Here is a 240,409-nt window from a genome sequence, read left to right as displayed (position 1 = left end):
CCTGATGAAAAATCCACTAAAAGAGGAAAACTTAACCATCTGGCCCTAAAGCATCAGGCTCATGAGATGCTGTGGCAGTCACACCTGTTCTTTACTTTTCAGTATTTTTTAATTAAAGAAGGTTGTCTTTTCAGCAATCTTAACTTTCCAGAGAAGTCAGCCTGCTGCCAGGTAGAACTTACGCTTTCTGAGATGGTTAGCAGGGTCAGCAAACACCAAACCCAATTCTGACATAGTTTTCAGCCACCCCCCTGGTTGTATCAGCAGGAAGTCCCAGATTAGAAGCTTCTTTTGGAGACCAGCCAAGTCTGGCACTAAATCACTCCAGCCTTACCTAGTGGGTGGGAGATTACAGTTACCCAGGGTTAGTAACAAAGTCCTATCCCTTTGCCGTGGTGACTGTTCCTATAAGCACTGCAGAATCTGGAGTCACTGTAGCTAAAACTCTGCTTTGTCAGCAAAGTCTGTGCAAATTTAAGCCTACGATTCATGAGGAAATCTGCTCAGAAATCTCTGGCTTGCTTTTGAACTATTTTGAGTCTCTGTTTTTGTTGGCTTCATGGTGGAAGAGAATTTTAATAGCTGTCTTTAGAGACCTTTATTTGTTCACTGCATACCAACCAGTCTTTTCATTCACCTGTTCAGTTCTCTCTGGAAAGCTTCTTTCTTGTCAGCTGTGTGTTATTCCAATCTTTGCTATAGGTGAGCCAGTTATGGCCATAGCCATCAAACTTCAATTAGTCAAACAAGCAGGAGATATTCATTTAAGGAGATATTCATACCACCTAAGGTAAAGCATCTCTCTTAGACAGTGCTTCAGCTGTACACTCGGGGGACTACACAGGGAGCCTGGGAGAACTGACTGAAGCACCCTGTTCTGTGTAGTTAGGCGGGTAAAACAGTTTGGTTAATATTCCCCTGAAATGAGCTGTTGGATGAAATTCCCTCATCTGTGCAGCCTCTGCCATCACTGTTTCATAAATTTGGATTCTAGTGTTACTGTATTGGGGTTTTCACTTCCCTCTTTCAGGCAACGATAAAGCCTCAGAGGCACAGCAGCAACCTACATCACCACATTAACTAACTGCATGCTGACATCCATGGCCTGAATGCTGATCAGGACACCTTCTGTCACAGAAGGTGAAGGTTATTGTTAGAAGGTCAATGCAACAAGGCTAATCCTTGCTGTGAGGATTGTCTCATGGAAGAAATGGTCAGTTCAAATATAATTTAAATAAAAAAGGGGATCAAAGGAGTTTATAATTTAATTAATGGCACATATTTCACTGGCAATCAGTGATTTATACAGTAAGGATGAATACTGACGAATCAACAGAGAAGTTGCTAGGTTCTTATGGAATCTCAGTAATTATCTACACACTTCTAAAGATCCTTCTGTCACTCATTTCAAGAAATTCTAATTGCATACATGCACACACACGGTTACAGGGGTATATGCACAAACCTCTCATAGGACAAGCAAGCTCACAGCCCTAGTCTTCTGGAAGTAAGGGTTTGCTGTGTAACAGTCAGACACTTCACTTACAAGAGAGAAGAAACAATATACTTTATTGATATGACAAAATTCAATGGCAAATGTGTCAATGGTTTGGTATGTTTGAGAGGGAAAGTTAACTTGATTATTTACTGCATAGACAACAGGGTCAGATAGAACTGTCAGGGAGAACCTCCCATTGAGTCATGAGGTTCAAAGATAACCCTCTTGCTTTCTAAACTCCTTCTAAAAGAGGTGTTTAGGTGCAGCTGGATCCACTCCTAGTCCCAGACTTGGTCTAAGGTGTAAGTCTAAAGGTTATATCTATATATCTATATGCACAATCAATCCTTTATATCACTTAGTCAAGATTTCAAAGTTTAGCCTGCTGTTAGTCACTGTCGCGGAGGCCCATAAAATTGGTTTAGGTAGTTAACAAGCCCTAACAGAAATTTATTCTAGTAAAAAACAATGTAATACTCCAACATCATTAGTAAATTAAGGTTCTAGATGACAAGTGGAATCAAATACTACATGACTGACTTAAGCCTAAGTTTTAGAGGTAATTAACCCAAAATGTGTTTCAGTCACCAGTCAAGATGAGGTCTCTCAACCTCAAGGAGCTACCTCAAGAAGTGTCCCAGCCTAAGGGGAGAATCCTCAACTGCAGACCCACTGCTCCCAGGCGGAACAACTCAACCCCTGCCTGCTGGTGGGATCCCATTCATACCCTAGTCAAATCTGATCTGTGGTCAAAAATATGGTTTAAGGGTTCTTGGCTTTCGATCAAAGTGTGGGTCTAGCCAGTAGAGACCAAAGTAGCCAGCTGTGCAACCCTGCTGTCATCAAAATCAGCAGACTTTGTGGCTACATGAGCCAGACCAAAGCCAGCAGATATCTGTTAGAACTAGCAGATACATTTTTATATTTCACCAGAGACCAGAGCTAGCAGATATATTTATTAGTAAGTATTAAGGCTCAGTGGTTCTTCCACCAGGGTGGGTGCAGATGTCGAAGGGTTTCCCTGCTTGCATTTATGTTTCTCCAGCCTTATGGGTACCCATGCCACCCTGTACCACCCTCTGGTCCTTACATACACAGTCCCAGGTGCAGGTCCTTACTGGCAGCACTGTGCTGTGACCCTGCTGGCTGGGTGCAGGCTCTTCACAGCATCCAATAGGGAGACTGCTCTGTGTGGGCTAAGCAGGAGTCAGGATGCCAGCAGGGTGACTTCTGGCAGTGCCAGACCAGGTTTCAGCTCCTGCTGTTTCCAGTCTAAGGTCTCTCTCCTCTTATGACAATTCTTCATGCTTCTCTCTGACTTCTTTTCATGCTGCTGCTTTGTTTCAAAAACCTCCTTGAAATTCCCTGATTACTGTTTGACCTGGGTGATGGTCACATTCCCCAATAACATTATCAGTTTTGGGTACCTGCCTTCCAGATAATTTAAATATTCAATCCATAGACTCCCTGTGTGCACTCATATTTTTGTTCTAACAGACGAGTTTCTTCAGGTCATTTGCCAAGGCTGGGACATGAGCACCCAAAAAGGACCTTGGTGTTGTTACAACTGCAAATCCTCTAGGTATGCTTATGTCAGCCAAAGGAGACTTTGTACCAGTAGAGTTAAACCAAAAAGCAATTTTTCCAGTACAAGTGGCATTCTCATGGTTTGTGGCAGTAAGAAAAGAGGGGGAAATTTTCAGCTGTGGATCAAATTTTTCTCAACTCTTCTGAGCAAAGAGGTACTAGGGAAAACTCAGTAATGCAAACCTTTAAATGGAGCAACACTGAAAGACCCTGCATGTGGGAATAACTTCAGTTCTAGTCTCCTAGAAGATCATAGACCAAACCCTCCTGGAAATTCATTTAACATCATGTTTAACATCTTATTATCAACACACTTTATCATGTTCACAGATCATGTGAAACTGGGAGAAGCAGTTGCTACACTGAGAAGTAGGAGTGTCACTCAGAGGGATCTTGACATGCTGGAGAAATGGGCTGACAGGAACCTTGCTAAGTCTGAAAAGAGCAAATGCAAAGTGCTGCACCTGGGAGGGAGTAACCCCATGGAACCATATAGCAACAACACTGGGACTGGTGCCCACAGAGGCTGTCGAATCTGCACCCTTGGAGTTATTCAAAGCTTGGCTAAGCAAGATCCTGAGCACAATCCATCTAACCTTGGAGATGGCTCTACTGTGAACAGGTGGCTGGATGAGCAGACCTCTGGAGGACCCCTCCAATCCAAATTATTCTGTGATTCTATAAGGAAAGGAGGAAGAGTGGTTATTAATGTCCACCCTCTGTTAAAGATTTCAGCTTGAAACCTCAGTCTGCAATGCTGCTGTCATATGAACACAGGTGCATAGAGAACAGGACAGTGCAGAAAGGACATGTTGTTCTTATCAGCCCCATCTGATCTAGCATGTTCTGTGTTTTGTAACAGGGACTAATCCTTCTAGCACTGCCTATTGCCACCTCCAACATCACATCCATGATTGGGCTCTGCCATGCTGTGTTGCCTCAGGCCTCCTTTCAGCTTTTTATACCTGCCTAGTTGCAGATACCCCTTTTTTTGAGCTTTCAGGCTCTCTTGCTTGCTTGAAAAAGGCCCTTTTTCAAGGCCAGCTCGACCTTATCTCCTGCTCTATCTACCTATCATTGAACTTCTGAAGAACATACAGTCCTTTAGTTCTGTGCAGGCCAAAACCTTCCAGCCATCAGCTAAAGGTGCTGTTACAGTGCCCAGCGTGCTCTACTATAGCCATTTTAACCAGTCATCTATTTGCTCTTAGTAGTCTTTACAAGCGTTACCTAATATTTACCAGTTTTTAGCATAAGCCTGAAGTCACAAGAGTTAATATTACAGTGAAGACTACACAGCAAGTCTCTCGAGCACCTCAATTTCTCTTCAGTAATCCCCCCTGCTGTAAGATAGTGGGATGCTGAAAATCGACAGGAGCTGCTTGCAGCTTTTTGGGCTAGATGAAAGATTACTGTGATTTAGAGCCTGTGGAGTAAGCTAATAGTAGAGGAAAATGATAGTTTAAAGAGAAGGGAAAAGGAAACTAATGAAAACGAAGCTAAGCTTCAATCCTAACCAAATGTTTAGATTGCCAAAAAGAAAAAAATCCACAAAATTTCCAGTCATACAGGATAGAACTGAATGAAGAAAAAAGCCATCCCAAACAATAAGGCAATTTACAAGCCAGATTGTTCTCCGCTTAATATCAGACCCAAAAAATCTCATGCTGTCAGTCCAAAGCACAAGAATTTGTCACTTGGGTTTGCCTTATCTCCTTTCCCACCTGCAGGGCCAGCATCTCACACAGCTGTGGTACCAGGATGGAGCTTTCTGCTCCTGTGATGCTTCCTGGTCCAGGAGCTCCCAAAGTAAGAACAAAACTAAAAGAGTAGCTGGTAGACAGAAGACCAGCGGGTGTCAATGACTCAGACAGGTAAAAGACTAGTCGGAAATTAAGTAAAGGACCAACCTGTAGTGATAACATAGTAAAAAATATGTTGTCATGGCTGCCCCCTGCTCCTGGGTCCTGGGAGAGAGGGATAGGATAAAAGTAGCCCATTCGAGAGATAGGGGTGCTGGTGAGTTTGTAACCACTAGATGGAACCCAAACACTTTGCATTAATCCACTCAGCAGCTGTAGGGAGCTAATCCTGATTTTAGGTAAGGCTGTGGCTCTGGTAGCTGAGTGTCAGCACCTGTGCATAGTAGCATAAGGCTTGTATGGAACTACATCAAAAGCTCCCAAAATGTGGGTGAATAATTCATTCACTCTAGTGAGCAGGGACACTGAATATTTTATGTCCAAACCATGGAAATGTTATTGGTTCCTACTGCACAAAAACCTCTGACGACTTGATGAAGACCACCGGGATACATCCCCCATTAGACAGACCACCAGCACATGATTTTGGGTAAGTCATTTAACTCAACTGCTGCTTGGTTCCCCCATCACTAAAGTAGGTTTTGAAACTAGCAGCAAAGTGTGCTGAATGTCCAGTACATTATTTTTGAAATGATTTAATACTCTTAGGTGGGGTACACTGTGCCAGTACACAATGGCAGAAAAAAACCTTGGTCATCTAGAAACTGCTGCTCTACCACAAATCCTGCACTCTGCTGTCCTCCAGGTTTCTAAGTGGCAAGAAGAGACTCCAGACTTGTTTTCTTAGAGTCCACCAGATAAAACAAGCTAAAGGAGAGTTACCACTCATTTCTGAAAAGCTTAGAATGTTAATTATTTTAAAAGAATAACCAGTATTACAAAGCTTAGGGGCCCTGGGCATGTGTTGTACCATGGCTTGTAGAAACAGAGTAAGAGGAATTCCTTCCCTTAAGCAGGTTACAGTTTTCATAGGAAAAAACATACCTGGGGACAAAGAAAGCAAGCAATACCCTAGTAAATGCAAACAAGCCATCACTTTATGTGAGGGAATCCAGAGGGAAAAGAGTAGCTCAGTAGCTTATGTAAAGCTGACATAGCACCAGTGATGCTGTGAGTTTACAGCAATTTATACCAGCTGACGATGTGCCTAAGGTAGGTGAAGCGTCTTTCTTAATGTCATATTCAAAGCCTAGCCTGGAGTTGCATCAGATCTTCAGAATCACAAGGTTTTCCTTTTCATGCACTTGCTTTCCCACCAGTCTGCTCATAGAAGAGCGGTTTGCTTGTCTCAGATTGAACTCCTCAAGGACTCAGCTGAAACATCACGGCACACAACTTGTAGGATCATAGCTGGGATTTTAGATGGGCACACAGTAACATGGAGGAAGACTTCAGATCTGAAAAAGAAGAGTGAAAAATTGGAATTTATGGTTTTAAAAGAGTGTCCAGTGGAAGAAAAATAGAACTCTCACTATAATCAAGCAAATTTTAAAAGTAATTCATATACTAAATGATGCTTGATGATTGAATGTTGTATTTTCTCACTGGACACAGTGTGATATATTGCTGTCTAGCCTTTTATCAGGTAATTGAGTTGTGTATGAATTGAATATTTGCTTCAGATGCATTAGCAGCCTGCAAAAGTCATTAAAGATTATTTTCCCTTACCTGCATTTGATGATATTGTGACTATATTAATAGCAGCCATACTGTACAGAGCAATATGGAGATATTTGATTTATCGAGACATATGGGAAGCAGATGGCTCCAAAATATTGCTCAACAGTTACTTTACTTTTCAAATAAAAAAACAAACACCCCCACCCCCTCAGTAACTATTCTGAGAAATGTTTAGAAGGTATCAAGCTGAAAATAAAAAAAATAAGAACCATTTTAATCAATTTGTATGTATAACTAAAAGGCACACCGAGAAACCAGCAAAAGTCACCAGAATATTGAAAATGGAGTAGGAAAACCTGCTCCGTTAGTAGGAGTGTAATAGTCCTTCTGGTACTGCTTCAGGGAAAGAAAAGCCAGACCTCTTATAAGGACATTTTGCCAACTGCCCAAAAGCATGCAGGGATAGTGGCAGGGATGTGAGTTCCTACTCTAATTTGTCAATTAATTGATAGCTTATATGAAATAAATTAATTGATAGAGGAACAGTCCAAAACTGTAACTTAAAAGTTTGTAGAGTGTTTAAACTTTTTGACTTCCAAATTCAGCTTGTGGGAACAGTTTACAGAACCTAATTCAAAGCCAGTGAAGTTCTGTTCGGAGGGGTCCAACTTGAGAGTAGAACTCCAGAGGAAACATTACCAAACAGAGTTAGTACCAGTCACAAAAAAAAATTTGGGAAAAGAAAGAGGATGCATGTTCTACATGTGGAAGACAGTGCTCCTGTTTCACAGACCAAGCTAAGAACATTGCATTTCCCACTTTTGGCATTTCTTCCATTCTATGCAGTACTATTAAAGCTAGACACAAAACTTGTGCTTTGCAGTGCTAGTGCCTAGAGGAAGATCAGTCAAATGAGGCAGTGGGATTGAAAATTCGTTGAACAAGTTTGAGGCTTTTTACTGAAAGCTTGCTCTGCACATGAATTTCCGAATTTCCTGGCTTTGCTCAGTGCTCTTCTCCTCCTGTTCCACAAACACTAATAACTGAGCAAGTCTATCTTCCAGCTCTTGGAAAAAAGCAGTTTGCCTCAGAGACTTTCTGCAGTAGTCTTGGAAATAAGGACTGAAATTAAACAAAGAAAGCAAACGACTTGCGAAAACCGAGTAGCAGGGTTGTTGTACCAGTTTCAGCATATAAGAGACTGTTCTAATGATAACTTTTATTCATCTGATATAAGGTGGCAAACTTTTAGACAGTAGCTAACATTTTAATGAGTCATTGCTGATCTTCCTAAGAGAGTAAATAATAAATGCCCGTTCAGCTGTTTCTTGACTTTAATAAAATTGTTTTACACTGACCACACGGAAATATCATCTTCCAAATTGAGACTACTGACATGCATTCACAACTTGTGCTTAATTATAAAATCTCTGTGGTCTTGGCTGGAGACAGTTTTCCTAGACTTTGGGCTTGATTATCTTCTGTGATATGCAGGCATCTGTTTATCGGACAGCACAAGTCCATATTAAGAAAGCCTGTTATTGATGTGCAACATTCACAAGTGATTAAAGCTCTACATTTAGTTTAATTCTGTTCCATCTATTCTGGGACAGTTCTGCCTCCAGGAAAGGGCAGCTAACTGATTCTGGTTTTCCAAGTCGTAGTTTAACAAACAACAACAGGTTTAAAAATTAAATATAGGATCATGTGTTTCTCCAAGCAGAGTGTACTCTCATGCTTGAGAAGAAATTGGAAATTGCATAGGGGTTACATACTGCTATACTGTGACCTTACCAGCTCCAGGATGTTTTCAGTTCCAGCTCTGAATGCCTGCAGAGACAAAGGCAAAGATAGTGATTGCTGGGGTCAGAAACAGAAGGGGGAGCGAGATGAGTTAGTTTTGGTGATTCCAACAAGAAATAAATGGTGTGCATTTTATCAAGCTTTGCTCCATTTAACCATCCATTGTGATTGTAAGCCAGAATTCACACCACTAGTTGATGCAGACCTTATACGCATTGTACAGCTCCATGTGACTGGAGTAGAACAGTGACGAGGCTCTGTAGGTGGGACTGAGTTCAAGGAGGTGTGTATGATGCCTGTGCTCCCCTGGTCTCCATAGTCAGTATAGTTCTAGATGATACAACTGAAGGATCCCAGAAGGTGACTGATCTGATTAGCCACGAAGTGACTTCTTTAGGGTAAGAATGAAGTGTTCTTTAGGCTCCCTTGACTGCACTGACTAGGAATGCAATTCAGTTTCTCAATCCCAGGCATCTGGGACCATCTGAGATGTCTTGCCATATCCTCCAGCTTTCCAGCCAATGATACAGAACGTCACTGAGCCTCCCACAGACCTTGTGCCATATCCACCAGTCCCAGGCATATGTCTTCAATACCCTGTTATTTCAGGCTAGGTAAATCACACATACAGACTGACAAGTGGTTAGACATGGTTCTAATTTTCTGAAGGCAAATTTATGCCCACTTTCATATTGATGTTATGAGGCCAACAACATCTTAAAAGTCCAACCTTTGCACGTAGGGCAGTAATGCTTTGAGTCAAAAGTACTGCATGCCTATGCTAGCAATTTAAATGGTGTCAGAGAACATCCCCAGCTATGGGAGCACAGTCACCTGCCCTGTTCAGTCCGTGCACCTGTCCTTGGTGGCACCTTTCGGTTTGTATCAACCAGTGTGCTCGAGAGCAAAGCCTGGGCATGGTTAAGGAGTTGATGTGGGCCAGGGGCCATTCCTCAAAGGAGGTTTGGGCTCAATCAGGCTTATTTGGAGGAGTGGGCTTAACAGCGAGGTTGTTGGCTGTCCCATGCCAGTTGGCAGAATGAAGAAAGAACTGTCTTGGGGACACTGTGTTTACTAGTATACACATTACCTGAGAGTACCAGATATGGTCTGTATGCACTGACTAATTAACCTTGCTGGGAAAAGGAACATATTATCCCAGTTAAATCACTACACTAAAAAGGTTGCAGCACTTCCATCACCTGCAGAGCCCTGGGCACCTCTTGATGTCCCATCATGACAGGCACTGTCCAGACACATTGTTTCTACCTGTCATTGGGCAGAAAAGCTTTGCATCCAGCAGTTTCCCTTATGGCTGGTGCCATGTGCCAAGGTAGCATATTTTTTAGCATCCTATCCATGGAAAAACATAAACTTTTGCAGCACTGAATGTGTATGATATGCTCAACAGGAGCTCTTTTTGAATATTTGCATGAATGAAGGAAACAAACTTTTCTTCTGTCCCATAAGCTATATCACTCTTAAGCTTCTAGTGACACTCACTAGCTTTCTCTGCTCTCAGGCAGAGCGCACCAAGCTTTCTCCAGGGCTCAGACTTTCTCCTGTGCTGTAGACAGGCCAGCAAATTAGCCCCTAGACATCTCTCTTGGCTTGCAGCCCTTTCTAGTTTAGGAGAAACTAACAGATGTGCCCTTTTGCTGTTCTGCTCTGAGCTCATTGTAGGTTTCCAGGCAGGGGAAATTAGCAAAGTCTCCTTAGCATCTGCCTTTTCCAGCAAAGGAGGAGTCACATGCAGTCTCCTCAGCCCTGGCGATCTGATCTTAATTGGGCACGGATCCTTGTAAATTCACTGCCCAAACTGTCCCTCTCCTTTGCTTTGCTACTTGTGCCAGCCCCAGCTGGTCCTCCTGGGTGTGTGTGTACCTATTCTCTCACCTGGGAAATGAACTTGCTGTGCTTCAAGAGGTCAGTAAAGTGCCTTTGTGGCATTGCTCCGGAGAGTTTGCAATTGGTTTAGATGAGGAGTCAGAAAACTGGAAAAAAACCCAAAACAACCCTCTAAGGCTTTAGTTATATTTTTTTTTTATGGTGGTAAAAGAAGCCATGCATCTGTTGTCAATCAGTTGCCATGGTTATTTATTTTTCTTAAAGCCTCAGGTCCTTTAGCCCAGTAATTACCTGATCAACTTGGTTCTTGCTTTAAAAGGAATTATAATAACAGTTGTGGATAAAGGCATGAAAGTCTAACAGGGAAAAGTTTTTTTTAAAACCAAAACCAAACCAACCAAGCAAACAAACCCAGGGGTAGATGCATGGATATGAAGGGGAGGAGGATGATGGCTGACTGGGCTGCATCTTTGGTGGCACGTTCCCATGTCCGATCATTTGATGAGGAGCAACCTCAGTGTTAATGTTTGGGGGGTTGGACTAGACGACCTTTAAAGGTCCCTTCCAACCCAAATTATTCTATGATTCTAATTCATGTGACAAGGGCCCATGCCAGACCCAGTCATAAGATGAGAAGGGAAACCTCATCTCTTCTGCCAGGCTCCATGCCCTATAGCCAGGCCATCAAGTTATGCAAAGAGGAAGGTCTTTCTTGAGCCCCTTTGTGACATGGTTTAGTGGTGGACTTGGCAGTCCTGGGGTAAAGGTTGGATTTGATGATCTTAAAGGTCTTTTCCAACCTAGTTGATTCTATGATTCTCTTTCTCTCCCCTTGCTGTGTTAACTCATCTGGCTCTGGCACAGATAGAGGCAGGCTGTCACACTGGGCTTTGAACTGGAGAGTTATGAGCACTTTAGAGCAGGCAGCAGAAGGCAGGGAAGGGCAGGTTAATCACAGATCCCTCATTTGGCAAAGCAACATCACAAAGCAAATTTTGCTTAGTGATGTTTTAGAGCTTTACGGTTTTAAGTAAGTGTCTACATGGGGAGCAAACCCTTCATTATTGATCAACCATTATCATGACTGATAATCACAGGGACTGTAATGTGAGAAAATGCCTTTGCAGTACTTGTTTCCTTGTCGTAACTTCAATATTAACAATGAAAGCTAGAAAAAACTTTATACTTGTTTCTTTCACCGGCAGATTATTATTGGGAATCCAGATGATCCTGTAATGGTGTCTAATGGTGGGGCATATATATAATATAAGTTATAGGAGACTCTTATGCGGAATATGAATGAGTTAACTAACACTGGGGGGCTTAGAACAAAAAAAGAATATTAATTTTCTGAAGAAGTTGGTCTTATTGAGCCTCAAACTGTTGCGAGCTTGATGCGGGAGTTATGAAGGGGAATCTGTACATCATGTGAAATGCATTGGGGTGGACCAGATAATCACAACAAAGGTAGGGGCTGATGAAGTTGTTGGAGTTTACTGCAGTTTTGTGCTGATATAAATCCTCCAGTGCTAAGCCACTGGCCATGATTGTGTAACTGCACCTCAGAGGGAACCAGACAGCTCCGCTTCCTCTGCTGGATATCTTTTCAGCCTTGGAGCTGTGATGGACCTGCCACAGTAATACGAAGCAAAGGCAAATATATCACAAGCACAAATGGGACAGCCTGGAATATATGTTTATGTGACACTGGCTAATTGCCTAAACTCCTGCTATAGTCAATAGAGACAAAGAGATAATTCACTTATTCCTCTGACCCATTTCAGACACCTGTGGTAGGATGAGATGAACTAAAGTCACTAAAGCAAGATCTTTCCTTCTCAATGCACAAAGTGATAGGGGAACAACTGATTTGGACCCCCAGCTCTATTGATTTCAATGAATGTTTTTTTCTTAGTGTCCACCAGTAAAGGCGACAGCAGAATTAAACCCCATTTGAGGAAGGAAACGGCATCTGAAGTTGGTATGGCTTTTTTCTACTTTGAATACTGCTTGGCCGTATTAAGAACTGACCAGTACTGAATGAGTCAGTAGTTAGGAAACTTGGAAAATATCCAGGTGTCAGAAAAAACAGATAATATTAATATGGAAATTAACCATTCAGATCGTGTGAATGGGAAATCATATAAATTGAAATCTGGAAATACAAGATTAATGAGATAAATCTGACAGTGATCTCTACGCTTGGTCACTGCCTGCTCCGTGCACCGTGTCAATGGCTACTCCATACAGGGTGCTTTTGAAATACTAAATGAAAGACTTTGGTCTTTTTGCAGTAAATAGAAAAAAAAATCCAACAAATTGTAATTAACCAAATTATATGATGGTCAAAACAAAGAAAAGATGAAACTCTCCTATTTAAAATCAAATCAAATGCCTTGTAATATGACACAGATAAATACTTTACAATTATGGGATGCAACATCAGTGCCCGTGGGGAAATACAGAACAATATATTCTAATGCCAGACACTCGAGAGACTATTTATTTAAATTGCATGAAGATTTACACTCCACTAATCTCATTATGAACCATACATAGAAAACATGGGTTGAAGCATGTTATATGATAAAATTGAGCCTTAAAAGATTATACATTCATAAGAATCTCTTCCTAAATAAAGGTAGCAAGGCACTTCATATTTTGTAACACCTAGCTCCAGAAAGTAATGCTGTTAGAAAACATCTATGCTGTTAGACTGGTTTAACGAGCAACTTCTCTTCCAGAATTTCTTTTTCAATTGAAAGTCATCATTAACACCTGTCAGAGTCATATAAACATGTTCACCTTTTAAATCATATGACCTGCTTGTATTGTAGCTTATGTGCATTCTGAATTTGTGTCTCTGAGGGTGGTAAATGAAGTGACAAAATGAACCTTTTCTCCTACGCAATGATAATATCTAGCTCCCGTGCTTTTCCCTCTATATGTGCTCAACTGCTTTACCACTACTCTCATTTGTGTTCTGTGAGAAAGCTGTAACGCAGAGGTGGACTTCCATGTGCAAAGTCCCCCAGCGAGGTATCACGTCCCAAGCTTTTGTGTTCTCTGGGGCCCTGGAGGTAAGGATGGCACTGTAGTACCACACTGCTGATGACACTGTGACAGTTGTATGGGCTCGTACTTTGAGGTGGACCAATGCCTCCAGGCACATTGGACAAATTTATGATCAGCAGTGGGCAAAGTGGCAGTTTTGATTGAAAATCATGTGCCTATTTGAAAAGACCAAGGAGCTGTTCCCATCTTTTTTCATCAGCCGTCCATCACCATTTGGAGGACAATTGCCTGGCTGAGCACTTCACCCACTGTGGCTCATTGCATCCAGGTAATAATGATATTTTTTTCATAGAATTGCCAGGGCTGTGGATATGTCTATCTTCATCTCGCCACATCAGCACACACTCTGCACAGGCATCTCAAACTGCTTCAGCTCCTGGAGCTCAGATCAAAGATTTGTGCTTTCCACAGGGTACAAAGAGGCCAAGGAGGTCCACCCACAAATAGGCATGTTTCAGCATAAACTCTGATGGAACATGAAACATGCACATGCCTGATCTATCTCCTAATTATGTTATCTATAAAATCAGGGTATGCATATATCCATCTTGTTGCAATCCAGTTAGGGCCCTGGCAAATACCAAAGTTGTTGTTGGGAGAACCATAGCAATTAATTCAAGGCTCTGACCTGGTTCAAGGACAGAGACCTACCAAATCTAACCATGTGAGTGTGGAATTCATGCTCCTGTTTTACCAGCCCCTCTTGCATCCACTGCTGCTGCTTCTCCGCTTCTTGCCCAGGAGACACCTCATGGTGTGACCAGAGACCTGCTGACCCACCACATGTGGCCTGTGGGCTCAGAAGCTATGCAGGGCAGTCACAGACCCACATGGGGGACAGGATGATGAGAAACCTCCATCAGATCCAAAGTGACCCACTGTGGAGAGACTCAGTTCCTGTCCTGTCACATGGCTGGGAACATAACCTTGCTGACCGTAGGCTCAAGAGGTCAGTAGATATGGTTACTGAAGAACATCACCTCCAGGGACGTTATGCCTGTGGCTCTTGCCTGCACATTTATTCCCATTTTTCCCCTGTGCGATTGCTCAGGAAAGATAATATCACGTCCATGGAGGAGCAAGGGGAAAGAGTAGACTGTAAACAGGCAAGGAGCATGATTTAAATGACTGAATAACAATATTAAATTTATTAAAGGAGGCCATTGAATTAGACTCACTCATATGCAAAATAGATTAAAATACCGTGACAAGATCATGTTTCAATTTTCTTTCTCCAGAAGATGACTTCAGATTACAGCATTTTCCATCATAAGCTATCTCTAGTTCCCAAAGACAAATCTAACTCCTAATAGTGCACAGAGAAATCACCTCTTGTACACCTTAAGAGTGTCTTCACAGATCCATGTAACTTACTTTTTTACAAACAGCTTGAGGTAACTTCCATTTGCTGTCACTGAACCATCTATAAACTGAGAATTAGTAGACAATCTGTATTTTAAAATGCCATATTATGAGACAAGGTGGTTCTATATTGCCATAGAGATCCATGCATTGCAGCAGCCTGTATGTACAGTTAAATATTATTTCTCCCTGGATGTCCAATAGAACTCTGCTGGTCTTGGTGCCAGCCATTTAGCCTCTGGAAGAAGCTGAAGTATTATTTCATAAAAGAGAAGCTAAATTTTATTCTGATATTTGTACTCTTTTGGAAATACCAGCAAATTTTTCACAACTGATTTAGATCACTTGGTGGTTTTAGTTGAATTAAATCAATAATATTTTTAAGTTTGAGCTTTTCCCTACCCACTTCTCTCATCTTTTTGATTGCTAAAAGAGGTGAAAAATCTTATAAAAGTCAGCTTCTGAGTTTTATTTTCATTTGGAGTGAAACTTTTTTTCTTGCTTGAGCACACACACATATCCATAAAAATAAATTTTCTTAAGCAAACTGCAGAAGGTCTTGTCACTCATCAAGCATTCATGGCACTGACCTCTGGCGTTTTAGATGATTTGAGTTCTGTCTCACACAAACTAGGAAGCAACCTTTCAATCAGCTTCTTTTTTTTTTTTTTTTTGGTATAATAATATGGCACTTGGCATCAAACAAGGCATTTTAAATAGAGCCAGCTGGTGGAAAACGTTTTCAGGGAGGAAGCCCAGACTTGTGATTTTCCTCACTTTCCTCATTACAGATTTGGTATCTTTAAACTGTAACACTGATCCACTTACTGATTTTCTTTATCCTTTCCTCCATGCTGTGTTAGTCAGACTTGCTGGCTGATGGGCAGCTAGAAGGATTTGGGGCTCAATAATCAATATAGGAGCCAGCCTGTTGATTTGGGATCTTTGGAGACAAAGGTATTGCAGAAACTATACAAGCTACTGGGGAAACAAACAAACCACCATGTTATTTCTGTTGCAGAGATATTCTGAAGTTTTCCATCTTGTAAGGAAGTTTGAGAAAGCACTCTCTATGTCTTGGGAGATCCATCTGTGGGAAGGTGTATCAAGGAGGGACATCTACGACATGCCCTTTTCACCTCTGTTGCCTGGGCAGGTTTTGATGGAAGACATACCTACCTGTGAAGCACAGCGATGTGTCATTCAGCCTCATGCAAGTCTTTACCCACTCAGCTAGTGAGATATTTAGAGTCATAGAGCAAGAGAATCCAATCCTTTATCTTGGTTACAAATAGGTGTTGTAACTTCCATCAAATATAATAAATGCATTAGAGCATCTGTCTCCCAAAAGGAACACACATCATCTGAGAAAAGAAGCTGCACCACGGGAATTTTTTTACTGATTAACTTCTTTATTGGATGATTAAGATGTGGATTTCTTTTGTTTTTTATTATTTAAGGCATCATGTCATTAATGTTAGAAAATGGCTTAAGCATCAGTCAAACCATGGCATAGAGAGCCAATAGACTTACTTGCCACAAGTGTCATTACCTGAAGACACACAACGGCTGTTGGTCCCCAGAGAGGAACCAAAGGTAAAGTACAGTCTTTGTGTAAAGTTCCTTCAACTTTGAAATTTGTTCCTTTTCACAGTCTGTGACATGCCAGTGTTAGCCATTGAAAAGAACGATGCAAGATACCTCAGTGTGACATGGCTCCCTCTCCACCTGGGCAGGCAGCCAGGATCTCTCTTGTGGGTGGAGGTGAAAAGGGAAAGGCGAGTTCTGATGTGTCGAGAGCTGCTGCTTTGAAGGTTGTTTGGTTTTAATTTTGTGAAGCACATTTCCATTGCAAAATGGTGGGCACAGAAGATGTGGTTTCTTTTGTTTGTTCTTCTTTAAATAAATGAGCACTTGGGTATGGACAGGAGGGTAGATGAGAGGAAAAGAAGGAGTAGTTTAGCTTTGAGAAGTGTTAGAGATGCTACTGGACTTGTCTCTTCTTTTCAAAGGGGAAAAATTTGTGAGCAACATGTTTAGCACTCAGATACGCATTGAGATTCCTTTATACACGTTTGTGTACAGCAATTTTTAACATCAGCCTAGCATACAAAATTTACACATCTATACAGGGCCCTCCTCTCGAGGAGGAGGAAAGATAAATGGATTTTTAAAGGAATAATTATGTCTATATGCTCCTTGAGGAGTGATCCAAACTTGTAAAAAACAAGCCTGGTGTTGATCTCCAGTATATCCACATCCACCTGTTGGAAATCCACATCCATCTTGAATATATACTGTTATATATGAGATAACATACATATGGTACAGTGGCCTTGGTACAGTGAATAGTAACTGTGCACAAAAGTGTCATTGCATTTGGATATGTTTGTTTCCCACAGTGCAAGCGGCTGCCCAGTGTGGAAGTAACAATATGTGATAAGCTGGTGTTTATGTCTCTTCAGCTCAGCAAGCTTTGGTAATGAGACCTGCTCCTAACAGACTGGGATGCTGAAGTAGCTCTGGTGTCCCTGGAGAGGGCAGGGGGATTTAATGGAGGGGTACACTAACCATGAATGCCATTGACAGAGTGAATAAAACTACTCTTCATTACCTTTACGATTACAACAGCTAGGGGCCATCAGATGATGCTTTTAGGGGCCAGGCTGGGAACAAACAAATGGCGGTCATGCAGGTACACCTGTGGCACTCCTTGCAAAAGCACGTGATGCATGCAAAAGCTTTACAGGAGCTCAAGAAGCAGTTAGCCAGCTACTTCAAAGAATAGTCTTTTGAGGGTTACTGACAAATGACATGAGGTTCAAAGGATTCTCTGAGCTAAAAATAGTGAAAGCCTGGGAAATAATGGGGGAAACATCACATCTGCACCTGTTATTACTTTTCCCTCAATGTCTGCTCATGGACCCTCCTGGAAATAAGATCCTGCACTAGACGGATCCTTGGTCTGACCCAGTACAGTCATTCCTATGTTTTTATATTCCTCCTGAGGAACACTTGGAGTGCCACATCACCTGCAAGTGCAGTGTCTGAATGTGAGCACATGAAAATTGGCTGCTTTTGGAGACTTTCCCAGGCCTAGAAGGGGAATGTAATAGACCAGTCCCCATTTCCATTGCTTTCTTTTGTCAGCTGTTTGGATTAGACCCATTTCACAGAATCATAGACTATGAGGATCATCTAGTCCAACCTTTCTAGGCAAAGCATGACCTATACTAGATGTCCCAGGACCCTGTCCAGCCAAACCTTAAAAGTGTCCAGTGTTGGGGAATCTACCATTTTCCTGGGGAGATTATTCTCATAGAGACTTGTTCTCACTGTGAAAAATTTTCCTCTTGTGTCCAACCAGAATTTCCCCAGGAGTAACTTGTATCCCTTACTCCTCATCTTTTCCATGTGACCCCGTGTAAAAAGAGAGTTCTTTGTAGCCACCCTTTAAAGTGGTGGCTTTAAATTTAAATTCCCCCCATTCCTGGTGTGGAAAACAGAATAGTTCCCTTTCCCAAAGACATCTCAACTGCTACAAAATGAGTAGCTGTTCATTGTTGCAATGAATACTACAATGTTCACAAGATACAGTGGAGCTCTGAACAGTCCTCCCACTTTGAACCTGAGAAATGAAATAGCATTGCTGGCACTTGGGGGTTGCCTACACATGGAAATTGTAGGACTTTAACTACCCCACTGCTGGGGCAGTAGTTTAGCCTTCTAATATTGCAAACACCTGTATAAAAATACTAACGCAAATATAGCTGTTATCAGGCAAAATGTAGACCATAGAGTATTAATATGCTTACATTGGAACATTACTGTCCACACAAAAGGTTGTACCATAATGTGATTGCACCAAGGGGGAAAAAACCCAAAACCCACTTCCAGCATGAATGGCTCTACCAATAGAAAAATCTATACATTATGTACATCTACACAAAATGGCCCAGGAACATCTCATCCCACAAAAGATATGCTGAAAGTAGGAATCAGCAGCCATTCTAATACAGATGGTGCGTCCTTACAAGGAGATGAACTCATCAGTGGAGGACCAACACATTTGGAAGTGACGACCTTTGCATCCTTCACCCAGATGAAGTCTCTTTACAAAAGCAGGAGGCCAAAACAGGTGTTGTGTAGAGCTGCATCAAAAGGTGTAAATCACTGTCTCTCTTTACTGGGTGCACTGAAAGGCAGCATTTGGGGGAGTGGAGCTAGATGATCTTTAAGGCCCCTTCTAACCCCAACCAGTCTATTATTCTATGATTCTATGATTTATCTCACAGAGAAGATGTACGAGGCAGATGACTGGAGTTCTGGGCACTCCTGCCAGTGGAGGACTGTGGTGTTGACGGTGGCCAGAGGGTGGTAGCACTGCACAGCTCAAGTGCCACAGTCTTCCGCACCAGCAGGAGGGAGAGGTGGGGCGAGGGAGCTTCTGATGCTCCCGAGTAGCTGAGGAAGAAGAGATGGTGAAGTTGGAATAAATGGTGGAAACTTTAATACCAAAAGGGTATTACTAAAAATACTCCTTATCTTTTATACTGCTCTTTCCAAATTCCTTCAGCAGATGTGATACACTGGTTTTCTCCTCTCACTTTAAACTGGAGGATACTTCTTTGCCCTCCTCAAACTAAGGTAAAAATAGCTGCAGCTTCCTAATTTCAAAAACCACCTCTCCTCACCTATTCTTCCTCCTTTTCCTCACAAGAAATTAAGAGGAACTTTTACAAAAGCATATCACTTTCTAGGCCCTAAAAACACTGCTACCTCAAACAGTGCAATCCACCAGTAACACTGGTGGTTATTTTCTGGTCTTCTGCTTTTTTAGGTGCTGCTGCTTCTGGTGTGGCAGCCACAGGCTGACAGACATATGGTTTCTGCACTGTGGCACATAATGACTGCAGACAAATAACTCCACCAGGATGGTGGTCATGTGCAGCTTCCAGACAGCTGTAGGTCTCTTCCAACTCAAATATTCTATTCGAGTCTAGTCTAGCCTATATCTCAACCTATCTCAAAACATTTGGGAAACTAAGAATATTTGGCGTTGTGGAAGTCTCCTGGAGCACAGATATGTCTCCATTTGGTAGTTGTAGGTACAAATTTTTACCTTTATTTTGCTGAAAGGAGGGAAACTGAGGAAATAAGGGCACAGACCACACTAATGCTATCATCAGGGCTATTGTGTGCACACATACTTGTGTGCGTGTGCGTACAGTGATGTGTCTGCCTGTTACTATTCCTTAGCTTGTAGTTTAAAGCACAGAGAATCCAAAGCTCAGAGCCTCAACCTGTCATTTTATTTGACGTTATGTTTTCTAGAGCTACAAAAAATAGTTGGACTGCTGACATCAGTCATCTCTTTTTCTCTCCTATGCCACTGACAACTATGTGTCCCTGTATGTCCTACTCCAAGATGCATTTATCATAATAGTTTAAATCAGAAGAATGTGTTGGCCTTGCTGCATTACCGTAGGCAAGTGGGTTTGCTGCTCGGAGCCTCAGTTCTCCTGTAGGTGAAACAAAGATAATGATGCTTACCCCATTCTGCGGAGGGCTCCGAGATCTCCAGCTGCTGCGCAAGAGACAATAGCATGATTATAATTGCCCAGGCACTGTAATACCCCATACTCAGTGGCACTTCTTTGTCTGCCTCCTAACACAACAGCTTTCAAACACCACCACGCACACTCTTGCTGGATTTTTTTCTCCTTCCCCATGCCCTTATCACCACTCTTCCCTTTCTTGCTGCCTCCCCTCCTCTCCCCTAGGCCTCTCTCAAGAAAATCTATCCTTTTTATTGACCCATTTTCCTCCCTTGTCATTGGGTTCTGGTTTGTCAGCTCCCTTCCCTTCGTAGCCGCTCGTATCAACAGTTACTTCACTACCAGCCCCTTTCCCACTCCCCTCCTCTGAAACTCTTCCTCAGCTCTGACACTTTCTTTAGAAACAGCCGCAGGCTATTTCTAACCTTCCTTCTCTCATCAAAGCTCTTGAGACATCAGCTCACTTTCATCTCTCAGCAGGGACGCTGTCATGTCGCTGCCATGGCTGCGGTTTGCGGGCTGGGCTGGGAACCTGAAGCTCCTGGTTGGTGATGGCAACACCACCACTGAGTCACCGCCTTGCCTTCGGCAAGCCTCTCGCCCTCTCTCCTCTCCTGGCTTTAAAATAGGAACCGTAATTGCACACTTACCTCACATGGGTGTTGTAAAAATTTAATTACCACTTGTAAGATGCTATCTAAGAGTGAAATGTGTCTTTATCTCTCACAGTGGTAGCTGTGTCCACTGAAATCTGTGCTTAGTTCAGGCCCTGGCATATAAAACTGTTTTCCCCGGGCAGCCAAAACATTCCCTCCTGCTGGTCACAAGGGCCTCTGTTCCATAGTCCTCTGACACAGTGGAGTCTCCCTGGCTGTGAGTGATTCCCTCTGGATGACAGGCAGCGAGGCTGAATCCCCCTCCAGGCAAGGCCACCTATTCAGCCTCTCCTCAGACCACTCTCTCCTCTCTCTTCCCCTGAAATTGCTGGTGAGCCCTCTCCTGAACCAAAGTCCTGGTCCTCCTCTCCTCTTGACTACCTTTTCCATCATCCTCAGCCATTGCCCCGCTCTTCCCTTTCCCTCTGCTACAGCTGACAGGACTTGTACGCTCTCCCTCCTCCTCCTTCCTGGCTGCTCTCTCAGCCTGTCTCAACTGGTACAACTCAAGACTTGGCCTCTGCTTTCCTCAGGTAGTGGCCACAAAGACAGGTCTGTCTAGTGAGATGCTGTTTGCCCATAAGGATGGGAAGGGGTGGTGGATGAGATGTTGGGTGGGCAGCAGTGGTGATGCTGCCATCCCACCACTGTCCGAGTGATGAATCATAGGTCATGAGGAGAGCAGAAGGCAACGAGCAATGCATCCAGAGCCCAACGCCTCTGTCCTCCCACGCATGCCTATGGGGGCTCCACAGTCTGGTCCTCCAGCACCACCCATACCCATATCCAACTGCCCCTTTATTAAGATACTGCCCCTGCATGCTGCACACAAAAAGGACACAAAACTCACTGGATTGATGTTAGCAAGAGCAGCCCTCAAGCTGAAATCTAGAGTAAGGGGCTGGAAGCCCTCTGTAGCCACCAGAGACTTGTGCAGAGTTGAGCCCAAAAAGGTCAGGCCTTGGCACCCAGGTCCATCCAGCTCTGTGCCTCCTCTCAGTTCATCTCCCAAGCTAATATTGGGGTCAGCTCAAATTTCCAGTCTTAATTACGCCTACACACACCAAAAAAGCTCATCAGTGACTTGGTCTGATTACCACCTCTTTCCTGTGGAGGGTGATCTGTTTGGTCTCATGGAGACTGCAGAACATGCAGTGCCTGAAGAGGCTGCAGTTAACCCTTCTGGGTGCAGACCTGCTTTTGGAAATGGAAGACAACAAAAGAAATAAAGGCCATTTTAGATCAGAGCAATTGGAATGACCTCAACGGGAATAGAAATATTTATTTTTTGTATTCTTGGCCAAAATCTTTGTCTTTGGGGTGTATTTGGCAGTTTCTGAGCTAAAGTTGAAAAAGGGTGTGAGGATGGAGTAAGACCTGCAAGTGGAAACTGCTGCTCAGCCACGAGATGGCTACTTCCTATCCATAATGCATGCAGACTAAACTATATCCATAAACGTCAGGCATGATTTAATAGGCTATAAAATCCTACATCATGATGCCACTGGAACTATTGAAAATAAAAGCAGATAAATCACAATTCTGTACAACTAGCTGTACTCACACTGTTGTTTTATTCCCATTTGCAAGGGTTTCATTCTGCCATTTGCTGAGCACGCATTACTCTCACTCAGTCTTCAGTTGAGTTCCTTTTCCATTTCCAAGCTTGAGCTTCCACATCACCCACTGGCTTGGCAGCTGCATGGTCTTGCTGCTGTAAGCCCTTTCCCCAGAGGGTGCAGAGCTGAGCAGAAAGGTGTTGAGCTTCCACACAGTTGGAGCAGCAGTATCCCATTTTTTTCCCCTAGCAATACCGGGTAATCATTGTAAGCAGATTGACTGCTGTTGCTCATATAACATTATTCCTCACATTAGATGATGAGCATTAAATGTACTAGACAATGTTTATCTGGCAGGAAAACAATTTATGTCACTCTTTTACTGCCAGTAAGATACAGAGTTACAATGACATGGATGAGAGAGTGTGCACCACAGCTCCAAACGGAGCTATAATCCTGTCACCCCGTGGAGAAAATTATGCTGAAAAAGGAGGGAGAAGGTGGGGAGCCTGTGAAAATATTACTAATAGAGAGGACTGGGGGTCGAGAAAAGTTTGGCTCACCTCTGCAGCTGAGGTGAGTAAACTGGAGAAGTAAAACCCAGCCATAGTATGTGCAAAACGTAAATCAATTGGGACTTAACTGACACAGAATCTGAACTCTGTCCCTTCAGCTTCAATTTTTTATTTTATTTAAAATGCTTTTCAGTAACAAAATACAGCTTCATGGTTTTGCTACTTTTACCTTGAGTTTCGTCATATATCTTATTATTCCTTAATTTTCCTGGTCTAAATCATGTAATCACATATGAAATAAGAAGGCAGGCGGGAAGACCAGAAAGGAGGGAAAGAGGTAGGGAGGGAGAAAAACAACAAAGAAAATAAAGAAGGAAAAAGAATAAATACATTTTCTAGCATTCAAAAATTTGGGGGAGAAATTTGAAAACTTCTTTGAAAATATACTTTACAAGACAAAATCCAGAGGCAAGATAAGAAAACGCAGACACATACAATGTAAAGAATTTTCCAAAGTAGCTTTTCCCCCCAAAATATTATTATTTTGACGTGAGGCAACCAATTCATTATTTGGAATTCATGAATTGTCAATATTGACATACACTTCACTGTTCTGGACTATGCAAGAACAAAACATGAAGGTATTGCTTATGTCTGGAATTGGTAGCTGGGGATTTAGTGCTTTGTAGAACTGTCTTCCCAAAATCCTATTTTTGGTAACCTTTTTTCTTTCCTCATTTACTGGTGGTTTTGTGCACCCTGAGGAGCCCTGCCTGCTCAAGAAATAAGCCCACGTCCATGGCAAACCTCTCTGTGGCATCATTGACCTCGGTCCTGGCTCTGGCTGCACACGTGCGTGACCGGCATAGCCCTGCCCCTGTTGCTGCATGTCTTTGGGTGATGCTGGCAAGTTCCTCACATATCTGCAGAGGTTTAAATTCCATTTAAACAACCACTCCTGCTAAAGTAGGTTGAGTGGGGAGGTTTCACCTGGTGCATGCCAGCCTCTTACCCCAGCTCATCTGCAGCTCCCTGCTACTGCTCTTTCCCTGGCAAACTTCCCCCTGTTTCTCTCAGCCCCCCCAGGCTCAGGACATGTTCTCCCTCCTCTGGAGAGCCTCCAATACAGCCTGCCTGGCCTTGTCCATTTCCAGCCAAAAGCAGAGGTCCCCTGCTTTTAGTACTTGGCCTTTGCATGCCTGGCAGCCCTTCCACACATTCTGTTAGGGTGAGACTTTATAGGGTCAGGGCAAGGAGCAGTGCCTGGCCAAGTCTCTCATTGCTTTGGAAGTGAGCAAGAGGGCTACTAGAATGAGTTGACGGGAGAAGGTACATCTGTGGCTTTGAGGGACCAGGAGATTCCAGTTGAAGGTGTCCCTGCCAGTCTCCATCTGTTTGCACCACAGCAAAGGGAACCGAGCTGGCTTTAAACACAGGGATGCACACACAGAGATATTCCTTGTGCCTTTTCACAGTGCTAAAGGCAGCTGCTGGCATGGCCAAAGGAAAGCGTGCTATCACCTGCACAGCATAGCAATGTGGGATGGGGCACTTTTGCAAGGTGCTATCCCTTGAAACTTTGCTTTGTGGCACCATACTGTAACCAGAACACTAGAAGAGGTAGAAAAGGACTTGGCTGTAACAGCCTTGTGGTATGAGTGGGCCCTATGGTCCCACACCATTTAGACCAACCTGATAGTAAGGTTTAGGTATTGCAAGGTTGGTGTCAGTGGAGTTAGCGCTCTCAGGAGCTCTGTCAGGGCCACTCACTGCCTCATTTCCATGTGCTGCAACTTGAAAGTATGTACCAGGAGTAGCACTGCCAACACGTGCCTAAGCAGTGACTTGTGCAATGAGGTCTGCTTTTCAAACGTGACTATAAACTGGTCTCTCAGAAGACACTGCACTGCTTTGAACAATAAACAGGAGTTAAATCAGCACAGTCCTCAGTTCCCTTTCCCCCTAAAACAATAGTCACACTTACAGAGGTAGAAAAATGTTTCTTTTATTTACAGAAGTAATATACTAGATGATTCAAAATAATCCAGTATATGATGATGTGTGAGGATGACATAGCTTAGAGCATCTAGTATGTTCAGAGTCATTTTTTTTTGCATGTATTTGCTACTCGATGAATAGGTGCCATCATACCAGGACTTTTGCATTTCCATTGTGATTATTGTGGGTTTCTGAAATGTAAAAGCTATCTGAGTGCCTATGTAAATTTTATAAGTATCTTTATATCAAATGCCTGCAGCCTTTGGGTATGCACTAATATTGCTATTTTGATTTAAATAAATAACCCCCAATCCAACAAAACCAAACAAACCTTTTACCAAAATTGTTATACTGGTGCAAATCCTATTCCTAGAGCCAACTCTGAGCATTTAAAGGACCACTGAATCTCAAAGATTAGGCTCTTAGGTGAACAAATAAGAATGCAAATAATATGGATATAGCATTTCTCACTCTAACACCTCAGACTGAATTTCATGTCTATTCCTAAAAAGCTAAGGAAATATTACCCTGGCTGAATCTTGGAAAAAGGACTTGCCTAAGAATATGCAGTGAAGGCTAATCTTCCTTCTAATGATAAGAAGCAGCATGACTGGTATACACTAGGGCCATAAAATGCAATTCGGGTTCAGAAACCAATTTGATAAGGGAAAAAGAATCATAGTGCTGAATGCGCAGTGGGAATCATTTCTACTGCACTTCTGTACACCAATGCTCATGGATTTCCTGGTGTGTCCTCAGGACAAAAACTCTGTTGCCTGCTAACATCACTGCACCGTTGCATGTTCTTGGAATTTACTACTGCTTCCTATTGTGTTTTGTTCCTTAAGAGCTTGATCCTGTCCTTCAAGCTGGAAGAGCATCTCTGTTGAGGCTCAGTAATGTCAGCAGACCCATCAAGTCACATCAAGGGACTATATGTATCTGCTCAAAAATTGGAAGACAAAATTAAAATTAGTAATACAAACTAAGCAAAGAATCGAGCACTAAAGAAGTGAGACAAGCTGTGCTGGGGAAAGATAAAGGGAAGGAAAAGATAACAGCAGAGAAACAGAATGAGTTAATGATATCTGGGCACTGGGAACTAATGAGTGCCTTTGCAAATATAAAGAGGAAAGAAAAAACACTACCATGATCAAAGTCTCCTTAATAAAAGCAAGGTGAAGTCAACAATTATTGCAAATGTCTGAGGTACTGCTTGTAGTGCTGAAATTAGAAAACCAGTACACAGAAGAAGAAACTAAAACCTTGGCTTTCAGCTGGATGTAGGTTCCCAAGTGTCTAACTCCTTTGGGAAGAAGGCTCCAACATCCTTTAGGGACGTATGAAAAAAACTATCCTAGCTGTTGAGAAAGTATAGGTAGGAACACATTGGGAGTCTCATGGCTGTAAAAGAGGCCCACATAACAGGGAATCAGTGGAAGGCGGTATGCGGATGCACCACTGTGGACAGAAAATGAAAAAGTCCCAAGGAAAGCTTGGTTTGGTTTGCCTCCTTTTCTTCAGGGCTTGCTTTAGGGACAAACTCTAGAGCAGAAAATACAAGCATCCAAAGCCAGATTTTCCGGCCTCTATGAGGAGGAAGAACATACATCTGTCTATGGTTTTTCTCATCCTGCTGCAGTCCCCAAACATGCCACCCATCTCCTTTTCCTGGGAGAGTCCTAAGCAAGGCAGGGACTTGGCCTCACTTCATGGGCCAGAGTACAGTTACCTTTTGCCTGAATTAGTATTGCTACCATCTATCCGAGCAGAAAGTTAGGGGATTACTGGCTAGACTGTCAATGACAGGTGGCTCTGTGGGATTGTAAATCCTGCTTTTAACTAAAATGTCCTCCCTGGAGATAACCTAAGCAGTAGCCTCTAGGTGAGAGGGAAGGAAGCTAACTGGGAGCCTGTTCAAGGTTTAATACGAGCTAATGGACTTCCTTTCCGCTCTGTGCAATCTCCACGCAGCACGGATTCAAAGGGGAGCTGACAGCTGTTTCTCCTCACATTTCCAGAGCAACTGTCCTGCAGCCACAGACCATCCTGCTCACCAGGAGATTTGGTAGCAGTTTTCTTCTCCTGTAAGGTGCAGCAGCCAGGACCATAACATCTCAAGAGACAGAACTAATGAGAGGAACCATGAGAAACCAGGTCAGAGAAACAAGGGCAGAACCAAGCTAACACATTACAAGGACTATTGTCCTCCTTGTTCAAAGGGTTCAAAGATGTTCTCCAGTCACTGTGGCTAGCATCTGGTTAGCATGGTTGAGGCATATCTGCTTCTGTTGGCAAGGTGGTGTGGTGTGTTTTGTCTAGCCATGTTTTCTTATAGCAGCTTCAATGGGATTGACTTCTGGCTGGAAAGGTACTGCACGCATGCCTGTGGCCTTCCCTACGCCTTCGCCGTTTCTCTCCCTTTTCTAGTTACCATCCATTGCCCTCACATTTAGTGGAGTAGCAGAAAAAAAGAACAGAAGAAGCTGAAAGAGAACAGCTCTAAACCAGGTTGTGAACTTGGACAGGTACTTGCAACCATTCATACTGGTTGAGAGATGAATCAAGGCCTGTATTTGTAAGGGCTGTTAATCAGAGTGGGAGGAACTGCAGCTATCAGTGTCCCCAGAAAGAACAGATGTTGAAACTCCAGGCAGAAAAAGAGATTGTGGTTGCAGTGCAAAAGGGAACACTGAGGAGTAACAGGACCAGCTCTGATTCAGGGCAATGGCACATGACAATTTTTGTATAAGCTTCTGAGGCAGCTCGGACACAAACTAAACTACGATGGGGTTTTGGCTGCATTCACAAAGGATCAGGCAGATACTTGTCCCTAAGTGTGGTCATTCGTGGGGTGAGGAGGTGATGACCAATTGGATAGGAATTAGAGAAGACCAATGACAATAATAAAGTGGCCGCAGGGACTGATTAATGAAAGGAGATAAAAAGAAGGAATGACAACAGCTAGGGAAAGAAGTGATACCTGGGTGCAAGGCACAAAGAGCCAGAGAGAGGAAAAATTGTTTAGGGCAGTACAATACAATACTCATGGTTATAACCAGGAGTAATTGGGTGAAACTGGGCAAATGAAAATATAGGACAAATATCTTCCTGACCATGGGACTTGCTGGAGTGTGAAATAGTCTTGAAAAGAAAGAGTCTTGAAAAGAAATGCTCCATTACCTGAGGCATTTAAAACTAAAGCGGATGGAGCAATCTAGCATGTGCTGCAAATCCTTTACCAGCAGGGGAGCGAAGCAGATGACCTAACAGGTCTTTTCCATCTCTAATTTCTACATTTAATGTAAAGAATCACAAAAGAACCCCAACTTGCCATGAGATACAGAATAATGACTCAGCACTTGGAGAAAGGCAGTGGTAATTGTGCAGATAGAAAGGGAAAATGTCATAGTGATAAAGCAGAGAGAATAATGGGGGAGAGAGCAGCATTGTAAAAGTGATAGAGATGCAACGGCTCTACTCCAGCAGTTCAGCCATGCTGAGGGAAGACAGGTAAATATGAATCCTTTATTATTGCGTTGGCCCTGTATTAAAAAAGGGTCATTGGTTGCTAGGCTGAGAGGGAATAGTACCTTCCCTACATCTTCCTTGTTTAGTTCCAGGGACTGGCCACAATGAAGCTGTAAGAGGCTGTGGGGAGTCAGTCCTGTTTGGAATACGGCCTGCAGTAGCCCACCAAGAGGGGACTACCAGGAGACCTCAGCAGTCTAGCTTTCTGGCCACACAGATGAAGCAGCTCTGCATCTGATGCACACATGCGCTGAGGCTTGCTTGAAAACATCGTGGTAGGATTCCCTCTCGTCTGCTATTTTCAGTAGCACTGAGTCACTGAATAGAAGCCTGTTGTATTCCAAGGCACAGCATCCTTCCAGCACACTCCAGAGGTAGCTCTGCCTTTCAGTGACACGGGTACAAGCAGGGCTGTTGTACTCCCACGCACGTTCCCAACTTGCAATGAAGTGGGTGCATCCAAAAACCAGCCAGGACACCAAAAACTCTCTTTAAAATCACAAAGAGAGATTCAGATTAAGAGATAGCCGAGTTATTTTTTGCCTTTCCCACCACCCCTCTTCCCACCCCCGTCATGAGGGCTCGGCCTGTACCCACTCCTGTGCCTGCAGGACCCAGAGAGTGGAAAACAACAGCGCTGTTCCATTGCAGCTGGAAACAACACACGTTATACCATGTACCCCATGCGTTGCGGGTAACACAACCCCGACCTGAACCTCTGCGCTGGTGCCACCCAGTCAGGGCTCTAAACACGTGGAGAGCCGCGGGGTCCAGGACGTTCCCCCGCGGGTGCGGCCGCATTCCGGCGGGCAGAGGCTCACCGACGGAGAGGAGGGGGGCGGGATCTGTGGGACAGCGGGCCGGGCGTGGGGCTGCGGGACCGCAGGTGACGGCAGTGCTTCCGTCCCGGACTTCCCGTGCCCCGCGGTAACCCGAGCCTCATTTCCTGGTCGGGGCTCTTAAAGGGGCCGCTCCGGCGGTGGAACGAATGGAACAAAGGCCATTGTGCTGCCCGCGGGCCGCCGCTCCGCCCGCTACCATCCCTCCCCGCCCGCTGAACGCGCATCCCGCTGCCCATCCCCGCCGCTGAACGCCGGTACCGGTGCACGGCGTTTAAAGGGCCCGCGGCGTCAAACGACACCGAATTGAGCCGACGCGACGCGGCTGCGCCCTTCCAGCTTCCCCTCCACTTTGCCCGTCCCGCACCGGCACCCCAGGGCGCCTACAGCGCGGGGCAACCGGCACCACCGCCCTCTCCTTCGCCCCTCCCCGCCGCTAGTGGCCGTTCGTGCCGGCGCGGCCCCTTTAAGGGGCGGTGCGGGGTGCCGGGAACCCACGTCAGTTTCGGCCCCGAAACTCCGGATCAATGAGCGGCGGCGGGGCGGGGCGCGGCGCAGCGCCCGGCCCTTCCTCCGCCGCCTTTCGGTTTCTCTCTTCCAGGAAGGAAAACACCGGGCGGGGAGCGGGGCCGCGACGGCCGCGCCGCCCCTTCTTCCCCTTTCCTCCCTTTCCCCCCCCTTTTCCCACTTCCATTTCCCCCCGCGCCGCATGCGGGCAGAGCGCGCGCGGTCACGCACACACACACGCGCACACACGCACAGCCGCGCTCGGCGGGGCGGGAGAGATCGCGCTCCCTCGGAGGAGGTGGCGGCGGCGGCGGCACCGGCACCGCTGAGGAGGGGACCCCGGCGGCGGGGGGGGGACTCCGCCTCTCCCCTGGGCAGCTCCGCGGGCCGCGCCATGGTGGCGGCGGAAACTTCCCCTTGAGGGGACGGGCCGGGAGAGGAGCGGAAAGTGGGGAAAGCCCGAGAACTTCCCGTCCGTCCGTCCGCCCCGCCGGGCTTCGCCGTGTCCCTGCTGAGAGATGTCTGAGGCTCCTGCTCAGTGTTGCATCAAGGTAAAGCTCCATCCCCGTGTATGTCCCCCGTGTCCGTCCGGCCCCTGTCAGCGCGCAGACCCCGGCCGAGGAAGAGCGGAGCTGCTGGTGGAGGCGGGCGGGCAACATACAGGGACGCGGCTCCCGTCGGTTGTCACCGCGGTGCACCCCGCCCTGGGGACACACGCAGGGCAGAGCCGCCGCGGCCGGGATTTCGTGGCGTGGTTCCTCACGACAGGAGCTGGCGGCGGGACGGGAGGTTGAAACGAAGCCGCGGAGCCCAACCCGGCCTCCTCTCCGCTCCCGCGGGGCTGGTGGCCCGACGGCGCCCGACGGCCCCCGACGGCAACTCAACTTTGCAGAAAGTTTCCTGCCGTCGGGGACATGGAGCCACTGCTGCTTCCACCAGCACGGGGGTGTGGGGGTTTCCTTTTATCTCTTTATATATTTAGTAATATCCATATTATTTATTTTTACTCATTGCATTTACTGGCATCGCTTGCCCATCCCCGGTAGGGGAACCGGGGCTGCACAGCCCGGCCCCGCGCTGCCAGGGCCTGGAGGATGCGTTTCTCCGTGGCTTGGCCTGTTGAAGAAGGGGTTGCCCCGTGAAGTTTCTGGTTTTAAGTGGAGGCGGTGTAAAGCTGAGACAATGGAAACAAAATTGAGTTTCCTTTTTTGTCCAGACCCTTCCTATCTATCAGCCGTCTAGAAATAGTGCTTTCCTCTCTCCTTCCCTCACCCTTCGGTCTCGTTCCCGTCGTGTGCTTTCTGCAGGAATGCTTTGCCTTGTTGCCAGCCGGGAATCTCCCTCCTGCTCACGACTAACTCTGCCCGAGTTAAGAGTGCTTTAGCAGTTGTGTCTCCCTGACTGGAAGGAAGAGGTGACTTCCAGGCTCTAAGGGAAAGAGCCTGGAATGAACACATATTTATTTACCATGATGCTTTTTTGTTTGCTTGTCCCATATGTGTACGTTTACGGTGGGAGTCTTATATTCTATATGCTGTGACCTCAATTTGAAAAGTTGTGGGTGTATTTTCTCTTGCTGTATTTTCTCTCGAGTTAAATGTGATCAGACCCGTGTCCCGTGAAGTCTCGTGGCTTAGAGAGTCTAGTTGGACTTCTCATAATGCAGACAGACAAATTGGATAATAGGGTATTGTATGCGCATTGCAGGGTGGCAAAATGCTAGTGCAGGCAAAACATGCACAATTAACTAAACAGATCCCTATATATATGTATATGTATGTAAAATTAAATATAACTGCTGTTTTTATTAGTAAATCCTGTGGAAAGGTAGGATGTGTTCTCTGGACAGAAGAACACAAATGAATGTCATGAAAAAGTAGTGTCATATGAGTTGTGTTTCCTTCTTTTCAATGTGTGTTATTTTGAGAATACGAGGCTTACTTCTGCTCTTATTGAAGTCGGCGATAACACTGCTGTTTATTTTGGGAACAGTAAAGCTGGTCCTTCCCTAACCTCACTAAGGTATGTTACAGAATCATCTGTAAACGATTTGCTACATAGCAGGAGGAGGTACAAGCAAACTTCTGTTTGAGTCTTGAAATGATTAATGCCAAATTTTCGTTATATTTAGGCAGATACTGGGAAACTGATCTTTTTTTGAAGCGACTAATTCTATAGATCATGGTCTGAACTTATTTTCTTTTTCCAGCGTGTAGTTTGTTTACATGCTGACTTGTGCAGTTATCTTTGTCAAAGAATAGAAACTACTCTTGCTACTGGCTTTTCTGGTGATTGTTTTATTAGTTTTAAACATAGAAAGTACATCTTCAGACTGAAGTGTGAATTTCCAATGACAGCATTTCTTCACCAGTCAAACTGTTCAAGGTAACTTTCTCTTTGATTTTTCTAACTACTGTTGTTTTCTGGATATTTGTCTCATCCAGGAGGAGTTAGAGGTGGTTGCAATCAGCAGCTGGATTTAAGAGGTGTTGTGTAAATGGTAGTGTGATTATACAGGTACGAGTGATGATTTCTGTAGCATGCCGGCCTGGCTTGCGGCACAGAGCGTGAGATCAGGGCAGAGGAGCAAGCTCTGCGCTGTACTCAAACTTTGTGGTGTTCTGAAAAGTAGCCAGGTGGTGTGCTGTGAGGGTGCTGCTTAGCTTCATTAGGAGCCTGTGAACTGGAAGCAGTGATGCTAGTGGATGTATTTTGTATATATTTGTTTTTTTCCCTTCCTCCTCCAATACGGCGCAAGGATGCGTGCAGTAAATGCCCCAGCAACTGAGGCAATGAACCGCAGACAGCTTCAGCAGAGGGAGTGAAGGCTACTGCTTTGTTTATGCCCGAGCTGCTCAGTGCACGGTCTCCCCATCTCACCTTACGAGAGAAGTGCTCCAATAAGATTTAGGAAAGCTCAAAGGAGGTGAAGTTTTGGTATATATTTAACTACTGGCAGTCAACATGAACTTGCAGTAATATCTCGGTTTGTGTCAAGTACTTATCAGTATGTATGTGTGGTTGTATATTGATATGTGCTTGCTTTGCGGCAAGTACGTGTGCTTGCTTACATTCTCTGAGAGAGGAGAAATACAATGCTAATATCCTGATCTTGCCAACGCTTGGGTGTGTGCCTTGCCTGACTGATGGCAAGCAGACCCAGTAACTCCAACTGTGCCATTGTGGCAAGGGAGTTAAGTGTCTGCATAGAGTGTAAAGCAGCAGAGAGGAGTCATCGCTGGAGTTTAGAAAAAGATCTTGGGTGTCAGAGGTGAGTGTGAAGGTTGGACCCTCAGTGTTTGCTACAACTTAGGGTATCAGTGTACTCCCTGTGTGAACCGATAGGCGTTGGGTTTGTAGCAGACTCCAGCCTGAAAGGGCCTGAGGGCTTTGACTCCGAGGTGGGTTGGGAAGGGACGTCTAGTGTGGTTGTTGTATTCGGACACCTTTTTCATCCCAGGTGCTGGGATGTCTACGTTGGTAGTAAACCTGTTCCTCTGATCCTAAGCCATAGTAGTTAGCTGATTATGTTATTGTATATACTGGCATGACGTTGGCACTTGTTATGGTATTGGCAAGTGATCCTTACAGCCTCACCTCTTCTCTCCCAGATGGGAGAACTGAGGCACAGGGAGAGTGTAAACATCTCGGCAAAGGCTTACAGGAGAGCAAAAGCTCAAAGGGAGACAGGACTAAAAGTTTAGACAAAGGTGATGATTTTTGTGATTAACTAAGGTCCATGGGGTGATGAGTTCTGTTTAAAACCTCACCTGGAACTTTCTGAGTGTGAGGATCTTCCTATTTTTCCCCTGAAATTCTAGTACCTTGAGAATATCACTGCGGTGTCAACTGGAGGCTCAAAATTCATCAGGCAAATAGAAGGGTACCAAAGGGTGCAGTGTGATTTATTTCCCTTTTTATAAATCTGGCAATTTCAGTTGCTTAGTCCAATTTGCCACGTGACCACACAAACAGTTGTGTTGGCAAAAGTGTGGAGTTGTGGGGAAACCAAAACTGGGAATATGGGGGGGAGGGGATCATCTGCTTCAGATCTCCCAGTCCAGGGCTGCTCCGAGCCTAGACTCCCCTGTGTGTGCCTGGCTGATGCTTGAGCTGGATACTTGCTTTCTGTCAGCAGCACCGAAGGCATGGAGCCTTCCTGTGAATTGGGATTCACAAGTGACTCCAGTGGAGATTTTCTGCAGCTGTACGCTGGTGGATGGGAGAGCTTTCTTTTGCAGTGAGCTCTATGTGGTGGCCCTTGCGATTGCGTGGGCACAGCAGGAGTCAGCACAGAACCCTGTAGCTCGAGGACTGTAGCTCAGCATCTTACTGATGCTTATTTTGGATTTAAGGATGTACTTTGTAATCATTTAGAAAAGGGGGGGGGGGGGGGGAAGAGTGATGGTGTAAGCCAAAGGGCAGAGAATCAGCATAGTGTTTGATCTTTCAATCTTAACTGGCTTCCCCAGATTAAGTTAATTTTTAAGTAGTGCTTTATGTCTCCTAATACTTCATTGATGCTGTCTTTGCAAAGAGCTCTCTCCCGCCAAAGGCTTTCCATGCTGAGGGGCTGTTCAGCACCACATGGTCAGAATCCTGTTACCCTTAACCAAGGCTAGTGCAGAGTTTTCCTTAGTATTTATTAGGGAACTTGTGTACTAGGAGGAGGATCCTTCTTCTATTAGCGTCAATGACAAAATTCTCATTAAGTTCAGTGGGTGTAGGTTTGAATGCGAGAAGTACATACTATTTAACACCTGATTAATCACTTAACTCCTTGGCACCAGCTAAATTGAATCCCTCTGAAGCAAAATTTTACTAACACTGCCCCAATTAAACACTGGTCATTAGCATTCACTGTGTCATTACAGGTGAAGTCAGTTTCCTGGGAGGCAGCCCATTAAAACAGCAGCCCGAATCTGAAATGTCCCAGTGAAACAGAGGATGCTTTAATGATAATTTACATGCATATTGCACCTTGCATCTCAAAGTGCCTTTCAGAGGGAGGTGGCTAAGCAGCTCTCTGCTGATAGAAATGCTGATAACCCGGAGATGAAGTCTTGTACAGTTACACAGAAGTGATGTTCCTGCCTTTTAGAAAAGTTACCTGGCTTCTTGTGTGCTTGCCTTCTGAAGTCTACTGACAAAAGCTTTCCTAATAACCTGCTTACTGTGAGAAAGGAGGGCTGAGGCAACCTGTGTTTTTGGCCAGTAGTGTAGTTCTGACCTACAGTCCAGAAACTGGCTAATTGGAGTTTGGTTTTGTTTTATTTTTTCACTTGTGTGTGTTCTGGAGTATTTGTGGTTCAGTGCCTTCAGCCGGGCATCCGCAGAGTGACAGCAAGTTAAAAGCCAGTGTTTCTGAAAATGTTCTCTTTGGCTTTTGCTTTCCCTATCTGTGAAACAGGCATAAAATAATAATGAATGTACCTCTGTAGTGCGGTAGTGAGAGTTAGCGTTTGTAATGCATCATGGGAACAAGTTGTGTTTGTGATAGAAACCAGTGACAGAGCGATCCGATTTGTTCCTGGCTTTTTAGTTCACAGGGTGCTTGGGGACAGGAGGGTGATTGTCATTTGGCTGTTGGCTTTGTTGTTAGGGGCCAGCTACCTCGGCTGAGCAGTCGGAGAGAGCAAGATGGTATGGTTTCACTGTGTCCCAGTGGCTGGATCAGGCAGGGTGGTGTTCCTGCGCCCGCAGCCCACACTGAATGCGGCTTTGGGAGAGGCAGGCACAAGGTGCAGGTGTAGTTGTTCTGCCACAATCCTGCCTCTGGCCAAGGGCAGGAGCGCTTGGGTGGGAAGGCAGCCAGATGTGGTTGCCAGAGCACTCCCCGCTGTCTTCCCCTGGCCACCACCCTTCCCAGGGCTTCCTGAAGCTGAGTGTAGAGCAGGCTGTGTACTCAGTTGTCCCAGGTGTTTTCTCCTGGGGTAGGAGGACATCCCTCTCTGTCAGGTCAGATACACCTTCATCATCTGACAAAGGAGGACCCACTGGCAGAGGCAGCAGCTGGTGATAAGCTGCTAGCACTGCCACAACAGTTAATGTTTAGGTCGCAATGTGTCCTTGCGCTTCCTGTGGGAAGGAGGCCACTCAGGGCAGCCCATGGGTGGGATCGTGAAGGCAATCGTGAAGAAGCCAAACCGAGCCCAGGTACGTGCTTGAGTTCATCCTGAGCAAAGAGACCACACAGGCCACCAAAGCCTCTGTGCCTTTACCAGCAAAGTTGTGGCAATTGATTCCTGCTATCATGGGTGGTTTTTTTTTTTTTTTTAGGTCTACAACCTAAGCCAAATTTAGACCATATTGGTTCTGGTGTTGCTGAGTTGTCTTCAGGCAGTGTTTTGTTGGAGCACAGAGGACAGCTACTCTATCTATGAAACATATGGAACTCAAGGCTAAATTATACTGATTTACTTCCCCCCCCCCCCCCGCCCCCCCGCTACTTCTGGCAGGAAAATAAATGCAGAAAACTCCAGCTGAAGTTGAACTTGTTTATGGAATGTCTGGAGCAGCGGTAAATAAAGGATTTTGAAAGGAGATAAGCTTTTTGCTGATAGATGGTATTGCTTCTCTTCTGTAATGCTGCTGAGCTCCAAAGCGAACTGGGTATAGCAATTAAGGAAAGCTGTAAATGATTCTTCATCTAAATGATTTTTCTAAAGGTTATTCCTTGTTAAGCCACATGCAGTTTCTTTGCTTCAGTGGTGTTCTTGTACAGTTTGCAAATGCTGTCCTGGTTAAGACAGTCTGGAGGAGAAATGGGCATGAAAGAGCGCGAGCTTCTCCCTGCGGTATTTATATTGGTGTTCTATGGAATGTTTGCACACGGAAACAAATAGCATTGTAAATCATTTTAAAGATGTGTATAATGCCAGGAGTAGCATTGGGTGTGACTGCAAGAGTTAAGTGTTACTACAACTCCACAAAAATACTTTCAATGTGACAACCAGGCTTTACATGGTAAACTATTAACAGCTGCCTGATATTAAATCCAGAGTTTGGATGTTTAATTGCAAAATAAAATGAAATGTGGTTATAAATAGGAACAATGAGTGATTTCTCGGTGGGTTATTGTGTTGGTGGGTTGTTGGTTTGGGGTTTTTTTGTGTGTGTCTGCTTTTGTTTTAGGTTTCTTTGGGTTTTTTCCTAGCTCTCTCAGGTAGTGTATGATCAAGCTTGGAAATTATTTGTTTTGAAAAGTCTTGAGTTTAATCTGGAGGAAACCAACTGGCATCCAGTAAGGAGAATCCTTCAAACTGGTGAAATGCAGTGGAGAGAGATATTCTTTATATAGTTTGAATTTCAACAGAATATGGCTGAAGTGATTTTTCCATTATGTCTTTAGTAGGATCCTCAAAAACATCTATTAACAGAAACTAGGGATGTTTTCTAAATGGAATAGGATTCTGTGGAAATCCAGGAGCTTGGAGTTCTACCAGATAAATGAAATGTTTAGTAAAAGTGCCAGAGATAGTAGTACTAGTATTGAGAGACAGATTTATCCAGTTAGTAGGGCCACAACAAGGCATTCAGTATCTGCAAAACACATTTCTCTGTTCCCTTTCTCTTTTTTCCTAAAAAGGACTTCACATAAAAGTGGTTTCCATCACTGATGGAGCACTGCGAAGCTCTGCTGATGTGCTTTAAGGTCAAAGGGAGCAAACCCAGCATTACAGCAATATTGGGGAGCTCCTTCCTGCTTTCTAGGAGCTCATCTGAGCTCTGAGTTGGGATTCCCCCCGTAGCAGAAATAATCTTTTTCCTTCTGGTGGATTAGGAGTGGTTGTTTCACTGTGTTACCTCTTGAAAGGCGAGTTCTCATCTTCCTACCTGCCCTGTGCTTTAAAACCTGGGCAAAGCCAAGCCTTCTCAGAGCTGTCCAGGACTTGAGGTTAGAGGTGGTAGGTTGTGAGGAACCGCAGGCTCTGGGATGAGGGTGTTGGTCCCAGTTATCACTGGAGGCTACTGGGAAAAACCATTCCGTGGCAGATGGGTCCTCCCTGCCACATCCGTAAGAAGCTGCTTGAGTGTGGGCAACAACTGTGTGAGAATGGCTGCAACTTGAACCCGGCAGAGCAATGGGGGTAGTGCTTATGGGCCATTGTCAGCTGTGCCACTGCCTTTCAACCATGGTGGCTCTGGCCCCGGCAGCCTCACTCCAGAGAACCAGCTCCCTCCAGTTCAGAGCACTGCTGTGCTGAGTCAGGCAGCCTGGTGTAGGTACATGTAGGTGCCAGGTACCAGGCTGGGGCTGCGCTGTGACTGTGGAGTGGTGGACCTGCCATCTCCCTGGGGGTGAGGAAATGAAGGGCTGAACTGTTTTCACAGAGGGATGAGGATGCACTTGTTCCTGCTAAGTCCCAGAGTGCCAGGAAGGGCACCACGTTGCAGGAACAGGAGTGCTGATAGGTATAGAAGATATTTCTCAGTTGGCAGTCAGAGTGGTTGTGTTGCTGTCATATGGTTTGAGCAAATGGGTTCTCTGGAAGAGGACTTGGGGAAGACCATGGGAGCATCTTCCAGGGGAAGAAGGTTATGGGCTGTAAAATATTTCATGGCATGTGGCCTGAGGTATGTATCACACGTTGGACGGTAAACTCTGGGCTCAAACATACTGGAGATAGTGTCTTAGCAAGCTACCTACCTCACACCAGCTGCCATCCGTGACTGACTGTGCGCTGGCTTTATTACCTCCCAACTGGGACAAATTACAACTTCTCTTAAACCTCAAAGTAAGAAGAGAGTGGATTAATAGCGTGTGCACAGCCAATTAGCACAGCCAGCTGAACCACGTTGATGGGCAGTGGCTGAGTTTTGCAGGCTTGGAGAAGTGGACAGAAAGTGCAGTATATGTATATGGGGTTTTTTTCTTCATCTTGATAGTTTTGAGTGAGGCCCTCTGATGGCTCTTCTGCTTAACAGAAACAGTGAGATCTCCTTGAGCTGTTTGGTCCTGTTTGCTGATAGACCTCCCAGAACTGGTCTGGCAACTGAGACTGGATTTTAGGAAATTATTTGGTTGGTGAATAAAAGAGAAAACAGATCTCAGTTTTCAATTTGGGGTCAAATAGGCAAACAAAACTGTAGTGGGAAAGGAGCAGGCAGTAAAATATAAACTATCTGTATATTGTAGTTTGAATCCATGCCTTGTATTCAGATTACAGCATGTTTTCCTGGCTGCTAGGAAGGTTTGTTGAGCACCGAAAAAGAGAGAGAAGTGGTCAGTGAAGTTGCCTTGGGAAACTTCCATAGGAAGAGAAGCTACATTGCCTACAACTCTCCAGCTTGGAGACTGCTGAGAGTACAATAAGAATCACACAGGAGTGTAGTATGGGGAACAATTATTTCTGATAGTACAAAACTAATTACCAGCCAGTGAGGTTAAAACTTCTTCCGTCTGTGTTGAATTATGGAACTCACTGCTGTAGGACGCTGTGGAGGCTAAAAGTACAAATGGATTTTTAAGAGGAATAGAGGGTGAAGGTATTAAGTCTATCAGCCTTTATGAGGGGATGCAACAGGGACGACAACACACGCTATAATTGTACAGGGGAAACATTGCTTTTCCCATCTGTTAAACCTTTCCTGAAACAGAGACTTCCTATCTTCTGGGAACAAGATCCCAGGCAAGACAGACTTGCTCTGGTGATGTGTAGGCATTCAGATGCTTCAATGTAAAATTTTACACCTTGGAAGGCTGGTCTCAAGTGCTTACTAGTCTCCTCTGGATTGTTTCCTAAGTCTTGGTCCCAGCAGTCTTGATTTCAAGAACACTGGTTAATTGTAAGTGGGAAGAGAGCTAAGGAAGAATTTGTGGCTGTGACTCGGAGAGATTTGTAAGTCTGGGTTGCTAGGACTAGCAAGAGGCTGGCTTTGTTGCTTTAATTACTGAGATTCAAATGAAAGAGGGGAAAACCTTCAGGGAATACATGGAAGAGGAATTACAGATCAGCATTTGAAAAAAGGGAAGTTTTCTGGTTATGGGGAAGAGACATTGTTTGCTTCCAGGAGCCAAATGTGAGTTGACCTATGCTTTCCCAAAGGTCTCCCAGTTCCCATTATCACCCATGTGAAATGTGCTTCTGAAACATTAACTCTTTTTCACATATGTGACAAATGGTGTCCCAATCGGAGCTTGCAGCCATGGGCATGAGAGTCGCTGCTTTCATTGCGTGGCCAAATGTTGCAAGCAGTCACTGAGCTGCCTTGCTGGCTAGGGAATGCTGTTGTTTGTACAGACCTTGCATCGTGCTGTGATTGTGGCTTGCCTTTTTTTAATGGCAAACGGGAGAATGGATGTACAAAATCAATTCTTACATTGTTTTGCATGTGTACTTTTTAGTTGTTCCTGAAGAGAGAGTGATTCACGATGTTGGACAGCCATTAAAGCATATCGATGTGCAGCTAAATATGGTCTTCAACCTAAATTTAGTTCTTTCTGCTAATCTATACAATGTCTACAAGCATCTATTTAAGTAATTGGATAGCCTATGCAGATTTAGTTAGGTTTTTATTTTGGAAAATAACAAATTACTTCATTTGCTGGATGATTGATTTTATTTTTGTTTTATTTTACATGCTGTTTATGATAGACTGCACTTGGCTTTACAGCGAAATGTAATTACGAGTGCAGTGTCCCCTGTCAAAACCCTGAGCATAAAGTAGTTCTACAAAAAATAGTAGTTTTGATAATTGTAATGAGAAGGAACATGGTGCATTTTAAGGTGATATTACTTACTAAATGACAAGCATTTTTTATTAAGCAAATGAAATATTTCTTGTTTAGTTGCACTGATTTTTTTCTTGTGGATTAAAATAATTACATAGACTTGAAAAATAGACCTTTTTTTTTTTTTTTGTTGTTGTTCAGAATTTGTCCCTGTGGCTTTCCTGAGAAAAATCTGTATCATAGTCTTGAAACTCCAACAAACTGCAGGTTCTTCTAGACACACAGGTGGCAGGAGTCCAGGTGAGCAGTCCTGCAGCTGAGGGTTGGAGCTTCTGTTCTGGTTTCCACCAGAGCTCCCAGAGAGTGCTGCTCTCAGCCCAGCCACCTTCATAGCCACACACCCCAAAATTTAAAGCTATTCAGCACTGCTGCAAGATGGGAGCTTTGACATGCCGATGTGCATAGGAAGCTGTTTGAACCCAGCAGAGATCTGGTATCGCTACTCTAAGCGATGGGGTTGGAGGTTAGTGGCAGAAGGCAAACAGAAGCCAGGGAAATAGGGTGGTGTTGAGAGTGAAGGAATTAAGATATGAGGGGGAGGAGTTTGCTGTGGCAACAACTGCAACCAGCTGGGCGCATTGAAACTCCTGTGGAAAGGGTAAAAATCTGCTTTAGAAGGTCACGAGAGGCAGAGGCCGGGAGAAGCTGAATAGGGAAGGGTTATTTCTCATCGTATGGGAATGGGGAGGATGAGATGGAAGCATCTGGCAGTTTTAAACAGGGGAAGGTATGTTTTCCCACACGAGGTCACCAAATTTACTGCCAGGACTTGTAATGCCGGGCCAAACAGGCAATTGGTTTTAAAACAGAGTTCATACTAGGTGGATCTATTCAGGACCATTAATTGCAAAGATACAGCTGCAGTCCTTGGCTCAGAAAGCCCCTGACCTGTTGGGTGCTGTGGGGGCTGTGAAAGGGAAAGTTTATTCCTTGTGCTCTTACCCTGAGCATTTCTTGCTGGGTGTTGCTGGAGATGTGGTACTAACTTAGACCTTTGGGCTGACCAGAACTACTGTGTTTTTCCATTTTCATTTAGGACTTTCATACTTTGGTGCTGGATGCTGTACAGATGCCTCTGACAAGTGGAAAAATAACAGTTGAGAAAACCTCTGATGTGAATCAGACGTTCTGCTCTGCTTCTTGATCTTGTTGTGATGTTTCCTCAGTGGAGGTAGCCTGACCATCTGAAATGCATGAGGCCAGTGTTCTTCAGGTTATGAAGGACTTTGTTTGGGAAAATTCCTGGGGATTTTCCTGTCCTTGACTCTCCTCTTGGGCTGTGACGCCAAGAGGATTGGCACAAAGTGCCCTGACCTATTTTATTTCTCTAGGTTTTTCCCAAGATTTGACTGACAGAGGGTGGAAAAAATAATTAGATTCTTGGATAATTCAAGTGCTACGTGCTGTGTCGGCCGCACCTCTTCTGATGGCTGATAAGACACAAGTGAACACAGTTCCTTGCAAGACGAGGATGCGTTTGTTTGGATGGCACAAACACGTAACTGCATGACTGTGTGGCTGATGAACAGGTGTTATACAATACAGGGACAATTCCAGCACTTCCATTAATTTATTCCATCAGCAGGCCTGAAACCTGCTTTGGAGTGACTATCTTGATTTGATAGTTCAATCTCTTTGCCTTTCAGTGCCTGACTCTTCTTTTCAAGTTCCTAATTGCTGAGAAAATTGAGGAGGAAGTGTTGTTTACTGGATGCCTGGACTTCAGTTTTCCACACATAATGATTAAGAACTGAGTAAGCTAGCAGACAGGACCTTCTTGTCAGGACCCTGTCTACACCAAATGCTTTTCTTCAGTACAAGTTGAGCTTGTCCAGGACAAACCATGCTTGTCCTGCACCAATGCAGTTAGTGGGCAGTTAGAACTAGAAAGGTGAGGTGGCTAAAAGGAAGAAAACCAAACCTACAAATGCTTGTGTGTCCTTTACGAAGCCCCACATCTACAATGGTGTCCTACAGCAGGCAGACACCATAGCAACTTGCTTTCTTGTGGTACATACTTGCCTGTTTTAGGCTGAACTTGTGATCTCTGTGGTGCACAACCTCCTCACCTTTAACTGTCTCCTGAGGTCCTGTCCCACTGCACCAGCTTAGATGATCCCTCTGGGAACAGGCTCTTCTTTTGCTCTTCCTGAGTGCTGCCTGAATGTCTGAAGACATAATACCTGCTAACACCACAGTAAAACAGAAGCATGAATTCCCAAAAGATGTGGATAGCTGAAGATACTCTGTTTTCCCAATGCTGAACACAATTTTATCATTCCATACAAAAGTGAATTAAAGTATGTCTCTGTACCACATGCAGAGTCTGGACATGCACTTTTCTAATTCAGTATACAAGCACAGCAGTAACGTGATCCTGTGACCAAGGACTGTATTATTTGCCTGAGTTTTTTAGATCATCTTTAGTTTCTTACTGATATCCTAGCTGTTTGTATTAGGCTGCTTATCTCCTCAGTTTCCTACCCAGGCTTTGAGTATCTGTGTGGTTCATGGTGCTACAGGAGTGGGTGCTGGAATGCCATCTGGACAAATGAACAGTTAACAATGCACTCTTGAATGCAGCCCTCGTTTTAGGCTGGTGAGGCAAGGCTAAATTTTCTCATGCCTGCCTTTTCCAGTGCTCAGCCTGCCCCTTTCTCACATTCCCAAATGGACAGCTGATTTGTTCACGCACAGTCACCATGCTGTGTTTTCCTTCAGGTTTGTACCTCCATTTTTACTTTGCCTTTCATATGTTTGAAGACACAGTCCTTAAAAGTGGTGGTGACAAGGCTACTGGGAAAACACAGCCCTTGGAGATTGCAGAGTCTGTTTGTTCTTCAAGTCACTTGAAATAAGAGCTAAATGATATGCTTAGTTTTAGAAAGCAGCAGTATTCTATCTGATCTTGTCCTTCTAGTGGAGAAAATAGGTGAGGGTTTGATAATCTATATGGCAGTACAGGGATAAACTTAGTGATTTAGACCATTAGTGGAAAGTACTTTAACTTTGATTTCTTAACAGTGTGTCAGATGAAAGAAGAATCTTAGCCTGTCTGATTTCCCATTGCTGCTGGCTTGCACAGCTTCTGCCTAAAATGAAAAGGCAGCGCACAGATCCCGGTGTGCAAAAGTAGCAGGCTGCTTGCGAGGCTGCGTCATTAACTTCCTGCCCTCTTTCTCCATCCTGGGTCTCACTGCTGCCCATTGTTAATTATTCTGGCTGGGGGCTTGCTAAGAAGCCCTGAACAGCAAGTGTTTTTCCAGGCACAAGGAATTTGTGCTGTTTTGTGTTTGTTTTTCCCACGGCTAACTAGTATCTAGCCTCCTGTTTTGCCTTTTACTTGTATGCTCTGTCATTTCCCTTTTCACAGGGTGAGGGTATTCCCCCTCAACACTGCCCTGTATGTTGCTGTAAAGTGCATGTAGGAGGTCCTGGATTGTATTGTCAGGCTATGCTATAACATGTTTTCTTTTAAAATACAGTGGGATTTGGCATCATATGAGGTGAGGATCTTTAAGCATGATACAAAGAAGAGTCCTGCTCAAGATATGGTGAGACAAGTGAAAATTGTGAATTGAGTAGGGGTTTTAGATCTTCATCTTAGGTTGAGCCTGCTAGTTCCTGAATTCTTCTATGGTGTGGCTGTGGAGCCTTCCCTGCCTCCAGCAGCGCCTCTATGAAGGAGTATCTGCCCATGTCAAACTTGGGGCTGACATGAAGCTGCTTTAACCATTCTTTAAAGACACTGCAAGAGTGTGCCATTGTTATTTTGCTGGAGAAGTAGTTTGATGAGACTCTTAATTCAAGACAAGGTGGTAGCACCCTGCAAGATCTTGTCCCTTCCCCTTCCTCCTCCCATGGGCTGGCACAAATGTTTGGGTGGCTGTGTGCTTGACAGGGCAGCAGATCTAGGTGAAAATGGACAGCTTGTGCTAGCGCAGGGCAGAGCATGGTGTGGAGGTGGGAACAGGAGGAGGGCAGGGCACGTTTTTCAGGTGGCGGTGCCAGTTGATCTGGGATTAAAGTGTTGATGAAACTCAGAGTAAAGCTTTGGCCAGATCTGAGTTACCTGACATCAGAACCAAAGCTTTTAAAGATGTGTACCTACTTTCTTTACAAGAACTGTCCCTTTAGGCTAGATAGAGTAGCTACAGGAAAAGCGGTCACTGGGTCAAGAAAACATGGTGGTGGCTGTGCTGAGAAGCGATCTCCTTTTCTTATGCCAGCAGACACCAAGGGTCTGAAGCAGCATGGTTCGCTCTTCTAGTTGTGAAGGTTAGAGCTGTTGCCGGGAGCTCTGAATGAGCCTTCTGGTATTAGCACAAGACCCCGCTGCTGTCATCTGCAGAGGCCCAACCGTGCTATGGCTTGCTTTGCGTTTCTGAACGCACCTTGGCTGTGCTGCTTAGGTTTAATTGTAGGAGAACACTGCTTTAATAAAAGGAGACACTTGCACATTTTGGATCTTTTGAGACAGACTGAGAACACTGAATGCCAAACCCCCTACGTTCATCGCAAATTTATGCTGTTCTGTACCGCTGATGCTGACAGACGCTCTGGACCTGTTTAACCATGCAGCAAAGCGTGAAGCCTCTCTGGGTCGGGGAGGAAGTTTGTCCGACGTGTTTAATCTAGAGGTCATTCCATAGTTTCAATTATCTGTTAAAATTGAGTCCTCCAAACATGCAAACATGGAAATGATAGGTTCAGTCCATAAATGGTAGCTCTTTAGCCATGCTTGCCGCGGTTTTCCTGGGAACTTGGTATATATGCCTTGTATTGGATGTGGGGTGAAAGGTATTTGGGGCAGCCTTTCTGTAGAAAACTAGGCCAGCTCATAGATCTTGTTTTATTTTTCTTATATCTTCCATGCTGGCTTTGCAACATGGTTATAAAAATGTACCAGGCTGGCATATATACTTATTGTCCTGGACAGGGAGGATAGGCTTGGGTTAAAGGTACTGTATGGAGATACAGGAGGTTTTAGTTCAGTCCCTGCTCTGCCACTGCATTCTCTGTGACCTTGAAGTCATTTAATGTGATTGCCCCTCCATAAAGCAATAACACCTAGCAAAATGGAGTCAGATCATGGGTGGAAACTGCTTGTGCCTCTAATACAAATAATTACTGATGATCTTGCCCCAGCTCCTTGCTGGGATGGTGAGTACTGCAGGATTATTGGCAATAGGGCTCAGGGTTTAAAAGTACTGGGGGATGATTTTGGGTAGTTTGGCCTTTTTTTTTCTTTTCTTATTTATTTTTTTTTTTTTTAAACTTCTGTTTCAAACTCTATCTGAATTACTGCTAAAGATTCCACCGTGGTTTGTGATGCATAAAAGGAGGCCTGAACCATGGCCAGGATAATGAACTTAAAATGTAATAAAAATTAGTATTAAAACATGCACAGTGTAGAACTGCTTAGCTATCAGTTTGGTGTTACCCCAACGTTAACAATTGGGGTAGATTCTAGTGAAATGGTTTCTTTTGGCTGATAGCAGCTTAGATCATCATTGTGGTGAAGACTTGAGAAATTCTCCTCCCTCCTCCAAAGTTACTTGAAAACCTAAAGAAACATTTGCAGCTAAAGGAGGAAAGAAGTTGCTCTTCAAGACCCAAGTATTTACTGGAGATGAGACAATCGTGTTTGGTTGGACCTGATGTCTGTACTCCGCTGAGTTCAAGAGGATTTGGCTGAAGTCTATAGTGATAACTAAGCAAGAGATAACCGATAAAGGAAAACTCATTATTAGTCAGTGGCACTGGCCATGATGAAAGCTAGTCAAGAGACAGATTTTGTCACACAGGTAACATCACTACTTTTAATTCATTTTCTGAAGGCTTGAACATGAGGGGAAAAAGTGTATTTGGTTTAAAAGAAATGCAGCAAACTCTTAGAAGTCTGGTCAGATTCCTAGAGATTTTTTAACAGCAAAGTCAGTTTGTCTCTTTTAACTCCTATTATTTTTTATTTTGAGGTATTCTCATGCAAAGCAGAATGATTCAGCATTTCAGAACTCCATTCTTCATTTGGTTTTGCCCTGACTCAGCTTGAGGAAGTTGACTGAAACAGCACCTTCCCCTCAGAATACAGATGTGTTTTCTAATAATGATAACTTCTGATTAGCAGATGATGGCACCAACAGCAACAAAAGTAGGAAATCATGGTACAAAGTAGCACTTGTTTTTCTTCTTGAGTCTGCATGATGTCCCTGTCTGACAGGCAGCCTGGTTGGAGAGGGAGGCGACTCACTGACCATTCTTGCTCCCAAACAGTAGGTAGCACTGACACTCTTGCTTCTCTGCAGCCACAAGAGGTGACTTGCTGTCTGATTACCTGTCTCCTCCCCTGCACCAGCTCAAGACTTTGCAACTTGAGGCTCAATAGGGCTGACCTTGCTGGGATGAGTCACCTGTCTTTGATGTGTGTGCACTACTGATGGGAGAGAAAGGAGGCAGAGATACTTACTGGCTGTGAAACAAATCTGCTTTCCATGGCCCTGTCTCAGTGTATCAGATGGAGGCATCTTTTGCTCCCAAGCCTGCAAGTTGGAAAACTTAACTGGGCTTACATACTGAGGGAGGGTTTGTATTGCCTCCAGCCACTTCAAAATGTAAACCACTCAGAACGTCTCTGAGAAGTATCAAATTGATGCAGGAGCTACTTCAATAGTTTGGTCGACTGCTGTCTTCCATTATTTGGTCCACCTTGTTTGGTCCACCTGTCTTCCATTCACCTGGCTATTATTTTATTATCAGTTCCTTGTGTGTACTGCGATTGGAAGAAATCTCCATTTGTTGTTAAATCCCTTTCAGATTTATTTAAAGTACTTGTCTGTCTTGGTTTTGTCTCTTGTCCTATCTCAGGGATGTGATTTCCTTTCTTCTACTACCCCTAGCTGAGCACTTTGCATCATACACAGGTACCTAGGTGCGAAGGTAGTAGTACTGTAGTACAAACTAGTAGTACTGTAGACTTGTTCAGCATGGACTGAATAGTTATCAGACAATGAAGAGGTTCAATGCTGAATGTTTTTGTTTAGTTAAATTTAAAAAAGGAAAGAAACCTTAGATAGAACGCTTCCCTATGAACGCTTCCCTATGAAATAAGTCCTGCCAGTGCTGCTGCGTCACCAGTGGTGTGGACTCTCAGCTCTATTAAGGGACAGTGGCTCTGACCTGACAGTCGGCTCCCAGGGGTTACTCCCTTCCTTTTCCTTTTCTAGGCTGAAATGGTCAATGTTTGACAGCTTGTTTGGGAGCAGGCACTTTCCAAGCTGCAGCAGCTGCTTGTACAGAATCTACATCCTCTTAAGTTATTTGAGTAGCTGGACAGAGAATTTTGGAGCTGCCCCTGCTGGGCTTACTTCAGTTTCTGAGAGTCATTTTTGTTGGATCCATCCTTGAATTAGCTCAGCTCAAGCAACGTTAATTGTGCAAGTTTTACTTGGGACCAGCACAGCAGACAAGGAAAGGTGTGTGTATGTGTGTGGGAGGATGTTTTCAGCCCTGTAAATAATAATCTCCAACTCTCCGCAGGTCATTTCTTTCTTTCCTCTCCCATTACTGCCAAAGGTTGTTCCTGCATGTTTTACTGGTGAGATAAGGTTTCCTTTGTAAGTTGGGTGTCAATTTGAGCTTCAGTCAGAAGCTTTGCAAAAAGGTGGTTGAAGTGCTGGGGGAGGCAGCTCCCTTTGAGCATCTTCCCTTGCCTGCCGGGTATCCCTGTGAAGAACTGCGGGTTCTTAAATGCCTTGAGAAAGGGCAGGGGGATAGATTCCTGGAAGAGTTTTCTTTCCCTGGGGGAGCCCTGAGGAATTTTGCTTGCACTTGCAGCCACTTTGCGGTGAGTACAAATGCACCTCGCTGTGCGCTTCTTGGAACTGGGGCTCACTCTCCACTTACATCTCAAGTAGCAGTGCTGCATGTGTTTGTGTACCCCTCCTCACTCCCACAGTCCTGAGGTTGTGGTGGATTTTTGGCCACCTGTGGTTGGAAACAGAGCTGCTGAGGACTCTGTGTCTGTGTAGAGGAATAGCAAATTAGAAAATGAGAGGTTGAGAGGCTCAAACAGCTTCCTGGGAGTGTGGGAGTACAGGCCAGAGAAAGGAAGAGAAATCTTTTTGAAGCTATATCAGTGCTTTACACAGACGAGAATAGCAGGCAGTGTACTGACAGAGTGGTCTGAGGATAAATGTGGCTGTGTAGCAAAGCCTTAGTGCTGTAAAAATCCCCACTGTCCACCAGCAAAACAAATTCTTCCAGCACGAGTGCAGTTTCACTGGTATGGTTGGGTCCACAGTACGCACTTCTGTTGGCATAGCTGTGTTAGAGCTGGTGGGCATCAGCTGGTCTGCACATGTCTGTGGTGTATGTGCAGCCCTCCTAAAAATTATGGAGGAGGTGTGAGGAACAACACAGATCACATCTTGTGACATGCACTGCCCCTGGGAGAAGAGATGAGGTAGCCGGGTATTCTCCTGTTGCAGATCTGTAATGTATAATGTTCATGCTAGGTACTCGTCCCTGGGAGATTGGATCCTTCCTCCAGCCTGTGTAAGGTCCATCTTGAGAAGGATTAAACTTCTTGCCTTAAAGCCTGTAGTGGGTGGTAGCCAGGCCTTGGGTCCATGGTGGAGCAAGGCCCAGCTTTTGTTTCATGTTTCGTCCACTGTTTCTGAAGGCTTAATGAAGCAAATCAGTGTAATTTCCTTTGATTTTCTAATGGGTAAACTGAGGTAGAGAGGAGCAGTGGTGAAAAGGGAACAGCTTATTTAGCATTTGCCACCCTAAGATAGGAATAGCAACCTGTTTTGTTCTATCCTGGTGCTTTGAGCACATTTAAGCACATGCTTAATGATAAGCATGGCAATAGCTCCCATGCCATGCCCTCTTTTCAGAGCATCGTGAACAGTATTGCTCACTGAACCCAAACTGCGGCGCCGTCTCCACTTATACCAACCCATTAGCATCACCCAAGCTGACAGCCAGGAGAAAGCTGGTGTAAAGGATGTCAGCATCTGGCCTGTAGAACCTGTCTTATTAAGGATGCAGGAGATGGGGCAAACAGTCATCTTTACAGTGGAGAAGTGTTACAAGTTGGATTGCAGGAGATGGAGACAAACAAAATTGTCCTGACAGTCGGCTCTTGGATGGAGTTGACTTGAAAAGAAACTCTTGGTGGGCTCAGAACAGTCACACAGAGGGAGCACAGGGCCACCAAGTAAACGGTTTCATACAGCAGTGTAACGACCCAATAGTTATCCCTTGAGCATTTGAGCGATATAGTTACTCTGTTTAAAAGAACCAACCACCTAAACAAACAATAAACCCCAGTCCAGACGAGCAATGACTGTTCCGATATATCCGCTTGCCTGTCTTCAGAGAGAGCTTCAGTCTTCGCGATTGGCATAAGGTGTTTCACGATTATGCAAAGAGGCAGACCTAGGTCAGCATTGGAAGCTGCTTTAATGAAGCCCAAGGTTTGACAGGCAACCTAGTTTTTTTAAGAGCAGCAGTTTATTGTTGTCAAGAAAATGAACTTTTCCAGGGTCTCGACTCAGGAGCTGTTTGCAGGGTGGTGGGATTACAGTGCCTAGAAAGAGTGTTACAACTCCATTTGCTTCTTGAGTTCTTCTCATACATCATGTGAGACACCGTTCATTTTTCCTTTCTGTGTAAGCCATCATCAGTTCAGTATATGCCTCAGAGCATTTTGCTCATCTTGCCACTGATTTTGGAAGGATACGATTCAGAACTTTCACCTGGGTTAGATTTTTCTCAATGAGATTGCTTAGGAGAGAAAGAGTTTCAGGATCGTATCTCAGGAATGTAGGTACTTTTGTTTCTTTCTAGCTATATATCCAGGATTTTTGGGAGTGTGACGATCTTAGCATAAAGACTTAATCCATTCTGATTAGAGCCAATGGGAGTTTCCATTACTAATTGCCACTGACATAAATTCCAGCTCATAAATTTGGGATCAAAATATGTTATTGTTATATGCTACATTAAATGCAATGTATATTATATATCATAATGTTATGTGCATTATATGCTGTTGCCTGTTACTTTTATTGTCTAAAATTAGACTACTGTATGCTCTCTAAAAAGTCTGAAGTGGATTTTTTGTCCCCTTTCTTATGGGTGACTCCTTTAGCTCCCTGTGTGCTCCTTTGTCCACTTTCTTATGGGTCACTCCTTAAGCTCCCTGTGTGTTCCTGTGCCTCAGTATTCCCTGCATGTAAAAAACCAAAACACAAGATAAATGCTGCTGTGTTGCCTTATAGTGCTGGAAGGCATTTTAACTGTGCTGCTGCCTGTACAACATGCAGCAATCCTCAAACATCTTGTTCCACAGAATGTAAGCACAAGCTAGTAGCAACGACAGGCTGATGTTTGGGATGTTTGGTACATGTAGATAACTTAGTTTCCACAGAGGAGAAGTAAATTCTGTGAAGTATTGAAGGGGGTGAATAGGTGACTAAAGATGAGTGAAAGGTGCAAGGGAAGACTGATAAATGGAAGGAGGAGAGAACTTGGTTACTGCCATAAGGGTCCTACCAAATTGGGAAGCATTGGGTTAACATCTAATTCCATAGCCAGAAGGGTTAAGAATTATTTAAATCACATCTAAATAGTGATTTAATAAATGGTTAAATGATTTAATAAAAGGTTAAATTAAATTTTTTAAATGGTTAGTAGAAAGCTAGGGCCATAATACAGGGAATATTTTCTCTTTTTTATTTTGGAAGATGCACAGGGCAGACGGAACTGATAGTTCAGAAAGGGATTGCTCATCTCTGCAACATCTCAGAAGGTGAGGATTAGCAACTAATCGAGCCCAGCTGAAGAAAGAGAAAGGAACATACTCCCCCCCTCTTAGAAACTTGCAATTTGTGATGCAGATTGAGAGGAGGCACATATACCAGTTTTGAAACTTGTCCTTAGCTCACCCAGGTAATTGCCATACATGAGATGTGCATCACAAATTTTGCTAAACTTTCATAGCCAAATTAGCAGAATTGTGCAAAACTTGTGTGATCTCAGGTTTGTGATTCAGGCCTGGGGGCTGGAAACAGCAGGGGTTTTCTGGACCTGCACTTGCTTTTGGCCAAATATAGGTTGAGTGTCTCTATGGTTTGAGGGTGAAATAATTGAAAACTTTTATGTTTACAGTGATGATCATGGTTAAAAGACTAAACCAACGGCTCTTGATCTGAACATTCCCAAATTTGGAAGTCTGAAATCCACATCTGGTTAGAATTTTTAGATGGAAAAATTTTATCGTTAAAAAAAAAAATCATTGATGCTTAAACTTAAACAACCACAAAATAAATCCCACAGGAAAGACAGAACTTTTTGTGGAGTGAATTTTTGGGGGAAGGAATTGATTGCAGTGCTTGTCACCTTGATGTCCTTAATTCGCACTACTAATTTAATGTTGCTCAAGTTAAAAGCAAGGATTAAAGCAAGGTGTATATCATGGTTGAACATGCTTTAAGACGTTCTCTTGGACTGCCTCTTGGTGAGAAGGTTAAGGGTTAATAATTTGCTTTGTCTGCTCTTGATGTATAGATGTAGTCTTTGCACACCAAGAACACGCTTCTACAAATGCACATGGGTCCCCCTGGGTTTGGTGGGATTACTCACGTGGCTGAATGCCTGCAGGCTTGCAGCTCAGTTTTATATGATTCTTTTTTGGAATCGTTTTTCAAAATACACAGGAATTAAGCAATTTCCTTTACACAGTGCCTCAGCCAAAGCCCACTGAAGTCATTGGGAAGACTCCCACTGTTTTTTAGCTGGCGTTTGAATCTATCCTGTATTGCTTATGGCCTAGTCTACTGGGGGTGTGTATGGGGGTGTATAACCATCTTAGTTCCTCTAGAATGGCTATCCTGCTGTAATTTAGTTACCATGGAATAGATTGCCCACGTTACTAGCAGCATAATTATTCTGGTACAAAATTACTTTGATTCCAGAATTGTTGCTGCATGGGAAAGCACTCCAGAATAAAAATTGGGCAATGGCTTCATGTGCAATAGCTGTGCTGCTTGGTTGCTTTCTGTAGGCAAGGTGTTTTAAACAGAGATGAAAGGCAGTAATGTCAATCCTGTTTTCCATCAGCACAGCCTCTCTGCTGTGAATTTTTGCTGAGTTATAGTTCTCTTAGGCTATAAAACAAAGCATCCAAACCCCCCAAAACCCAAGGAGAGACAAGCCCTTGCTCTGGACTCCAGCCAAACTCCTGATCCCACTATCAGATCTGCGTAGGTGGACCTCTGTGTCTGTGAGTTCAGTGCGGCTCCGTATGTGCAGATACCCACCTACACAGGTCTGATGGCAGGATTGTGAGCCCACACCAGTAAGAGAACACAAGTGTTGCCCTTTGTTTGGGGATGAGTGTGTAGGGAAGGTGGGGAATGACCCAGGTGTTTCAAAATATTGGAAGTGTACTATCTTTGAGGTCCCTGAGCAAACCTACCCACTCTCACATTTTAATGGGAGCCCTATTTATGGAGATGTTGATAAAGCTTTTCCTCCAGATTGCTTATCTGTCATTGCCTCTTTGCACTAGTACAGATGAACCAAAACAGTAAATTAACTCTTTGCAGTGTGTGTATGGATCCTATGAATGGACTTGGAGCAGACTCCAAGGCAGAGATTTTACAGTTTCCATGTTTGGTTCTGACAAGACTGATAGGGCTAAGCTTTTTAGGCTAATTTTCAAAGCTGCTACACTACTTTTGTCTGTTTAGCTGTTCCTTTAACACCCTGACTCTTCTGTTAACATGAGTGCTGGCTAATACACTGCACATACGCGCATACACAATATTAATTCCAGACATTTCACAAGGCAGTTTTTAGAAATTCAGCCACATGATGATGTGTTAACTTTGAAGTATGCACTTCAGAAATAAAGCAGGAGTTTAAAAAGAAAAAAAAAGGGTTAAAGTGAGACTTACTCCGGCCCCTTCTTTGCAGTACATAAATTCATGCACAAATATGGAATTTGCAGGAGGAGATGAGTTAGTGTTTCTCTGCCTTTTTTTAAATTAACCAAATACATTTGATGTGGTGCGGGTTCTTACATCTGTGTAGCATGTTTATTACATAGAAATAGAACTGGTATAAGTGGCATTTCCCATGAAAAATGTCAAGAAATTATTTTTTAATAGACTTTCCTTTGCAATAAAAAGTGTTTATATCCATTTTCAGAGGAAACACATTTTTCCATAAGTACAAGAACTTATTTTGAAAATCAGAAATTTCTCTGTATGAATTCCCATCTTGAGATCTCTGCTGTAAATATCTGTCCTAAAAACTATTGAGTGTCCTCCGCTCTTGTCAGTTAAAATAGATATGGAAGCTTATCAGCTTTTCACTAGATTGGACTTGGAGAAATCTGGTCAAAGACCTGTTCAGACATGATGTTCTGGCTGCAATTAAATCAGATTGAAGAGGTGCTGCCTCAAGTACTTATCAATGTATTATTTGTCCCTTCCATCTCCACCCCACCTGCCTACAAAAGGCTCTTGCTTGCTCAGCTTTGCCTCCGTAGTTGCTTCCTAATACAATTCTGTCAAAATTACCAGTTTGGTTGTTTTGGTTTGTTTTCTTTAATGTTTCTGGATATCAGGTTTTGTTGGTTTTTTTTTTTTTTTTTTTTTTTTTTTTTTTTTTTTAAATTAAAAAATTGTCATTTTCATTAAATGGTGAAATTGGAAAGTTGGGATACCCGTCTCCGTAGGATTTACCTCCCAGTGTTCCTGGGGTCTGTTGTGGTTTCCTGAGCCAGGTTTTCCTTCTATCTAAAGCCTGTTTTCTTAGTGGCATCTACATATTGAGGTAAAGACGTTTATTAAAAAGCAAAAAAAAATTGTCTGCAAACTAATTCTATTTTAAAAATAGCAGAGAATCTATTTTTCCATTATAGGGAAATATGGAAAGCAGATGGTAGGGATTTTTGGCAGTGGGAGTTACTTTATTTGTTGGTGGAGAAGGCCTTGTCCTAGAGAGGGTGTGTGGTGGGGGACATGACTTGATTTGCATGCTCCAGTGCTGCAGAGCCATCCGGATGTATCTTGACCCACATTGCGGCCAAAGCTCAAGTGGTTCAGAGAGGCTGCTTAGATGAGGTGTGCTGGCAGCACCCTGCCTTCTTGACTCGGGCTTGTCTAAGCAAAAGCCAGACCAGACCTCGCTGTCTGCAGAGCCTCTATCTCTTTGTATTTCCTACAGAAGCCCCTTCACTGTGTGGCTCCTTGGGCACCTTGGAGCAGCAACCACTGTCCCACAGGCTGGGTGTGTACCCCCTCTTCCCAAACGCGCTCGCCATGCTTCGGTGTCCCTGCATGCAGCGAGGGCGTTGGGCTGCTTTCCTTGGCTCTGCCACTGGCTGGAGAGGCAAACTTGGAAACTGGGTGTGAAATATGGGCTTCCTTTGAAAGGTGCTGCATGGAAAAGGAAGGTGGCAGTGGTGCTGACATCATCATTGTGACTGGCTGCATGTCCGCGCCTGAAATCTGCCCAGGACTGACAAAACCCTGTTGTTGTAAAAGGGATGTTTTGCTGGGAACTCCACTTGCTCACAGCTGTAAAGGAAAGGAAAAGCACACAGGCTGAAGCCAGTGTAACAAGCACGGCTGCCGGTTGTCCTCCCATCAGCCGGGCACGTGAGGCAATTCCATGGGCCTGGCCTCATCACACCCCAGGCCTTGCCAGTGCAATCTCAGCATTTCTAATATAGGGTTTGCCTTACAGCAGAGTCCCCTTGTTCTGTGGGTAGGTGAGGATGAAGAAACTCCTCTCCCTCATAGCCTAAACCGTGCTACAAACTGGCACATGGCTTGCTTTAGGAGCTGTACGGCTGGGGTGCCATTCCCGTCTGCTTGTAAGCTGGGTTTTCAGGTTCAGGTAGTTGAAATTATCCCTAGTATCTTTAATCAGCAGGCAGTTTACTACCATAATGTATTTTGTGATCCCAGCATTGCTAGGGCTGACCTGCTGCCACCCATTTGCTGGCTTCATTGGGCAGTTACTGCCCGGGGTCGGGAGGTCTTCCCTTCAGACCCAGGCTCCTCTGCCTCTCCGGCTATTATGCATGTATTCTGTATGTTGATGTTTGTCACCCTCTATCACAAGCCTTGCAACATCTGCTCAGCTCAATTTTCATCCCCCTGCTAGCTAGCGAGGAAGTGACTGTGCTTTCCAAAAGGGCAGGGGAAGGAAGGGAGGAAAAAAGCTAAAGCAAATGGTCCTGCGAGCCTGGTGGTGCAAAGCGTCCCTTCTTTTAGGCCCTCTCTTTTGTACTAAATTTAACTGTTATTGCGAATGAGCAGGCTTGTGCCCAGCAGCAGCAGCATGTAGTCCATAAACCATCTCTGTTTCCTGCTGATTTCATGTTTTGCTAGGAAGGATGCGACGCAGGACTTCAGATAGGATTAAGCAATGAGCATGGGCGTTAGTGGAATGACCGTAGTGAGAGACAGGCTTGTTCTCTCGCTCACTCTGTCCAAAGGGAGGTAGCTGTGACCTGCCATGTAACAACAGGCTTTTCCTTCAGTGCTGGCGCTGTTCTCTTGTGCCACGATGTAGTTGCCTCCCAAAATTGACTGGTGCTGAACATTTATTAAGGGCTCCATGATCAGATGTTTGTGGTTTGACAGAAAGAGCTGACACTGGTTTAAAAGGAAATATGTTGTAATATTTCCTCCGTAGAGCCATTGATGAGAAACTTCAGACAAGAATTTTACTTGACAGAATTCTGCTTTGACGTAGTTGAGTGAGGCAGGAGGTTTCTTCTGTGGCTTTTCATCACAAACATCATCATCATGAGAGCAGCATCTTTTGCATCTGTCTGCCCCTGCTGCCAGTTCCCCACCTGAAATCTTAACTGTGGGTGACATTAGAGACACTTCAGTAAAGGCAGGCTGTGAAGAGGAGTGTGAACAGCCATCCCCATGGTAAGGAAATTAAGAAGAGTCAAAGTTTGTTTAATCTGTGGTTCAAGTATTTTTAAAGGGAAAAAATCATGTCCAAGTTGTCTGGAAGCCTGTTTTCTGTGTGAAACTTGAAGAAAATGAGGGTAAAATTCAGGTAGACTTTAGGGGTTTAAAATGGTGAAGGAGATCTGTTGAATCAGTGTAATTTAACTGAAGAAATAATTTCTGGTTTGGCTTTTTTTTTCCCCCCTGCAAGTTTTCCCCAGTCCCCCCATTGGCTTTAGAGGTCTTTGAAAGAAAATTTTTATGTTTAAATTCTAGCTGAATGACAGCAACAAAGCAATATATGACATCTACTGTTCATACAGTCATCCTTAATGTGCTCGTGTATCACACGGAATAATCAGGTATGGATTTATTTATATAGAACTGAAGTTTTCTGCTGTCTGAGATGGCATTTTGGCCAAAAGCTTGTATAGATGCATCAGAGAATCATAACCTCAAGTGCAGCTTACAAGTAGCTCAAGTGCTACTTACAAGAGCAGAGAGGATCCATGTGGTCTTCCTCCTTCTGCTCTCAAAGCTCAGTTAGGTCCTGCATGGCAAATGATGTCTAGCATAGACAACTACAGCCTTATGTATATGTTTAGGAATTAGGCCTGGTGCTCTGGGTGCTGGTGATTTACCTACTCTTGGCTTAGATCTGATGTTGGTGCGTGCAAGTGAACAAAGCCCTTGTTTTTTCCCCTTGTTGTCTGAAACAAGAGTGTCTGGAATTGATATGAAGAAAAAGATAGGTAGCAAATAGTCATGTGGATGCTAATGTTCTTTAATGATACAAACTGCCTGTGTAAATCTGTGTCAGGGATCAAAGCACTTGCCCCTGGGATTATCCTCATCACTGTACGAGTTGGCAGCCAGTAGTTCAGGAGTAATCTGTGCATATGGGGAAAGGGGAGGTAGATGTTTTAAATGTATAGGTAATATGTGAAAACACAGATTGTATCGCTTGTGCTAGCTTTTTTGGAGTTGGGGAGTGTGGTGTGGGGTTTTTGTTGTTGTTTTTGAATAGTGGTGTAGGTTGCATGCCTTAAATAGCATCCTTTAGTAGGAAAGAGAACATTTTGAGAGATTGGCCACTAAAGACATGTCCTCACTGCTCTGGCAATGTACCTTGTAACTCCAGTTTCCCCACTACTCTCTCCTGTTTATATGCACATCCTTACCTCTGCTGGAGTGTTGCTTTCTCCTTGAGCTTAAGTGGCTGAAACTCCTTGTTGCCAAAGCTCAAGTTACGAAAATGATAGAGAGTGAACTATCCTACTTACATTAACTCTGCAGCTGCTGATGCAGTCACTGTGTGTAGCTAATCAAATGCCTCTGATTAACTTGAGGGTCACTTTTGCTTGGGTTTGAGCCCCCAGTGGCTTCAGGTAAGCCCCTGGACTTTGCTCTGGAGTAGATAAAGAGCACTCATGCACTCCCTTCTGCCTACTCTGCTTTGGGATTGTTACTCCTGGTGGCAGGGTGGTAAGGAACGGCAATTAAATCCCTGCCATTGTTTACTAAACCCTGAGCTTTGACTACACAGGAATTTGTGGTCGGTCCGGTATAAATTGAAATGAAGAGATTACAATTGACTCCCATTAACTAACACAGTTGTAAAATTTACTAGCCAACATTTGCTTCAGGACAAGTGCTTTGGGTGGTTTTCTTAGCCTGATACACCCCTTTTGAGACCGTCAGCATGCTGTATGCTTGGTGCAGGACCTCCTGTGTAGTGTCTATTCTCATGTGTACTGAGGTAAGTTAGTTTGAATTAATACAGGACAAAAAAACCCTCTGAATGACCCCTAGCAGAGCAATGAGTTTTATCACAACATTAGTGTTGAGTTGTGTGTCTTTAAAGAATGGGGATGGCTTTGCCTAAGTAATGTTTCAGATGCAGCTGGTGTCAATGTATCCACACTGACCAACACAAATCTCCCAGTTTTGCTTTAATCAGAAGGACTAATATTGCTGCTAGAGTATGAGAGTGAAATAAAATATTTTTCTTTTAGAAAAAGACTGCTTTCTTCATTGTATTAATAGACACCTATAGGTTTTCTATACAGTGACACATATGCTTTGGTCTCTGTTCTCTAGGGCTTGATGAGGTATTTGGATTTGCAGTTGTTGTGTGAAGTCTGCACATCTAGTGCCCTTAGAACTTCGTGTTTCTAAGGGCGGGAGGAACCGTCACCTTTAATAAGAAATATATTCATGCTTTTTCTGACTTTCACAGCTTTTATAGTTGAACTTTGGTGATAAGGGTCTTTGCTGCTTCTACAGACCAGAGAGGTGGTGGTGTTTCCTTCCACTTGCTCTCATGGGTGCTCCTTTCCTCCTCATCAGTGAGATGTGATTCTTTTCTGTGTTCTCTGCTCTGAGGCTGTCAGTGTTTCCCATTTTTCTTTTCTCCTATGCACTAGAGAATTTGTGCCCCTAAATTTTCACCTGTCTCTTAGTAACAGGCTTCCTCATTCTTTCCCGAAACTAGGAGCTCTCTGTATATCTAATAATAATTCCTGTTGTGCCAAGGGTGCTATATGCATCTCCCAATAGGTTGATGCATTTTTATTTTTCAGCTGTTCTGTAATTACAGGCTTAGCTATGGCAAGGGATATTGTCATGCTACAATGTGTCACGATGTCACCAGCCAGCTATTGCAAGTAATAGGAGCAGGTAGTTCTGCTCACTAATAAAGATACCAGTATCTCCATTTTCTACTTTTGCAATTCCCAGTGTTCAGCAAAACCTGTAGTTCCCTTTGTCAGTAGGATTGTGCATGCTTGCTCACAGTCTTTTTAAGATTAGTTCATGCAACACCAAAGACCAAGATCTTGAATTTGTTTTTACATGCTTGCAGGTTGAGATGAGTTTCAGCACAGGTTCCTGATTAATGTTATGATTATTGACATTAGCCTAAAAGTGGCAATGGCAGTATGTAATAGTATGCATACGTAATGTAAGTGTATGTGCACATATGTGTGCATGTGTTGAAAGATAGCAGAGCTTTGCCTGGAGCTTTCCACTCTTCTACTTACATCAACTAATCCAACAAAAAATCTTAGGTTTCCATACAAACCAGGCTACTCTGCTTTTAAATGTGTTGGTAGCTTTAGCATTTCCCATTTGGGGCCTTGAATCTCTGTATTTTTATTGCTAGGATTCCAGTCCGGATGGGGATAGGAAGAGGAGAAGCTGTTGGTGTAAATAAAGAAATAAATACAGTTTTCTGTGGCAGCATACGAAGTTATATAATTTTAGCACTAGCTTAACAGGCAGGAGGCAAGTGCAGTGGTTGCTGGTTGCATGATGAATGCAGCTTTTTGGGTTGATATCATCCCGTCACGCATTCAGCATGTGCTGTGCTGTCTAATTCAGATTGGATTCTCCTGGTGCAGAGAACTACACTTGCCATCAGTGGGATGCCTCTATGTCTGAGCCTAAAAGCGGCTCAAGGGTGCATGCTGTAGAGGAGGAGTCTGCGTAGGACGGCTGCACCATACCTGTGAAGTCTGATCCACACATGTTATAAGTATCTGGGCTGTTAGGAGGGATCCTTTCTCACATTGCTGTGTGGTTATGTATGTAGATATTACTATTGATCCCCTGCATGGTGGCCATGGAGGGACCTGGACCAGCTCAGAGAGCTTACGACTGTAGGGGATGGTGTTTCTGTAAGGCTTGCAGGGTCAGGAGGAATGGCAGTTCTCATGTAAGGGTCCCACACAGCTGCCTTTATGGCATAACTGGAACCTGGTGAATGATTTTGTTTTTGCTTTCAAATGGGCACCCATTCACTTGTTGTACAGCAAGCTTTTAAATCCTTCCTAAGTCGCTTTGGGCTACTTTTGGCTGACAGGCAGATCCTGTATGAGCACATCACCCAGCCCTGCAAAGCCCAGGCCTTTGGGAGCAAAACCAGTTGCCAAAGAAGCAGGTGTGTCAGCTCAAAGTGGCCCATGAGGAGCAGCTGTGCACTCGAACTTTGCCCACTTATTTGCTCAAGGTTTTATCTCATCCTTTATTATACAGAAAATGAATATTTACCGTGTCAGTTAAAGCAGGGCCATCTGAGTGGTGGGCTCCTTGCGTGCAAGGTGGCCTCATGGGTGAGAGTGTTGGAAGGGAAGGCCATGCTTTCTGTGCCATCGGAAAATATAGGGACACCTGAGTAAACAGTGGGCACTGAGGCTGAGTGGCTAGGGTGACTGGTTTGGTACACTTGATTGATTTCCTTTCCCCCAGCTTTTTTTCTCATGCCCATAGCGTTTTTGTTCTGTGGGCAAATTCTGACACTAGAGCAAGACAAGAGTGCTCTGAATAGAAAGCTAAACTTGCCTGTTATTTTAAATTTTGCTTCAGGAATTTGAATGTGGCTAGCAAATTTAATATTGAAACAGAAATTTCTTCTGAATTGAAGACCAAATGTTCCACTTGGAAAGTATAGCAGCACAGCCTTTGGCTGTGCTTGAGATAAGTTATACTGGAAGAAAAGCAGCCCCAAACCAACAAACCTCAACATTAAAAGAAACCCTCTGTAGTAATTGAAAGGGCTATTTTTGGTGCAATGTTGTGATTTTTAGCAAGATTGCGTGCGTTGAGGGAAATGTTTACTATGAGATTTGTTACCACTTCTGGTCTTTAGATCCTCAGCGGTGGACTTGTAGCCAGGCAGTTGCAATTGATGAATGATTTTATGTCTAGTGCATAGTAGGAAGACAAAGCAGAATAATTTTGTGGGATTAGAAACTGTTTGGTGTTGGAGGTAAGGCATCCATATCCATATACAGTAGCCTGGCCTTGGCTGGGAATTAGGCACATGTTCATAGGGGAAGTGGCATGTCCTAATACGCAGGGAGCCCGGTGGATGCTCGGAGACCTGCTCTCTGTCCCTGGGTCTGCCCACCTTGGGCAGTTCACTTGACTGCTCTGTGCCTCAGTTTCTCATTTTATCTGCCACATAACATCTATTTAGATATTAAACAATTTGAAATGGGACTGCCTCTCGTTATAGAAAACAACTGCTCTATGTCAACACAGTCTTAATATTAAACATAAACAACCATAGTCTTTGGATATTCCAAATAAATTCAGCAAGATTCTGCTTAATTTTTGATTTTTTTCAACTGCATTTGATCTTTGGACCTATATAACCAAACCTTTTCCTTAGTAGCTCTCTGTTATTCTGCCTTTCGAAGGACTTTGTGGAAAAGAAGGTAGCATAAAAATCACACAACCGGTTTGGCAGGTCCTGTATAAACAGGAGAAATGCCAGGAAAAGTCTCATGTCTTTGTTGCCAGCTTTGGGGGGAAAAAAAAAGGGAGGGGGAAAATCTGGTTAATTTTCCTCTGCCGAAAACCTCGTCCTTCACTATGTGTGAGCAGGGCTGTGGGGAAGGGCATATGGTGGAAGGGACTAGGGGATGCTTGGTAGAAGGAACATGTCCTCAAATACTGGGCATGTTCCTATTCTTGGGCAGTTGTCCCAGTCACCTTCTTGGCTGTAGGAACAGAAGTGTTTTGTCATGCTTCTTGTAAGCAGGTTTGGGGTGTTTTTTCCTTCCCCCATCTCCTCTGACAGTCTCACAGCTCAGTGCGAGTGTTAAGCACACCCTGCTTGATTAGATGGAGGTGATTGATGCCCCCCTGTTTTGCTTGCTTTGTGCCAGCAGGAGGATGTGCTGGTTTTTAAGGCCATTTAGTTGTGAGTTGGGTCGGGTAAGGAGACCTGCTTTCCAAGCTGGATCTATGCCGTTGCATAACCGCGGGAAGGGTTGGAGTGCCTCTGTCCTGATTCTTGTGGTAGAGGAGGGATGTGTTTCTGGAACGGGTTCACAGCTCTCTTCGGATGCAGGCCATCTCTGCTACCACTTGTGAGTCGAAAGATTTCAGTCAATGCTTTGACAAGGAGGAGCATTAGAAATCAGAAGTGCTCATGGGGAGGGTGTTTAAAATCAATGCTGAAACGCAAAGTGAAATGTTGCCTTCTCAGAGCTTTTGTGCAATATCCATGTCATTTTACTTCTCTCTTAGAGTGCATCTTTCTGTTTTCAGAGCAGCAGTATAACCTCAGAAACATGGACATGTGGGTCGAGGGTCCAAATGAGATTTAGGCAACTCCCTGCTTCTTCCTACACCTCTCTTCCTAATTGTAAGATAGGATTCAAAACAATCCTTCCTCTGGTGCTTCTCTATCTTGACCATTTCGCCTTTGAGCTTTTCAAGGCTGTCCTAGTGCGGTGATTCTGTGGTGTCTTTGACAACGGCCCCCTGTGGTTCAGATTGCCTCCGAGTGCTATCACTGTATAAATGGCAAGTCCTAACAGTTGGGTTCAGATCCCAGTAGAGCTCTTAGAAGAGGATATTAGTTTCTAAGGTGTTGAAGTAGGTTTTTGCTCAGCCCCTGTGTTCCTGATGGGCTAACCACCTAATCTGCATATGTTTTGGTCTCTCCACATGTAAAGGTGAGTGTAATAATGCTTCTCTTCATTGCAGGAAAGTGGTAAAGGTATTACAGGACATATTTAAATAGTGTAACAATGCGGACTGTGGACAAGCCTTCAGAGTGAGTAAAAATTGGCCCAGGACTAGGACTTTACTCTTTTTCTCAAAGATGTCTGCAATTAACTCCGTTTCAGCTAGCCCAGTTCCCAAGCTTGTCACTTATGTAGTGAGGAAATATTTGCAGCTCATAAGCAGTCTTATGGTAAGGGTGGAGTGGCTCTCACCACAGTGTCCATTCAGTTGTGAACAGCAATGCTTAGCTGTGAAAACAAGCCAAAGATAACCAGAGTGAAACTTCAGCACTTCTTCCAGGAGCAACATCATAACCAATGCTTCGGGATTATGAGCTAAAACAAAATAATAATTTGAGGAAGAACAAAAAGCGATGCAAAGGTTGAAAGGAACAATTAAAACAATTGGGGAACTTAACGAACAGGAAAAGCTGCGACAGGAGGGCAGCTAACATGAGATTTTTATGCTTAGCCATCCCAGGGCTTGACAGACCTGTGAGCTCAGCGTTATCCCACTGCCCTGTTGGCACAACCAAGGCAATGAAGGTTGCAGTAATGCCACAACTTGTTTAGGAGAGTCAGTAGAAGGTCTGGGAACAGGTTCTTGTCCTCACCATTTCTCTTCAAACATCTTCTGTGGAGCTTGTTTTTTTTCCCTGTGCTTTGTTGTGTGGCATCTGCCGCCCAGCCCCGTACAACAGCATTATGCAGGGGGTGATCCACTTCTTGTTCCCATTCTGAGTGCTGGGAGTGCCGCTGGAATTTCCAGAGTGAAGGAATAAGGGCTGTGTGGGATGCACCCTGTCACATGGACAGGTCATACCTGGAAGGCATCTCTTGTTTTCAGAGCAGTTGGGAAAGAATTGCTAATAGCCCTCCTTACGCAACAGAATATTCACCCGCTTAGTTCATTACTTATTAGCTCCAGGCAGGGACATTGCAGATTGGTTAATGGTAATGGCCAAATCATTAGACTGTGCAGCATTAATGGAGGAGAAAGCATTTAATAAAAAGCCATCACTTGACCCTGTCATTGTCCCTGGAATTCAGACCATATTGCCTATGGCAGGGGGTTGGAACTAGGTGATCTTAAGGTCCTTTCCAACCCAAACCATTCTATGACTCTATAATTCTATATTGTCAAATTCAGGCTCTGCTCTCCTTCTGTCACCTACCCCTTCTTAAATGGATGGCTTGCTTGAGAACTTCAGCTTCTTTTCAAACTCATGTGGAAGTTCATCTTTTCTGCCTTTAAATTAGATATGCTCTACCATGACCAGCTGTTTCTGTACAAACATATTCTAAAAAGTCTCCTTAAACTTCTGCCAGTCCCGATGGTTCTGTGCTGGAAGGACCATGGTTTAGAGCAAATGAAAGATTTTTCTTGTGTCTCAAGCTATTCCCCAGGCGGTTTGTTTACTTTTTCCAAGTAATATTTTGTATCTGATGCCTCCATCAGGAAGCAGTTCAGTTTCTGCTTGTTTGCATTCTCAATCCCATAGAGTGCTGACTGGAGAGACCTGCCAAAAGCTGCTAAATAGCTTGTTAAATAAATTGTAAAAGAAATAACCCGATTCTGGTACAGGTTGACCTGCCTGCAGATTTTATGTCTTTTGATGTAACTTGGCTTCCTTCAGTTGTCTCCTATTGCATCTTAATGTTTTAATCACAGCTTGTTATTAGCTCATCCTTCTGCAATATGTCTTCCAGATTATCTTCTCTTTCCTCTGTTTTTATTTCCTTTTGGCTGTTGGGCTGTATCTCCCATATCTCTCTCTGTCTCTGTAGTTCCTTTATTCTTTCCTTATAAGCAAGACCTTCTGACTCTTATAAAAATTGTCTGTCTTGCATATATAGATATGTGTGTGTGTATATGTATGATGCAGAATGAAGAGCCTGCAAATGTGTAGGATGCAATATTCTAAGTGAAATCCTACCAGCTGTTTTTATATACTCTCCTTTGTCAGCTAGAGTTTCCTTTTTAAGTCACACTGACCTCATGTTGTTCATATTGAAGTAAGTGGCTGAAGTAGGTGAAAGATAGTAGAAGATGATCGTAATTTGATGTTTCTCCCATATCCAGTTTCTGTACAGTAGACAAGGTCAGTGCGAGTATGGTTCTTTTTAGGAACTCCCTCTGCATTTAATATGCTGGGAGTCAAATAATCTGAATCCTTCTGATATAGTGGCAAACATCCATTGTTTCTGGACTAGCTTATTAAGACAGTCTTTGAGAATGGGTATTTTATTTGGCTGTCTTTCTCTCTTTGTGGATTCTGCTCAGTTTTCCTGAGCACCCAAATGAATCTGCCCATTTTTTTCACCAACAGGCCTTATTATAGCTGTCTCCTTCCTGGGCTGGCCTAGATTCCCTCTGGAGAGTTGCCTTTACCTACTTTGAAGTGTTGTTGAACAAAGGGATACAGCACACTCCCTGCCATGCTGTATATTGCTGGGTTACTTTTGCACCACTTGAACCTTTAGGAGCAGCAACTGTAAGCTGTAGGGTTAGACTTTGTCATGATACCCCCAGGTTTCTTTGTGTAGTTGGTATGTCCTTTTTCATGGAATGTCTGCCAGAAGTTCAAAATGTGATGAAATGCTATCATGAAGTGCTGTGTATGCCAATAGTGTTTTGTTCTGCTGGTGAGGAAAGCTGTAAAGATGTCAACCTTTCAGGGTTAAACGGTTGTTTATTAGGACAGTAAGTAGGTACACCAGAGCTCTGCTCTGGAATGATCTTCCAGTGCCAGAACCTAAGCCTGTGATCAAGGTTGCCTCCAGCAGCAAATAACTTCTCTTCATAGGGATGTTCTCATGCTTACAAGGGCAGGCACCTATGTGATCATTCATACATAGCTTTTTTCCCAGTTTGTTGCAGTAGATGATTTTTGGGTGTGCCTATGTTTTCATAGGGTAACAGATATAAGGTAATTATGGTGTATCATGCTGCAATTTGTTTCCAAACAGGTATATATACATACTGTTCACCCTCAGGTTCAAACTGATCTCATGTAGATAAGGAGACAGAGTAAACTTAAGTGACTGAACTGGAGAAGATAAAGATTGAGGCCCGTAAGTGGGCTTTACTTCCTCTAATGTAAACTAGGACCAGAGTCATTGTTTTAAAAAAAAATGCTGGAGAATATTGCAGCAATAGTAGTATGTATAGTATATGGTAGTATATTTCCAGGTATGGATGGGAGCAGAGTCCAGCTGTGCTGTAGGACTAAGAAGGGTCATTTCTTGTATTTTTAAATTGTATTTTTAAAATGTGTATTTCAGAGTGTTGTAGCTCCTCAGGAAATTGTTTCTGTCAGTGATGGAGGATAAAAAGAAGCTATCTTTTTAATGATAGCTTCTTATGTGAATACTCTCCCATGATTTTTCCGCTACTTAACTGATGGACATGTAGATAGTCCATGGCAGTGAATGAATTGACCTCATCCATGTAACAGTTTGGACCTATGGTGGTTGTTATGGAAATACTTGATGTCCACCGTTGTGAAGATTCCTGTACGCAGTAAATGTAGCTTCAGTAACAATGTTCAGAAAACACCACTCATCCCCTGTAGAAAGCCCAGAAATGATGGGTGTCCTCAGAAATGGGTTTGAATACATAATAACATTGCAGCCTGCCAATACCTTGACAGTTCCATAATGCAACCAACTAAAAACACTTTGTGCTGGCATGCCAGCCCTAAGATGCTGAAGAGGAGCTCCAGGACTCCCCCTTTCCGTAACAAGTGAGAGGGCAGCTGCCTGTACACCATGTTTTCCCTTAGATGTCCCATCTCAGTTTCATTTCCTCCAGTAATTTTGCACTGAAATGAGCGCATGACTCCAGTAATGGGTGCTCAGGGTGTGAGTTCCCATGCGTACCGGCAGGGTTGTACAACTGCTTTATGCTGCAGATGAGGCTCCCCAACACTCCCTGTTGCAGGAAAGAGGACACAAAAAAGATGCAGTGGAACATCTGACATGTAGCTATCTAAGCCTAGAAAGTCTTTCTCAGTTGCCCTCCCTGCTTCCCTGCTGCTTACTCACGCTACTTGGCCACGCTACTTCAAAGACTCACATGGGTTGTTTTTTTTATCTGTGCAATGAACTCTCCCCCTTGAGCCTTCTGTGGTGCTTTGTGCTAAGCAAGCGCACTAACAAAATCACGATGTAGGCACGAAAGGGGTTGCCCTGTGGATCAGAGCAGTGCTTGAGCAGAGGTCAGTAGCAAGTTCTTTGGAGTGACAACCCCATAGTGCAAATTCTGCAGTCACATGTGGAAAGGAGCTGGGGGAGATAGTTTCTTAACTTCAGGCAGTTGAATCTGTGGTTGGCTTCTTCCTTTAAGTAGTAAGTCAGGTGGGCCAAAGTCCCAGTTTTACTGCCTCCTCTTGGAGCACTGCTGCAGAAGGGTGGGTGGAAGGGTCTCCCACTTCAAGTAGATAAGGCTTTACTCCCATTTTGGATCACAGTGATTTCACTTCCGAAATTTGAACCAGGATTTGCTTCCCAGATATATATTTTGTGCTGCCTAGGTGGGATATCTACGGATAACATTCTTTATTATTTATATAAATGACTAATGCTTTCATAAATCTTATTAAGTTTTTGCCTTAGTATAATCTTCCCAGTGTCTGTTTCTACTCTCTCCTCCCCCATATTAGCAGTGACCTCAGTGAAGAAATGCTTTTTGAGCATGTGGTTCAGCTAGTTTTTTGCTTCATTTATATTTGCTAATTTGAGGTATTTTGCAGTACTTAGACAATAATGCAACCGTCTCATGGCATTTTCAACAACAGCATTGACCTCCGCAGGCTGCCTTTTCACAACACTCAAGTGCATCAATATTGCTGTCTGTACGATTTTAATTTAATTAGAACAGTGGCTGCAAGCATTTGGGGAGAAGCATGAACTTCCCCAGTGTCTCCTGTCCCCTTCCCTTTCGTGATGAATTGTTGCACCTCTGGTTTTTGTTGGCTGGAGTTAAGGATGGAGATGTGAGAGGGTAGCCGTCTCCTGCTCCTGTGCCTGGAGGTTCGTCAGAGGCAGGCTGAGGGGGGGAGACAGGGAGGAACTGAGCTTCACAAAATCACTAAGGTCACCGAGACAATCTCTGCTCTCTGGGTGCAGGAAATGAGATGTTAATCTTTCCCCAGTGCTGCTTTGCATAAGGTCCATTCCAGAGAGCTGTGTTTGTTTTAATTTCTCTAATTACTGATAGTGTGCTGATTATGCTGGTATAGATTTGATGTGAATTGCTATATTAATGGGATTAAAAATGAGGAGAAGTCTGCTATGGAAATTAAGAAGATGACAGCAGCTGGGGGAAGGGAGGGAAGTGGAGAGTTTAATTCATACCCTGGTACTGCAGAGCTCTACTTTGCTTCTTCCTTTGTCCCTGGCAGAAGTTGAAGCATGCATGGTTTATAACACTGACCAAAACCCCAAAATGTTTTAATTTTGTACCAGTGCCATACAGTCTCTTTGGGATCTGATCTCCCACCTTCTCCCTGTGTTAGACCCTGTAACTCATTTCGTAGTGGTCTCTTGGGCTTTCGTTTCTAGCTATAGCATTGCATATAAAACAGTGGTGAACACTGCATATGTCTTCCTTCCTTTTCCTCTTCCTCTCACTTGCTTCCCTAATGATTAACTTACTTGAATCTCCTGCTGTTATCCTCATGCTACGTTGTGGCTGGTTTGCTGCCATTGTCCTACTGAGTGCCTAGATCTGCAGGGCCTTCTGAATCTTTCCTGCAAGCAACTCATTCTCCCCTAACAACCCTTTTCTCTAGGGCCATTTTCTTCCCCTCTACTGTACCCAAGGCACCTACTCCTAGAAGGATCCACAGTAGCAAAACTAGACCCACCTGGGCTCCCCCCAGCTCCTGTTCCTTGGCTTATCTTTCCACTTTCCTTGCCTCCATGTGCTTGCTGAAAGAGATGGCTGCCCTCGGCCCCGTGTCCTTGCAGAGCTGAACATCCTCTGTGATTTGGGGTACACACTGTTCTGTCCAGAATGCCATCTTTCACAGTCCTGAGAGCTAGAACCTTATGTTTCAAACCTGGATTTACACAAGCCAAGGGCATATTACTCAGGGTTTTTTAAGCCTAGAGCTTCTCCAGAAATCTAAGAGGGTACCAGAACATCTGCAAACCTGCTAGTGCTGCCCTCTCTGAGTGTGCATTCCACAGGCAAGGAGTTGGAGCAGGGTGATGACATGATCCCCAGGAGCTGGGAGCTTCCCTTGAAGCAGCGTCCTGCTGCCACTGTCCTCTGAGTAAGCAGGGATGGCCTGTGACAATGTGACAGGTAACTTTCTCCTCTTTCACTTCTAACTGTCGGCTTCCTGAGAGTTACCATAGCGCAACTCACTGTATCTCCACCTCATGGTAATGCCTGCTTCTTTTGGAGCAGGGGGAACCTCGGCTGTTTGGAGAAGCGAAGATGAACAGCAAATGCAACAGGACAGGCATGGAGTGGCACACGTACGCCAGCAGCCTGCGGGGCAAATGTGTGTCAGCTTTCACTCTCAGTTAATTTTGCTCTGTGTAGTATTATTACATGCAGTATAGGAGTAAGTTTTTATGCAGTGGTGAGAGTCAGCTGCCTTTTCTGTCTATTGCGGGGTATTTGCAAACCACATTGGTTGTTTTCGTTTCCTGAAGATTGCTGTACAGGTAAAGCATTTCTTTGCTTTATCAAAGAAAAAAAGTCCTTTTACTATGCCACCTGTCCAACTACTGAAGTAGTTGTGTCACTGGGACAACATGAGGCCTTGCTCAACATGCTTTCTTACCTGTTTTATTTCCAATTCTGCAAAAACATGGATGGCATTTGTGCCTGCCATCTGAGTGAAGTTGGTAAAGGGACAAAAGGACTGCAAGCTGGAGAATGTGCACAATGAAGGCAGCTGCTTTGGAATTTAGAAGGGTGTAATTTTAGTAAAGGCGTGAAGCTGTTTTACTTGCAGCCTCATCTTCAACTGTTAGACTTCCTAAAAAATGTGACTACAAATTTAGTTTGCAATTTTGATTTATTATGATTCTATGATTACTGTTATAGTTGTTATTGCTATTGCTATATGAATTCTTTGTGTTCGTTACAGAATTTTCTAACTGTTCAGGTAGATTTTTGTGTGTAAAGCATCTACCTGGTTCTCCAAACTGAAATCAGGGTTTGATGGCTTTGGGAGTCTAGTCAGCTGTTATGTACACTCCTACTAAATAGCCATGATCAATACAGCTTTTGAGTTACCTTCTTTTTTAGGCAGGATGGCTTGATCTAAGGCTTTCTCAGCACCTGGATGTTAATGTTTTGTACTCTTCTAGTACAAAAAGAACAAAACCATAGCTTGACTTGTTTCTAACCATCTGTTTCTGTCTCTGCTCTGTCTCTGCTAGGTCAGGCAGGTAAAAGCATGCTGCACTCAGCAGACCTGGCAGGTTGTCTGGGTGGCACTGTTGGAGCACTAGCCACCGGACCCCACCCCAAGGAGGGTCTCCATAAAGGCTGACTTAGTGCATGTCTTCAGTAATAGCAGTCAAGGTGAAATTTCATGGTGAAACTTTCCTGACTCACTGTGAGCTGAAGCAGCCTTTCAAAAATGATGACAGCAAGCAATATGTCAACTGTTTTGTCCACCTCATTGTGGCTACTGGCAAAATACTAGGGAGCTGCTATTTTGAAGTTTCTTGTAGATGGCAGTTGTTTGGGGCTGAACATTTGTCACTTGTGGGTTTAAATGTTTATAGAGTCCCCTGGCAAGCGGCAAATTTGGAATGTGGTAATGCCAAGCTCTTTCCTAGCACTCATCAGCAATAAACTCAAAAGACCACACAAAATATGTGTTGGTTTAGTCTCTTAACAGTAGACTAAGCTGCAGCAAGGCTTTTTGTTCAAGTACACACAAGGTTCGTGCTGGTTCTGCTATCAGCACTACCTGCCCTTCCTCCCAAGCCCTTGCTTGAACAACGCTACCATTGAACCATCTATTCTTGGCCATAATGAAAAGGGGAATATTAAACAGATTGGTCAGGGAACTCTTTCAGAAAGATTCATAGCAGTGGAGTATGTGGTTGCATAACCTTAGAAGCATGAGATAACCAGACGTGTTCTTGTTTGATGGACCCCACACAGAGAAGCACTAGGCAGTTCTGGAGTTGTGAAGGTTAAAGCAAATCTCTTCTCAGTGGTGTGAGCACAGTAGGTACCTCCTGGAGGTGTGACTCTAAAAAGCCTCAAAAAGCCTGGAGGAGCAAATGTGACCTTGTGCGTTCACGCGAATGTGTAGGCTGGCAGTTATGTGTGGATGAAGCACAGAGCTGCAATAGGTTGCAGAACTGGACTGATGTTTGCAGTTCTGCTTCCAGCCATGTTACCGACTCATGCTGCAAACAGGGATGAAGCTCATTTTTCCAAAAGCCCAGTGCCTTGACCTCCATGTGCCATTACCATTCCACACCTCTTGGAAATCTGGCTAGGACAGTTACAAGAGCTACTCTTTCAGGATGCACTTGCTGCGTGTATTGCCCTCGAGAGGCACGTTCTGTCCTTTTTTGAGACAGCTTAACTCTGAAGTTACTTAGCTCACTTGAGCTTTGCTCTGTCTGTAACTCAGGTTGTTTGTGTGTCTAATAAAAAGACTTACCTAATGCCTGTAAATTGCTTTGATATTTGGGTTAAAGGTGCTGGAAAAAAAATGCACTATTAGAAAGAGAGGGCATTTCAAAGGCACTAACAGCTAACTCCCCTTTGTGCCTTGTAAAATGTGTTCTGCAAATACTACCAATTCACACATTACTGTGGACATCCAAGGTGTGTGGAAAAACTAACTGCATTTCTACAACTTCTATTTGATTTTTACTGTCCTGTTCTCATGAGTACTAGGAAACAATGACTCTGATGTATATATTTATAACAGTAAAATCTCAATGAATCCATGTGGTATAAATAAGGTTACCATATGGCTTTAGGAAGTGGATCAGTATGGAGAGAAAGGCAGGAGGTACTGGAAGCATAATGTCTTAGTTTGATACAGCACCTCCTGGGTGCTGAGGGAAGTGCACAGGGTTCTGGATTTAATTTCATCTCTTGCTTGCACTTTCCTCCTCCTGTTGGCCAGTGAGAAGGCCCTTTGAAGCCTCTTAGCCCGTGTCTTTGCAGTGGTAAATCAGTATTTCTGTAAGCATGAAACGTGACCTGAAGTTGGACTGTATCCTGCATTCTTCGAGAGGGAGAAAAAGGACTTCATGTCTCCCATCTATCCGCAGTGCCTGTTAGCAGAGGCAGGCATCTGTGTGGCTACATTTCAGAAGTGTTCCTCTTTTTGATAAATATCTCATCCAATACACAAAACAAGCAGCTGCAGTGTGGTTCGATTATCTGAGCTGTGCATTGCAGCAGGAAATGCTAGGAAGTGGCTGGTCTTGTTGGGAATTGCTAGTAGTATGCACTAGGGGTGAGAAGGTGCAAATGGTCAGCAAGACTGCAGAATGGTCATGGAGAGCCACACCTTGTGGGAATGTGAGGCCCAGAGTCAGCCGTTTTGGGTCAGGGAAGGAGTTGCGTAAGTTGAAAGCAGAGTAATGTTTTGTAGCTCCACAGGTACGTCTTTCTCCACATCTCAATGAACATCCCTGTTTGTTAACTAAGCAAAACTAAATTGATAGGAGCTAATGGATTGCTGTTGCCTGGACAATGATGAGTAGAAAGAAACTGAGTGGACACAGTAAGATGCTGAAGGGCTTTGTGGGAGGCTGGAACATAAGATTGAATGATTTCTGGTTAAAATGTACAGAGCTGAAAGCTAGGGAGATTGTACTCGCAGAAATGGCCTAGTGATGAAGTGAACTAGGCCTGTCTTCCCACTCCATCTAAACCCAGTATAGTTAGAATAGTTCATATTCCACCAGCCATCAGGCTTCTCTGCCATGACCGTCAGTCATGGTGGCTATAGTATAGTGGTAGGACTCCAGATGTTGAGACAAAACTTCTGATTCTCCAGGAGCTCCTGAGCAGCAAGCTGATAGCAGCACCTTGCACCAGAATGAACTGGGCTTGCTTTGAAGTGATGGCTGAGAGATGCAGGACGTCCTCAGTATTCCATGCCCCATTTCTTTCTGGGCATGTCACCTAGTTTGCCTGAAGAGTTTTCTGCTTTGGTACATGTAGTTGTTATTTACTGATGGTTGTAAAAACCTCTCCTTCCCTTTGGTGGGGAGGGTGCTAATGTTATGTTCTGCAGGCACCTCAGTCTAGTTCACTGTCACACTGCTGTGATAATGTTGTGGTTCATAATGGAAGTAATTACCTTTTCTTGCTCCAGCACCGAATTTGTCTTTCCATTTGCCAGAGATGGGGTAGGGAGCTGCACATGTACTCTCCTGCAAATGCTCAGAAAGGAAGGTAGCTCCTTCTGCTTGTGTGTGTCCGTGGATGTAAATCCCCACACTTTGCACTGCCATTGTTAAATGTCAGCAGCAGGGTTTTGGGGAATAACATGCGTTACCTTCCAGGAAGCACACGATAATGATTTTTTTTATGCTCCTGTAAAATTGTGGCTATGTTTATTTACAAAGGGTCTAATTTGTCCTGTGATTGGAGTACAGGCTTAGAATATGGAAGAATTTTCCCATCAGATCAGATGAAATTACAGTCTTAAATTTCTTGGCAGGCGTTTTTAGAAATAAAAACCTAACAGTGACTATTATGAAACTAATGTAACATTCACAAATTGCCCTTTAAGTCTGTTTGACTGTCCTTGTGTAGCTGTTTTCTGTGTGCTGGCTGACTTGGTTGGTTGCAAGTTAAACTACTTCAAAGAAAATGCTAGTAGCTACTTTAGGCAAGAAAAAAGAAGTACTACATTAGTCAATGGTAAATAGAGTAGATTTTAGTGATAGAGTGGTTTTCTGCAGCAAAGAGAAAACTAATTGCTTAACGTCTTTAAAATGCTATGAAAGAGTAAAGTGTTAAATACTTAATGTAAGTGCTCAGATCATAACTGACTTGTTAGCATAGGATAAAGTGGTTTTGACACTTTCTGTAACAGTACTCATGCACGTATGGTGGAGTTGCTGTCAGACAAAACCCTCAGAGTCCCCCCCACTTGTGTGTCACTTCCCTTTCCTCCCTCGGCAGATTTCTGAGAAGACCCTTGGAAACTTGGTGGACCTTTTGAAAAGTAGCCCCATCACCCTGAAAGCTGCAGCAGCACATCCCCTGCACAGCACTTGTGTGCTCCCTGGGCAGCCGGCTGCATTGCTGGTGCTGCTTGCCCCCCTCTGTGCGCGCATACTTCCTTCCTTCCACCCACTTCCCCCTCCCCTGCCTTGGTTTCACACCTCTGTTCCAAAGTTCATATTGTCCTCTCTCTTTCTCTCCCCCCTGCCCCGCTTTCTTTTTAACAGCAGGAAAGAATTTCGTACACACCTCCAGTGAGCCCGGTACCAAATTACACTTCCTCGACACCACTACATGTCCCAGTGCCTCGAGCGATCAGGATGGAGGAAGACACTATCAGACTGCCTGCACACCTGCGTGAGTGTCAGCGCGGAGGCTTCTTACCTTCTTGGATTGAGGAGGGTGCGGGGTGGGGTGAGGAGGTGTCTTTATTTTTATGGAAGACAGGGAAGCCCTCTGCTTTAGACTTGTTTTTTTTAAAGCTCTAGCTGGTTTGATTTTTTGAAATATTCTTTTTAACCAAAGGAAATTACTCATAAATACATATTATATTCCCACCTCACCCCCATCCCCTGCACTCCCTGTCAAGCATTTGGCTTATTTCTCATGACAGGCACAAATGTGGAGGTTTTATTTTGACGGGAAGTACTATGTTTCTTTCCACAGTATAGGAATTGCTCAGTGATGTGCTGCGACACAAGGTCAGAGTTTCGTAAACCTGTAGCAAGTGGAGTGCGTTTGTGCTGTGGGTATTTTTCAAGTTGCTATGAGTCTCCATATTAAATACTCATGGTGCCCAGGCTGTTTACTACAGAATGTGTGTGCTGACAGAGGCAGCGGGAAAGGAGGAAGAATGATCTTAGCTGTGCACAAAAGGATGCTGCAAAGGAGGAAGGGCAATATCACTGACATTGGAACAAAAACTGGCGAGAGCCAGGCACTTCCTTGCTGAGATAATTTAATATCTGAGGAATAGGAAACATCAAGGGCTGTTGGCCAGCGAGAGGTGAATTAGTGAAATAGGATGGGGACACAGAAAAGTATAGTTTTCCTTTTTGGAGGGGGAGCAGTTCTGATGTAAATTGAGAGGTTTTAAGCAAACTTTTGTCAGGTATTAACACTCCTGGGGTACTTGAGCGACAATGAGCGACAGGGCCAGGAGCAAGCGTAACTTTGTGTGTTGCCATCTGACAAATAGGTTTGGGATTTCAGGGGGTTAGGAGAAAGTCTGTGTTTATCACAAGACATTCTCATGCCTGTCCTCAGCGGTCTTCCAGGAACACTCCTTTTCTGGATGCAAACTGTGCCCCCAGCACTTCTGTGATCCCATGCTCACTTCCTTGCTGGCCACCGAGTTGGTTGCTCTGCCCCAGGGTTTCTTGTTGCCCATGCTGTATTCTGCACCATCCTGGTTTTGCCTACTGCTGCCTTTTACTCTGCTAAGACTCACACTTCTGTGTGTGCTGCAGCAGAGCCTGGGTTGTGCCTTTTCTGTGCTTTCCAATGGGAATGGAAGCTGGCAGTGCAGCATTTCTGACCGTCTCTGGTCGGAGCATCTGATCAGACTGTGTCTTGCTGTCTGAGCATCCGTGAGCTCCCAGACCCTGTTTGCGTGCGTGGCTGCTGGCCTGTTTCCCCAGCTTGGGGAGGACTTGCTGCCACAGTTAGAGGGCATTTCTATGCTTTGCCCAAAACTTAGGCACAAAAAACCCAGCACAGAAACAGTTCTCTAGCAGTTCTTTTCCCCACTGGTGCTTTTAATCCCCAACATCTCAGGATTTTTTTCTTTTGTTTTCCTCATTGCATTAGTTGGTACTATTTACTTCTGCTGTGGGAGCAACTGTCTGTCCTCTCCACAGCAAGGATCAGGGCTGGCTTTCCAATCACTTCCTGCCTTCCCTGCTGGGTCTGGCAAATGCAGAAGGCAGGAAGGCAGAGAGCCTTGATACTGAAAGGGGTGGGGCATTGTTTTTACTACCTGTTTCCTTCCCATCAGCTACCCAGCTTCCTAGGTACTGTGAAGCTTATAAGACTTCCTCTCACTGAAGACTTTCCGTCCAGTATTTTTAGGTGTGATCCAGCCTTTCACCTTTGTTTTTGTTCTGGTTTTGTTTCTGATTGGCACATTTTTTAACTTGCAAGAAGGCTTCTTTCCCATTAGTATTTTCACAACAGTTTGACTTGTTGTAGTGTACAGATACAGATGATTAATCATTAAATGCCTGTGGATCAGTCTTCCATAAAGTTAATGTCTCAGGTCATAAACAACATGGAGCACATTTACACAGCTTTACTAATTGTAGTTCCTGTCAGCATAGTATAGTGTAGCTCAGTATGCGGTCAGTATTGACCCAAACACTATCACCATCCAATTCACCCAAACACTGTTAGAACCACTGCTTAAAGTATGTATATTCGTAGTTAGACCAGAAGGGACCATTATGAATTCCTGAAACAATCTCTGGTACAACTTGAGTTACAGAACTTCACTCAGTAACTCCTGTGTTTGGGTCCAGTAATTGACCTACAGCATGTTATGCAGAAAGACTTCTGCTCTTCATGTAAAGACTTCAGTGATGGAGAGATATAAGGTCTCTAGATGTTCTTTCAATGCTTAATTATCCTCCTTATTTGCCTTTTTTTTTTTTTTTAAGTGCCCTATTTATAGTTTGAATTAGTCAAGCTTCAGTTTCCAACTATTAGATCTCATTATCTCCTTTCCTGCTAAATATTGTCAAAAGACTACTCCTGATATAGGTGCTTTTAGATAAAGTAACTTCTTAACCTTTTCTTGGCTAAACTGGATAGGAAGGGAGGTTCTTAAGGCTGTCAATCTTCCTGTAAAGCTTCCAGATTTCAAATTCTGTTTTTATCATCTCGGTGAACTGTTTCCCACTTCAGACATCCTTCTTAAGGTGAGGACAACAGAATATCATATTCCAGGATTAGTCTTCCTAATACCAGGTATAGAAATAACTAAGTGCCTTTTGCATCTCAGGTCATGAGGTTTATGAGGTATTAAATGGGATTTTGCAAGTCCTGCATGGACTCCTCTCATTTGATTTGGTAGGTATTTTTTATTTAGAGAAGCGTCTGAGAGATGGCTAAATCCAAACTGCCTCAGAAATGAGGTAAAGTAGCTAATTTTGTGTTCAGGCTTTGGTACTGTGTGTAAAGATTGGGTTTAGGTCTGCAAAGTCTGAGGTTTGTTTTTTTTAGGTCTGAGATTTTGTTTGGTTCCAGACTTATTGCTGGTTTTGTTGATTAGGTGAAGTGTAATAACTTCTTTCAACCCTCACTCATTCCAGTGCAACAGGAAGATAGGGTAAGTTTCTCCAGTCATACACAGAGCTGATAGCTTGTCAGGCCTCCTCCAGTCATTCTCTGTTTCTGTGACATTCTGATGGCATTTACCGAAATAAAGGTTCAGTCCTAACCTGTGCATCTTCATCTCTGTCAGCTTGCCAAGTCCAAGAGCTATGCTACAAGTGCAGCTGAAAACAGCAGTTGGCCCAAGCGAAGGCAGAACTAGAGACAAATATTTCAGAACATGAAGTGCGCTTTGTAAATTCAGATGGTGTTTTATGCTTTCCTATCAGAAATTTCACTGTTCCTAATGTTGAGGAGCACTCCGAAGGCGCTAACAGCCAACAGTATCAGGACAATTAGTAGAACAATTTCCTTTGTTTCAATAAATTATTTCTTGCTGTTTGGTGAGCAGATGGGTCTCAAATGAGCTGATTTGATCCAGAGACTGGAAAATGGAGAAGTGCAAAGTTCAGAAGGGTGGATTGAGATCTTCCTTTGCTACAAGCATGCAGAGGAGGACTCCTCTTTGGTCAGTGCTGCTAGAAATATAGAGAAACCCCTTTTTCTGGAGGTAATGTGAGGGCATTTTCCCCTTCTCACGCAGTCTTTCTTATTTTAATTAGCTGCTTTCTTCCCAGCCTGCCCTATTCCTGTAGTATAGAAGTACAATGTAATCAGCCTTAAGTTTAAAGCTGTGTGACAGTGAGAATAATTTTCTCATAATACAGACCTCTCCCTGATGCTGCACTTCTCTGTAAGGGACTTTTGACCCATGCTTTAATACTTTTAAACATATTTGTTTGCCTGCCATGCACTCCTTACCTAGTAACTGAGTATTGGAAGCATTGTAAACAGTCAGTGGGGAGCTGGAGAATATGCTTTCCTCTATTCTAGATATGTAGTCAGAATCGCTGCAGTGATCTCCAGTTTACTCTTTGTTCCTGGTGAGTATGCTGCGGTAGCTTTGTAGTATATCTGATCTCCACTAGACTGCACTGATGTCAGATAGGAGGAGTGTTTGGAAAATGGAGATGTTTCCTGAGGATTCAGGAGAAGCAAGTTCAGCTCTCACACAAGGCTCTGCCCTTGATGCCTTTTGTGACCTTGGACATCTTGTTTTAGTTTCCCTACTGTAAAATATAAAAACCATGAGTGCAAAGACTCTTTTAAAAGATTTGAAAATTAGTACAATGACTGCAAGGTATTGTGATGATGAAGAATGCTGAGATAGGTGAAAGTCCTCTGAAACTTTTTGCATACCACTTCTCTCTGAGGAAGCTTGCTCCATATTACCATGGAGAGGAAGTTAGTTCTTGTTTTTTTCTTTCTTTCTTTTTTTTTTTTTTAGGTTTATTAAAACTGGTCTTTTTGTCTTGTCTGATACAATGTCATTAGTTACTCATTTTGAGCGATGGCTAATACCTTGTGGTAAAAAGTTCTCGGAAGTGGGCAGAGGATACACCATTTTAGAGATGGGTACAAGAACCCTTCCCCATGTCTATTAGTATGCTCTGAAGCAGAGAGAAAACAGCTTTCTCCTTTTTTGTAATAAGTAAGATGAAAATAAGGTAGTTTGCCTTCTACAACAGGGTTTCATGGTTTTCTTTGTCTCCTTCAACATAAAACGTCTTCAGCAAGAGACATAGAGTTATCAGTGCTGAAAAAGGACTTGCTACATGCTGTAATCCTGTGCAGCAGCATTCCCTCTTGCACATTTCTGTTGATTTGTACAGTCTGATTTTTATCTCTGAAGGGCATCTTCCCTTGGGAACGCCTGTGTGTTTGTTGAGGGAGATAGACCTCAGAGTTTTCTACTGATACAAGCATGAACAAGAGTTCATTTCTTCCTCTGAACGAATTACTCTTTTTTTCTTTAGTGTTGGCATCCTTCACAAGCCTATAGCCCATTGCCATAGCAAGGCACACTGCACGTACTTTTCTGTAGTTTTCTGTACGTATAGAACCATAGAATCACAGACTGGTTTGGGTTGGAAAGCACCTTCAGATCATCTATTTGCAACCCCCCTGCCACGGGCAGGGACGCCTCATACTAGACCATGTTGCCCAAGGCTCTGTCCAACCTGGCCTTGAACACCGCCAGGGATGGAGCATTTATTCTTGGCAGCAACTATTTTTTTTTCCTGCTATTTCTTTTTTCTGAACCCCCAATAGCCTACACTGGTATTCAGAGTAAGATGACACACTCTAGATGTTAGGGTACATGCTTCATCTCGTAGGGAAGAACTTTTACATTGGGACTGCAGTGTTGTTGTTGTCTTGACTGTACTTACTTTTTAGGAGGTTGTGGTGGTGGGGAAAGCTAAAAACCTGTTTGTAAAATTGTTGAGTATTTCTTGTTTCAAATGTAGGCTTGGGTTCTAGTCCTTGGTTTTCCAGTATGTGAGATGTTCCAAGCCACAGCTGATTTTGATGAACTCCAGTGTTCTGACCTGGTCACATACAGCTAGTGAGATGATGTTTTTTATCTCAGTATCTCTGTGTCCCTTGCAATTACTGTCTGTTCTAGTGCCCTCGTTAAGGAGGACAGAAGGGAAATTTGTTTAGTTTTCTGCAAGGATTATATTAAAGGCTTTAAGTTTTTAGTGAACCTGTCACAGGAATCTTTCTGCATGCCTATTTATATTGGTATTTGGTACTCTGATTTCATTGGAGACCAGTCCAGTGGCTCAGTCGATATCTTTGTGACTCTGGCTGTACTACATTGCGCAAAAAAGCCCTCTGTATAACCCCCAAGTGTGGACATGAGTAGTAGAGTAGCCCAGGCAGTTGGGCTCTCAGTTGGGCAGATTCTTTAAACTAAGGCATTTATCAGACCTGAGAGCAGTTTATCATGAGTTTCTTTCTCCTGATCACACATCGTTGCTTATATATGCATAATATGCATAATTTGTGGTTTAAGGGCACCAATTTTCTTTCTCTTTTTTATTTTTTTTCTTCCTAAAGAATGCAGGAAACAATTAAGAGGAGGAGGAGGAAACAACACCACTGTCAGGGTTGCCAAGGATCCATTTTTTCTGCATAGTGTCTATTAATTATGCTGCTCCTTTTATTAATCCTTTGGCACCTGTTAATTATTCTACAATTTTGGCTAGCAGCTGGAAAGCCACTTTGAAGCATTAAGCGTATTGTTATTTAGTTACTAGAATATTCAGTGCATTGAACTGAAAATATGTAGTGAGACGGGAAAAAAGGCCCTTTACCCTAAGCCACATTTAGAGCAACAAGCAATAAAAATATTTGCTTTGGAAAGATCTTTGTGGAACAAAACTGACTGACGCACATACAGGGAAAATAAAATAAAAGCTGCCTAAGACAAAGGCACTGTGAGAGGTGGTCAGAATGTCAAATTAATGACTCTGAAACTAACCCTGGTCCCACTGAAATGAGTGCTTAAATTCCCACTGATTTTAGTGGGATCTGGACTGGCCTTTTTCTCAGATGGTTGCCTTCTTCCAGCCCCCGCTTTGCTCTTCTTTGACATTATGGCCATTTAAGCCTTGTTCCTCCCCCTTACTGTCCTTTATATACTTGCCTTTCCTCCTAATCTGTTTTTTACCTTGTACTTCATTATGTCCCTGGGTAGCTAGTCCTTTCCTAACCAATCCAACCTACTACAACAGCAAAAAATTAAGCTGGGACAGTGGCGCTGCTTGCTACCACCTGACTGTCTGCAGTAGTTAATTTTCTTGATGTTGCATTTTTGTCTTCCACAATAGGCTTTTCTTACACGTTTACATTGTGACCTATGCAAGGCAGGGCCCATCTTCTTCCTCTATTCATCGGTGTCTGCTGGTCATTCAATTCATAACTCATAATAATCTATTGACAGGCTGACTGCACTGTGGAAATCCCAGCCAGCCGTCCTATCAGTGGCACTACTTCGGTCAACCCTAGTGAAGGGACTGGGCCTGGTTCCTTCATGATTGTGAGTTGCATACAGTTGTTAGGTAAACAGGATGAAAATCCTGAGCCAGGGAGACATGGGTTATGCCTGCCTGTCACGTAAGGTGGCCTCTCTCACAGGCAACCTCAGGTGCACATCTGATTTTAACTCACCTACTCCAGCCTGCCTCCTGGGTGTCTCTTAGGGTGAATCTCAGGCCAGCTTCGAAGCCATTGTACAGACAGGCAGTTTGGATGGGCGTCAAGCTCAATCTCAGATTCACTCTTGCACCATTACTGGTCCAGCTGGGAAAGCTGTGGCCTTTCGGTCAGGAAAATCCTGATTTACATTTTTCTGGCATGGTCTTTACCACCTGTGGGAGACTGACCCCCTTGTCACTGGGTTTGCATTGGGGCAACTGGGGGCCACTTCAGTTGTCACCCCTGATGTAAAGAGCTGGTGAGTTGAACCTTAAATCTCTTAGCTCCTTATTGCTGCCTAGTGACTGTGGCAGAGGCATCCACATTAAGTGTGAAAAAACATGTTGTAAAGGGCCAGTGCTGCGAGCTGGTTTCTGCTTCTTGAGAGAGTAATTTATAAGCAAGTACTTCTTTTTTTTTTTTTTTTTTTTTTTTTTTTTTAAATGTACCTGGTTGTTATCCAGACAGAGTTAACACAATGGTTTCCTGCAGCAACAGTCCCCAGTGAAAGTGTATGGAGGGATGAGATCCTGAGATCCTTCCTGCCCTGGTGGGAACTTGCAAAGCAGTCCCGAGGTGGGAAGGTGGGAGACCTTGTGCTTCAGGGTACAGGGAGCTTGCAGTGTGGGAGTCCCGCTGGTGCTAAGCCAGCCTTTTACCCTCCTGGAAAGCTTCACTTCAGGGTTTTAAATCTTTAAAACACAGACTCACCTCTATTCAGAGGGGAAAAGGAGCCATGTCGCTTTAATCTGGGATTCAAGCCGATCCTTTGTGGAATTCCCCTGGAAAGTGTGGGGAGGAATAAGAGGCAAAAGCAGCTGGACATTTATGGTATTGCTGGGTTTGAAGCATTTTTAGCTTTGTCTTAAAGGGACGCTGTCAAAATCAGTGAACCTAAAATTAGTTTGCTTTTCTCGTTCCATCCCAAATGTGTCTTGTTTAATTTTTCATTTGTGTTATATTATAAATGCTTCCATGGTTTTTTTTGTTGGTTTGTTGTTTTGTTTGATTTTTTTGTTAAGAAATAAAATTAATGTAAAGAGCCTGGCATTCATAAATAGCTCTACAATTAAAGAAAACATAGAGGAGAAACTGCGTGTAAGCCGTGACTAACAACTCCACAATAACAAACCGTGGTGTGGTGAGCGCCTCTCAACAAAACACAAGTGTGGTAGAAAACCCTGTGGAAGTAACATAGCATGCATTGCAATGTCCACTCCCCTAATAAAAACCAGAGCTGAGCCTTTGAACATTGGAAGAGAGCAAAACGTTCAACATTGAGAGGGGCACAGGTTGTCTGGGCTGCAACTTCAAGGTACCAGGGATTAATGTAATAGGTCTTTCGTACACAAAGAGAGAAAACAACTATTTGATGCCCTTTATGAGAGGCCGGATTTCCTTCTGCTGTACTTGTACGTCTTCTCTCCTGTGCTGGCGCTCCTTCTGGTGCTAAACAAATGCAGCCTGACAAAATCACAATTAAACAGGATTTTACGCCCATTTTACAACTCCCCTTTTTACTGTCAGAGCTGGATGACTAAATGATTTATAAGTTCACTGAAGAAATTTCTGGTAAAACAATTCCATCCAGATTTGGAGGCCCAGTCCAACACCTCGGCCAAGAGCCTCTTCCCAAGATCATTTCCAAAGATAACTTGGGAGGGGGAAGCATGTGTGCATCAGCCGCTGCTGTGGGTGCTTGTGCACTGCTGTCTTTTAGGAGATGAATATGTTTGAATGTGCTCACTCCTCATGTAAACTGTTTTGTGCAGGACTAGCACGCTGCTGTTAATGTAGCAGTGATCCTTGTTCAGGAAGTTATGAGTTAGTTATATATTAAATAGGCATATATGTCAGTTAAAAAACAGTCACCATTGTTTGGCTTTCTAGAGTCAAAGCATTAGGTTCCTTGCTCAGCTCCAAATCTTATGAGCATATGCATAAAAATCATACCTTAGGAATAGCCCTAAGCACCCTGCTTTATTTACTGCATACACCTGTCTGGTTTTGATCACCGTATGCTTTTGTATCCCACTGAAAAGAAGTGTCTCTTTCTGCACTGGCAGCAGGGTCAAGGAGCTCTATGGCAATTACACAAAGCAGAAAATGAAAATGTTAAATTACGGTGTGACAAGTTAAAACGAAATTAACGTCTCTAATGATTAACCAGTGTCTCCTTCCTGCCTTTAGAGTCCACGGGCATAGTACGGGGTGTTCTGCAATCAATGGAGATGTAGGGTGAGGGACAAAATTCTCAGTTACGGGTATTGATTTGGACACAGTGCAGGTCTTCCTTTTTGAGAGTTTACTGGGTGGATCCTTGTAGCTGGAGATTCACTATCCAAGTCCCAGAGCTGCTTGTAGCATCAGATCCCATGTACCATGAAAAACTGGACCTCTCCTGCACGCAAGCAATATTCTGCCCATGTCCTACATGGCCTTTGCCCTGTCCAGGTGCTGTGACATGCACAAAGGGATGATACTCCAATGCAGGCTTTTGGCATTACATACTCCCTTCTCAAAAAAAGAGTGGTAGTTTCATTGACTTTTGGACTATGCACGTGTCCTGGGGGTGGAGGAGGAAGCAGTGAGTTGGGTGACAGGAGCTCGGTGCGGAGGGTCTGACAACTGTACTGACCACAGTGAAGACGTGGTCTGAACAAACAAGTTGTAGTCAGCACTGTGAGCATCAGCTCTTTGCAAGTAAATTTTGGTAAATGGTGGTAAATTTTGCAAGTGCTTTCTGGTGAGGATAAGCTCTAGGAAGGTGCTTGTTTCAAAGGAAAATACTAAAATGCTGGTAGTGCGATTGCACTATCTCAGCGTCCTGCTAAAAAGGGTTATTTTCTTAAGTTATTAATGTGTTCTCAGCATTCTCCCTCTTTCAGTTCTCCAGAAGCATTTTCTAATGCTTCCCTCAGGTGTCCTAAAGCTGCTTGTTTGCAGAACAAACCTCCCGAAGGGGCTGTGACCTGGTCAGAGCACTGACATTTTATTTTAAGCCCACCAGCAGCAAAAAAACACAGAATATTTTTGAAGGGAAATTTCCTTTTTCGGTTTTTGTATCCCTGAAAGAATTTCCGATGTAGGCAGACAGTAATTCCCAGCTACATACTTCCTGATAAGGAAACAGCTCCAATAAATGCAGCTATAAATAGCTACCTTTTTATTTTTTAAAAATCCAAGGAGATTTGTTTAGGCTTTCTTTCAAACTGTTGAAAGAAAAGGACAGTGTAGGATAAGAGCCTTACGTTTGGCACCCATTGGCTCTCCAGATCAACAAATGAAGATTGTAATCTGCATCTGTACGTTTAATTATGTGAAGTTGGGATGTCTGTTTATTTCTGCTCATCCTTCTCACAACACTGTAAAAGAAAAAAGCCCTTTTTTTATATGGTAAACATAAATTGTGTTTTGCCTTTCTCATGAGGGAAATGTGTTACCTACTTTCAGCAGAAGTCTTATGCTTTTGCTAAGTGCCTATATTTTAGTGCATCTCTAGATAGAATTTGTTAAGGTGCTCTGCTATCTCAGAGTAAGTAGCATGATCTTTGACTGCATTTTTTCACATTTACTGTGGATGTGCTGTGGCAAATTCATAGTTGCACGTAAATTCCCCTTTTTCTAAAAGCAACTTGCTGGGACAGTTTTGTGCAGTTAGTTTATAAACCTTCTGAATTTTCTGTATTATCTCCCTCCTTTTTATGGTTCTCTTTTGTGTATTTTTAATTTTATGCCTTTCGCTTTGGACTCTTGCTGAAATTTTCATAGAATTGTAGAATGCTTTGGGTTGGAAGGGACTTAAAGTTCATCTTGTTACAATCCCCCTGCCATGGTGGGGTTCCTTTGCCATCCTGCTTTTCTTTGTTCTTTTAACTGTGCCAAATGCACAGTACCTTCAGAAAAACCAATCATTGTTTGCCTACACAAAAATATATAGAGATGAATGAATTTGATGCAAGAGTTTGTGTGAAAATGTCTTTGCAGGTTAGATTTCAGGCCAGCTGTACTCCTCATTCAGATTACAATTGACAATATATGTGTCCCCTAGCTTGATTGTTTTATAGAGGATGAGTCTGCTTCATAAATCACCTTGATTAGCACTTAGACCTTAGTTAGACCTTGGTTTCTGTCCCACAGTGGGGAGAGGCCTGCTTGCAGGCTGGCAGGTCCTGAATGGCTGCTGATAGGCAGGTGTCTACAGCCAAATCCCAGCACATGTCTGGGGACAGGCTTCTTCACAGGCCGCGTTAGTGGCTGGGGCATCCTCTTTCCTCACCTGTTCCTGTCCTAGCTGCCTGCCCTTTTTTTGTGCATGTGATGTGCCATTGCACATTGGCACCAGCTGCACCATGGCCAAAGCCCCTGGAATGGTGAGGGTTCCTCAGTGCTGGGAGTCAGCGGAGCATTGATGCCCAGCACAGCAGAGAGGAGGTCTAATAATCTCCCTTTTCCTCCTCCTCCCCCTTTCTCCTTCCAGCAATTTCACGGGATCTTATGACTTATGGCCAAATCCTACCTGCAAGGGCACTCAGCTGCCGTGGCCCCTCCTCTTGGCCCGCTGATTGTGCTCCCGGCTGGACCAGAGCCGAACAGATTGCACAAGGGTGCAGCTGGTGGAATATCCCTCCTTGCCCTTATCATCCGTTGTTCACTGAAGCACCATGGCAGGGCTCAGCGCCCTCCTCTAACTTCAGTTGTGTTGCCCCTAAGCACATCACTTGTACTCAGTTTTCCTTTGTATGTTTCTGAAGGGGTTTTACCTTCTCCCTCCTGTGCTCCTCTCTTGGCTGCACCGGGAAGGTTGATCTGCGTGTGCAGGCCTTGCCACACCTCCTCAACAGGCCTGTGGAACATGCACAATTAATACGGTATTAATTAATTATGAAGAGAAGTCGCTGCTGGCACAAGAACCAAGGCTTGCAGCTTATAAAGTGAATGCTTTGATGCTGAGCTTTAAAGAACGTTTCCATCAACTGAAGCCAGCGGAGAGATTCTGTGATATTTAAACCCTCCCTTCGCACAGACTCGAGAGCTCATGGTTCTGCCACCCTGGGCAGTAGCAACAGAAATAGTGGTGGCAAGGGAGTGTTCAGAAAGCACAACCAGGGATCCACTCTCATGTCATGAGTAAGATCGCACAAGTTCTAGGTGGAAAAGCTGGGGCTGAACCAGAAATGGTTTGTCACGCCAGCTTAATAGATGCTTGCAGTGTTAAAAAGAATGACCTTCTGGACCTGCTGAAATGAATAGGAATTGTCTGACTGACTTCAGCAGCTCTCCTGGTTTTATCCAGAATATGTGTGTGTATGAGTAAATGTGTAGGTTTGTGATGTGCTTCTACTTGTTTGGCCAACGTTTGGGGGAAGAGAGATGAAGGAACAACTGTACCTCTTTGGTTTTATGCAGTACTGAGAATTTCTCCCTTTCTACTTCCTCCTTCTTGGTAGCACAGAAGGAAGTAGCCCTGGTCCCTGCTGGTCCGCAAACTAGTTACTCATTTCAGTTCTGCCACTTGAGTGGGTTGTCGTGTATTTCCTAGTGGGGCAAATGTCCCTTCATGTATTTAAGTTCCTCCTTCCTATTCTCTCTTTTGTTCTGATTTCTTCCAAGCAATCTGTCTCCTTCAATTTTTAACCTCGTTGCTGGCTTTCACTTCCTCTCTGTGCTTCAGTGAAGGCATTTTGTCAGAAAAACCCCTCTGTACACAGATACTTCTTTGTTCCCTTTTTTTTCTTTTCTGTTATGCTTCTTTGTATCTTGCTTCCTTGGAAACTTCCTCAGTAGTCTTACTACCTCTGGGGTTTTAGCTGCATTTCCCTGGGTACTTATTAGTATGTTGCTGGGTGTGTTTTAGGCACCTTGATCTTTTTATTAGAGGTATTTTTCTTTTTCTGCTCTTTAATACTAATGGGCAATGGTGACAAATATTGTTATTAAATTTACGGGGCTTGTTTCATCACTGCTCTACAGCTTGCTTGGTGATTTTCACTTGTTGAAGGCGAGCATGACCAAATCACAGGAGTCATTCTTTACTTCCACTTTGTGTTGTTCTCAGGGTTGCAATGCACAGCGTGGGGTAGCGGTGAAAGGGTCACATGGAGTAGAAGTAGTTCAAAGTTTGATGCAGGATTTGAAGCCTTGGAGCTCAGAAAAATAGGAACAGGGGATAGCACTCAATGTCTGTAAGAGCTGGAAAGTTTACAGACCTCCTGTAATTTTTACACCCTCTCTGTTTTAAAATCATGGAGAACGAAAACCGTGTGGAGAGACTGGGAGTGATAGCAGAGGTAACAGTGACAGTGAGATGAGTCGTGTTTGTGATGGGCAGACCTGAAGCAGCTGGGCTGTTAAAGGAGTCAGTATTTGCTGTTGGCCTCCTGCCACACCATTATCAGTGTATGCAATAACGATGGCTGAATCTCAGAAAGTTTGGCGGCTGATTCAGTTCAACAGAACACCCAGAAATAAATCCAGATGTCTTTCAAATTTGTCAGATATGCAGTGTTGTGGTGAGTTCTCCATAATTATGATTTTCTTGTGAGAGTTCTGGGAGAATCCAGCTAGTCCTTAATAACCCTGATAGCGCAGCTTCTCACTCATGGCCTTTCTGGTGCTCCATCATTTGCAGTGAGAACACGTGTGCACAAAAACCCCCACTTGAACTAAAAAAGAGTTACAATCAAAATTCATTTCAAAGCTGAGATGTTTTGGATTTTTTTTATTTTTAATCTGACACGTCATGTCTCTGTGTACATGCACATATTTAGATTCTGCAGAAAAGAGGCTGCTCAAATACTTGGGTTTTGTGCACAGGGACTGTTACTCTTCCTTTTTCTCCTGAAGCTAATTAACAATTACAACATGTTACAACCATTTATTTTAGGCAAAATTGTAAAATTACTGCCTATAATCAAGAAAAATGGATGCAGAAGATGGGGGAAGGCACCTTTTGTGCCACGTATGCTGCCCATTAGACGTGCAATGCTGTCCTCCACATGTCTCTCTTGTGTCAAACGGGTATCACAGGGTTAGCCTGTGTTTGAGACTAAAGGCCCTGGTTTGAACTGGTCTTTCAATCTGTTTTTACCAGATCTAGTGTAGAGAGTCAGCAGTATGGTGTATCACTTGAAATCTCTAAGCTGGCTTAAAATTGTAGATGGGGCTCAATCAGCTGCATTTAATGCTTTCTTACTGAGTGCACTTCATGGGCCACTTCCTGAAGACTACTAATGTGAAGGTTAATCCACAAGTCTTGGCACCACTTTGGAAACTGAAATGATCAGAGGGGTACAACCTATTGTGCATAAAGGTAGCCCACGCTGATAAATTTATCCTGAAATGACTGGGCCCCCATTCTGAAGCATTTTCACAGTACAATTTTAGAAGTCGATATAACATCAACAATGTAAAGGCTGTAAAAATACAGTTAGTGGTGCAAAACCTGTCTCATAACCAACTCTAAATTACACATATGCTTTGTATAATTTGAGCCTCAGGACAGCCACACTTTAACAGAACCTGACAACTGGAACAGCAGGGACATCCTCTTTCTCTGCATGAATAAAATGCTCAGCATGTCTTTACCACTTGAAGTTATGGTCATCTGCTAAATTAACTGCTCCCAGCATCACTCAGAATTGGGATGAAAGTAAATTATTCTTATTTTCTCGGCTCTTCTTGAGAGACAGCAACTCATTCATATGGGGCCACAGTACAGGGAAATCTCCTCCAGAAGGATGTTGTGGGTTGTTCAGCAGAAAACAATTACTGATGTGAGTAGCTCATGACTTTTTCATGTGGTTTTACAGTAAAACCTGTGAGTGTCCCTTGGCTGTGGAGTTAAGCAAAGATATTTTTAAAAGATCAGTCACCAGTCTCAAATTTGTTTAGCAGCTCTGCACTGATTTCATGATCCTGAACCAAAATTGTTAGAAAATTGAAGTTCTAACACAGTTTTGTTGAAGCTCTTGAACTTGTAGAGAGGGTTCTTAACACCCTGAGTTTGTTCAGACTCAGTCCCATTTGGGGTGTGGTGGTCTCATCCACACAGACATTTTTGAATATGATAGGTGACCTAGCTAGAGCAGACTACTTGCCCAGTTTTCCTATTCCCAGGAGACTCGGAGTGGGATAGCATGCTGCAGTTTGAGGAAAAGATAGTTTTGCAAGTGAATGGGTTGGCAGGGAGAATGTTATCATGTGGCTGTGAAATCATACTTGATATGGAAAAGGTGAACAGGGAATGATTATTCACAGTTCCTCACAAAACAGCAAATCCAGACATCTGAGATAAATCATTGGCCAACATGCCTGAAAGATACAAAATGAGGATTCATCACTACATGAAAGAAATAATTGCAGGAAGATATTTTAAGGGCTGAAAACATAAATAGGTCTCTAAAAGGAACAGATAAACCTGTGGAGAGAGGGCCATTTGGTCAGTATGGAAACAGTGGTCTGGATTCAACTGCGGCTAACAATGTCCTTAAACCACAGATTACCAGAGACTGAGATAAGTAATATATGTATAAGAGATTGCTTAACGTTTCCTTATTCCTTACACTTTCTGCTTATGCAGCCACTACTGAAGACATTTGGCTAGATGGGTCGGTGATCTCTTCTAGTATGGCAGTTTTTCTGTTTTACCCCATCTCATAACCATCTCCAGTGATTTGACAGTAGTGTGGATGCCATCCAAGCAGATAGATATTCAGTATGCATATGCTATGCCAGGGGGCTCTTTTAGGTGATAACTAGCTCATCAGCGAGAGGCCACGGATAAAAGTTAAGTGGGGGGATTTGCCTTTAAGCAATTCTGACAAAAGTCTCTTTACACAACAGCTGACTGAATTGCTGAATGTAATGCCAAGGGCAGCAGCAGAAAAAAACTCATGTAAATTAGCTGGCGAGAGAACAGGGCAAAGCTATCTGGTGAAGGAAGGAATGGGAGAGGAGGGCGGGCAGCCACCTGCTGGAGCTTCAGCTTCAAGGACCAGAGCTCCCCAATCAAGTGTTGGAAAACGGATTTTGAAGTTGGGACTGAGGGAGAAACATGGAGAGTCTCTCTCCCTGGCATACAGGCCTCCAGTGGTTTGTCATCACCCCCATATGTGATTCTGTTAGCCCTCGCATTTGTTTCTCCCACATGACCTCAAAGGGTCACTGTCATTGTCCTGCTGCCATCCAGTCCAAGGTCCAGTTTGGCCTGTGGCCCTTCTATGGCCCTGTCGCATTGATGGAATGTGTAGCATAAATTTCAGTTCTGCTTCCTTTCTTGCCCCAAACAACAGTTCGGGCTTCTGGGTGTAGTAATTTAAAAAAAGTTATTATTCAGTATGACTTGCAATTTGAAATGGTAAATTAAAAACCAACTGGAAGTCTGGCAGTGCTTGTGATCTGTGCCACTTTCCTAAGGTGCTTCATAAAATACCGTATGTTGTTATTCACTCTGGCCTGGATGTTCTTGGCTCTCTCCTACTTAATGATTCACAAGATGTCTGTGAGATTAATTTTTGTAAATGTGGTTCCCCCCCGCTTCCCACTCTATATTCTCCCCTTTCTTCTTTCCTTGTGAGTTTTCGCTGCAAAGGTTCATTAAATAAAACCCACAGTATGTGTAAAGGACAGAGTGCACTCTCAGGCGTGCTAGCGGGAGAGATCTGAGATATGGTGCACGTTTTTCCTCTGATTTCCAAGTAGGGTATTGGAGTAGTTTGGGAAGCTTTTCTACAGCTCCCCCTCCTTTTCCCCTGCTCTTTCTCAGCTCTCTGTGTCCTGTGCCTCTCTCCTGGATAGGTGGAGTTCTTGCGACTGAAAGCTCAGCAGCTCATCTCTTCCGAATGCTCCTCGCTGTCTTTGGGGAGGAGAGAGCAGGAGGAAAGCTGGGTGCGGGGGGTTCTCTGCACGCCTGTGCAAGGGCAGAGCTGCTGACCCCGGCATGCTGGCTGCAGTAAGCAGGCAGGGGTGTTTGTGGGGCTTGCATGCCAGAGTCTCTTCAAACAGCTCTGCTGAAAGGCATGAGCTGGGCTCACTTCTGAGGGAAATTTCCTTTTTGGGGAAGTTGCTGCAAAGGAATTTCCTGTGTGGGCAGACAGAGCTTCCTGACTTGAAGGCTTCTTGGAAGGGAAACCGTTTCATAATGAAATGATAAATTAAAGACATACCAGCCTGATTCGCTTCAAAACAGCTATTGAGAGAGCTCAGGCAGTGCACCATTATACTCCCGCGCAGAATGAAAATAAATTGCATCCTGACAGGATTCTCTGTAGTGGAGCATATCCTTCCCCCCAGCCTTCCTCCCTGTACGTCTCGCTTTCCTACCCTCCCTCCTCCTTTCCCCCTCCTCTGCTATTTGCTGCCCTCTCATCTATCTTTTGCAGCCCCCGCTAACCAACAGGCAAAGGAGCGTGATGTGGAGATCATTTGCTAAATGTGCTCCTTTCCTTATGGAGTCTGTAGCTCTGGTTTAAGCCCTGCTATGCTGACTGGCACAGTGAGGACAGGACGCTCGATGCAAGGCGAAGAAATGGCACGTGGCTGCCATGAGAACTGGGCGCCGTGGCTGCTAACGCGTTTGTGGCAAGGAGAAATTAGGGGTATCCACAGAGTTTAAGCCAGTGCCCATAATAAGGAATGTCTTGGTGTGGTCATGAAAATAGCTGGGAGGAAGGGTTGCAGATATCTATTTCCTGTTAAATAAGAGGAAGAAAGGACCTTTGCTCCATCCCAGCCAAGACACAATGGAGGGAGGGCATCCCCAGAGAGCTCAGGCTGTTACAGCCAAGTTTTGAATAGGCACAAACCAGTGCATGTTATTTCCCTGCTCTATACCATCCCAATCTGTTGAAAAGTGAGGGTGAGTGCTCATGGGTCTGTGTGCCCTAAGGGATTGCCTATAGCTGTGAGCTCAGGTGAACTGGGTGAAGAGTTTGGGTTAGGCTGCTTGGGTTGCTGAACATATGCACACAGATGGAGGATATGGTTTTAGATTGCATGGAGGTAGGGGGAACAAACAAGCAAAAGTTTCACATCAACTTCCTCAGTCTCAACTATATCATCTGTAAACTTGATGGGTGATTCTGCTCAAAATACGTAGTTCCACAAAGTGATCTGATGTGCACTGCTACAAGTGTGGCATCAGCGTTTTCTTTCCTCCCTTGAGAGAAGGTCTTTATTCCCTCCCTCCTATTCAGCTGGCAATTAAAGCTGCTTTTATTCTTTGCAAGAGTCCCCTGGATTGGTCTGCAGTACAGGCCTTGTTCTGCCAAGGAAGCCTTATCCCTCTCCATTGCGTAGGGAGTTTCTTAGAAGTTTTGAATCACTGAAATTGCCAGCAGAACATTGCATGATATTATAGGGAGTGTTGCAGTTTTGGGAGTTTTTCTTAAAAATGCGTCTGCTGAAGCCACATGACAATAAAAGAATTTGAGGTTTTATGTTTTTTTAAAAGCAAGTTTTTGGCCTATATAAAGAAAAGCTAGAAAAGGTGATTCACAAGGCTCAGAAATCAGATACAAAGGACCCCAAAGAAAAGCATGTATTTGTGTGATCATATGTATATATTTTTTATAGCTTTGGTGATTTTTACCTTCTCTTTGTTGCCTCATTTTCAGATTCTTGGAATTAGTAGTCCCAGAGATATTCAAGAAAGAGGATTCCAGTATTAATTTGGAAAGTTATGTCATCAATAACAATGTAATTCCTTATATTGTACAGATGTGCAAAGTCTGAAATGCAGAACTTTGCTTGTTGTGACCGGCATACCACACCATGTCACATGCCCATGATGCATGACAGCACCATGAAGGCAAATCTGGATGTGCTGTGGCCAGGGCTGTCTTACAGCTGTTTGAAGAGATGGTGCTGCTGCTTAAATTAAGGTTAGGAAGGATCTGTCTTGAGAAGCCTGTACTAGGGACATGCCAGCCTTGGAGCTGCAGCATACAGGTCCTCGGAGAAACAGGCTTCTGCTCTTTGGTACCAGACTCTCTTCTTCATTCAGGTGTATCATTGGGACAGACTGGGTTGAAAGCTAAACAGTTCATAGCACAAAGATCCTCACCATGGCTTGCATTTTGAGGTGCTCTCTTTCCTAAACCAATGAAAGTTGTGTAGAAATATTTAAATGGCAACACTCAATATAGATGTAAGTAGTACTGATTTTAAGTAGTACTTTAAAATTTAAGTTTCTGTAGTCAAGGTATAGCTCAGCAGAGAACAGTATGGAAATACCCACTTTGTTTTAAATCTATTTTGTAAGACACCTGGTAATTTTAACTTGCAGTCCTATTGCTTGTACGGATAGAGTTGGAGTTGAGCATGGTCTCTCAGAAACAGTTTCCATGCTAGGTACAATGCCTGTTCAGTGTGAAAGGGCTTAGAGGCCAAATTGGTAGCATTTGCCTAACGTGGATGACATACCTTGGATGAAGCCTTGTGTGGGACATTTGACAGGTTTACCGCTTACCCTGTTCGTTTTTGAGTTGTGGGGCACCCAGAAGTGTAGTAGGCAATCTGACCACAAAGGGTGGATAAACATTGAGCTCAGGACTTTTGTGCTGTCACCACCTTTTGATAGCATGAAATTAATGATTAAAATCAACATACCACGTACTGCTTGCATAAGTTGCTCTCCTTTTTGCCCTTGCTAATGTATTTTTTTCAGCTAACCTCCACCTAAAGGAACACCATTGCATTTTCTTTATTGCCTGCTTCCTTCTTAGGCTAGGGGTGATACGTGCCTCTCTCAGCCTCAACCAGTGCTGGGATCTTTCCCAAGCTGTGAAGTCCCATTATCTCATTTTTCCCCCAAAGGACACAGAACTGATTTCTGTTGCCTTTTTATTTGTTTGTGACTGAAAACTAAACAGAATTACTTCTAATCTCTCAGAACTAAAACCTAGGTAACATCCTGCAATGGCGGCAGCCGTAGCCATGCCAGGAGGAAATCTGAGTGGGAGCACAATCGTTGGGCTGCACGTAGACGGAACAGTTCCACCAATGTTATTTTTGTATAACGGAGGTTTGCAGTGTTAATCAGGTGCCACTCTAAGCTCACTCTTCAGCTTAATGATAGTGAGTTCCAGTAAAATGCGGGTGGGAGGACACTTAATTTGTATTGGTTTTTTATTGCTTTAAACGCACACACCTTTTGTTCTTGGCGTGATATCAAAAGAGTGCTGGAAGGAAATGAGTTAGAAAAAGGACATGAAAGTCACAACCCTATAACTGATCTCTAAGGATATTGTTCCTACTTCCACATGGAAAGCCCAGAGATTCCTAGTAGAAGTTCTTGCTGGGTTGGCAGAAGATGGAAATCTTATATTTCACTTCTGGCAATAGTGGGTCAATAGGGACTTCACTAATCAGCTAAAAACTAGCAGTGATAGAGTTTAAATAAATTGTAGGCAATTATTCCTATCATAGGAATAGCTCCTATAGCGCAAGGTCTTTGAGGACAAAGGAAAGATTGGAGAGGTGAGGTAGAATGCATCTTACTCCCCTTGCTCTTGCAGGTGACATTCTACAGCCTTATCTTGAGCTCTATTCCTCTGTGTAATGTGTGTTTCTGCTTGAAATGAGAAAGCTGGAGATGGTGAGGTGTATAGTACATATCCCCACTCCAGAACAGTTCATTTTGTTACATGCTTGTCTGCTTTGGTGGAATTTCTGTGACCTGTTAGACAATTAAGTCTTGCCCATAGGAGGCTGGCATTCAGCCTCTGTTTTCCTTTGATCAAGCGAAGTTTCTGTCTTCTGAATTACACTGACTTGGACCACTCTAAATCTCTGCTCGTGGGGTGCTTATACCAAATACTTGCAGGCATTTCTCTGGCTACGCTGTGTGCTTCTCCTACGGTGCTGCATGAAACATGCAATGTTTTTGAAAGCTCACCAGATTGGTGTCGGAAAAGTTGAGGAAAGAATATGCGAGCTAGAGATCATTTCAAGGTAGCCATTCTTCGGATTCTTCTAGAACTTTGACTCGCAGGCTGTCGGGAAAGTAACTGGTATTTTATCCAGCTGGATCTCACCCTGATCATTTGAAATGCTTCCTTTTTTCACCTCAGTGTAATTTACAATCACAGATGTATTGCGGCAAGAAATGTTAACAGGAAAGAAATGTAAACACTCGGGCTGTGTTTGACTTCCTCTAAATATCTATATGTTTGTGTTGAGGGAGTTATTCAATTAAGAATTAAATAAAGCTTTCTAGTCAACCCTGGGAGAGCCTGACTCTGAGATAGGTTCATCTCTTGGGGATCCGGAGGGAGGGAGAATTACATGTGCAGCAGTGCTAGTTGGTATGTTGCCCAAGCTGTCACTATGACAGCATTTCAACATGGTATCAGACACAGCTCTGCACCAGCTGCATTTGCTTCCCATGAGAAAGCGGATCGGCATGGAGAATCCTGAGGTTGAAAGTGAAAATTATGGACACGAGTTTCCTCTCTTGCACAATCCCTATTTAGGGGCTTTCAATTCGTGTGCCTGATTGTCTATGAAAATACTTAACTCCTTAACTGCTGAAGGATGCAATGATTTTCTCCAGGAAATCTGTCTCTTGGTATTTGAACAAATGTTACTTGAAGGGAAAGGGTGAAAAAAGGATGCAGCTCCCCATCTTCCTCTCTTTACTAAAGTGTGGATAACAGTGAGTCAGTGGCTACTTTTTTTAGTAGTGAAGACCTGAACTAAAATTCAGCCTAAGATAGATAGGCAAAGTCAGAATCTTCATAGTCTTTAGTAGTTTGTGGGTTTTTTCAATGCTGCTCTTCTAGGTTTTTTTCCAGGGCAGGTGGCAACCAGTGTATAGCTAAGCAAGGCGTATTGTGAGTATGTTTGCTTTTTCAATTATCTTTCAAAGTCTTCTTGGAAATAGTTCAAAAAACTCCCTGAAATCCACAGACTAGAATTTGAATAGGAAATATTTGTCCTTTTCACAGAATGTCTTCTCAGTTCAGCAGCCTTGGGACTGTAGCAGGATGGCAGAAGTTGTGGCAGGCTCACACTGAAGAGTAGTCTCAAAACACTTACAGACTAAGAGCTGGAATACCTGAAACCATAATCACCTGAATTTCCCTTGTCCCTTTACACGTGTCAGAGATTCAACTCTGCCTAGCTAGACTAACGTGACCATAACTGTCTGGTATAAATGTGTTTGGGCATGCACAGTTAGCCTTTCTGAAGCAGGTGAAGAGAGGTGATCTCGCTCTTCACACGGACACTAATTGCTTATACCTGTGAAAAAACTGTGAGAGACTCAAAGTGCTATTTTTCTTAGGGAAATTTCCTTTCTAAGGAAGTTAGTCATATTAAATTATTATTATTATTTTTAAATCCAGTATGAGTCGAGGGAGTGCCCTGATTACACATTTCCTGGAAAAGGCCGTTGGTGACGTACCATTGACTAACGAAAACTCGCCAGTTAGAAGGAGCTCTTTTCTGTTAACTATTTGAAAAGACAAGAGTATTTTAAAAGTAAAGGTCTTCAACACTTCCTTGTTCTTTCTTTCTCAACCCACCATCAGTGGGCCTCTTTACGTCATTAGCAGCTGCAGATTCATGGCTCTGATTGGAAAATACTGGACTATTCTGATATAGCAAAGTAAGTAAAATAAAAGCCTGCGTGCCATCATGTTGCCAGTTATGTGGCTGTGCAGCTTAATGCCACAACCTAAAATGCAGGAAGGAAGACAAACACAAAGGAGGCACAACAAGCATGACAGCAGATCGGTCAAATTTCCCATGAGAATCAAGATGATGCTTTTGCTACTGGTGAGCAACAGCCCTCAAAGAGCTCTCTAGAACCTGTCCAGGGGTTAAGGATGGAGTTTTGTGCCTGTATGAGAAATTCTGGGCAGGAAAGAGAAGAGTGGTGGAACTGAACTTCTTTATTCCATCACTACTAATTCTGTTTTTTCTAGCATGTGTTAAACCAGTGTTCAGGAAATCTGGGAGCAGATGAGCCAGGACTTCTAAATACCATTTTAGCTGTTATGTCTAAGACGCTGGGAATTTTGTTGCTTATGCTCAGAAGAGCATGACTTGTGACTGCAATTTGTTCAACTCAGAATGACCTCCAAGCCTTACTGGAAGTCAACTTAAAAAAAAAAAGTATCTCCCCTCTTCTTTTACCAAAAGAGATTTTTCAGGTTTAAAATGATCATCGTGTAACATTTTGTTTTGAGCTTAACCCCAGTAATATCAACATGATAGAATTATGCAAACAAGGAAATTTCCATGGGCTGAATTGCACAATTTCAAGAAACAATCTGAGTTATTAAATAAACATGAGCACTCATGCCTTAGCATGGAAGGGCTGTGAACTATCTGTAGCTGTTGGAGCAGAGAGAATAAATATACCTTTCTTCTTCCCTGTTCATTGGCTGAACTCACAAGTGGGTATGAACAGTACCCGGCTAAGTGTTTGTGTGCAGTGCCAAACCACAGGGGTTGGTTGGAGGGCTTGTCCATGAGATTTATTGTTCAAAGAAATAGCACAAAGAGGGAAATGCCATCAATGCTGCTATAGGTGTTAAAGCTAAGCAATGAGAGTCTAAAGTGTTTCCAAGTGCATTACAGATTATCCTTTGTACTTCCATAGGATTCTGTATGGTTCGTGATGACAGCAAGCTCTAGGATGTAATAAGAATTTCCGACTCCACCACAAAGATTTCTGTGAAAGATGCAACACAGGCACCAAACCGGCAACGATCTGCATGTCAGCTTTCAGCAACATGCTGGACTTCAACCAAATAACCCTATATGCCCTCCTAGAAACCTTAAGCTTGCCCACCAGGCTATACCCTAGGTATGCTCCCATAAATGAACTATTAGGCTGTATTGTTTCACTGGTGTTTCCACTGTATAAATTCACATCAGGACCTGTCATGCATGTTATGCCTGTAAGGGCAGAATGCCTTTTTCATCTTTCAGTACTACAGCTTTCATTATTACACTGGTGCTTAGCTATGGCAGGGATGAGTCTTACAGAAATTAAGATAATTAAGTGATTAAGGTAAGTAAAAACTCAGTACCAGCCTCTGACTTTGCATGAATGAAAACCAAAACCAGTAACGGCCATGAACAACATGATCTGGGATATGTACGGTGTATAGCTGTAGAAGGAGTGAGATTCTAGAAGAGCCATCCAGCAGGATTAATGGCTCAAGCAGTCTAAGCAGCTAATGGAGCTGGTACTATTTTAAACAGGATTACTGTAGAGAGGATTCAATTTGGGGATACTTTCTGAAGGGTGATCCACTTAGAGGTCCCTTGTGGCTTCAAAGCTCGGTGTGCTGCTCACACAAATCTGGAGTTCTCAGGCAAGTCTTCCAAATCAAGATTTACAGGGGTGCTTGAGATGCATGAAAAACCCAAGATTTATTGGCTTTTCTCTGGTTATCACATGCCTCAAAAACCTTTGTCCCATGCACACTGTAGGTGTGTATAATCATGGAAGGGATTAGAATTGAGACCGAGAAGATGAGAGAGGTGACATGAGCAAAAGGATTACATGTGGAGTTAGGGAGTTATAGAGTAGGTGTTTTCTGTAAAACCAAGAGGGGAGGGTCGGCAAGATGTCACCAGTCTGCTCTGTGAAAAAAGAAAAACAGGGATCCAGGCATAAGCTACCTGCACTGGGACAGAAGAGTGGCATATTTGGCATCACATGACTTGCAAATGTGTGCAAAACACATTATTCCAGCAGAAGAACTTGATTTTCTGAAGGCTTAGTCAATGAATATGAATGAATCAATATACACTTACATTTTATTGGGTGATAATCAAGTGGTGAGACTCATCAGCAGAATGACGGATGTGGTTTCTTTATCTGACTGTCAAACAGAGAGTTTATGTGTCATTCCTCACTTACGTGAGTTTGCCCAAGGCTTGCATTATTCATAAAAGCTGTCCCATTTGCTGTATTTAATGATCTACAGGTTATCAAGCCTTCTGCAATCCTTTACAGGCTGTGATGCTTTATTGCATGATGCTATGTACTTTTCCTACCTAGAAGGAGGTCCTTTACAAGGATAAACACATTAATTCTTAGAAAATATTTTGAAATCTGCTGATGAAAGGTGCTTCTTTCCGCTGTCTCTAGAGTGTGAACAATAATGCTGTCTGAAGAGGATAGAAGAATAGGCAATATGGGTCAAAAGGCATTGACAATTAGAAGTTTATCTAATAGGCCTGCCTTTAGTGTAAAAGAGCTGCCACAGTTTGAGGAGGGCTAACTGAAAACAGGAGCATGCCTTTGTACAGAGCAATACTGAGAAAAGCTGAAGCCCCGTAATACCTTATCTCACCCCATCTGTGTTTCCAAAGTCTGCCCTAGATGGATGGCAAGTCTGTAGCATACAGCAGGAACTCAGGAAAGCACAGAGAGCAGACAAAACATGATCCAGGGAGATCTTTCCTCATTTGTAGTTATGAGGACTTTGAATGGGGCTACGTTGTTGTTGACAGTTTAATTCTGCTCCATGGTCCATCCTCTAAATGGTCATAAGAGTCTGAGTACACTGAGAAAGATGATGGCTGCATTTTGGAAAATGTTCTGGAGCAATTACTGTAAGCAAGACCAGTTGGCTTATTTTTTCAGTTCTGGTGGGAACTTCGGAAAGAGGAGCTCTGACATTGTTTCCTGTGTGGGATTTTGTTGCAAATTTCTCTTCAAGCATGTAAAAACAAGTGCAGATTTTGGATTTTCCGCAGGGTTTCTGTGGTATGAAAGGCAATATAATCTTAGTTCATTTTAAGAGGCACTGATTTGACTGTGTTTGAAAGGTGGTTTCGATCTTACTGATGTCATTTCAGAAAGACAGCAATTGAACAGATCTACAGCAGCGCAGAGCTTGTGTAAAAGGAAAAGGAGAATTAAGCTTGGTTACTTGAGACCAGTACCAATATTTATCTTTTGTTTCAAAGGCCTGGACATGTATTCCATTTAATTACTTTCCCTTTGTTATCTCACATTATTGGTAGTTTACTGACCCGGGTAGTTTCTGTCAAGCATAGTCTTCCAACTGTTTACTTTCCAGGTAAATACAAAGATGACTCCTAAACATAAAAGTATAAAAAGATGGCTATTCGAAGAAAGTATATGTCTTTGGAAAGCCACATTCATTGGGCAGTGCCACAGAAGTGTCTTCAACTTTAAAAGACTGACTGAGTTAGGAAAAACATAAAGGTTTTGCTAGTCGAGGGCTGTCTGATTGTTTTAAGTGAGACTCAACAGAATCAGTGCGGTAATGCACAAAAATTTCCAGCTTAAGTAAGCCATTTTAGGAGGAGGACAGAAGTTTTTCACAGTCCAGGTATCTTCAAGAGCTTTAGAAAACGATGAATCAGTGTTGCCAGTGTTGGTTCAGAACCAATATTTCCAGTCTGCTCTCTGGTGTTCGTAAGGTTACAGGAAATTAGGAAGTTCAGTCTCAGTCTACTACTCCTGTGATCCTGATTGTCCTGGACCAGGTCCTGCTTCATCATATTCTGTGCTTGTTGAGAGAGAAACAAGGTACTGAAACTGGAATCCCCTTTGCAGAGATAAGATGGCAGATGATCTCAGAGGATCTCAAGAAGATCTCAGGCTGCAGTGGAGGAATTGTTCTAGTGGGATGATCCGTGTCCTCTGACTCTAAGCCTCAAATGTGGCCATAGTCAGGGACACTGAGCAATTTCAACTGTATAAACTCTGGTTGCAAAACCTGAAGCTGCTTCTTCAAGAGCTTTTTGTGACTCGCCACTCTCCTCCCTTTCTTCCCATGCCCCAAACCCACTGGAATTCAAATGTGTTTCAAAGATGGGGTTCCTTATGCATTAGTCCTCCTATCTGTTGGGTTTGGTTTGGTTTTTTGAACTGTGGTATTCTGTCCTTCTTATTGGTGTAGGCTTTGTTCGCTGAGCACCATACAAACTCCACTTCTCCAAAACCTACAAGATGGCCTAGCAGATGGGGAATAAAACCCATGTAATGTACATCACAGACCCACCAAACATCGATTTTTATTCCAGTCAGGGATCAGTCTAGGAGGAGAAATAAGAGGGATGGGGCAGTGAGAAGAGAGAACAAGCTGTCTCAGGGGAAGGCTAGTAGATTTGATTTGAGTCCAAATCATGCTAGCAGTGATCGTAAACAAACACTTGGTAGTGATTCAGTGGCTTCTGTTAAATAAATGGATGGTCTCTGTCCTGTCCTCAGTGAAGGACTGTCCATGTGCATCCATCCCACATCATTAAACTTGCTATAGGTATAGCCGTGAGCTCAGGCCTGCCTGGGGGAATTGGAGAGCGAAACAGATTCTCACAGCTCAAGATTGTTTCTCCATGGCAGGGTTAGCCCATGGCTGAGGCAAAGTCATGTAAACTAGCTCTTCTCTAGTCTACATCATAGAGGCCTTGTTGATCATTCCACTCTTTAGAGCTGGTGCTTCAAGCTTTCCCACAGCACTGACTTTACTGAAATGGAAGTCTAATGAAAAGAGATTGAGAAAACTTAGCTGAATGGTGCAGCATCAGGAGGGGGAGGAACGCCAGGAAAAACCCACTTGTCAGCTGAACAAATTAAAAAATTAGAAAAGTCAGCATTTTGTCAGTCACTCCACCCCCTGGCATTTCCTTCACGCTTAGGACTTTAATCATCAGTAAACCAATAACAACAAAACATGCACAAGGAGTCCAACTATCATAATTCTCTTCAACACAGCAAGATGCTCTTCAACAAATAACCATTATGAGATTAAGCCTTTTTTATTAATAAATTGTTTGGTATGCCAAAGGCAATTTGTTTGACATTATTTATGCAGGATTAAGGAATTGAAGACCTTAACAACATGCTAATTGTCTATACCTGGCATAGAGGCAATACTAAAGCCCTGCTAATACTCCATGCCATTGACAAAAGTAACGTTCACATGAGATTGTTTGCTAATGTAGACCTTGGTTTGGCTGCTAATAAAAGCATGGGAGCGTATATTATGATGATGCTTTTCATCCGAAGATCCCCAAATACCATTTTTGATGAGGTTCTTCCGAAACCGGTACAGTCCCCCTGAGGAATGCAGTGTTAGTGTTATTACCGTTGCCCATGTCAGAGAAGAGGAAAATTGAGGCAGCAGTTTCCCCAAATACTGTAAACCTGGGTAATGTAGGGCCACTGCTGAGAAATGCCACTCCTACCCTCCTGTTGCTCTGGCTGTTCTTCCCACCTGCAAGCTGGCCACTGGCAAAATTTCTTTTTACACTGTGCAAATATTCAGACTGAGAAATTCCTCTGGGTTAAAACTAATATTGGGAGAAAATAGATTTTTTTATATTTTATCTTGATCATTTCCTTCATCAAACTGCTTGTACAGCTACTTGGAACACTAGCAAAACTTCAAGAGAGCCATTTGAAAACTGGAACACGAGATGGGCATAGGTAGGACTGATTTATTGTGGCAGTGCCACTTTAAACCAACCTAAAGTGCTCATAAAATTGTGGCCTGTGATACAGTTAACCTGTGTAAGGGCTTGCTCACACCACTCTCTTGGGCTTCCCAAAGTCAGCTTTAGTCTAGTGAGCTGGCATGCACAGGGTCCTGGTCAAACTGAGACTTGCACTGCTGCATCTGAACGGTAGCCAGCCTGGCCAGCCCAACCAGTTGCCGCTAAACAGTGAGTGCAGAGCAAAGGTGTCACCAGTAGTGCAAGATGCAGAATCCAGTAACCCTCATCTGTGTTCTCCAAAACAGTGAAAAACATACTCCCCACAGCCTGGTAATAGCACTTAGTCGGTTATTTTTGTCCCTTCTTTTAAAACAGCTGATTTATAGGCATGAAGCCTCAACTCCTCAAAAGTAAGAGCAGCCAGGGAAAAAAGGGACAAGGAAACAATTCTTCCTGCAGCTTATTTCCTGGCAAGGCATGGGTTTCAGTTTTAGAAGGATGTGTGGGGCAGGGAGAAGTCCTGTAAACAATTTGCCAAAGCTCCTTGAGCTTTTGCTTTAGCCTAAACCTCACAGGACATACTGACTGTGGTTCATTGTCCTCTCAGAGGGACTTAGTATTAAATTGTTAAGTTCCATACACACACAAAGAGGAAAAAGAGAAAAGAAGTGAGGCTGTATCAGATCTTGTAAAAAAAACTCCGAGTCTTCATTATTTCCTCCCCCTGCTTTCTGAAATACTTTTAATCTAAAAATCATGGAAGCTGAGATCATCCCAAGGAAAGTTAGCGTGAACATGAGGGGAGAAAGGCCCCTCAGGAAGACATCTCAATTTCTTTCTGCTGTGTGGCTGTAAAAACCTTCTGCCTTGTCTCCACTGCTGAATTAGGTATCAGTAAAGTACACAGCTCCAAAGAATGAGACAACTTCACTTTCTTAGAAGTGTGATGGGGGATCAAAAGAAGTCAAGTGGCAATAAAATCTGTGTCAGCGATTTGCTTTACTATGCATCTGTCCAGCATCAGCATTTTTTTTTTTTCGTGGTGTACTGCAGGAAAAAACCTGCTACGTGGCTTTTTTCAGGAAAAGTCCTTGTTTCACTGCATTGTAAAAGCATTGGTTAGTGCCTGTAGGAATGGTCTGTGTATGGGTGTGTGCATGGGCTTGTTTAGCATGGAACATTGGGTCTCAATATTCTGACTTTTGCTGATGATACTAAGCGAATAATGTCACATCCCTTTGAGCTGGATGTGGAGGCAGACACCACACACCTAAGCCAGCACAGGAGATGTCATCTGCAGCCAGCTTGTCAAAGGAAGCTCATCCAAAATTCAGGAGTTCATATCCCTGGTGCTGGTCATCACTTTACAGTCAACCTTATTCAAGCTTCTGGCATTTAAATGGACATTATGGTTTTTAACTTCAGACGTGACCCCTGTGCTTTGGATACTGAAGGTTCTGGCTTTTACCTTTATGTGTGCTATGAGGAAGGCTGCACACCTCCTCACTGGAACAGGCTGCCCAAGGAAGTTGTGAATGCTCCATCCATGGCAGCGTTCAATGCCAGGTTGGACACAGGGGCTTGGAGCAACCTGGTCTAGCGTGAGGAGTCCCTGCCCATGGCAGGGGGGTTGGAACTAAATGATCTTAAGGTCCCTTCTAACCCAAACCATTCTGTGATTTTATGATTCTATGATTTACGATGACATTTTGGTTTAGATAAGAGTAGCAGCTTTTAGGAAGCAGAGAATAGATAGCTGAGGTTATGACTTTGAGATTACAGCAAGGGACTTAATTCCAAGTGATGTCCTTCAGTATTACTCATCTTTTAGGAGAGCCAGGCCCAGGAGAGGTTGGAGGATGTGGATATTTCTCCTAAGCCCACGTAGGACAGTGGGCTCAGGCTCAGGACACTAAGCTCAGGTATTGCTGTGGGTGGGAGATGTTAGGGAATAAAAGAGTAGGGCAAGGAGCTCTGGTGGCACCAGGCTTCTGCAGCTGCCTGCTCTCCATCTGGAGTTTATAGCTAGTGAAGGCTCCTGTTTGTCACTGTCTGGAGGACAGGTCAGGAGCTGTCTTGTCTCACCTGCCTGTCCTCTCCCACTCCTTCACTCTAAAACACATACAAGTCCTTAGCAAACTGCTGTTTAGGTGCAGTGAAGAAAAAGCTATTGTATTTTCTTCCTACCAGGCCTGCTTCCTGGTGGTTTTCTTGGGAGGGCACATTTTGGTGGTCACAGGCTGTAATCTACATTACTGTGCCCAGCTTTGAGAGCACTGCTTCCAACACAACCCCTGCTTACAGCTCTAAGCACATTTAGTTATGTCTCAGCTTTTGTTCTGTCTTTCAATTCAAGGGACTGCTCTTAGAAGTGGTTATGATTGTTAATAGTAAGCTTTGACCATTAGAACTTCATTCTAAACACCAGGAGGCTTGTTGTGCTGAAACAAGAATGAGGTGCTGAATGAGGTCAGCCTGCCAATAACTCCTGTCGCTTATTGATTGTCTGTTATGTGCATTTATCAGCAGCTGATAAATAAGCGAGAAGGATTTTGTTGTGATGTAGATCACAGCAGGTCTCAGAGTCAGTCAGCAATTTTTGTCAGTGGGAAGGAGCGAAGGGGTTATCAATGTATGCACCTAATATGTCCATGTTCTCGGTTTATAGCTGGGTGTACTGATTGAGTTCTTTAGGTCATTCAGTGTGTGTGTGTATACATCTGCTTCGTCAACTATTGGTGATTTGCAGAAATGTGTCGCTACCTACTGTGGGTTTTAAAAGCTGGATCTTGATCAAATAGCCCATCATCATCCTGGCTACTTGATGCATTTCATCTGTATTTGTACTATGCCTACTTCAGAAACTGCAGTCATCCGCATGCTACTTTGCACTTTTATTTCTCTTTCTTTCTCTGTATTTACTTGTAGATGGGTGTGTTTAAGTATATATTTAAAATTCAGTGCCTTTATGTCTCACTGTCTGAGAATGGGAGAGGAAGATAGGGAGCTGCCAATAAGGAAATAGTGTCTGAAAGCTAGAAGAATGGAAATAGTGAGAAGCCAGGCTCATTTTTAGAGAGATGTAATGGGGAAAACAAAATCCTATTACAAATCTAAATATCCCTAAGTGTCTTGGAACCCCGAGTGGAAACTAACCCCAGGTACTTTCATGTGTACAAATGATTTGTGTATCAAATTCCAAGTCCTCTACGGATTGTACAATGCCCATGGCAGATTTTTTGAAATGCTAAGGGTAATGACTTTTACTGGATAGGGTGTAACACTGGCACTTTCAACATAACAAATTGTCTGCTCCAGAGAGCAAAATATTCCAGGAAATGGTGCAATTGTATATTCAAAGTATAATAAAGCGATCACTAGAGCTTTCATGGCACTATTAGATGTTCAGGACAATAAGTAAGCACTGAACTCACTGAAATTGTTGTCCAGCTGGCAGTCATAGGTGCCATGAGCTGAATCTATCTTGTAGGACAGTTCTCTTCCTTGGAAGGAAGGACACTGCCTTCCTTGGAAATGGGAAACATCTTTTGTAGTATCTGCTGTTTTAACTGTCTGACACTTCTCTTTACTGCCTTGAATGGCTGAGTATTTGCAGAACTGTCACCCTGATGGGGGAGAGTAGCTGAAGTCTGGGTATTGCACCAATAATTGTGTTGTCCATCAGGCTTGGTGACTCCCTGAAGAGACTTTGTCTTGTAGCAAGGTTAGCTCTAAAGTCTCTTCATTGCTTTGGGGATTTTCTGATTTGTCACTTTTTTTGTTTTTGGTTTTGTTTTGTTTTGTTTTGTTTTTATTTTTTGCAAAGACCTTTTCCAAAGCAAATCGCCTCTAAGAAAAATAAGATTACTTGTTCTTTATTCTTAGTGATCTGTTTTCCTTGGAGACTAAAGAAAAGACTTAGGCTCTGAACCTGCATGTTTGAGCTCTGCTGATCTTGACTGGCCTGATCTAATGTTTGATACTAGGATGTAACATTTCTGTTAGTAGCATAGGAACATATCATTTGTTTGCCTCAGTCTCCAGATATGCCAACAGCATCCTGGACTGCCTTGCCAGCAGGTCAGAGAAGGGGATCCTTCCCCTCTCCTCAGCCCTGGCGAGAACATCTGGAGTGCTGTGTCCAGTCCTGGGCTCCCCATTATGAGAGAGACATGGACATGCCGAACGAAGTCCAGTGAAGTGCAATGAAGTTGATTTAGGGACTGTAGCATCTAATATGTTAAGAAAAGTTGAGAACGCTGCAGCTATTTAGCCTCAAGAAGAGGAGGCTTGGCAGCATCTTGTCAGTGTGTATAAATATTTGATGGAAAAAGAATAAAGAAGACAGAGTCAGACTCTTCTCAGTGGTGAACAGTGGGCGCAAACCAAAATACAAAATATTCCATTTACACATAAGAAAAACTTCTCTACTGGGAAGGATGCTCAAACATTGCAAGGTTACCCAGAAAGATTCTGAAGTTCAAGATGCTCAAAACCCAACTGACTGTGATCCTGAGCAAGCTGCTCTGGCTGACCCTTTTTTGATCAGGGTCTGTACTCAGAGGCGTTCTCTGAAGATGCCTTCAACCTCAACTATTCTGTGGTTCTGTGATACGTGCAGGCTGGTGAACCCTGAGAAAAGCTTATAGTAAGGAATCTCATGCTGCTGTTGATTGTTATCCTTAGTCTGCTGGGAGGTTAAAATATGCCAAGCAAAAGGAGTTGATGAAATAGGGAGAAGAGGACTGAATAGGACTGTAGTTGCTAACCGAGTTCCAGACAGTCTGGAATCACAAGCATTCACTAAATTATTTGAAAACCTAGTTTACAGGGTATAATCTATTCCCTTTATTTTCCTACTTTACTGACATTCATTAAAAAGTTCTCTAACTTTCCTTTTGCCACTTAAGAAAAGTTACAGGCTGAAGTAGTTGTCAAATTAGAACTGTAAAGGACAGTGTGTCACATTTACAGAGATACCACAGAATAATTAAAGTTAAAAAGGACTTCAGCAGGTCTCCTTTCCAACCTTCTGCTAAAAGCAGAGTCAGCTACTGGGCCAGACAAGTTGGGTCTTTTAAACCTCCAAGGAGGGACATTGCACAGTGTCTCTGGGCAACCTGGCCCAGTGCTTGAGTGTTCTCATGGTGAAAAAGATTTTCCAGTCCAAATCTTTTGCTCCTTTTTTTTTTTTTCTTTAGGCAATGAAAGTAACAAATAGGTGCTGTTGGGGTGTTTCAGGAATGCATATACAGTCTAGATCTCTTACTCTCTTGGGCACTTCCAGAAGTTCCCGTGGGTCTTTATTTTGAAGCATGAAAGTGCATCTGGAAATCTTATCCAATGTCTCCTGGGCTTCATAACTTTAAGAATTTGGAAGCGTTAAACTGAAATCTCTTCCCTTTCCAGAATTTTGCTAGCTTTCTTGTGTTTATGAGCAATGATTTAGGATTTGGAGAGGCTTTGTTTACAGGAGGGTGTGTCTCCTGAAATATAACCAGAGCATTTCTTTTTGAGCATTTTCTTCTGTTAACGTTGCTAATGTTAATAATGATGAGGTGAGATCAGAACTAGGGCCATAATTACATGAAATTTGCAAAGAGGGGAAAGATTCAGAATTCTTTTCACACCGCCTAGCACATTTGTAGGAAACTGCATCAGTGAAGTTTTAAAAAGGAAAAGAAAACTTGTGTGTGGAATGTTAAAAACATTGCATCTGTGTGTATCAAACAGGCTTTACTTTTGAGTAGCACTTAAGGTAGAAAACCTCACAAGTCAGCTCCAGTAGCATATATTTTCATGTGTGACAGAGGCTAATTTGGTCATGCTCCTTACCCTAACCATAACTGCCTTTTTTTCTGTGTGTGTGTCAGTGTTTGCTTTTGCTCTGTCCATTTCTTGTTGTTCTTAAGAACAGATATTTGCCAAAGCAAATGTATGTGAGTGATAAAAGCCAAAAGGAATGTCTGTTGGACCACAGGAAATTTCCTGTGCAGGAAGAGATCTTGGGAACTTCCTGTGGAGCAGAGCATTGTGGGTCTGTTGGCAGAAGTCCCTTTACCACAGCTGCAATTAACTAGAAGAGGGTGGAAAATAGTCGGCACTGCCTTTTGCCTTCATATAATTCAAGAGAAGAGCATGAACTAGACACTTAAAACCGCTACTGCTGCATGAGCAGATGTTAAATCAGAGTTGTGGGTTTGCAGATGATTACTCTCATAACCAAAACCCAAGCAAATAAAAGTGCTGCAGAATTACATATCACCTCTGCTCATACTCCCATACTTTGTGTTCATCTTACAGACTAACTTGGTCCACATGGGAGTATCCCAAGGTTTGAGGCTGCCAGAAGGAGACCTTTTCAAGCTTGGTCCTATATGCCTGAGAATGAAATGTGTCCTTAGTCTCTGCATTTTGTACACCACTGTAGCCTGGTACCTTGCAGGATTTATGAGACATTGATAGTCAGCCTGTACTCTCCAGCAGAGTTTTCCCATGTCAGTACTGTCCCTGCACCTTCTGTGAGGCTTCCCAGCAGGTACTGCCCAGACAAGTTCAACTCTTCAAGTAAGCCATATCCCATGTGTTGTATTAAATCTGCCTGATGCCAGAAACTTGTGTTGACTGCCAGATGTTCAGCATGGAAGACCCTTATTTTTGGGTCATCTTTATTTTTGCCTCTAGCAGGCATGCACCTCTTTCCCCACCTCTCTGAGAAGACACTTTCAGAGGGCCGGGGAACTGCTTCTGGAGAGAGGAGTGAAGAGACAAAACTGAGGAGGGGTATGGGATGCTAACGTAAAACACTAGTAACGAGGAGAGAGGTAACTGGATAATCGGAGGAAAGGAGTGTAGTTCAAAGGGCAGAAAGAAGGGCAGAGAAAGAAGTAGACACCAGAAGCACAGATTTTATAAAAAGGGAAACTGGACAGTCTGGAAACAAATGTAATTTTTTCTAACAGTATGTACAGAGTATGAGTAGGTCCTACATGGGGGGGATTTGTGGGACAGGGGGTGTCAAACCCGTTATTAGGTGGTGGAGAAGGGAGCTTTATATGGATGCTTGGCAATACATTCTAGACTAGAGTCCCATTTTCATCTGTGAAGACAGTCATATGCCCTCCATCTGTATCCAGTCCTTGGTCTTGCTGGAGAAGGCGCCATAGAAAAGGCCGCTGAAATGGTGCTTGAGGTTGAGATCTGTGGCCAGCGCCCTTGCCCATGCTGCTTCAGCATTTGGGGTTCTTTTCTTACAGCTATGTGCTTCTGCACTCTTCTTTTGTACCAAGGAACTCTTTCTTTGCTTACTAAGTGCTTCCCCACAGGAAATTTCCTGTGATGGAAAGCTCTGAGGAAGCTTCCTGCCAGCCAAGATGCTGCGGGGGGCAGATAAGGGAGGCGCTGGAGCCACAAACCGCAGCAGCTGAGGAGAGGTTGTCACCCGGCGCTGCCTGCCGGAGGAGGCTGGGTGGCAGGAACAGTCAGATGCTTTCTTCAGTGACCTGGGGTGATAGGACAGGGGAGCTGGTCGCTGGAAAACCCACCACTGCTGTTGGCTGATGAAGCCTTTGCTAAGGCTGGGCACTGCAGTTTGGTGGTGTTGAACCCGTGTCCCAAATAGCTGCGTGGAAGCTATGGATTAATTTTTACCATATCCTCATGAGTCACCAGGGTCAGCATTTCTCAGGCTCTGAAGAAGACCTGTAGTTAAGTGTCCCATTGTGAGCTGGGTACCAAGCGTGGCTCTGAAGCTCATAACCAGTTAAGGAAAAAGCTGTTTCTTCATGGAAGAACCCCACCTTTTGATAATGTTGCCCATCTCCTACTAGTTGCCTTCTTGAAGAGGAGGCTCCTTCAGCAATACCATTTTGAGCCTATGACCGTCCCTGGTAGTCTGTGGAGAACCACTTCATATCAATTACTGGGATTTGCGCTTACATTGGTACAAAAAGAATGGTCTGGCTGTCAAGTGACTGTTACTACGAATGGCAACCCTGGCTCCGGCAGAGACCCCTTGTCATCTTGGCAGGGTTTATGGCTTGGCAAGGCTGGAGCTTGATCACCTCCTAGGAACTGTGGCCTAGGAACTGAACTGAACCAGTGTTGTGACTGCAACAGTGGTTCAGTCAGTCCGAGGCTGACAATACAAAACTTACCTGGGGAAAGCACCATGATGCAAGAGAGAGCTTCAGGCAAAGGCACATGATGTCAATGGTTATCACCTATGCAGTTGGGTGGCAGGACCTTGGGGAGCACTGAGGCAAATAAGGTACCTGAAAATGACCTGCATCCTTCCACAACTCTTGCCATTTAGCCTCACAGTGCCTGTTTTCTCACATCTATGTCATGATGCTAGTGCTTCCTTCTACCCCCATTGACATCTCTGTCAAGATCAGTGGTGACTGCATGAGGAGGTAGGACTTAAGAGTTGTCAGTCTGTCAGCACAGAGGTATGCCTGCCCCATAAACAGTACTTGGAGCTTCCCTCTCACCAAACTACCCTTTGCTCTCCAGAGTGTCCCTTTCAACTCTTCAAAACTCTTCCTCTGCCCCTACAGTACCTCAGCTTTCCATGCTGTCTGATATATTATTTGTACCACCAATGATTTTACAATTCCCCCACAAAGTTACTGGTTCCTGGTAACATTCCTTAAACCTCCTTTTGGGTAGTACTCGTCTCCGTTTGTGATTGGTTGCTTAAATATTGCCTACACAATGGGGTTTGTTGTTTGCGTGTAATTCTTCTGTATGTTTGGTTTATGCCAGGAACCTACGGCACTTTATTAACCAAAAGATGGAAAAGAGAATAATCTTCTGGACATTTTGACCTGAATGTTCCTGGTTTTCTTCAAAGCTCAGACTCTTGAATCTGGTGAAGACACTTCATTAGCTTCATTGCTTTTCTGTTTGTCGTATTTTAGAAATTCAAGCTGAGATCAAATTAAATTGAACAACGAAGTCCTGAACGAACTTCTTTAGGTCCACTCCCTCTATACTAGGAAAGGCAGATGTTTTAAGATTTTAGTTTTCAATATGGCATCATTTCAATACAACCTTTATTCAACCAGCAGTAACTGTTCCAGTTTGATTAATGGACTTGACTCATAAATGTGTGCAGGCTGGCCAGCTGGCCCAGCCAGTCAGTCACTGGGTTGGTGAGATTGGCCAGCTGGCTGTCACTTCTTGGCTACTAGGGGACCCCAAATTGCAAGTGCTGCTTCTGAGCTATGGAGCGAACAGGAATGAGGCACTACCTTTGGTCTCCTGGTAAGGCAAAGAAACAGCTTCAGGGCTATATGTAGCCATCCAGCCCTATCTTGTGTAACCTGCCATGGATCGAAAGCATCTGGCAAAAATGGTCAGCAATTTTTTTGGAACAAGTGGTTGCACCACTTGGTTTTCAGGTTTTCAGACACTTCCCACGATAAGAACTTCGTTCTGATAGTTTTGCAACTCTTCTACTTTTTATCTTCTGCAGCTGATAACTTCTTTTCCAGAACAGAGAACAATATGTTGATGTTGAACTCTCAGAATGTCTAGTGCCCTAAGATGCAGAACAGACTTTGAGGAAAAGAGGTTGTCTCTCCTGTGCTCTCAATACCCCTCTGCCAGGCCATGTGGATGGGAGAGGAGTCAACCTGTTCACAAGCGAAAATGAGAACTCAAACCTGGGGGGCAGGGGAAAGAGCCTGGAGCAAGAAGGTTGGTCAAGGGGACTGGCATTGTCTAGTGGCACAATTAGAAGTGGAGAAGACATGAAGTTGTGGTAGGAGGATGGATTTCTTAATCGTGCCCTTCCTCTGCTGTCACATACATCTGCTGCACAGCTTGCTCGCAAAATCAGTCAGGGTTATGGCAAGGTGTCTCATGCCCTCCTGCCAGTGCTGGTTCCTGTAACAAATGACAGTATGTTGCTGCTGCTATCAGTTGCTCCTTTAGCAAAGAGTGGCAAAGGTCTGTAGGTTTGGATCTAAAAGTGCTGACCCTCCTGCTGACCCATGCAGGTTTCATTATGATGCCAGGGGGGAATTTCTGAGGGGTTTTTTCACCGCTACTGATACTTCAAAAGCAAGGGAAAAAATTACATTTGATATATACATTCTGCCTTACGGCCGCTAAGGCTGTAAAAGTGAGGAAATGTCAGAATTAACGTTGCCTGTGCGTACATTGATCCTTCAGTTACATGAGTTTTGCATATGCATCAACATATGCAGTGTCTAGCGAAGTCCAGGGACTGCATGAATAACTTTAGGAAATACTGATAAAGAGGAAGGGGGCTAAACATTAGTCATTAGAGAGGATAATTGCAGGAGAAAGCTATTAAGTCTGCAGGGACTCTTGGTCTGCTCACTGTTATCTCAGCATGAATGTATTTTTGCAGCTCACAGGTTGTCTGTAACCACGTCAGCTTTGGTAATGACAGCTATGCTGCAATGGTGTCTTGAAGCATGTGAGAGTTTCTTCCTGGCTGCATTCATTATATGTGTGGGTTTGCTAGGTCAGAAGTGGTTTGTACCAAATCACATAGAGGCCTGAGGCTGAACTTGGGTTTTCCTGGTCCCTTGACCAGTGTCTTCCTTGCTACAAGCTTCTTCCTTTTGCAGCAGTACACAAACCTACCTTTCCTTCAATTCACATTCAGCATCCCTGTGGAAATAACTCAGCTGTTTACATGGGATAGTAGGAAAGTATTTATTGTATTTTTAGCAGTCTGTAATGTAATTTAGGTGATGGAAAAAATAAGGAGGAGAGCTAGCTTTCTGCAGACCATCAATATGTGCTCTGCAGGCTTGAGCTGAGGCAGTGCAGAGGTTGCTGAACAGATACATATACTATCAAGCTGGAAATACACTCATGAGAAGACCAGTTAAAGTGACTCAAATCAAGAATAAGCTCTTCCACTGGCTGTAGCAGGCTTTGGGTTAAACCCCACTAGGTCCTAAGTTGTTTGGTTTGGAGATCTGCATAGTGTAGAATGTGTTTGTAAAGTGTCTTTGTCATGCTGGGTTGGTAATACATAAACCTCACCATATACTTGGACAAACTAGGTAAGTGTGCTGCCGAAAGTCCAGGAGAAAGCACTCTTCATTCAAGCAGTGTAATTGGTTTTAATAATTTATAATTCTAATAATACACTAGGAAATCTTCTGTAATATATTGTGTAAACATAAGAAAGTATTGGGAAAATTAGTGTTCACTACAGATTGGCTATTAAATATTTTTAGTGAAGTAAAGTGAAACAGCTCAAGGCTGCAAAAAATGATCCAACTGGCAGATTAGTAAACTGAGAATTCGCACTGTTAATTTGTAAACATAAATAGTGAAGTACAGAAGTGAAGTCATTAATAGACCTTATCAGTCAGTAAACTTTCTTGGCATTCATTTTTAATACTATAAAAAGCAGCTGTCTTTGAAACAAAATTCTTCTTAGAAGGTATCAACACTACGAATTTTTTGCGGTGACTTCAAAATATTCTAAGTTGAAAAAGAAGAGCTTTTAGCGGTGGTCATCAAACCAATTCTTCTAACAGGTATGGAAAATTTGGCTTACCCCAGAACTCAAAGTAGACCTTACAAGAAGTGTTACAAAACCAAAAAGTGGTTGCACCTTAAATGCCGTGGATTAATGCCAACCTTGAAATATTAGACTTTTTTCCCTTTTTATTTTTTCAGTGGTTCTGACTTTGTGTAGTCAAACTAACTTTGTTAAGGAATCACCAGTCTCCTGAGTGCCATGACTATTTTTTTGTTTCCCCCCGTAACTTACCACCTATGGAGACTAAGATGCTGCCTCCTATAGCAAAAACTATGATGTTACCCCGCCATTTCTGTTTCATTTAGCTTTCATGAGCTGGGGATTTGGGAAAATACCAGTAAATTACATCCTTGTAATAGCTCTGCGTAGAGATTACAATCTAAGGAAACACTCTGGACAAAAATACCTCTCCTGTTTGTGTGCATTACCAAACACACTGGGGTCCTGGTTTATGATTGCAACTGAGACACTATAATTATGCAGAATAATAATGCCAGGACTATTGAATTAAATGATGAAGATCATTTGATTTCAATTAGGACAGCACCTCCTGGCCCTTCGCATGGACCAGGGCCTCATTTTGTGAGCTGCTGTAGTTTTGAAATAAACTGTGTTCTGGCTTTCTGTGCAAACAGGGCATCAGGCCCACTGGTTTATAGATACTAGATATTTTTAAGCTGCTATGAAAAACAAGGTGAGGGCTTGTGTGGTTAGTGAGAACTTCAAAATGTGTCAAAAATTTCAGCATTATCCTTTCCAGAAGAAAAAAAATGGGATTAGACACATACCCCACAAGTTAGAAATATTTATTAAAAAAAAAAATCTTAACCAAGAAAGGGACAGATTTTTCAGCCCTTTCTTTTCCTGGATGGCAGTTATCCAAGTGAGAAATCCCACTAAAATCACTGGAACTGCTTGTGTAAGTAAATGCTCACAAGAATATGGGTTAAACCAAGCAACCCTCAGTGTCTTGTTTGTTGCTTCAGTGTCATATTTACTTAAATTGATGCACTTTGGTATTCATCTTCCTTTCCGCTATTTATGAGGGTTGCTTTGCAATTTTACATTTATCTCAATTTTGACACTACGAGTATCACTTATACTTTTGATCAGAATTGCTTTTAGTTTGAAGAAATTTCAGTTGTTTTTTCTAAACAAATATAATTAGGAGGCTTTCGTTTAAAAGCAGAAAGAAAACCCACAGCTATTTTGACTGAATGTAAAAGAAACCTATACAGAGAAAACAGAATCCTTTTTGCACTAACAGCAAAAATTTCTTTATTTAATGTTGTGCAAATAAGAATACTTACCAAAATGTACAGCAGCTCTATACAAGAAATAAAAATAAATCAATAAGTGTATAATAGAATGAATATTGGGATTAACTATAGATAAGGTTTTCCTAAGGCTTCTCTGACACTTGGAGAAATGCCTGAAAACCGGTGAAGTGGGGAGAGAAGGAAAAAGAAGAGAAAAAATATATGCAAAGCCACTTGGGTAGAGTTATGCAAATGACCTTATCAGGGCAAGCAAAAGGCTTCTCCATTGTGCCTGCCAATTAGGAAATAGCAGCTATGGGCATACTCAACTCCCTCTTCCTGAGGAGGTGCAGCTTTAGCCTGTCATGTTGGCAACCACACCGTGACAGGAGATTAAAAAATTGTGTCCTCTTTTATGTCTTTTTAAGAGGTTGGCAGAGATGCCAAATGAATCCTGGACAGGGCAAAAACTTGATGGTATCCCAGTACCATTTTTTCAATTTCTTACGATTCTAGCAAACCAAGAGAGTAACAAAACCACTAGGCTTTGATGGGGTACGGGAATAGTCCCAGATTTCTTTGGGTGTCCCTCCATTCTGAATTCCATTCTGAAGAGAGAAGGGAAGAAGAAACACTTCCTGCTGTTCAGCCCAACTCAGCCTGCCTGGTCCAGGTGTGCTGCTCTCTTTTTCTCTTACCTCTAATGATTAAATCCAATATCACAGTTGGTCAAGCTGAAGGGAAACACAGGAAAGCAGCATCTGATCTTACACAGTGTTTTCCAAACACCAAAGTGTGTCAGGATTTATGAAGTGTTTTGATAATTAACACAAAAGGAAGACATGTTCAAATTGAGTAACACAAACCTGATATTGTGGGAAACTTTTCTCTCCATTTTGGTGCCTTACATACTACTTTTAGCACTGCAACTAAATTGTCAAGATCACCACTGATTTCCACAGGACATGCAGACATACTTTTCAGGATTGAAAGCCAGTGTTTTCAAAACTTTGAGTAGGCATTAACTGGTCACTCCTTGTTTAACATTTACTTTGGTGGAATAATTTCATGTTCAATATAATATGTTCATAATGATTCTTCATAGCTAGGGTTTGAGTGCCTGAATTGTCTGGAGGCAGCCGGAGGGTACGGTAAGGTGAATGGGTCGGCTGAAGTGTTACACTCTGGATTGGGTGCACACCCTGAGGGTGCACCCAGTGTGTTCATGCTGCTTTATTCAAGTCACTGCTTCCCAGGCTTGAAAGATAACCGTGTGAGTAGCATTACTTAAGCAAGAGGGCAAAGACTGAAAAAACAGTGGGATCTTTCTGCATGTTAAAGCAGAGCAGCATGCAAAAATAGGAACCCAAACAATTTGTTTTTCTCTCCTTATCCCCATAGTGAGAGAGAGAACATCCTGAGTGGAAGTACAGGATTTAGTGGAAGCTAATAAGAGTTGGCAGAAATGTGTGCAATGGAAATGCCAGGGTGCAGGACTGTGGGACCAACCAACCCAGCAGGATGCTGCAGATACAGGCGTTCCTAGTACCCAACAAAACCCCTGAGCCTTGGAGGTCTTTCTTCTTGTATGGAGACGCAGGCTGTGCAAGGAAAAAAAAAAAAAAAATCAATTCAGGCCTTCAAAACAGTCAGTGACCTGAACTAGAGAGAGCTAGAAAGTTTGATGCAGAGGAGCGGTGCTTCCTCCGTCCCAATTAGGGTCAGCACTGCATCTGCCTCTGTGAACAGTACAGTCTGGGGGGCTGAGTTAACGTGTGTGTCTTTGGCAAAAACAAAAACAGGAGAAAAGGAACTATGTCTCAAGAAATGCTGATACTTTGTGTGCAGCTTTGAGCTAAGTTCTCTGCCGTGAAAATCCCTTCTCTAAACACAAAACTGAAGAGCCAGTAAGATGCTGAGATACACAGAAAAATCTCAATGGGCATTGTCTTGGACTCTTTGGCTTTACTAATGCATGTCTCAATCCACTCTTCTAGATCCCTTCTTTGTTGTTAGGTTTTCAGAATAATCTTTTCTTCAAAGCTACTTCCTATATGGAGTTTTTAATGCCCCTTACTGAGAACAACATTTTTCCCAGTATCATTTCTCTAGGTGAGCAGTTGTTATAATTGCTGCAAGGATGGCATTTAGCAATGAAGGGGAGGCAGTGAAGCGACACTTGTTCTGCATGCCAGCCCTTCTCTTACACACAGAGACTCACTTACAGTTCTGGGAGAGAAGGGAGAAAACCAGAATAACAGTGCTGTGTTGGGTTTTTGTTCAATGCATGCTGCTCACTCCTTGTTTTCTTTCTGATAACACCAAGGTATTTACGTGCAACCAAAAGACTCCTCTTGCCGAATCAGCCGCCTCCTCCTACCTGATTCCGTCAGCAGAGTTGCAAAAGCATGACTGTGACAGCACTAAATGAATGAGGGTGAGGCTGGGCAGACAAAAGAAATCTCTTCACACAGTGTGCACACCTCGGGTAGTGGGGGAAGTGGAAATCTAGAAAAAATTCAAAGTGAGACATCAGCAAAACATCTTGTTGAAAATTAATCATGGTGGTTTCTTCTGAGAATAAATCTTCAAGTGAAGTAATGTTTCAGGACCTACATTAACAAATTTGATCCAAGCGGGGAAGAGACAATATTGAACACGACCAACCCAACAGTTGCCTATTCCAGCTGCTTCAGAGGACGGTATAAGAAAGAAATGCTACAATTTATTAAAGATTAAACCAGCCCACAAAGAAACCTTTACCTGAATTTCCATTGTTTGCTCATCCAAACACCTGAATAACAAGGATGTAAATCTTTTTTACACGGCATTCATGTCCTCAGAAACTCTGCATGGTGTCAAACTGTGTTTTCATGAACATGCAGTATTTGAGTCCATATGCTCTATGTTTATTATCTGTCAGAGTGGTGTGAGACATCTAGAGTCTGCAGATTTTTTCAGGGCTTCATGGGAAAATTTTTGGCACTTTGCATTCCCTAATGTCATTTTGTGTGAAATTGCTGAAGAAGACTTCTCCCCTCACCCCTCAAATTGACAATGTGCCCATGTCTGCATTTCTGTACCATGCTGTCAGTGCTAAGCCAGTTGACCCCAGTCGTGTGAAAAAATCAAAACCATGTTAATAAGCAAAGCATTTCAGAGAAGTAGTTTTCCACTTGTAGCTTGTTAAGAAGAAAGGAAAAAACCTGGAATGTCAACTTGCTTTGCACTGACAACATGTATCTATTAACTTAGTAATTTCTGTAGTGTAAGAATTAGAAAAACAGGCATGAAGGGAAAAGTTAGAGCAACCTGAAAAATTAGGTTAGAAGGGATCCTTTCTTCAAAACATAGTTCACTGTCCTTCCCTTATGTGCATGTCTGCTTCCTACCTTCCTGCTTCTCAAGTCTGTCTTTCTGCTTGCCTCACTCATACACGTGCACGCTTTGATCCACAGTCTGAGAGGCTTATAATCTGTGCATTCCTCTTGCAATCTGGATTTGACTTGTGTGCTCTAGTTACCAAGAAACTTCCCTTCCTCTAACCTAATACCAAACAGCATTTCCAAAATTTACTATTGCTGGTATGGTTGGCAAAAACAGCTTTCATGGTGACTTAATTTGTGACACAGTTGGCTTAACCAAAGACTATATCCAGGCAAGTAGGACAGAAGATACCACATCAGGGACAGCCAAGTTCAGACAAGTCCAGGCACATGACCAGAGATCCATATTGTGGATTTTTAAAAAGATGTTCCATCTTGTGCAAGTTGGTTGTGAATCAGTCTTCCCAGGAGAGCAGAAACTTGAGATGAATTGGAGGTTATGATACAAAAGAATGAAGCTAAACTGGTTTGGACTTTGTAAACCAAGCAAGTCTTGAAGCATTGGAATAATAGAAGAGGAATTACTACTTTATAGAGACACTTCTGTTGCGTTCCTGACTTCAACGTGATTGTGTGAGATTTTGTGAATAGAAGTGGTATGTGAACAGATAGACCTATAAATCTGTATTTCTGTAACAGATATGTAATTTGACATGTCCTTCACAGAGCTGGTTGAAATTTGCCAAAATATGGGGGATTTTAATTAGACAAGTTGATGAAAACTTATTCCAAATACATTTTCACAATATCCACTTAGTAAAGAGTATATGGGAATTCCAGTAGTCTCAGTTGGTTTCTAGGGAGACCAGCATTGTATGCACACCATCATGTTGTTACCTTTGCTTGTACATTCAATCCCTTCCCTCTCCTGTCTGTTTATATTGCCGTGTCCTCGAGGCAGGAACTCCTCCTTATTCAGTGTTTTATACTACCTGGCACAACTGCCAGCCATGCCCAGAAGCCATGAGATGTTACTAAATATTTCTAACAGGGGATATAATTTGATTCTCTTTCACAATACTTAAAATCAGAAAAATAAGGTTGCTACCCCTCACCCCTTCAAAGGAGGGAGCACTGCTGGTGGGAATGAGAAGGTAACTTTCTCACCCCTTCCCTGCTGTCACAGCTCCACAGCTGATCCCATCTCAGCTCTGGGGCTCCCAGCTGCAGCACACGATGCCCCTCTCAAGAGACAGAAATTCCCTTTCCCTCAGTACATCTGCGGTAGTTTGTTGGTGATAGCAAGCATCGGGATGGCTGTCCTTCCTGTAGGAAAGGAAGGGTGGAAAGAAGGACAGTACAAGATAGCTGCACTGACACTGAGGTTACTAGGTGTCTATACTAGCACAATAGGTTTAGAGGGTATTAAGAATTGTGAATCTGTGATATCAGTTACCCGTTGTTACTAGTTTGCAGTCTTTCTCACAGCACCTTTACCTTTGCAAGAAACCTGTAAAGCAGGATGAGACACATCCTCCTTGTGAATTATCTCATCCATTTTTTTTCTTTTTCATGAAGCCTGATCCTCTACTGGAATTGTGTAGGTAAATTATTTGCCTGTATTGACATTGCAATAATTTTTCCAGCCCTGGAAGCAAGCCTTTCTTGGTGACATCATCAGGAGTAAACTCAAGTAATATAGCAAGCCCATGCATTTTTCAGTGACATGACATGTTCTATAACAATACTAGCTGAAGCATTTCCTCCCTTCTCTGTCACCACATCCAGCTGTTATTCCTTTTGAAATTTGCTACCTCCCTGCCAGTTGTGTTGACCTAACTGTTAGTGCAGTTGTGCTCTTAATGAGCTCACAAAGCTGATCTGGCAGAAACCAATGCGCATATATACTTAAGTACAGATTATCTCTCTCATCAAGATCACATCACAGCTCCTTCACCAGTTGCACTGGCACGTAGAAGTGGTGGGCAGAAAACAATACAAAGTCAGCATTGCCACTGAACACTACATTCTGTCCCAGCTGTGGCCTGAAAGGAGCTGGTTTAAAGGACAGTATAGTGATTGCAGACATGCCAGCACTGAGAAAGAAATCATCATCTTTGTTCTGGCCCCTTCATACCAGGCAGAATATAATAGAAAGGGATTCCAATATACCCAGTTCAGGAGGGGGCATATTTTCCGCAAGCTCAGGACTCCAGCAAGACACTTGTGAAGCTGGAGAAGAGAAACTAAACGTGTATTTCTGAGATCCGAGGCTGTCACAGAGAGGTAGCCATAGCTCTCACGTGTGTATCTGCCCTGCAGTCAGAGGTGAGTCGGTGTCACAGCTGCCCAGGGTTTGCTGAAGCCATAGTACCCAGGATGTCAGCATAAACTAGTCAGCATGGTATCAGGCAGGCTGTGCTGAACATGCAGCGTATGCTCCTTGTTGTCTTTGTTGTGGTTGGCACCTCAGGGAGCTAGTTCAGACAGCACCCCAGGGATGCCTGCAAGTGCTGCAGCCATGCCTCTGGCTGCAGGATGCACATGGCTTTGAGACACAGCACAGCATCCTAGCTCCCATGTGACAAGCTCCCAAACAGGATCTTGCCTGTTGTTCCAATTAATAAACTTGATTTCTGATTCTTTGGGAAATATTTTCATGTGGCCCCAAACAGAAGTAATACCTCAACTTCGTAAGACTTGCACAGAAATAATAAGTGGAAGCCAGCTGGGCTTGGGGGCCTAATATGGGAAGTTAGTGGTTGTGCTGGCTAGCTTCTGAGCAAGCAGGAGTTAAACCCTGGAGAGGAAGCAATTCTCAAGCTGCAGCAAGGATAATCATGATAATTTATCATCTGATAATCAAAGAGCACACACTTAATTTGTTCTCATTATCAATGTATTTCAAGCACAAGTACTTAAGTACAAGAAGCCTTTCTGTGCACAAGTTGCACTGGAAGGGTAGAGATAAAGGTCCCCATGCAAATGCAGTGCAGTTGTACTTCTCCTCAACGGGTAATGTGTTGTGGAGTTTGGAGTCCATCTCAGTGGCCTCCTTGTCCCCCTGGATGTGGAAAAGGACCCCCAGCATCAAGTTGTTGTAAACACTTGACCTTTCTCTAGGACATCAGTGTCTTCTTGGAGAAATGACTGACAGTTTGTAAGAGCTGCAGGGATTTAGTTCATTAAGGAACCATCAAGAAATGAAGCTAAATCAGGAGTTTTTAATCATGTCAGAACTCTGGTTTGCAGCATCTTGGGAGTGGGAAATGTCTGCAGCATGCTAAGAGCAGGCTTTTACCTCCTCTTCTGAAGCCCAAGATGTGGTTCGGAACTGAGTACAGCGTGCAGTCTCCAGAGCTGTGGTTTGCACCATTTCCCCCAGTTATTTAATATTTAATGTCACCTGAAGGCAGGACTTCTCATAAAGCATAGAACTCATATACTGGTGGATTGAAACAGGCTTTTATAGCCCTCCTAGATTAGGAGTCCGAAGGAGAATGCCTGCATAAACAAGAGTCAGAGGTCCAAAAGTGAACTCAGTTACAGTAGATGTATGACATGTTTTTACCACATGCTGGTGGTAAAATTTTCACTACACTGATTTGCTTAATGGTTACAGGCAAAGTAAGCCATGGCTCTGGCTATGCTGCCAAAATCTGCTGCTTTTACAGTAGCAGCACAATTGCAGCTGCAGTGCGCAAGGCTTGAAGCCCCAGTGCAGAGGAAGCCAGCAGATGACATCCTGCTGTCACAGCATAGACCATTCTATAGTGGAGCTGGCCTCATGTTCCCTGGAAACAGCCTGGAAAACATACTCTTTGTGTACATGCTGTCCCCTCCCCAGCTCTCACAATCACAGTTGAGTTAGGAAACAAAGTCCCAGCCAAAATTCCTTAAGGGAAAGGGACCCAACTTCTTCAGGATGTGAGCCTCTGAGAACAAAATCTCCTTGTGAGAAGAAAGCAGCTTCTTAATACAGGAGGATTACAGTGTCTCGTTTTGTTGGTGGTGTTTTGTTGGCATGTGAAATTGAGATTTCAAAACTTTCCACTTGATTCAGCTGTACAAAAAGGACTTACTTAACCTCTCTTGTCCAAAATCACCTCTAACTTTGCAGCCACTGGAAGATTGAGGCAACCTAGCTGGTGACAGGTTACAATAATAAATTGCTGAAAGGAACCATTTGAATTTTTTTAGCAGCTGTGTTCACTGCAGCTAGCAACTGTTTCTTTGGTTTTTCACATCTTTCTGGAGTGTTGGTCAGGCACCTAAAACTGGAGCTTTGAGTTCCATCACCAGCATTACTGCTGCATACTGTAAGCATGGTAATAATCCAGGCACCCGTCTCCACTGTACAGCAATTAGGCAGCAGGCAAGAGACTTAAGTAAAAACATACGTAGGTCAAGACTACCCAAGATCAATTTATTTCTAATTGCTTACAAATCTTCAACACCCCAGACAGGGATCAAGGCTATTTTGTGTTAAAAGAAAGAAACAGCATGTATTGACAGTTCATTCTACTACAGGTTTGTTTTTTTTACCTTAGAATTACTGTTGCCAGGATGCACCAAGTAAGTGGCACAAAAAGCAGGAAGAAAAGTAGGTGTTAAGGATGTAAAGATGCTCTGCATTTGTCCAGTTGTAAAGAGGAGCAGAGTATATAGTTCCTGGATTTGATCCCTCCTATAACAGATTCAGTGTATGGGCAGATGTCCAATGACTTTGTGTCTCACATCTATAAAACAGATATAACAATCTAATCTCTCTGCAGTTGAAAGGCACTGTGTGGTGTAAATGAGTGACTATTACTAATAGTAATATCAGCAGTGGTCGTATCCAATACAGGAAGACTGAAAAGAATGTTTGTTAGACCTGAACTTTGACCTGGATTAAGATAAATTGGATTGAAATGATAAAGAGTTGCTGAGAAGAAAATGAAAGTTTTTATAATCTCCTTGACTTCTACTTGCAAAACTGCTTGCTTCTGGCAGTGTTGTCTTCTGAGCTAGCTAACCCATGCTACTGTCAGCGCACAGCTAGCTTTTGTTTAGAATATAGTTTTTGCACATACAAGGGAAAAAGCAACAGAAGACGTTTCTTTCAGCTCCTTTTGGAAAGGAGCGGTAAGAAAGCAATGTCTGCTCCATGGAAAACGGCCAGAAATTGGTGGAGAAGGAGTCAGGAGTGGATTAAGACTATAACTGGGAGCAGATCCAAACCAACATTTCCCCATTCCCCATCCCCCTGCCAGCTGCTTGTGTTGCACAGGCTGCTCTGGTAGGAATCCTGTGGTCACCTGCCCTCTCTGCCTGTGGGCACACCATGAGCAAACAGAGGGGTCTGGTACCCAAGCAAGTTCTTCCCTGAGTGCGGCAACCGTGGTAGTAGCTGATGGTTGCAGTGAGCTGAACAGCAGCACTGTGCTCTCCATGGCTCACTGACTCACTGTTATGCTCTGGTCTTCTCTGAATGTGGTGCCCAGATGCAAAAACCCAGCCTTCACCCTGCCCTGGACGCAGAGCTCTTGTCAGGCTTCTAGGAAGGTTTTGCAGACAACATGAAAGGAAGCTGGAGCTGTTCTGTGCAGTTCTTGAAAGCTCTTGGACATGGCTCATGGAATGAGTGCCTAGAAAACAGGCTGGTCTTTTCATCACCTCTGCGGTTGCTCACTTGTTTAGCTGGTAGCTTTTCCCTTCCAGAACTTCAATCCCTGGCCACTTCAGCATGCATACCAACACCATTTATGTAGACTGGTTTGCCCCGTTCTGGGTGAATTCTCTTTTCAGGCCTCAAACTGCCTGTCAGCAGCAGGTAGACTGCTCCAGCATTGTAACATTTTCTGTGACTGATCCCAAAAAGGGTCAGCTCACAGGGCTACATCCTAAGGTCCACTTTTTCTGCAAGCTAACTCCAGATGATGCAGGGGGAAACACAGAGGCAGTTGCTATGGGTCAGATACTGATTTCAGTTACAAGAAATGGAGCACAACTGGCCACGTTAAATGACTGGGTTGCTTGAGTTTTTATTCTGACATCAAGTCAGAATACAGTCTCTAAGGACTTCAGGAATTGGTCTGCACTGTTCAGGGACTTTTCTGACTGTTGCTGGGGTGGGGGTCTTAGACGTAGCTGAGTAATTTTTTGTAAGAGAGTTACTTCATTTACTAACCTGTATCTGCAAAGAAAAGGGTTCGGCTATAGAGTGAGAAAGAATATATTCTTCATGCTGAATTCTGTAGAGTGTGGCCTTTCCTCCCTCCTTCACACTTAGACAGTCTTCACATTTTGTGGGGTTTTTGTAGCAGTGACTTCATCTGCCATCATTTATCAGCAAGCTATCTCAGCCCAGCGAGCTAATTTAGAGTCGTGCTTGTGCATTTGGTCAGCAAATGCAAACCATGTGTGATGTCAGCAGGTCAGGGGAGGTGATGGAACATGGGATTTTCACCTCAGTTCCAGAAAGGGCCATAGTTGCTTCCAGGAAGCTGAGCTTGGCACTGGGTGTGGGGAATTGATAAGATTTATTTCCCTGTAGATTTATTTCCCTGTATGAGAGCACAGAGCTTGATCATTCTAATCGAGCATTTTCCAATCAATATGTTTCTTATGGGCTTTCCAAAGGCTGCATTAGAAAAGCAATTTTATTTATTTTATGGCCCTGAAGCCCTAAGGGATTTGGGTGTGTCAACTTTCCATGGTCTCTGTACAAGGGCTGGGTCACAGGACACTGTGCTAGCAAAGTCAGCATAAAACCCAGCCCAGTGCTCCACTAGGTTTGTCTCTGTAGACATCTGCATACACAGAGGCTCCAAAGCCAACACAGTGCATGTAGCATTACCTGCACTTGTTCTGTACCTCTAATACCCTGTTCAACAGGGCAGCGGGAGACGTGAGCCTGTGCCTTTTATTTCAGATTACTACTGAAAAAGCTGTTTCGCTCTCTGTTCCCAGCAGTGTAGGAAGCTTCCCAAAACCTTGTCATTCTGATTACAGGCAGTTTCAGACCTTTTTAAAGGACACGCAAGCCTCAGTGGCATCTCTCTTCCTGCCCATCACATGACTCCTCTGTTCCCTATCCAGTCATTTTTTTCCTTAACAAGACCTGTAAAGGAGCATTTTCATTTGCTGCCATCCATTTCGCTTGTACCGGTTTGTACTCACCTCCCAGATAATTCGCTCTGAGGATTAGCCAGGATTAACCTTTTCCATCTTTTCTACCTTTGCTTATCTCTGGGCCTCAAAATTACAGAGCTAGCTCTCTACTGTAGGATGAGGCAATCCCTGCAGCCCAGCAGCAATGAATGGCCACTGCTTCTCTACTACCTGGGTCAAGTGGCATCCGCTGGAAAGAGCAAGTGGTCAGGAACATCACTGCACACCAGACCTCTGTCCCCTACTCGTAACAGCAAGTGCATGGACCACCAGTGATACAGAGTTTATCCTGTGGAAGGGCTGTATCTTCCACATGTATGCCAACCCAAGAGGTGTCCGAGAAGTTAGTTATTTAAGGCTGTCCATCTGCATAGGGATAGCTAAACACACCACAGCTCTCTGTCACACGTTCCCCTCCTCTGAGGAATTAGAAGGGCATCCTGAGAAAGCAAGGTCCTTAAATTTTCCTCCCTTTACCTTCCATAGCAGAGGTAGTCTTGAGGAGCTGCTGAGCGCCCTGTGAGTGGGAGCCTGCCAGTGCTGGTAGCTATGGGGAAGGCACTTGCAGAAAGAGATCTCTGCAGTAACTCCAGCAGAGGCAGAATAGAATTCCTGCCTCAGGAGGACCTAAGCACTTAGCTTGGGCTTTAGTTTGAACTCCCTTCAGTGTGATGGGCACACTGCTGTTGAGCTCAGCGCAGCCCTTCTCTGGGAGCAGCACATCCTGGTTTGCGCTGTTGGGTTTGAGCGTGGTATCAGAACGGGGCCCTTGGTCTGCAGCAGCAATCAATACCTCTGAACAGGGAACCAGAGAGCAGCAGAGGTGGCACCACAGGAGTATTGAACCATAGTCATTTGAAGAAGCTGTGCTGCATTTTGCACTTTTGAAGCATTACAGTTGTTAACTGGCTAAGCCCCATGACACCTCTTTGCATTTGGGCAGTCTAGCTTTCCAAACGAGGAAGTGAAATGGAAGGAGGAGACTCTTAAAAGTCGCTCTGTCAGAGCCTGGGAGATGGATTTGAATCTAATCCCATTTTTCCTCCAGATCATGTTGCCTTTATACAGAACTGAAGAGAAAAACACAACCTCGTGCCCCTCTCCTGCTAGGCGTTCAGCATTGTGTGCAGAACCACATATTGTGCTTTATGGATAACATGGAATAATTTTCTTAATAACAGAAAAGGGAGCTTCAGTTGCTAGAGCTGGTTGGTAGCAGACATTCTTCTGAACTTCTCCAGCGTCGTTTTCCCTCTAAAGGCTTAAGTACTGTCCTGTAGTCAGCTGGCCTGCCTGATGCTGCCAGTGGTGATGCATCTGTCCCTGGGAGTTTGGAACCAGCTGCTGATTTGCATGTGCTGGCCCCTTTGCTATTTGCCCAACTGTGCTAAGTAGTTTTTGGCGTGGGAATGAGAACAATTCTGTCTGCCCTGCAGAAAGCAGGGATAAATGAGAGGTCTGTCTTTACCCTCTTCTCGCCTCGTCGTCCTGCCTGCCAGGCAGCCAGGTGTAAGCATGGAGTGCCTGGCCAAAGTGGAAGAAAAAGTTAGTCGAAACTTACTGTGAACGCTGTTTCCATCATGCATGCTGTCCTGTGGTTGAGTCCTCATATTGAAACTGAAACAGAACAGCAATTCTCAGTGGGTACTGTACATTTTGCATTGGATTTGTGTCTTCAGATTGTTCCAAAATGAGTCAAGGTGAAAACAGCCTACGGTACATTATACTTCATGTTTTACATGTATCTGTTACATACACTGTACGTAGCAACTTATACTGTAAACCACATATTCTGTCTTCCAAAGCAGCGATGCTAAATATGAGTACTTGGCAAGATTCAAGGTTGGCTACATCTCTTCAAAATCAAGGTTGTAACCCCACCAGAAGTTTGTGGTCAGATGCAAATACCGCTGGCTGTGTAGTTTTACGTGCAGAAGGTTATACTAGGTGAGCAGAGCACTCAGTATTTCCAACCTCAAGTTTCCTGAAGGGTTCACTGTCAAAGTGAACTCTTTAGAGACCATCAGCTTAATCACCTCTTCAACAGACCAATACATTCTACTGCATGCATGTATGCATGTATACCTGTGTAAGTGCTTGAACATACCTAAACAAGTTGACTGGCTACTTCAAGGTGTAAATTATCCCATCAGCCCCTCTTCATTGTCCTTGGTTTTGCTGGGCAAGAATAGAAAGGAACAGAGCGGATTGCTTCTGCAGTACAGATGGTTATCAGCTTGTGTCCTGCAGCATGAGAATTGATAGCTCTCACCATTTACAAGGTAGCTAGCTTAAGAGGTGTTAGAAACACGACTTCAGTGAGGAATAAGCAACAAGAGTAAATAATCTATTAAAGACACTAGTGCACCAGCCTGTGGCATTAGAAAGGTGACCACTAATTTTGCTCCCTGTTTAATGTATATGAAGCTGTCAGATTGTAAACATGTCTGTAAATCATTGTATTTTACTCTGCTGGAGGTGGTGCTTGCAAGCTGACAGAAGATGGACTAGGGAATACGCTGAACCTCTCAGAGACAGATTCTGATGGTTTACATGGCTTTGGCTAACCTGCATTTAGCTGTTGAGTTCTGGAAGTTTTTGCTGTTTATTTTTCACTACACAGATAGGGAGGCCAAGGTTGGGAATGCTTGCCAGACTTCATCCAGCAGAGCAATGGCAGAGTTGGGAGCAGAGCCAGGTCCAACTTGCAGGTCACAATTTACCCCCTGAAGTCTGTGGCGATGCTAGCCACTAAGAGGGCAGATTGGGAGAAAGGCAGCGTCCCCCATGTCTGATCCACACCTACTGAAGGCAGCAAAGCCTTCACACTGATTCCAGCAGTTGCTTCAGCAGGCAAAACTGTGTCCTCATTTTGTAGCACAGCACTCATTTTCCTCACTTTATTCTGCTTGGTAACTATCTTTGTTAGTTGAAGACAATGCTGTTAGCTTTCACAGAGAATAAAACTGGAGAGATAAAAAGAGCCTATTTTCCTCCACTGTCGGCATGACAATAAAAGAGAAGATGGAGTGGGGAAAATAAGAAACAGCATCCAAAAAAGAAAAATGTTATAAGTGGGATTAGTTTCTCTTTCATGGAGAGTACAGGAAAACCTTTTCAGGACCTACTGATAGCTATGAGTGCTGTGCTATAAAATCCCTTCAGCTGCAAAGCCAACCGTCTCATGCCCTTGTTTTCACAAACCCAACTGCTTCTTTTTAAGAAAGGGCAAAGGAGGTGGAATATCAATTTAGTAAATGCTGTACTGCACACGAAAGAATTATTTTTTGAATGGTGTTTTCCAAAGCACTTTCAGCAACACCGGCCTGCACCCCCAGAAGAGCCTCTCCTGCAACTGAACAGGTTCAGCCTCACAAAGCAAGCAAGCATGCAGTGGAGGCAGGCAGCTAAAGAGGGGCTTTGGAAGAAACTTAACTTCACAGGAAAGCAGCAGAGGCGGGAGAGAGGGAGGGAAATGAGAGAAGAGGCGATCTGTCTAGGGGAAAGCAGTGAACTTACTTTATGACACTTTGTGTCTTGCAAACACAATGTAAGTGTTTGTAGGTAACACCCACTCTTGTTAGCAATAGCCAAGCTGAACTAGGCGGCCTGCTTGCTGATCCCCAGTTACTAGAAGGCAAATGGTCCTAGGTCACACTACGTTGGGGCTTTTCTCATGAGCTTCGGAGGTGCTGCTGAAACCCAGCAGAGACCTGATTTGCAGTGTGAACTGTTGAGCCTGTTTCAGAGTTGCCACGTGGTTGTCCCAGTCACTGTAGCTTATTTGGCTGTTCTGGGTCTAGCGGTGATCAATCCAAACCTCTCTTTAGACATGGTATTTTTTGTATTAGTTGAACGGAAGGGAAAAATACACTGTCACCAGCACATGGGAAATGTTGATCCGTGTTTGTACAGGGAGTGATTTATTTATTACGTTGTTATCTCTAAGGGAGCATGCACCTCACATGAAGTTATCATACAGCTCTGCCCATGTTGGCCTGATTTTCCTAATGATGTTTTATTTTGTTCCTCATCTTGTGAAGTACACGTCAGAAGTCCAGTTAGATTTCCATGTGTTAGTTTTAGGCAGTTTGTTACTTGCATGGCATGTCAAGGGGGGAGGCAAAAGGAACCATGCATGAGCGTTTCAAGCACTCCTCAGATGGACTTGTAAAATCTTTCAGGTGTTGTGGTCTGGCTGCATCACATCCAACTTCTTTCGCTTTTAACTGCAGTCGGTATACATGCTGCCCATCAGTGGCATGGGGTCTGGAGTGTGTTTTCTGCAGGAATAGCCCTGTATTCAGCAAAAGATGGACCTCACTCTCACATTTTAGATTATGGTTTCCATGTCTCTGAGCAGGTCTACACCTCACCCCACTCTCTTCAAAAAGAAAGGTCCTGCAGCAAACCCTGACCCCAGTAATCAGACCCTAATTCACTAGTGGGGTGGGGGGAAGAATTCAAGTCCTTCATAAATAAATAAATGCTACTTCTTGTTCCTGTGTGGCACATAATACAGTACTTAAGGGACTGTTGAAAGCCAATGGAAATTCTTGCTGCTGCCATGCAGACGTCCCTTCCTTAGGTCAGCTCTGTCCCTTTCTCAGGCTTGATCTCAATTCCTTTTCCAGCTGAGATTCAGTTCTGTATGCAGCTATGGCTCTGGGACTTTCCAAAGCTGCTGTCTGGGAATCTGGCTTAGCAGCAGAATTCAATTCACTGCATGTGACCTCTTGCTAAAACAGAAAATAGGGTTGCCTATCTGTTAAAGAAGTAAAAACCAAAACAAAACAATGGTACAACTCTCACAGGTTTCTTTTAGTGCTTGGTAGGAGGAGGGTAATCAGATCTCAGAGAATGGTGTGCCAGGAAGGAAATTTCTTCCCATACGCAGCATACAATCAGCCAGGTGCAATGTGAGGAAGGGAGGTTCGTCTTCCTCTGAAGCATAAGGTATTAGCCCCTGCCAGAGGCTGTGTACCAGAGATCTGATCAGATATGGCAATTTTTATGTTCCTATGCACAGTGTGAAGCTTTGTAGCGAGTCAAACAATGAGTCATCTCACGAGGGGGAAAGGAAAAGAAAGCTTTTATCTCCCAGTGGATTGGAGATAATCTCTCTGCCTGGGTATAAACAGCTCTTCACTGCTCTGCCTTGTCTCCCCAGGAAGGAAGCTATTTTAGATTTGTCTATAAAACAGATATTGAATTGTCACACCTTCCAGGCCGCTCTGCCTGGGCCTAGTAAACGTAGCAGGCAAAAGGTGTTTGACTTTCATGGTACCTTGGTTGGGCTCCTGTGAGTAAACACAGTAGTCTAGACTATCTATGCTATAAGTGCTGGCTGGGAGAAAGGAGGTGCCAGATTCTCTTTGGAGCCTTGGAAAATCTGTGCCCAAACCGAACATACCTTCTATTTTACTATAAAATGGCACACCACCCTTCTGTGGACAGAGTTGCATTGGTAATATTTTATATCTATACAGGAAACACAAGCTAAAGCAGTGCTAAAGATGCCACAGCCTCAGCACTTATTTTCCTCTCCAGTGTGGGAATAATATCTGCTAGCATCACAGCATCTGCAGGAGTGGTAGGCCATCCTGAATACACTTTTCTCAACCATACCCATACTGATAACAATTTGCAGACACACTGTTACAGAAGCTGTGTTAAGCAGCCCTTCTTTCCAGACCCCAGCCACCTAGAAGGAAGTACAGCCATAGCTCTCTGGCATCTGCCTACTTTTCATTATTCTCCATTGGTGAGTTTACAAGGGGCATGAGGAGAGAGCACACCTCTGTTCTAGGAAAGGATACACACTGAGGATGGAGGGGGTCAAGGACTTTGCTTCCTGACAGCTCTGCACCTCAGAAGGAACAGTGGGAAGAAAGTCCCATTTCACAGTGGAAACTTGGAATGAAATAATGTCCTAGAAGCTTTTTTCAGGATGCTGAGGCAGTTCTTGTTTCTCAGTATGTCACAGATAAAACAAGATGCCTAAACTAAAGAAGTATTTCACAGTCCAGTGCTTAGAATAATTCTGTGTCAACATGACATTCCTCTCCTATACCTTCCCCTGAGACTTTGCACATTATGGTGTGGGGAGAAAGGGGGATTCACTGATGTTTGTCTATATTCCCATGCCTCGTCTCAATTTGGTAACAAAATTGTGGCCTCTTCCTGCCACAGGTTTGCAGCCCGTTTACTGGAGCAGGGATGATGTGGCACAGTGGCTCAGGTGGGCAGAGAAGGAGTTTTCCTTGAGGCCGATTGAGAGCAGCACTTTTGAGATGAATGGCAAGGCTCTGCTGCTCCTGACCAAAGAGGACTTTCGATACCGGTCTCCTCATTCAGGTAAGGATTATTTACAGAAGCTGTCATTGAAAAGAGGGAGGAAGCTGCAACGAAATCTGGAGAGGATCTGAAGAGGAAATGGTCCCATTTGTTGGTCTGGACTGGGTGAGGGGAGGGAGGACAGAGACACATTGTAGGGGGCAAGGACAGAAAGGACAAGGAGGGAATGAAACCCTGATACACCTGAGTTGTAAGCAAATTTGAATGCAAATTCAAACCCAAACATCCAACCTGTTTCTAGTTAAAAAACCTTGCAGAACTTCCAGAAAGCAACCTTCTCTGACAGCACTTTGTGACGTGCAGCTTTTCCCTGTAAAGACTTATCTTCTCAGAGACCCAACTACAGCAGCAAGTTAACCAAATGTTCCAGCCTCTTTAGGAAGCCCATATTAGCATTTTGCCTCACAGTTGGTTTGGCTGATGTGCTGCTAAAAGTGACTGCAAAACTCCTCCCTGGGGGACCTTTCCTCTATTTCACAGCCCCTGTGGCTTTACTTTACCATATTCTCTCAGGTGCTGGAGTCCAGCCTAAGGCACAGAACAAACAGGTGTGTGAATCAGTTTCTCTATTGCTCAAATTATGTCTTCATTTATTCACAAAGAAGATGTAGAAATGTGTATGTTGCCTGCCTGTATTTATATCCCCTGGGGTCTGTCTGCTCCAGTTTTACAGGCAGAGTAAGCCTCTGCCCTCCTTTGTCAGGGATGTTTAACTGAATGTGATTTGTGAGCTTTTCTTTTGTGACCATACAGGGTACTCCTGTTAAACATAAAGGCTCATAACTCAGTCACCATAGGTGATCAAAGAGTTTGGACCAAGCAGTGACAGAATTGCTGTGAGGAGGCTCACTAGGTGCAGAAGTACAGCTGGTGCTGCTTGGATCTAGCTGATAAACAAGCCATGGCACTAATTCTGCATCAAGCTGCTTGGTGACTCCCTTGAATGCACCCCCCAACCATCCTCCTGCAGAATCTGCCTCACAAACTGTGGCTTATGTTTAGTGTATACAAAGGTTTTTTAAGCATGTGCTTCAAATCTGGGACTAATTTTGTGTGGAAGGAAATGCCAAACATTAATGTTTATTGACAGTGTAATGCAGTAGTGAAAACTGATGCCTAGAAATGTCTTTATTTTTTAATTCTGGTACACCACTTTGGATTGTTTCATTAAAAAATTAGCCCTGCTTAATGCAAAAGGAGTATTGAAAGTGAGGATGTGGACAAGGACTGTAAGGGACACTTCTATGTATCTTGTCTGGAACTCGCCTTATCATCCCAGTTCCTTGCTGCCTGCAAGTTATGCCCCTGCTCTTCCCCTTCTGTGCTGTGAGGCCACTTGAAATGAGTCGGATTAAAATGTTTGTAGGCTGGAAATAGAGCATTCCCAGAGAAGAGCCTTTAGCTTGCAAAGCCTCCCTTTATGCAGAAGGTTAAGCTTTTATTTATCTGCATTTGGAGTGAAATAACCAAACTAAAGGCTTCCTCCTTCGCTTTTTCTCTCCTTCTCTCCAGGTATTCCCTACTGATATTAAACCTTTCAGAGGACATCTGAGTCAGTCTCTAAAAATCTAGATGACTGTAGGTAAAGGGATGTTACCTCAGCATTTCCCAGATATTAACTGTACATGAAATGTAAGAACTATGAAATAATGTTTGCCATACAGGAATTAAGCTTTTCAAGATTGCAGCTACATAAAAGCTGGACCCTTGTTCCTCATGGCTAAACCAGGAGAACCGCATCCGCTCCCTGCAGTGGTCTTAGCAACAAAGTGGGCTCGCAGCCCCACAGCTATTCTCCTATTTTGGGCTGGCCAGGGAAGGGAGGTAGCAGAGGAGGGAGAGTGAGAAATGCTTTTCACCTTCTTAACTAGCATTACTGCATCTGGGTGGTGCAGAAGCATAGCTGTTTTGTTAGGTAAAACAGATAGCCAGGTTTATGGATGTTTTCACTAGTCTGTCAGGCCAAATCCAAAGAGGTACAAATTTTCTACCTTATTGCTTGGAGTATTACAGCACTAGTTATGATTTTATGCCACTGTTGCATTCAAGGATGCAAATTATGTGGTAAAATCACTTTTTAGCCTTTCATGTACTAAACATGGAAAAGGTAACTGGGTTCTTGAGGCTTTGTTTTTAATTAGATTTTCAGGTATTGCAATCACCTTTTAAAAATGCCCTAAAGTCACTGCTGAGACAGTAAAAGCAGCCAAGATGCTAAAAATAAAAGAAGCTGAATCATGGAAAGCAGCATGGCTTTAACTGCTTCATGCTATTCACTAAACTTTCCGACAAATAGAGCACTGGCAGTTCATAAAGACAAAGGGACAAATGGCACACAGCTTACAATTTCATAGGGACAACTACTAGAAAAATAACCCCACACTTGAGAAAACCCTCCCAGAGAATCCAAGGTTTCCTAAGTGAAACTTCACGAAGTTCTTTTTCAGGTAATAATGCTACTGCTGCAACCTATTCCTCTGTAATGTGAGCAGTGACAAACAGAAGAGAGCAAGCAGAATTAAAAGTTGAGACTTCCTAGCCCTGTGTTGTACATTTTCACTTTGAAATGTGCAACCACTTACATCAGACAAAATGTATAAGTACGTATGGGTTTATGTAGATGATGATGTTGCAAGGACATCAGTACAAGATGTAATACATAAAAAGACAGAAAACAAGCAGTTCATCCATTGGTCTCCTAGCTGGTGCGGTGATACGTTCCACTGAAGAAAGATATAACAATTCTGGTGCCAGGGAACTGTGGGGTGAGAAGGGAAGCAAGGAACAGCTTTGCCTGCAGCCCAAAAAGAAACAGCATCTGTATCAATCACACAAGGTGCAGTGCAATTCACTGCAGGCATTTCTGTGGAAGACTGATACAGTAGCAACTCACAGACTATATTCGCCCATGCAGAGCAGCAAGTCCGCTGCATTTTGCTCCTTACTCTGCCTTGTATCCCTAGTCTAATATTGCCTCTTGAAGTGAGCTCCATACAGATTCTAGAAGCTAGAAATAACTACCTTTAGGATTATCTGGGCTTTTCAGAAGTCCAAACCATGACACCAAGAGTGACGTAGAGAAGTTCCTGAGGCAGCTATAGCACTCAAGTATCTCCAGGAGTTGTCCCACAGCAAAGGTGTTCAGGAGAGGTAAACCTCACAATTCTTTTCAAATCTTTGAGTCCATCCCAGAGTATCTTTTCAAAGTGAGAGTTCTTCCTCCTATGGATTTTCTAGAATGGAATATCTTAGTAGCACACTGCCTCTGGCCTTGTGGCGGTGGTGTTGCATGGAGAGGCTTTACAGCATCTTGTGTGTCCTCCCCCCAGAAAGTGTAAATTGTTCAGTAATTAACTAAGAGGACTGTCTTTGCTCCCAGCAACTCGCTGCATAAATCATGGGCTCTGCAGCTAATAATTCTGTGTCCTAAGGTGTCTGTCTAAAAAACAGGCTGTGAGCAGGTAGGACACTGAACTAACTACCGCTTGTAAAGGTTTGGAGCTTTTGAATGGGCAGTCATGTAGCCTGAGAAAGACTCTGTTTTGGGGTAATAAAAGCTGTGTCTTGTCATTCTCCCATTTTTGCCCAGTCACACACAGACACATGATGCGCAGCTTTGCTTTTTCTTCTTTTTTTTCCTTTCAGGGAAGAACCTTGAAAAACAGTGAAATGTAAGACTTTGCTGCAAGCATTTTGGGGTCTGAAAATAGCACCCAGGAGCCATGAATTCATGCATCAGATGGCTAAATGAGTCTTCTCAGCAGTGTGTAGGTTTTCATTTCCTTTTTCCTGCTGTTTATCTTTCAGGTGATGTTTTGTATGAACTCCTGCAGCATATTCTGAAGCAAAGGAAAGCTCGTATGCTCTTCACACCTTTCTTCCACCCTGGGAACTCTATCCATGCTCAGCCAGAGGTCATATTACACCAGAATCATGATGAAGGTAACTCTGTCTCATTCTTATGGGAGCTGCCATTATAGAGGCAAGTAGGGTAAAGCTGTGAAGAAATATGTCATTTTCTTGCTCCAAAGTTACTTAAATAAAGCTACTCTCCTCCCTTTGTCTCCATAGCTTTAGAACAATCAATTGGTCTAGGAAGTCAGCTATCCATTCTCCGTTTATCTTCTATTGTTTTGTCCTGTTTCCTAAGCCTGCTTAAAAGCTATGCCAGACACAGATTAAAAAAATCTGGCATAGAACAGAAAGTTTTATTGACTCCATTGATTCATTTTTCCTCATTCCCAATTAGGTTGACAGAGATGCTTCATGGACTTTTGGTACCCAGGAGATGCAACTAGATGTAACTGTTTGCAGAGCAAGGGAGAAAGAAGGTAGCCTCAGAGAGGAATGTCTAAATCAAAGTCACTTCAACCGGCAATCTGTCATCACATCATGCCAGAGTTCCTAGCACTGAGCCCATCATGTTGCTCAGCTTTTGAGCTGATTGAGCAATTCACGTTTAGAGGTTTTTTCTGTAGTTTTTCTCTCATTTTTACCATCAGAATTACTTGCTTAGGTTATTTGTTAGCCTTCTAGTAGTGTCCACACATACCATGGCTGTCAGAGGTGGTGAAGAAAGAATAGATATATTTGTGGAACTTCAGATTTGGGCTTCCTCTACTCATTATTAGTGCAGATCAAAATGTAAGTCTGCTTCCTTCAATGGAAACATTAAGGTTTTATTTTCTTTTAAAATATACACACTAAAATAATTCTTAGTTTCCTCCAATAACAGAAAAAACAGTAAGCCTAAGCCTTTTGAAAGGTCCTTTGCATGAAAGCATAAGGCAGAATTCACTTTTTCAATTAAAGAAACCAAAACAAACCTCTAGAAAAAAGTAATGTTATTCCTTTTTCAAGTAAACAGGAGAATAGAAGTGAGTTGGGATATTGCCCTAGTCTCTGCTAACTGGAGAAAGATCCACAAATTATTTCAAGATTCAATGTGAGATTGCAGGAAAAGATTGAGAGGTACTGTCAGACCTGGACAAATTGCCTATGGCCAGCCTGACCAAGCCAGAATCAAATGGCACCAGCAAACCTTTGAGACTAAGCCAAGAGCAGAACAGCAGCAGGTGGGATAACGACACTCCAAAGGGTTTCCACACAGCTGTGTAAATATTTCAGATTAGAAGAGGGTGCTACAGGTCAGGATGAAGTTGAATTGGCAGAGTTGTGCAAGAGACAGTTGGCTGGTGTGTTAAGATAGGCACTTCCAGAGACCTTTACTAAAATCTCCATTTTTTCCTGAAGCTTGGCATTCACCCACAAGTGTTCTCTCCCTAAATTTCAAACAGAAGTGCTAGCTGCCCTCTCAGACACCCCTACATTAAAGATACAGAGCAACTTTCACTCTAGAGAGGATTTCACAGGGATGTTGAGTTGGCCTTTTATGTGTGTCACTTAAAACCTAAGTCCTTTGCAGTTTAGTCCAACTTCTGTCGGAGCACAGGATGATTAAGAAACAACTTTGATTTCTCCCTTACAGTACTCTGGCTGCTGCTAGTACCACTGATTTTGCTTAAAGAACTCTGCACTATTACTTAAAACTTTTCTTTATAATGACAAAAATTAGTTCTTGTTTTGCTGTGAGAGGAACTTCAAAACAAGCAGAAGAAACTACAGCTTCAATCAGAAAATATCTATGCCAAAAATTTCTAGGCAGGTGAATTTACTTATTTTTGTATTTTGACACTCCTTCTTCTTGTTTCACAGAGTCATTTGGGAGGAACTAGCACAATTAAGTTTACCATTTTCTGTCAGCAGAACGCAGCTTAGTAAAAAAAAGAGGGCAAATGTGAGAAGCAGCGCTTAACCTGCCAGACTCACAAGCTGTAACACAGGTGTCAATTGGCACAATTTTGGGTGGTTAAATTTCATAGGTGATGGACCTTTTTTAGAATCCCTCCTTACTCCAGTGATCTTTTTCCATTTTCTTATACTGGCTCTTTTGCCCACTTCCTAATAAATTATATACTTATGATCCAACTTCTAAATGCTTTCATTACAAGCTAGATAATCCAGAATCAGATGAGACCAGCATTTGCATCTAGTGGCTTTTTACTAGCTTAATCAAAGTGGGTTTGGCTGTGAAATCAGTTGACAGTGATGCAGGGTACCTCCAAGATGCATTGGCATTGGCTTGGAATTTGCCCTATGGGCATCAGCCTCTGTCCCTGTAAAACAGATGAGCAATCGACAGTGAATTACCTAAATCTCCAGTGGTCCTTCTGACACAGCACTGAGTCATTTGATGGGATGCCATACAGGAAGCTTACACTGTCATTCCCTGCACTTCTTTTGTGGGTAAGCAAAGAGTGCTGATCTTTGGGATTGTCATGCCAGCAACTGCTCACTCTCAGAGTGAGTGCAGCCCCACCCATCCCTGTATGGATCAGATAGATCAGCAATTTTCCTGGGACCTGAATTCCTTTTCTCAGCTTTCTCTTCAAGAAAAGAGTGTTGGTCACTCAGAATGAAGAATCAGACTAATGAGTGAATCTGTTCCTATTGTGCTCAACTTGCAGTCATCAGATGTGCCAAGGAATGAATGTGATGAGGATTTTATTCTGTTCAGGATCATTTGTGGCAGTGGAACTGCTTGGAGCTGGGTTTGAATTGTTTTATGATAAACAGCAGCTTTGGCCATAAGGGGATTCTTTAGTTAAGTATTTAAAGAGAAAGATCTCGGAGGAAAGTGAGCACTGGTGTTATCCATTTGTGGTTCTTCCTCTTGCTGCTTTTTAAAGGGTTCTTGGTCCCTACCTTCTCTCCTGTCCTGAGTCAGAATCACCAAGCAGACAGATAGGTCTGCTTCTGTTTGCAGCTTCTCAGAGCCAACTAATGTTTGCAGATAGCTTGGTGGAAAGCACAGCAAGGCATTCCTTTCTGCTTTCAAGATAGCTGCTCCCCCCAGCCAAGGCACTTTAAATAAGTAGGACAACCAGTACAATATTCTGGTCTATATTTCCAGGCCAAGAACGAGCACTGTGCATTTAAATGTACAGTGATGAGGGTGGATGGTCTGTAGAAGATAGGACACTGAGTAAAACTGGGGGGTTGGTTTTCTTTCTACTGCGGCAAAGAAAGGAGACTTTAAGAAAAGACAGCCACAGAGGTACGTACAGTTGTGAATTAATTCCTCTTTGTAATCATTTGGGCTATCCCACATTAGCTGGCCACATTGTATTTAAAGCTGGTTGGGTTAAAACAAGAATAATATATAACTCTGGAGTCTCATGTCCTCCAGCTGTTTCACTGTGAGTACCTTAAATAGCTGTACAAATGCATTTTTCTTGTCTGGGATGACAAGTGTGTGATATAAGTGTTCTGGAGCCATGTAACTTCTGCCGAAAATCTCAGGGTTTTCTGGACACTTTAGCACACTTGTATAGATGAACAGCCAGTTGAGCAGGCAAAAGGATTGGTGCCATGTCACTGCTTGGCTCTACATTTAATCAGATCTAGAGTTTCTGCTCAGGCCTTTCCCTGGGTAAGTGCTAATCCTTCTGATGCCTACCTGGGTTCTAGGCAGTGGGAGCACCTGAATCTTCATCTCAGCAGGGTCTTCAATGAGTATTGCTGCTTTGACAAGAGAACAAGAGAATCTTTGAAGAGGATCAGAGCAAAAGGAGTGAACAAACAGGCAGCCACAAATAGGCAGCTACTTGTTTGACATGTATGCAGCAGTTTTCTTCTTTTACCATCCAAGGCTTTCAATAAACAGCACTGAAATTTGATCTTTGTTTTTCAGATAAAAGCTTGTTAGTCACTGTGCTCTGGTGGTGTTTTCCTCTTTGTCAGTAATTTTCCTAGTCAAAATTGATGGCCTTAGGTAACTGAAAGTTTGCACTGTTTATATCAAGCATTTCAGTTTGTGAGAGAATTGTTAGTATGTAAAGACACTGGCCTAGAGCCATGACTTATGTCCCCTGTACTGTTAAGGATCACAGCTTGGGAAGTATGCTCATGCAGAAGTGATTCTAGAAGTCCTACTCCTGGGACAACCCATCAGTAGACAGCACATACTAAATACAACAAGGTAAAAATATCTCTATTTGGTGGTACATGCTCTTGAAATCAAGATGGATAAAATTTAGCTAGTGTTTCACAAAGCGCTTCCTATCAGTAGGGGTTTTGTAGATAACCCACTCTGTATTTCAGATTAAGATATTCTCTTCCTTGACCCAAGCCTCTAACATCTCAAACTTACTACCCAGTATTTTCCTGGAGACATTTTCCCTTTTTATCTCTGCCATCTACCTTACAATGCTCATCATGGTACAATAACAGGAACCACATGTAGAGACATGAATGGCAGGAGATAAGTTTCAAAGCGTTTGCACAGAAACACAGTACAGCTGAATCAGATCTTACTTTCTTTATGTGTGCTCCAGTCAGCTTCTCAAAATGGGGTTTCTCTTAACACGTTTCCCCAGGAACTACCTTTATGTGGTGGTGGAAGAAGATTGTTTTCATAGTACCGATCTCATTCTGTGTAGTAATAACTATGTCTGCATTTATGTGGTGTTTTTCTGGGCCTCCGTAGTCACACAAATAAAAACATTTCCAAGCTGACAGCAGTACCCAATAAGTCCAGCTAGTAGTGTGACATTTAGATCCTACACCTTGATCACAATATAGATGATCTGTAATGTTTTTTTCCTCCACAGATAGCTTTGTCCAGAGACCCTCAAGACCATCCACAGAAACAGTCCACCACAACCCCCCAACCATTGAACTGTTGCATCGTTCTAGATCACCCATCACCAACAACCACCGTCCATCACCAGATCCCGATCAGCGGCCACTGAAGTCCCCTATGGACAACACTATCCGTCGCCTTTCCCCAGCTGACAGGGTGCCGGGGACAAGGCATCAGCACGAGAACAACCAGCAGGAGCCCTATCCTCTGTCAGTGTCCCCGATAGAAAACAACCACTGCCCGCCTCATTCCGAGGTGCTCCAGAAGCCCTCCAGCCCTCGCCAGGAGAACACCAGGGTCATCCAGCTGATGCCCAGCCCTATTATGCATCCTTTGATACTGAACCCCAGGCACTCCGATTTCAAACCACCAAGGTTGTCTGAGGATGGGCTGCACAGGGAGGTAAAGCCAATCAACCTGTCCCACCGAGAAGAGTTAGCTTATATGAACCACATCATGGTGTCTGTATCCCCTCCTGAGGACCATGCAATGCCAATTGGAAGAATAGCAGGTAAGTAACATTCTGTAGGCTACACCAAAGCTGATGCTCTTCATTCATAACTAACCATGCTGGGTATTAGGAGTTTCTCGTTTCCTTTTGCCACTGTGTGACCTCAGGAGTTTACTGGCATTCTGCAAGTTTCACCACATCTGTGGTTTAGACAGTTAAATATGATTAAGCCAGTTTCGTGGCAGGTAAGCAAAGGTGCAGAGTGACTTGCTTGTGACCACAGAATACATAATTGGTATTGAAACATTTATGTCCTGACACTGGCTGTCTCTCCACCCACTAGCAATCCGTTTCTTTCCCAAGATACCTATCTCCAAAACCTTGTCCTGCAAAGAGGTAGTTTTCCAAGAGCTGGATTCAGATTAGTGTCCAGTCTTATGAAAGGAAAAAGCCCTCTGTCAGTGGCCTTTGAGATAATGCAGTGTCAAGCCCACTATTATGGAGATGGTGAGACTAATACCACCTTGGAGTCCTACTTTGTAGGCTTTCCCATGCTTCTCACACTAGGATTGTCCCTGTTTTAGAGAAACAAGGTTGCCTTTGTCCCACACAAACCACAGGCATTGTCTCACTTTTGTTATCGTAAATAACTGACATCACAACAGCTGAATCAGGAAGCTGAGGTTACAGAAAATGTTTTTTGTACTTGAAAGGGAACTGTAAATAGATAGGGAAAGGGGGAAGGGGAATCCAGCCACTTCAGAAATATGCTGAATGCTCCAGTAAACAGTGTCTGTTGAGAGATGTAAATATGCACCACACCCTAAAACATTCCATGCATTTATGTCCGCAGCGAGCTAATGTGATACCCAGCTCCTGTGGAGTATTACACATGTCCAGAGAGGTACATTTTAAAATACCTTGTTCTTTTTTGTCCTTACATGCCTTAAATTTGTTACAGATGTCGTGCTGCCTCAGCTTTAATGAGGAAGATTTTTTATTTTCTTACAACTTATCACTTTAAATCCAAAAGGTACATACCTCACCATCTAGTCAAACATCAAACACGACAAGAGCTATGATCATTTCACGTAATAGAGATGGGTAACAGAAATTAATCTTTTGATATTTTTGCTTGGCTGACATTTGTCTCTCTCCATTTGATTGTTATTGCCCACACTATTCTCAGCAAGCTAAGAAATGTACTTAATGTTATGGCAGAGAAGATACACTACTGGTTGCATCACTGGAGATTTCCTTTCCATAAAGTACTATTGGAAGATCAGGGGGTTGTTAATTTTTATTTTTCAGAAGGAAATGTTCTCTAAGAATGAACCCTTGACTAAAAAGATTATAAGAAAAAATGTGGGGAGTTGGTGGTGGTGTAATTTTTCAATTTAAATCCAGGAGTTTTTTACATAATTGGGAATCTCTGGTTTCTGCACACTGTGCACTGGGTCCAGTGACACAAGCCCTGTAAATAGTGCTCCCATGTCCTTTCCATCCCTGTATTGTTTGCAGGGCAACAGAGCCCAAGCCTGTGGATGTTTAGGCCTCACAAAGTTGCTTGGCAAATATGTGTAGCAGTTTAAAGTGTTATGCACTGGCTGCATTTGCATGCTTAGCTGCTTTTACTTGCAGTCTTGTGGCTTTGCTTAAACCCACCAGCGTGGGTGGCACGTCTTAAAGAGCTGGTTAAGTATTTCATGCTAAAAAGACCTGAGGTGTATTCAAGCATTCAGTTCAGATGAGGCCAAGGGTCGGGTGATTACATAGCTGGTGGTTGCTAACATCTTAGATTTCTGCTGATAAATTTGCCAGTGCACTTCCATCAGTGCCTCATGTCCTTTAATTGTAAATGCCAACAAGCCTCACATGCTGTACAGGCACAAGGTAGCTCTATTCTGGTTGGGTTGTAATGGCTCCTGAACTGTAGCTAGACTGGATAAAGAGCTCACAGCCAATTTAAAGGTGACAAAACCCAGATTGCTACCAACAATGTAGACAGCCCATGTTTCATGCCTTCCAATTTAGAGCTCTTGCCATTACATGATTTCTTTTTAAGGGCATTTCTGGTTTATGTTAGCATAAATCTATTTTCCACCTGCATGTCCTTACCTTCACTGACACTGCTATAGTTAACATGGAGGCTTTTGGCCAACCATGGCTTGCCACTTTGATTTGAGAGAGAGGAGACCATGAAAACTATAACACTTGGCTTCTAAAAGGCAAATATACGTCAATACAGTTGTATTGTTACAAAGAGCCTTTTAAAAAATCACTGGCATTATTTCCATTTTACGGATGAGGAAGACCAATGGGTTGGGTAAAGAAAAGATTTACCAATGGTCCAGTGCCAGAGCTAAGTACTTATCTGTTTACACTGGTGAGAAGAAAGCCTTGGCTTTTTGCTGGCTTAACCGTTTGAATGCAGGTGGTTTTCATGGGATACAGTGATGAGGAGCAGCTACCAGGGAAGCCCCATGGGCTGCTGACTAAAACATTGGGCTGAGCTCCAAAATGCATTCTATTCCCAGCTCAGATATTTTAAATTGTAAAAGGAATTCTTCCTGGACTTAAGATACCTCACAGCCTCATAAACCTGTTTACTTGGAGATAGAGTCTGTTTTTAAATGCAGCATGCAATTACGTGATGCTGAGAAAGAAAACAATGTTTTCACTTGCGGCTGTCTACAAATACTGTGTTTTCAGGTCAATCAATAAAACTCTGGACTTCCTGTCAGACAAAATAATGACCTCTGCTCACCGGCTGACTAATCTTTCCTACCTTTTTATGTAATATCGTTTCTCAAAATATTAATTTTACTGGTAAAGCACTTTCCCTTTTACAACATAGAATTTCAAGTCGAAGGTCTTATTCTCTTTTCCTCTAAGGCCATTTTACACTTTTTGTAGCAAAGCAGATGCATAAAGTATCTTTATGTTACTCATTATGTTACTCCCATATATTATTCATCAGTGGCTACAGTTGATTTTTAAAATTACATTTAGCTATCTTCTCAACACAATATGCATGAGTCTTTTCCATAACATTGTCAGAACTAGAGGTCATTGTGTTGGGATGATCTAAAGGCAGACTTGCATCCCCTGTAAGTATACCAGGCAAGGGTTAAGCTAAGTAACTCAGGCATCGGTAGTCATCTAGCTATGACAGCACTTCAAAATATAAAAACATCTCAGAAGGGGAGTTTAGCAGAGCAGTGTAGTGGACAGTTTTCCCCACTGGAACTCCTAATTCAAAGCAGGAACAGTGTTTGTTTGTAGTCAGCTCCTAACTTGGACTCTAGCAAGCAGGCAGTCTATCTATCTGGCTTACTTTTAGCTCTTTAGTCCATCTTGGTTCTCCCCAAAGAGTCTCCAAGGATTTCACTCTGTGGGAAAAAGAAAACAACTCTTTTTTTTCCTATTTTTTCTCTTAATGCAGTTGCAGTTTCAGTTAAGACAGGGACCTGAAATCAGCTCTTCTGCAGAATGGAAGTTCCACTGCCCATGCACCTCTGACTGGGAGGGTTTTGTTATCAAACATTTTAGGACTTTGATATCTCATAAAAGGTACTTCCCCAAGGTACAAGGACAGGCAGGGGTTGTTGCGTTGGCAGGCGTTCCTAGCATGTCATGGCTGAGGCATGCACTGCAGCCCTGGTGGAACCACAGCCACCAGAAACCCTCATGGCAGCCATCCTGAAGTTCTGCCCCCATAGCTTTCCTTGGGAGCTCTGCTGTTGACTTCAACAAGAGCAGGTTTTCACAACCAAACTTTATTTAGGTGTCAGAAATGTAATTTTTATTTCAAATGTGCATGTCCACCTCCGCTTGTTAGCATGCAGGAAAATGGGAACTGATATATTAGATCTCATCAGAAAACTGTCAGTGGCTCAAGGGAAGACACAGGAATCCCTGCAAGAAGCAGTTATGGGATTATCCAACTACAGCAGGGTTGGTTTTGTCCTGACTTTTATCACATAGAGGTTGGTTTACAAACATCCAAATTAATCTAATGACATGCTGCTATTTACCTCACTTTTGATTCAGTCACTTAAAACTCACTAATACAATTCTGCATGTTTCTTGTGAGGGAAAATACATCGCTGAGCAGGTTCCTGGGATTTCCAGCTCCTGGTGTCATTTTCGGTACTAGCTCTCTGGGACTGAAAGGCTCGTTCACCAATCCACAGCAAACACTGGCACTGAAACTTTGGGATACAGATACAACTACCCTTTTCCTCAGGCATTGCCCAGTGCAGATACTAACCAAACGATTGTATGAGCATGAAAGGCAGAGTGCCATAGAGCAGTGGTAGGTGCAAGTGGACTCCCTCCAAGGGCTCCCTGTCTTGTTGGAATTGAGACCCAACAAAACCCATTAAGTTCCAGGTTCACTGTGCGTGTCTGAGGCAGACCTATGCCATTCGTACAAGCAGCTTAGGAGGATGAGTGCTGCTATTCCTCTGCAGAGTCCCACCCTGCCTGTTGCTTTTGGTTCTGCTCTGCATTTGTGGGGAGGGAATGTAAAGGCAGGTGAGTGTTGTGCCTGTTGTTGTCTCTTGGTATGTTGTTCTTATCAGCTGGGTTACCTTAGCAACTGGGTTGTATCTGACTTTATGAGCTGCTAGATTTGTTTCTTCCCCCTCAGGAGTCAAAGGAAAAGCCAGGTAATATTTAAACTGTTCAGAGGCACGCTGTCTACCGCTGTATTGGTTTGGCCCATAAAACTATTGACTGCCATTGGAATGAGGACAGGCAAGATTCTTACCCTGCCAAAGTCATGAAAGAGATCTACCTCCAGCTTTGCTTCCCACTTGCCTCAGCCTTTCTGTGCCACACATCCAGAGAGTACAGGGGCGTAACATGAACACCAGGTATTTGTAGCAAGATGCGTATAAGCAACTTCTCAATAAAAACAGTCTGATGGCTGAAACTGAAAATGCTGTCCCCTGGTAAGAGTGCATCAGCTATGAATGACTCACATTCTACTAAAATCTACAAAACAGCACTTATGATGGGCGTAGGCTGTGTGCGAGCTCTGAGCACCGGGAAATCTTCCACCCCAAAGCTCTGTAAGGATAGTAGTTTGGTTGGTTTGTGTGGGGAGAGAGGTTAGAGGGGGAACAGAATCAAGGATTCTCCTCCCTCTTCGTTTAAAAGACTTAATCACTTCTCATAAGCTTGCGTGGGAAGGGAAAAGACAGAAGGGGTTAGTTGAGTGAATATTTCCACCAAAAAAAGTGCAAATCAAATGATGGGGGGGGGTGTTTCAATTTGGACTTGAGCTGGAAAGCTTCTTTTAAAGAAGGCTAAGAAAAACAAACTCAGCTTCATTTAACAGTAGACGTTTAGAGCTTAAACATCACAAGACACCAAACTTCAAGCCTTCAAACGGCACCTTGGTCAGTAGTGTCTCTTCAACTTACCCACTAGGACCAGAGCCTCAGCGCCTGTCTTTGCTCCAGATGTGTTGATGAGACTTTTACAACTGTGTCAAGTTGTAGGATGGTGATTTTTTTTAACTGACATACCAGCAAAATCCTTTATGCAGATGCAGTTACACCACAGTAGTTTATTTTCTTTTCTGTGCAAAATAGCTGTACAGGCACAGTTACTATGCAGTGACATATGCTGGGAGGTAGGGAGGGAGGGTGGGAAAGAAGGCAAAAACCAGTCATACTGTATAGTAAAGGGGGTAAAAACCAATAGCTAAGCACAACTTAACTTAGAAGTTAAAAGTTTTGCAGCAGCTATTAGCCCTCACAGAAGGGCTGAGGAAAAAAATATGGAAAAGATCGTACTGGGTACTAATGAAAGGCATTTAAAGAAGAATATATATATATCCTGTGATAAGGTCACACACCTAGTGGATGAAGGGAAGGTGGTGGCTGGAGTTTTTCTGATTTTAATAAGGCTTTTGATACTGTTCCTCGCAACATCCTTCTGTACAAGCTGCCTGGTCCACAGCAGTGTTCCTCAGGCCTCAATTCTAAGGCCAATCCTGTTCAATATATTTATCAATGACTGGATGCAGGAGTTGAATGCACCATTGGCAAGTTTGCTGATAACACCAAACTGGGAGGTGCTAGTGACTCTCTTGGGGGACAGAAATCTAGATAGATTGGAGCATTGGACTATGATTAGTCGGATGAAATTTAACAAGTTGAAATGTCGGATTCTGCATCTCGGATGGAGTAATGCCAGGCATAAATATAAACTGGGAGAGGAGTGGCTGGAGAGCAGCCCTGCAGAAAGGGGCCTGGGGGTGCTGGTCAACAACAGGCTCAATAGGAATCAGCAGGGTGCCCTGGCAGCCAAGAGGGCAAACCACATCCTGGGGTGCATCAAACACAGCATCACCAGCCAGGCAAAAGAGGTGATTATCCCACTGTATTCAGCGTTGATGTGGCCTCACCTTGACTACTGTGTGCAGTTCTGGGCCCCACAATTTAAGAAGGATATGAAGGTCCTTGAATGTGTCTAAAGGAGGGCAACAAAGCTGGTGAAAGGGCTGAAAGGAATGTCCTACTAGGAGTGGCTAAGGATTTTGGGTTTGTCTAGTTTGGAGAAAAGGAGGCTGAGGGGCGACCTCATGGCTCTCTAGAGCTGCCTGAGGAGGTAACATGAAGAGGGAAGTGCTGAGCTCTTCTCCCTGATAGCCAGTGACAGGATGGTCAATGGGAATGGTTCAAAGCTGTGCCAGGGGAAGTTTAGATTGGATGTTAGGAAGCATTTCTTTACAGAAAGGGTGGTCAAACACTGAACAGGCTTCCTAGCAAGATAGTTGATAGCCCGTGCCTGTCAGTGTTTAAGAGGAATTTGAACAGTGCCCTTAATAACATGCTTTAACGTGGTCAGCCCTGAATCAGTCAGGCAATTGTACTAGATGATCATTGTAAGTCCCTTCCAATTGAAATAGTCTATCTAATTCTGTTCTCTTCTAGAGGATGCAGCTTCTTCTCCATTTAATTTTTAGTGTTTGAAACGCAGCAGTATCTATAGGCTCTATTGTGCTGCAGTCCCTGCCCCAAAGAGTTTACTGTCCAAACAGACAAAATAAACATAAAGAAAGGAATGGCATGCAAAGGTGAAAGGTGTTGCTGGTGAGAGGTGTTGGAAAGAGGGAGCTATACTGCACAGAAGACGAAGTCAATGCCGTACAGTGTATCAGTAGATACCATCTGACCAGCCCCTTGCTCAGAATTGTAGGTTGTATTTACTTCCAGATTCTAGTGACTAGTAACTCCCTGTGTTATGCTACAAGCCTCACACTTGCAGGTTCCAATTTGTAAAAAAAAAGTATTATCCAATTTAAAATTGGAACAACCAATACCCTGCACCACTGGTCAGTCTGGTATTTCCCTGTTTTTTAACTTCACTAAACACCTCATCATGACAGCAACCCAAGCTTGCTGTAAACTTGAGAGGCTGGTACGTAACTTACACCAAGCTATCTGCTGCTGCTTTTGTCTGTTGCAGTGTTTAAAGCTAGTTGTAATACCTCTGTGATACAGACACTTCTGTTTTGACCCTCCAAGCAAAAGCAGAACCTGCCCAACTGTGGCCATCCACTACTGGGACAATAATGCAGATTCTTGAATCCAAATCAGTCTAGTCTTTTGTTTTTGGTTTTTTTTTTGGGGTGGTAGTGGTTATGAGTTGTCTACATGTGTAAGGCAGTAAGCACAAAAGATGTTAGTGGTGAAGGCTTGAATCTAATTCACTCATATAGTCATTCAGTGGTTGGTAAGTGACTTTATTCCAGTATGGCAAGACTGCTTTGTAAATAGAAACCTTCTTCTACAAGAAAGTAATTTACGTGGACAGAAATGTCCACACAGACCTGCTGTGGGACTTGATACTGGGAAGAGCCTACACCAGTCAGGTTCCCTGTGCGCACCAGCCCTCAAGCTTACTATCCATCCCATGATGTGCATCACTATTTTGTTCATTACTTTTCCCCCTTCCAAAGTGGCATCATAAGTTTCACTGCAATGAATTCTTACCTAAACTGAAATCCTCCTTTGCAGAGGCTGACAAACCAAGCTGTAGCGACTTAGCTTTTGTCATATGCTTCCTTAGAGTTATTCAGGTTTTTTTAAGACAGCACATATCATTGCTAATACCATAGGAGCCTACCTGTATACATGCCTGAGACTGCCAAGGCTCTCTTCACCACTGTCATGAGGCACTTTCCTAACAGGGTTTGACAACATTGTAGTGACTGGTGGGCTTCTGTGAAGCACAGACTTTGGGGACACCTGTGACCAGACAGTCTCAGCAGCTGAACAGTTACAAGTTACAGCCTGGCAAACTACAGGCCACAGAAAACCGAAACAGCGATTCACTTTAGCATACTAAGTTGTAAATGGTGGGGGTTCAGTGCCTGCTTTCCAGGCAGCTGATCCTCCTTCCCATAGCTCGTACAGACAGACTGGAGCCTTGAAAGAACCTGAGAATGTTGGTGTAGGCATGGCCTGTTGTTTCCACTTGGATGTGACAACGATAATTTTACTGGCCTTGTTTAATTGCTTGCCCTTGCAGTCATGTGCACTTTTACATTTGCACTATATGGCATGTCTATTTCAAGCCCCTTGTGGAAAGCCAGACTACTATAAAGAGACTGAAGTATGGATGAGAGTCAAGCTCGGAGTTCGTAGGAGAAGTTTTCATTATAACCTGGAGAGTCATCTTAACATGGCATTAACAATTAATTTCAGCATGAAAGTGCTCTTTCCCTGCCAATTTAACTAATGACACTCAAGCAATAGCTGAATAGCAATAGCTTGGATAGGTGGTTGTAGATTTTCTGTGAAGTGTCTTGCTTTACAGGTGCCTTCATTCTTATTGCACAGTTACAGGAGCAGAAATTGCAGTCAGGGCTTGTTTAGGTCCTCTTAGAAGCCTGGACTGACCAAGCCACAGGAAAGCTCAGTCATTTAGATTTCATCCTTCTCATTACTGCAGCATCTATATGCCATGGTTAGACAGATGGGTAAATGGGCTCAGAGTACCCTCAGTCTCATTGGGGTCAGCAGGATGTTTAACACTTTTTTAAGAAACTTGCCTTTTAATGAAAACATGATGCTCTTTTTCCCTGTATATTGCACACTTTCTTCAGGCTAGAGTTGTGCAGGTAATTCAGATTTTCTTCTACAAAGCAAACTTGCATCACTTTGAACCCTTTTAGTTAGACCAGGAAAATAACACTGTAGTGTTGACACTGCGCTCTTCAGAGACAGGCCTGTGTAAGTCTGTCTTTAATCCTAACTGGTTAGAAGTGGCATACAGAGGTTTGCATCCGTTTATGTTAATTCAGGTGCTCACCTTTAAACTAGTAAGACTACCATTTGCCATCTCTGTTGTGTCAGAAGATACTGGAGATTCACACATTGTGGGATCAAAAATTATTACTCTTGTTGGGAATGCCTTCGCTGTAATTAAGTCAGTCCTGCTTTTTTGCACTCCTCTAAAGTACAATTCAAAAGATAAAGCTTCATCTTTAGTTCTTAAATTCCCATCATTAAAGTGTTCGGCCAGTGTTATGATGTCAGAGTGCTTGTGGAGTGTTTGTAGGATGTGCATGGCAACAGGCAGAGGTTGAATTTCTTTCCCTTTTCCTAGTCATTGCCCTTTGTGAGCAATAAAGGTGAGGAAAAGCCACAGGAGGATCAGATGCAGGTTTTAGCAAGATAAATGGAAGAGTGCTTTCTAGCATTGTAGTGGAGCAGCAAAAGAACACCACTTGAAACTAGTACTGGCAATACCTGTCTGTTTGGTGGGGATGGAGGGATGGAGCAGGAAAACAGGACAGGAGGAGGGGGGAAGAAAGGACATTTTTAATACAACAGACTTCAGCTTGCAAAATCTTCAACTGTCAAACTGTCCCTGACCTGTCCATTACGTATTCTTTGTGATTTGGGCGCTCCTTTCCACAAGCACATGAGAGATATGAACCTTTTGGATTCTCCTTCCCCGTACAAGCATTTTTTATTGCCAAAGACAGAGCTTGGTCTCGTCTTGCTGTGTTACTTTTACAACCTCTCAGCACAACTGTTCGCAGCACAACAGTCTTGGGTTTCTGCTGTCCTTCTGCCTGATCTCCCACTCGGCGCTTGGGTACAAGACAGAAGCAACATGCAACTGTTGTATTGTGTGATCTGGCAACCTCTTTCCTCAGCCCCAGCTTGAATTTACAGAGCTGAGCAAACAGTTGTCTGTCAAGAGATTTTCCCACAAGAAACATTGGCTTTACTGTACCAGCTTATCATCCTGCTTCCAACCACAGCCAACATTCATGGAAAGAAAACTCTTTTTCCTCAGTAACCTGGATATGGATTACCATATAGGGATGAGCAGGACTCTTCCATCTCAGGATCAATGCTCCCCCAGTCCTCAGAGCTATTTAACCCCTTAATCATGAGACTTGGTTACTTTTTTCTTGTAGTTTTGTCTGCTAAAATAAGTATGTCATGGAATTGGATAGATACTGAGGTTGGATTGTGTCTCAACACAGCAGTAATCCTACTGTAGCACATCTTTCTTTCTCAGTGTGCTGTCCGTTGGTTTCCCAATTTATTGATTTTTTGCCATGGAAAAGGTTTTCAGCAAGAATACAGGAGCTAATTTGATAAGGTCCAGCCATATGTCTTTCCTCTCCTTTGCACCAGCTTTATTTTTCCTTCCTCTCCATTGGTGTGATGAGATCAAGTTAACTGAGTAGTTCTTGCTGTCCTCCTGAACACATTACAGTATCAGCCAGCCTGCTGAACTTCATGTACCAGTTAGATAGCCCGAAGGTCCATTTGACTTGTCCAGAAAGCTCTGCCTGTTGCACGATTCAGGATGTGGTTAAAATGCAGTTAGAGCTCATCTCCATGGCAAGCCTAAAGCAAGTCAGGACTTAGGAGTTCTCTTCCAGTCTTTTATGTTTTCTGTACAACAGCCTTTGTGATTTCTTAGTTCTGGCTACAGTTCGAACAAATCCACATGTCCCAAAGTAGTATGCCTTCTCAGAGACTTAGTGACCTTCTCCTGCAAGGGGGGTGATCACAGGCAGTAGGCTGAGCAGGACCTTCTGGGTCTCTCCCTCTTTTCTCCCTGTCCTCACCTGGTCTGCCAGTGGAGTCTGACACCTTCTTTGTGCTGGCTTGAGCATTGACTAGATCTTTTTGCATGCAGATTCAGCTCTCAAACAGCAGAAAGACAGCTGGTGTTTTTTGCAGGATTTATTTTCTTCTGCTAAGTGATTTAAGTCAGCTCATGGAGACATCTTAACAACAGAGCCAGCGCAAGGTAAGCAGTAGGAGGAAAGGAGGATAAGATGGAAGGGAGATCTGGACCTTCTTCTCGCAGCAGCTGTGGCCAGCTGAATTTCAGCAGTTCATCATTTTGATACCATGGGCATCACCACATTAGCTATCCTAACCACACTTAAGGTGTGCTGACAAATCCAGAGAACTTGTCTAGAAGTTCTGTTCATTAGTCTCAGTTGTAAACAGCCATTGTTTGCTTCACTGTGAACAAATGCAGCTGAAGGACAAATCACCTTGTAAAATAAAGGGGTTTGAGCTTGGGAGAACTCTTCAGCTGGTAGAAATCACAGAACCATTGAAGTCAAATGATATCATGCTGGAGAAATTTTAGGCTAACCTGCTCAGCAAGGAGTAAGGCCTCCGCTGGTGTCAGAGGGAGTATGACGATGTTACTTTGGCATGATCTTTTCCTCTGTGAAGCCATATTAGTTCCCAAGCCAGTCATCAAGCAGACCGAACGTATTTTATATAATGATCTTCAGTGCAAGATGCGGGTGGGTCTTGCAAAACATTTCTGTGGTTAAGAGAGGATTTTGGTAGTTGATACATGAGGAGGGCCAGCTCTGCTTCTGCACCATGGGCCTCTCTTAAACAGCAGGGGTCTCAGATGCAGTGTGTCCTTGAGGAAATATCGCAGTGCATGGGGATGTTATATTCTGAACAAAAAAGGCCTTTACGTGTATATGTCTATACTGTTATTTAGCCTAAGGGAGCACAGATGTAAGACCTCTCACTATTGCAGCATCAAGATGACCTTGGACAAATGACACTAGAGAAGTCATTTGTAATGGCTGACAAGTGTCAAAATACTAGGAACCTAAAATCCATACTGTTTATAGATCATTCTGAGATGGTATTTCAATTCTAAGGGATATATGCATTACTATCATATAGCCATTAGGAAGTATTTATATGCCAGTCTTCTTTAGGTATATATTCAGAAGACTATGCCTATAAAGGATATTTGAAATCAAGAATCTATAATACATTCTTCCACTCACACAGTGTCTATTTGACTATCACAAGGGGTTTTTAATGACAACGTTATAGTTTCCCCTTTTTTTGTAACATTATCGAAGCAGTGCTGAAAGTGTGGGCAGTAAACAGAGCTTTTCAGCCAGAGAAGAGAAACTGAGTTTTACCATGCCAAGGAGGAGTGGCTGAGGCTTGGGCACTTCTGCCTTGTGAAAGGACAGCTTAAAACTAGAGTGAGGAGGCAAGCTTGCTGCTGTCAGTGAGGAGAGATTTCTTCCTACTGCTCAAACCCCAACCACTCTGTCTCTTCTCCCTCACCCTCTCCAGAGATGTGCAGCTGCCTGTTTTTCTTGTGCCTAGTGTCAACCCTGGCAGCTAAGCAGCAGCCAGGGGGCTGAGTGGGGAGGCAGCTCTCAAGGCTTTACTTTACGTCTGCCAACCTCAAGACTGTACAATGCATGGCTGTTATTAGCAGGAGTGTGCAACTGCTGCCTCTTGCACATGTAGGGCAGTGTTTATGGGGGACATCTTGAAAGCCGGCTGAAAGCCACTCTACGCTTTATCACTACCTTGTGCATAACTACAAAAATCTCCCTAGGAGCATTAACTGCAGGAAGAAAGTTGTAACCATGCCTCTCCATTTGAAGGTACAGTTCGCCCTAGTTCACAGCTAATGATGTAGTTCAGTCTTACCCAGTAGTACAATTGTGAAAATGGTGGCACATGGAAATGCCAGCTTTTAGGAACCCTGCCACATTCCTGGGCACTGTTCACCACCATCCCAGTTTGGCTAGGTTGTTTAATACCACATCACCTTAAACCCTCTCAGTCCCAGCTCTCTGCACAACTAAATCTCTTCACCTTCAGATTGTACAAAGGTCAACCATCTGAGTTCACTTTCTCTTAAAAAAGTACATGTGTGTGTTATGGGGAAATGATGCTTCCTTGTGCTACAGAGACAGACTCGCTTTCTAAGTAAGCTTATTTTAGCCAAAAGGCAGGAAATTGCAGCACGCCCAAACAATTTAGGTACCAGCCCTGACTCAGCTCCCCTGTTGAATCTCATGCTTTTAAACTTGCTTGGCCTTAGCAATATCCACGTGCTTTCTTGCCATTGCTCACTAGCCAACACACCCCCTGTGGAGCGTTTCCCCATGTGGCTGCTCCTTTGGAGGCTGCCCGACAGCCAAGGAGGTGATTTAGTTTTCATGGAGTCATTTACACCACCCAGACTTTCCTCAGAAAAGTGATTTGCACTTAGAAAACAATCATCCACATGCAAGTCCTTGCTCCATTTCTCCATCCTTTCTGAAAGTACATGCAACAGTTTTGACCTTCCTGGAGGATGCAACTTTCTGTATTGTCTCCACCAACCTTCTGAAGAGTTGCCTCTTTTCCCAGAAACTCCTTTTAATATCCTTTTCTAGCATTGTCTCTTCTTGGGTTTTCACCAATTTCATTGGCTTGCAGTCTGCTCCAAATAGGTTCTACTGTAGTCCACATTCATTATACTTGCAGAGTTACCAGTAGTCTTTGACCTGTAGTCCCTATTGTCCTATTAAAGATGGTCTCTACTAGCCTAGTAACAGTGGATTATTTAGTTGCTGCTGCGCTGCCAGCCATCGAGACCCCTCCAGAACCTCATGGGTGCAATCTCTGGAGAAAGATACCTAGGGTGTAAATCATTTGTTGTTAAAAAAACAAAACAAAACAAAACACCTGAATGCCTATACTCAAATTCCTAAAGGTCTCCCATGTGAAACTTGAAAGAAGGCAAACTGATTTAGGTACTCTGCAAGCAGAGCTCATACATTTAGCTAAATAGTGCTGCCAAGCGTCAGCTGGTTCATGATGACTGACAGTGTGCAAGCTCATAGCTCTCAGCAGAGGTGAGAAGAAAGTCAGTGAGCCTAAATCTTTTCCTCTGGTGTTTAAGGCTAATGCTTTTTATTTCCTATTTGCAGTGGCTTGAGACACAGTTGTCACCATTGCATTGATGCATGCCAGCTCATTTAATTATTGCAACTCAGTCATATATCTAAATTTGCTGCTAGACAACTGTAGCTTTTGAAGACGAGCTTTGAAGTGGTTGTAGAGCCAAACAGAATTTTCCAGAATTTTCAATTTTCTTGTTGAAGCAGAGGTCTGAGATACTTGGGTGGTTGGGTATTTTTGCAAATTCCACCAGCCTACTAAATACCTCTGCAAGTCTGAGCAGCTCAGTCAGTTTAGAATATGGGATGGGGCCCTTGATCACTTAGGACTTTTCTTGTGAAGATCTCGAGATGCAGATCTGAGTTCTTCTCATTTGAGGAATATTTATATTCAAGCTTAGCCTGAATCCATTCTGAAAATTAAGTGAACAACAAAAAACAAATCTGCACTTGAATCCTACCTCTTCTTAGAGTCTGAAGCTCTGTTGTTAGTCCAATAATTTGCCATCCAGACATCTTGAGGTGAATTTTTTTGTGCTTTCTTGGTTTTGGGAGGGAGAGGGGCACAGTGTGTGTGAAGTAAATGATAGCTAACGGAACATAACCAAAGCCATTAGGTTCAACTAGAATTTACTTGCTAGCCGCACTGATGTGAACATGCAGCCCTAGCACAGTGCAGTGCACATTGCATGTACAATTTCAGTCAGCACTCAAGGAGCCATCAGCTCCTTGAAACTTTTCCAGGGGCCATGGTAGAGAGGATATTAGGGGTCTGCCATCCCCATCAGTAAGAGTTATATTTATACCATTGGAAATTTTCTAGAACATAGTTACGGTAGTACACTACTGATTAAAAATAACATAGCATTGCAAATAATGAGGTGAAAGTAAAGTTTAGGGTAAATCATACCTCTGTGTTAATATTAGCTATAAGTTACTATAACCAGAGAGTGTCTGCCCCGGGCTGCACATTCAGGAATATGACACAGCTTGACATTGACTTGCCTTCATGGGAGCTCCATTCCTCCAGGTGACCCCAGGGAGGGCCACTTCTTCCAGGACTAGCAGCAGTAGCATGAGTAAAACCAAATGACTGATATTGGGATGCCGGATTCCTGCAGCGCTCTCCCGATGGGGCTATACACAAACCGGCCACCTCAGCAAACTTCTGTCGCAATCTGAAAACACTGGTTCAACAACAGACCCACACATCCTTGCGCTCTTCCCTCAGGTTTCTAATAAATTCCTGCCTTGCCCAAAAAAAAAAGTCTCATTTTCCCTGGACAAATACAGCTAAGTGAAAGTTTTTTGATTTGAACTGGCTCCCACCGAGATAGATGTCTTTTGCAGATAAGGCGGGGCCAGCTTGAGACCACCACCAATGTGTAGCCCAGTACTGCACAGTGATTGCCATGGTGTATGATTCACTGCTAACCTAGGGAATCGCATCACCTTTACCAGTGATTTTAATGGAGGACTGCATAGAAAGCAAGCATGGAGATCTTTCTTTGGGAAAAGCTGGTCAAGAACAATGAATTGAGCATGAGCTGTTGACCTAGTGTGTGCAGGTTTTGTTGTTAAAATTATCACAGATTACACAGGATGATGGAAAACAAAAGGTAGTTTTTGGAACGCAGCACTATTACCAACTCTGATCAACTGGTAACATATGCCCTTGGGAGTCAGAGAAGGAAATTGAAGGAAAAGGAAAATAATAGATAGATAGGTAGGTAGGTAGGTAGATAGATAGATAGATAGAAAGATAGATAGATAGGACCCAAAACAATTAATTTTTTTGTTGTTTTGAGGTTTTTTTGTTTTTCTGTTTAAATTAAGATTGTTGCATTAAAAAATCATTTTCTGTACAGCCTTTCATTGAAAGAGTTGTGGAATGAATTGCACATATGTCAAGGAACTGTGGGCCCTTACCACCCTATTATCTGAGCACCTCCCCACATTATTAAAAGGCACAAAGCAGTAGAGCAATATAATCTCTCTTACCTTGTTTCTTATAAATAAAGTTTAGAAAAGAGGGGTTTTTTCTAATACATGCATGTCTAAGAGACTAAGTGTGTGTGTTTGTGAAAAATTATTGATGGAAAGGTGATGGAAGAACAGGGGTTTGTGAATTTGTGAGAGGAAGGATGACAGAAATTGAAGTGGTAGCCTGAGACTTTCTATTTTGTGCTCTTCTAGAGGCCTCCTGCATGGCCCAGGGAAAGTCACTTGTGCCACAGGTGCACAAGGGGTTAGCTGCAGCAGTTTTTGGCATTGCAGCCAGCTACCTGCTTGGTATCTGCAGCCGTGGGATAGGTGGCTGAGCTACATATGCGACTTAAAAGCTGGGGCGGTGGGGACAGGAAAAGGAAGGCTTCTCTGCATTGTTCTCTGTAGGACTGGTAGGGAGAGTCTATAGTAACGGCTCTGGCAAAGTAAGCTCTGGTTTTAGAGGCAGTACAGGTTTCAGAGATACTCTTTACAGTTTGCAACTGGGAAAAACCATCAATAATGTTAATATCTCTAAGCATTTCAGGTATGCTCATTAAATGTGTTACTCATATCCCTTTTCAAAAAGCATTTTATATTCTCATACTGAATGTGTCGTCATCCCCATGTAACACATTCCTACCGTAGACAGACAGATTTGAATAGGAAAGACAGGCTGACAAGAATCCACTTTGTCACCTAGAAGCTAGATGTCTTTAGTTGCCTGCCTTTTAACTACTCTTAGCAAGCCATCTCTCAGAGATTGGTTTTGCTTTCAAAGTAAAATGCAACTGTAAGTCCATCTTAGGGATCTGTACAGTTGAGCTATGAAACCCCTGTTGTTGCCGACAGCAGCAGAACCCCCAGCTCTGTGCAATTCACTTTACATATTTCATAGTTGCCAGTTATTATGCTGTGCTAGGCACACACACATCGCAAGCAGGAAGTAGGAGCAGCTCAGCTCTTGGCTTCTTCAATCTCAAGAGACTGCCATGAAAGTGAAGAACACTAAACTAAAACCTAAGTATCTGTTAGACCTTTAATTAGCGACCTAAGGAGTGTTTGCCAAGAGGAAATTTGAATTCAATTATCCAAATAGAAAGTATTTAACCTCTCAATAGCACTCAAGTAATTATACTACTTGGGATTTTTTTTCAGGAACCTTAAAAAATAAAACAAAAAGCAAATTAAAAAAATGGTAGATTTTATATCACATGACATATACAAAAGAAAGCTGTAACACTGCCTGTGTTTTAGACATACTAGGACAGAAAGGGACAGCCTCAAGCAAGGAAGAGCAGGTTGCAGGATTCTTGATTTCCCCAGTGAAAGAGCCAGCAACAGCATCAGGGCCAATAGTGGTAGTTTTATGTGCATCTGTACAACAATAAACACACAACTAAGATCAGCAGGTCATCTCATGCAGCTTTTAATGTGATAAAGATGCTCAGTTAGTGCCAGAAGGATTGGGATGCATCAGAAGAGGCTGTATATTCCACTGCATTTTGCAAACATTAGTCTATACCAACCAAGCCCTTTCGGATTTGCAGCAGCTGTTTCAGTCCTGATCCCAACTGTCCTTTCACTACACGTCCACCCAAAAGTTTCCAGAATTAGTCCAAAGGGAAAGAAAGTCACTATTTTCTTGTTCCTCTCTTCACAGACTGTAGGTTGCTTTGGGATTATGTTTATCAGCTGCTTTCTGACAGCCGGTACGAAAATTTCATCCGATGGGAAGATAAGGAATCCAAAATATTTCGGATAGTGGATCCCAACGGGCTGGCCCGGCTGTGGGGAAACCACAAGGTAAGGAAGCAATGCAGTTTTCTTCCTACAGCGCTTCACTTCTTGTAACATCATAGGATTCACTTACAAGCAGGGAGAATAGGAAGAAAGCATGTGCATATAAACTACTGCTGTAAAGTTGTAATCTTTCATTCTACGCACGTTAGAAGTATAAAGCATCCAGCCTCAAGCACTAAAACCTACCCTTCATATGGAGAACCTGTTGGTTTGGTTTAAAGGCATTTACTTATAAATGCATTTAATTATAAAATTACAAGGAGTGCAAGAATTAACGGTCCTTCTCTCTCAAGGCATCTCATTTCTTCCCAAAACCTGACGCTAAGGATGTTCTGGTTAGATGTAGTCTACAAAGAGCTGTGTATTATGTCTAAGCAGGAGCTTTCTGTCTGTATTCCTGGCTGCACCAACATCCAGATTTCACACACTGTCCTGTGACAGACACCAAATGCTCCAGGATTATGTGTTTCCTTTTAAGAGCGTAATTCTGCTCTGTCCTCAGGAAGGCAGTTACTGATTTTTGCAGTTTGGGACTGAGTATGTATGGATTATATATATATATGAGTATACATAGCCTATAATCTTGATAAGGTCAAGATTTTCTCCTGTGACTCAGTGCTTACAAGAAATCTGTCTTAAAGGTCTTGGGCTGCAATACTGGGAGCGGAGAGTTCTGCCCTTACCCAACCTCCATGCTAATAATCGGGACTTCCCATCATGTCTCATGTTGGGTGTCTAAAACTGAAGCTACTTGAGACCACTAGCCACTTGGGAAACGCAGTGGCCTTTCAGCATATAAGAAATGGAAAAAGCACACATGGTATTTCAGGAGGCTTCTCAATGAGCAGAACCTAGATTTTACAGGACAAACATGGTCGCTGTTAGTGATTAATTGCCACAGGAGCTCTTTGTGTGGCCTCCCTTAGCAGAGCTGTTGTGACCAAGGCAAGCAGAGGAGGTCTGCTCTTAGGGAGCATTTTAGACATGGCAGATCAGTCTCATTCAGTAAATCCAGGTCAACACTGCAGCTTTCTGCCTGATCTTGGACTGTGCCAAACCAAACTCCTAACATGGAGGCTCACAGAGCAAAAAGCATGCTTCTACTAGTTTGGCATGTTTTGCCCTTGGCAAGGCGGCTGCTTTATACTCATGCTAACATGGCTTTGCCAGTGTAGATGTCTCTCTGATGGGAGTTTTTTTGCCAGCATAGTAACCACTGCTTGTTGTACCAGAAAAATGCTCTTCATGTAGACATAGCCTAAGGGACTAATCATGCTATTCCAAGTCAGTACTATGGGGGCTGCCCACATACAGCTCTGCCAGTGCCTTATGGCACTCAGTGCTCTGACTATGGCCTTTGGGGTCAGCAGCTCCAAAAATGAAGGGGAGGCTCTGTCATAGAAGCAGATGTACAACCTAATGGGCTTCTTGATTTACACCTGTATAACATGAGGAGAAACAGTCTCTCAATCTCCACAGTGCTCTGTAAGCATTAACTAGTTAATGGAGGGGAATCCCAGAGGAACGGTGCTCTTGGCAGGGATTGCTGACAAATTCAGTCTATTAGCCACTGTTCTTACGCTTTTACAAAAGGTGGTTTTCATTAAGAACAAGCCTGTCACGTCGCACTTGGCATCAGCATCTCCATCTAATGTCTCCCCTTGTGGTTGATGAAGCCTTTTGTTATCTGTGATCCAAGAAACTAGAAAAAAATCACTTGGAATTTTTGTTAGGCTTCCTTGCTTAAATTGCCCTCAATGAAAAGAGAAACATAAAAATCTGGTGATGAGGGCTGGAGGGGCAGGATGGGCCTGCAAAGGAGTGGAACATGTAATTTCTTGAACTGACTTGGTTACTTTAGCTAGCTGTGATAGTTCTGCAACTCCTTTTGGGGCTTAGGAAGGTTTCAATGAATCATCTGACCACATTTTTCCTTTTTCTCTTGAAAAAAACAGAACAGAACAAATATGACTTACGAGAAAATGTCCAGAGCCCTACGCCACTACTACAAACTAAATATTATCCGGAAGGAGCCAGGACAAAGGCTTTTGTTCAGGTAATTTTTTCTTTTCTTTGTCATGTCTTTCTACAGACATTTAGTTTTTGAAGCTGGAGAATGGAATTGTTGTGCGGGATACTTTATTGCCACAGCTATAACACAGGTGACAATGGACGTACATTTGTAAAAGCTGTCTAAACCAGTGCTTCCCAGCTTTCAAGGCAACTGCACCACTTTACGAGGCTGTTTCAATGATTGGTGGAGTCAATAGAAGTCTTTTCACTTGCTTCAAGCAGGCTGCGCCATTGTTTAGGACCTTGGCTAAATGATTCATGATCTCAGCCTAACTGCTGAAAAAGCCACTCCAAAGTGACTTCTCAAACACAGCTGATGGTGAAAGCTAAGCAGGGATCAGGCATTTCCTCAAGCGTGTCGGCATCACAGAAGAGAAGTGCTGATGACCATGTCTTCAGCAGTGCTGCCTACAAGGAAGAGAGGGACCTGCAGGAGCTGTTCATAAAACCTAATGCGTCGGATTGGATGATACAACCAAGAATTTAGGAGGCAGTGTCTGAAACAGCATTAAAGCAAGGAGTTACTTGTACAAACTTGAGTGTGGCTGGCAGAGAGCAAGAGTACTTCAGTTCTCTTCAGACAAGATCAACGAGTCCTAGTGCGTACATCTGACCCACAGAGCACTGAACTCAGACCAAAGACTGCTTTGATGTCATTGGTCTGGAGCTAGTAATGTGCTTGGAAATGGTATCAATAGGAAGGCAGTCTTGGAGTTTATTTTCTTAAATAGCTAACAGGACTGCATGAGCACTCAAACTATCTACAGCTGAAAAGGTTTCTGTGGAATGTCTTGTTTATGTCAGCTCTTAGAAGGAGACTTAGATGGGGGAAGGAGAGTCAAGGGAAGAACGAATCACAGGCAAAATCAACTGCATGATTTTTTTGTGGAAAGTTAAAACAAGGTCCCTCCATCAGCAGCAGTACCAAGGGAACCTGTTTCACTATGGCCTTATGTGAAGACTTTGCTGCCCTGGGGGAGCTCTGTGATGCGGAACAGTGAATGTGCTTATCTTGGAGCCTCTCCTCCAGCGAGGGCACAAACAAAACAGGAGTCTTCTCAACCAGGCTGCCTATTTTCTAAAAACCGTAGAAACTTAATACCCTTGGAGACCTTAGTTCCTCTGTCAGACTTGCCCAAAATTGACCAACAAATTCAAAGGTCACCAGGGAGCATAAAACATGAGCATATAAACCTCATTTCCTTCGGAAACTGGAAAAAAAAACAACAAAGCATTTTTTGCACAATTCCCAATAAAAACATTTTGATGTTGTTTTCTTAGACCTATTTATATCTGAAGAGAAAAAGAAGAACAGCTGCAAAAAATCAAGCCATTAATGTGCCTTTCTTGGCTATTTCTCACAAGCATAGAAATAATAGGAAATGTGACTATAAGGGCTCATGCAGATGTCTGTACAGACCTTTAAGTAAAATGGAGTCAGAGAAGGATTTCTAATAGGTTGCCTGAGTGTCTTCTACAACAGAAGAGGTCACAGGTACTGTTTCTTCATTAGCTTGTCATTCTGGGTTGGTTTTTTAAAATTTAATCAAATGCTATTACAAATACCCATGCTTTGAATTCCTTGGAATGACTTAAAATATGGATGAGAAAGAATACCTGAAGCACTGCAGCACAGTTCACATCAGCCCATTTCCCACATGGTTTAGGAAGCAGAGCAGACAGAAGGTAGGGAGGGCAGTGGAATCACTCTCTGTTTTGGTTTCCTCCTCCTGCAGGATCAACAAGACAAGCCCAGGGTTTAAATCAGGGCACAGGCTGGCCCGTAGGCTTTGGTGCATTTTCACTGTGTAGCTAAGGACTGATTCGCCACTTGTGCATGCTCGTTTTTGACCACGGTAACACCATTTATATCAGCAGCGTTCTTCCAGCATACAAATGGGAGTGACACAGCAGTGAGTCACAGCCCTCTTTTTTTTTTCCCCTAAATGCATATGTGCACATGATTTCCAAAATTAGAAGGGGTGGCAAAAGGTTAGTTCCAGGCTGTGCTATGCATTTGCTGAGAGACTTGAGATTTTTCAGTCAGAGAGCCCTCAACTTTATAACCTCAGAGGCAGAAGAGGAGGCAAGTCTTGCCCATGAGCTTCAGCAGTGATTTTTCTGGCTCAGTGATAGTAACGAAGCTCCTGTCAGTTGGTTTTGTTTTCACTGGGGCAAGGATACTGAGCATATCATCAACCTGAAATAAAATCAGCTCCTCTGATTAACACATTTTGTACTGCTGGATGTTAGCCAGTATGTCGTTACTGAAAGACTGTGAAATTTTGTAACACGTCCAGCATAAACATCTTTCATCCTAATTTCTCCAGAAGTACTTATAAGTTAGGAAAGCGATTTGTGTTTAAACTAGGATTTCATCCTTCCTGTGCCACTCTCACTTCCTATGCCATTAAACTCAGATAGAAAAAGCAGAGCTTTTCCGTGCTATCTCTGTGCAGTAGTACACAAAAGCATCCTGGCAAAGATCAAGACTGCAGACTTGATCTGCAGGCTGGTGGATGTCCTTTCCCATTTCCTACTACTGCCCTGCCTCCCCAGAGGCAGTTTCTGTTTCTAGCCCCCTGCAGACTCACTGCATCAAGACATTAGTGCTGGGAGCTGTGGCATTCATTTACAGAGGATGCTGCTTCTTTACAATTATGCTTGCTACAATCACACAGGAAGAGACTGTCTTTGCTCACAGTTCCCTAGCCCAAAAAATTTTTCTTTCGGGGCTTTTTCCATTTCCCAGAACTTGTTCTGACTTGGTCCTTGGCATTTTCCACCACTATTCCTTTGGTGTTTCATACTCTCTTCACTCACCTACACAGAAGCCTACACAAACCAGTAGCCCTCTGCTTCTCCACGCCTTGCAAGTGCTTTTGCTATGAAATACGCTGGTCTTGAATGTTTTTCTCCAGACACCATAAATGAATGTAGCTGTGGCATACTATCATCTTACATGGCAACAACAGACAAAATGAGGGAGAAGAAGGAAATACCATTTTTTTGGAAAAGACTATGGGGTTTGGTTCAAGTATGGACTTTCAAGGAGCAGGGTTAAATGCATGTGATTTTTTTGGTTTCCTTTCAAGGTGCAGAGGAGGGAAGACACCAGTAGGCTGGAGAGAAGCTGGGAAATACTAGGGACTACTCATCAGAGACTGTAGTGATAGGACAAGGGGCAATGAGTTCTAACTTAAACAGGGGAGATTTAGGTTAGATATAAGGAAGAAATCCTTTACTGTGGGTGGTGAGGCACTGGCACAGGTTGCCCAAAGAACCTGTGGCTGCCCCATCCCTGGCAGTGTTCAAGGCCAGGTTGGACAGGGCTTTGAGCAACCTGGTCTAGTGGAAGCTGTCCCTGCCCATGGCAGGGAAGTTGGAACTGGATGAGCTTTAAGGTCGTTTCCAACCCAAACCATTCAATAATTCTGTGATTCTGAGATGATTTGGGGATCTGTAGAGCTCAGGGGCTGCAATGTCTTGAATGTAAAAACTGAGACCACTGGGAAATCACTTATTTCTCTGTTTTGCAGGTTCATGAAGACCCCAGACGAGATTATGAGTGGCCGAACAGACCGCCTTGAGCACCTTGAATCCCAGGAACTGGATGAACAAATATACCAAGAAGACGAGTGCTGAAGGGAACTGGTGCACCGCCTCTGTAGGTCCATGGGAGAAACATCTGCCCGGATGGCTGGCACAGTTTGGGAGGCGAAGCAACAACACAGAAGCAGTACTCGGGGTCGCCGCTTAGCTTGAAGATCATGCAGGACCTGAAGCACCTTAACAAAACAAACTAACAGGCAGAAGTGGTGCTGGCAGAAAAGTAAAGGGGAGAAAGCCTGGACTTACGCACTACTTCACTGTTCCTACAACGTCTCCCTTGAGTTCTTTCTTTCTTTTTGGTTTGTTTCAGTTTTGGGGGTTTTTTTGTTGGTTTTTTTTTTCCCTAATAAACATGCAGTATGACTTTCCTTATCTCACATAGGACAAGACATCAGATTATGCATTTTGTGTTTGGAAGGCTTTCCTATGGAAATAGAGTGCTCTTATTTTCTGTGCAAGTCTCATGACGTATCACCGCATAAAACAATAGCAACACAAGAAGGGATTTGCTCAAGGGTTCCAGTTTGCTTGGATCAATTTACATGTGCTGCCACTGGGAAATGTGTTGAAGCTACCAAAAGAATTTACACACATACCTGTCCAATGAAGAGGAGTCACCCTTCATATGTGTAGGCTGGGATATCATCCCAGCATAGCTTGGGCTCATGAGCCCTGCGAGTGGCTATTAACTGCTGGAATATGGACCAAAACCAATCACCTAAGTGCTCCAGGGAGGAGAGAAATAAATGTGACAAACCTCTGCAGTAGACTGATGTTGACATTTTCCCTCCCTCTAGCAAGGAAGTGATAGAATGGAGCGGGGGGAGGGAGGGCAGGGACAAATACATATATATATGTGTATATATATATATAAACATTTCATATATATATATGTATATATATGTAACCCCCACAATATTGACAATATATCCACAATGCAGAATTTCAGCTCAAAGCTTTCTGTAAAAAAGCAAAGGCTGAAGCATCTGTAATTACAAAAGGGAGGGGTGTTTCTCATATCTGCTAGCAATTTTGGGGTGAAAGGTGAAGGACTGTTCCTTACATGGTTGGGAGAAAGCAAAGGGACCCATCACGTGGTTTGTGTTACTCAGAAACCTCTTCAGGATCATTTTGTGCTGCTGGAGAGGTAGGTGATTCACCAATCTGAAAACTGATGGTAGACAACTAGAGACCAAATAGCTGTACTTATATCTTGTAATTGATTTTGGCTTTGTTTTGGGATTTGGGGTTTTTTTCATGCATCCCACTACCTTCCCCCACCCCACAGTGCTGCCATCAAGGGAGGTTGTCTCAGCTTGCCCGTTTCTGACATGATTTAAAAGCCAAGGCAAAAAGAAACCCTACAGCCGTGCTGCTTTCTTGGGTTTTGGTTTTGTTCTGGTTGCAAGGTGCCCCAGTTTTTCCACCCCCAATTTGGTTTGCCGCACTGAGGGTGCTTTGCCTGAGGCAAGGAGCTGTGCCTAGTTTGGTCACAGGAAGCTCGGCAGTCCTTGATGCCCAATACCCAGAGAAACTACTGGGTTTTTTCATTTCACATTGCTTGAAACACCGTGACAGGAAAGTTCGTTGTCCAGCGATCCATCGTAAGTGGTCCTTTTAATGGAAGGAAGATCTAGCAGCAGAAGTGATGCTTGCAAAGAGAGAAACTGCAGGAATCACATGATGTCTGGAAAAAAGCACATCCACACCAGTTCATTAAAACTAGAAAGCTGCTTTTATGGGAACATGCATACTAGACATGGAAAAAAATCAATGGGCTAATCTAATCCATTCCAACCAAAAAACAAGGTACATTCCCATAACAGAGCTTTTATCAGCTATTAAACCAACACAATATTTGATCTTGCCACATATTTAACAAGAGGGTTTATCCAGGAAAAATGGCACCGAGCAATTAACAGTGTCCCCAGTGTTTAAACACAGATAGTCCAGTCTCACAGGAGACTGAATACTGACTCACAGGTCATAGAAGGAACAGCTTTGTTAAGGGTGTAGATAAGCATCATACGAGGAGAGATTTCTCAGAGTGAGTATCTGATGAGGAAGGACAGGGTGTACATCTCTGCATAAGCTTTTCCCAGCCACTTCTTTTCTCTTAAATCATGGTCAATATGTTCCAAGTCCCAGCACACCATGTACTTGACTTTTTCTGCCTCAAAAGAAAAGACGCAGGAATGTGTGTCAGAAACATGAGTAGACCTGTTACCTGTCTCTGTCGTGACTCTGGAGTCCTTGGACCTCATGAGGTGTGAGACTGGGAAACGCTGAGGGACTTCAGTGGTCACAGATCTGAAACCAAAGGTCCCCTGAAACCAAGGAGTTACTCTGTCACACTGCTCAAGGGCACCCAAGTTGTGGCCATGTCTCAGGATCTGGGGTGGAGAGGGCATGGTGAAGAGGTGAATATGATTGATAGATGAAGTGTGGTCGAAAGCATCAATGTAAGGAAAGGCTCTTGCTGGTTTCTTGTGTTTCGTAGGGTGTGTTCATTGGTGGAAAGAAACCAAGTTCATGCGGAGCACTATTCATATCCTTTACTGCTCTGGTCTTGACAACTGCATTATTTTATTGTGCCTGCTGCACCTACTGCTAAGATGGTGAGAACTGTAAAAGGTGATGGGACCTTCCATATAAAGTGCTCTTATGAGCCACAGGTTTTTGTCACTGCCACAGTGGCACTGCAAAACACAGAGAATGAGAGACAATCCACCAATACAAGCCCATCTGCTCACTGTGTATGCTAGCAAAGTTCATCCTCAGCACTGGCTAAGAGGAAAAAAGCAAGGAATCCTGAAATCACATGTGTGGTCCCACAGGGAAATTTTCTAGGAGGACTTTTGTAGAGGCAATATTCACCTTTACCAAAAATGCAATCACTCTCACCTGCAGAGTCTGAGTGAAAGGGGAAAAACAGTTGGTGGCTGTTGAAACTCTTTGACTTCACATGTAAAGGACATCTTAAGACAACTTCTTCTCCATCACAACCACAGAAGAAGTTCTCTCAAGGCTGATGCTAGCTGGAAGGAAAATAGCCTTTGAACTTGGAGCAGGCTGATCCCACAGAGGCTCTTCTGGTTGGTGCTGTCCCCTGCCTCTTGCCAGGCCTGCACTGGGAGGCCAGAACTGCAGGGGCCTGGGACCTGTTGGAGCTGCAGGAGTTCAACTGCTCTGGGGTCTTGGAAGCAAGTTCATCAGCTATGACTGAAACAAGACAATAAACCCAGGCTAGAGCAGCTGTAGTAGACAGATTCCCATCTACCTCACATCCCAACAGCAGATATGTGGAGTGGAAACACAGTATTAGTGTACTGAGCTACAGGAATGTTTGGCTGTCCGGGCTAGCAAAGGTAACGCTGTCTTTCCACCAACCCTGACACCCGCCTTCCCTCCTCAGTGTCTGGTATTGCGGTGTAGAATGTGCCAGCAGCAAAGCAACCAAACTTTCTGCCTTTTCCACCAAAACAGGTGGGAAAAGGAGAGTCTCGTACTTGGAGACACGCAAAAGCCATCCGGGCACGGTCCTGGGAAACTGGCCCTAGGTGGCCCTGCTTGAGCGGGGGGGGCCTACCAGGTGACCTCCAGAGGTCCTGCCAACCTCAACACCCACAAAGGATCTTCACACTGTGCAGTTAAGTGAGACCTTCAATGCCATCAGCTTGCTACAAGCGTGAATAAGCCACAGGCTGGTCAGGTAGGACATGCTGCAGTTCCCCCCACAGCAGGACATGCTCTTGATTTAAGTTTGAAACCTGTTGCCTCTGCATCCAAAGAACACTACTGGGGCCCTGCCTGTGAACACTAAGTCGCTGCCAAGGTTTCAGACTCCACGTATGCATTCTTTACATCTCCTTGTCAGGCTGCAACCATGTGCAAATCCAGACTGCAGCAGTTCAAGGTCGTCTTTTTTAATAAACTCCTAGTCTGTTTTTATTGATGACGGCTTTTTGGTTTTTTAAGGTGTGGGGCTGAGGGACTGAATCAAATGAATGTAACGAAACAAAACAAACAAAAAAAGCCTATTCTCAGGGCCAGTGAGTTGCAAATAATTTTTAAAATGCCTGTAATTACATCATCTCAATAAAAAAAATTTAATATAAAAGTGGGAATGCCAAATTTTGTTGGTGCAGTCATTGCTACAAGGTCCCTTCTTTTTAAAAACTGTGGTACCCAAGCATCTACAGCACATAGCAGCATTTTCCTATCAGGAAAAGAAACCTGCAGGCTTCTCATACCCAAACAGGTATGAGCAGTGCCTGGATCTTTCCTGGGATATGTTGTTCAGAGAAGGTAAAGCTGCCTCTTGGAGTATTTATTTTGCTGCCTGCCCTCAGGGATGAGCAGAAAACCCCATATGGCCTAGATGGGTGTACCTGGTTCTCCTTTCTCTTGGAAAGGACACAGAGATAAAAAAGAAACCAAAAATGAGGTGGTGTGATGACTGTTGCATCATTTTTATTCTTCTAAAGAGGCCAGGTCAAGGAGTTTGATGTATTCATAGCAGTAGTCATCTTTGCAAAACAGTGCAGAAAACCTGCCATTAATATTTTGCCTTTCCAGCAAAGGGCTGAGGGGCCTTATTTTCCTGTCTTCACCCCTAACAGGCAAGGCACAGGAACGTGGTGGGTGCCACCAGGTGCTGGATGCTTAGGGGACAGCAAGATGAGGCAGCACAAACTGCTCACTGCTGTCCATCACTCCATACAGCAGCCCTTGTCTGCTGCACCATGGCATTATTAGTGCTTATGGTAGAACGAGGCCACTGGAGGTGCTGCTCCAGAGAGGTGCCACCAAGTGCCATGGCAAACACATCTGGTCAGTGCCACACAGGCCACATCTAATGCTCTCTGATAGGAGCAGTTTGTGGCAGGTTAAATCGTTTGGATCCCAGCTATGGCTCAGGATGACCCCACGATAATCTGGCTGATCTGTGGGTTATCCACTCAGCTGCTCCTTGCTTGGTATTTGTTCTTGGTTTTCTTTCACTGTTGTTTTTAAACCACATGGCGAAGGAGTAAGCACTAAACAAACCCCTCTCTGAACCAAGACATCAAGCAAGAAGGAAACAAAGTTTGTTGCTCCATAATTCAGTCCCTCCAGGCCATTTCCCTCCATTTTAGAAGAGGAAATAGATGCATCCCACACACTCTCCCAGCTTTCTGTGCACTCTGAACAATAGCAAACGCTGAAGGTTGAAGGCATACGGAGGAAGTTCTTGGTGATTTGGCTATTGCTCAGGTGAGGAGTAGTCTCAACTCAAGAATTAATCTTGAGTCCAGAGGCACATTAGAGAACATCCTTCAGAGGCTGCAGGACAGAAGAGGCCTGGCAATGCATGCCCAATACATCTTCTCCTCCCATTTTCAAGTTTAATTCAGCTATAAAGCAAAGCTACCACAGGCCAACATCAGCACGAGGATCATGGATGATGCAAACATTGGCAGACTGCGGCTACCACAGGCATGACGGTGCACGCTCCCCAGTGCTGACCAGGAAAGATTTTGCACTGGTGTCAAAGAGGACCTCAATGCCCATGCACCCGTGGGATGCAGAGAGGCTGCCGGTGAGGTGCTGACAGCAGCGGGTTTTAATTACGTAGAAAAACATTTAAAGTAATACTTAGCAGAAAGGTTTTCACTTCTCCCAGGTGAGACTCCACCTGAGAAGCATGAGCAAACAGGCACGTGCTTTTTTCCCCTCAAAGACTTCCACTGATTCAGGCAATTCCTGACTTCAGTTTGAAACCCAAACAGCTTCCAAGCAATGCAGAAAGAGCCACCAATGAAAGGCATGAGGGCACGAGATGAGAGAGGATGCGCTACCACAGTATGAAACCAAAAAACAAGCCTGCTTCATTAATCACCTGAAAGAAAGGATGGTGTGTCCATGCAAATATTCTAATAGCATAGAATTATGGTGAATCTGCCACATGTCAGCCCTCTCCATACTAGATTCCCATGCACCCAGGATCTGCCAGCTACACTGGATTCATCCTGGGCACCACCTTGCCCAGTTCTGCTGCAGAGAACAGCATCCCTTCTCAGCCCATGCAAAACTGCATATCATGCCAAATTATAGCCAGGCAATGCTGTAGGATGAGCTTCCAGGCACCTACTTCCAAAAGAGGCAAGGACATGAGGTGCCAAGAAATCAATACAAGGGCACCTGCCATTCCAGCACAAAAACTAAGACAGGACTGTGCCCACTGGTGAACAAAATCATATCGATTTCTTCATTTTAGGTGTTCCTACCTGTTTTTCCCAACCAACTCAAAAGTTATATGTCATTTTGCAGCCAAGGCAGAAAAAGAGGGGCAAGAGCCTGTCTTCCCGCCTTCATATTTCCAGTCCACTCTTTCCTCACCTTGCTGCCTTAGGAAAAGGGGAGTGGGATGTGGATGCTCAGCAGCCAGCTGTCCCCTACATGGAGAGATGTTGGTGCGCCATGCACAGCAGTGTGTGGGGACCTGCCTGACACCAGCCCCCTGGCTCAGCTCAAGCTGGGTCCAGTGGTAGCAATATCATCAGTGAATGAAACAGCCTTTTTCCTCTGCCCTTGTGGCAGTAATGTTATATCCCTGCTGTAGCAGCCCTCATTTGCTCAAAAGGACAGCATTAATGGTGCTTAATGACTGTCTTCCATGGTTGACCATCATAAGCCAGGCAACCTGTCTGCTTATTGACCAGCTCTTCTACCCACCATGTGCCCCTGGTTAGATTGCCCAGGAAGAGTAAGGCTTACATTGTGCGTAATGGTTCACTCTACAGGACACCAGTTTCTTCTTGTGATTCTTGTCAGGCTGAGGCCAGCTAAACATACAAATGGGAGGAAAAATAACCTGGCAATTGCTGTAGAGAATTGGAGCAGTGCACACATTTGCTTCAATGCTGCCCATTTGCCAACAAAAGCAAGTGGGTGCCTCTCTGCCAGCCTCAGTAGAGCATCAATATATTCCAGCACAGGAACCTGGCTGAGATACCAACACCAGGTAGACCTTCTTTCTGTTAGTCCCCTGGGATGGCTCCCACAAACTACAACCAACATTTAGAGGGAACAAAGAAAACACAGCGCCCTCCCGTAAGACAATAGCGGTCGTTATGACCGATATGATCAGTTGTAAAACCTGCAGGGACACATCAATCTTTCTGCCTCCTGCGAACACCTGTGCATAAAGTTTCTCAGCATCTTAAGGCACTGGAGAACAGCTGCAACAGGAAGAATGATAACTGTTCAGGAATTAGAATTGATCTCCTGCCGCCTGATAAACACTGTTAGCCTGGGGTTGTTGACTGGAAGCCAAGCTCTGCTAAATGGACAAAGTTTTCAAGTCAACCCTTCCTGGTGTTTGACAAGGTAAAGGAAAGGAACTGGAGTGAAGACAGCTCGAACAAAGCAGGTATTGTTTCCCGTGGGCTCGATAAAGATGTGAGCACATGACCCATCAGAAGAAAGTGAGGAAAAGAAGCAGGGATGGAATAAAAGCTGAGGGAAAGAAACAGTTGGTTCGGATGATCATGGAGATGAAAGCTGGGAGTGTTCACCACATGCCTTCCCAAGGGCAGGGCCACGGTCATTAACTTTCACTTGGCTAATGCATGCTTGCAGGATATGAACCAGCCTCTATTCAAAGACCTGCAGAATGAGGTCTCCACCTTTTCTGTACCAAAGGTCAATCATCCCTTGCATTAAAATGTGTTCCTTCCTTTCCATTTAACTGTATCGTAATTCCACTTCCAGTCACTAGCTCTCCTTATGCTTCTTCTCCCCTGAATTCTGTACAGTGTAGTATTCCCACTCATTCACTGAGATCCTTACTGACTGCAATCAGTACAACTCATACTCCATTTTATTCCAACTAAACAAGCAGGGTGCCAGGGAGGAACTGAAGCTCCATTGTACAACAGCTTCCTGGATGGGCTGCTCCTGGCTCGGGGAGCTGCAGGACGGAGCCACACTTGTTTCTTGGGGTGCTCTCTGGGCTGCTCCTGCAGGAAGGGCTCCAGACAGCAGATCAATCTTTTGGGAGTGGCTGATGTGAAACAGAAAGGGGAAAGGAGAAACTCACATTGAGGTGCCATTTTGGTCCCATGAGAGCCCAGGTAACCCAACAACCATGCTTCTTCCAACACTCCAGCTAGGGTGGGAGGTTTTCTCCCCACCTGAGTATGACCCTGGGGAAATAGCCTGCAAATACAGTAGCAAATACATAAGGAAAAGAGGCTGCCTGTTTCATTTTTTCTTTTCAAAATGTTCCTAGTGTTGGTGAATGCTCTTGGGAACACACTGTCTCACAGATGAAGATTTCTTTCTCTTCACATGCCTCCCTGGCTCACATCCCAGCTGACTCCTAAAAATTCAGTGGAACCAGCAAGCAAGAATAATTAACAGGCTACCAAATTTCACATGGCCCGGACTTCACCCATTCGATTCACATGGTCCAACCCACTGCTGAAATTTCCTCAGTGTTATACAGAACAGAAGGAAAATGGGCCAGACAGGTCTGCTGTTCCACCATCACAATTTCGTGCACAAAGTGACACCTTTGCTCTGCTAAAGCCAATGGAAATCAGGGCTGTATAAAATCTGTGCAACACAGAGATCTGAACAGTGTCCACCAGGAGAAATTGAGGGTTTGCTACAGAAATAAAACTTAATCCCCACAGCAACCTCCTCAACCAAGCCAATTCCCACCCAGGAGTGAAAACTGTAACAATTTGTTTTCATGGCACTTTGCAGAGACCTGGATTCAGTCCTGACATCCATCAGCTCCCAACACTGACAAATTGACAGCACAAAATCAGCTTCAGACCCAGTTATCAAGGACTTAGGTGTCCAGGGTTGCCAAGTCGTGTGTTTTCCAGTAAGAAGAGTTTCATTAGAAATGTTTTCACATCAAAAGATAAGTCTGGTGTACAGAAAGGAAACACTTCATAACATGAAGCCAAGTCCATCTCAAGACATAAGAACATATGGCCCAATTTCCAAAAGGACTGATTAACCCACAGTTTTCACTGGAATCAACAGAAACCACTTGTTTTGCATTTGGAAGTCAGACTGCTCCTTTAGGCTCCTACATCCATTGATTATTTACGCACATTATTAAGGCTACCTTGCATTGCTCTTTCTCAATGGCTCAGATCCAGCCGCATTGCAGAGTTTTCCTTGCCTAATGTCCACATGGCCAGACAGCCTCCTTGCACCCCATCTTTGCAGGAGCCTGGCTTAGGGAGCCGTGCTCAGCAGTGGACAAGGGATTGGGATAATGACACCCCTTGGAAAACTTCAGTGCAAGGGCTGGTCTCCACAGAGTGAGGGCAGGAGCAAAACACAAGTGCCATTTGAGATACCCAAGACATCTGCACAGGCCTGGTGGGACATGGTGGAAACATGCATCTGGTTTTCCAAACGCTTCTGGTTTGGGAAGTGCAGATGTCAAAGACACATTAGCAGGGGAGGATAAAGCCACCCAACAGAGACCTTTTTAGGTGATGTTTGAGAGAAGAAATGGTGAACTGCCTTGGAACAAACTCAGCTCTCATGGTTCCAGACCATCAGCAAAAGGTTTGGGGATATCTATGTGCAGTATATATGGCTGAAGCAGACATACACTGTATGGGAAGGGATGGAGGGAGAGATGCCTGGTCCCTGCTGAAAAGCAAACAAGAGAGAGCGGCTACGGGTGTGAGAGGCCGGTTGCAAAAGGGTAAATATTTATCTGAGAGAATTTTAGAAAGAAGGAAACATTTTTCATTTGGTTGTTAAGTCCTTCAGGAAATTATTCATTTTTCCAATGAAAACATTTTCTTTAAATTCAAAACAACTGTTTTTCCCCCAGCTTTTGTTTACAAAAGAAGGGAGAATTTCAGCTCTGCCCTCTTTCATCCGTGCTCCACAAAATGCCAACCACGGCTCACGCCTGGGGTTGGGAAGTCATTTTTTGGAAGGAAAACAAAGGAAACATGGTGTTGTGAGGCTTTGCTGAGCAGCCGTGCCTGCTGCTGGGGAGAGGTGGGCAGAGCGGCCTTGTCTGCTCCTCCTCACCTATTGGAGATGGGCTGTTTGCAATGAGCTCATTAGAGCCAAAGGCTGACTGCCAGAAAAGCAAAGGGGAAAACCAATCGATGTACCTCTTCAAGAGCCAGCTCAGCAGTCCTAGGCAGAAAATGAGCATCTTCTGTCTTCAGTTCACTCCTACTTTTTCCACCTTGATACTTTTTATGTATGACAGATGCCTCTTGTGGGTTTCCAGTCCACAGAATAATTGTCCTGTCAAATTCTGCTCTTTTCTCTCCCATTTCATAGCAGTGTTGCCAGCATCCATAGGAAGCCACAAAAAAACCTCACAGGCCTTATGCTATGACTGCGGGCTGGTAACTTGGTCTATCGCTAACTATTTTCCAAGGATTTTTTTCCTGCCCCTGCAGTGAAGGTGGTGAGACACTGGCAGAGGTTGCCCAGAGAGGTGGTGGCTGCGCCATCCCTGGCAACATCCAAGGCCAGGCTGGATGTGGTTCTGGGCAGCCTGATCGAGTTGCAGGGGGGGTTGGACTAGATGACCTTTGAAGGTCCCTTCCAACCCAAACTATTCTATGATTCTATGATTCTATGATCCTATGGTCCTATCCTCCACTGGCACTGAAAGCAAGAGGTGTTACCTCCAGCTTCACAGATTATCTCGGCTGCTGTTGTAATAACATGACCAATCAGGCAAACTATTTGGTTGTAATTTAAATCTTATGAATGCTGAAACAAAACAAAACTGAATACAAATCACAGGCCATGGACACAGGAACCGTCCCTGAGCATGTAGGCCACCTTTAGCATCTGTGAAAATTAACAGTGTCTTAACGTGTAACCATATTGAAAACATACCACATTAAATCCATCCGAATATAGGAATGGATGTGCCTATGTGGGAAAAAGAAGAGGTGTCAGCCCACCAGCAATCATGAGTTGTTACAAAGCAGCAGGAGACAACAAGCTGCTTCCAGGAGCAGCTGCAGAAACAAGCAGCACACACAGCTGCAACTGACGCTAACAACAGTAAAAAGGACAACAATATGACAGAGAACCAGCTTCCCAGCTCTAACCCATCCTCTAGAGCAGCCAGCACAACCTGGCTTACCCTAATTGACAGCAAGGAGCCTCTCTCCCACATCTTCAGCCACAAATGCTAGTCTGGTAAACCCAGGTCTTCCCACGTGTTCACCACTCTCCCAGTGCCAGCACCAGCCACCATGCACACTGACCTGGGCAAAACAACCTGCTCAGAAAGGAGAGGCTGGTTTTCAACTGCTTCAGCTCCATGATCTGCTCACCACCCAACTGCGCAAGCAGGAATGCTGCTGCAAGGTGGACAGTGGGAACATGCATCCCAAAAAGGGGAGAGAAGACTTCAGTCTGCTTTAAAGCAATTGGAAAACCACAGCTCAGCTAGATCCCCACTTGGGCCAGCTCTCTGTAGCCATATGCTTCCCATGGAACTCCATGCTGCCATTTTCTTTCTAGTTTCTGACATCTAACCACCCATCCGTCCCCACCCCAACACAGCTCCACAGCAATTCACTTCTGAGCAAACAAGGCTGGAAAACTGAATTCCTGGGGCATGGCACCACCTTTGCACACTCTAGAACAGCAAAGCTAGTGGCTGTCCTGCTATCTGGGCAGGTGCAGGCAGGTGGCTGATGTACTTCAGAAGAGCCTGTGTGTGCACTGCCCTCTGAGGCTTTCAGCTGCAGCCCTCACCATTTATTTTCTCCTTTTAAGTTACATCCCCCCACAGTTGTTCTTTGCGGTCATGTGACAGCAGCCAACAAACCCAATGGGTCTGCTTCAAAAGAGCCTATAGCTCCTCTGTCTGGAGACTAATGCCTTTCATGGCAGGGCAGAGGAATGAGCATGAGACAAAGAAACACCAAAGACACAAGCAGCAGCACAGGGCATTCCCATGGTTCTTGCGGGAAGCCCCATCTCCCACGGCAGGACCCTGCCATCTTTCACAGGTGGAGCTGCCCATTTACTCATGAGGGAGCACCCCATCTCCCCAAGAAATTTTGTTGCCCTTCACTGGTGGTCTCCTGTGGCAAGACCACCCTACGTGTAGGCTTTAGAAAGAAGCCTCATCCTTTTCAAGATAACAATCCGCCAGAAAGAGAGTTCACTTCAGTACAAGTTACATCTGATTATCCAAAACACATCACAGTCTCCCAGCTGCTTCCTTGGCACTGCGACACGCACTTCCAGCACCCTCCAAAAACCAGCCCTTTCGTCTTGGATAAGGAGTTGGCCACAGAAGTAACCACCTCCACACAAGATTGCTGCAATTCCCAGGCTCTGAAATCCCCAGGATATTCACTTGCCAGCTCCTACCACTATTTTGATCTTCACAGCGTCAGTGAAGATGAGCTGGGGAAGATGATGGGTGTTGCTCTGCTCACAGAGGCAGCGGGTACTTTCCTAATGTCCCCAGTTGCCCCTGAGCAATTCTGCCTCCTCTTGAACAGTTCTGGTCCCTTGCTGCATGGTGAAGTCCAACAAAAACACTGAGGGAATTTTGAGGGGGTTCAATTTTGCCGTTTATCATCATGTGAGGAGCTCCCATTGCCACAGCCTCATCCCTCTGCCTCCAGAAATCCCCTAAGTGTGACCAACAAAATAGTCCTGGCTCCTGCTTCCTCCACTCTGTTTCTTCCCCTAAATGTATCATGTTCATTAATTTAATCTAACCCTGCAGGCTTTATAGTGGTTTTTTTTTTCACCTTTGCAGAGATATTACACAAGGTGTGCAGACCTTTGCCTGCATTTATAGTCGACAACTTCAGCCTCCTCTTCTGAGCCCTACAGAAAAGCACAAGCGATTGCCAAAGACAAATTGTTTTCACTCTCTTCCATCCCCCTGCGAGGAGGTGAGAAGGATATTGCAGTAGGTGCTGTACTCCCCACCCACATTTTTTTCTCACTGCCAAACACCAAACGCATCAGGAACCATTAGAAGTTTTTTCTTTGTGTGGGCCCTTTAGTCTATATATAAAATGCAGAAATGTTTTTCTTCTTAAAAACCAAACAAACCAAAAACCACCTACTGCGTGATCTTTGGACTAACACTCAGGGAACCAGTTCAGCTGATAAGGTGAGGAGCTAGTGGGATAGCTACAGCCACAGATGCAAAGCTGATCTCCCAGCCTTAGGAAGGGAGAAAAAGATGCTCGGGGACTGCTTATTCCGTCAAGGAGACAAAAAATACAAGGAGAAAGAGGGTTTTGAAAATTAGAGCTGCACACACTCACTGCAGAAGGGGATTGCAGAAAACACAGCCTAGGTCTGCAACTTCTGTTTCTGCCAGTGCTGGCGTGTTGTTCCCCAAAGCACCTTCCCAGGAAGCAGCACCCTATAACTCAGTGTGATAAACTGTCACAGCAAGAATGGAACCAGATTGACATTAATCAAACACCTGACCCAAGAGGGAACCGCAACATCCATTACCACCATTGCATGCAGAAGCACAAACTCAGCAGACAGCAGCAGGAGAGGCCAGCTAAGATCAGTGCGTGGCACTTATCAGTCAGGCCGAAAGCAGTAAGTGACAGTTCACATCCAGACATTCAGGCAGGTGCACGCAGTGCAATTCCAAAGCAACATCCTCAACTAGACGAGGTGCTTCATCTGCAGTCTGAGCTGTGCCTTGGAATGTATGGTCCAGACAAAGAAGAGAGCATGCATAATCCTCCGTAAGCAGTTGCAGCAAGTATTTCAAAGGGTAGCTTAATTTTGTTGCATGCAGTCACTATTTAATGCTGGTTAGTACTCAGGCCTGTCCTGCACACGTATACAGAGCATATGCTAGCTCCCACTGCCACCCTGTCCACACACAGCAGGGCTTCAATGGAAGTTTCAGCTACTAGTAGCTGAAATGCAGAGCTGGATGTTTATTCTGCTGGGGTCTGACTGGAGTCAGTAACTTCAGTGGCACAGGGCCATGGGCTGGTTGTGGACTGCCAGGGACTGCGTGGGCAGTGGGATGCATTGGCTAGGTCCAGCTGGATGTGAGGCCAGAGAGGCAGCGTTTAGCTCCAGCTCTGCATCCAGGACCCTCCAGGAGATTTGCATCTGGTACCCTGACCAAAGCCAGGTTTTGTTCAGGATTAAATATGTGTGAGATATTTGTTCCAGAAATACTGCTGTGATGAGGTGGAGCTGAGCAGGGCAGAAGCCCTCATGGGCTGCTCCTGCACCTCTAGCTCCAGCTCCCAGCCAAGGGCTGAGCCCAGCAGCCTTCACCCCTGAGCAGCTGTGCCTGTGCCAGACCATCCCCACCTTGCCAAAGGGCCTCCAGGGTCCCGCGCTTCTCCATCTCCAGTGCGCACCCACCCAGCAGTGGTCGTGGCTCCAGCAAGCAGCAGACACCCATCTATCACAGTGGGTTATCACTTTCTTTCCTCTGACACAATATAAAATGCTCTCCACCTTGCTGCCAGCAACCCTTACCACATCACAAAGGAGGAGGAATCTACAGAAGTATTCAAAACATCTGGATGTTGTGCCACAGCGGCAATTAAATCCATGCTCACTTTCTCACACACCGCCTGGAGGGAAACCGACTGCACGGCGGGGCAGAGGAGGACATGCCATGGTAATCTTGGCTTCCTTATAGCTCAGCTCCATGTTGCAACCTCTGAAACCACCCTTAGTGCCAAGCCTTGCCCTGGGAGCCATCCTCTCTGGGATGGGCTCCCTCTTTGAATGACAAGCCATTCCAGAAATGGTGCTGTGCCCATGGGAGACTGCAACGCCAGGGCTGTGTCTCCTCACCCGCCTTTAGCTGCTCTTTTTGGAGCCGAGGTGGACCAGCAGCTGAGCAGGGCTGGGGAAAGGCGCCATCTTCCTCGACATGGTCAGCAGGTTTGTGCTTTAAGAGAGGGCTGTGCCATGTCAGGCTCCTCTGCACTGCCTGGCTGAGCCCCCTGCTCCAGCGCTGTGGCTGCTGTCTCAAGTTGGCACAGGCGGGCATCCCACCCTGGGCGAGCAAGGACAGCAGAGCAGCTGAAGTGCTTCAAGCATCCTGCCAGAACAGGTCTGTCAGCTCCTTCCTTCCTTGTGCGCACAGCAGAGCAGGGCTCTCCCAGCCATCCTGCCTGGGGCCAGGGGGTACCTGTGTGCCAATAGCACCCCTCATGGAAGGTTTCCCATGGGTCTGCTTTCCATCAGAAAAAAGGGAGTTGGCCACAGCATGACCACGCTGCAGCAGCTTTGGGGGCATCTTCAAGGATGTGAGGCGGGCTCCCACCAGCCCTCTGGGCAGCCCAGGTGTGCTGCCTGGGTCCCTGCTGCTTGCACTGGCCCAGGGGAGCAGCTGGGCTGTCCAATGTCCAGACTTTGCAACCTGCGTGCTGCAGGCTCCTGCCTTGAACTGGCCAAAAACATCCACTTGGAAATTCCCCATCACCACCACCAATACCCACTTGTATTGTCTGCTTCAGAAACAACAGGAAAGAAACTGTAAATGGGGCATTTCATTAATCACATTTCAATGTCCAATCTTTTCTATCACCGACACCAAATTTCCAATGAGGGAATCAGGGAGAATAACAATGCTGCTTTGAAGCCAGAGAAGATATTCCTCTTGGAGGGCTACACAGGAGCTCCTCAGCACTCTTGCTGCTTGTTATCTGTGAACAAAATGCCAAGCCAGCATCTGAACATAGCTCGCGTTACCTCCCAGTCTCTCACCCTTAGGCTCCTGTTGCTTTCAATGCCTTTGGACAAGGCACATAGCTCTCTCAATCATCTTTTCAGCAAAAGCTTCTAGTTTATTCACAGCCCACCTTTTTGTTCCAGCTGATTTCAGTACTTGGTAGAAATACTCTCTTTGCAGCACGGGTAAGTTTGGCTTTACGTGGATGTGTGGTGCCTAATAAAACAGGGCCCTGCTTACTCACTGGAGTTCCTAGAAGTTCATTCAATAGAAATAAAGAACAATTTGGCAACTTGGCTACCAGGCTACAGGCTGCCAGCCAGTTTACGAATCAGTAACCAACTAGATGAGACTGAAATCTTCTGCTTGCGTTCAGCTGGATGAGCTTTTTTTGCGACTGCTGTATTTTCTGGGAAAATGGCATTTCAGATGCACTGACAAGAACTGCAAGTTCAGGCCGAGTGAAGCAAACAGTTCCAGCTGAAAAAAAAAAAAAGCAGGAAAAGGAATTACAGCATTGAAAAAGTTGAGTCTGGCATACTCCAAAATTGTTTCTTCCAGAAATGTCAAATGGAAACTTTTTGACTTTTTCACTTCAGGATGGAAATTTTCTTGTAAAGGTTGACCTAAATTTCTGAAAGGAGGATATTAAGTAGCAGGAGTAAGAAGGAGACTGTGCCACTCTGCATCATGTGTAGAGTTTCAAGATAATAAGAAATATTTGGGTTACTTTTTTCATTTTTCTAAGAGGGAAAACAATCTTGTTCTTCTTTGCCTTGAACCAGCACTTCTCCCAAACGCATTCACCTCTGCCACTGAGCAAAACCACAATCACCTCTCCACTGGGTTTTGCAAACACCAAGAACATCTTCAGGATAAATACTTTTGGTGTGGACAGCCAGGACCCCAGAGAATTAACTCGATATGTTCCGGGACATAGGATGGGCAAGGAGTCAGAAGTAAACTCTAGGTCTTTTGATCCACATTTTCCTGTCAATAATACATAAGCGAGGTATCACTGACCAGGATGCTCTTTTCTCCTGCTAAATGATCGCTTAACAGGGTCCATTTGTGGAATGTTGTAGGGTCGCAGCATTATCAACATGGGAAAACTAAATGCAGTGAGATTTTTGAGCTGTGTTTACATAATAAGCTGCCTGCAAATTTGGGGCGCCTGTGTTTTTGGCTGCCTGACTTCAGATACCCGCAGCCTGATTTGCATGAGTATTATGCACCCAGAACTCCTACTGAGATCAAAAACCCAACTCAGTGCCTCTGCACAAACAGGTTGCTGGGATCCAAAAACAGAGGCACGCAAACTCAGCGCATTTTTCCTAAATCTGGGTCCGCACCCTTCACCAAGACAGCCACTGAGTCAAATGCAGAGCTCAGCCTCAGCAGTTCCTGGGAGAATCCAACCCAACTTCTCCATCTACAAGAATCCAGCAAAACTCCTCTTACACTTTTGGAGGCTCTCTACTGTCCAATGATGTCTGCTTGGTTTTAATCACCCTGATTGAAGGTGTTTCTTCTGGAGCCTAGAAGTACTAAAATTGCTCCACACTCACTATGGGCCACCTATACGTACACACACATACAGAAGCTCAAAAGCAGCTGGTTTAGAGGAGTCACCATGAGGTTCTGCTGAAGAGCAGATATACCCTGAAGTTGAACAAGGAGCCCATTTGTTCATGGGCTTTCGCTGTGCTGCAAGGTGGGTACTGACCATGCTTAGAAGCCCTGGGGTTGTCTGTGTGCTCACCACCCCTCTGTCAGAAAGCCACAGCAAATGGAGGTAAATGTAGACAATGTGCCATCAGTGTGTGGCCAAAAGAATAAAGGAAAAAGATTTAGCAACACTTCCTGCTTTTCTGGGAACAAGGTGGACTCCAGAACATTCTGCATTAACTGCAATAGCTACCTGTGGGGTTTGCTTGTTGGGTGTTTTAACTCAAGTGCATGGAGGTGTCTGTATTTGGCTTGGAGATGCAGAGTTTGGAAAGGGCCATGTCATGCCCAGGTAGTTAGCCTAACAACGACTGGGCTCCATCCAGCTGTGGCAGGACTGCTGGGTGGTTGCTTTCATGTGATTTTCATTTCATGTTCATCACCTTGGCATCTGAGCGGTTTGCATCTTGGTTTAGCAAAGGTTTAACCACAAGAGCTCTGTCTTCGTGAGGAGGGGAAAGGGCAAGAGGCTGAGTGCTTTACAGAGGGTGGGGTACAGAAAGGAGACAAGCAGATTTCATCTAGCCTTCTTTTTGACTCTGATCTTCATCAAACGCTGCTTGATAGGCAGCAAATGTGCAGCAGCCCGTGGAAAGGCAGTAGTGGGGTCACCGCACCAGGATGGGGGTGCCTGGTGGAGATACTCCAGGCTGGGCTCCAGCCCCAGGCGCTGACAATGCTATACAGAGACCATTTCTGACAACACTCATCAGCTCTTCACCCTTTGCCTTTGTCGCAGTCAGTGTTGAAAGCCACGCTTCCCTGTGGAAGAGGTATGACAGAGAGCCAAGAGACAGCGCTGAGAAAAGAATCTAATCCTTTATAAAAAGCAGCTTAACCCAGGTGGCCAAAGGTACTCTGACAATCTGTTCTGAGCAAGAATTGTATTTCCTGCGAGTTCTTTCACTTGTGTCAGTCTGTGTTTCAAATCAGCTTTGACACAACCACGGTGACAAAGGCTTTGAAGTCTGAACTAAATGTGCTACAGAGATCATTATTCATAACCACTCAGACGGAGAGGGAATATTTTCCTTTTGAAAGGTCCTGCCAAACCTGTCCTGTGCTTTGTTTGCTTTCAGAGGCACCATGGTCATTCTTTGGGAGGAAAGACGACGGAGGAAAGAAAGGGCGATAACAGTCTGGCAGGGAACAACCTTCAAAAATCACTGATCAAAAATTCCCTAATTAAGAAAGCACAGGGACCATCCCAGCTGGAAATGCTGCTTCACATGGACTCCATTTAAAGGACTTTTGAGAAGTGCCTTCCCCAGGGATTAGTCTCAGGTCTAACTCTGTGACACCTTCATCTGCATCTATTTTACTGAGAGTTAAGGTGTTGTACTCTGTAGGTCAGTGGTTTGCTTTGCAGTGACCGGGTGTAACCCAAACAGCGAGTGTATACATACTTGGAGAGCACAAATCCAAGTCAGTTTCCAGGGAGAGCAGTAATGATCTAGGGTTCTACAGTACAGGGATTGGCAGGGTTGGGGCTGCATACATACATCTCCAGAACGGCTTTGAAGATATACAGTTTTTACATAGGAGTTATGCGAATGAGTTTTGGCTAAAGTTCTGTGTAACAGTCCTTTCAAATGCCCCCGAGGCCCAACCTGCTCCCGCTGAAGTCCCTGGAAAGACTCCAAGGCAGCAAGCTGAGACCCTTGCTCTTTGTGCCGCCTTCTCTTTTTCTAGTGCCTTTCCTCTGTTCATTTGTCTTCCACTTATTGGTGAGTTGTTTTGATTTGTTGGGGGTTTTTTCCCCTTTCTGAACATTTCTGCTGCTGGGTGCAACTAAGCCTTCCCCTGGCACAGTGTCATTCCCTAAAATGTTGTCAGCATTTGCATCCTGGACATATCCTCTTCTCTTCTCTGGATTTGTCTCTCTTTACAGTCTTCTCCTCAAGTTTTTTAGTATCACTGCTGGCCCTTCACTCCTAAACTCCCATTTGGTATCACTTCAAATGCATCTTTCCTTCATGGTGGCTCCTACTCGCCTGCCCACTTACAAACACTTCTCTGATAAACATCATATTGCCTCCTGCTGTTCTCCTCTTTTCCTTGAGTGTCTCTTCTGTATTTATCTTTCCTCCACTTGCAACTCTTAAGTTCATTTCTTAAAAGAAATGCACCCTTCCCACTACCTCATCTCATCTTCTGTTTTTCTTTTCCTATTCAGATCACCTCAATCTGCTCATCTCCCATCAGTTTCTCTCCTTGCTCCCTTCATAGCAGCGCCTGCCTTTCTTTCTCTGCTACACGCATAATTCCCCAACACTTCCTCTCTCAGAGAGGGAGCCTGGACATAGAGAAGAAGGGGAAGGAGCCTCAGGGGGATATTTTTATTACCTAAGTTGTATGAATAAGCTCCCTATGCAGTCAGTGGAGAAGTGGAGGACAACTATAGGAAGTTTATTAGATGTTGTCTTCCTTTATTGTCTCTGTAGGGAGCCTAACTAGCTTCCCCTAATTTAGTAGCCTGAAATTAATGAAGCCGCGTAAATATCCTCTGCACAGTCTCTCTTTTATTTAGGCCCATGTGAAGGAGAGAGGGAAGGACAAGGTACCAGTAACACAAGGAATCTATCTGCCCATGACCAGGCAGCCTCAGCTCCTGGTGTACCTGGTAGGCACTGGTGGGGTGCAGGGAATGGAGGCTTTTCAGAGAGCCAAAGGGAAGGAAAATGGTTTTTCAGATGTCTGGGGGAAATTTCTCCCAGCGAGAATGGGGCTTTGGGCTGTGAGAGCCACGTCACCTTTGAGAAAGGTCCAGAGGGGATAGATCTATTAGACAAGAAGGGCAGGGTCAGCTGATTCTGGAGGAACCTGAAAAGCAGAAGTGGGAGGAGTCGTCCAGCAGAAGGAAGCAAAGCAATGAGCAATGTGGTGGTCAAAGCCATGCGTGAAAGAAGAAGGTTTTAGCACCATGTTGTTCAAGAGTCTTGAGAGGATCAGTGTCGCAGGCACTCAGGCTACTGCAATAGCAGAGAAGGAAGGGTGGTGGTACCAAGGGCCCATGTCTAGGTTTTCATTGTATTGGCTGACAGACAAGGAGATGCTGGATTTGAGAGATGATGCAGGCAGAAGCCCAGGAATGGAAAACAGCCTGGATGCTGGAGTCCAGTGAGACAGCTGAATCAAAGATGAACAGCTTGCTACTTCAATTCCCCACTCTGGGGACCTCCCCAGACCATCTGTGCACCTTGGTATACCCCTAATATTTCCTCTGCTTTATTTCCTATGTCCCCACCAGGTCCTGGGCTACAGCTGCTCTTGTAACACTTGCTTACTATGTGTTCACTGAGGACAGAGCTGAATGGGGTAAGAGGCTGCATCTGCTTCAGGGTCATAAGATATTGCTCCAAACAGGATACTGGTTGGGAACCTATTCTCTAGCTTCCCATATTTTTCACATTGCTTGCCTTGACAAGCTCACTGAAAACTCCCAAGCATTTGAGTGAGTGAAAAGGAGAATTAATCTGGGACAACACAGGCTGGAGGACAGAGGGGTAGGAAGCTCAAAGGCTGTGCACCCTTTCACAGCTGATGTCTTTATTCTTACCTCAATTCCTTTAGATGACTTCCAAGGCTATTAGATAATATTCTCTTGCTAAACCCAAATAATCTGGTTTGATCTGACTAAACCCACCCCTATCCTTTACTGAGAACCACTTGCAGCTCTTTTCATTTCACCCATGTAGAAGTGTAAGCATTAGATTTTCCTTCTTCTTTTAAAAAAGGAGAACCCCCCAAGTCCAGCTTTTCCCCAAGGTCTGGCAATACACACAGCAAGAAGGGTGGTAGGAGGGCTCTCAATACTCCACTAGTGAATAAACATGGGAATTTTCCAAACCAATTGAGAGCCAAGAGGTGCAAGAAGACAAATACCATGGAAACTATGGGCATTTTAAAAGATGATCAGTCTTTGCTCTGAGGGGAAAAAAAAACCAAACCACAAAACCCAAAAAACACAAACCAAGATTCTGTAAGGTTTCCCAGGGTAAGTGTTTTTCCTCTTGCCCTGCTATTTTCCCTCCTCCTCAGCAATGGCATACAAGCACCTTGCTTTATCAAAAGTACTAAGGTTTGGGAGAGGACAATGCATCCAAAGTGACTCTGGAATAAAACAAAAAAAAACCCTTTCAGCACAAGGACTTGTGGAGGTGGGGGCAGAACAAAAAGCACAAACACCGTGTGAGACACTGGAGGAGAAGCTGCTTTGAATGTGCCGAGAGAAGGAGCCCTCACCCTTTCTGAGGCTTTCTCGATGTGGCCGCAAAGCTGCTCTCTGACTTCCAGCCCTGTGAATTTCCACTCCAGCCTTGCTGTTTATAACCAGTACACACAGCCCTTATCTTCCAAGCACAGCTTTAGATTATAGAGAGGGCATGCTGTCAAGAGAGACTGTCAAGGCTAATGAGCACAGGGTTAAACCAGTGCTGCAGCAATGGGACACCGCCCGAGGCTGGGTTTTTAGCATATCTAGACGCATATTTATATATATCTGGTTTTCTCCTTTCCCTGCTTAGCTCCTGTTGCTCTGAAGCTACAGCTTGACCACCTGATCTCTGAATGTCTAGGCAACAATAAAAGTCTTTGGGGCCCACAGAAATGCAGTGTTTGTTCTACCCCCACAGCCATGAGCGCCCGGCGGGACGGGAAAGCACTTGCACTGTTTTTTGGTGTGTGTTTATCTTTGTGTTTGCGTTTTTGTATGGATACCAGGACTTTTAAGCATTCCAGTTAAACAACCAGGGCAATTCACACTCTGGCAGCCAATTCTGATGGCAAATGTAAGCGGCTCACGTAACCCATGTGGGAATTTATAAAAGACTTGTGCCTCCACGAAGGACACCGAGCTTCTTCTCAATGCAGTAAAGAAGGAGCACCCCACTGAGATGACACCCACAAATCTAGTATGACAACCTTCTGCCCTATGTTTTGGCATTAACCCAGTCGGAAAGTGAGAATTCCCATCAAAACTATTGTTTATTCTGTGAAAAAGCTTCCCATTCCTCTGTGCTCTAAGGTTACTGCTTCACAGCACAAATTAGGAAAGGTAAAGTTGGTAGAGTGGAAAAAAGAGCAACCTGGGAATAAATTATCTATCATAACTATAAATGGAAGGCAGCTTAAGACTGTTGAATGTGGAAATCACAAACGTCCTGGTACATATTTTTCTGTTCGTATCACACATTCAGATAAATTGAAAGTGATCTTTTGTGTTGTACTTCCCCCGCCTATCCAATGCAGTCATTTCCTCTAATAAACTTCCTAGTGCTTTGTGTGGTCAAGCGTTACATGTCCCCAAGGGGTGAAGTTTCCACTACTTCCTTGCAAGGCATTGCACATCTCTCCATAGAGGAGATTCTTGATATTCAGTTAAATGTTCCTTTTCTCGGAGCACTCTCATTACTCCTGATTACCGCCCTGCATGCAGCCTTAAGTAAACCTGTTTAGCATTTACTGTTTTCTAACGCTGGCAACAGTTACGGCATTCCCTCCTTCTCATCTTTTGACTCTTTATGGAGAAAAATTATGGCATAGCATATTCATAGTCAACTTCTCCCCTCTTTTTTTATTGGTTGCTCTTCTTGAATCCCCTCCAGCATGCCTCTGTCTGCCTAGAAGCACAGTACACAGGACTCAGGGCAATATTCCACATGCTCTGCCTTCCCACATGTAAGAGGGTGCCTTCCCACACATTGCCCACTTCTGCAGCTTGAGAAATATCACTTTCAATCAGCTATCCGCTATCATTCCTAGATCTCCTCAACGCGATTTATTCCTGCTGCATATTTGAGTTTCAAGTTGTTTTTCTCCAGTTTGCATTTTTCCAAGTTGGAACTTGTGTTGTTGTTTTCCAACCGTTCTTTAATCTCTCTTGAATTGCTTCGTATCACTTGCTTGTCTACAAGGGTGTTCACAGCCTTTCCCAGTGCAGCACTGACATCATTCACTTCTTGTAAAAAAAAAAAAAATCAAAATATATATATACACAAACCATCAGAACACCTAGATACCCGCAATGAAAGAGCACATTTGCGCAACACAAAATGTCTAGCTCTATTCCTTGTCTACTACCATGTTTGTTTTCTAAAACTCAAACCACCACTAAAGGGCTCACAAACTAACCAAGAGAATGCATCCCAACTGCAGGTCACAGCAGTCATCCCCCATGGATTTCACTGAAGTGCTGCTTACTCTGTTTCGCACAAGGAAACCACCACCATCCCCACCAAAGTGGCTGTTATAACAGCATAAGGACACTTACATTGCTAGAGCTCATTTCCATAAATTTACAATACAAAGTTCAGGAATAAAACTTGGGTGTTCCCCACAGAACATGTCATGTCAGCCTGAACTTATCACTGAACCCTGTGATATGTGATTACGCACCCGCTCCACACCAGTCTGCTGCCAGACCACCACGGCACCCCAGTCCCGTCCTGGTGCTGCAGGCTGGCCTTGTCCTCACAGCCAAGATGACCATCTGGGGGTAATTTCAAGGCGAGTGGTGTGAATTTCACCCCTGATGACAGGAGCTCAGACTCCCTAAAGGAGAGGTGACCCATGTGGCTGCACAGAGCCTGCACACGAGCTTCAAAAATTTCTCTGTGTGTGTATAGGGCTTGCTGCAGGGCCAGTCATGCAGAGGACTCAAGGTGAAATTAGAGCAGCTTACCTTCCACCACCCTCCTAAAAAAGTTTTCATCTCTTAAAATATATAAGCAATTTGGTGATGTTACATTCCTTTTGGGATTAGTATTTTGAGGTCTTCTGAGTACCTTAGCCAACAAATGACAACAATTTTTAAACCATTCAGTGAAGCAGATTGCATATCTGATTCTGCCTTTCTAGAACACCAGCTTACCAATAAAAGGACTTTTTGTCATGTGTAAGCAGAGGACCTGGCCAGGTTGGCATGAGTTTGTGCTCAGCGCCTTAACTGTAGAGACCATGCCCTGAATAATTACAATGCTACGTCTCTGGCTTGAAAACCATTTGTGTATTACTTCACGCAAGCAAGTGGTACCTTTAAGGTGAGTTTATGCACAGGCACAGAGCAAAGCACGTGCTTAGTAAGACTATGGTGCAGTTTCTCAGCTGTACGCATACTCAAACTAGGTTTGCATTTGGTTCCTGCTAGCAGTGTTGAAGTGGCAATGCAGTGCTGAGGTGCTAATGAAATACCTGGGTGGCAGGGAGATCCACATGGCCACACGCCAGCAGATTTGCAGCACCGTCTCTTCAGAGCCACCCCCAAAATTGCTCCAACCTGCAGCCCCAGCAGTGCAGACATACCCTACCTTGGTGGCTACCCTCCAGCTAAGGCTGGGGAAGATCCATGGGCAGCTTCAGAGTACTCCAGGAGTAGCAGCTCAATTTTAGTGTTCCCAGCAATACACTTCCAGAGGAAAATATCTGGATACTCATTCATTTAAGTTGAAACCAATGCCTGAAATAGAGCTGTACTTGTGTCATAGATTACACAGAAACCCTGGGTAGAAGAACAAAGTAAGTTTTCTGAGTACACAGTTTCAGAGGTAGCTGCTTCCCCAGCTGGCAGGCACAGAGGGATTTCTGCTGCTTTGCCTTGCAGTGTCCTATTTGGTGAGCACTGTTACTTGTAGCCTGCCATCCGCCTTGCCTTTATCACCTGCCAGGGTCTTGCGAACACCACCTTGGCAATTATTCTACAGAAGAAAGCACAAGTAGTGGGGTTTATTTATTTTTATTCTTTTTTTTTTTTTTCCTTTTATTTTGGTGGGAAGAGAGGTCCACGTGTAAAAGAAAGCATCTGAGTAAAACACATGTACTCCCTCCTGTTTGTTGTCAGCAGCACAAGCCCCAGAGCCAGGAGGAGGCTGGCCTTGCATGAGGCTCTCATGGTATTCTTCCTCATGGACAGCCAAACAGCTTTTTGCAGTGAGATGGCCACTGCCAGCAGCAAGTTCAGAAATGACACCACTTTCAGTTCAATTTCACAGGCACACTGAGAAGAAGGATCCTAAGGACGTGAGATTTACAGGCAAGCAAAATAGCAGCCAGTTTTCTTCTTCCCTCCTTCTGTTTTGCCAGGGTCCACCAGGTCTCTCCTCAGAGTGCTGTCCTTCTGGTGTCCCTGCTTTCTCAACACATTTCTCCTAGGTGATCTCTACAATACCCTTGCTGGCTGAGGCATCGATGGAGCAGCTTCAGTGCTTTTCTCCCCAGGGGGTGAGTGTGCCACCCCACAGGGCCTGGGAAAACAATCCTTGCTGACTGTGAAGCAGTCACTAGCTTCTGGGGGGCTGGTTTTGTGCTGGAGGTGGTGGGGTTCTTTGCTCATTTACTTCTTTCCTATCTTTTCCTCATCTTTTTTGTTTTCCTATTTATCTATCTATCTTTCCTTCCAGAACACTTAAATCTCTGCAGCTCCATACCAGAGGAAGCCTCCAGCTCTGGAGTAGGGCATAACAGCAAAAGAGCAATGTTACCAAAGAGTTTGGAGCCAGGGTTGAGAAATTTGTTGTCCAGCAGGAAGAAGTCTATACAGAAGCAAACCAATACAGACACCCAGCCTGGGACCAGGCCAGGGCAGTACCTTTGGACTCACATCCCTATGATCTTTTCTGTTGTTACCCCCTCTCTCCCTCCAATCAAATTGCCAGGAAATGTTTTATTACCACATGTGGGCAAAGCAACAACAGCTTGCACCCAGGCAGGGAAACGTTCCGCAGCTCAGCATCTCCCCAGCACCGCACGTGGCAGCGCTGGCAGAGTGCACAGTACCACATACTGCTTAATGGGATCACTGCCTGAAATGGCTTCCGCAGCCTGTCCTTGGAGGCCTCCTGTCCACGCTCTGATCCAGCCCAGCACGGCTTAACTTCTGACAGGATCACAGCGCAGGGACACACATGCCCGCAGGCAAATAATCACACCAGAGGCTGCAAGATGACAGTGCCGAGAATTAACCTAACCACCAAGCCTACTTTGGGTGCAGCTCTCTGTCATCCCAGAATTAATGAACCTAGTAGTGCAAAACAATGGGCACGTAAGCGGGATCATTCATACCCACCTCACATCCGCAACGAGACAGATCAAAGCAACACGCTGTGCGGAGGTGCTTGTGCCCATCTGCCAGCCTACCTGCAACAGGCAGCGATGAGACCAGCAGTACAACAACGTAAAGGGGCCGAGCGTTGAACCAGGAGATTGAGGCTCCTGCAAAATGGAAGACAGCACACTAACAATACTGCACTGATCTTCCCTAGCAGCCTTTGGTGCTGATTTATAGCGCCAGCACGATTCATTTACCCAGGCTACCTTCATTTTATTGTTATTAATTGTTATGAGATTTTTTGGCAGGGATGGAGAAGCTTGTCTGATTAAAAATAGCTTTGGGGATGGCAGCTGGCAGAGTCACAATGAGAGAAGGATCCAGCTCCAGATCTTTTTTCAAAGAACACGTTCTTAGCAAGTAATTGGGTGCAATCAAATGCAGAGATAAATAGTAGCACTTCCCAAGGTGTAGCTCAAGGCTCCGATCCTGACAGTCACTGTTTGCTGGCAAGCATTCGGAAAGGCCAAAGAAGTGCTCAACTCTCTGCAGACTTTCTGGGAGGACCAGCGTCCAAATGCTTTGCAAGGTTGGAGAAAATTTTCTACACAGACCAGGATGCCTTAGCAGGGTGGGCCTTCAGATGTACAAAATACACCACAGTAGTATCAAAAACATCCAGCGTTAAGGGCTAAGAATCTGGCTCCATGAATGAATGTGCACCTTCACTCTTCATGGCTGATGCATGTGTGTGTCTGCAGGCCCCTTATCTGCAGGCTGCAGGCAGTTTCCACAGCTTTCTCATTTTGCATTCTGCATTCAAGCAAGTTTCCACAACTGAAGAAGAACATTAGCACCAGGCTGAAGAACCAACACCCTAACTGAACAGCGAGTGTGCTGAGAGCTGGAACTACACTTTTCTTCTTTTACCCATTTTTGATGTCCACTGACCATTTCACTGCAGATCCTTACTCCCCATTTCCAGTTCATGCCGGTACATGTTGGACTTCCACCTGAACACAAATCTGAGCTTATCTCTAGGTCACAGACATTTTGATTTCCTCTGCCTGATCTATCAGTGGCATGTTGCAAGGATGGCTCTTGGGGAGTTTGAGTGAACCGGTGCTTAAACTACAGGAGGGCTGTGCAAGTAGGTTTTGGCTAGTGGGATCCAAGATCCTTGCTGTGGGACTAAGCCAGCCAGCTTTCCAGCATCCAAGTGCTCACCCCATCATCCAGCTTCACTTCCAGCCAAGCCAGAGAGCCGCAGGACTTCTGGAGAGCTGCCCTCATCAGTACCCTTTGAACTTCTCATGGAGGTCTCTGCTGCTGCCACCACCCACTGGCTCTCTAAGGCTTTTGCTTCTTATGGCTCTTGGGTGCATGAAAATTGTGCTACACAGCCCTGCAGATCTAGAAAGCTGTCCTACCTTTAATATGTTGCTTTCTAATGCATTTCTGTGCTCACTTCCAGGAAACTTTTGGCAATCTGTGAAGCTCTTTCTCTGGAAAACATCTCACACTGTGTCATTAGGTGAAAATGGCCTCCGGAACATCTGAAAAACCAAAGTGTTTGCCCACATGTGCTATTTGTAGCAGGAAAGTGCCTCACTGCATCTTTTTGGGCTTTGTTCTGTTTTGTTTTGTTTTCATCCTGGTATATATGATGAAAACATCTGAAGCTATTAGAATTTATATACGCCGATTTGGCAGCCTTTTGAGGTTTAGTTTGACTGTGACATACAATTTAGCTTTGGAGCTTGCTTGCTCGCTTCCTGAATACGCACTCTGCAATCAGACGAAGTTTTAGCAGCTCAGACAGAAAGCACGACCGCTGCGGTTAGCCTTTGCTGACAGCAGGCAGGTGCTCCTTGCTGTAAACCAATGCGGCTACACTGAAATCAATAAACCACGACAATTTATACTTGCTGAAGTTCCGGCGCTGTATTTTGATGATTTTTTTCTTACTGTTTTCTTTTCTTCCTTTGCCGCTTTAGCACGTTTGCTCGCTATTGCCTCGACCAAGCTGAGCACATCATGCCAAGGACAGGCAGAGGCTGGAGTCAGAGCAGAGAGTGCCACCTACTGAAACCTGAATTTTCCATGACCGGTTCCTTCCTCTGTCCTGCATCCCCCACAGCTTCCTCCAGGCCCTGGGATACACTTCCAAAAGACACAAAAGAGCAGGAAAGAGGATTTAAGTTGTTTATAAGGCCATCACCCTTATTTTAACAGGCAAAACCTCGGGGAGGGGGGAAGAAGGGGATTTGTTTTCCAGGTTTTTAGTCTGCCTTAAGCAGAAAGTTACACAAAGAGAGAAAAAAATCCCAGCTCGAAAAACACTTCCTTTTAAATGGCATGATATGCCTTTAAGGGGAAGGTAGCAGGCAATGATCCATCTTCACCACATACAGACTTGCCTTGTTCTTCCATTTCTGGCTGAGTGATAAAACGTTAAATGTCATTTCCTGTATCAGTGGTTAACCACTAGATGCTGGATCAGAGATTTACCAGAAGTGCAATATTCAAAAGTGGACCTGCTGCTTTCAATAACCCTTTCTTGTACCCTGTGGGAACCATTTAACCTTTGAGAGAGAGGAGGGGAAAAAAGGAAAATAAACAATCCAACAAACAAAAACACCCTGGATTGGGGTAGGGAGATAAGTCTTGAGCTTTGTGCCAGTGGCTCAATGGGCAGCCATAGGGAGAAATCCTTCCCTGGCCCCAGCCTGGCACAACACACACACAACAGCCTGGCTTGTGAGAAAGTGAAGCAATTACGTGGGTTGTTTCTGAGCCCTCTGTTCTATTGTCAGCAACTGGAGATCAAGCGCTGGGGGACATGGCTATTTGTTTTGCACTGATTTTCTTCTACTAAAAGCCAGCATATTTAGCAAATAGACTGACACTGGTATCCCAATCATGTACGTCCTACCAACCCTTACTTTCCATTTATTTTACACTGCAAAGGCAAGCAGTTGATCTGCCCAGGCTGTATTCATTTTATTACAATCAATCATCACAGTCAGTTAGGGGGTCAAGGGGACTAAAAATCACTTTAGAAAGAGCAGCTGGGAGTTAGGAGTAGTGAAGATTTCAGTTGAGGCTACATCTCCAAAGGCTGAATTTTGAACATGTGGTTGTGCAATTGCCTGTGCAAATAGAGAGTTATTTTCCTAATTACATAATATTTGAAAAGCACTCAGAACATAAAATGGCTAAACACACATCAAGAAATACTAGTTAGAGAAAGCTGTGGCCAAACAGTGGTGACGAGCATCTAGAAATAACAGAAGCAGGTCCTTCGGACATGCACCTGATGTCTGAACTGCCTATGCGTGGCTTTCAGCTGCAGCAACACCTCTTGCTTTGCCCTCCAGCCCTTGTATCATCACAGCATCCCCGCTCTCACAGAGCTTGAACAACTCAGCTCAGTTGGAGGACGCCCTTTTTCAGGGTGGGGAATGGCTCTGCCTTTGCTGCCTGCAAGTGCCTTGCAAAACAAAGCCCTTGTCCCTGAAGGCAGTCTGCAGGCAGTATTGCAAGTCAAAGAACAAATAGCAGTAACCTCAGAGTTGAGGTACCTCACTCCTTTCTTCCTCAGCCAACAGGAAACCCCCACATCTCTTCCGTCATTACTATTTACTCATTTGCACTGAAGCATCACCCAGCTGACTCAGTGGTGAATCTGAGCGCATGCTAGGTGCTGGACAAAACAATCTGCAGCCACATAGTCCCTCCCTCACAGAGCTGATACTCTCAGGCATGAAAGGGAATCACTCCCAGCATCCCCAGCCACGAACACCTGGAACACTGGTACCTGTGCTCTACAGTTAGGTTCCCAAAACAGATACGCAGGGAGGCAGTAGGAAATTTACGGTTTGCTTTCCAGGCAAACAAGGGCAGAGAACAGTATTTGGACAGTACAGCTTGTATGGCTCTTCAGCAGTATCCACTGGCCGCTGAGCAGTGATAATCAAAGCAGCGCTGAGTGCAGAGGAGAGGCTTTTTGTGCTGCTCGGGAAAAACTGGGGTGGTGGAAGATCCAAGAAGATCCTCCCAAAAGGTGACATGTTTTTTTTTCTTCACTCCAAAAGTCACAGATTCACTCCAGATTACTCATCCTTCCCCAGGAACCCTGGCTGGAAAAAAATCAAGGGGCCTCACTATTTTCCTACAAACACACACACACATGGACACACACAAAGGAGCCCTGCAAAGACCTTAACACCAGCTGTGCTTGCCCTTGCCAGAACTTCCTGAATCCACCCCCGTTTACCCTAGCTTGCCAAGCAATGCAAATATTTGAGAGGCCACCTCGTTTCCGCAGCATCTGATGTAAAAAACCGCATCGAATCCAAGCGGTAAAGGCTGTGACTCACAGCTACTCAGCAGCCAGAAGTCCTGTCAGGCAGGCCAAGCTTTTATATAGCAGGAGGTCACTGGAACACACTCTGGCTCACCTCTCTCATCGATCAAAAGAGTGCAACCACTTAGAAACATCTCCTGCTTGCCTTCCCTTTTTAAAGTCAAATGCTGAGAAGCTGCTTCCTAGTAGGCAGAGAACAGGATGACACAGATACGGTATCTTGGGGAAAGAAAATGAAGTTTTGTCTCAGCAGCTGCTGAAACTTACAGCACAAATGAGCTCTGCCATGTAACCCAGAGGCTGTAGCCAAGAGAAACTTGAGTCAGAAGACCTGATTTCAGTTCCTGCCTCAGCTACTGCCCTGCTGTTTGATCTTGGGTTAGTCACTTAACCACCCCTGCTAATAAAGTCTTCCTCTGATGACTACTGCTTGGGAACAGCCTGGACATCGGCAAGAACGTGGAAGAGCCAGGTGACATCTCCCAGAGTGGGGAGAAAATAACAGCATGTTGCTGCAAGGCAAGGGCAACATGGAAGACAGGTGGTTAGGAAGGAGTAAGGTACAAAGCAGTGCTTTGATAGCTATTCAAGGTGTTAAAAGAATTAACAAAATGGAAACATCTCTCCCCACACACATATATACACTGGGAACATAGAGCTTCGGGGCTTCCAAAATGATGCACAAGCAAGGCATGCCTCATGACAGAGTCTCTCAGGAGATGACTTGCCTTTCATGCTATAAGGGTCAAATCTTTGACCACATCAGCAATCCCACACATTCAGGAACCATGAATCAGGGCTTCAGAAGTTGCAAGTCTGACTTTAACTTCCCAAAGTTTCCCAAGCACGCCCTTGCATGCTTTTTCTTTTTTTATATGAGCACCCAGATTATTTTCCATATTTAATTGGCTCCGAAATCTGGAACTAATGATCTGTTTGTCAGGGCATATAATACTCAGGACAGCGTGGCCCCCCATCAGTCTTCATATTTGAAAAGCTTTTTCTGCTGCTCTGTAGTTCTGTGATGGACCACACCTACTGCACAGAGGAAATAATTCCTGGCTAACTAAAGACAAAGAAAAGACATCATCTACTGAGATTCTTTTTTTCTTATTTAAAGTCTTGTTTATTCTTCAGGTCTGTACTGGTTTTATGTCAGCTTATGGCAGACTGAGAACACAAAAATTCATTAAATTCATTAAACCATGTCAAATCAGCCACCTGAATTTTAAGAACACCTTAAAATGCATTTACCCTCAACCAGGAGTGGCAAATTTTGCCCTGAACACCTACAGTTTCACACATAACCTTTCAAGGTGGTTTCTAGACCCTTCAAAACACACCTTTCTTACTTGCACACAGCTCCAGGCTTAAGCTTCAAGCTTCACTTCCCTCTCCATACATCTAAATTAACTATACAGATTCACAGCGTGAATGCTCTGAAACTGATTCAAAGTGGTGTTGCAGCAGCCTGGCTGAATTCTGCACCAGCCACCCTTCTCCATGCCTTCACATCTGTCTTTCCACATCTCCCCTCACATCTACAGGAAGAGGCTATGTTGCCGTTAGAAGGCGTACAGAGGCTGGGGCCAAGGAACCTCAGAGAAACAGAAGGAGGGGCTGCCACACCTCTGTGGCTATCACAAGTAAATATCCCTTTGAGCTGGCTTTAAGCAGTGAATAAAGGCAAGCAAATCCTCCTGTCCAGAGGCTGCTTCTACAGGTATAGTCATAACAACCACTTGAGGAAGAGCAGGGAAGATCTGACAACATTGTTTTTATTCATGAAGACTTACCTTTGTGTTGATGTTCTCCTGCAAGGCCCCAGGCTGAGCTATGGTGCTTTTGTTTCCAACAAAGAGGAGCAGTAGTAAGCAGCTGGTGCATGCCTCCTCCCTTATACACTGCTTTAGTTATATGTGCTGCTACAGCATGTAAACTTTAGGCCTATACTGTTTGGATGGCAAAGGCTTCAATGTCTGACAAAAGTCTCAAAGGCAAAACATGGACTTAAAAGACCCATCTCCATGAGTTGGCAGGAAGTCTGAAGAGTAGCTATGGTCATCCCTGGAATGGAAATCAGTTTCTTGATCAACGGTTTCAGATGTAAATAGCTTTTAGCATTAACGGACAACAGGTTTGGCTGTCTAGAAGTTATTAAAGTACAGGACTGAAACGAGTGATACCTCCCTGAATGAGCTGGAGTTGAGTTATGCTTGACAAGCACAGTAAGAAACTTTAGAACTTGCTGAAGGAAGGTAAAGGCAGCATTATGGGGGAAAACACAGAGCTAGATATTCCTTAAGAAAAATGGCTTGCAGAAGAGACACAAAATGAAGAGCTTATACTTTCAGAGATTCTGAGCATTTTCATTTCCCATGATACCCTCTATAAAGGGCAACATCAGTAGCACTTTTTCTTTTAAATCCAGATTTTTCTTCATTGCTGCAGACCATGCTTTGCAGCAGGTCTGTTCTTACCACTGTGTATGTATCTATTCAACTAGTAGTTTGTAGAGCACTGTAGGCTGTGATCTAATCAGACAAAAATGTGCTGAAATGTAAACTAACATATTTGGTAGGGATGTAACACAAAAGAGTTACAGAGGTTATTCTAGTTTTGCAGATATGGACACAACAGAGAAGCAGCTCCTTCCATGGTATTGCAAACCCTTAGGGCTTACACATTATGAATTGACTACAAAAGCAAAGAGACAAAAATAATTCTCACAATATTTCTTATTTTATTTGCTTTCTACTGTTTACATTTTGAAGATTTTGTTTTTCAGCACAAGGGTTATGAGTTCACATAAAAAATATAGTGGAAGTGTAATCAGGTGATTCCAGGAACAAGGGTTTAAAGGCGGAAAAAAACCCTCTATTTATTTTTTCCAGTATGTAGCTCACACAAGATAATCACCGATGCTTTAAAAGTAGTGTTGCTTGCAAGTAAATCCTGGGATAACCTAGAGAGACAAGCCAGCAGTGCACTGCAGGAGGTGGGCAGGTTGTTGAGCAGAGACAAAAAAGGAGGTATATTGGGCAAAACTGGCAGGGTTTGGGAAAAGGAGGTGTACTGGGCAAAACTGGCAGCTTTTCAGTGGCAGGGGCTTTGGGGGATGACGTGTGTGGAAGAAGGCTATCAACTGCTCTGGGCTGGTCACAGCTGCCTCCTGTGGCTTTGAAACAGATGGGACCAGCCCACGGTGAGCCAAAACTCCAACCAAAGGAACACGTGGTGCCTTCACTCAAACAAACTTAAGCATGAATAGAAGCCTCTGGGAGTGGAGTGAGGAGATGTGTTTGGAGACAAGAGGCACAGGAGAAACATGGAGAAGACATGTGAAGAGGAGCATTAAGAGAACATGGAGGGAGACAATGTTGGGGGCATGGCTGGAGATGCATTCTTCCAGAAGGCAAGCCACACTGGGGCAGGGATATCCTGGAGGGACAGCAGCCTGTGGAGGTCCCACCTCCACACCAGGGCAGCAACACTGGGAAGCCTGGAAAAACATTCACTAGAAAGCAAAGAACAGTAGGTAAAAAACATGAAGTGCACAACCCCAATGTCCTGTGTCACCCATCACCTCACTGAAAGGACTGGGAGGGACTGCGTGTAACCTATGGTAGAAACAAGGGGAGCTGAGCCCCAGCAGTGGGCAGGAAAGGTGTTTGACAGAAGATGAGCCTGGGGAAGGGGGAGGAATGGTGAATGCCATCCTGCTGGTGAATGACAATGGGGGGACACCTTTTCATCATTCCTTAAAAAACCAAAAGAATAGCACATGGTTTATCTACCTCATAGCTTATTACAAGAACCACAGAACCATTTCATCCTCCTTCCTGCCTTAAACTGATGCAAAACACAATCATCTAGTGTGCCTTTCTTAGTCCTCTAAATTTGGTGAGGCCAAGCAGCAATTCCCTTATAAGGTTCATTTTGCAACTACCCACTTCTTGTGATGCCTCCCTGCCTTCCAGCTGTTTTATTTTCCCCAAACTTTCCTTACTTCTTTCCAGCAAATAGGGTAAAGTCTCCCAAGTAGCTTTGTTTCTTTAAATTTGTCACTCATTCCCTCACAGACCTGAAATTATAAACAGCTGTCTACAAAAACACAATTGCTTCTAGAGTAACCGACATTAAGGACGCCCAGAGAGGGTTATGACTTCAGCCTGCACACAGGGAGAGAGACAGGGGTGCCGGAAACAAAGATCCTGTTTCAGTGCAGATTATCCCAGCATGAACAATAGAGGGACATACGGGATGTACAGCCAATTCCTTATAAAGACAACGCCTCTTGGTTTATTCAGGAAGCCCCAGAAAAGAAAGAAAGAAAAGAAAGAAAGAAAGAAAGAAAAGAAAGAAAGAAAACCAGCAAAGCAGGTCCCCCGCTGCACCCCCAGGTACCTGGCCATGTGACAGGAAGAAAAGCTCTGCAGGGCCACCTATGCAGATGCCCATGGAGCTTGCCAAGGAGCAGATGCCTTGGGCAGTGAATTAGCTTCCATGGCTTGGCCTCTGGGGCTGTATCACTGCCATCCAAAACCGCTGAGATGAGGGGAGAGTGTCACTGGCATTGAGCGCTAGTCAGAGTAGCACCTGGACACTATCAGCTGTTTCAGTAAGAAATGTTATAGCATTAACCCATCTGGTGCTCAGGAGTCAAGATTTTCCAGACTTCATGCATAAAGCAAGAGAAAAACATAAAGGTTATTTTTGTTAGCAAAAACTAGCTCTAAATAAAAGCCAAAGCTATTTCCCTGCAAACTTTCAGGAACATCCTGTGGAGAAATGCAACTGCTAAATCAGAAACATGATTGACTGTTGGTACGAATGCTTTCAAGGTTTAACGTCTGCATAACTGTTTAAATGAGCATATTAATTTGGACTTGGATTTTTCCTACCAGTGCACTGATGACTCTGGCCAAGTGATACTCAACTGTTTCCCATCTGCCAATATTCATGTATCCTCAGCATTCCTATTCGCAAAACCAGTGCCCATTCTGGTACTCCTGTCTCCCCAAGGAGAGCTCCTTCCTATGTCAGGCAGCCACAGCTGCTGTATTATAAACTTCAAAAAAGAGAATCCCAACTTACAGATGATTGTAACAAAATCTCAGCAACAAACATTACCTGGATTAAAAAGCAAAGCCTATTGTCTGCTTTCATTCTTTAAAAACTCTTTAAAATTTCCCCTCATGAGATGATAAAGCACTTAATCTCCTGCAAAAGCTATTCCCTACATGTGAATCACTGGCTGGTAGATAGATCTCTAGCAAACTATTTTTTCTGAAACAAATGGGTATGCGGTTAGCCTTCGTTCTACATGCACGAAAGGCAAGGCAGATGAACGCATATGTCCCCCACCCAGTTTTTCACTCATTCATTTAATAACTTCAGAGAATCTTGGAAATTTCATGTTTACAATGGAAACAGAAGCCAACAAAATTCTGAACTGTGACGTTGCAGGACTTTGGATGCAGGTTTCATCAAAGTATCTACCACAATGCGACCGCCTCATGATAAAGATAAATGCAGCCTTGGATGAAACTTTGCACTGCCTGTAGAAGTGCTGTATTCCTTATGTTAGGCTATACAGTGTGTTGTAAAGAGAAGAAACATCTGTTTTCATCCTATAATCTAGTAGCAAAGGAAGAACAAAAGCAACATCTTCACAAGCATCGACAGGGCACCTTTCCCCTCTCTAAGATCCATCTGTATATTGCTGCAGGAAGGGGAGAGGGGAAAGGGAAGTGGAAAGGACTTCTCCATTTAATGGTGCAGCACTAGAAAAACAATCCAGGAATAGAATGGCCATATTTTAAAAACTGACACGTTTGGCGGTTTTGGTTTGGGGTGTTTTTTCTTTCTTCCTTTCTTTCTTTAAGTAAAAAGAGTTGTGAGTATGTATTTCAAGGAAAAAACCACTTTTTGAACGTGTGTTGCTGCCACCACTACCAGCTCCTCCATGTGTAGCTCACTGGGTAAGTCCAGAAAGGTCTAGGTGTGGAAGATTATGTCTCAACTTTTATGTCAAGAGCCCTGAGGGTATCTTTTGACACACAAGTTTCCAGAAGCAGTTTTAGTTGATGTGGACACTGTGTTCCCTCCTTGCCCACGCTGTTTGTTCCTGTGCCCGGGCCAAGTCCTCTGTTTTGCTTATTCGAGTGTGTGGAGCGAGGAATTGATCCCACTGAAAACTAACATTTCCCCCCCTCGTTTTTATTTTCCTGGCTCTCATGTGGATCCTATCACTAATGTGCAGTCACACGAAGCGTAGTGCCAGCAAATGGGGTGTGGGAGACAAAGAACTGGCTGTTTCTTATGGTGGCACTGGCACCGGTTGGACTGCCAGTGAAACTAGAGCATAGGTAGACACGAACCACCACTCAGAGTAAGAGCAAAACCAGCATTCATCTCATGCTGCTGGACATCCTGCTCCAGGCAAACACCCATTGGGTCCTGTATGGCAGAGGAAATTGCATCACATAAACACTTCAGAGCAAGATCAAACTGTTTTGAAATGGACTGACGTAGGACACTTCATGTCCCTGTGGCAGCACTCCATCAGCCTTCAGCAAAGATGAGGGAAGACCATGCACAGCGATGGGCAGTGAAGGAATTCTGCAATCCCTCCCTGGGCTTGCTCTTCCACACGTCTTCTCCACTCCACCATCCTATGAGGAAGGTCCTTTGTATTTTAGTGACTGACTAGCTGCTGTTCCAGCTTGGTAGAAACCAGCTGGGATATGTGTGTGAGGAAGGCAGAACTCAATCCTTGGAAATCTGTGCTGTGGGGATTTAAACTAAAATCGGAAACAATCCAACAAAGCACAATGCCTGAATGGACATCAAGTCATGGCAGCCACAACCACGGTGTGTGAGAGCAAGAGGAGAGGGGCTGGGAAGGCAGACTGTAGGTAGACATGTAAAACAAGGTGAAGTTTTCTTTCCAATGAAGGAAAACAAATAAAATTAAAAATAAAATAAAATAAATAAATACATAAATACACAAATACATAAATAAGCACCTGTTCTCCCCTTTCCCTCATGTCTCCCAATAGCAAATGGCATCAAAGGCAAAGTCTGTCTTCCCAGAACAGACCCACCATACAGATAGTTTCTCCCAAACACTCTCTGCCGGTTTGCACCCCAGTTTGAGAGGGAAAGGCTGTGGGTTCCAATGGTCTCCGGAAAGGGTGCTGCGGGGCCCGTGGGGAGTAGGACCTGTGTGAGGAGGCGCGGGACAGAAGCGCACTCTGTCTGTGTGGAAAAGCACCAGCCAACACACACAAGTGACCGGCACCCCCAGACCCTGGCTGCTCCCCAAAGCGTCCCTGCGGCCTCAAGTGCCCCTTACGGGAACCTCAGCTTCTCCGAGCCAGCACCGGGCTGCGGAGCCGCAGCACACACAGGGGAACCCCTGACCGGCCCCTCCGTGCCCGGTGAGCGACTCCTGCGCAAGCCACGGCCCGCGGCGGGGCCCCGGCAGTGTCTCGGCGGGGCCCCGGGTGCCGCCGCCCTCAAGGAGCCGGCAGCGGCCCCGCGCCCGCCGCGGCGGACCACGCCGCCATGGCGCCACCTGGCGCCGCGGGCCGCGCCGCCGGGAGCAGTGCAGGCCTGGCGGGGGCCTCTGCCGGGGAAATTGAAATACAAATTAAAAAATAAAGCTAAAATAAAAATTAAAAAATGTAAGTATAAATAAAAATTATGCAAACCCCTGGAGCCTAAGTCCTGCTTTTAGTGAGTCCTCCCGACATTCAGTAAGCTGTAAAAAGAGGAGTCTGGAGCACAAGTCTTTTGTTGTTTAGTATGGAGAAGAGAAGGCTCAGGGGGGACCTTACCGCTCTCTACAACTACCTGAAAGGAGGTTGTACTGAGGTGGGGGTCGGACTCTTCTCCCAAGTAACAAGTGACAGGACAAGAGGCAACGGCCTCAAGCTGCACCAGGGGAGGTTTAGATTGGATATCAGGAACAATTTCTTCACCAAGAGGGTGCTCAGGCATCGGAACAGGCTGCCCAGGGCAGTGGTGGAGTCACCGTCCCTGGAAGTGCCCACAAACAGTGCAGACAAGGCTCTTAGTGACATGATTTAGTGGTGGCCTTGGCAGTGCTGGGGTGATGGTTGGACTTGATGATCTTCAAGGTCTTTCCAACCCAACTGATTCTATGATTCTATGATTCTAAAAGCTGTGTCGCCTTGGTAAACAGCAAATTAAAGCACTTAGGAGTGATGCTGTTCTCTCGAAGAATTTTACCAATCGCATGCCACATTAAGAAACCTATCACTGTGGGGTGAGGCTGCCTGTCTGGGTAACAGCCCAAATTCACAGGGGAAAGCCCCAGTGAAAGGGTCTTCCCCCAGGCCAAAACCAAGAAGCCTCCCCACCATGCTCCTCATGGGTGCTGTGATGGACCCTGACACAGAGAGCTGTGGTGGCCAGCCAGGACATGGTCCCTGCAAAGCAGCACTGCACTACTGCCCTGCTGTGCTTGTATGAGGAAAAGGGACGTAAGGATGTCACTCTGATGTTGAAAATGAATTTCCGGATGATTCAAATCTTAAAATGCACTGGTTTGGATGTGACTATATTCCAGTACAATTATTTCCACCTTTCTGCTTTTCCTGCTTTTCTACAGCAGTAATAGTCCTACCTCCCATCTTAAAGCATGAAGCCTGGCAGTAATAACTCCACTGTTATCTTCTGTTTCAGATCATCTCTTCGTCAGGAATCTCCACCTAGCTTTACCGGATAAGCTGTGTTTGAAACAGTGACAAACCATTATTCAGTTAAGAATTTCATTTCTCTGAAACGTGATTTTTAAAACCACGGCGCCTAAAGCTTGATATGTCTTTGCACCCATCTGTACCCAGCTATGGAGTTTCCTAAGCTGAACTCTAGGCTGCACGTGGGACTTCAGCAGAAGAAAGACCACATGAATTTCTGCCCATGGTGGCACCTAAATAAACACTCCAGACTTGAGAATGACAAGGACACTTGCAATTCCCATGTAAATAAGACAGGGAGTTGCTGCAGGTCTGAGAAAGTGACGACAAAGGCCTTGGGTGCAATTTGGCTTCCAAAGATGGTCCTCTTACAAAAGCCATCAATCTATTCCCCTGCCGTCTGCACAAGGCTGGTGTCTAGCACACTGTGCTGCAAGCCTCTATGAAAAACAAGGGAAATAATGCTTATAAAGTAAGACTTTATGAAGAGAAAGAAACATTGGGTTGCTGTTCTGGGCTCTGTCTGTGAATGAAATCAGTTTTTAAGGTACTCATAATAGGGCATAGGTAGGGAGATTGCAGGACAAGGGTATTTTACCATTTTCTTGAGGAATGATTTTGTCTTTATTTTTCTCCCTGCCTCTCTGTTCTGGCTTTCTGGGACACATAGGAAAGGAAAGAGAAGTGATTGAATTTCCTCAGGCATCAGTGCTTCGTGACATCAAAATGATACTTCACTCAGAGAAGACTGATTCTGCTTTGGAAATTTGCAAATTCCTTCCCCTTCCAAACATCTGTCATCAGTAGCCAAATGGTTAATTTGCATTTAAGCAATTGGTGGGCATCCAAATCCACTTTCATCAAGGAGTAAGGACCATTCACAATGCTCCACGGTCAGCTACTGAGTAAGATTTTGTGTGTGTTTTTTTAACCACAACATAAATATAGCATGAAGCTGCAAGATTTAAAACAAGCAGAAATTGTCCTGCAATAAATATAATTTCGAATACAAAATATTCTGTAATATAGCCATTCACTCAGTAAAATTCTTTAAAGTTCCAGATAGAAATCCAACATGATTTGAGCATCACCCTTGATTTAGCCAAGGGAAATACTTGAAGCAAAGAAATCCCCAGAAGCATGTGCTTTCCTGGTAGATATATTCACTCAGCCAAAGGCTATTAGTGTCAAAGGTTCAACCAGGCAAATGTTTATTTCTTGTGCTGAAGGGAAGGTCTGAGTATATAATATAATTGGTCGATTCTGGCCTTGAAAACAAAGGTCCACAAAACATCTAGGACCAACAGGAGAAGAAACTACTCCCCGAGCAAGGACAAAGCAGGATCTGAGGGCCACCACAGCACAAGCAGTGCCCTCACCCACCCACCGTGCCGGCACAGTCCCACAGGACCTGAGCAGTGCCCATTAACAGCCCCCAGCCAGGTGTTATGATGAACCAGCTTCAGGGTCCATCCAGAAAGACTGGTGAGGAGACAGGGCTAGAGTCTAGGCTGTAACATAAGTTCAAGGTCTATCCAGGAGTCAGGATGGAAGATATAGCTACAGCATAGTGCAGGCAGGCACTCACTATTCAGTTCAATCACTATTGAAAAGAGGGGCTCTGCCTTTCAAGGGCTTTTTGGATACCTGTTAGGTAACAACTTAGCCTCTTCCTTGCTACACTAAACATGCTCATCTCTCTCAATCTCTCTTCATAGGACATGAGCTTTATGCTCCTTACCATCTGGTAGCCTTCTGCTGGACCCTCTTTGGTTTCTCCACATCCTTCTTTGGACTTAATGTTCCAGGTGTGGGCTCAGCTGCACTGAGCAAGAAGAGACGGGAACTTAATGTGGTCTTCTCGCCATGTTTCTCCTAATGTGATCTACTCTTCAGTTTGCCCTGCTTGCAGTGAGAGCACCCTGACACAGTATTCAATCAGGCATCCACCATAACCCCTAGGTCCTTTTCAGCAGAATAGCTGCTCAGCCAGTTGCTGCCCTGCTGTGGAACTTTACATGAGTCCCTACTGAGGTCCCACAACAGGTCTTTGTCAGTCCCTTTCTTGAGGTTATCGAGGTCTGTCTGGATTGAGGCTCTGCCATTTGTCTCTTCCACTTTCCTTACTATGGTGTTATCTGCAGAGGTGCTGAGAGTGTACTCTCTGTTCTCCTCCTGATCACTGCTAAACGTATTGGACAGTATCAGCCCCTGTACTGACTCTTGGGCTGCCCGTTTCCAGCCACAGTGGAATCAGGTGATGAGCCACTGATCACTATACTCTGAGTCTGGCAATCCAGCCAGTTCCCAGCAGTCCTTTTGTTTACCCTCTATTTCCTCACCTTCCAAACGAGAATGCTGTAGGAAACACCCTAGGGAAGCCTCCCTAAAGTCAAGGTATTTCCAACACCCGTTCCTCACCCACATAACCAGCCATTTCCTTAATGCTCTTTGCTTGCTTTTTCTCAAGCTGAGTTTTGGCTTTCTGTGTTTAGCGTCCAAGTACCTAAGCAATGCTTTTAAAAGTTCTCTTATGTCAGAACATAAAATGCAGCTTGCAAAAATCCCTGTCTTCCTTCACAGTGGGCTGATGTGTCCTTGAGTTCTCTAGAACTTCTCTTTATAAATCAGCCAGATTTCTTGAGCATCTTTCTGCTTCATGGCTAATTCCCAGAGATTCTACCTTGCAACTCCCTGAGTGAGGCAAAACCCACCCTCCAGGTAGAGCATCCCAACTACTGCTCACCTTCCCAGCCTCCCTCCAGACTTCTCCTTGAGTCACCACAGCCCATTTCCTGAAAATCCTCAGGAGGTAACAGCTGGCTTTAGGTCAAAATAAAGACAAAGAAAAAAAATCATTGTGTTACACCCCCTTTAGAATTTGACTGCCTTGTTTTCATGAGCAGTGGTACAGAGATCTTTAAAGCTGCAGATGGGCAGTTGCTAGAGCTGATTTGTCCGTGGGGAAAGAAGGGGAAGTTCCCAGTGAATTGTCCAGCAAGAAAGGGATGAGAAATGTAATGGTTCATTAATGTCCGGGTTACTCATGTGGCGTTTGTAAAAGGAAAATCCATTTTTACTTGTCAAATTGTTGCCCACTGTACCAAATAAAGTGGTAGAAGATGCTATTTGTCATGTTGCCCTTGGGCTGTGATTAAGGCTAGCAGTCCGGCAGCATTCCTCATTCACACAGTAATCAACCCTGCTCTCTGCTGTGGGGAGCTGCGGCAGAGGTAACAGGAAATATTCTAGACTCGGAGATGGTACCATTTCTGTCTCCGATACGCTCTGTGACCTCTGTGAATGCATCTCATACCTCTTTTTTGTCTCGTCTGCTAAGGTTTTGTGTTGAGGATTGCTTGTCTCTGCAGAAGGTAGTACAGGTGGACTTCAGTACTGGTAAGCACTCATTGGCACTGCATCATTGTAATAGTGGCAAGATAGCTGCATGATCAAAATCACAGTGCTGAACCTAAATAAAACAATGCTGTATGGTGTATGCTTTTGGTCCAGCTATTAAATAGGCAGCAATCTGGGTTCTTGCTTTCTTCCTCCTGCCTAATTCCCCCATACGATCCTCCCTTCTGTCACAAATGGGCTGAATCCATCGTAGTATTATTCCAAAAGGTTTACAGACAGAATATATAAAGCACTAGGAGAAATGCTGTCATTAGAAAACCATTGCTATCATCAGTCCTACTGGCACAGAAATGTCTATTAACAGACCAGGAAAGCAGCAGCTGGGACTGCACTTGGATTTGGGGAACCAGGTGTTCCTCCTCCTCCTGAGATGAAGAAATGCAATAGAAGATCTCAGTCAGGCTGCAGGGATTGCAGTCCAAATAAGAGCTATTAGCAAGCTGCTCTTTTCTCTCTGCTGTGATACAAGTACAAAAATAAGTCTGTTGCTGGCTCCAGTGCGAAGAGGTTGAGCTTCAAAAACAAAAGTCTCAGTGGCTGTGGGGAAGGGGCCTTGTGCCTTTAAAGCCAGGTATGGAGGAAGCTACAGCTCATTACTTTATTTTTATAGCCATTATTATTTTCTGAGTTGTTTTATAGCATGCAGATGTTTGAAGGGCCTATTCAGCCTTCAGCAAACAAAATGCTTTTTTCTTCATCAGTGACTGCTAGATCTTCAGGAAAGGACAAATATCCTCCCATGCGTGCGGACAGCATCCAGCACACGATAAATATTACTTGAATACTAATGATTGCTATGAAAACTGGTAGCAGCCTGACTTGGTTAATAGCATTGTTCTTACTGACAAATTCTAGATGCTTGTGATCTGAAGAAGTGCATTTTAAATATTTAACAGTGAATCTTTGAACTTTATTTCTTTAATATCCAAAGCTGGATTGAGCCAAGCTTCTATAAGACATGAGAAAAAATTATTTTAATCATAGGAACAATGCTTATTTAAAACCTAGATTCATTTTTGTTATCTGAAGAATCCATTATAAAGCTAATGTCAGGCAGCTTTCAGAAAATCTCTTCAACATTTTCAGCATCTCTTTTCAGAGAGTAGAACTTGTTGCATATCTCTTTTTTTTTTTTTACCACCTCTAAGAAAACAAAACAAAACCCCACCAAAATCACACAGCCCACTGAGAAACACTGGCATCTGGAAATCCTAGGATCTTCAGTTATGAAAAAAATTAAAATATAATATTGTTCTTACATATAGACACCCGAGATTCTGTTTAAAATAACTTGAAAGTCACTTTGAAATTCAAATTCTTCCTATCTGTCAAGAAGTTTGAGACTTCAGCATGGAATTGACTTACAGCTGATACTCTACTAATGAAGTCATTTAGAAAGTCTTCAAATAACTAATTAGGACCCCAATTTCTGTTTTCGGTTTGTTGGCTACTGCAGACTGTAAGTTACTTCTGAAAGTGAGACTAGGTCTCTTGAGCACTTATGAATGTAAGCATCCAGCATAATTTCTCAAAACAACACTCTTAATCTCCAGAATACGTACGCCTCTTCCCCCTGAAGAGGAAATATAATTAATGTTGTACTAAAATAGAAACAGCAACAAAGTACAGCATTTTTGGGCACAAAATGGGAACTGGGACAAATGAAAAACAGAGCTTCTATGTATGTTGTGGGATTGCCCAAAGAAGTTGTGAATGCCCCATCCCTGGCGGTGGTCAAGGCCAGGTTGGACAGAGCCTTGGGCAACATGGTCTAGTGCGAGGTGTCCCTGCCCATGAAAGCGGGGTTGGAACTAGATGATCTTAAGATCCTTTCCAACCCAAACCATTCTGTGGTTTCTATGATCTTGTTTTCTCCCAAGTTGGGATGGAGAGCTGAAGACAATTTTTCATTGAATACAATATTTTGGGTCAAAGGAAACTAAGCGTTTTACTGAACTGTATTTCTGCATTGCTATGCATGGCCCCATATAACCTCCATGTATCTTGCAATCAGCCCAGCCAGAGGAGAGAGGCTGTTCTCTGAGGAACCAAAACCAGAGCACAAAATGGGATCTAAACTACAACTGCCATGAAGCAAAGCAACACCAGGCAAGGCAGTTATACATCACTGTAATTCAAAACATAAGTCTGAACATATGTTAATCCAAAGATATAAAATACAATTTGGTTTGGGGGAAAAAGACATTTCATTTCAATTCCATATTCCCCTTCAAGGACTTTTTCAGGTATTCAGCAAAGCTGAAATAGTTTCATTGGGAAACCCCTTACCAACTTTTATGGGGAATGAGTTGCCATCAGTGTTCTGTGTCTGTATTTGCATAAATAGTGTCATTAAATAACCGTCACAAAGAGCCTTAGATGTGGGTTTTAGAGGACAGTAAAGCAAGCTACAATGCGCAGCAAGGGCTTCCTTTTCCCCTTTTGGGCAACTAGAGGTTCCAAAAGTTGTCACAGATGTAGATGGCTCTTCCTTACTGTCAATCATCTACATCTTAGAGTTTCCAGCTGGAAAAATGCGTAGAGGACAACACTGTTATCAGGAGGGACTGCACCTCAGGCTTCAGATCCACTTACATTTTCAGGAAGCCCTGCTGTTTTCCAGTGATTGACCTACTCAAATTCATTTCAGAATGAAGGCCCTCATGGTAGCAGGGAGTTTTGGAGATTAGGACTACAGGAGTTCCAAGTCTTATGATTAATGGACTAACAAATGCCAGAGAAGTAGGAAGATTGGAAGCCCAGTATCTCTGTCTCAAAGGAAAAGACCCTTATGCACAAAGACAGTTGGTTTTAACTTAAATGGAAAGAGCAGCTTTTATTATTAATGTCAAAAAAAGGTAGGAAGTCCCAAAGGATTGCACAAAATGGATATCCCAAAATTCAGAAACCATGCTTCTTCCTCAGGAATTCAAAGATCTTATTCCACATATTCCTTTATGAATTATTATCTTAATTTGAAACAAAATTAGAAATTCTTAATCTTTTAATTATTGAGGCTTACAGATCTGCCATCTCTGTTATCCACCAAGGCTTTTTCCACCCACTAGTAGCCATGCAAAACACAGCGGTTCAGCTCACTTTAGGGTGCTTTTTATTATGACACAGTGTATTTCTCTGTCTGGAAGTCTTGCTAAAATACCGCTCTTCTGAGGAAATCCTGAGAAATCCTGGAGAAATCAAGGAATTTATTCCATTTAACCCATGAGGATACCTAACCAACACAGACTGTAACTGTAACTGTATCTGTATCAGCCTCTGAGCCCCTTGATTCATACGGTTTTCATTCAGCTTGTGGTTTCCAGTCCCATGCTTCCCACTCAAAACCATTTTTGCCTTCACAACTATCAGCTGCAGTGAGTCAAGTGCACAAGACCACTATCCATATTTCCTACCTGAAGCTCATGGAAATTTTTCATTTTACAAAGTTAAAAAAACCCTGTACATACTGCAGCCAGGAGGCCTGTGATTCCCAGAGATGTCTGCAGTGAGGAGGCAGATGTGAGGCAAAGACCTCAGGGTCTGGATTGACAGGCGCATGGCCAGGCACAGGCAGAGCTGCAGGACTAAGGACGAGGGTCTGGGCTGAGTTGCAACCCCTGGGCAGAGAGGGAGCCTCCCGGCAAGGCTCCCACCATGGCTCTTTCTCTGGCATCTGGTCCAGTGTCACTCAGCCAAACCACGTCACAGCTGGCCTGGAGCACCAGTGCTGAGGGCGCCAGAGGGTTAAAAAAGGAAGACAGCAGTACCTCTTTGACCACAAGGCTCACCGTGACACCCACTATTCCTTAATCTTCTCTAAAGCTCAGACTCTGTTATATGCACACAAGCATCAGCGTGGTAACTGGGGCAGAAGAGCCGAAGACCTTTACGCCTTGTCGGCCGCATTATTTCCCAGCGGTGCCATCACCAGGCTCACATCTCACCCCGGGCTGGCGGGGACGCAGGAGGCTGGATTTCACTGTTAATTCGTTTAAGGGCACTTGTCCCAAGCCTTGAAAGTCGCCGCCGGGTGTCGCTGCCCGACGCCTTTTCTCTGCCCGCACCGGGGGAAGGACTTGCTGCTGCAAGCACCCCATCCCTCTGGCGGACCTGAGCAGTCAGAAAGCCCCTACTCTGCATGGCAGCCGCCTTTCGCATCAAGATAGATACTGGTAGCTGTTGGCAAATGATGTATGGAGACACCGTTGACCCACCTGGAGTTGGCCCCTGCCATGCCTACGTTGTGCAGGCACCCGAGGGCCCCCAGCATTGCCAAAAGCTCCTTTTTAGTTAGCCAAAGTCTTTTCTGACGTTTGGCTGATGGCTGGGGTAGATTCGTCTGTCTGGTTTGATGGGTCTGGGTTTTTATCTCTCCTACCCTTCTTTGGAGGAAAGAGCCAGTTACTCGATTTCAGTCAGGAAAAGCTTTATGTAAGACAACCTGGTCACGCTGTCCTCTGCTGTTTCAAACTTGCAAGGCAAGAACTAAATGCTGGAATTGCTTTACATCTTTTCAACTAAGAATGGATAAATGCTTAAGTTGTTTCTGGTAGGAAAAAAGCAAACCTCGAGCCTTTCCATTTCTCGAACCAGGTTTTTCCTTCTTTGATTTATTTTTCCCTCCTGGAAACAACTAGTTTCTCTCAGCAGAGATCACAAGCTCTTCCCAGTTTTTGAGAGGAATCTTCTTATACTTTTGGCTCAGTACATATGATAAAAATCAATCCTCACAGGAATTCTGAAAGTCAGTGGAAACTATGGTTTTATTTTTAAGTGTCCTTTTACAGACTCTGCAAATCAAAGGTTGGGATATCAAGGATTTTAGGCTGGAAAGTAAATAGAAAAAAAACCGAAACTAGCTTATGGCTGGCCTAAATTTGCCCAAGGTGGGAAATGAAAAAAAAAATAACCCTTAAAGCAGCTTATCCCCTTTCCAGAACTGCATGAGTCAATGTCAAGTGTTTGGCTGGGTTAGCTAAAGGTAAATGAGAGTTAAAAAGGGCTGGAGGATTTAGATAAGATAGATGGCAACAGAAACAGAAGAGAATACAGAAGTTTTCCAGGAAATTAAAATCCATAATACAAAATCCGTAATACAAGCAAGATAGAGAACCTAGCTTTGGTCTTAATGTGAAGGGCCTGAGAATTGAAAGAGAAACCAAATGTGAACCTCCTGTAAAGCAGGGAATTATACTGCCATTATTGAGAATGTTTGCTCTTCTATCCGCTTTCAGGAAAGGCCATTAAAATAAATCTTCCTTGGCAGACAAAGAAGCAGGAGGAAAATAGAAAAGCACAATGAAGCAAAAATAATTAAAGCACATTAAAAATATATTGTATTGTATCATATCTGTGAGTGTTTCCCTTTTACTTCCCTCTTGCCTCCTCTGAGACTCTTCCCAGTTCTCTTTGTCTGAAAGAGCTACTGCCAAAATGAAAAAAGAAGTCCTGGTCAGAGCAAGCCGCCTCTTCCATCTGCCCAGGCTGGATTTAACATGCTTGGAAATATCCCTGTTCCTAATACTGCTTCGTAATGGACAAAGTGAGGTCCCTCCACCCAGAGATTTTAGGAACCCAGAGCTCCAGCCAAGGCAGAAAACTGGCTGTGGCTTTTCCTGTGTGCAGCCAAGGCTCAGAATTTTCACACATGGACTGACACACTCTTTCTCAAATACCACCAGGGATTTAAAAGAATCCAGGTATTTTGGTTTCTCAGCAGTTTAAATTGATGAGCAGAATAGCTACTCTCAAGTGTAGAGGGATATTCTGAGGTGGGAAATGGCAGAAACTGATGGAAGTGATGGAGTGGGTGAGTAGCTGTATGTCAGAGGAGGTCATTGCTCCATAGGTAGTGATACTGCCTCAACCAAATCTAATCAAACCAGACCAAATCAAAATTTGGCTTTGCCAGTATATTTCAAAAGTTATGTAGAGTTGTACATCCAGCTCTAATTATAAGGTCAGCACAAGTGCTGAGTGGAAAATGAACAATTTTTGCATGTTTTGTCATGATATAACGGAGAGAAACAATAAAATCATTTGGAATAGAATAGAAAAAATGGAGCAGAGTTGACATTAGTTTGCTTTTTTCTCAGTCCTCTCACTTTCTGACTGATGCTATAAAATACAATGTCACACTTTTAAAAGGGTGCTTGTTCAGGTCTTTTTTCATGCTTCCAGCAGGCTACCCTTCCCTTTTCTGGGCCTCCAATACCACTTCCCCCCCTCCCCCCATGTTGGAGAAAGCATATTCTGCATTGAGGTACAGCATACATTTGAAAAGAAAATGAAGTTTTTGCAGTCCAGGGAGTGACAGATCGTTAATAATCCATAATACACAGGCCTTCCATCTGCTATTATTGCTCTCAGGTCAGTTTTCCCTAGGAGAGCAGGAAGGAAATAGAAAGCTTCAGTGAACACGAACAAAAAGGCTTCTATAAGCCTGCAACATATACGTGAACTCCAAGCTGCTATTCCCTGGAAATGCAAAAGTTGGCTCTGCTTATATTTCTGGTTTTACTAGTAAATTCCTCCCTTCGCAGGAAAAGCACCAGACAGACCTTTTCCGTACAATGGTCTCAGATGAAGGCACAGCCTCAAGTGCTTTTGTTCCTGAGAAGGGATCTCCTCCCAGTCAGAAACCCTTTTATACCTCCGAAAACTATTTCTCTGCTGCAAATAAATGCAAGTGTTCCCCCTCTTCAGCTGTTTCATGTACATCAGGCCTCTCCTAGCTTGCAATTTTGACTGCAATCTTATTTTGAAAATGGAAGATCTCTGGCACTGTGAAAATCCCTCTTAAAATGGATATGTGCTTGGGGTTAGTTATATAGGCAACAAAATCACAATTTTGGGCCATGAGTTACAAGAGCAATTCCATGTCACTGTCGCAAGCATTCTACCAATCTTATGAATTAATGTTTAACATGACTGGGAAAAAAAGTGCAGTGACATATGATAAAAATGTAGACTAGTTTATGGTTGCTGATAGAAGAAGAGGTATAACTGTTTTCGAAACATTTTAAAAAACCCCTTCCTGTATCAAAATGATGATTTGATTCAACCTGTACCACGGAATAAAAAGAAAAAGAGAAAGAAGAATTTGACATTTAGCAAGAAGCCCTAAAGAGCTATAGACTTTTATCTCCTTGCCTAGCGTGCTGCTGAGAAGTCACGTGCAGGAGGGGCCGGCCCTCCTACTTTTTATAAGGCATGTTTGAACATTGTTCTCATAAGGAAGTACACGGGGCATTTCTTTTTTATTACAAGTGCAGTGCCCTTCTTCGTATAAGCTTAGGAACACATGTTTTGTTGAAAGACTGAAAATATTAAATAAGGGAACGTAAGTTTTCTGAAGGGAAGTGCTGTGCTTGCCGGGCTGGCTCTAGCAAGACAAGTCTAGCCACTGGAAGAGGAGCAGAAAGAATTGAGATCAGCAGGCGCAGAGGGTTGCTGGTGCAATAGACCTGTAAGGTAATAAAACCTCCTTTCTTCTCTGAACTTGGTTTCTCTTCTATAATGTTTGGTTGCCTATAATGCAGTACAAGACTCAGAATCTTCATTGTATATGGATTAAATGGCTATATGTATTGCTTTAAATTTAGGTACCAAACAATGTACTTCCAGGTTTAGCCGTAGTATCAAAACCAAAAGGAACTGCCCTGAATCTTTTAAAGCTGCCATACAAGCTTTGCTGCTGTTGGCCGGATGGTTTTGAAAGAAGAGTTTGATGTACCTAGCCAAGGAGAGCAAAGGCTTTTTCTGCTAACCACACTGCAGTTAGATGTGGAAGGTTGAATTTAAAACTTGGTACCACCCCAATGTATTCATGTAGACTTAAATCCTCACCTCCTTGTTCTTATATTGGGTTGGCCCAGTTCTAGCTGGGTCGCCTCTTACTGGTAAGATGCCTTCATTTACAACTGAATGAAACTCTAATCCAAGCAAGTAAACGGTGGAGGTGATTCAGCAGGTGACATACACCCCTGAAATCATCAGTAAGCAGGTCTGTTGTTCCCTTTTTGCTCCCGGATCTTTGCTGCGCTGTGACTGCCGATGTAGTCTACTGGAAGTCATAACTACATGCCTTACCATTCCTGCTGGTGCTGAAAGCCAAGTAGTGCATCACTTGTCTTCTAGAGGCTGAGTCTTTGGCAGTCTTTCAGCTTCGAATACAGAAAATACTTCTGGACAGCTGCAGCCTAGCAACTTCTCTTCTGAAAGACATGTATTGGTGTAGACCTTTTATATAGCATGTGTTCTATCTGTTGCACAACAGGGCTCATGAAAAATCTGTTGTCACTAGGGATGTATTCCTTGGCCTCATAGTGCAGCTCTGCCTTCACTAATTATGTTATGTCCTGTTTTGTTAAGATTAAGTAAGGGGCACATAATCCTTCAGTTTGCAAGTTACTGTTGTCCATCCTAGAGGCAACTGTACGGTGGCACCATGTGGAGAGATCCTTTCTGATGGGCTTGTGTGTAAAACCAGCTTTCCGCAGCATCTGTACAGTTTAAAACTGTTCAGCCTCTTTTGCACAGACAACACCTTTTTGACAAGGGTTTTGTGAGAACAACTGATTCAATATGTACAGGATATTTCTGCAGCAAAGTGTGTTGCTTACATACTAACAAACTCTGGAGACTTGTGATTGTTCTGCTTTTCTCCACAAGAACTATCAGTAAGTTAGGGTCATAAACCCAGAGGAAAGTATCTAGCTTGGAGAGCTGGGAGAGGAATTGGTCTTTGCTTCCCTTTGCATGGGAATCTCCACTTACATATACCCCAATCTACTCCTCTGTATGTGAGAGCAGAGCTGAAGGGAAAGACCTGCACCTGGGATGAGTCAGTAAGGTAAACAGTGGTGCTTTTATTAGTGCCTTTCTCCAGCAATGCCTCAAAGTTTTATTTAGAACTTGCATCCCAGGCAAGAAACCAAATTTCTGTCTCTGCTGGTTGAGAGAGAAGCACCAGACCAGACCTGAATAGCTTGGACTAACAAATCAAGGATTGTTAGTTAGGATGAGAAGAAATGGCCTCAAGTTTCACCAAGGGAGGTTTAGATTGGATAACAGGAAAAATTTCTTCACCTGAAGGGTTATCAAGCATATAGATGTGGTGCTTAGGGACATGGCTTAGTGAGAGACTTGGCACTGCTGGGTTAACGGTTGGACTCGATGATCTTGAAGATCTATTCCAACTTAAATCATTCTATGATTTTATGATGATTCCATGATCATTTCCCAGGCACCTCCTTCACTTCTCTGCCTCATCTATTCAGCCTTTCAGGGCAGGCACTGCCTCTTGCTGCAGAGCCATCTTCAGCTACCTGTGCTTCCCTGGGGTTTGCTAGCACTGGTGAGAGTATGCGTGATGGGGAACGGAGCCAAACAGCAGGGTCAACATTGACACTGCCTCTGCTTGGACAAGGTCCCTAAGCGTTTTGGAGATAAATCTTAGGGCTGTCCATGAGGCAGGAGGAGGAACCTTCCTGTGGAAGGAACAGCGGTAGAGCTTGTCTGTGCTCTGTGGTCACCTGAGGAGGAAGGACAGGAGGCATGCCAGCAGGGTTAGAAGGAGAGGATGGGCTGAGGGCAGCACCCAGGCTTGGGCTCAGGCAGAGTCTGTGGTGAGCATAGTTCAAGAGGACTTGCAGAGTTAACCACAATGGTGGTTTGCATCCATACATGCAACTCTACATTAATAAATAACACCAATACAACAACTGTCGAGAAATGGCATAGCCAGGTCACCACTTGGTCCAGTTTTGCCAAACACAGGCCTATAGCTGGACACCCTCCAAATCAACGGTTATTCCATCTATACTTGAACCTCCAGGCTATGCTTCACAGTAACAAAGATTAAACAGTCATATTGCTAGTTTAGCTCTTTTTTATGGTTTTTTTTCTGTATCCTGACCACTCAGCCTCATATAAATACACTTCTCAAGCTTTTCATTGACTATCATTGCAATTGGCGCAGTGTACTGTTACGGGGGGGGGGGATTTTTGTGGACTTATGCAAGTTTAGTCAGTATCGGCTCTCAGTCCACAGGAAAACAGGTTTTGTTGGTCATGCTGCTCACAGAAGTCCGTCTGTGTTTTTGCTAAATTTCTCTGTCCTGGCAGATAATTCTTGAAGTGAATGGAGGGTTACACCTAAATGTACCACTATGAGCACTGGCAGTTCAGTTTCCATTTTCTGGGAAATGGCATATCGATGTGACATTTGGCAATGGGAGGAAAAGGTCTGGAGGAGAGTAAAGAGGAAGGGTGTAACATTGCTGCCTCAGAGCCTGCAAGCTCCAGAAAATAAATAATTTAGACCAGAGTTTCTAAGTAGACAGAATGAGAACGTGCTGCTACTCTCCATAATCTGATCCTCCAAGTTTCTTTTAATCATCCTAGGAAATAATATGCAGATTTGGGTTTTAGCAGGACTTCCAAGTACTGTCAAACTGAATCAATGCTTGCATTAAAAAACCTTCTTTATAGAGACTCATTCCTGAGAGAGGGTTTGTGCAGAGCGAGTGCTGCTTTTGCAAAAGTCCTGGCTCATCTCTGGCCCATACCAGACAGTATATTGGAAAAATATCATGGTTATAGTATGAAGAAGTAAGTCTAAAGAGAGACATAAGTCACCAAGGTTTCAAACTTTAAAATGAACTGAAAAACAAGTTAGCTACTGGAAATTTCCTTTATAAATGCTCACCAGCATGTGGTGATACCTCCTTTTCTTGCTGTCTGTAAGTAATGGTATAAATGAGCTATAAACTGTGACTCTTTGTTCTCTTTTCGTGCTCCTCCAGCCTTGTTGTATACACAGGGGTGAGACTCCTTACCGAGACGTCAGTGCTCGAAAAAGTCTGAGTAAGGAAGCTCCTATTCCACATTTTTACCAACATAATTTGTTTCATTTCTCAGAGGTTCCCCACCAGAGAGAGATGCAGGCTTCGCTGTACAGCTGCATCTGAAGTGCAAGTGCTTATTTGATGTTACATACTAGCAAGCTGTAATAATACCCCACCTCCTGCTATCAGTCTGCGCTTAGCCTCGTTTAGGAGACCAACCTTTGAACCCTTATTTGATTTCTATCTGTACAGCCACCTTGGGTAGGACTGTTCTTAACATATAAGTAATAGCCCAGTGTACAGGGCTGCAAGGGGTTTTTAATGGTACTACTGTAAGTCCTCCTGTTTGGGAATGAATTTTTATATTATTTTATATAATTGCTTTATAATTTTTATATATAGTTATGGTATATATAGCTTATCTATCATATATTGTTATATATTTTTAAATTAGTGAAAAATTAATATACATGAATGTTACACAAGTAATTTTAGATTTATAAAGAGGACCCGTAGTGGGGAAGGCTATGCTGTTTTAAGTGGCATTGGTGTCTGATCTGAAGGGCAAGCTTAGATCTTTTCAAGGAGGAACTAGAGTTTGAATAAAGTATTAAATAATGAAAAAGAACGGCATAGCCTTTAAAATTCTCCGTCTATTTCTGGACAAACTTCAAACTGAAATAAATGCCTGGTCTGGTTTCCAGGCCAAAGGGAATAGCCTGTTCCTGGGCTCATTGGCTAGCTGAAGGAATTTGCTGTAGCCTTCCTGTCTGTGTAGCGGAGACACAGAGAAATGCAGTTCAGCTTTAAACGCCCTTTAGGCTGCCCTGGTTTGCACTGGAAGATGGCCTCAAACAATGATGGGGCAAAGAAAAGGTCTTACCTTTGGTCCCCTGCAGCCTGAGGGTATTATGTGCATCAGCACTCCCTTCCTAGGCACAGCAAGGAAGAAACAGCAGCCCCGTGCCTGTCTTGCATCATATCAGTTCTCCTTTGTTTTCTCTTTCTAGCTCCCACTTCTTTTTCTTGGTTTGTTTCTTGTAACAGTCTCTTGCTCACTTTTTCCTGCTGGGCTTTTGGTTTCGTTTGCAGGTTCATTAAAGCTGCCTGCATGAATGCTGTGAGAAGACACAAAGCTCCTGCTGACCCTTTGAATATCTCAAGGTTGCAACTAGCAAGGGAAGGGGAACTTGCGCCCAAACCCCCAGCCTCCAAACTGCCCTGGCCATGTCCAACAAACGGGGACCCACCTTGTGAGCAAGAGGTCTCAGTGCAGTACTGGGCCCTTCACAGGACGGGGCTTCTGCTGAAGCCCAGGAGACTGAAGACAACATAGTTGCTTGTACCTTGGACATCACTGGAACAAATTCTCGTCCAAGCATAGTGAGATGTTTTGCCACACAATGTTAAGGTATCTAAGTATATAGATACCTTATATACTCCTAGCAGTATACTCCTAGCAGGAAACTGAGGAAGCTGATACCCAGGCTTGCACTGGGAAGAAAATTTCAGAGAGGCTGTTGCCATGTGTTTGAGACAGGCTGTTGGAGGCTTGGGATGGTGGTATGTCAGTAGCTTAACTTGAGCACTGTGGTTTGGTGGGCTACAATGTGTAGGGAAACAGGAAAATGACAAAATGTGTGTACGTGCTGTGGGATTGTGTATTTGTTTGGACAAGAACAAGTCACCCTAGATAAGTGCCACCATACCATCCACTGCACACAATCACACACGTAAAACTGTTGGCTCAGGTGCCTTAAAGGGAAAGGACAGTTGAGAATATTATGATCGGTAAATAGCATAATTTTCCCTAATATTTGGACTAATTGTTGTTTACTTTCCTACCTGGAGCACTCAGGGCTCAAATTTGTCAAAGCTTCCTCTGAAAGCACAATTCTCATGTATTTAGATGCTTGCTCATTTGAGACATGGTATGGGCTTTTCCTTTGCACTGCTTTGATGAATCTTTTCTCTTTCCATCACAATAATCAGTTAATATTGTTACAGGTTTTCCCCTTTTCGTGTACTGCACCCCAGCCACTGAACGCTCCTAGAATTTCCTTATCTTTCCTGTTTAAGCAACCAAATACAGTTAGATACGTAATGATGTATCAGATCTCTTGTTCCCATTCTTTGATGGCCTTGGTTACTACATCAGGTATTTCTCAGTAATCAAATGCTTTTTCTAGAGAAGAGTGCTTCTCTGGCTCCTGGGTACTGCAATATTCTTCACATCACTGAGGTTTATAAGGTGGAAGGTTCTGTAGAAATGTCAAGTATTGGTTGGATTCATGAAAAACAGGCTGTTCCCTAAGCCATTAAAACTAAGAATATGTTCTTGCAGGAGCCAAGATGTCTTCGCCAAATGTTGTCAGTATGGAAGAAATACTGCTGGAAGATGATGAGCGAGACAGCATAGAATACAAGATCCTACTGGCCTATGCCCAGCGGCGGTTGCCTGTCAGTAAATATGGGAAACTTCTGAAAAACGAAGAAATGTTTTTCAGAAGAAATGTGCAGAAATCATCATCCTTAATCAGGAGACAACTAAAGATTGGCCATCCAAGGGATATAGATGGATCAAGACGAAGAGCATTTTGTCAGGGTCATGAAATGCAGCGACAAGGCGAAACTCATGAGGAAACAAAATACTTGCCAGGACATCATCTACCTTTTCCCTGCATCAGAACAGAGTCCCCAACGGTGTCACCGCAGGGAGGTCACACAGCACATTTCTCCTGTTTTGAGAATCAATCCAAGATCCTTCGACAAGGGGAATCCCAGCATCAGACAAGTATGTCTTAGCTCTTTCCTTGTGCTGTTTGTCTTTAAATCTCTCTCTCAATAGCTTAAATGGCTGGTGGCCTGTGGAAAGACACATTTTTGTCACCTCTTATGCTAGCTCTATTGATTTCCAATTAGGAAGGCAGATTGCCAGATCTTCAGTAGTGCCTGCAAACACAGGATTCATGTTTGTGAATGGCTTTTCTGTTTTCCATTGTACAGTGGTAGCTATCATATAAATTGCACAGATTGGGGGTGCCATCCCCCCCTCCCCAAGCATTGGCTTTTTCTTTCCATACCTGCAAAGAAAGCAAAGATAAAACACTGGTAAGAGTGAAGGTCTCACACCAAAAACAAGGAAGAAAAGTTGTTTGAAGGCCTGTTTAAGGAGCTTTATCATGTAGTAGATGTTCCACATTGAAGACGGAAGTCCTTGATTCTGCTTGAAACTCTGGTGCCAAGCAGTTAGCAGTGACCAGCCTCAAGGACAGATCAGCCCATGCCTCTGGGCCTCCTCTCATAACCCCACCATGTATCTTAAATGGGAACAGTCTTCCAGAGTTATCTAAGTCTCCTTCACACTTTGCTGTTACCTTGTCTGAACCTGTCCTGTCACGTGTTGAAAGAGGTGGTAGGAGACTGTAATCCATCCGATATCCAGGGATCCCATCCATGTAAACATCTTGTACCCCAGCCAACAAAGCCAACCCCACATCAGGTGCTTCACTACAGGCAGTGGGATTTTATATCTTTTGTGCTCTGGGTAATAATTTATACCTTAACTTGTCATACAAGACTGAGAGAGGAGGATGAGGTATCCCCATTAAGTTGCCATATACAGTATATGACAGGTTGCCATATTGTTTTTATATACATAAGGTAGGGGATGGTTTGTTTAATTTGTCTTATCTTGATGTTGGTGTCACAGTGATTGCTCTCCCCTTTCACTGCGTTTAAATGTAGTTATAAAAATCACTCATCACTGACTTCCCCAGCCTAATGCCCCATCCCTGACCAGTTTAACTGTCCTGGGCCAGCTTCTACCCACCAAACCTGTAACTGTCCCTGCTATCAAATCCATCCCTGTCTCTCAAAGGGTCTCTTCCTCAGCCCAGTGCCTTTTGCTAGAGTGAAATAACTATAACTTCGCATTGTTTGATTTGGACATGTCTACATCCAGATATCTGGTTCTATGTCCGTTTTATTTCCACATTGCCAAAGAAAGGGCTTGAGAGTTTGGGTGCAATCACTTGATGGCCCTGCCAATACATCGCCGTGCTCCCTGCAGCATGGGTGGCAGCATGGCCTTGAAGTAAAACCTTCCCAATCTGGGTGTTAACCTCCCTGGAGATCCTGCTTGACTTTAAATCTGGACTTTACCTGCCCTTCAGCAGGTTGCTGGACCAATTCCTAAAACATAATTATTATTATTTGTCACTTGCACTGCTAGCAACTGCACTGCAAGCTTGGCCAGGCCATACTGGAGTAAATAGGGGTATTTTGGGGACTACCTGTCTAAACTGAAGGCCTGTTCAGTTGAAAAGCAGTTGCCTGATCTTAGGTTTCCAAAGTCATGAGCAGCTCGATCCCCTTCCTAGAAGTCTAGCAGTTCCCGGACAAGATCTGCAGGCAGACAAGGGGGTGGAAATGTCATGGGGTTGATTCACCAGCCTTGAAATGCAGTTTTTATCAGCTGCATTAACCCCTGCTGCCCTCACAATAAATTCTGATCATTAATTTTACAGGTGTTATGGGTCAGGCCACTGCTGAACTTGTCTCGATGTCTTCTGGTCATGCAGGAGCTGCAATTTGGCAGTGGTGGTGGAGAGATTGAGTTCTGCATCCCTGTGAGGTGAATTGTAAGGAAGAGCACCTTTTAGGTGAAACAAACCTTGCAACAGCTCCTCCTGCTCTCTTTGCCGTAGCAGGATCCCCGCTGGAGTGCTCTCACTGAGTGATGCCTTCAGCTGGTGAAGGTCCTGAACAGGATCACTACACAAGGTGGATAAAGCCAGTCTGGTTGCTGACTTCTCCCAGTATTCATGTCTGCTTAATATAACAGTGTCAAGGACACAAAAAGCTTTTGTGCTAGAGGTGCCTCTGAAGTGAAGTCAGTTTCTCTTTTGCTCAGGGTTAGCCTGTGAGAACAAGGAAAGAGCTTTGAAATACAGCGTCTTTTCTGAATCTGGACCTATAGAGGAAGTAATCATGGCAAGTACAACTAAGGTCTAAGATTCACAGTCCTGTAGAGCAGTACTCTCACATTTCTTAATACATAGTGTGCTTCTGGCTTGCAAGGATGTGTGCTAGTGAGCAACACACAGTTGCTTCTGTATGGCCTCTGTATAGCTAGCTGCTGCTCAGATACTAGAGAGGAGTTTTACTGCATCTCTTGAAATTATTACCAGTTCATCTCAAGCAACAGCAAAGCCCCAGCATGAGGAAATTTATCTCTTGGTATCCTCTGGGCACTTCTACCTCAGAGGGCATGTAAACAAGTAAATCACTGAATTACTTCCTGGAAAGATTAATTGTGTTCTCTATTTCCCACTGTCCTTCCCAATCAGGTGAAACAGCAGATGTCAACCACATTGCAGACAAACTTGCCAAGCTTGTTACTTCCAGATCCCAGGAACCTCCTTCAGATGTGTCATCCAAGATAAGTGATCTTACTGATGGAAGTGAGGGCAAGGAATGTGGTAAGGGTGAAGAATGTCAAGCTCACACATAGTACATGAGGTTGGGACTGCACACGGGGGCATTTTTCTAGACATGGTGAAGCACTGAGGACTTCTGTGGCAAGATGCTGTGAAGAAGGAAGTTTGTTCTGCTGGTTCTTGCCCTGTGACCCACATTTCTGCTCTTGCAATTAAAGAGAGCATCCTTAAAAATCAGAAAAAGAGGATGACAGCAGTGATCTAAGGTGACAGAGCAGTGGCAGGAGTGGCAGAGCAGGGGACAGAGTAATACCTCTGGGCTCTAAGGCCAAAGACCAGCCCTTGGGGCAATAATGTCTTGGTCAATCCCTCTTTGATGACAGGACAACCCTGCTCTACAATTTCTATTAAAAGTCTGCACCGCTTGTTTTCCATCATATCTGCAGAGATTTAGTTTTAATGCAAACTTCCTAGGGATTTCTGGTTACAAGAGGGATCCTGCCATACTTGCATTTTTGTTAATCTGGCAAACCCAGAGTTTGTCCTAATAAGTTGCAGAAGGTGTAATTGGAATAATGAAGGGATTTTTTTTCCCTAATTTAAAGTCTATTTTCATGGATTTCTGCTAGCTACGCTTTCGTTCTACCTTGTTTTCAGACATACCTCAAAGCCCAAAGGGCTGCCAGTGGGATATTAAAGTCCCTGCTTTTTCCCAGGTTTTTAATTGGAGCAAAACATCAGGCAAATGGAGAAATAGCATTGCTTACTCCACACAGACTAGAACAGTGAGCTTCAGCTTAAAGCCTGGATACACAACTCTGTGGATTTGCCACAAACTAGGAGCTGTTTTCATGACAAAGTGACACAAAGGCTTTTGCCATAGTTTGCTATCTGGATCCTACTAAAAGGCTGTGATATTTATGTTACTCTTTTCTCTAACAGATGAAGAACAGATAATACAAACAATAGTTTCACTGTTAAAACAATCAGGGGACCAACTAGAAGAAAAGGTAACTCCTCCTGTTTTCAGGAGCTACACAGGCCGGAGTGTGAGATTATACTTCTCTTGGGAGTGAATGTTTTGTAACCTAGTGCTTTCTGTCTCTATGCTGAACTACTCTTCCCACGTTCGGGGCTTTCTGAAACCTTCACCATTCATCCTGAAATCTTTCTTAAGACTAGAGGACTAGCAGTGATTTCTGTTGCGGTGTGGGAGGAAGCCAACAGAAATGTCATGCATTTCAAAGAGGAGTCACTTGCCTCATTCCTGTTGAGTTTCATGGGATGCTGAGCACTCAACTGACTTTGAGGAACTCTTCTGTTTGCATTAAATTGGGCATTCAAGTTGTTCCCTGTGAAGAGAGAGAAACTCTACAGCTTTGAAAGTTGCTGTAGGGAAATAAATCTTCTGAGTGCATTTTGAAAGCCCTCCCAAAAGCTATAGAAGAGACCCCGCACGAGTCCATTAGTGTGAGTGAATGTTTTCTTTATTAAAAATGTAGGTACTTGTTCCTTTTACTCCCTTATTTAGCTGCTCCTTCTGCTTTATAAAGGTATACTCCAACATGGAGGATATGCTCAGCTCCTGCAGAAGAGGGGCACCCAGATACAGTAAGAAGCATCACAAAGACCGTGATGGAGCAAAAGGAGCTCAGCATGGCAGCTATTGCCAGCACTTCTCATAACTTGCCTTTACGGTCATCTTCCCACTGCTCTTGTATTCCCATGTCTTCTCACCTGCAGGTCTCAATATTAGTGTCAGACTTGTTTGGCTTTCTCTCTCTCTACTTCTTTCATTCAAATGCAAAAAAAACCCTGAAGATTTTTTTTCAAAGATAAAACATAGAGCCACTTCCAGAGCCTTAAGGAGCAGCTTTGCAATGAGGTGTGGGGTGTGTTTGTCATCTCTTGCTTTCATCACCATGATTAGACTATATTGCATGCGCTACCTAAAGATGCTCTCCTTTCCCAATGAGATGGGGAAAGGAATTCAAATAAAAGTGGTTCAATCTAACTCATGCTTATTCTTATTTTCAGGTCAAAAAGGACAGTGGTTTATATCAGCATTTTAAAGACATGCTGTCCTACACTTTCTTCGAGAGGATCACTGACTTATTCCTGGAAGGTGTCTCAGCAGATTCAACAAGTGAGCCAGAAGGCCAAGTACAGTGCAAAAAAGTTGCCTTTACAATGGAAGTTGCCACGAGACTTACTGCTGTGGATAACCATCCCATGAACCTGGTCTTGGGCTTTGGTGCTAAGTACCTCAGAGAACACTTCAAGCCGTGGATTCAGGACCAGGGCGGTTGGGTATGTGGTTTTCCTCCTTTGACTCATGCATAGCCTAGGGCACTTTGAAACAGCACACTTTCACAAAACATGGGCCAGATGCAAACCAAATCAAACTGCATGTTCTTTAATACAGCATATATTCCAGCTGTGCAATTACTTGCCACAAGACATCTTCTATGCTGCAAGGTCCAAAAATCAATAGGAGACATTCATGGAGGGTTGTTAAGCATAAAACACCATTCCTGGCACGCAATCCCTCAACCACAAATAGCTGAAGGGTGGGAGAAACACCAGGAAACTTCACGCTTGCCCTTAATCTTATACTGTCCCTACAAGCGTGCTGTTGGCAGGTTCCTGGGACAGCATAGCAGTTCAGCAGTTCATACAGCCTGCCCTTATGGTGTCGTAGGCTTCCACCTTCCCTGTATATGAAGGCATCTGTTTGTTTTCATACCCCTCTTTCAAAATCAGTTGTGCAAGGTGCTCTTCTGCCAGCAGTGGTGCTGAGCTGCTGTCTTCCATGGATTTCCACCTGGATTTCCTGCGGATGCACTTGCATCAAAGATCCTAGTCCTTTCGAGCTGCATGAAGTGGATGGAAACATTCAGCAGCTGTACAGACTGTGTCCACTTGAATAGGTAGCATGTGAGATCAGGAAATCCTACTGGCAAACCTACTGGCTGACCTCAGCAGAGTTGAAGTTAGGATAAGGGCCCTCATTTCTTTTATAATTGCAAGTTTTCTTTCTGTATTACAGAAGAAGGCTTTGACTTCACTGGATCAGGAAGAAGTAGAGTAATCATGACTGAATTCATTCTTCAGGGAGCAGGAGCCTTCGATTAAGGAACACCCAGGATCTTACCACAGCCCAATGCCAGAATGATTAGTGGTTATGTATTTTTATTTTTCCCATGCAAGGTTGGAGTGTTGCATGGCTGATGGGTACAATCGCACTTTCATGAAGCTGGTATTGTAGAAGTGTTTTTCGTATGGATATGAAGGCACTTTCAACTCCCCTGGAGTATTGAGACCCAAAAGTAGTGATTTTAGGTACCTTTCTCAGTAGAGATGCTTGCCACTTTCCTATGGATGGATGTTAAAGTGTAAACTGGAGAAAAATATCAAACTATGCAATCAAGAACCACTGGACTGTGATTAACCATCCACCAAGTGAGACAAGTGCTGCCAGCTTTGCGTGGTTCATAGTGGTACCGTCTGTTACCAGTTCTACAGTCCCTTGTTAGAAGACATACCTACACACTCTGTTAGTTTCCTATCGCCTGCCTGCTCCTCCTCTGATTAGATCCTCCAAATTATTGATGCCATTTTATACTTCTGAAAGGGACTGAGTAAGGTTAATGAGGGCTTTTTGCTCCAGTGCCCTCCTCAATCCCCCAAGAAAAGAGACTTGATCTACATACTACAGATGCTTTTAATTTCAACTCTTCTGTTTTAAACCCCTTCAAAGCATAGCACGATAGATACTGGCTTTTACAACATTATTTTGTACTGTGTGGAAGATATAAACACTGTGAGAGCTTTGTAGTCCAAGAAATTTTAAACTTATCCTACTGTGTCAGTTTTCCTCCTTATTCATAAGGAGCTCAATGCTACATGTAATCTCAGGGATTTCGCCATAAACTGACCTGGCCCTTCAGCCACTGAAAACAAGTGATCTGGTTAGAGTTCTTGAATCTGTGTGTGTGGCAGTGGAAGGAATAACAGTGCATCATTGAGAGGAGAGGCATATGCCAGAGAAACTATACATGATTTTGAGCCTTGGTTTGTGGCCTGCTGAGTTGGTGACTGTTGGATTTCTGTCCCTGGTAAATCCCCAGTGGAGAAAGAGGGAACTCTGGACATCTGCTGAAGCTGTAAAGCCGTGGTGCTGCTTCTGCGACTTTCCAGTACCAAGAGGTAATATTTCCTCAACTGCCTCTCAGTAAGATACCCTTCCATTATGGGTGCTCATTCTGAATGTACAAGAACATTAACTGCAAAGATTGCATGAAGAAATTATTAACAAATCATGAATTTGAGAGAAAGTGGTAAAAAGCGTTTTAACCGGATGTGTAAAATATGCATTAAAAAAAAAAATATACCACTATCAAAGATCAGGTATTTTTCTAATAAACCTTGAACTTTCAACTCATGCATAACAAACTCTGCCTCTGTTTGGACACGTATGTGTGAAACAAAAGACGGAGAAGGTGGAAGCGAGTTACCTTTGCTCCTCTTCTTCAAAGGAGTTGGGAAATACTTGATATATCTCTAGACAGTAAATCTAAGATACCCTTAGTTTTAAGAACATCCCCTCCTTCTGATCACATCAGATGTCCCCAAAGGGGGATGATTTGTGGGGGAGAGGCAAGAACTTACTCGAAAGTTCAAAATGTTGTTGTCCTTCCATCTCTCCCCTATGGAAAAGAGATTGTGAGGTGTTGTACCCTCCCACATACTGGGGGCTGCTGCTTTATTACAAACCTGGGTTCTAAAGCAGGCCTGTTAGCTGGATCTTGGCTCTGAAGAACTATATCTGATTCCATTTCAATTACACTAAGACTACATTCAGCCTGTTCACATACATCAGTGGCCACGAGTTGGGCACTAGCTTATGGAAGTCACTTTTGAAATTTTCCCTACTTGAATAACAGTCTGCTATTTAGCGAGGTACAAGTTCTGTGTGGTGAGTGTGGTTTTCCAGCTGAGGGCTTAGCAGCCCTAATCCCACACTTGTCCCTCAACCCCATTTTGGTACCTCAGGGCCAGTTTCATGCCAAGAGCAGAGCCAAGAGCGAAATAGACTGTCTCAAATGGGAATGCCAAAACTGGCCATCTAAGTGAAGATATTCAGCTGGTTTTTATTTTTCCCTAGGTTGTTAAGAGGGATTTTTTTTCAGTAGCAGTAGGGGCCATCAGAGGAAACCAGCCAAGTGAGCTGTTTCTTATTTAGTCACTCTTACATTCGTCATCTGCATCAGTTAGATTTTAAGAGCAATCTGCTCCTTTTATGGCAGGGATCTGGAGTAACCTCCTTGCTGGAACGATGGCTTTGGTTTATTCTAAGAGCAGTCAGCAAGGCTGAGCACCGAGCTGTTACCACTGCTGCCGCCTGGCATGAATTAACTCTACTGCTGGCTCAACCAGTCTTCGTCTTGTCTTTTTTTAACCTGTGATGACTAAAGCAGCAGCAGACAAATGGATGAGTTCTGGGTGTGTATGGAAGAGGAAGGGATGTTGTGAGGGAGGGGGACTGGCCATGCTTTCATTTCATGTTAATCTCTTGCAAGACATCTTTGTGTTTAGCTCTAGGACCCTCTGGTGCCAATTTGGGGGTGATACTGTAAAAGACAGCGAGGTTTACTGTTAAAACAAGAAGCATCACTTGGGATTTTTCTCACTGTATATCTATCCAGCTCAGTAGCATCACACTATTTGTTATATCAGCAAATTTAATCTTAAAATGAGCTGATTTCACTGTGTGCCAAGTTTGCAACAGCAGAGTTTAGCCCTTTGCAGGTGATCCTGGAGGTTATTTTTAAAGGATGCCAGAAGTGTCCTACAGCTGCCTTCTGCACTGTGTTAAAGGGAGCCAAGCCCACCGGGGCAACCTGTGTTAGCAGTCGAGAGCTGCCATCCCAGCCTAACATCCCCCTCTGAGAGCCAGGGCTCCAACCAGTGAGCAGGACCTGCCCTGGCTGCTGTTCCCTGGAGCACCTAAAGCATCAGATAAGATCCCACCATCCCATGCGCACCAGCTGCGCAAAGGAGCTCTGCCCCAGCTCGTGGCAGCAGCGTCCCATGCTCCAGTGAATAATCCAGAGGCAGAAACAGCAGAAAACAGTCTGGAGCCTTCACCCAAACCCAATCATTTTACTTGCCTGTTACTTACCTTTGCTTCAGCTCTCAGAAGGATAGATTTATTTCAGCTGTCAGGAAATGCTGACAAACCCAGTATTTCTCCACAATAGGCTGATGAAGCATACAGAGGCATCCTTGGGTCTTCTCACAACATCGCATGGTCTCCCTCTTTTTAAGCTGCTTCTCCTTTCTCTCCTTGCAGGTGAGTAACTACTACTACAGATAGACACATTTGAGTAGGCAGAAAAGCAGCAGGTGGACACAAAACGAATTGCAGGGAAGCACCGAGGGGAATAGCTCAATAGACACTATTGTCTGAAAAGTGGATTTACTGCCTATGACTTGTGTGCTGTCAAGGCTCACAGTCTGGAACAAGTTCAGGGTTAAAAGTTCACAGCTCGGGCGTTGTAGTGTGAGTGAAGGGTGAGAACCAAGCAGAAGACATTAAAGCTGGTTGCCTTGCTTGTTTGTTATCTGCAGCTGTGATGCTCCTGCCAGGGATGGTGTAAATCCCAGGAGTGAGACAGGAACTGTAGCTCTGTTGCATGATACCAACCACAGCAGGTTGTAGGGTGGGGTTAGGTGATGTTCTGGAATCTGAGCTGCTGCGATCCACCCGGTTTAGCCCACAGAGAGTGTTTCTGTTTTGTCCCATGACTGGCTCGTCTGCTTATCTGCTGCAGCCAAAGCAGAAACATGCAGAGACGATGCATTTTCCTGCCTGGGTTGGTAGAAATGATGGGTTGCAATAGGATTTCTCACTGAAGTCAGCATCTTTGCTGACTGATATGACCTCTGTGCTGACTTTCACAGTCATCTTCCCCTGATCTTTCTACTCCAGGGTCACTTTTGGCTGATGTCAAACAGGGCTCTTACCTTTTCACTAAGGGAAAGCTCAGCTGCTTCCCAGCCAGTGCTATCGTGCTAAAAGGGAAACCAGCTGAGCTCATCTCTAGATGCTGCAGGGAGACAGGTCTTAAGTTTTTAGAGGTTAAACACTCAAAGTGGAACTTTCTGTCTGCCACTGCAGGGATTCTGCTTTAAATATTCATTACACACAGCACTGCAATGGAAAATTTGGGTTATGCTTATGTTATCTTCCCTAGAGATCTGAATCTGGATTTTCTTGTGTGCTGTTCTAACCTTTGCTAGTGCGGACAACACTACCACTTGGATAATGCCACCAGTATTATCCTCTCTGCTCCTCTTCCTCCCAACCTGAAATGATATATCCAGGGAAGAAGCATCTGCTAGATTGGTCCTGTTTGCTGACAGCCTGCACCAAGAAGCTTGTCACCACTCAGACTGAGAAGAGCAGGCAAGTATGGGACTATTTTTGTTAAGCAAGGCCTGAAAGAAGTCTTTGGTGAAGCCAGCAGAGCCTAAATATTCAGTGAAGGTGCCTATAGTGACATTAAAATCTTTCAGTGGGTAAAAGGCTCTAGGAGCCGCCAGAAGCAGGTGTATGAACTGATCCAGGATACAGGAAAACCACACACACACACTCTGTATTTAAAGTAGCTGTGTGTGCCTGGCTTCAGCTGGCTTGGGGTTTTTTTATTAATACTTCAAACCTGTGTGTCTTTGTGTCTTGGGAAAGGTGCCTTCCTGTGAGCACCTGGCTTACAAAGGTTTTCTGTGGGGCGGGGGATACAGGAATTGCTTCAGGCATTATCATCATGTTAAGCATCAGAGGAAAGGTGAGGGTGACCTTGTGACTGACCTTCTCTGGCAAAGCCGTGGAGGGCTGTTAATAGCAGCTGAGTCCTGTGCTTTGTTTTGCCAACCTCAACATCACAAAGCCCTGAGTGAGCACCTCAACCTCTCCAGAAAAACCCTGGAAGATGAACACACACACACACACACACACCCCCCAGGTGGTGTTCTGGGATTTTCAGATTGTTGTGGAGGCTGGGCGGCATATTTGCTTTCTGTGTGTTATCCTTTCAGGTAAGTGCAGAGCACTTGGATACTTCCTCTGTAGAAGCAGAGAGTGAAGGCTTTTAACAGGAAGCTGAGCTCTTGGGTCCCACCCTCTCCAGGAGATGGAGACTGAGCAAAATGCTGCTCTGTAGAAGTAATGACAAAAGCTCACTGCATGAATGGGCTGTAGGACAGACGGTTGCCGCATGGTTTTCCCCAAGCCAGTGCTCACACAAGGAAAGCCCAGTGCTTTCCCTGGGAGCGAGGAGCATTCACACACACACCCCTACATAGCCTGTCCCACTTCTTTTACCTGTTGTGCAGAGAGTGCCCCTTCAGCCACTCACTGCCTCCTGGTTTGCATCCATCCATACAAAGGCATCCAGTTTGGTTACTCAGGTGAGTGGGACATATTTTGTTCCACTTCAAACTTTAACAGGGGAAGTTCAGTTTAGATATAAGGAAGAAGTTCTTTACTGTGAGGGTGCTGAGGAACAGGTTGCCCAGAGCAGCTGTGGCTGCCCCCTACCTGGCAGTGTTCAAGGCCAGGTTGGACGGGGCTTGGAGCAACCTGGTCTAGTGGAAGGTGTCCCTGCCCATGGCCGGTGGTTGGAACTGGATGATCTTAAGGTTCTTTCCAACCCAAACCATTCTGTGATGCTATGATTCCGGGGTAGCTACTGCTGTACCCTCCCAGCTCACAAAGAAGCCTTTGTAGGTTGCTAACCAGGAAAGGTCCTGTGCAGGTTCAAGTGATGGGGATGTAAGTACCCACAGTGGAGTCCTAGATTTAGGCGTAAGAGGACACAAGTTAAAAAATCCCAAACGTTAAAAGTTTAAACACCTGACTTCACGCTTGAAACCCAGGCTGGGTGTCTAATAGACCTCGGAATCTCTATTAGACCCTGGGTCCACCCTGGAAATGTATTTCTGTCCATCTGGAAGGCAGACCTCACAAGCCAGAGGAGCTCATGCAGGAGGTGGCACAGTGTCGTGGTTTGAGCCCAGCCGGTAACTCAGAACCACGCAGCCGCTCGCTCGCTCCCCCACTTTCTTCCTCCCCCCGCTCCCGGAGGGATGGGGAGGAGAGTCAGAAGAATGTAACTCCCACGGGTTGAGATAAGAGCAGTCCAATAACTAAGGTATAATACAAAACCACTACTGCTACCACCAATGATAATAATGATTAGTGAAATAACAAGGGGAGAGGATACAATTGCTCACCACCCACTGACCGATACCCAGCCCGACCCGAGCAGTGATCTGGGCCTTCTGGGTAACTCCCCTCAGTTTATACACTGGCCATGACGTGCTGTGGTATGGAATACCCCTTTGGCCAATTTGGGTCAGGTGTCCTGTCTCTGCTTCCTCCCGGCTTCCTGTGACCCTCCTCACTGGCAGAGCGTGAGACTGAGAAAGTCCTTGGTTGGAATAAACATTACTTAGCAAGAACTAAAAACATCGGTGTGTTATCAGCGTTGTTCCCAGACTAAAGTCGAAACCACAGCACTGCACCAGCTACTAAGAAGGAGAAAAAATGACTGCTACTGCTGAAACCAGGACATGTGGCTATGAAATGTGTGGGACCATGGAAACGTTCACCCAGCCCAAATCTGCTCCTGGTCTCAGTGGCTGTGCCCAGTGGCACCACCCCAGACACCTGCCCTCTTTCCTCTCCCCATCCCTGCAGGTGAAGAGTCCTGCAGGGCAGCCCTACGGAGCACGGAGGAACCTCCCACCGATCCCAAAACTCGCCCTTAAAACAATAACAAACAAACAGGGGTTTCTGGCAAGCCAGGAACTCACATGTGTCTGTCGAGCCTTAGCGTGAAGCGATGTGTAAAAGTATTAGCAAGGAATAGGGCAGAGTTCAGCACTGAGGTCAGGCCTCTGCTTTTAATTACAGCAAGTAGGAGTCAGGAAAGACAATATCCCATTATTGAGTGGGTAGTGCCTGTCATGCTAGATGCAGTGTCTGCATTCAATTAAAGGAGGCAAATTAGCCTCTAGTGCCAGAAGAAAAACCAAAATGAGAGCCAGTTTGATGGACCAAAATTAAATGTGAGACAGAAAGAATTTATCATCCCCACAAAAATGCTTGGAATACGCACTGGAAAGAAACTTCAAGAAATCCATGGAAATGCTTTGAAGGGGGTGACTCACAGTCACTTTGAAGGCTAAGTTTTCTTTTTACTTTACGCTTTTGAAAAAGGTTTTAAGATTCATAAACTGTATTTTGCCCCAAGTAGGGGGGCCTGGGATAATTTTCTTCTCCCCACTCCCTCAAATGCTACTGAGTAAACTGCTTATCCTCTGTGTCCAGAAGGGTGATGCTCAGCATCCCAACCTGGGCACTGTTTTGTAACCCCAGCAGTGTGAACAGCAAGAAGGGGTTGAGACTACCATCTCTTCTCCTGCTTGGGCTCCACAGGACGAAGCACAGGAAAACATGCAGAAACATCTGCGTGAATATGGACACCAGGGTCTCTCATACAGGGAAGAGGAAATGTGCAAACCACTGTCATCACCAGCATTACGCGACCTGCTTTGCCCCACCACTACTGATGCTTTTCAAAAGAAGGGGTTGGAAAACATCATATTATTTTACCTACAGATAGTGACTTGAGCAAAGCAAGCTGCAAACCACTATGGGAACAGATTTGCTATTAATACTTTGCATGTGAATTTGCAGTTCATTCACAAAGATTCAGCATGGACATTATCAAGCATCTCAGCTCTAAAGTAAGTCAGCTAATTACCTTCTGGCCTCAGGGTTACTCTTCCTAGCAGCCCAAGGACGGGTGAAGATTGGTGTTCTCACAGCTGTTAGAGCTGAATATTTTGCTGTAGCTGTTCCCAAGAAGGACGGGCTGTCAGCACATCCCGAAATAAAAATATACATAAAGCCAAAAATCCAGCATCTGTGGGTTTTCCTGAAAAAAGTGCAATGAAAACAGTGGAGGCAGCTGTAATTACAAATAAGGTATTCAGTTCTTCTGGGTATAGAAAAATATATATATATAATATATATAAAATATGTTAAAACCCCACAGAGATGTGAAAGATACATCAGATCACTAAACCTATTCTATCTGGAGGAACTGATGTAGAAATCATTAAATATAAAACTAACATCAGAGTTGCAATGCAGCAGCACCAGACAGAGGGAGGGGAGCAGATTCTTACCCTTGATGCTGCATGTGAAATTCAATTCCTTCTAAGGGCGTTTAGACTTACAAGTAGCCAGCAGAAGAGAGGGATCTTCATATTTAAGATGATCTTTGCTTGCAGTGCTTTCTTATTTCCTCCCCAACTCTTCCATGTCACAAAATAACACAGGAATAGGACTGGCCAAGGATCACTTCAAGTATCAAGAGGTCCTACACAGCTATGCAATAAAGGATATCTTGCCCAAACCAAACCAAACCAAACCAACCAACCCAAATCATCCTTCTCTGCGAAACTATCTTTTCCATGACTTACAGTTGGCTCCCAGCAGCGTGCTGGAGTCAGGAGACCAAATCCACCATGTACCTGCTTACAGCAACAGCAGCTCATAGTGCACGAGGGCAACACAAATGCCAGGTAAATTGGAATCAAATGTTGGAGAAATCCTGCAGTAAACGATGGAACTGAATCACCAAGCCCTCTTAGCTCTATGGGTGCTTTGCCTGTTGTCTTTTACAGTTATGGTAAGACATAGATTTTTATTACCAACATAAAATTATCTCAAGGAAATGAACAACTGGGACATGAGGATTATGTCTCCTGTCTGTCTTTTTGATCCTCTCATATTCAAGCCATGTAAAACTGAAGGATAGTTCAAACATCGAATTAGAAGAGAAAAAATACTCATGTGGTAGAAGGAGCCAAGTATCCTAAAGCAGCAGAAACCCCAGCTCTCCCTTTCCGAGCCATTCTCTTTGCCCCTGCGCTGACAGACGGACCTCTGCTTTCTACAAAGACCTGGAAAAAACAAGAGCAACTCTTCCTTACCTGGTGCCACTCACCAAGTAATTTTCCCTTGGATTCTGGCTTTACAACAAGCCCACATTTCTAACGTATGACTTCTAGGCACTTTTTGTCTCTTTTTGGGAGACAGACGGATACCAATGGAGGAGCCAATTGACATCCCTTACCCTCCTTTCTCAAAGTCTGAAGGAATACGCCTTTCCCACTCGATGGCTCCAGCTGAACTGATGGAAGCAATCTTCCCCAGCTGTCCAGGAAGCCTGGGTTTGCGGGATGTGGGAATGCCGGCAGAGAAGTGGTGCTGGGCTTCCCACTCCGCTGGGAAACCACCGAGCAGCCCCTTGCACGTGTGCTCTGCTTCCCACACTCCTCGCTGCCAGGGGAGCGTTTGCTGCCCTTCCCTGTCACCAGCGCATTGACCCCTGCTCCCACCTCAGTGGTCAGGGGATACCACCTCCTTCCCACCCCGCTTGTCACATGTGCAAACACCAGAGCCCACCCGCACCAGTGGGGACAAGCAGACCTTGGTCCTCAGCCACTGCATGAGGTTGAGCAGGCTGCTGAGATGCTCCTTAGCACCAGCCACCCCGCACAGCCCTGCGCTGGATGTGCTGCCTTCTGCACAGCCCAACCCTGTGGGGATGAGGCACGGGTCTGTGGGTTTTGGAGAGGTGGATGCAGCACAGAGAGGACGTACGGGTATCGGCACTGGAAGGATGGGTGAGAGAAGTGTGTTCTCTAAAAAGATCTACCATCATTAGTGCTGCTGGCAGAACAACTTTTTATAAGGAGCATCTGAAAGTGGTTTTCCTCCATCAAGTAATTAATCCCTAGCAGCTGTGCTTCAGAACAACAGCCCACATTAAGCCATCCGCATGGCAATGCTGCAGCCGCAGGGTTTCTCAAAACACTCGCAGGATGGAAAGAAGAAAGTGGTGTTGAGGAAGGAATCACACACAGAGCATACCTGGAAAACATAACGTTAGGAAAAATACATCAATGAATTGTTTTTTTGAAGCACCTATTCCCTCATGAGCCATTTTAATAAAAGATTCAGTTATAAACTCTCCTCCTGTCCACAGTAGGGATCATTTGCTGATCTTGTCTTCCTTGGCTTTTCAGCGCACAGCATGGCTGCCTAAAATCTGGATCTTTATCTGCAGGATTCACCTGCTGCTCGCTCTCCACCTAAAGTCAAACCGGTCTGTAAGCAACACCACGCTCATTTCCATGGCAGGCAGATGTGATTGCACAGAGAGGACAATGGCAGGCTCCATTAAGAAACACGCCACAAAAGCACATGAATGCCCTCAGAGGCAAAGGTCTGGTTTCTATTAGGCACTTCACGAACAAGAGCCAGGGGAGGTGCAAGACAGGAAAGAGGCTGTTCACAGGCACGGTTCACAGGAGGTTTTTAGTATGTTTTCCACGAGCATTAGTGAGTTTAGAGGAGGATGAAGGGCTCGGGGCACACCGGGGCATCTCATCCAATTCCTGATGCATTGCCCCCATCGCCATCTCCTCCTGCTGCCCGCCGGCTGGCCCCAAACCTGGACACTGGTAGCTCTCACTGCTGAAAAACACAGGGCAGTGGAGGAGAGGGGTTAACCCAGCAGGAACCACTTCTGGTCTCACAAGGCGCCCTGCACAGCCACGTTTTCTGCCCCATCAAGCCACGGTGATGGTTTCCGCACTGCTGCTCCACTCTTTGGCACAGCAGAGGTGTGGCTGCTTTCTTGTGGGCCACATCAAGGGAGGCCTGAGCAGAACCCAGCCTGTCTCGCCACATCACCATCCCTGGCTCCCTCAGCTGTGAAGTGCTGCCTCTCCCTGCTCCCCTGCCTGCCAGTCCCTTTGCCAGGCAAGACAAGGGAACCAGCAGCATGGGGGTTTCTCCAGCTTCATTTCGGAAGAACCTTGCTGTTTCAGGAATGCTGACTTTTCCACCTTGAAAGATCCAATGGAGGCAGGGAGAAACTGAGCTTGTCTCCAAAGTCACAACATCAGCAAATGGCCACAGTCTCTGTAAGGCCTTACCCAGTGCCAGACCTGGTCAGCCCTGGCATCTTCATCTGCCACCCTCTGCCGCTGACTCCCCTTTCACTTCTTTATTCCCAACACTTTTTTTCCTATGGATATGAATGCAAGGGAATGCTCCCAGCTACTTCAGCATGCCCCTTCATCTCCACCGTCATCCTGTACCAAGATGGGGCAGGGAACAAGTACAGGGGAGTGTTTATGTATCCTGTTCTCCCACATTCATCTTCTCCTCCCTGTCAGAGTATTGGGGGTATAGGAGGGATGGTAGGAGAGGGCTCTCTTACACTGTCTCCTCTGCTTCCTCCTGAACTGATCTTGTCTGGCCCCACAGGAGTCAGGTCCCTCAATGATTATTTTTCCTAACACAGACAGGGTGCAGTGAACACAGGACTCCCTGCTTTTCTGACTCCTTTGGCTCTCTGTCCTGAATTGCCCAACCTGTTCCTCTTCTCCACTCTTGCCAGTTATTCCCCCTGGGGTCCCTGCCATGCCAGTCACACACACTGTTCTTAGAGCAATGCTGAGGAGTAATCTCTGTGTTCTTGAGCAACTTAAGGGAGCCAGATGAAACATTATCCTTTCTTCTTGCCACACACTTCCAGGACCCTTCCTACCATATGCCCTGCATCCTTTATTCATTTTTTATGCTCTACTTTCCTAATTCCTCTCCATGGACATCCTCGGAGAGGAACGAGGAGCCCAAAGCACAAACACTACATCCTCATTGCACCTCTCCTCTCCCTGCACAGTTCTTGCAGCTACATCAGTCCTCTCAGCCCATCTCTGACGCATAGCATTTTCCTACTACTCTTTCTCTGCACAGGCAACTGGCCTGGGAAATGGGGAGCAGATCCACCTGAGCTGCATGTGGAGGCTTCTGGGCTGTCCTCCTGGGACAGCTGGATGCTTCACCCCAAGCTCCCAGCACCCCAATAAGCCTGTGGGCCTTTCTTCAGCAGAGCACCAGCACGGATCACCAGTGGTTTGAGACACATGCTCAGGGTGATGCAGGGGAGCTCGGTGGTGGATCACTTAGCCATTTCTATTCAGCCAAGTGCTCTGCAGGTTAAGGTGGTTATTGGTTTCTTGGCAAGGAGACAGAGCTAGGAATTCTGACAAACATAAAATGCTTACCACATGAAATCCTTCTATCTCCTCAGAACCAGACAATACTCTTTACGTGTCCTCAGAGAAGCAAACTTCATAGTCCCTGCAGAGCATTCCCCTTAAACTCATGGAAAAGGTATCCTGCTGTGAAAGCAAAGCTGTGGTAAGATCACCACTGTGCCACACCAAGCCAGGTAACCCAACCATTAGACCTTTCCTACTAAGCAGGTTCTTTATACAACAGACTTTGCAAACAGCAGAGGACCATCAGCTCCCCATCTTCTTTATAGAGTTTTCATTTAGCTGCAATCATAGGTCTTGTCATGATCAAGGGCAAGGTAAAACTTATTTACCCAGACGTGCAGTTTCTACAGGA

General features: G+C 44.1%; 2 protein-coding genes and 1 long non-coding RNA gene across 6 annotated transcripts; 2 read left to right on the top strand and 1 right to left on the bottom strand.

Moving 5' to 3' along the window:
* Window positions 1–28,402: 28,402 nt before the first annotated feature.
* On the bottom strand, window positions 28,403–29,344 carry LOC115604790. The gene is made up of 2 exons (XR_003990409.1): window positions 29,255–29,344; window positions 28,403–28,922 (listed from the first exon to the last, which is right to left on the bottom strand). It is a non-coding gene; the product is annotated as an uncharacterized LOC115604790 (long non-coding RNA).
* Window positions 29,345–29,889: 545 nt separating this feature from the next.
* Window positions 29,890–166,309, top strand: ETV6 (ETS variant transcription factor 6). Of its 4 annotated transcripts, none has more exons than XM_030478196.1 (8): window positions 29,890–30,330; window positions 74,440–74,566; window positions 132,526–132,690; window positions 136,498–136,632; window positions 141,363–141,905; window positions 159,725–159,867; window positions 161,820–161,920; window positions 165,477–166,309. In XM_030478196.1, exons 1-8 carry the CDS (start codon window positions 30,298–30,300, stop codon window positions 165,580–165,582), a joined length of 1,353 nt encoding a protein of 450 aa, XP_030334056.1. In that variant the 5' UTR covers window positions 29,890–30,297; the 3' UTR covers window positions 165,583–166,309. The 4 variants fall into 4 exon arrangements, with proteins under 4 accessions (XP_030334056.1, XP_030334055.1, XP_030334058.1 ...); XM_030478195.1 differs by having other exon boundaries at window positions 29,891–30,330; window positions 74,437–74,566; XM_030478197.1 differs by lacking the exon at window positions 29,890–30,330 and adding an exon at window positions 118,179–118,289 and having other exon boundaries at window positions 74,520–74,566.
* A 49,541-nt stretch (window positions 166,310–215,850) lies between these two features.
* Window positions 215,851–229,192, top strand: BCL2L14 (BCL2 like 14). The gene is made up of 6 exons (XM_030479576.1): window positions 215,851–216,020; window positions 221,742–222,191; window positions 224,749–224,880; window positions 225,781–225,848; window positions 226,876–227,148; window positions 227,888–229,192. Exons 2-6 carry the CDS (start codon window positions 221,750–221,752, stop codon window positions 227,927–227,929), a joined length of 957 nt encoding a protein of 318 aa, XP_030335436.1. The 5' UTR covers window positions 215,851–216,020; window positions 221,742–221,749; the 3' UTR covers window positions 227,930–229,192.
* The last annotated feature ends 11,217 nt before the right edge of the window (window positions 229,193–240,409 follow it).

Source organism: Strigops habroptila, chromosome 3 (genome assembly GCF_004027225.2).
Source record: "Strigops habroptila isolate Jane chromosome 3, bStrHab1.2.pri, whole genome shotgun sequence".
NCBI classification, from domain to species: Eukaryota; Metazoa; Chordata; class Aves; order Psittaciformes; family Psittacidae; genus Strigops; species Strigops habroptila.
Note: the sequence above shows the minus strand (reverse complement) of the source record. Positions and strands in the feature narration are given on the sequence as shown.

Coding starts and splice junctions, on each gene's coding strand:
- BCL2L14 (XM_030479576.1), top strand. CDS start 221,750: ATGTCTTCGCCAAATGTTGTCAGTATGGAAGAAATACTGCTGGAAGAT. Junction 222,192..224,748: donor GGAATCCCAGCATCAGACAA/GTATGTCTTAGC, acceptor CTTCCCAATCAG/GTGAAACAGCAGATGTCAAC. Junction 227,149..227,887: donor TTCAGGACCAGGGCGGTTGG/GTATGTGGTTTT, acceptor TCTGTATTACAG/AAGAAGGCTTTGACTTCACT.
- ETV6 (XM_030478195.1), top strand. CDS start 30,298: ATGTCTGAGGCTCCTGCTCAGTGTTGCATCAAG. Junction 132,691..136,497: donor ATACCGGTCTCCTCATTCAG/GTAAGGATTATT, acceptor TTTATCTTTCAG/GTGATGTTTTGTATGAACTC. Junction 141,906..159,724: donor GCCAATTGGAAGAATAGCAG/GTAAGTAACATT, acceptor CTCTCTTCACAG/ACTGTAGGTTGCTTTGGGAT.